The sequence below is a fragment of the Megascapheus bottae genome, chromosome 26 (genome assembly GCF_031878675.1).
Source record: "Megascapheus bottae isolate mThoBot1 chromosome 26, mThoBot2.hap1, whole genome shotgun sequence".
Lineage (NCBI taxonomy): Eukaryota > Metazoa > Chordata > Mammalia > Rodentia > Geomyidae > Megascapheus > Megascapheus bottae.
In genome coordinates this window covers 10,315,353-10,530,878 of record NC_143534.1, presented here as the reverse complement: position 1 = coordinate 10,530,878, position 215,526 = coordinate 10,315,353, and the positions used below count along the sequence as shown (strand labels likewise).

Genomic DNA, 215,526 nt, shown 5'->3' with positions numbered 1-215,526 from the left:
CTTTGCAAGTTTGGTAAACTCCTCCCTATAAACCAGGGCTTTTGTTTTCCTGCAGCCTAAGCTTTAAAAAAAAATGGTCTCTGCCTCGTAGAATGAAATATTCCTGAAGGATCGAGAAGAGATTAATTAGTGCCCTTTCACTCTGTTAAGCTATGATGAATATAACCATAGTTCTGCTCAGTCTGCACTGTGAACCTTGAAAAGCACTCGCTTCTGAGACTGGTGGCAGCATTGCACTGTCAGTATCTGAGGAGGGGTAGGGGTTGTTCAGCTCACAGCTAGAAGCAATGGATGCTACGTTGGAAATGTATATCAAAACTGCAAACAGTGAAGTCATATTTTGTAATTTAAAATTGTGTTTGTGTTAACTTACTGTGACTACTGTTCAGATTTTGTTCAAGAATCCTTTTTTATAGGTTTTCTTAGCAAAATGAAAACAAAAAACTCCATATCTATTAATAACATGCCTCAATCTTCTGTATATATGTTTTATTAATATGTAAATATTTAGATTTTTTTAAATTACTGTGTTCTAAAAAAAAAGAACTCAATACAAGGCTAGTCGTGAAAATGGTGTGTAACATCGTGTTGTGATATCAATTTTCAAGATGCTCTTTATGTCCATTCTGGGAGAATATAATAAATTGCTTTCATTGAATGCACATGTGTCTTCGCCTATATGGCAGTCTTCCATGTTTATGAACTCAACGCTGCTCATTAAATTAAAAGGTATTTGTGATTATTCTGGTGATTTCCCTCAGAAGTTATGCTGCCTTGTGCAGTTAATTTCACAGAATAAAACAAACTGGGCTGTTACTGGAATGAGACTCTTGAAACCCCGCAATCACCAGCTCTGTCTGGCCATCAGATCGGTGGTTGTAGCAAGCCCCATAGAAACACTTGAGCATTAAGTACTGAAGCGCTTGAAGCCTAATTTTAAATGAATTAGGTAGCTTTGTAATCTTCGCTTAAAAGGTTAAGCCCTGCTTCTATGGAAACAACACATCGGAAGGACAAATCAATCTTGTCCAATGCAAAGTGGCTGCTCAGCTTTATTCTCCACTGGACACAGGAGGGCGCTACTCCTCTCCGTGACCTGCCCCCTCCTCCCTCGGGCATTTTCATCCACCCTCCATCCACCCTTGTTGAAGCTGGAAGCTGGGAACCAGCCTACCCTTCCTGCCACATGTCCTCCTCCATCCCTGAGCCCCTTATGTCCATAAAATTGGTTGCCAGGGGTCCACATTCTGTTTTTATGGCCTAAGGACAGGCCCCTGCTCCCTCCCCTATGCTGACACAGATGTGCACTCTGTAGTTGGCCTGGCAGAAGGATCCGGTTTGGTCCTCTCCAGTCCAAGGAAGGGGAGGAGGTCTGGTTTGCAGACAAGAGGCTCCATGAGAAAAGGAAGATCACCAACCTTGCCTACAAGCTATACTCCTGCATGCCCAGTCTCACCAAGCACTGGAGGATGTGGTGGTCAGGTAACCACTTTGTTACCAGGTAACAAAGTCACATATAGTACGCACATGAGATTAACCATAAAGGGAAAAAAGAAAAGAAATAACTTCACATAGTACATTAAGAACAACAATCACAAAGATACATCTCTTGTTTCCGTATCCTAGAGTTCATTTCGCTTAGTCTCATCCTCTATGACCTTATGGACATAGCTTTTGAGCTCTTGTGATCCTCTGCTCAGAGAATCCTAGATGTGTACTAATGATTACAAATGAGGGGAACCATGGAGCCTAGGTTCCTTTGGGTGTGGCTTTCTTGAGTTGAGATGATTTTTTTTCCAAGTCTTTCCGTTTCCTTAAAAGTGGGCTGATGTCATTCTTAAGGAGCACACTTTTAAAGAAGAAAAAGCTAGAGATGGAACTCGGGTGGGATAATGCATACTAATAACCCAAATAAAGTTGATGCTAAATGGCTTTTGCTGCTTTATGTTTATTTATTTATTGTTGATGCAGAGTCTCATGCTTACTGGGCCAGTGTTCTACTACTTCAGTTAATGCATCCAATCCTTTTTATTGCTGGTTAGTTGGAGATGGGGTCTAGTGAACTTTTCTGCCTGGGCTGGCCAAACAACATATAGCAGAATCTTTTGATACACAACTCAGAAAGGGAAAAAAAAAATGTCTTGAGAAGACACGCACCAAGCTATTAAGAGTTATCTCTGGATGGTGAGATTATGGATATTTTACATTTTCTCCCAAATTATTTTTCCCTGTATGTCCATTTCACAGTTGAAGTTATTTTTTATTGTTTTTCATTTTTGCTTTTATTGTTTTCCAAGAGAAGAAACAATTTATTATATAGAGAAGAAAATTTCTCATCCAAAACGTAGAAATCTGTACAACTTTGCCACAATCAATATACATGAACAATACAAGTTTACACAAGTTCATAATTTACCAAACAAAAGATGATTAACAAAGTTCACAAAATAGATGGTGGTTTGTGGAAAAGACTTTTACCCAATTAAGTACAAAGAAAGTTACAAATCAGATTTGTACTTTCTAAAAATAAGTTTATTCAGTCTTAGAAAACTATAAGCTAGCAAATGTACAAAGAGCTGGCTGGTGCTAACACCACAGTTGAGACAGTGTCTTTAATTTTTTTTTCCCAAGGATCTTTTTAAAAGCCTGTTGCCAAGGCAGATTCTGATCACTTGCTACTTTCAAAGCCAAAAACACAATACTAGGTTTGATCATTTCCCCAGGTCATGTTAACTAGTTTGTCATTATGTACCTTTATACATATTTAAGTGCTAGGTAAAAGTCTTGTCATAAAATTTCCAGTACTTTGATGTTTAAAGCATTGAGCTTTCCGACTGAGCTACCAAAAAGATTACTGATAACGACTTCAAGTGTAAGAGTTTTTTGCTTTTATTTTAAAGGTTGTGTACAGAGGGGTTTCAATGATTTATGTCAGGTAATGAGCATATTTCTTTTTTATTTATTTATTTTTATTAAAGAATTTATTAAACATTGATTTTTACATCATATTTCAAATGACAGGTTTAACAATCAAGTGTTCAAGGAGGGAATCTCTATTTACAATCACTGGGACTTAGTATTTAGAACTTAATCAAAATTAGGCTAAGGGTTTGTATGTCATAGAAACATATTAATTTATGAAATAAAACATTATGTGAAGTTATTTTTTAATTTAAAAAAATGTAGTAGAATGAATAAATATTTGTGATCTATTTCCTGCTAGGTTGTGAAGTCAACCTGCTGAAATTTTTGTTGTTAGTCCTGGAGCTTGAACTCAGGGCTTGGGCACTGTCCCTGAGTTCTTTGACTCAAGGCTTGTGCTCTATCATTTTGAGCCACAGTGCCACTTCAAGTTTTGTGGTGGATAATTGGAAGCCTCGTGGAATTTTCTGCCCTCGCTGTCTTTGAACCACAGTCTTCTTCCTCAGATCTCAGCTTTCTAAGTAGCTAGGATTATGCACATGAGCCACCAGTGCCCAGTTTTTTTTAATTTTTTTGTTTTAGAAGCCCCCTTATTTTTGTAGTTGATTGTAATTGTAGCTACAAATGCAGAGTAACTATATTTTTGGTGTCCAAGAAAATAGACACCCACTGCCACCTACAGCTCTCTAAAGTTGTAGACATGTTAACATCAGCCTGATCACATTTTGCAAAAGCAATATTCATATGCATGCACAGGAAAAAATAATAATTGGAGGAAGTTATTAACAGTAACTATCTTTGACGGTCAGGTTTCATTATTTTTATTAAAAAATTTATTAACATTGATTTTTACATCATATTTCAAATGACGTGTTAAACAAGTAGATTTCATTATTTTGTTAATATTATTTGTAGGCTGGCACGGTGGCTTAGTGGTAGAGTATTTGCCATGCATGAAGCCCTGGGTTCCATTCATCAGTACCACAGAAAAGAGACACACATACACACACACACTCCAAAAAAACCCATGTGCCAGGTCCTCTGGGACTTGAATCGAAATGCATGAAATGAAATGAGGTGGAGAATTGTACCATGTAAGCTCAAGCCCCTCTCCAGTTCAGGCATGGAGTCTTTACTGTCATAGATTTCTTATTCATCTACAGCATTCTACACCGACCTAACATGTGTCCAGCTCTGGAAAAGCCAATTTATGACCTCTGAGCCCAGAATGTAGTGCCAGCTCTATGAATCTAGGCTGTCAGGTACCTGGTACCTGGTACATAGCAGATCCCTCGTGTTCACTCAGCCAGCCCTCACATCCTTGGGTAGGGGAGAAATGTAAGGGAACTTGTATAGTCCCATGCAACTCAGTGTGTACGTTTCCAAGTTCCACATTCTTAACTTCTGTCCTGCCTCAAGGGAGCCTGATTGGCTGGAGAGAAGCATCTAGAAATAACTACAGAGGGGGACAGTCTATATGACTGCTGCACAGTGCTCATTCATACGTTATTGAACTAGGCACGATAGCATGTGTTTATTGAGCACCTTTCTAAACCAGATGTTGTAAGTTTCTCACAGATCCCAGTCTCTCCTAATAAGCCTAGAAGTGGTATTATTAGCAGGATTCAGAGCCACACACTGCATGCTTTAGGAAGGACTTTCAATAAGTATGTAGGGTGTTTGCTATACACGGGATTTGTTTTAAGCATATTACTTGAAGCCCTTCATTTGAAATGTCCCCAACACTTTGCCAGAGGAAGCTTGGAAGTAGCTGTGAGTATCTTCAACCTTACAACAGGTCTTTTGCTAGAATGCTTCCAGGGGAATAAGACAGAATCACGAAAGATGGAGCTTGGTGATCAGAGTGACCCCCAGTTTAAACACCAATTCTCCCACTGATTTAGTTCTGGTGCCCTTTTCCCCTTCATTTCCTGGCACCTCCTATGGTCCGTGGGTCCACCAAAACAAGGAAAGTGATTTCAAGCACTCATAACCCTCGTGGCTCAGAAGGCTGACATCTGGAAGATCACAGTTAAAAAAAATCAGACTGGGGGGCTGGGAGTTTGGCCTAGTGGTAGAGTGCTTGCCTAGCATGCACGAAGACCCGGGTTCGATTCCTCGGTACCACATACATAGAAAAAAGCCGGAAGTGGTGCTGAGGCTCAAGTGGTAGAGCTCTAGCCTTGAGAAAGTCCAAGGACAGGGTTCATGCCCTGAGCTCAAGCCCAGGACTGGCAAAAAAAAAAAAAAAAAAAAAAAAAATCAGCCTGGAAGAAAAGACTATCTGATTTCATTTCCAAAATAACCAGCAAAGTTGAGCAAGGGCTAGAGACCCTGAGTTCAAACCCCCATACTTACACACACACACACACACACACACACACACACACACACACACACACACACACAATGAAAGCCTGACTATCCTTGGAATGACAGAAGCCACTGGAATCACCAAGAGCTGAGACATTCATTGCAGGTGACATGCCCACCAGAGCTAGGAGGAAGTGATGTCATGCCACACCGCCCCTCTCAATGATCTTAACACCAGCATTGCCTGGAAACAGACTTGAAATGCAAAATCTCCAGCTCCATCCCAGAACTGCTGACTCAGGCCCTCTGGCGTGGGGCCCAATGTGGACCACTTGTGAAAGACTGTCAAATTCCTCAAGAGCTGGGAGATAGCACAAGGTCCTGCGTGCAGAACCATGCGTGGATCATAAGCAACAGTACTCTGTACCATGATGCAGGAATTCCCTCCCATTCTGAATCAGGAGCAGATTCACCTTGCCCCTATGATGGCGTCCTGGCCTCTTCGGTGCTGACTGGGGAGAGGTGTGCAGAGCTGCTGCAGAAGCAGCCATCAGTGCTGCTACCCTGCCCCAGCTGTGAGGTGGGCCACGCCCAGCAACATCCACAGACTGAATTGCTTGGCGTGAGTTGAGCTCCCAGCCCTCACATGGCTGTTGAGACTGAAGCCCAGGGAGGCAGGAATGAGTTGGAAGCTTGGGACCCAACACCAGAACTTTCACTCCCTCAGGACACAGAATCAGAGAGAAAATTTTACTAACTTAAAAACAGTTTTTCCCAAACAGGATGATCCCATTTTAATTTTTCCAAAATGAACTGGAACTCAGTACCTGATGCTTCATTGGCTAGAGCTCTACCAACTGAGCCATGCCTCCAACCCCAAAATTCACCATCTTAAATGGTCAATTTGTTTTTGTTACTATATTAATATCATGATGGTGGTTCTGGTGATGATGGTTGAAATAGGAAAAAAATCAAGGTATTATTAGTCCTTCAATTCGGGGACTTCTTATGCTATCAAGTCAAAGCTGAAGCTACATGGAAGACAGAGAACGCTTACATCTCTACATGACACCACCAGGCGGGATCACTCCCTGCACGAACCAACTTCTCCCTCCTGCTAAGTCCATATGACTCAGAGACAGTATCACTTCTAAGAAAACAGTTACCTCTTCTCTTTTTTTTTATTTTCAACTAATCTAATTCTTTTTCATAGATGAAATATAAACATGCAAGCATCCTCTGTAATAATGAGGATATAAAAGCTGACATTTATTGGATTCTTAACCGTGGGACGGCTCCCAACTCCCTCTCAGCATGCATTATCATGCTTAATAGCTACAGAAAACCCTGAGTGGAGAGGCTGTGGCCAACCTGAAGAAAATAAGGATCAGAGGCGAATAATTTGATGATTTTAAAACTGCCTCAAGGCTGAAATTCTTAACCATCCATTCTAACACAGGAAAACTCTGCCTCTGTCTTCTGTCATAAAACCTGAAGAACAGTTTCAGTCAGGCTCACTGGGGTGTCACCTGCGTATTTTCCCACTGTGGGGCAGGGAGAATTAAGATGATTTTTCACAAATAAGTCAGAAACAAGTTGTCATACTCTAATGCTGGGGACATAAATCCTATAAGGTATGTATAAATAATTCGACTCAGTGGTGGAAATGTTGATTCAATGTTTTTACAAAAAAAAATGTGAATAGCAACCTATTTCTTTGAGTTGTTGTGATAATTCTTTCCATCTAGATTTTTTAACCAGTTCATGAGGGCCAGTAAGAACCAGTTCTGAGCCGAGCAATCCTTGCTACTCAGGAGGCTGAGATCTGAGGATCACAGTTCAAAGTCAGCCCAGGCAAGAAAGGCTGTGGGACTTTTATCTCCAGTGAACCAGCAGAAAACCAGAAGTGGTGCTGTGGTAGAGTGCTAGCCCTCAGCAAAAAGAGCTCAAGGACAGTACCCAGAAGCTGAGTTCAAGCCCTAAGACTGACCAAAAACAAAAACAGTTCTGAAATTAATTGACCCCAAGAATAACTGAAATAAATCTGAAGCCAGGCATGTTTTCAATTTCATTTAGACATGAAGTATTTGTTTTTACAAATAAACTTGTTTCCCAAAGAAAACTTGGTGTCTTTTGTGTTCTAAAACCCATCCACTTCTGTGAATTCAAAGGACAATAAAAACCAATTCTGACCAACTCACTGGCCAATTTCAGTTGTTATGAAAGACCCGTGGAGGACAGGGACCTGAATAAGATCTGTATAAAGGATGTCATTAGATCTCGAGGAGAATCAATAGATTCTAACGTCGTCAATTTTGCTTTGCATTGCATTAATAAAGCCGTGTTCTTATGAAGGGGGTCACCCTTCTCTGGATGTTTGAAACCTTATGTTTTGTTGTTCACCAGCTTCTGGGTTGTCATCTGTCTTAAGAAGAGATGTGTTTGGTTTTTGCAATGTGTCATAACCATAGCCCTAACTCAAGTCTCAGAACACCTAGGGAGATACATAAAGGTTATTTTATTATCTATGTCTTTTTTTTTTTTTTGCCAGTCCTGGGTTTGAGCTCAGGGCCTGAGCACTGTCCTTGGACTTTCTCAAGGCTAGAGCTCTACCACTTGAGCCTCAGCACCACTTCCAGCTTTTTTCTATGTATGTGGTACCGAGGAATTGAACCCGGGCCTTCATGCATGCTAGGCAAGCATTCTACCACTAGGCCAAACTCCTGGCCCCTATTATCTATGTCTTACAAATATATTTCCACCTAAAAGTTCACACAGCATGCCCCAAGTCTCATGTTCGGAAGGCCAAGCCTCGTTTCAGACTGTGCTCTCACATATTTGAAATCTGGGGGGAGAGGAGCTCATTTTATTGATAGGGAAACTGCGTCTGGATGTATGAGGAGCTCTTGGTAAGTGAATTGCTCCCACCCTAGGCCAACAGAGTCACCCCAGCCCTCAGCCCCCAGTGATAATGTCTGGAGAAGAGATGTGGCGATAACTAAGGTCAAGTGAGATTTAACGCCTAATGCTGGTGACCTTAATACAAGTTTGTGTGTGTGTGTGTGTGTGTGTGTGTGTGTGTGTGTGTGTGTACATGCATGCACATGTGTGTACACACATGCGTACCAGGGCTTGAACTCAAAGAACTGTCTCTTAGCCTTTTTACCTCAAGTTCTGTCACTTGAACCTTAGCTCTACTTCCAGGTTTTTGCTGGTTAATGGAAAATAAGAATTTTGCCAAGTTACCTGCCTGGAATGACTTCAAAGTCCCTTCAGATCTCAGCCTCTTGAGAAGCTAGGATTACAGGCGTGAGCCAGCAATGCTAACAATCCAGGGAGAGCCTGAGGATGGCCCCTCCTTCAAATCCCTCGGAGGGAACCTTGACCTTTGGCTGCCAGAACAGTGAGAAATAGATTTGTGCTGCTCTGGGCCTCCCCAGTGTGTGATGCTGGTCAAATCTGAACATGATGCTTTGCTATGAGCTCGCACTGCTGAGGACTTCTGATGATATTCCCCAGCTCCAGGCCCCACGGCCACACTGCTAAACCAACTCTGCTCAACCCACTCTCTCCCTTCCTTCTCTATGTCCACCCCACTCTGAGAAGGACCAGGCCTGGGCCCATGGTCTTCTTTGCTTCTGCTTCAGCAAAGTAATGGATAATTTGATCTCTGAGGCTGAGTTGACATTTTACCTTTCTTAACCATTCCCCAGCTGGAGGAAATTTCCACTCACTTGTGGACTTAATGCTGCTTCTGCAAATCACCCAGATGCACCACCCCACCCCACATCCTCTAGGCTCCTGCTACCAAATCCCTTCCTAAGAGGCCCTGCAGATCCATCAAGTCAATCGCAGACTTGAAGCTAGTTTGGCTTTTAGCTTGGGTTTAGTGGTATAACCCTGAGCCATTTAAACTTTACAAGTAAGATGGAGATCTAGTACTTAGTGGTTAAGGTCATTCTGAGGAATAAATATGTTCGTGTATATGGATGATGGGAGGGGTAGGTTGTGCATTATGTGTGTGTACATACTTATATATGATGCATATATGTGTATACAGAATGCTATATACATGTATATGTATAGAAAATGCTATGTATGGGTGTACACACATTCATGTAGAGCCCCTTCCTTTCTGTGGTCTCATGAGGCCACTGGGCCATGCCTTCTTCTTGCTTGTACCTACTATCCAAACTAGTTTCTTCCTCAGGAAGAAAGGGCAGTAGGCTCACAGCCCGTCCCTCCCATAACAGCATCCTCCACCTAGAAGCACAGATTCTAGTGGAAACCCTTTCACGCTGCTCCAGACAACCTAAGGAGAGTATTATTCCTACACAGAGAACAATTCCTATTACATCATTCATCTCATTTTCAAAGTAAATCATAAATGCCATTGTTTCACATGTCTAAAATGCATCTATATAAATGAAAACATCCCTTTAGGGACCAGGAGTTTGGCCTAGTGGTAGAGTGCTTGCCTAGCATGCACAAAGGCCCAGGTTCGATTCCTCGGTACCACATACATAGAGAAAAGCCAGAAGTGGTGCTGTGGCACAAGTGGTGGAGCTCTAGCCTTGAGAAAATCCAGGGACAGTGCTCAGGCCCTGAGCTCAAGCCCAGGACTGGCAAAAAAAAAAAAAATCCTTATTAAACAACATAAAAGTCCTAACTGCACAAGGCTTACATTGGATGCCATTTTACAAAAGGGTCCACGTGTTTTGAAGGTTTGTAAACAGTAACCTCAGCCTATAGCTTCAACCCATCCTTTCTCAATTTTTGGAGAGTTAGGTCAGGCTAGGGATATTATATGTATGTATGTATGTGTGTGTATATGTGTGTGTGTATGTGTGTGTGTATGTGTGTGTGTATGTGTGTGTGTATGTGTGTGTATATGTGTGTGTGTATGTGTGTATGTATGTGTGTGTGTATATGTGTGTATGTATGTGTGTGTGTATGTGTGTGTGTATATGTGTGTATGTATGTGTGTGTGTATGTGTGTGTATGTATGTATGTATGTATGTATGTGTGTGTATGTGTGTGTATGTGTGTGTATGTATGTATGTATAAAATGCTGTACACACACAGACTGGCCAGCAGTGGCTGGTCCTGTATTAATCATCAACTGACTTGGACAAGACCCTCAATTTCCCTGTCCCTGTCACCCCACAAGGGGTCTGGACTTCTTCAGGCAGTCACTTTCAAGAGCCTTCTTGTCCATTAGATAACCAAGCAAGCAGCTAAATGGACCAGAACAGGCCTGGGCTTCTTCTCCCTTTGTTCAGAGGCCATCCTGTCACTAGAACACAGCCAAGAGGGAAGAGGCCCCATCTGGACAGCCAGTCACCTTGGCACGAGATGAACCAAGGGCTCAGCCTCTATTGTTTTTCTGGAATACCTGTGCTGTCTTTATAGTTCACCTATTGAGAGGCCTCATCCTCTGTCCTCTTGGCATCAGGATGTCAAGGCCGGTCCAGTCTCTGAGACAACATCACCCCGTCATTCTTTTCCTTTCTCTGTTTCACTCCTTTCCCATCCCAACACACCCACTCAGTATCCACATGGTATTCACAGTTGACAAACCCCCACAGTACCTCCTCCAGGGCTTCTGAACTGAAGCCACTAATTCCCACAGCTTAGTCTGTGCCAACTGGTGTAATAGAACACCTTGAATTTCCTTCCAAACAATAGACACATATTGCTCACCAATCTGGAAGCTGGGAATCAAGCTCAAGATGGCTTTGGTTTCTGATAAGAAAGGTGTGCCTTATGGGCTGGGAGTTTAGCCTAGGGATAGAGTGCTTGCCTAGCATACACGAAGACCCAGGTTCGATTCCTCAGTACCACATACATAGAAAAAAGCTGGAAGTAGTGCTGTAACTCAAGTGGAAGAGCATTAACCTTGAGGAAAAAACTCAAGGACAATGCTCAGACCCTGAGTTCAACCCCAGGACTGGCACACACACAGAAAAAGGTGTGCCTTTTTAGGTGTGTCTTTGCATAGTAGAAGAGGTAAAAGAGCTCTGTGGAGATGGTTTATTTGTGTTGGTAACAAGGTTTAAATGCAGGGTCAGTTTGGCTTCTACCACTTCAGCCATGCTTCCAGCCTGGCTTTGTACTGGTTATTTTGGAAATGGGATCTTTTCTGTTGGCTTCAAACTGAGATCCTCAGAGCTCAGCCTCCTGAGCAACTAGGAATATAGATGTGAGCCACCATTCTGGGCTTGGAGTGTGCTTTTAAAAAGTATTAATCTCACTCAGGAGGGTTCACTCTCAAGATTAAATCCCCTCCTGACATCATCAGCTTGGAGGTTAGAATTTCCACAAAGGAATTTGGAGGGATATGAACATTAAGGCAACAACAGCTCTGATTGATTGTACCCCACCTTCTCAGCATCACTGTCATCATAACACCCCCTTGTATTGGGCGTGAACAGGTGACTGTATGTTTTGTGCACATAAATTGTCTGGGAGCCTTCAGGAGGCAGCTCTCTTGGTATAAACACAGAAAGTGAAGCTCACTTTGATGTCTGGGTTCTGCTCAGATTGTCAGGGTGCGTTGATCACTGTCTTAAAGAGAAAATGGCAAAAGTTGATCACAAGCATGAGCAATGCAGAGCCTGGCAAAGACTGGTTCAGCCCTGAGTCGATACCATCCTAAAACTTCTCTTCTCCATTGGATCCCAACTCTACCATTTGATAGTCGGCCCTTTCCTCCTTCATAACATCTGAACTCACCTTGTTCCTGCATGGTCTGAACATTTAAGAAGCCCCAGACCATTAGTTCACAGAGTGACAAGAAACCCAGTACAGTGAAGGGCCTAGACCAAGAGACTTGATTTACCCACGAGATACAGAAGGCCTCCCCCATCAAGAGAGTAGTGTACAGGCAGGGCGATCTTTCCACTGGGACATGTGTATGGACACTGGTTTGGGATTGGGTTGGGTTGCTTTGGTCTGGAGCCACCGTAGGAATTTAATGGCTCCTAATCCATGCCATGGTGAGGAATGCATAAGGGAGGATGACCCTGTTTGAACCTCCAGTAGGGCCCCCTGAACCCTTTCACCCAGCTTTCCCTTTTCTGTTGTTACCTGATTATTTTTCAACTTGACATTGGCCCAAAGGACACAGTCTAATGCTTCTGAGACCCATTGCCTGCTTGCAGACAGGGAGAGGATGAAGGCATTCAGAAACATGTGACTAGGCCTCTGGAGCTCAGGACTTTTAATCTCCTTAATTGAAATTGATTGGTCTCTTGGGAGCCGGCTCTACATTGGTCTAGATATTCACCATGTGATCAACTTTTGCTTATTTCTGTTAAAGACCAATTGACAGCACCACAACACCTAATCTTCTCCCTTGAATAACAGACTCCTCTTCCAGACCAGGGGCAAACACATTCCTGTACATACACACGCACACGCACCCTCGCTTACAAAAACCGCTCAGGAAAGAAAAGCTTCACTTAAAAAATAATAAGAGGAGAATATTCTTGATTCACTGTGGCTTAGCATTGTACAAAAGGCCAGTCAAAACCCCATTACCAAGGAAAGATGTAATCAAATGGGAAAGAAGCGATGGGAGGGGGAGGGGAAGAGAATGTCCCTTCCAAAGCTGCAAGATAAATTGACTGGCCTGGAGCCTATCTAAGAACCAGATGGGGGGAAAAAAGATAAAAGAGGAAGAAAAGCAAAAGACCTTCTCAAGTTAAAAGAAAACCTAACATAAGAGAATTGTTTGAGGGAACAGATTTGTGTGCATCTAGGCATACAACCGTTACCCTGACGTGGCTGGAGCTGGCATTACAAACCGGTTGGGCAGGTCCTATCTCCTGGCAAATCCTCTGAGAGCCCCTTATTTCCTGGGCTGATCTTATGTAGAACGCCCTCTGGGAGTTCCTCTGAGCCATACAGCCTGGTCAGTGCAGCAACTGGGCACTAGTCTTGAAAAGGCCAGCTTCTAAGTCTTGGGCTTTATTCCTATGCTAAATACCCTGAGGGGTCGGGGGAGGGGTGTGTGTGTGTGTGTGTGTGTGTGTGTGTGTGTGTGTGTGTTACCAAGGCACAGGAAACAAGAGAATAATACCTTAGGAGCATCTTTGTACAGCACTGACAAGTCAAATAATCATTAGTATAAATGACAGAGTCATTCTTGTTATTCTCACAACATGATGCCTAACCTTCTCAAGACCAAATTTAGAGATGCTGACCCAAATAAAAAAATAAAATAAATAGAACCAGAGCCCCTGGTATAAAGGAGGAAAGGGAAAGTGAAGGGGCAGAGTAGTGAGAAGATGGGATATCTGAACTTCTTCAGCTTCAGCCCTGGTGGCTACTTTTTGGCTGTTGTTTGTTTGCCAGTCCTGAGGCTTGAACTTAGGACCTAGGCACTGTCTTTGAGCTTTCTCAAGAATAGTGATCTACCCCTTGAGCCACAGCACCACTTTTGGCTTTATCAGTGTTTGTGGTATCAAGGAATCAAACTCAAGGTTTCATAAATGCTAAGCAAGTACTCTACCACTAGGCCACACTAGGTCCTCCTCTTTGTGTGTGTGTGTGTGTGTGTATTTAAGTCAGTCATGGGGCTTGAACTCTGGGCCTGGGCACTATCCCTGAGTTCTTTAGCTCAAGGCTACCACCCTACCCCTAGAGCCACAGCACCTCTTCCCGATTTCTAGAGGTTAATTGGAGATGAGTCTCACAGACTTTAGTGCTTGGAAACATGGTAGTCAGATCTCAGCCTTCTGAGTAGATAGGATTATAGGCATGAGCCACTACACCCAGATTTTTTTTAATGCATCAGTTGAGGATTTAAATTTGAACTCATTACTTGAAGGCCAGCACCTCTTGCTCCTCAGCTTGGTTATGTCTCAGTGGGACAGTCGATGCAAGACGTTTTCCTTTCAGAGCCTTTCAATGTAGGACAGATTAAAATGGTACAGGAGTCATGATAAAATAGTTCAGGATCATTCTAGTTAGTTCCTTGATGGTACCTATCAAAAACCAAAGCAAGGAGGCTGGGATGTAACTCATCTGGCATGCAAATGGCCCTGGTTCATTAGGGAAATGAATGTTAAGTTTCTAAAACAACAAAGTGACTTGCAATGGGTGTATTCCTGGGTAAATACTTCTATCTACAGTAGGATCATGTGGAAGGGTATGTAAGGAAAGATCCCAGGATCCGTGTTAATTAAGAGCTGAGAACGCTTTGTGAGTGTAAGTGGTTTCAGCCCTCTGCTGTGATTTGTTTTTGTGTGTCCCAGTTATGGAGCTTGAACTCCGGGTCTCAAAAATCCCATTTAGTTTAGTTTTTTGTTTGTTTGTTTGTTTTATTCTGTTGGGTTTTTTTTTCCCCTCAAGGTGGTCACTCTGCCACTTGAGCCACATCTCCAGATTTGAGTTGGTGAACTGAAGAGTAAAGTCTGTCAGGTTTGTCTGCCCAAGCTGGCTTCAAACCCAGATCCTTAGGTCTCAGTCTCCTGAGGAGCTAAGATTCCAGGCATGAGACACCAATGCCCGGCTCAGATGACAATGTCAAGGAAACCATTTGGTAGCTATTGTGTGAAAGATACACAGTAAGTCATCCACATTTGTCCACTGAGGACGAGCAAAATTATACTTTCAAAGAGAGCTAACTTGCTACGTGCCAGTGGCTCATGCCTGTAATCCCAGCTCCTCAGGAGGTTGAGATGGGAGGATTGAGGTTTAAAGCCAGCCTGGGCAAGAAAGTCTGGGAAATTCTCTAGTCACCAAAAATCCAGAACTGTCTCTGTGGCTCAAGTGATAGGGCACTAGCCTTGAGCACAAAAGCTCACAGACTATGCAGAGGCCCTAAATTCAAGTTCCAGAATTGGCACTAAATAAACAACTAACTTAAACTGTGCCAGGCCTGGTTGCCTGGTCTCATTCAAACTTCACACAGCTCTGGGAAGGAAATAGTGTAAGGAAAATGGAGCATGGAAAAGGAATAGGCCGGACTTGATCATCAACAGGTGAGGGCTGTTTCCTGAGGACCAGTGAGAGACACAGACCTTCCCACAGAATTGGAGATTGTGCTAGGGACTGGATTTGGGAGTAGGCTTATATAGAGCTTAACAAGGAAAAACAAAATATGGGTTCTGGTCTCTTGGGGGCCTAGGGCGATGGTCTTGGTCAGGCCCACAATGGAATGTTTCATCTGATTTGAGGGGCTATTATCACCTGGGGACTGAGGGTGGTGTCGGCCCAGGTTGGGATAGCCCCCCTACGGACAGGTACATGGTCAAGCTTTTTTGTGTGCACCTGGTGTCTTGCTTGACCCCGGGAAATAAGCCAGGACTCAATTCTTCTTATTCCATCTTTTAATACATAAAACGATTGCGCCTAGAGGGAAGAGGCAGATCCTTCAAATAGTTTTAATATTATCTCAATTTTACAAATTAGGCTATATATTCAGGGAAGGTTATTTCCCCAACTGTGTGGATCTGGTCAGTGGTAGATCTGGCTGGATTTTGAGATTTCAGGTGTGAAATCTGGGCTTTTTCTTAGTGTGTGTGTGTGTGTGTGTGTGTGTGTGTGTGTGTGTGTGTGTGGTGGTGGTGGTTCTGGTGGTTCTGCTAGGCAATCACTCTACCTCTGAGCCATGTTTCTAGCCATTTTTTTGCTTTTGCTATTTTAGGGCTGGCATCTCCAGTAGCTATGTCTCCTCAGTGGCTGGAAGGATAGATTCCAGCACACCTGGTCTCCTCATTTGTTTTTTGATATCAAACCTCCCAAGCTAGATGTAAGATAAATGCCAAAAAAGAGGCATCCATCTCTCTAAAAACATCCCATCATCCTATTCCAGAGTAGGAAGCGGGGACTTAGCAGCAGAAACACCTATCATTTAGTGTCTTGTCACAAGAACTATGGACTCTCTCTGAAAAGCTATTATGGATGGCAAGCTCAGCTGGGACATATTTGAGTTCCTTGATAAGACCACAAAGTTTCTTAGTGCATACCACCAAGGACTATGTAGACAGACAGAAGCAGGCTCATGAGAGCTCCTCATGCACCAGGGCCTGGAGGACCAGGGCTGGGAGATCAGAGCACTCCCAGAGGAGCTTCCAGAGCAAGCTGCCCTGAGAGCCAGATTCACCCTCACTGCCTGTCCACAGACTCACTGGAAGGCTCCATCCATGTGGCTTCTCTTCATAAACGCCCAGAAGCCTAAAGTTCCCCAAAGCTGTTAGTCAATTCAGCTGTCAGATCCACTGCCTAAAACACCTAAAAGGAAAGGGTTCTATGTGCAATTCCTTAGACCAAGGGGTTGCATCAGAGAAAGGCAAAACCAGGTGAGCAATTGTTTACCAGCCCATCCGCATCTGTGACTAAAAGCAGCATTCCCTCTTCCCCAAATTATAACAAATGATGCTGTTTTACATTGCTGGGGATCCCACCCCAGGAAAACACTACCACTTAGCATCAACCCAGATCAAAACTTTTTGATCTGTAATCCTAGCTACTCAGGACACTGAGATTGTGGTTCAGAGCCAGCCCAGGCAGGAAAAGCTATGAGACCCTTGTCTCCAATTAGCCACTGAAAAGCCAGCAGTGGAGCTGTGTCTACTGAGCCATTCAGAGACCAACAACATGCAGAATTTAACCCTCTAGGATAACTTCCCATCCCTGGAGTAGCATTCTTTGCTTGGTTTTGCCTTCCCAACTTTTCCACCAGCTTTGCAAGTTTATTTCCTGTATTCAGTCCCTCCCCACTTTTATATACCAAAAGTGATTTCTGCTATTGGTGACCAAATACTTACTGATAAACCTTCTTCCACTTTTTCCTTTATCCATTCACATAAAATACACAAGCATTTATGTTTAAGTCACAACATTTCTCCTTTTCACTGAACTTTTCAGTATAACCTGTTTGGCTTTTGTTTCTTTTTACCATACTCAACGCACTGCCCAAGAAAATTTGTCATGTGCTCTCTGCTTTTAGGCCTTACATTATTTTGCATTTGCAAGGCGACTTTAGAGCACCAAGCAGGCCCAATTCTTTCCTGTGGGGACACTTTTACCTTTAGTCTTAAGGAACATTTTTTGCCAATAGGTCATTAGGAAAAAAATCTCTGCCACAGCAGGCCTCCCTGCCCAGTGGATGGGAGCTATGCATAACTAATGAAGAGGAAAATTGGTATCAAAATGGCCTGATCAGTCTCAACATGTTTCTAATAACTTCCAACTCTTCTGATCTTGATTTCACTATGCATTGTCTTTCCTTCTAAATCCACTAATTGTTTTAGGGCATATATCATCTTTTCCTTCTGCCCCATCATATGATATTTTGCTTCACGGAGGATTAAACCAGATTTTCTGCCCACATTTTAAATACTAGTTATGACCCAGGCATAGTGGTACATGACTATAATCCCAGTATTCAGGAGACTAAATCAGGAAGATTGCAACCTCCAGGCCAGCATAGGCTACAGGGCAAGACCTTATCTATTAATTAATTAATTAACTGGTTAAAGTTCTAATTTGCTAGACCCTAGTTGTTGATCCAAGAGGTCATAGATATCCAGCAACTGGAAAATTTAAGAGCAAATTTTATCTTTTTCTTTAAAATCTCATTCTCATTTTTTAAATTATTGTTCATTGTGTAAGGAGCTGCAATGTGGTATCTCCATGTGTGCATACAATGTACTTTCATCAAATTCATCCCCTCTATTGCTTTTTCTTACCCTCCTTTGATACAATTTTTAACAGGTTTTGTGATTTTTTTTTCTTTCTTTATTTCCTTCTTTCTTTCTCTCTTTCTTTCTGCACTGGGGCTTGAAATCAGAGCCTGGGCACTATCTTTTAGCTTCTTCACTCAAGTCTGCCACTCTACTACTTTGAACCACAACTTCACTTCCAGCTTTTTCCTTTTTCAATCTCACAACCAAGCCAGTCACTGGAAGCTCATGCCTGAAATCCTGGTTACTCAGGAGGCTGAGATCTGAAGATTGAGGTTCAAAGCCAGATCAGGCAGGAAAGGCCAGGAGACTTATCTCCAGTTCACCACCAGAAAACCAGTAGTGCTGTGACTCAAAGTGGTAGAGCACTAGCCTTGAGCAGAAGAGCTCAAGGACAGCACCCAGGTCCCAACTTTAAGCCCTATGACTGAAAAAACAAAACCAAAAGAACCTCACAGCCTCTCCTGCCCATGCTGGCTTCAAATTATGATTCTTCAAACTAAGATTACAGGAGTGAGCTGTCAGCACCCAGATCAGGGCTCATTACTCTATATTCACCCTTGTAGATGAAGAATATTGCTCATCGTTGCCTCCATCACCACCCACTCCTTTCACTCTCGCCACCCCCAAAGAGTCCCCCCATTTTTCCTTTTTATAGCCTCCATTTTATTATTTTAGATGTGGATTCTGCACATAAGAGCACCTGCAATTTGTAAGAGGGGACTTTATAGTATCGCGAAGATCACATGGAATAAATCCTACATACCTGTTTGAAATAGGAAGCCAAGAAGGCTCAGGGCTCACTTCACACCTTGTCCCATGTCACACCAATTGTAGGAGGTAGAGCAGGACCTGAACCCAGGTCCTCCTGATAATGAAGCACCAGCCAATACATAGATACATAACTACATGTACTAGACTTTGTTTAAAAAAACAACTTCAGCAAAATGCTTTTGCTACTTTTGTCAGCCTGAGGTATTTTTCAGATGAACACGTCATTCAAGTATTTCTCAGGCACTCAAGAAGCATTATGAAGAAAATCTCTTGTTCAGCAGGTTTTACTGAGTTAATGTCTCCTGACTCATTGTGCCCTTGAGATGCAGCCACTCCAACAAGGAGACTAGAGCCAGGGGACTAGAGCCAGGGGACTAGGGAGGGGAAATGATTTGTTTTGCCTTACTCTACCTGCATTTCACCTGTTATGCAGGATGCATTATCTGATCATTTAGAAAGCAGTAGATAAAAGTAAGAGCTAATGGCAAAGACAGTATGCTATGTTTATCAAATCTCATTTTCTTCTTCTTGCCTGCATAAGAAAACTATATCCGAGAGTTTGGCCTAGTGGTAAGTTGCTTGCCCAGCATGCACAAAGACCCAGGTTCACAATTCCTCGGTACCACATATATAGAAAAAACTGGACGTGGTTCTGTGGCTCAAGTGATAGAGCTCTGGCCTTGAGAAAACCCAAGGACAGTGCTCAGGCCCTGGGCTCAAGCCCCAGCACTGACAAAAAAAAAAGAAAAGAAAAAGAAAAAGAAAACTATATTCTGGACCAGGAGTTTTGCCTAATGGTAGAGTGCTTGCATAGCATGCATGAAAACCCGGGTTCAATTCCCAGTACCACATACACAGAAAAAGCCAGAAGTGATGCTATGGCTCAAGTGGTAGAGCTCTAGCCTTGAAAAAGCCCAAGGACAGTGATCAGCCCCTGAGTTCAAGCTGCAGGACTGGCAACAAAATAAAACAAAACAAAAAAGCTATATTCCTGCCTTCTTTACTCTTGGATTTGTGGGCAGAATACGTAATACCACTTTTCAAGACCTGACCACAAAATTCCCTGAGTCATCTTCTCTTCTTCAGCAAACGTTTTTTTTTTTTTTTTTTTTTTTTGCCAGTCCTGGGGCTTGAACTCAGGGCCTGAGCACTGTCCTTGGGCTAGCACTCTACCATGAGAACCACATCCTGTCTTTTCTGTGTATGTGTACAGAGGAATCCAACCCAGGTCTTCATGCATGCTAGGCAAGCACTCCACCACTAGGCCACACTGCCGACCCATTTCAGCAAACTTTGGAAATCACTTGATCAAGATGACAGCACTGCAAATACAGCCTAGATCCTTGAGTCCGTTATTAGAGAAGCACCATGAGGGAGAGCCATCAAAACTATCTTAAACAACAACCCACTGCAATGAGAGGAAAGTTTTCTTGGTTATTACAGCATGATCTCGCCTATCCTGACAGATAAAGGAACTCGCATGCCCGGAGAGTTTCATAGTCTTACAGAAATCCTGGGATCCCTTTTAGGTACTTCACACATGAAACACACTTTCAGTGTGTAAGTAGCTGGATTTTTTTTTTTCAGATTCTAAGTTTACATAAAGACATACTTCTTAATATATACTTTATAGGCCGGGAGTTTGGCCTAGTGGTAGAGTGCTTGCCTAGCATGCACGAAGACCCAAGTTCAATTCCTTGGTACCACATACTTAGAAAAAGCCGGAAGTGGTGCTGAGGCTCAATGGTAGAGCTCTAGTCTTGAGAAAAATCCAAGGACAGTGCTCAGGCCCTGAGTTTAAGCCCAGGACTGGCAAAAAAAAAAAAAAATATATATATATATATATACTTTATATATATATACTTCATGTATGTCCATATATATGTATATACATATTATTTTCCTTTCTACCCTCTTATATATGATTCCTTCATTCTTACCATTCAATGGTATATTTGTCCCAAAGGGAAATAAATCAAAGACTTTATCAGAAAGCACATAGTATACATACTTTATATTCTCATTGAAACAAAACCTGAAAAAGGAGGAACTTTTATTGCAATTTTATTCCCCCTTGGGGGCCATTCTGAATTTTATTGTCCTAATATTTACTTATTATTACAGAGAAACCTTGACTAAGCCATCAGGGACTGAGTTGTTCTAGACAAGTGTTTCAGGGAACTAGACTTTATACAGTTGGGCATCAAAATGTTGCTCATTTTTAAGTGTTTTGAAAAATAATCAACATGACATATAACCAGTGAAATACAGCGATGTGTTTTACCTTTTCTTGGTGATTCAGGATTCATGTCAGTGCCACAAGTGTGTCATACGCCTGGCATGGCCTCACATTCTCTGCCGCTGCCTGGCAGAGATTTTTGCTTCTTGGCCCTGTAAAATTATTCTCCTCCTAAGGATGTCAACTTGAAGATCTGTCCCCACAGGCCCAGCTGTGTAAATTTGCTGAAATTCATCAGCCTGTTTGCAGAAAACAAGGGAATTTCACGGTATGTACATTATGCCTCAGTCAAGACTGCAAGATCTACATCACATGCCAGGCACCAGTGGCTCAATCCTGTAATCCTAGCTCCGAGTTCCAGAAGCTCAGGGACAACACCCCAGGACCAGAACGCACGCACGTGCACACACACGCACACACACACACACACACACACACACTCACACCACGTCACATCACTGTCAACTGGATTCCAATGTTTCAGGCCTGTATTTCTACCTACCCAGTAGGCTGAGATCTGAGGATCACAGTTCAAACCTACCCCAGCAAACAAATCTGAGACCTCGGGTGTGTGTGGGTGTGTGAGTGTGTGCACTCTTTGGCTCTAGGGCTAGCACTATCACTTTGAGCCACAGCTCCACTTCCAGTTTCCTGGCAACTAATTGGAGATAAGAGTATGAAGGACTTTCTGACACAGGTTGGTTTTGAACCTTGATCCTCAGATCTCAGCCTCCTCTATAGCTCGGATTACAAGTGTGAGCCACTATCGTCTGGCTTGGGACACTCTTATCCTCAGTTATCCAGAAAAAGCCAGAAGTGGAGCTGTGGCTCAAGTAGTAAAGCACCATTCCTGAGTGAAAATGCTAAAGGACAGTGCCTAAGGCACTGTTCAAGCCCCAGTATCAGCACCCAGTATCTATCTATCTATTGATAGACATATATTCATGATAGCATTCACATGCTGAATGGTTGCCAAATATTCCATAATTTACTTAATCATTTTCCTTTTGTTGTTGTTATTGCCAGTGCGGCCTGACCTCAGGGCCTGGGCACTGTCCCTATGCATTTTTGTGCTCCAGTCTACCTATCCGCCACCTGAACCACAGCCCCGCTTCTGGTTGGGGATGCTTACGTGAAGATAAGTCTCACGGACTTTCCCGCCTGGACTTGCCCACTCCTTATAACCTTGTTCATGACCCTGGTGGCTCTCCTCACCCCAGCAGGAACTTTCTTTGCCCAGATCTGCAACCTCCCTGCCTCCCTGGCTCCCGCCAGACCCCTGAGCTCCTTTGCAACCTTGGTCTGTTTCATTTAAAATATACACATGGGGGCCAGGAATTTGGCCTAGTGGTAGAGTGCTTGCCTAGCATGCACGAAGACCCAGGTTCGATTCCTCTACACCACATACATAGAAAAAAGCTGGAAGTGGTGCTATGGCTCAAGTGGTAGAGCACTAGACTTGAGAAAAGTCCAAGAACAGTGCTCAGGCCCGGAATTCAAGCCCCAGGACTGGCAAAAAAAAAAAAAAAAAAATATATATATATACACACACACACACACACACACACACACACACACACACACACACACGCGCCAAGCTGGGCTGCATAACTCATCGGATGCTGTACCAGCCTGTCCTGCAGGAGAAAATAACACAAAGGAACAAAGCCCCATTCCCATCCCTGGCCCCCACTGGTATATTGCCAGGTATATACACCAGGCCTCACTCTCTAGCTGCACTGAGCCTTGGAGTTTACGCCTGAATGACTGTATTCCCACCCCAACTTCTTGTCACCCAACCCTTGGATTATAATCCTCTTTTCCTCTCCTGAACTTCTGAATTCTTGGCATTTGTTACCTTTGCATTTGCCTTTCACCATGGGCCTTGGGTTCCTTTATCTGTGATCTTGATGGTGTTGAACTATTTGCACATGGACTAGTCTTGGAACTTGAACTCAGGGCCTAGGCACTGTGCTTTGGCTCAAGGATAATATTCTACCATGTGAACCACAGAGCCACTTCTGGATTTTTCTGTTTATGTGGTACTGAGGGATCAAGCCCAGGACTTCATGCATGCCAAGCAAACACTCTACCACTAAGCCACATTCCTAGCCCCAACTTTAAACTCTTAAACCATCTGTCCTATCAGTAAAGGAGAAATTAGCTGAGTCTCATCTTTCTCGCTTTGGATCACACTTACATGCCAAGTGGGGTGTGTGTGTGTGTGTGTGCATGTGCATGCTAGGCAGTCTTAGAGCTTAAACTCAGGGTCTGAGTATAGTGCCTGAGCTTTTTCTTCTCGAGGATAGTGCTCTACCACTTTCAGCTTTACTGTGGCTAATGGGAGATAATGTCATGGAATTTCCTGCCCAGGCTGGCTTCGAACTTAATCTTCAGATTTCAAGTGTGAGCCACCAACATCCAGCTGTTTTCAACCTGCATTTTTCTCTACCCATTTCCCCTTTTTCCTCCTCAGAAAACTCTTCCTTTGTTTAGGCCCTAGCCCCCTAATGTTGGTTTTTCTCAGAGCTACACTTGGGGGGAGGGGGCTTTCCCCAGGGCTCCCCACCCATCTCTTCAGGGGAGTCCTGACAAAATGACATTGTTTTCTGTCCCACATAAATCATGGATGTCCCCTCCTCCCAGAAGGAATCCCGCCCTCTTGCCTGGTCAGGAGCTTCTCTGGCAAGTATCCAAGCCATGCCTAGCCCAGCCCTGCTCTGTAACCCAGTTACCTCGCAACCCAGTTCTGCACCATCTCCCTCTTCTGTCCACACCCAAGCAGCTCTTGGTTGTACTTGGAGTACCTGGGCAGGCCATGCTAAAATAGCATCTCTCAAAACCCTTTTCTTTCTTTTTCCTTAAAAAAAAGGAAAAAATATTTCCTGCCCTCCTTGCTGGGGTGCGATTACAATATTTAATTAAGCATTTCCCAAATATTTATGTACAGTGTGTCATGAATTCTCCCTCTCTGAAAATTCAGTAACACACTTTTTCAAGGAACCTAAATTTCACTATGTGTCTTTGGAGATCTTGTAATTAAAGTTCTCCAAAGTTCCTGACTTGGAATATTTTGTAGATGACTGTCTATTCTTTCTAAATGGTGAATGCTCACTTTTCTTCAGCTCAGCCAACAACTGTGTAAGCTTCTTTTCATTCAGGGAGTTTCCTTTTATCTTGGGGAAGTAAGGGAAAGAAATGATTAACAGTTTGTCTCTCCCACAGTTTTCGTTGCTTCCCCCACATCCTGTGTCCAAGCTGGAACTCATTAGCAGAAAGCTGGCTGGATGCTGGTGGCTCATGCTTGAAATCCTAAATCCTCTAGAGGCTGAGATCTGAGAATTGAGGTTTGAATCTAGCCCTGGACAAGAAAGTTCAAGAGGTTGTTACTTTTAGTTAACCACCTAAAAGCCAAAAGTAGAGCCATGGCTCAAATGGCAGAACACCAGGAAAAGGCTGAGGGATAGTGCCCAGATTTGAGGGGAGGGGACAGAAAAGGAGGGAAAAATGGGGAAGTGAGTAAGAGGAGGAAAAGGACTGTTCCTGATACTTCCTGTAAGCCTGCCATCAGCCAACAGCTATTTCCCAGCAACCCTAGTGGACAGTTATCCTGGATATCCTAGCAACATATACAACAGAGATGCACAAACACAGACACACAGCCTTGACAAATTCTACAGTGATAATGAATTGAGTCGTGTTGTCAGGAAACACCCTTTCCTTCCATGGCAGAACGCAAGGTCCACCTGTGCACCGTTCACCTGTATAGGCCAAGGCACAGCATCAGAGCCGGGGTGAACCACACAGGGGTGGGAAATGGTGTTCACACTGTCTCAGTTCTAGTCTGCAGACCTCGTGGTTGTCAAATGTGTGCCACAGTCACAGGCTCCATAGCGTGACTTGTGACTGTGTGTTCACGAGCTAAGTGGTCTTCCTGGCCCGCAGAATCTTTGTCTTGTTGATCTTTATGTTTACTTTCTGTTTGTTTGTCAGTAGTAGGGCTTGAACTCAGGGCCTGGGTGCTGTCCCTGAACCTCTTTGTGCTCAAGGCTATCGTTCTACCACTTGAGCCACAGCACCACTTCCTATTTCTGAGTGGTTAATTGGAGATAAAAGTCTCATGGAGAATTTTCTGCCAGGACTGGCTTTGAACCATGATCCTCAGATCTAAGCCTCCTGAGTAGCTAGAATTGTAGGCATGAGTCACAGGCACCTGGCTGTGTTTACATTATTTTTACGGAGGAGAATGATGATCAGTCTATAACTAGAACAGCTCTTTGAAAAAGAAATGACATTCACTGAAAATAATTGCAATTTACTCAAGGATGGAATAAAAATAATCGCAAAATAACAATCGGATGGTTTGATTGTGAAAGGTTACTGTTGGGGGTACTAACAGGAGAATGGGGAAAGGTGGGTGATGGGGTTGAGTATGATCAAAGAAGCTTATAGATGCATGAAAATAACATGATGAAACTCAAACTAAGAGAGAAGAAGAGGAGTTTAGAGAAAAAGTATGGGGGGTGAATATGATTGAAATATATTATATATATGGAAATAGCACAATGATGTTCCTTTATAGAAATTTCTGAGATATTGACCTGAAGAGCTTTCTTTCTGAGCACAGATACTACCGGGAGGAAAAGGAAGGATGAAGACCAAGAAGCTCGAGTTCATGATACACACGGCCCGGGCAGGAGGCACTTGGATGCGTCCCACATTCTGTTTGGGTAAATCTACCTGACCTTGTGGCTTGGGTTCTCTGCGCCGGTTCTGTTCCACATTGTAGCTGTTAGACGCAGATACCCACCAGGCAACCGAGAAGCAGATCCCGAAACCTGGGAGACACCAATTCATTCATACGAGTGCATTTCTGAGACTCAAAATAGTTTTTAATAATTTTTAAATGTTGAAATGATGCTGTGTGGATTAGATGTAGGGTTAGGTAAGATAAGATTAAATGAGTTGTAGATTTTTTTTTTTAACATGGCTACCAAGAAACAAGGTAATAAAATAGTAGCCTGGCTCACCTTGTACGTCTCCTGGACAGAGATGAGATTCCTGTCAGACAAAGCTGCTGTGTGTGTGTGTGTGTGTGTGTGTGTGTGTGTGTGTGTGTGTGTGTCCCAATGCTGTCCCTGAGCTTTTGTGCTCAAGGCTAGTACTGTATAGCTTGATGGTTTATTGGAGATAAGAGTCTCATGGCCTCTTCTACCTGGGTTACCTCTGAACTGCGATGTCAGCCTTCTGAGTGGTAAGCCTTACAGACATGAGCCACTGGTGCCCAGCGATTCTTCACAACGTGAGTGTACTAAGGTCAAAATATAGAAGGGAAAAAAAGCAACTTCGCTTCCGTCTTTCCCCACAGGAAGTTTGTTGTAGGACATCTCCATGCTTGAGACGATTCTCCATGCTCAGTTTTGTCGTGTCAGTATATTTGCGTATTAAACCTTCCACATGTCAGAATGGGAACGAGACCCACTTAGGAAAAGTGCTGCGCGCTGGACACCACTGGCTCACACCTGTAATCCTAGCTACGCAGGAGGCTGAGATTTGAGGATCTCAGTTCAAAGAGTCCATGAGACTTTTATCTCCAATTAAACACCAGAAAACCAGAAGAGGCACTGTGGCTTAGGGGGTAGGGCGGTAGCCTTCAGCTGAAGAGCTCAGGGACAGAGCTCAGGCCAGAGTTCAAGTCCCATGACTGACAAAAAAAAAAAGAAGAGGAAGGAAGGAAGGAAGGAAGGAAGGAAGGAAGGAAGGAAGGAAGGAAGGAAGGAAGGGAGAGAGGGAGGGAGGGAGGGAAGGAAAGAAGGAAGGAAGGAAAAATAAGAGGAAGGAAGAGAGAGCTGGGCTTGTCAGATTCCAGGGCCGACTGAGAGGGCAGCAAGGAGAACACTGTATATTCAGCTGTGATCCCTGCAGAGAAACGTGGTACCTCCACAGCACTTGATATCTTGTTCATCCTTGCCTTTTGCTGGACACAGCAAAGGAAAATATGCACAGAACTGCTGCACAGTTGAAGATGAAGACACAGACTGTTGGGTTATGCTGCCTCATACTGTCCGGAGTGGTGTACTACACTCAGCCCGCTGGGAGAGAAATTGTAATCGAGGGTTTCTCAATTTTTATCAATATATTGAGAGGATGGCTCATGCCTGTAATCCTAGCTACTCAGGAGGCTGAAATCTGAGGAGCGCTAGACCGGGTACGAAAGACTGTGAGATTATTATCTCCCATTAACCACCAGAAAACTGGAAGTGGTACCGTGGCTCAAGTGGTAGAACACTAGCCTTGAGCTGAAGAGTGCAGGGACAGTGACCAGGCCCAGCATTCAAGCCCCGAGATTGACATAAAAAATAAAAGGGGTAGGTGGGGCCGGGAGTTTGGCCTAGTGGTAGAGTGCTTGCCCAGTATGCACAAAGACCTAGGTTCAATTCCTTGGAACCACATACATAGAAAAAAAGCTGGAAGTGGTGCTGTGGCTCAAGTGGTAGAGCTCTAGCCCTGAAAAAGCCCAAGGATAGTGCTCACCCTGAGTTCAAGGCCCAGGACTGGCAAAAAATAAAATAAAAAAATTTTAAAGTTGGGGTGGTGGAATCTTTTCCAGCAAAGCATGGACTACCTGTAATCCAAGTTCTCGGAATGCTGAGAAAGTCAGCCTGGACTACATAACAAAAATTAGCCTCAAAAAATAACAGGGGCTGGGAATGTGGCTTGGTGGTAGAGTGCTTGTCTAGCATGCACAAAGACCCGGGTTCGATTCCTCGGTACCACATACATAAAAAAAGCTGGAAGTGGTGCTGAGGCTCAAGTGGCAGAGCACTAACTTTGAGAAAAATGTGTCCAAGGACAGTGCCCAGGCCTTGAGTTCAAGCCCCAGAACTGGCAAAAAAAAAAAGAGTAGGATGGTGGGCTCAGAGTTTGGCCTAGTGGTAGAGTGCCTGCCTAGCATGCACAAAGACCTGGGTTTGATTCCTCAATACCACTACAAAGAAAAGGCCAGAAATGGTGCTGTAGCTCAAGTGGTAGAGCCCTAGCCTTGAACAAAAACCCAAAGACAAAACTCAAGTCCTGAGTTCAAACCCCAGTACTGGCAAAAAAAAAAAAAAAAGAGTAGGACGGTTATAGTTTGGGTCTTAAATGTGGGTTCCACCATGTTTTGGGCATATAGACTAGTGGCTAGTGTGAACACAGTGGCCCCTCAGTGAACCAGGATTGTTGGCTTTTGGGAGTAGGAGAGGAGAGGCAAAGAGAAACAAAGAGATAGACAAGTTCATACCTCAGGCTTTCCCAGGGATATCAGAGAAGACATTGCAAATGGCAGCACTTCCTTTCCTCAGCCAGGTTGGCATCCTGGAGTCTTGACAGTGGTATGCAGAACAACGCAGGTGATGTGTATTTTACCGCTGGCTAAGCATGTTGAGTCCTTGGGGTCCTGGATTCCACAGGTGGGGGCTTTGGATTTTCAGGATGGACTGTGGCACGATCTTGGCCTTGCCTGGGATTAGGGAGGGGCACTGCGCATGTATTAAAAGGCTGGGTGGGCGATGAAGACAGAGACACAGATTGAGAGGCCACAGTGACTCATCCAGTGAGTGTGGTCTGTATGAAGATGGAGTCAGTGGGAAAGGACTCGAATACACACATGGATGCATTTGAGAAAAACGTCAGCCAGACAGAAAGAACAACAAGCCAGTCTGGGCAGAGGAAACCATCAACATATTGTTGGTGAGACTCTTCCCTCCCTGAACCCCTGGGGCTGAGAAGGATCTTAATGCTTACCCCACATACCACCCATCTGGCGCTAGGTTCTTCCTGCCAGGCAAAATGGAACGTCCTCCCTCCCATTCTTTGAAGAAAATGGAATACTATAAAGGGCAGAGCAGGAGGAAGATTTGCCGCGATCTGAGAAACTCCAGCCAAGGCAGTCAAACCCAAACGACATCTCTAAACAGAAAAGGCACCCCCACGTTCTAAATTGGGGTGCTCCAACAGAGCACCTGTGGGGACCTGGAGTGTGGCCTAGGGGAGTTGTAGAGAGCTTGCCTAACATGTAGGAAGCCCTGGATTCGATTCCAGGTACCACATACACAGAAAAAGCCGGAAGTGGTGCTGTGGCTCAAGTGGTAGAGTGCCAGCCTTGAGAAAGCTCAAGGACAGTGCCCACGCCCTGAGTTCATGCCCCAAGAATGGCAACAAAAAAAAAAATAATAATTAAATAAAACCTGTGCTTGTTCCTACTATAGATCCATTTCCTGTCCCCTGGCCTCTGTCTGTAAAATGTCAGTTCTACAGGTCCAGAAGCCCAGTCCAAATTCCTGAACCATTTCAGCTTGAGGCATGGCACGCTGCTGACACAGAACAAGGGTCTTCCCAGGATAGTAACCGATGGGGTGGAGTGACCTGGACTGCTGCTCTTATCCCAAGTGGAGATATCCCAGAGGAGATATCAAGGAAGACAGTTTATCTTTGGGCACAGGGTAAAGTTTGCTACAGATTTAAAACAGTTGGAAACAAAGGTTATGGAGAACAGGAAACTATAGTTCATGTAAAACAATTAGAGCACCATTTTTTGTTTGTGCTTGTGGGGCTTTAACTCAGTGCCTGGACCCTCTCCCTGAGGTTTTATTCACTCAAGACCACAGCTGCACTTCCATTTTTCTGGTGGTTAACTGGAGATCTGAATCTCACAGGTCTTCCTGCCTGGGCTGGTTTTGAACCTCAATTCTCAGATCTCAGCCTCCTGAGTAGTTAGGTTTATAGGCTTGAGGCACCAGCACCTGGCAAAAACCAATTTTTTGTATACGAGTACAAGGGTTTTAACTCGGGACATGGACCCTGTCCCTGTGCTTTCTTTGCTTAAAGCTTGTACTCTACCACTTGAGTCATACCTCCACTTCCAGCTTTGGGTGATTAATTGGAGATTAATTGGATTCTCATGGATTCTCATGCCTAGGCTGGCTTTGAACCTGATCCTCAGATCTCAGCCTCATGAGTGGATAGGATTACTGATGCCTGGTCAGGAACCATTTTTGAGTGAGTATGATTCAAACCACATATGGTTCCTGGGTAGAAGGTTGGATAGGAAAAGGACAGTAGGAAAATCAAGTCACACGGCTTCTTTGGAGGCAGCGCAAAATGGACATCAAAAGAACATGATATACTTTGTCCCCTGGATTTCAAAGGAAGCAGAATTCTTAGGGAGGTGATCCTCAAAAATATCAGAAACATGTGGGAAGCCCTTTACTGTGTGTGTGTGTGCACACGTGCGCATGCACGTGGCAATAGGGCTGCATTCCTCACTCCTTCCAGCATCTGGCATTTGTTGGTAATCTTTGGTGTATATTCTCTGTTATGGTCTTCACACATGGCTGTCTTCTTTGTGTACCTGGGCCTCCAAAATTCCATTTATTCTATTCTACTTTATTCTATCCTCTATATATTCTATTTATGGATCTGCCATGGAATCAGTTCTACTCCTGCTCTGCTCCCCAGGTATGGTACCACAGCATACAGTGCTACACACCATGATAGGTTTCTCCATAAAGACATAACCATTGGATATTAGACTCATCCTAATTCATAATCCACCCTGATTTCATTGATCTACATCTACCAAGACCCTAATCACAGGAGTCAGCTTCTTTTTCTTTCTGTCTTATTATTATCATTATCTTTTTGTGCAGGTATTTTGACTTGAACTCAGCACATGGGCACTGTCTCCCAGCTTTTTTTTATTCTTCAAGGTCGGTGCTCTACCACTTCAGCCACAGCTCCATTTCTTTCTTTTTTTTTTTTTTTTGGTGGTTAATTGGAAATGCAAGTTTCATAGACATGAGCTCCCTTGTGGACTTGGACTTTTCTATAGGGGCTGGCCTTGAACTGCAATCCTCAGATCTCAGCCTCCTGAGAAACTAGGATTATAGTACCAAACCACTGGTGCCTGGATTTTCTTCTTTCCTTTCTTGTTCATGCTAGGAATGGAATTCAGAGCCTCACCTATACTAGTCCAGTGCTCTACCACTGATTGGAAATCCTAACCCACCCCATTTCCAAGTAAAAGCACATTGATAGGTACTAGGAGGGGGTTTCCACAAACCTTTGGGGGGATAAAATTGAACCCGTTACACCTGTTTGGTATTCTCTTTTTCAAGGGTGGCTAGCAAATTGGTATTTTTAATAAGCCTCAGTCAGGTATACTGCCCAGAAGAACCAGGGCTCAGGTGTCAGAGGTGAGTGAGGGTAGGGAAGGCACCCATCACTTTACCAGAGGATGGGGAAGACCTTCCTCTTCCCAGTTTCCATACAGAACCACATGTCCTGGAGATCTATGCTTGAAAAGCATTTCAGATGGTGTCACAAAAGGGCGAGTCTCACAAGGTAGAAGTTTTAGCACTGATTATTTTAATCTAGCAGGATAAAGTAGGGAGTCATGGAAAAGAAAAACGTTTCCTGCTTCCCAGGAAAGAAATAGAAGTGATTTTTACCTGGATTCTTTATACTCTCTGGGAAGAGTACTTGAGCTCTAGCAAGCAACCTCTAATCTTTAGACAATGGTTTTAGGGCAGGGAAATGCATGTTGTTTATTATTCTAAAACATGGGGACTGGATTAGGTACCCTAACTTAGGGTACGGACAATAGGTGAGCTCTTGCTTGTTTACTCAAAATGGAAGACTTAACAGCTTTTTAGCATCTCAAAGAAGGCAGGTTTAGAATCTCAGAATTCCTGTAACTTAGCATCTCAAAGGAGAAGAGAGGGAGCTAATTGCTCTGGGGGATGCTGCTTGTTTGTTTTTCAGCTACCTGGTTTTAATGTCTAAACCCGACCCTTTTCATGGTTATTAAAATTTAATTTCCCTCTTTGTCTACCTATCCAGTCTTAGCACCAGCAGAACCTGAGACTTGAAGGAGAAGGCCCCCAGGTGTAGGGTCTAAGGAACCCTAAGGGAACCAGGAGACAGGAGCCGGGAGGGGTTGGGAGGAGCTTCATGGGACAAAGGTCTGGGCCAAGGTGTAGGGTGTAGAACAGCTGCAGTGGTACAGCATGTTTGTGTATTGAGAGGTGCTGAGGGGTGTGTGTGTGTAGCAATCTAGCCCCAGGGATTGCAGGAAAGGTTTGTTCTGAGGACACCAGCTGGCTGACGGCAGGGCTGACTCCCTAGGTCTATGAAGCTCTATCCCAGGTGTCTTCACTTCCTGCTGGAGTGATCCCACCCAACAGGGTTCACCCCTCCCTATCTTCCCGAGTCTCAGGCACCTTTTACAAGATGAAGGCATCCAGATTTGCATCTTAAGCCTAGAGCTCCTTTCTAAAGCTCACCTCAACCCCACACTAGCTTGCTTCCAGTAGCTCCTCTACTGGTCAGCGGTCTTCATACCAGTCCAGTCCCTCTAAGCAAGAAACCCGGAGGTGGCTGTGGGGAAGAGAGCTGGGAGGCTGTTCTTACACATTAAATCACATCACCTTCTCCCGGTGACAAGCCCCCCGTTGCTTTCAGTGCAAGAATGTGTGCTGAAATCACTCCTGGCACAGTTGGTACAATGCCCTCTTAACTAGAAGTGTGCTCTTCTCCCTTCTGGAGGTGAGTATTCCTGACCATTGTAGCGGAGCTAAAGCTATTTCTTAGTGTGACACAAATCTTCACACGGTACCCCCTGACCTTTGCTAGCTATTTTACCTTCCTTCACCCCAAATCCCCAAATCTTTTTTTTTCTACTTGCGAAAAAGGTTGTTTTTTTTGTTGTTTCTTTTTGCTTAAAAACAAACACATCACGTCTTGGCTTTTTGTGTAAGACCAAGTGAAAAACAAAAGGAAAGGGCACTCTCCTCAATGTTCAAAGTGAGGTTGAAGCCTGGGGGCAGGGAGAAAGTACTTTTGTCCGGACTCTGCGGTCCCAGGACTGGCACTTGGTGACTGTGTGTAACCCCACATCTTCTTTCCAGGAGTCTCAAGCACCTCTGGGGTTGTCACCCACAGGCTGCCGCTGGCTCCTCCGAATGTCCTGTGGGGTGTGGAGAAAGGACACAAAGACAGAAGCCTGCGCCCACCCGGCCGTCCCCGGGATCCAGACCTCAGGAAACGGGCAACCGCGGACTCCAGACGCCTGTGAAGCGTGCACGCCGGATCGAAACCCAGTTCGCCACCCCGGAAACACACGCATTTCTCCCCGCAAATAATCGTGCAATGCAGATCCGTTTTAAAAGAATAAAAAATAAAGTTGAGACCAAGACGCGTGGGCCCCTCCTGCTCACTTCTCGGGGAAGCCCGGCCCGACGCCGTGCTGAAGGGTGTGTGTGTGTGTGTCTTTTGTTTGCACCGGCCGACGAGGCGCGCAGAACCCGGACGACACCCGTGGGGGTCCCGGGAGTCCCCGCGAGCGCACGCGGGCCGGGGCTGCCACGTTCACCGCGACGCGCGGGGCAGCGGACGGCGCCCGCCCGGCCACCCTTCCGCGCCCCGCGCCCCCTCGCAGGACTTCCCCGCCCGCCTACCCAATGCTCAGAGAGAAAACTTCGCAGGACGGGGCTCCGGACAATAGGTGGAGAGAGAGGGAGATCGGGGCTCGCTCGTCCTTCCTCGGCGGCGGCGGCGGCGGGCGCCCCTGAAAGCCCCCGCCCGCACCCCACTCATGACACTGCACATCATTTTCCTTGGTTGTTTTTTTGCCAATCGCGTTCCTGGGTCTTTGTCTTCCAGCACGACGTCGTGCAGGCGAGCTGGTACCGCCCGGATCCCGCCGGCGATGCGCCCGGGCCGGCCCTGCAGGGCGGCAGGAAACCCTCCCCGCAGGCCGCGGGCGGGCGGGCGGGAAAGGCGCGCGGCTCGGGCGCCCGGGGCCGCCGCTGCCAATGCAACGCTCAACTTTTTGAAATCAATTCCCCCCCCCTCTTTTTTTTTTTTTTTCATCATGCAACGGATGCCACCGCTCCCCGGGTTTGCAACCCCCCCATCCCTCCCCCGAGACCAATCATTGCCGCGCTCGGGCCTGCACGGCGCCCCCGCCCCCTTCCCGGGCCGCACGCAGCCACCCCGCCGCGCCGGCCGCGGCCCGCCGCCTCTTAAAGGGAGGTGGCAGGGCCTTAAAGGACTCTTACGCCGACCCGGCGGGACCGCGGCGGCCCGGTTCCCGGAGGGCCGCGCCCAGCCCAGGCCCAGCCCGGCCTCCGCCCGCCCGCCCGCCCGGAGCGGCATTTTTATTCAGGCGACGCTTAAGGGAGCCCGGCGCGCCCGGTGCATTGTGGGAGCGCCGCGGCCCGTTTTCGGGAGGAGGCGGAGGGCGCAAAGCGAGCCGGTAAGCGGCGGGCCTGGCGAGGGGGGGCGAGACACCAGGCTTAAAGGGGAATATCGGTCCGCAGGCCCGCGGCGGCCGTTGCAAATCCCCCTCCGGGTCGCCCGGAACCGCCGGGGAGCCGCGCCCGGGAGGCCTCTCCAGCCCTGCCTGGAAGACGGGCAGAGCTGGGGCTTGGTGGGGCCGCTTTAAAAAGAAGCGCCGCCCGCGCCGCCGCCGCCGCCGCGCGAGCCCGGGCAGGAGGAGGAGGCGGGCGGGGGGGGGGGCGGCGGCGGCCACGCAGGGGTTAATCTTTTCGCCCGCCGACATTTTTGCGCGGCGGCAGCGGCGGCGGCGGCCCGCGCGCGCGCGCGGCGGGAGGAGCAGCGCGGTGTCCCGGGCGCGGGGCCTCGGGCCTCCCCGCCCCCACCGGCCCCCCGCGGGATCCGGGCCCGCGGGCCGCGCGCTGCGCGCCGCCGCCGGGGAGGTGGGGGTGGGGGGGAGCGTGGGGAAGGTCGGACGACGGGCCGAGCCCCGGGGATGGCAGGGCCGCCGACCCCGCGCAGCCCCGGGCCGGGCCGCCCGCCAGCGGGCGCCGCACAAAAGAGCGCGGCCCGGGCCCGCGGTCCCTTTCATCAAGGCGGCCGCCGGGAGACCGAAGGGGTCCCCCGGGGTTGGCCGGCAGGACGGCCGCGCCGCCGCCGCGGGCCTCGCGATGGAGAACGCCCGGCCCCCGGCTCCGCGGGGCACCCGCGGGGGGCCCGGGGGCTTGCGGGGAGGTAGGTGCCGCCCCGGGACCGGGCGGGGAGGGCGGGGGGCCCCGCGCCGTGCCCGGCCCGCCCCGCCGGTGGGCGCGGACCCCCGGAGCCGAGCCGTGGCGGGGGCAGGACGGGGTTAAACCCCCGCTGCAGACGCGCGTGTCATTGTTTTAAAGGTGTAAACACGTGGCCGCGGGGTCGGGGGCCTTGGGCCTGACGATCTGCCCCTCCCTGGTCTGGGCACCCCTTCCTCCCCCCCTAAAAATAATAATAATAAATGTCGATTTCCTTTTCGTCTGTGACTTGTATCTCTTTCCACCTGGTGGCACTGGCGCCTTCGGGCTTCGGGATGGAAGGTGTCCCCCCCCCCACCTGTGTCCCCGTGTCCGGAAGAAAAGAGGGGCTTGGAGGTCAAAGAAGAAGTGGGTACCCCGGGTGGGTCGGATTACCCGGACACCCCGCACTGTAGTAGGGGTCAGGTGGCGTTTAAGTGCACGGTTGTGAGTTTTAAGACGTTTTCCTGGTTTCTGTTCAGATCTTTCCCAGGCAGAGTGTGTTGTTGTGTGTGTTTCCCCGCTGAAAACATCGTTGCTCATCCCCACATATATTTTTTTTTAATTTATTTATTTTTGTAGCCACGGTTTGGATCACGGCCCAAACGAGACCTTTGTGGGGTTTATGTTAAACGTGTTTCTCAGGGGAGGGAAAAACTCTATAAATGGAAATTATGTTCTTAATCATAAATTTTTATAGGGAAAACTGACCCTAAAACTTCGGGTGTCTGTAATTCTATGCCCAATAAAGTATCAATCTGAAGGTTTGTAAACCCTAGGAATGTATGTCGGGCTTCAAGCTTAGGAAAGCTTTGTTCCCAAAGCTTTTTTTGTTTTTTAAATACAGTTCTATAAGTGTACTGATTTGTATGATTTAATTGATTGTTTTAGTTGGGTACTGACATGCTAATGAGCAGTGGCATACTTTGTGGATGATGTGTGCATTGGCTTGTTGGGCAGGATGTTTGCTTTCTAGGAAACCATCACATAACTTTACAAGTGTTTCCTTGGAGAAGGCAGACCTTAGTTTATTTTTTACACAGTTAAGCAGTTATTTTTAAGTTGTGTCCTTTACTAAGGCTTCCTGTTAGTTTTGGATTGTGTTGGGTACTGACTCCAAAGGAAACATGTTTGTTCTAAAATTGGGATTAATCATCTTGAATTTCATCATTTGCATAATTGTTCCCATCGTCAGTTTCTGTTAGACCTCTTATTTTTCTGGGTGAGATAGCAAGAGGTGTTTTAGAAAAGTTACTTTCTCTAAGACCTGTGTTTTATTTTTTGTTTTGTGGGTTGTGGGGCTTGAACTTAGGGCCTGGGCAGTGTCCCTCAGCTCTTTGCTTCAAGGCTATCATTCTACCACTTGGAGCCATAGCTCCACTTTCTGTTTTCTGGTGGTTGGAGATTTTTTTTAAAAAAGTCTCATGGACTTTCCTACCCAGGCTGGCTTTAAACTGTGATCCTTACATCTCAACCTCCTGAGTAAAGGATTACAAGTGTAACCTCCAGCGCCTGGCAAGACCTGTGCTTTCTAAAACCCATTGCTTTACAAAAGTAGACAAGTGGAGTGCTCTTCAAGGCAGTTCGAAGAGCTGCACTGGAACCCCAGTGGTATGCAACCTTTATAGCCACACTGCAGACATAGACCTTCTGTAGATACCTAGGTAACACTATTTTAAGATGACTGATTCTGAGCTAACAACACCAAGAACCAATCGCTATGTCCATGAGGGTTTGGCCCTTCTCGGGGACGTTTTGCTTGGTTCTCCAGTACCACTTGGGAGTCTTTCAGTGTGTCTTTGTGTTCCGGTGATGTCCAGGTGGATCCCAGAGCCCAGCTGACCGCGAGGGAGGGGAGGGGCTGAACGCTGAGGAGTGTGGGCCCCCAGAACCATGTCTACGCGGGAGTCCTTTAACCCGGAAAGTTATGAATTGGACAAGAGCTTCCGGTTAACCAGATTTACTGAACTGAAGGGCACAGGCTGCAAAGTGCCCCAAGATGTCCTGCAGAAATTGCTGGAGTCCTTACAAGAGAACCACTTCCAAGAGGATGAACAGTTTCTGGGAGCTGTTATGCCAAGGCTCGGTATGTAAACCTTGATACTCCACCATCCAGAAGTCAGATTTCCCTTCCCATGTGGCCTTAACTCTTAGCAGTGACAGAGGGACTGGCGACAGCCAGGAAAGAGGCAGGGAAAGGTAGATACAAAGACCACTAGTGTGGGCATACGAAGCTTTGAGAAGCTGAATATGAACTAAATATTCCCTAGGAAAAACACAACCCCTTCTAATGTATATTTGAGCAATTACTAGATGTGATCAGTCCCCAGGGCTGGTAAGCAAATGGACACTGAAAGATGCAGAGTAAAAAGCCCCCTGCAGAAATGCCAAAACTGCCTGAGGAATCCTGGCACAGTCACATATCGGTCAGCTCTTTGTTGGTGGTTAACTTGACTTCCCAGTGTATAAAACAGACCAATACTGCAGCAGATGGTGACTAGTGTAAATGTGTATGCATTTACATATATGTGTACACATATGTGTGCATATATGTGTATGTATATCTCTGTCTAATTTTTTTCCCAATTGAATGTCCTGTTTTCTGGTGTTAAGAATGAACCGAAACAGCCCTTTAAAGATATACACTTAGTAGGCTAGATGTATCCTAACTAGAAATATATAGAAAGTGTTATACCTGTTGTGTGGTATTTAGGAGCTGTCAGGTGCGAGTCATTGACAATGGAGGGTACAACTGTGTACCTTGGGGACTGTGAGGTATGGATCGTAATGGTGGGGTACACTTCCTTGTGCAACCCTCGGGAGGCTATCAAGTGTGGGTCATTGATGGCGGAGGGTACACCTGTTGTATGGTAGAGGCTGTCAAGGAAGGATCATTGATGGAGAATACAAGTATTGTGTGCTACTTAGGAGCTGTCAGGTATGCATCATGGATAGTGGAGAATGAATGAATTGCTCTTCCTGATGAAGACTTTCAGTCTGCAGAAAGCCTACAATTTCCCATAGTGAACAGGAGGTTCTCAGTCTGGTGTTGAGACTGCATGCGTGGCACCATCCATGTACTCACGGCCCTCTCCCTGGTTTGTCTGTCACTTGGAGTTTGAGTAAAGGCCCGTTCCCAGTTTAAGAATTTGGGAGGGGTTTATAAACCAAAACCTATAACCAGAAATAGGATGCCTCAACACATATTGAACTGTCTTTCAGCTGGGTGGCAGTGGCTTATGCTTGTAATCCCAGCTACTCAGGAGGCTGAGATCTGAGGGTTACAGTTTGAAGCCAGCCCAGGCAACAGAGTTGGTATGACTCTTATCTCCAATTAAGCATCAAAAACAGCCAGAAGTAGATGATGGCTCAAATGGTAGAGCACTAACTTTGAGCAACAAAGCTCAGATACGGTGCTTGGGCCCTGAGTTTAAGGCCAGGAATGGCACCAAAAAGAAAAAGGAAATATCAGCATATATAAAATAAGAATTAGATATTGAGGTCTCGGTACTGTGAATGGTTTGGTGTCTGTTTTTACAATTACAGCATATCTCAGTTTGGAACAGCTGCATTTCAAGAACTCAGGAGTCCCTGGAGGCGAGTGATTGTAGGGACAGCTCAACGCTGGCAGATGGTGTGATTTCAGTTGTAGAGGAAGATGTGAACACTGTGCCTAGGAACATACTCAGTAGTCATCAGCTACTCTGTTGCAAAAATTGCCCAGGAAAGAAAGAAAATGCCACTGCAGCCAAGTAAGGTGTCACATAGCACTCAGGAGACAGAAGGATGGAGAGTTTCAGGCCAGCCCTGGGCTACATAGTGAGAACCTCCCTCCAAACAAAAAAAGAAAGAAAAATCTTTACCGGGCAAATATTCAAATATGAGTTCACCCACGTTAGAAACATTAAAAGTTAAGCATCCTAAACAACAAACAAAAGCTAAGCTCCCCTCTGGCTATTTTCCAGAGTGAACAGAGAGAATTCACTCTGGGGAAGTGAAGTTCAAGTGTGGCTCACCACTCTGTCCATGTGCTGATAAAAGAGCACTGTTGGATAAAATTTGTGAGTCTGCTCACATGCACTGCTGAGATGAATTATCACACGCTTTGTTGTGCAATAATTATCACACCAATGAAAACTGAACCTCCATTCATTGCTTCTAATTTGTGAGACTTGCCATTCAGTAAAATCTGGATCTTCCAGGAGTTTCTGTTTTGCTATCTAGTTTAGAAAAATGAATTGTCTTCACAGCCTAGCTTTTTAAAATTAAGCATAATTTTATTTTTGGGATAGTAATAATGGCCCAACACCAGAAAAGGGAGAGCTGTCCTGGCCAGCTGGCATGATAGGAAGCAATAGTTCCCACAAGTTTGCTTCTATACTGTGTGACTCCGGAATGATTTTTTTTTCTTATTTTTAAATTCAGTTTTCTTTTGTGCTTGTCCTGGGGCTTGAACTTAGCCTCTCGTGCTTTCTCTTGAGATTTTTAGTCAAGACTGGATGGAGCTGTACGACTTGAGCCACAGCTCCATTTCCAGCTTTTTGCTGGGTAATTGGAGAAAAGAGTCTCATGGACTTTCCTGTCCAGACTGGCTTCAAACTGTGATCCTCAAGGTCCCAGCCTCCTGAATAGCTAGGGTTACAGGCAGAGCCAGAGGCACTGTGGTTGGTTTGGGATTCTAATGCCACAAGGTGGAATCCATGCGCTTCCCTTTGAACTTCATGCTGACTTTTTCCTGTCTTTGGTTACTGAGCAGCAAAGTGGAAATTCTTCATGAGAAGATGGAAGGGGGGCCGGGAATTTGGTCTAGTGGTAGAGTGCTTGCCTCGTATGCACCATTCCTCGGTACTGTATACATTGAAAAGGCCGGAGGCAGTGCTATGGCTCAAGTGGTAGAGTTCTATTCTTGAGGAAGCCCAAGGGATGGTGCTCAGGCCCTGAATACAAGCCCTGGGACTGGCGGGGGCGGGGGGTGGAGGAGAGGGAGAGAGAGAAAATGGAAGGGTATTTTTCTTGAGGGAGTGTCTAGGGGAAACATTTAGTATAGCTCTTACTTGAAATTTCTACATTATAGGTGACTTTCAGAGGAACATAGCATACTGTGGTAGTCTTGATGACACCAAAACTGATGCAGGAAAAAAAGGAATAAAGCAAGATATTTCTCATAGGCTCGTTGAGCCATTTTCCTCTTAGAAAGTGCAGTTTATATAGGTATTGGATATTTATGTACATGCTCTGAGTTCCTATTCTTTGAATCCCTTTTCATTTTGATTAAAATGTAGTTGTGACAATGGCATTTTCTATATGTGAGCTATAATACAAATTATGTTGGAAAAAGTAGAATAATATCTGAAGATATGCTCGGAACCTATAGATAAATAGTCCAAGTTCATTCATGCTACTGTCATCTTTAAGACATTCTGTATGGTTCTCTGGGTGTGGTGGTTCACACATGTAATCTCAGCTACTTGGGAAAGCAAAGATCAAGAGAACCATAGTTCAAGGCCAGTCTAGGCAGAAAACTCACGTGTATTTAATCCCAGGGTACACAGGTAGAAAGCAGGATTGCAGTCCCAGGCTAGCCCTAGGACCCTGCCTAAAGTATAGGAGTAAAAAAGTTGGTAGCCTGGCTCAAGTGATAGAATGCCTACCTAGCAGGTGTAAGGCCCTAGCTTCAGACATCAGCACTCTTAAACAAAAATGCACTTCTTACGATACCGGTTGCATGATATAGTAATACAGAAAAGTGTTTTGTTCAAAGCATCATTACAGTCTTAAAAACTGTACGAGATAGAAGTTGAATCTAGATGACTAGCATTTTGTTTTGTTTTGTTTTGTTTTTATGCAAGTTCTGGGGCTTGAATTCAGGGCCTGGACACTATCCCTTCACTTCTTTTGCTTAAGGCTAGCCACAGCGCCACTTCCAGCTTCTTGATAGTTTAATTGGAGATGAAGAATCGCACCAATTTCTTACCTGGGCTGGTTTTGAACCCGGAACCTCAGATCTACGCCTCCTCAGTAGCTAGGGTTACAGATGTGAGCTACTAGTGCCTGGCAACTAACACATTTTCTTCCTTAAGCTCGTCATGTTTCATGTTTATTTCAGTGATGCTTCTCGATAGTAAACTCATGGCTTCATGGGCAGTGTGGAGTCTCCATAAATGTCTTACACAGAAATTGTCCAGAATGTTGACTGTACAAAATCCAACAGTTTCTTCTTTTACTTTTGATGCTGGTGCCCTCGGTCCTCCCAGGCATTGGAATGGATACCTGCGTCATTCCTTTGAGGCACGGTGGTCTTTCCCTGGTTCAAACCACAGATTATATTTACCCAATCGTAGATGATCCTTACATGATGGTAAGTTTGCCCTACTGTGTTCTTATGACTTTCATGTGGTTGGTATTGCGGCTGGGCTTTCCTGTGGGCAATTGGTTTCTGTTTTGGCTGTCTCCCTAGGCCCACATCTCAGCAGGTGAGCAGGGAAGTCAGGAAAGCAGAGAAGGCTTGTGCCTGACTGTACCCCTGTCCAGAAGAACTCTTATTGTTTCAGAAGAGATCTATGGATGGATAGTGCTTTCTACTTTCTTTCCTTATAACTTCCTTTTATGGACCTTTTGTTTTGTTTTGTTTTTGTGGGATACCAGTCCTAAGGCTTGAAATCAAGACCTGTACACTAACCCCTGAGCTTGAGGAATAGCTTGAGGTTATTACTCTTCCACTCATGCCACAGCTTTACTTCCAGTTTATGGGCTTTCTGCCCACTCTGGCAGGACCCTCAGATCTCACCATCCGTGTTTTAGGTTAAAGACGTTTCTGTATTCTATGATAGAGCTAATTCTACATGTTTCCTTTCAGAAGTAAAGGAACTTAGCACCTCTTCACAATTCTTGCACCTCTCTTTTGAGAAAAGTGACAGTGAGTGGGCCATAGCCTACCTAGCCACCAGGATGCTCACCTACTGCTGGGTTAGATACCACTGTGTGCTGTACAGACCTGACCTCTTAGTTAAAGTTCCTCCCCCAAACAGGTCTTCATACATGGCCATGTAAGCTGCACTGCACTGAAGTGCCTTACCTGGCCAGGTGGTAGACATCTTTTTTTTAATTAAAAAATTTTAATGATAACTAGCATATCTTATACAGGTAACATGCACTTTTTTTTGGTACTGGGATCAAACCCAGAACATTGCACTTTACTTGCCAAGCAAGTGCTTTGCCACTGAGCTATATCTAGCCCATTTATTGCTTTCTTTTCTTTCTCCAGTCATGGAGCTTGAACTTAGGCCCTGAGCTCTTTTGCTCAAGGATAGAGCTCTACCACTTTGAGCCACAGCGCCACTTCCTTTAGTAGGCATCTTAAAACCAGTACTCCTCCTTTTTCAAGCATCCATTAAAAAGCATTTGAGAGTAACCAGCGAGTCTCTGCATCCTGACCAGTGATTGGCATCTCATGGCTCACACTACTTGCTGAATGTTGGAGAGGCTTGGAGATGCTGAAAGTAGGTCTGCAGAGGGCTGTGAGTGTCTCAGGAATCCATAAGAGTCAATTAAACATCTAGTGGAACAATAATACTGCTTTGGAGTTTAAGTATTTATCTTTATAAAAAATTGAGTAAGGCGGGTGTTGGTGGCTCATGCCTATAATCCTAGCTATTCAGGAGGCTGAGATCTGAGGATTGTGGTTCAAAGCTAGCGCAGGCACTAAAGTCCATGAGACTCTGATCTCCAATTAACTATCAGAAAAACAGAAATGGCACTGTGGCTCAAATGATAGAATGCTAGCCTTGAGCTGAAGAGCTCAGGGACAGCACCCAAGGTCCAGAGTTCGAGCTCCATGACTGGGGGGAAAAATAAGTAATTTAGACATTTGGAACTCACCTTAAAAAAGAAAAAATCAGGGGCCGGGAGTTTGGCCTAGTGGTTAAAGTGCTTGCCTAGCATGCATGAAGACCCGGGTTCTATTCCTCGGTACCACATGCATAGAAAAAAGCCAGCAATGGTGCTGAGGCTCAAGTGGTAAAGCTCTAGCCTTGAGAAAGCCCAAGGACAGTGCTCAGGCCCTGAGCACAAGCCCAGGACTGGGGGAAAAAAAAAAAAAAATCAGCCACAGTAATGAAAATGCTACCATATTTCTTTCTTTCTCTTGAATGCTACTTAAGTTCCTCGTAAAATGGTACAGTTTGCTGGGAAATTTTTCCCCCCTCCTTTTGCAGTTCCTGGGGCCTGAACACTGTCCTTGGGCTTTCTCAAGGCCGGCGCTCTACCACTTGAGCCACAGTACCATTTCTGGCTTTTTAAAAAAGTTATTTAAAAAAAACAAAACTGTAAGAATGTCTGGATCCAAGTACATAAAAGTCATCGCCTTTTTGTTGGCGGTGGGGCTTGAACTCTGGGCCTGGGTGCTGTCTCTGAGCTATTTTGCTCAAGGCTAGTACTCAAACACTTTGAGCCACACACAGCTCCACTTCTAATTGTCTGGTGGCTCATTGGAGGTAAGAATTACACACATTTTCCCGCTTAGGTGGCTTCGAACCTTGACTCTCAGATCTCAGCTCCTGAGTAGCTAGAATGACAGGTGTGAGGCACCAGTGCTTGGCTCATCTGCTTTTCTATAACCACAGATGTCAACATTTTTGTAGAATCTGGATAAGTGTATGGTCCAAGTTTCCTTCTAGGTGGTTCTCAGTCTCTTACTCCCTGACCATTTTCCTAGACATCAGTTTCAATCCAGCTTCTCTTCCTGGCTTCCCCTCCACACTGACTAACTCAGGGTTCTGGTACTCCTTGTGGAGAAGATGGAGATACCAAGCGGGAATGGTGATGGTGTGTACAAGGGGTACGTAGCCACCCTGCCCATCTCCAGGCCAGGAGCTGCCTTTCCTGGAAAGTCCCGGCATTTTCTCCAGAGATTTGGTGTTCATTTCTACAGTTGGAAAGTCCCTGCTTGTCCTTTCTCATATCTCCCCTCTCTTCCTAGGGCAGGATAGCATGTGCCAATGTCCTCAGTGACCTCTATGCAATGGGGGTCACGGAGTGTGACAATATGCTGATGCTCCTTGGAGTCAGTAATAAAATGACGGACAGGGTAAGTAGGAGGCCCGGTGTGTGCTGTCTTGGTAGCGTCATTTGACCTGGGGGAGACTTCTCTTCCTGTACTGATTGGAGGACTCCTGCCCCGCTGTGTGGTTCCCAGTATTCCTTCCAGCTCTCTCTCCTCGAGGGGTAATGATCAGGATATTACCATGAGTGTTTGGCCACCTCAGCGTTTTATTTTTTGCTCCCTCTCTGTTTTCCAGACAGCTAGACGTTTTTGTGTGTTTGGTTTAATAAAGTTGAGGCCATGGTAATAGTAACAATGCCAGACATGTCAGTCAGGCACTGCCCTATAATCCAGGAGGCGCAAGGCTTGGAGAGAGGTCCCTTCCTCACACTGACAGAGGCTGCAGTCATCTGTGCTCACACTCACCTCTGGGCCGGCACTTGCAGTGTGCCCGCACTTACAGTGTTTGTATCCTTACCTGCGCTTCTTTGAACCAGAGATGAATTCCCGGTTACATTACCTGACAGGTGCTTGTTTTCACTCTCTTTCTGTTCTCAGCAAAACCATTTGCCTTGCTTTATAATCGACCCTTTTTCTGTCCTGGCAATGCCGGTGTGAGCTGTGATCATTTGTGCTCGGGGGTCTCAGCACAGGCTCTGTGGTATACATGGCCATTGCCGGCCTCAGCAAGTCCTAGCCTTTGGTAAAATGGTAGTCCTCCTTGACGGCAGACGTTATATGCATATAGTTAGTCTGAGAATTCTTCAGACCATTGAAGAGCTGGTTTTCATTGGAGAGCTTTTTCATTTTTGGTAGTACTAGGGGGTTGAATGCTTGTTTTCCAAAGCTTTCTGCCCTTTGATCTACACCCCCTGGTTGGTTGGTTTGTTGCCTTTTTAGTTAATTACTTTTTTTTTTTTTGCCATCCCTGGGCTTGGGCTCAGGGCCTGAGCACTGTCCTTGGACTTTCTCAAGGCTAGCACTCTACCACTTGAGCCTCAGCACCACTTCCAGCTTTTTGCTATGCATGTGGTACTGAGGAATCGAACCCGGGTCTTCGTGCCTGCTAGGCAAGCACTCTACCACTAGGCCAAACTCTCGGCCCTAGTTAATTACTTTTGTCGGTTCTGGGGCTTAGCTCTGTCCCTGAGCTCTTGCTCAAGGCTAGTGCTCTACCACTTTGAGTCATGGCTATAAGGCATGATCAGTGCCCTTCTTTTATTATTATTTTATTATTATTACTATTATTAAAGTCTCTCCCTTTTTTTTTCCTCTGGCTATCCTTGAACCATAATCCCTCCACCTTCTGAGTAGCTGGGAGCTACTTCTTGCTCATCATTGGACTTGAGACCAGGTACAGGCACCAGTGACATGTACTGTACTCAGTACTCTCCTGCCTGGGCTTCCTTCACTGACATGGCCCAGCACTGGTAGCAGGTTTCTCAGTGACATAGTCCTTGTCTTTTATTACACCCAGCCCTGGCTGTCAGCTTTCAGAATTTCCTAGGAGTTTGTGATCCTTTTATAAGTATGGACCCACGTTCTTGGGGTTTTCAGCAGAATTATTTAAACTTTTCTTTGTGTCCTTTTAAACCCTAGGAAAGAGATAAAGTCATACCCCTAATTATACAGGGTTTTAAAGATGCGGCAGAGGAAGCAGGAACATCAGTGACAGGTGGCCAAACAGTGCTAAACCCCTGGATTGTTCTAGGAGGAGTCGCCACAACCGTCTGCCAGCCCAATGAATTTATCATGTAAGTTGGTTCTTCTTGTTTTTTCTGTCTTTAAAAAATATAGAAGTGCTACTGGCTCACACACCTGATCCACTAAAAGTATAATGACAGTGATTCCAAACACTGGCTGCAGTCATTAGCAGAGTCAGTTTGTGCATTATCCAACAAGAAATCTGTTCCCCACACCTGCCCTATATTGTATTATCTAAGCTCATCTATTTTGTAGGATATATCAGTACTTTAGTCCTGTGATCCTATTCTCTATGATTTTTAGATATTCCTTTTTGTTGTTATTGTTGTTTCTTCCAGACTGGATCTGACTGTGTAGCCCAGACTGGCCCTGAAATCCTGATCCTCCTGTCTCAGCCTCCTAGGTACACATCAACTTGCCTGTCTCAATCCTAGACAGTTAATCATGATACACTTCACCTAACAATGTCTCATGGCACATACTTGAGCATTTGTCCAGTATAAAGTTGTTCAGCCTTGGCCCCTGTTCGTTTCCGAGAACACTTCCTTCACCTCTGTGCATTAGCCATCACTTCCAGTTTCTCCTCACCCTGTAGGCCACTCGTCTTCTTATCTGTCAGCCTTTGCCTGTTGCAAACATTTTATATAAGGGCATCTTGCAATATTTGGCATTTTGTTTCTAGCTTCTTCATTTATCATGTTCTCAGGTTGTGGCAGTGTGTGTGTGCGTGTGTGTGTGTGTATACATGCACATGCATGTGCACATGTACCAGTACATGTCACTCTGCGCATGACTGGTGCTCTACTACTTTTAGAGAGCTATGCCTCTACTTCTAGCTTTTTACTGGTTAATTAGAGATAAGATTTTCTTGGATTTGTCTGTCTCGACCGTCTTACTGTCTTCAGATCTCAGCCTCTTGGGTAGCTAAGATAATAGGCTGAGTCACTGGTGCCTGGCTTCTCTGGCATTTTGGTTATAGTCATCTTAGTGGATGTGAGGTAGTCCATTTTTGTAGGTTTTATTTACATTTTCTTGGTGATGATCATGTTTGAGCCTTTTCATGTGTCTTTTAGTCATTTCTGTATCTTCTTTATACAAGTATCTTAAGACAAGTTACTTTCTGTGTTTGATGTTTCGCTAAGGAAAGCCACACTGTCTCATTTCCTGAAGACAGTTTTTAAGTGATGGGTAATGTGTTTGGTGGCCCAGATTTCCAAAGGTGTAGAAAATAATCTGTAGTTCAGAAGCCCCGGCCTATCCCTGGGCCCTGGGCCCTGCTTTAGCACCTTCTTTACCAGTCTTGTATTGTTAGCTAGGACAGCCTGAGCGTTGTCCTTGGGCTTTCCTCAAGGCTAGCACTTTACCATAGGAGCCACAGCACCACTTCTGGCTTATTTTCTACATATGTGGTACCAATGAATCAAACCCAGGTCTTCATGCATGCTAGGCAAGCACTCTACTACTGAGCCAAACTCCCAGCCCCACACACGAACTTTTGTGAGTGACATTAGTCATGGTAAATCTATGAAGAGCAAATTTTTGGAATTGCTAGGTCAGGTGGTGTGTACAGATAGTTCTGAGAGCTGTCGTGAGTGTGTGAGCTGACTTCCTACATCCTGTCCAGCATCAGTGACTAATAAACTTCTAGGTCCTTGCTGTTCTGCTTGGTGGCTTCCACCTTACTCTTTTTGCGTATGTGTAATTCTAGGGCTTGAACTCGGCCTAATCTCCTGCTTGACTGGCACTCTTCTACTTGAACCATACCTCCAGTTGTGGCATTTTGCTGGTTAGTTGAAGATAGTCTCTTGGGCTTTTCTGTCTGGGCTGGCTTTGAACTATGATCTTCTCAACTTCCTGAGTAGCTTGTCTTAACCTTCCTCTTGTGATTAAGATTGACAATATTTTTGTTTGTCTGTCTTGTGTGTGTGTGTGTGTGTGTGTGTGTGTACGCCAGTACTAGGTATTAAACTGAGGGCTTGACATTCTTCCTCAGCTTTTTTTTAGGTTGAATGTATTTTTCACATATTTGTATCTTTTACCTATTGTCTAAGTGATAGAGACTATTTTTAGGGATACTGTAAGATGAATGAATCTGAAGACATTATTACATTTAATGAAAAACAATGTGTGTGTGTGCAAATCTGTGTGCATATTCATGTGCTGACTCTGAGGCTTAGACTTGGGACCTCATTTAGCTTTTTTTTTGCTCACAGCTTCCACTCTACAACATGAGCCATATCTCCAGTCTGGCATTTTGCCCGTTGATCAGAGATAACATCTTTCAGGCTTTGAATCTTGGCTGGCTTTGAACAGCAATCCTCAGGTTTCAACCTCCAGAGTAGCTAGGATTGGAGACTGAGTCACTAGCACCTTACCCCCATAGTTTTATCATGCTTACATTGAAATAAATTCTTAAAATACACAACCAATGAAGCAGAAGAACTTGCTAGCTTTCGGATAAGGCTGAACCTGCTATAACAAGGTATACTGTTTTGCGAATTCTGCAGTGTCACAGAATTATATTGTGCAAAGCTGATAATACATATATTATGGGGTGGCTTGGGTGCTGAGGCTTGGTTTCTAAAGTCTGTGTCCTGGCTTGCTTTTGCACTATGGTCTGAATATGTAGACACTCTCTTGATGTGGGGTGAGAAGGCCTGAGTGGTAGACTTGTATCCTGGTAGTAAATGTACAGCTATAATAGCTATTCTCTTTAGAATCAATGTATTTCTTCACAGGGTACTTTTCATAATCTTCTGTCATGAAGACAGAGGCCACTTAATTCCTTGCTTACCAGGTAGGGAAGTTTTCTCAGTCTGAAACCTGATTGAAGAAATTTGCAAAACATGGACCAACCAAATCCCTTAAGCCAAAATAATTGCTCCTGAGTCTCTACCATGTACATAGTCATAAACCAGTAGTCTTGGAAAAGCCTTGCTGCCTTTGACCATTTTGAACTCTTTCAGTAAGCCATGCCCACTCATGTAGGGTCTGCTGGAACTTCTAGATGTTACGTGATTTGTACATTTGGGGATGGGGTGATAAAGGTGGAGACAGGGCCTTGCTGTGAAGCCCAGGCTAGCCTCAAGCTCAAGATCTTCCTGCCTCAGCTTCCCCAGGTGCTGGGATTATAATTGTGCACACCCCATCCTGCTACATTTTGAAAAACTCTGTAGATAAATAATTCCTACACTTAAGGCCATGGACACTTGTGTTTCAGGGCACACAGCTGTCTCCAGTGCATGGACATGGTGAGAGTTGACTTAAATTTAAATGGCAGCATTTCCCAACTCAAAGTGCTCTTTTTCTTTGCTTCAGGCCAGATAACGCAGTGCCGGGGGATGTGCTGGTGCTGACCAAGCCCCTGGGGACACAGGTGGCCGTGGCAGTGCACCAGTGGCTGGATATTGTGAGTAAACTTCTGCTTGTGTGGACGGCTAGCTTTTAGGGTTGAGCTGATTTTTGTTAGAAGGTTTTGAAAACAAAATTCTTTTGTTTTAGACCAGGAAGTTTAGTTGAGTCCTTGAAAAATTCCGAAGTTGTGTTTATTCTATTAAATGTAATTTTGACGTATTGAGTGCCTGAAGTGGGTAAGTCCCAAACTGGACTTGAGAGCTTTTTCTGTAAGGAACTAGGACTATGTGGCTTCGTCTGCTTGTTGGGTACTGAAATAACTTTGCCTTTTGCATCTTAAACACCTCTAAAATCATGAAGAGGGCTCAAGGAGAAACTCAGGTGTCTGCTTAGCAAGTACAAGGAGAAGGTTTTTGGATACAATGTTTGTCATATACATGAAATGTTTTTACTTGAGTTAGGAGTTGTTGCTGCTTGCTCTTACCTTCAAACTGATAAGTAACTAAAATCATGTAAGTGTTCATTCTCGCACACAAGGAATCTTGATTAAGAAACTTCTACACATCTTCCCCCTGAGTTTTTATCATATTTCAGATTAAAAATTTTTTTTTTATATTTTTGTGCCAGTCCTGGGCTTGAACTCAAGGCTGGCACTCTACCTCTTGAGCCACAGCTCTACTTCTGGCTTTGTTTTTGAGTAACTTATTGACGATAAGAATCTCATAAACTTTCCTGCCTAGACAATCTTAGATCCTCAGGTCGATCAGGTTGTATCAGCCTAGCATATGGTAGGCAAGTCCTACCAATTCACACTTCTTTTTCTTTCTTTTTTTTTTTTTTTTTTTTTTTCTGCCTGTGGTGCATCCCTGTGTCCTGCTAGGTTTGCATGTCCAATGTTTGATTAGAGCACTGTGGGCTGAGCAGAAAAGGTAGTGTAATGTTGAGTCTGGGCACTTAAGACACATAGACAAGCAAAGAATTAGCACTCTTCATTTTCTGTACAAAACCAATAAATAGGCCAGGAGTGTGGCCTAGTGATAGAAAGTTTGCCTGGCATGCGCAAAGCCCTGGGTTCCGTTCCTCGAAATCATATGCATAGAAAAAGCTGCAAGTGGTGTTGTGGCTCAAGTGGTAGAGCAATAGCCTTGAGAAAGCCCAAGAACAGTGCCCAGACTCTTGAGTTCAAGCCCCAGGACTGGCCCTCACCCCCCCCCAAAAAAAAAAAAACTAATGGATAACATATCATTGGCCCTGGAGGTAGGGGCGTGGCTCTGATACAGGGCACGCTCAGCGTGCATGCTTAACGCGCAGGCAGCCCGGGAAAAGGGGGAAGAAAAGCTGCACAAGATGGTTAGGAGGTGAGCTGCTCTTTCTGACAGTGGCTAGAAGGAAAGATTAATTGCAATTTCTCCCTCTTTTTCATCTATGTTTTTGCTGTTAGCCTGAAAAATGGAATAAAATTAAGCTTGTAGTCACCCAAGAAGATGTAGAGTTGGCCTACCAGGAGGCAATGATGAACATGGCCCGGCTCAACAGGACAGGTACGGGCTAGGGTGGCTGGGCGGGCTGGACACATGGGTTTTAGGCTTAGTACGCCATATAGTCTCAGTTAATATTCCTGCTTTCTTTCTACCTGTGTTCGTCAGGTTTGGCTGGTGACTACGGGCTGTCTTCTCTTGGCACTGGTTTACCTGCTGTCAGTCACTCAGGAATCTAAAGTCCTAGTGGGCCTGTGTTTATGGTTGTCCAACTCTCTGTTGTTGAGAGAGTGACATCCATTCAGTAGACACTGGTTGGTTTTGAGTAGTGATTTTCCCAGTGTGATCGGGCCTGGGTGCTGCTGGGGATAGCAGCACGCCATACATTCTGTGCTATGTACCACAAGAGTACTCAGCTGTGGGTGCACCATGCTTGGTAGATGGAGTGTGTTCTATGCATCTTTTGGCTTAAGATAGTTTGAATTTGGCGTTATCACTGCCCACTTGTGCATTGTATTCACAGGAGAAAAAGTGTTAAGTGAGACGTGTATTAGGGGGAAGAAAGCTTGCCAAGGGAATCACTGGATAAATTTAAGCATCTTATACACCCAGGTTTTTTTGTTATTGTTATTCTTTTCTTACATTCTAAAGTAGTGTATAAGCTGTGTCCTTAAAGAGTTGTTTTGTTGTTGTATTATTTACCATTTAGTGCTGCTGGATTCTTGTCTGTGTGTAGCTGTAGTTCGTTCATTTTCATTTCTGTAAAATTTTCCAGTGTTTAGCTGACTTGTCTGGTCCAGTGTTGGTGCACATTTGAGTTACTTAGTTCTATAGAACTTTGGTGGCGGGGCCTCTGCTGCAGGAAGCTCACTCTGCTATGGCCTTTCTAGATAGTTCAAACCAACTTCCAAATGTTATCCCACCTACAGCACGGTACTACATTTAACTTGCTTTTATTTTTGCGCTGATCCTGGGGCTTGAACTCAGAGCCTAGTATGCTGTGTACTCTATGACCATACGCTATACAAGGGAAATTCTAGAAAGAATACATAGATGAATGGCTACCAGGGCTAAGGGGTGGAGCACAGGATGGTAATGGTAGAGTAGGGGTACTGGTTGTGATGAAAGTAGTGGTGGGTATGTTGTGCATTTGTGAAAACTGGTAACACACAGCTGTCACATAACCTGCATTTTAGTTGATTAATGAACACATTTGATCAACTGAACTGTATTTGCACAAAATACTAAAACAAGCCAACCTCAGGAGAGAGGGGTATGTGGGAACTTCCTGCCTTTAAACTCTCAGTGGCTCCAAAAATAAAAAATAAAATTAATGACTTTAAGATTGATTCAGGCTCTGCCTGAATCCCGGAGCTCAGGAGGCTGAGGCAGAAGGATTGAGACTCAAGTGTAGTTTAGGCTACATAGCAAGACCCTACCTCAAAAATAAATAAGTAAATAAAAATATAAAAGAGAAAGTTTCAAGACAGTTCCTTTCTACCAACAACATCTTGATTTTAAGTCAGGCATTCTATACAGGTCCTGTGTGATTTTAGGACAGTTTTAACAGGTTTCCATCCCATGAGACTATAATTCTTTTGTGCGGTCTTTCCAGCTTACCAGGAAATCACTGGTTGAAGATGCTTATTGGTTCCCAGTGGCTCAAATGGAAATAAGAAATGAACGTCCCCAACTCCCACTGGCTCTTGATGACTTTTTTGACACTGTATTTTTATTATTTCTGACAAATGAGGACTTTTAAGGCCATTAGATAACAGTCATCTATCTGCCCTCTCAGCTGCAGGACTCATGCACACGTTCAATGCCCATGCAGCCACAGACATCACAGGCTTTGGGATTTTGGGCCACGCACAGAACCTGGCGAAGCAGCAGAGGAATGAGGTGTCCTTTGTGATTCACAACCTTCCTGTGCTGGCCAAGATGGCTGCAGTGAGCAAGGCCTGTGGGAACATGTTTGGCCTCATGCATGGGACCTGCCCCGAGACTTCAGGTAGGAGGACCCCAGGTCCAGATCTGGGTTCAGTAGGGCTCTGGTGCACGAACGAGTGTGTCCCCACTTTCTGGGAAGGCTGTTCTTGGTGTGGCCATTTGGTGGTGCTGTAGGTTAAGTCATTACCTGGCTTTCACTGGGAACATAAGAAAGTGTCTAAAACTGTTTTATGAATGCAATGGTATATTGTGCCTTAAAATGCCTTTTCTCTTTAACATGATGCCTCTCATTCACCTTTTAGCTCTCCCTATTTTACTTTAAGCTTTTTTGGATTCTCTCCTTTCATTTATAACTTTTATATCCTGGGGATATAGAAGATACACTTGCCTAGAAAACCTAATATCTGGTCTGGAGTGGGCCTGGCTTCCTGGAATGTTATGGTGCTAGGCCAGAGTGGGGGAAGGGGTGTCGAGGGGAGGAACCACAAAGTCCTCAGACTCTTAGCCTTAACTGCCAAATCCAAAAGTAGCTCCTAGAAAACAGATTTTTTTTTTTTCCTGCTGACTGGGTGTGTCTGCCACCTAGTGGACCCAGAGTGAACTTTTTATTCAGAAGTGAGAAGTTTTTGGTGGGTGTGGTAGTGCCACCTGTAACCTCAGCACCTAGGAGGCAGAGGAGGAGGGAAACAGTCTCAAACACAAGTTTTAACTTGTTCTACAAGTACACTGTATGAGGTTTTTTGTGGGTTTTTTTTCCCCTCTTTCCTAAGTCTTAAATTTAAAAACAAAAGCATGCTTGTTGAGGAATCCACAGGGGGGTCAGGTTGAAAGAAGCATTTCTCTTTTAGTCATAAATATTTCTTTTAGTTTAGCACAGAATAGTAACCACCATGTATATTACTAAGGCTAATTCTATGCAGTATTAAATGGTTCAACACTTCCATAAACGTGTGTTTGTTGTTGTTGTTGTTGTTTTGCCAGTCCTGGGGCTTGAACTCAGGGCCCGGGCACTGTCCTTGGACACGTTTTTGATCAAGGCTAGTGCTTAGCCACCTGAGCCACAGCACCATTTCCAGCCTTTTCTGTGTATGTGGTACCGAGGAATCGAACTCAGGGCTTCATGTATGCTAGGCGAGCACTCTACCACTAGGCTTCCCTCCTGGCCCCCCATATATATGTGTTGTTTTGTGATAGTAAGATTTGCTGAGATGAGCACTGTAATCCTCGCTGTTCAGGAAGCTGAGCTCTCACGAGCATGATTCAAAGCTAACCTAGACAGGAAAGTCCTGTGAGACTTCTCTACAATTAATCAGAAACCAAACATAAAGCTGTGGTTCAGATGGTAGAGCACTAACCTTGAGTTTGGGGACACTGTCCAGTCTCTGAGTTCAAGCCACAAGATCACACACACAAAAGAAAAGTTTGCCAAGATATGACCTGGTCTACAGAATTTGAGTTTATGGGAGGGGATCCTTTTTTTTTTCTGCCACAGGCTTTTTGGATATTGATAATATCATTCGTAGACAGTACATAATTGTCAACTTTAGAATTAGCCTTCTATCTTGGTCAGGCATTCACTAACACACAACTAATGTGATAGCTGGATCTGCTCTTTCCTGAGTCATGTGACGTTAGGTGGCACTGATGGTGTTACTATTCACACCTGATTTTCCAGAATTTGGTTGGAGGGGGATTTGGAATTTCGAGTCTTGCCTGCAGTGGTCAACTTCCAGGGCCTTCTTCGGTCTTAGTTGAATGAAAAGAGCAATTTGCCCTTCTTCTGTTGGGAAGTTGTTTGGGAGGCATCTAAGCTCTGTTCTCTGTTGTCTCCATGTGATCACTAATGCTGAGTCTTTTCCTTTGTCAGGAGGCCTTCTGATCTGCTTACCACGTGAGCAAGCAGCTCGGTTCTGTGCGGAAATAAAGTCCCCCAAATACGGCGAAGGCCACCAAGCATGGATTATTGGGATTGTAGAGAAGGGTAACCGCACGGCCAGAATCATAGACAAACCCCGGATCATCGAAGTTGCGGTGGCCACTCAGAACGTGAACCCCACTCCTGGTGCCACCTCCTAATCTAGACAGTAATAGCTACTTGGTTGTTTTTTTTTTTAATAGATCTATTTCCTTTATCATCACTTCAATTAAAGACTTGCATTGTGTCTACACATCTGGTGACCTTAGATGGGTTTGTGAGTGGATGCAATTAACAAGATGAAATCCATGACCTTCTCTCCTGTTACATTAACTGCAGACGCACCCAATCTTGAGGCAGCTTCTGAGTTGAGAATTATATTGTTATCCAATACTGTTGATTCATTTTGAATCTTTAGACACGTATCTCTTGCCGCATAGGCTCTTTCTCAAGGTGCTTCCCCACAGCACAGACACTACGAGAGTAGTGCCACGTAACAGTCTGTGTCTCTTCCCTTTGTGTATATTTATCATATCAGTCTGTTTTTCAGTGTCTCGGATGGTATTCTGGAAAGAACTGGGAAGTGCCACGATAGCCTCCTGTAGTGTGAGGTTGCATGGTTCCTTTAAGTCTTTGATTCTGACCCAGGACATTCTCCAACAGTGCATTCATTCAGTTCACCAAGCCAGGTGCTTCACTCTGCATGGAAAGCACTTTGAGAGAAAGAAGAAATCTTTTTTTTTTTTTCTTTTTTTGGTAGCCTTCCTGATATTTACAGTAATAACATTGTTTTCTTTACTGATGGCAGAAAAGGATACTTTTTGCAGTGTAATTTGACATTGTACAGTGCAACAAGGAATTGCCTTCTGAAGGGGGGTTCATGTACAGTTCTCAGTGACAACCCAGTATATAATTAACTGCTCAAATCACTTAAAAATGATCAGTAATAAAGACTGTTCTGTGGATGGTAGTGTTTCACACATTTTATATTTTGTATAGTGATCTCGGGCTTTCTGTCCTACAGTCAGCAGCACCGCAGCCCATTCTTAGCATTATTTGCCCTTCGCGCCAGTACATTTTTTTGTGCACGCTTCTTGTGATCTGTGTTAAACCTGCATTGCCAGCGTTGCAGCTTGAACTTAAACTTGTCATTCAAATAAATATTTAATTTTTTTAATTGCTCTTGTATAACCAGATGTCCCTTTTAGTATTATTTTAGATGCATTGGGAGGGTTTTGCCTAAAGTACAATTTATTGGGGGAAAACTAGATTTTAGTTTTATAAAACTTTTAAGTCTTTCATGGGACCTATATTTTCTTGAATTAAATTTTGTAGTTCTAGAACAAATAGGCAATCTAAAAGGGTGATATCTGTGTTACTTAAAGCAGAGGCTTCCTTATTGTTACCTACTGAGCAGTTCAGAGGGGCTCCCTTCACTAAGCACAGGGACCCCTCACGTGTCTGTCTTCACGAGAGAACCCTGGCTATACGAGTCGCTGAACACTTCCTTCTTGCAGACGCCAAAGCTGCGCTTGTGATCCAACCATCCCTGCCATAGGATACCACCGCCCGGCAGACGAAGCTCCCTGCAGGAGGAGGCAGTGTTCTTTTGCAGGCGTGCTCTCTGGAGCCAGGTACACCTGGAGCAGAAGCCACCGGATGTGGGGCCAGCTGAGGAAGCTACCACAGGAGGGGCACTGATGGGACATTTTATAGGACTGTATACAGATGATAGCCTTTAAAAGCTGCCCACCAGTGGTCTGCAAAATAAAATTTGATGGAAACTTCTGAGTGCACAAAATGACCTGTTGAGCTTTCTTTTTTTCCTTTAATGTGACTAAATCTGAACTAATTCTGTATCATCTGTCCCAAATGTTGGGGCTCCAGTTAGTGGCAGGCATAGGGAAAGCAGTGTAATGGCTAATCCCTGGAGATCCTCTTGATAAGCTCTGAGGACTCCTTGCTGTGACCAATCCCAGGGGAAAGGACTTGACTGCAAAGTTTTAGGTCCTCCAGCACTGCTATCATTTGACCGAGTTTGTCAAAAGAGGCCTCCCTGCTCTTTTTTCACCAGACTCTCAGAATCGGAATGAAACTGTGCTTACAAAGATTGAAAACCTTTGCTCATTGCCCAAGGAAATGCAGAGATTATGAAGGAAAAGGTTTTGCAGTATGCTTTTTCTGTGTTCAATCTGGGCCATTTTGTTTTCTGTGTTTGAACTCTAGGTGAACAAGAAAGGGATGGGGTATGGGAGGCCATTCCTTGAATCAAGTGACTGTCTGAGTTCTTAGCCCAAGTCCTAAGTAGAAGGTTTTTAAATATAACAAACAGTAGTTATTTTGACTCTGAAGTATGTTGGTTTTGGTATATTGGTTTATGTCGTGTAAGGCCTGTGATACAGTTATATCCAAAAATACATTCTTAAAATGCACAGCATTAGTGAATACTGTCCAAAGAATGGCATCTGGCTTTGCAAAAGATTACTAGAACTAGCTGATTATTTATAGACTGTTGAAATACCTAAATTGTGTTTGAATCTAAGAAAACCCTGAGTATTATGTAAGCAATAATGTATCTTTTGACTCAGTATATTAGTCTCCCAAGTTCTTCATGCCTTATAATGAATAAAATAGTTTATTTTTTAATTGTTCTAATGATAGATATTTGAGTTGGTCTCACTCTGGATGTTAAATTTTTGTTGTTGATCCTGGGGCTTGAACTCTGGGCCTTGGGACTATCTCAGGGTTTTTGCTCTCTATCACTTGAGCCACAGCTCCACTTTTAGCTTTTTGTGATTAATTGGAAATAAGAGTCTCACTGACTTTTCTGCCTGGGCTGTTCTGAACCACCATACTCAGATCTCAGCCTCTTGAATAGCTGGAGTTACTGGCATGAGCCACCAGCACCATGCTGGTGAACCCTGGTCATGCTTCAGGTTACCTTTGACATTCTTCCCTGTCTGAAGCCTTCCATGATCATCCCCTCAGACTTCCTTCTTCTTACTACAGATACATTATGTAACACTGGAGCTGCAGTAGTCTAGTTAGTTGTCTGTAAGATGCCAATTTGGATGGCAGGCAGGAATTGGGAACAGTCAATAAAATATGAATGGGCCCTCTGGTTTTAAGGCAGTCTCTACTTAGGCAGTGGCAGCAACTGTGTGATTTCCTTTACTACTATAGATTCACCTTTTTGATGCCCTAGATGATGTGCCAGGGTGATGACTTTTGGTAACTGCATTTCCTGGGCATAGACATAGAAGGATGGGCCTGCAACCATCTCTCAAAAGTGAGTTCTCCACATTCAAGGAGGTCTGAATTTATTACCACTATTTTCCCATATTTTTTTTTTCCAATCCTGGTGCTTGAACCTGGGGCCTAGGCACTGTCCTTGAGCTTTCCCAAGGCTAGCACTCTACCACTTGAACCACAGCATCACTTTTGGCTTTTTCTGTGTATGTGGTACCAAGGAATCAAACCCAGGGCTTTGTGCATGCTAGGCAAGCACTCTACCACTAGCCTCAAATCCTAGCTCCCCTATCTATTTTTTAAAAATCTATCCTGCCTCGTTTTTCCAAATATGACTTTGGGCCACTCAATCTTAAGGAAATTGATAGACAACGATCCATTTGTAACTGCTTCAAGCTGAGTGGAGACACTAACCAGAGACCCAAACTCTTGTTCTGTTTTACCAAAGTGTGATATGAGAAATTCAGTTGTCTGATTGCCAGGATCCGATTTCCTTTGAAGCATTTGTTTTTAATCCAAACCTCAGAAGCAATATTAAAAACATCAGTATCTCTCAACAACAAATATGGCCATTTTTAACCAACTTTCTATAAAGCCATAGATAAGGAACTCATTAAGAGCAAAGTCACGTACAGCATTCAACCTTTTGCAATTGCACAGATTTCCTCTTGGGCTGCAATAAGTGTCCTATTTTGAAGAACAGTTTGTTTCATCATTTTTGACCTCTTGAGCTTAACAAAGAGATCTCTGTCACTGAAGGCTTACTGACATTATTTGCTGAGGGATTTCATATGCTATATGATATCCTCCAGGCTAAGAGATGGAATGGAGACAGAGGCCAGGTGATCATGCCAATGAGAAAATAAACCTAGTCCACCTATGTTGCAATGCTGGCAAATTTGTAGGCTTTGTTAAAGGTGGGACCTGTTGTAAAAATGAGTTACAGTTGTAGGGGTACAGCGAAGAACTGCATATGTTCTTTTCCAACTAGGTAAAAGTTGATCTGAGGGAGTTTAAAAGTTATTTTGTTTTCCTGGTGCTGGGGCATGAACTCTAGGCCTGGGTGCTGTCTCTGAGTTGTTCAGCTCAAGGCTACCACCCTAACCCTAGGCCTGGGCATTGTCCCTGAGCTCTTCAGTTCAAGGCTCCTACCCTCTATTTAAGCCCCAGTGGCGCTTTCTAGAATCGCATGGTCTCTAGTGCTCTGGCTGGCTTTGAACCTCGATCCTCATATCTCAGCCTCCTGAGAGGATTACAGGTATGAACCATTTTTTTTTTTTTTTGCTGGTCCTGGGGCTTGGACTCAGGGCCTGAGCACTGTTCTTGGCTTTCTCAAGGCTAGGGTTCTACCACTTGAGCCACAGCACCACTTCCAGCTTTTTCTGTCTGTGTGGTACTAAGGAATCGAACCTGGGTCTTTGTGCATACTAGGCAAGCACTCTACCACTAGGCCAAACACCCGGTCCTGCAAAAGTCATTTTTTATACAGCAGGACAGTGTAGCCTGTTTCACACTCTCATTTGCAAAAGCATTTTCCTGTCTGGTGAATGTGGCCTCGGTGACTGTCACAATGCGTAACAGTTACCTGTGAAGGTTTCCTGATAACTTTCATTATGAATCCAATCTCACGTTATCAGTAGCTAACCAGCCTCTTTAAAAAAAAAAAAAAAAAAAAACATGTATTTTGAATCTGTATAGATATTTATTAAGACCTCCACATGAGCGTGTGAGGTCTATTAGACCCAAATGGCCTAGAGTATGTCCAGAGGAGTGTTTTGATTTACTAATACTCCAGCCTTACCCTCTTTCCAAATATTTTCTACCCATCAGGGCCATGAGCAGATACTGGAGACTGGGATTTTTGTTACTTTTGAACTATCCCCCATTTGACAGTCCTAGCATTTTACCATCTACTATAGGTATAAGTTCCTGGCCACTTACAAGGTATACAGGTATGGGTACTAGATAGGAATGCTTATGAATTATCCTGATGACTTCCTGGTGTTTAGTTTTGAAAGGACAAGCACAAAGTGACTCCACTCAGGATCTGACATCATCCTCTCTTATCTTAACAGTTTCTTCCAACTGCTTCTGGACGGCCCCTTGTTGCCTTGATCCCTCATCACCTGGACAAGCTTTGTCCAGTAGGTCTTTTCTCCTTGCTGGAATAATGTCCTAGTGGGCATCTTTGCTGGGGATGATGCATCAGAGTTGGCTGAAACCACATTAAAAGGCCGTGACTAAGAGGTCAAATGAAATCCTGGGACCATAGCCCCTTTTATTTCCAATTGGAGCAACAAGGAGATCAGTAAAAATAGTTTTAAGGGCCAGGAGCATGGCCTAGTGGTAAAGTGCTTGCCTAGCATGCATGAAGCTCTGGGTTCGATTCCTTGGTACCACATAGAGTTGTGGCTCAAGTGGTAGAGTGCCTTGAGGAAGCCCAAGGATAGTGCCTACGCCCTGAGTTCAAGCCCCATAACTGGCAAAACGAAAAAAGAATAGTGTTAAGCGTGGTTTACCTGGAATTTATTAAGAATCAAAGTTAAATCTGACAAACTTGTAGTAGGCATCTGTCCTTCTGTGAGCCTGACTATAATTACTACACAAGATGAAATCTGTGAAGGCAAAACTCAATAACAGTCATGATCACAGTTTTGAAACAGCAATTGATTAAACAGTCTAGTTCATTTTTAACTGAATATATAGCACTTTAGGATACTAAAGTACACCATGCAGACAGTTTCTGTATCAAAATACCAGATTATTTTGTGCTCGCTTAAACACACACACACACACACACACAGGCCTTAAAGCAAGCATAGGTTTTTTTGTTATTTTTTTTTGTCAGTCCTGGGGCTTGAACTTAGGCCTGAGCACTATCCTTGGGCTTTCTCAAGGCTAGAGCTCTACCACTTGAGCCACAGCACCATTTCTGGCTTTTTCTATGTATGTGGTACTGAGGAATCAAAGGTCTTCATGCATGCTAAGTGAGCACTGTACCGCTGGGCCATGCACCCGGCCCTGAGCTTAGGTTTTTAAAATGAATATTGGCCATAAATTTTCTGGAATTCCAGTGACAAGATATTTTTGCCCATAGCTCCATAGAATCATGTGCTCAATAATAGAAAAACAAAGAATTTTGTCAACAAAAAAACAGAATCTCTGACTCTCACAGATAACCAAGAGTTAGATAACCCAAATCATGGGCTGGGAATGTGGCTGAGTGGTAGAGTGCTTGCCTAGCATGCATGAAGCTCTGGGTTCAATTCCTTAGTAACACAAATAGAAAAAGCCAGAAGTGGTACTGTGGCTCAAGTGGTAGAGTGCTAGCCTTGAGTGGGGTCAGTGACCGTGACTGTGGGGTCAGTGACCTTGGACCCGCACAATTGAGTACACAAGGAAGTAAGCTCTTATCATGATTTTGGGCTGTGTCAATAGCTTCTCATTTAACCTGTTTGGGACTTGATAGCTTCTCATTCAACCTATTTCAGACTTGTTACTGTTTGTACGAATGTAGCCCCTGGCAGTTCCCTAGTTTAAAGAAGTGTATTTAAGATTGAGAACTGGAAATAAATGGGGCTACGGTCTTGGGCTACAGGCTTCTTAAGCTGTGGCTCCTGATTTGGGCTGTAGCCCTCCTGAACCCCATCTGTTTGTCTCTCTTCTATTTTTTCCTAGTCCTTGCCCCCTATTTCAGGAATCCCAATCTGCGAACCCTGGTTTGCTGCCGGTTGGCCCCGGCACAAGGACAGTGCCCAGGCCCTGAGTTCAAGACTGGAAAAAAACAAAGCAAAACAAAAAAACAAAACCAGAAACAGATTTTATTAGACAACTTTGCTAGCAAGGCACATTAGCATACAAATTGACCTTGGATACATTCTAGATTGGTGGTAGAGTAAGGATTATATGAAACTGAACCCTTAACCTATTATGTGACCTTACTGTGTTTTTCACCTATATTTCTTTATTTATTTATTTTGTGGGTCATGGGGCTTGAACTCAGCCTGGGCGCTGTCCCTGAGCTATTCAGCTCAAGACTACCGCCCTACTCCTGGGTCTGGGTGCTGTCCCATTGTCTTCAGTTTAGTTTTTAGTTTTTTTTTTTTTTTTTTGCGTTTTATTGTAGGGGTAATGTATAGAGGGATTACAGTTACATTCCTCAGGTAGTAGGTACATTACTTCTTGAACATTGATACCCCTTCTTATGTTTTGGTCCCCTTTCCCCTCGCCCACCACCTCCCAGTCATCTTGTTTTCCCCCTTCCCTTCCCTATTTCAAATAAACAATACACCAGGTAACCAAGTCAGATACAGTAGCCACATGAGATTAGCCATAAGGAGGAAGAAAGAGAAAAGAAATAACCTCACATGGTACATTAAGAATAACAATCATAAAGATAAACCTCTTGTTTCCATATCCTAGAGTTCATTTCACTTAGTCTCATCCTATAGGGCCATATGTATATAACTTTTGAGCTATTGTGATCCTCTGCTCAAAGAATCCTATATGTGTACTAATGATTACAAATGAAGGAAACCATGGAGGCTATGTTCCTTTGGGTCTGGTTTACTTCACTTAACATGATCTTTTCTAAGACTTTCCATTTCCTTACAAATGGGGCAATGTCATTCTTTCTGATGGCAGCATGAAATTCCATTGTGTAAAAATACCACATCTTGTTGAGCCATTCATTTACTGAGGGGCATCTGAGTTGGTTCCATATCTTAGCTATGGTAAACAGTGCTGCAATGAACATCGTTGTGTTAATAGCTTCAATGTGCCCTTATTTCTGGACATTTGGGTAAATGCCCAGGAGTGGAATTGCTGTGTCATACGGGAACCCTATGTTTAGTCTTTTTTTTTTTTTTGCCAGTCCTGGGCTTGAGCTCAGGGCCTGAGCACTGTCCTTGGACTTTCTCAAGGCTAGAGCTCTACCACTTGAGCCTCAGCACCACTTCCGGCTTTTTTCTATATGTGGTACCGAGGAATCGAACCCAGGTCTTCATGCATGCTAGGCAAGCACTTTAACCGCTAGGCCAAACTCCCGGCCCCATGTTTAGTCTTTTGAGGAACTGCCACACTGCTTTCCAGAATGGTTGAACAAGTTTACACTCCCACCAACAATGTAGTAGTGTTCTCTTTGGGCCATATCCCTGCCAGCATCTGCTTTTATTAAATTTCTTGATAATGGCCATTCTAGCTGGAGTAAAGTAGAATCTTAAAGTTGTTTTGATTTGCATTTCTTTTATGGCCAGAGATGTTGAGCATTTCTTCATGCGTTCATTGGTTATTCTTATTTCCTCTTCAGAGAACTCTCTCTCTCTCTCTCTTTCTCTCTCTCTCTCTCTCTCTCTCTCTTTTTCCAGTCCTGGGCTTGAGCTCAGGGCTGAACACTGTCCTTGGCCTTTCTCAAGGCTAGAGCTCTACCACTTGAGCCACAGCACCACTTTTGGCTTTTTTTCTATGTATGTGGTACCGAGGAATCGAACCCGGGTCTTTGTGCATACTAGGCAAGCACTCTACCACAAAGCCAAACTCCTGGCCCCTGAGAGAAGTCTCTCTTTAACTCTTTAGCTCACCTTCTAATGAAAAGGTTGTTTCTTTGAGAGTTTGTTTCTGAAAGATTCAATTTTTATTTTTTATTTTTGTGTTGGGCTTGAACTCTGGGTCTGGGTGTATCCCTGAGCTCTTCAGCTCAAGGCCAATGCCCTACCCCTTGAGCCATATTTCAAAAGAAAAATAGAGAGAGAGAAAGGGGGAGGGAGAGGGAGAGAGAGAGACAAATGGGGAGGGGAGATAAGAGAGAGAGATTGACTTAGGAATAGGAACAGTGGTGTAATTCATTGGTAATAAGAGTGTTTGCCAGTTTAGTCTCTGGAACTAAAAGCTGCAATCAGATCAGCACAAGAGCTGGGAGCAGCATGATGGTGTAGTAATTGAAGTCCTCGGGCAAGGATTCATCAAATTGAATGGAGCAGAAGCTGTCAAACTATGTTTGGGTACAGTTGATCTGAAGTCAAAAGCCCACATAGTGTTACTTTATTGAGAAGGGTTTCAGTCAGAATGTAGCTTAGAGAAGAAACTTGCTGAAAACAATATTGGTACCTCAGTTGCTGGGCTTATTACCCACAATAGACTCAGGTAATTTTATGTGCCAGATATCATTGGGATTCCAGCTCTGTATTTGACAGAGTACTTCCTATATTTCTTGTTATCCTACCAAAAGCAAGACGCAGGATACCAACACAAAGGTATACCGGTTATTGAATCTCACTGTTTTGACTGGAGTCCTATCTACTGGAGTCCATTCACAATCAGATTCTTCCTACTTGATATATATCTGAGTTTATGGACCTCAATTTATAGAACACACCCCCAAGAGTCCAATGTGGCAAAGACCTAGTCCCCAAGCTAACACTATTAGGAGGTAGGATATCTTTCAGAAGAGATCTCTACAACCAGTGCTTGCACTTTCTCTGTCCTGAGTAGAGCAGGGCTGAAGGATTGACTTCTATCCTATTATCCCAGGTGCATATGGACACAAGCAAAACCCTAGTGGGCAGGGCGATGCAACCTAAGCCAGGCTGTGAACATTCCATTGTGTTCCTAGTCTACAGGGAACTCTGAAGCCAAGCTGTGAGGCCAGGAAAGGGTTAAGAGGTTGGAAGCCTGAGAACTTGATCCTGAGAAGCTCTAATTGTCAAGGCAAGGCAGATGTGGAGCTGTTTGAACATTAAAATGCTTGAGGGGCTGGGAATGTGACTTAGTGGTAGAGTGGTTGCCTAGGACGCATGAAACTCTGGGTTTGATTTCTTATTACCACATAAACAGAAAAGGTCAGAAGTGGTGCTATGACTCAGGTGGTAGAATGCTAGCCTTGAGTGAAAGAAGCTCAGGGATTGGCAAATAAAATAAAATGAAATACTTTAAGTCCTTGAGATAAGGGAGTCAATTTTATCACTAGGTTATATTTACCCTATTTTCTGCCCATACTTGTGTCACCTCCCCTGTACTGAAAAGTTACTAAAGTAACCTCTTTAAAGTCTCCTGGCTTAGGGGCCGGGAGTTTGGCCTAGTGGTTAAAGTGCTTGCCTAGCATGCATGAAGACCCGGGTTCGATTCCTCGGTACCACATATGTAGAAAAAAAAAAAAAGCCGGAAGTGGTGCTGAGGCTCAAGTGGTAGAGCTCTAGCCTTGAGAAAGTCCAAGGACAGTGCTCAGGCCCTGAGCTCAAGCCCAGGACTGGCAAAAAAAAAAAAAAAGAAAGAAAAAAAAAAGTCTCCTGGCTTAGACCTCATAAAAGCTATACCCCAACTCCACCTCCTTGCATAATCTCTATTCCAGTAGGAAAGTTGTACCTTTCCTGTGGTATCTCAGTGCTGGGGCTTGAACTCAGGCCCTGAACATTGCCCTTGGGCTTTCTCAAGGCTAGTACTCTACCAGTAGAGCCACAGCACTACTTCCGTCTTTTTTCTATGTATGTGGTACTAAGGAATCGAACCTGGGTCTTCGTGCATGCTAGGCAAGCACTCTACCACTAGACCAAACTCCTGGCCAAAGTGTGGCCTATTGGTTTTTCCCCCCCATTTTTTCTTACATTTAGAACCAAAACCTGGGAGAGGAAAAGTGCCATGAGTAATTGGGTCCCCTCTGCTGAGGGCCACCTGCCTCTTGGTGGCCTCTCATTGGTCCTTTGCTTACCTTCCCCCTCTCTTTCCAACATCTTTTTCCACTAGGAGCGCAGAGCCGTTAGCCTCCTGTGTAAACCTCAGAGGAGGTCCCATCTCTCCGCCTAACCTCTGTCCCTCACCCCCACCTCAACTGTCCATAGACTCTTGATCTCCATGTAGGAAGCCGTTCACCATGTGACTGACTCCATCCACCGTCCTGAAGCCTTCAGACGAGGTAAACCAGCTGCAGTTTGTTGTGGAGATGCCCTGAAACAGACCTGATGCTTCAGACGTCCCTCTCTTCCTCTCAGTGAGGTACCAGACACTTTGGTAGTCTCTCCTTTGTTGGCCCCTTGACACCCTATAATTGGGACTTTGGGGATACTCTCCTAATTATTGGGATCCATGTATTAGCTTTCCCAAAGCCTCAGGGATGCCTAAAGCAGCAAGACAGTTCCTCTAGTCCTACCAAATTGTCTGTTCCCAGAAAGACCCCATTGGCTTGCCTGTGATCTAGCCTTCAGTTTCTTGGGCTGACTGATTTGCAGTTAAACAAAACAAAATTCATTTGCCTACCAAAATCTGGCCTGGGGATCATTTAAACTATGACCACCACTGGCCTAAATTTGAGACCATGAATTTTAATAGTCTTACTGATTTAAGCAATTCCCTACAACAAAACGGCAGGAAGTCAGAGATCCCCACATCCCAGCCTTCTTTCACCTCTGCTTGAAAACCTCTCTATGCTTCTCCTGCTCTACAGTCTAAGCCCTTCTGTGTCACCAGCCACTTCTAAAATCGAAATCCTCGTCCATCAAGACCCAGCCCTCACCTAAACTCCTAGACTTTGATTCCTCTAAGAGCACCCTACTCATTCATGTCCACTTTCTGGGTCAATCATGCCCAGTATTTAAAAAGTTACAACACATAAAAAAGGGGCCTATCACCCCACCCCACCCCCAGTAAAATACTAGACTTGGCTTTTAAGGTTTTTAATGGAAGGGAGGAGGAAATAAAAAGGGAATAGGAGCAGAAATGAAAAAGAGACAGAACCATGCCCAAGTCTGCTGGAACCAAGTCCTCCTGCTCAGTCACCCCCCAGTCCCATGCCCACCCGGGTCCTTGCTTCAGGTGCAGTCAAATGTGACATTGGCATAAGGAGTGTTTGGATCCAAAGTCTCCCCCAAGACCTGCTCCATCTGTGGCCAACAGGGCACTGTCTGGTAGCTAGCCCTGGTGGACCTCCCAGCACCCTGGTACCCCTCTTGCCATATCCCCGTCCCTGATACAATGAGGGGGTCCAGGTTCCCAGCCCCAAGAGAGGGAGTATTTTAACTGCCCTAAGCTCATATCTATTCGAACACTTAGTTCTCTGAAGTTTTTGTCCCACATGACTAATGCAGATGGCCCAATGGCTGCTAACCCAGTAATCCCTGATTCCACCAAAAGAGGGATGAGGACTTGAACAGCCCTTCAAGGTCTGAAGAGTCCTGCATCTGGATTAAAATGGGTTCATCTTTCTTCCCCACTGTAGATGTATATTTGGAGAATGACTTGTACCAACACAGAGAGAGCCGTCTCTGCTTGGTTCTCCAATAGATCAGAGGCTACACACTTAGTTGACCTATTCCTATATGCCAATCAGGCAGTTTCCAGAGCTCAATAATAATCTCTTTGATTTATTGCATTTGATGGACATAGGGTGGCACAGCAGTTATCTGTGTAGGAAAAGTTCTTTAGGTCATATTTGGATGAGACAACACAGGTTCCTTGACCTTGTAGGCCCTCAGGATGATTCAAGCATGATTCAATTACAACCTAATTGATTGTTAACATGAGTGAAGGTCTGGTCCGTCCTGGGCCTTCCGTGCATGCTAGGCAAGCACTCTACCACTAGGCTAAACTCCAAGCCCTTTCCTGATATTTTTTAAAGCCCCTCACTGACCTTTTAGTACTCCTGCTGCTTTAATTTGCATTTAAATTAACCTTCAGAAAGCTTGAAGCCCTTTATCAGTCTGTTTAAAATGGCCTTTTTTTAATAGTCTGAGTTAACTCCTAAAAACCCTTCGAACTCAAATGGCAGTTTTTCTTATTGCAAGAATTATAAGCACCAACATTGTGCCAGGAATATCGACTTGACAAACTGTGCATTTATAGATGGATATAAAGAATGACATGCTGAGCTGGGAGTTTGGCCTAGTGGTAGAGTGCTTGCCTAGCATGCACGATTCTTTGGTACCCCACATACATAGCAAAAAGCCGGAAGTGGTGCTGAGGCTCCAGTGGTAGAGTGCTAGCCTTGAGAAAGCCCACGCACAGTGCTCGAGCCCTGAGCTCAAGCCCAGGACTGTCCAAAAAAAAAAAAGGAATGACATGCTGATTTTGCATCAATGTATTAAAATCATAGCCAACTTAATCATAGCCTTATTTAAATCATAGCCAACTTAACTGCAAATAGCTTTACTTATAAGCTCTATTTTTTTTTCCTTTTTGCCAGTCCTAGGGCTTGAACTCAGGGCCTGGGCACTGTCCTTGAGTTTTCTCAAGGCTAGCACTCTACCACTTGAGCCACAGCACCACTCCAGCCCTTTCTGTGTATGTGGTACCAAGGAATTGAACCAAAGGCTTCCTGCATGCTAGACAAGTACTCTACTGCTAGGAGACCCTTCAGGGTTTCAAATGATGGGAATCTGCTTTGGTGGAGCTTTATTGAGTGAGTACACAAGCAGGCCAGCAGATAAACAGGTAAGTAGAAAGACAGGGACACTCTGCTAATAGAGTATGGTCCTCTAAAGGAGAGAGACACAGGTTCTTTGGCTGTCAGGAGTATTTATATTAAAGACAAGAGGATCTGACTTCAACAGTATACAAAGATAGGTGTTTTCTTTTTGTTCTAATCACTCCTGGTGTTATAATTTCTGAGTTGTTGGGTGTTTGGGTTATTTCTTCCAGTTAAGAATGCATCCTGCTATAAAACAGAGGCTTTCCCCTTCTCCCTCCCCCATCCTGGGGCTTGAACTCAGGGCCTGGGCCCTGGCGTTGAGCTTCTTTTGCTCGAGTCTAGCACTCTACCACTAAGCCACATTCCCAGCCTCAGATGCTTATTCTTAAGAAAGGTGTCTCTCTTAGAAACAAAGGTAGTGCTTCTGTTTTTAACTACATTGTTTCTGAGTTGCCTTCAGAAGCCACATTTTCCTCAATGCATCCTGCCTCATTTTCCCCTAAAATGACTTTGGTCCCTTAATCTTAGGGGGAGTAGAGAAACAAATACCTCCTATATTGGCTGAAAGCTTACCATGCCTCATTTTCCCTAGTGTATCCTGCCTCAATATGATCGCTTTCTGTTTTCTCCTCTATTTTGAAGACAGCTCTGCAGAATTAGGTACTCAATAATTGTCTAAACCTTTGCTGGTTGATTTAACTTCCTTTCATTCCAGATGATTTACCCTCGTCTTCTTGGTATTTCTCAATACAAATAATTCCATAAGTGATAATTTTATTCTTTCATCTTCTCTCAGATTTATACATATATATTTTTGGTCTCTACTGTAGGTTGGAAGATTAAAAACTTCTTTGCACTGCAAAATCGTCTCATTCTTCAGACTTGTTTTCATTAGGACTGACATCAGAAACAGGCTCAGAGGAAACAAATTGTGTTCCTTTGTCCTGAAATGATTTATAAGAAGTTTGGCTCCTAGCCACAATATACAACGTAATTATGTTTGTGATCTTAGAAATATCTTTTATCTTGTTTTTCTTAAGTTATTACTATTGCAGAAACCCATGATTTTGTTATACGGGAAATCAACTAGCAAGATACAGAGAAGCCACACTTTAAGAGGCAGAATCAGGAATTTTTATTAGAAGCCCAGTGACTGCTGGATGCACTGGCTCACGCCTGTAATCCTAGCTATTCAGGAAGCTGAGATCTGAGGATCAAGGTTCAAAGCCAGCCCGGGCATAAAAGGACCTGAGACTCTTATCTCCAATAAACCTGTAGAAAATGGCAAGCGAGGCTTGGTTCAAGGGTAGGATGGTAGCCTTGAGCTGAAGAGCTCAGGGACAGGGCCCAGGCTGAGTTCAAGCCCCATGACCCACAAAAAGAAAGAAAGAAAGAAAGAGAGAAAGAACGAAAGAAAGAAAAGAAGCATTATGCATTATGAAGCTAACCTAAGGCCGGGGCTTGATTTCAGTGAAATCTATCCCTGAGTGTGACCCTAGAGAGCTTCCTTGTACCCTTACTTCTGGAGGTGACTTTTGACCCTCTATTGTGTTGACCTGAGCACAGGCAAAGCACCTGCAGGTTGCTTGGTGTACCTGATTGCTTAAGGTTCTCCCCAGAGCTTTGAGTAAGTAAATCCTACTGTCTGGCAAGATCCACCACCTTTCAGAGTTTTGCTCTCTGCCAACATCTTGGGTAGATGTTGTTCTTCCTCTGAGTATGTTGGCTTTGCTGGCAAGTTGGAGATGGGAACAGTCAATAAAATATTTAGAGGTCCCACTGGTTTTAAGACAGTTTATTGGGCAGTGGCAGCAGCTGTGTGATTTTCTTCTACTACTACAGAACCCCTTTTTGGATGCCCCATGCAGTGTTCCAGGGCAACATACCACGTGGTCACCAGGACATGCTTTGTCCCGGTGGGTGTCTTCTCCTTGCTGGGATCCACAATCACTTCTGCAAAGACCTTTCCCAGTAAAGACATGGGATTAGCATAGCATTCATTAGTGGGTACTGTACTTTCAGGAATCTGGAGGTGAAGCAGGAGAATTGCTGGCACATGTAACTTAGCAGGATCTTTACCCAATCAATCAGTAAAAAGATCAACAGTACCTTGGCTCTGGGTTAGCCCCAGGAAGAAAATCAACAAGCCAGCTGTGTGTGGTGACACACATCTGTCATCCTAATTATGTCAGCAGTCTAAGAAAGAAGATGAATGTCCAGGAAACACTAGAAAATCCATGAGACGATGTTTCAAAAATAACCAAACCGAAGAAGGATTAGGTATGTATCTTAAGTGGTGGAGCGCCAACATAGCAAATGAAAGGTGCTGAATTCAAACCCTAAGATACCTAAAAAATACATTTAAAAAATGAGAATAAACAGATGTAGGGAGCTTTATTTCTCTGCTCTCATCCTATCAAGCTCTCACGTGTGGGAGTCTTGCTCCCTCCACTGGGAGCAATTTAATTTTTTTTTCTTCTCTTCCCTCTAGAAACCAGGCTTCTAATACTCTGACCACAATATGTTGCGGATTTTCACTGAAGCAAAAAGATGCAACTTCTTCAGCCATCAGAGACAAAACACTGCAGTCCAAAGTCCAGAAAAGTTTGGGAAGTTGCAGCTGACCTTGTCAGGGCCAGGTTACACTCAGATGTGTGGTGAGTGGTGTGGGCACACCAGCTTCAGAGCAAGAGGAAATCAGCAAGTCCTGATGCTTTTGCTGACAGGACTCTAACTCAGAACAAGAAAGCATCAGAAGAAGACTAAAGGTCTCCCAAAGTAAAGGCCAGAGGACAGGCCTCTGATCCAGGGACAGAATTTCCTCTGCCTAGGGGAGGGAGTAAGGAAAACAAGAAACCTCTATTGTGGCCACCAGCCTGTCTGTTCTGGACATTGTCACCAAATTCTAGAAAGATATCACTTGAGAAATGATAACCTGTTTAGGAGGAAGAAAGGATAAAGTGTCTCTAGCTAAAGAATCAATGAGAAAGATGAGAAATAAAGCAATGTAATTCATGCTCATTACCTGTAGTTATTAAATGGAAAAGAGTGCACAAGAAACTTCATTTGCGTAATAAATTTGCTATTATACTAGACTGTTCAGAACAGACTGTTCCAAGAGTCAGTTATTTCATTTACTTAAAACAACAATAACTAGCCTAGCTGGGTGCTGGTAGCTCACACCTATAATCCTAGGATTTGAGGATTGTGGTTCAAAACCAACCCAGGAAGGAAAAATCCTTGAGATTCTTATCCCCAGTGGAGAAGTGGCCCGGGTTAGTTTTACCGCACCTGGGGCCAGGCTGAGTTCAAGCCCACCTCCGCCCCGCCCCTCCCGCCAGCGGGGCGGGGCCATGGCCAGGTTAAGAGGGGCTGAGGCGGTGCGGGCTGCCGGGTGAGCTCGCCTTCACCATGGACGCACCGCGCGCGGACGCAGCCCTGCAAGCGACCGACCGCCTGCGAGCCATCCTGGGCCACCTCGGCCGCCCCTCGGCCGGGGACATCGTATCCTCCACGCTGCACCGGGCTCGTGCCTGGGTGATGGCCCCGGGGACCCACGCCTGGGCAGGGGACCGGAGCCCTGCGCGCAGGTGGCCAGCGTCCATGTCTTCGGGCGGTGGTTGTCGTGGCGTGGGGACTTCAGAGGGCTCGAGGGACTGCAGCGGGGTGCCCCGGTTCTAAGCCGTTCAGGGCGGGGTTCCTCCTCGGAGACGGCTTCCAAACTGGTCCCAGGACTGGCGCTGGGAACTGGGGCTGGTCCCCGGGCGCGGTCGGGAGGCGTCGCCCGTCCTAGGAGGGGCGGAGGGGAGCCCCTGGCGCCGCCCTGGTCAGCCCCCTCTGTGGACCTCTCTGGGGACCCCTCTGAGCCCCTCTGCTGCCCACTTCTGGGGAGCCCTGGGGGGCGCGCCACCCAGCTTCCGCGCCGGCTCCTTGCGCGCGGCGCGCCCTTGGGTGTGGAGAAGAGGCAGGGCACCCGGGGATTCCCAGCAAAACCGCTCCTGAGAGGGGTTTTGGCTTTGTTTCTGTTTTCTTTCTTTTTTCTTCAGCCTATTGAACTGCTCACCTTCAGGTGGCTCTTGGCGGCTCCCTAGGAAACTGCCCGGGCCTTTGCCTTTGGCAGCCTGAGGAGCCTCGCTGCCACCTTCCTTAGGACCTTGAGCTCCAGCAGCAAAGGGACAGCCACAAGGTGACTTTCACAGCTGGCCAGGCCCACTGCCAGCTTAACAGACAAACCAGGAGATGACGACCTCTCTGAGGAGGACGGAATCTCAGTGTCCACAGAGGAGACTCCACCAGGCAGGGGAGGTGACAAGCCTCCAGAGGCCTTAACCCAGAGCAGCAGCTGTGGACTGGACCAGTCTGTGTCACCTGGCATGGCCAGATGCTTCGGTGCTAGGCTAGGCTCCTCCAACTGGGAAAGCCCTGGGCAGTTCTGCTTAGGACTTGGTCCAGTCTCTAATTTCTTTTTTATTGTTGTTGTTATTCGTGGGGCTTGAGCTCTGGGCCTGAGCAATGTCCTTGAACTTCTTTTGTTGAAGGTGAGCACTCTACCACTTGAACCCCCCCCCCCACACACACACTTATGACTTTTGTGAGTAGTTTATTAGATGGGAATTTCCTGGTCTTTTCTACCAATGCTCAGATCTCAGCCTCCTGCAGAGCTAGGATTATAGACTTGAGCCACCAGCACCTGGCTGTCTTTTGCTCTACATTTTTGTTTGTGTTTGTGATCGTGGAGTTTGAGGTCAGGATTATAGGTGTGAATCACTGACACCTGGAATCATAATGCTTTTGAGGTATAAAATACATTTGCAAAATGCAGATAAGTAAATCAGGAGAAAATCAATAAGTGTAATCCCCAAATAATCATTTGGCCAGGCATTGGTAGTTCATGCCTGCAATCCTCACCACTTATGAGTTAGAGCAGAGGATAGGGGGTGAGGATTTAGGTTGGAAGACAGCCAGGACAAACAAATTGGAGACATTCTTATCTCCAGTTAATCAGCAAAAAGCTAGAAATGGAGGTATATTTCTAGCCATGAGTACATGGTAGAGCACTGGCCATGAGCAAAAGAATCGAATGAGGCCCTGAGTTCAACTCCTCCTCCTCCTCCTCCTCTTCCACACACACACCATTTTTTTTAACTTTCTGGTATAATTCTTTCCTATGTCTATCTATTGCATAATTAGGACTATATTCTTTATACATGTTGTTTTCATCTGTTTTCAACTGGTTTTATATCATAAATATTTCCACATCATTAGCACTTTCTGTAAGAATAGCAAACAACCATGCTGCAGGAATAGTGGAAAGGAGAGAGGTCATGGCTTCCAAAAGGCTTCCATGTGCATGCCCTTGAAGTGACATTGCAGAGAACAAAGGCCTTCACCAATCTACCTCTGAGAAGACAGAATGTGATTGTATTCTGACTTTTCACTAGCCTTCTTGCTGGTCTATGGTATTGCTACCCAAATTTATGCAGACGTCATTTAAGAAATAATAACCAGTAGGGTGCCTGGGGCTCTTCTATAACCCTAATTATTTAGGGGTGCAGAGAATGGAAGGGTTGTAGTTCAAGGCTAATCTGGACAGAAAAGTCCTCAAGACTTCATCTCCAAAATGACTAGCAGAAAAGTTGGATTGCTGGCATAGTTCAAGGGATAGAACTCCACCTAAGCCAGCAAGGGATCCTAAATTCAAGCCCTAGTACCATAGACAAACAAATGACAACCAGTTGTTGATAAGTGACATGTAAAAGTAATCCTTTAAACTAGAAATGGTTGGCTCCTCTATTTCTGTTGTCTGCCTTAACGCCCATCCTAGGTAACCTATCCCACTTCCGGGACTCTTTCTCCAGCCAGTTTCCAACCTCAACAATTTCAGTAAGTAGATGTACCTTTCATTTGTGAATGCATTGTGGGTAAACATGTCTCCAATGGAGATCAGCCTGGCAGAATCAATAGAACATGTCATTTGTTATTCAAGTCCTTTGCACCAGGCCTTGCACTAATTAGGGCAGTTGTGTAAAGTTTGGAAAGCCCTGACTTTATTTTTTTATATGTATTCTAAAATTCATAACAGAATTCATAAGGAGACAGACACTTTTAAATCTCATTTTAAAAAAAATTAGACATGATGTATCACATTTAAATCAGCTTGTATTTATGTATTATATTACCAGTGTACCACCTGACATTTTCAATGCCTGAAACGTATTAATTACATAGAGTAGATATAATGACATTAATTTATTTTTCTTCCATTACTGCACTTTTCTTAGTGATCATAATTGATTATAATTAACTTTTTTTTGCCAGTCCTGGGGCTTGCACTCAGCACCTGGGCATTGTCCTTGAGCTTTCTCTAGGATAATGCTCTACCATTTGAGCCACAGCACCACTTCCAGCATTTTTTCTATATATGTGGTACCAAGGAATTGAACCCAGGGCTTCCTGCACACTAGGCAAGCACTCTACCGTTAGGCCACACTCCTGGCCATAATTAACTTTTTGAACTTAAGACTTTATAAAAATTTCCAGATTATTTTCTTGAAGCCATAGAAATAGAAATGTTTGATTAGAAAGCAAACATTGAATGGGTGCAGATGACTCACACCTGCAATCCTAGGTATTCAGGAAGCTGAAATCTGAGGATCGAGGTTCGAGGCCAGCCAAGGTAGGGAAGTCTATGAGAGTATTATCTGCAATTAACTAGCCCCTACCCACCAAAAAAAGCCAGAAGTGGAACTGTGGGTCAAGTAGTAGAGTGTTAACCTTGTGCACAATAGTTCAAGGACAGCACCCAAACCCTGAGTTCAAGCTCATAACTGTCTTCTCCCCGCACCCAAAACCCCCGGACAGGTCCAGTTTGTGCTGCATCTTGTTAAATTGTAATTTGAAATTTGAGCTTATTTGGTGCTATTTTCTTCTCTTTTAGGTTTACTTTGGATAATGATGTCCTAAGCCTGGAGCAGAGACAATTTTATGAAGAAAATGGTTTTCTTATCATTAAAAATCTGGTATCTGATGAGGACATCCAGCGCTTCAGGTATAGTAGCATAATTCTTCTTTGATAACAATGTGGATTACAGGTGTGTATGGAATGCAAATTAGATTTGTTTGTGCAGGTTCAGACTTGTTTTGGTTTTGGTTTTAGGGCTTGAACTCAAGGCCCGGGTGTTCTCCTTGAGCTCTTTCCATCCCCCCAACCCTGCCCCTGTCGTGGGGTTTGATCTGAGCACAGTCCCTCAGCTTCTATTTGTTGAAGTGTAGTGCTCTACTACTTGAGCCACAGCTACACTTCCAGCTTTCTTGGTAGTGTATTGGACACAAGAGTCTCATGGGCTTTCTTGCCTGGGCTGGCTTTGAAATGTAATCCTCAGAATTCAGTATCATGAGTAGCTAGGATTATAGGCATGAGCCATGGACCCCCGGCTCTCCCTAAGTTTCTTTGTTTGAAGTTAGCACTGAACTATTTGAGCCAGAGCTCCACTTACAGCTTTTGTTGGTTAGAGACATGAGTCTCACAGACTTTCCTACCTATACTGGATTCGATCCACAATCCTCAAATCTCAATGTGTTGAGTAGCAAGGATTATGGGTGAGATTCACTGGTGTCTGGCTTCCAGCTAAGCTTTCTGAGCTTTTCATTTCCTTCTCCCTCCCAGAAGAATTCCATTTAGGACTCCGACAGAGAAGCCACCCTGACTGAACTCACACAGCTTTCCACAGGGTAGGGTGTCAAGAGGAGAGCTGGCCTCACTCATGACATCTTTGTCATTTTCTAGGGATGAATTTGAAAAAATCTGTAGGGAGGAGGTGAAGCCATACGGATTGCTTGTAATGAAGGATGTGTCCATTTCAAAGTTGAAACCTGGGCTAAGTGAGAAAGTGGTCTCCAAGATTCAGAACTTCCAAGAACACCAGGAACTCTTCAGATACTGCAAACTTCCCCAGGTGAAAGTGGGCCCTCTGCTTCTTCCCCTCAGCCCCCTCTAGGCTGGCTGGGGCTCTGTCTCCCAAGATGTCCCATGGGCCCCTCCCACCCCTTCCTGTCAGTCTCCAGAGGGAGGCTCTTCACTGGAGGCCATTTTGCCCCAGAGGAAGGTAGCAATGTGTGGAGGCCTCACAGAGGGAGATGGGAGAGGTGTGGTTCTGTCTTCTAATGGGTATCTGGGATCAAGGATGCAGCCCATATAGTCTATAGATTCTAGAATATATGGAGGATCCCTTGGCCCAAAGAGTTACCCTACCCCAAATGCCAGTAACACCAAGACTGAGAATTCCTGCTGTGGATGAGGTTGCTTCCTAGCGTATCCGCAGGGGAAAAGGTGAGCCTCTCATTTGTAAATCTGGTAATTTTTCCTTTTTTTTTGTTTAATAAATATGGTCAGTAGAAGTATAAGGTATGTGTTGTGTGCATGCATGTTTGTTTGTTTTTGTGGTACTAGGGTTTGAAAACAGAACTTCACACATGCTAGGCAAGTGCTGTACCACTTGAACCATGTCTCTAGACTCCTTTAGAGATGTGTGATACAGTCTAACTACCTTTTCCCCAGCTTATCTCAGTCTCATGATCTTCCTGCCTCTGACTTCTGTTTAAGTGAGCATGTATTATCATGCCCAATGTAAAAGATTGTTTTTAAATTTAATTGGTTACTATATATTATTATTATTATTATTTGGTTGAACTGTAATGCAGCTGGTAGAGTGCTTTGCCAATGAGCAAAAGCATCAGGGGCTTTTAAAGGAATAGAAAAAAAATTTTAGTATCATTATTTTACTTTTTCATATTGGAAATTGAACACAGGCATTGTACATACTAGGCAATCATTCTACCAATGATTATTTCCCTAGTCAAAATTATTTTTGTATGTGTGTTGGTTCTAAGGCTTGAACTCAGGGTTATTCTTGAGGCTTCTTTGTTTGGGGTTTTTTTTGCCAGTCCTGGACTTGAGCTCAGGGCCCAAGCACTGTCCTTGGACTTTCTCAAGGCTAGCACTCTACCACTTGAGCCTCAGCAACACTTCCAGCTTTTTGCTATGTATGTGGGGTACCAAGGAATTGAACCTGGGTCTTCATGCATGCTAGGCAAGCACTCTACCACTAGGCCAAACTCCCGGCCCCTATTCTTGAGTTTTTTACTCAAGGCCAACACTACCTCTTTAGCCACAGCTCCACTTCTGACTTTTTGGTGATTAGTTGGAGATTAAGAGTCTCACTGACATTCCTGCTTGGCCTGGTTTAGAACTGTAAATGTCAGGTCTCAGACTCCTGAGAATATTTAGAATTTACAGGTGTGAGCTTCTGGGATCTGGCACAGTAGTAATATTTCTTTTCCTCCTCCTTCTTTTTCCTTCTATTGAGGCAGAACATGGTAGCTCTCATCCATAAGCTCAGCTACTCATAAGGCAGAGATCAAGAGGATCAAGGTGCAAGGGCAATAAGACAAAAAGATACTCAGATCCTGTCTCTACAGTTTGGGTAGGGAGGTATTCACCAGTGTTTTCCACTAAGGGTGGCATAGGTAGAGAGGTCATGGTTCATAATACAAACACAAAACCCTATTCCAATAATACCTAAAGCAGCCAGGTACCAGTAGCTACTCAGGAGGCTGGAATCAACAGGATCATGGTTCACAGACAGAAGGGGAGAGACTCCATCTCCAAAATAACCAGCAAAGAGCCAAGCTGAGGATGGCTCAAGTCTACCACCGTGACCTGGAGGGATGGCTCAAGTCTCCTCAGCGGTGAGCACAAAAGCTGAGTACAGAGAAGGCCCTGCGTTCAAACCCTAGTAGTGTCAAATAAAGTAAAAGGATTAAAGTAAGTAGAGCCAAAAGGGCTAGGACATGGCTCAAGAAGTGCTAGAGTACCTACCTAGCAAGTGTTAAAGGGTATTCATATTTATAAAACATCTATACAGTATAGAAAGACATAAAGTAAGGCCTTTCTCTACCTCCAACTCCACTCACCATTGAGGTAGTCGTGTCTTCATGAGGAATGGTTCCTTGTAGATGCAGCATATTTGCATATGCCCTCTTTTGGGGACACAGGAACCTGTTGCTCACCAAATTGTCTTTGTTTTTGTTTTTGTTTTTAATGGGTCTTGGGGCTTGAACTCAGCCTGAGTGCTGTCCCTGAGCTCTTTGTGCTCAAGGCTAGCGCTCTACCATTTTGAACCACAGTGACCCTTCCTGTTTTGAGTAGTTAATTGGAGGCAAGAGTCTTATGGATTTCCCTGCCCAGGGTGGCTTTGAACCACGATCTTCAGATCTCAGCGTCCTGAATAGCTAAGATTAGATGCATGAGCCACTGACACTGAAGTATGCAACTTTTTATTGGTAGAAACCAGGTCTCCCTAACATTTTGCCTAGGCTAGCCTGGAACTAGAATCCTTCTGAACCCAGGCTCCTAAGTAACTGGGATAACAGACTTGAGACACTGAGCCTGGCCTCCTTGTTCACTTGTGGGACCCCATTTTCCACCCCTCTGTCTGGTTCATAGACCTCATTTCAGGTCTTGCCACGCTCGTTTTGAGGAGTTCGCAGAGCCCCTGTTCTGTTTTCTGTGGGAGTCCTTACGTTGAGTCCTTTCAGAGGTCTTTCTTCTTGTAGTCTCTAAGAAGGACCCTGCCTTTTCCCTGACTATGTTGTATGGCTTCTGTTTAGCAGAAGCTCTGTTCCTGCCTTTCCTACTTACATCTTATTTGTCCTGTAGGAAAAAAAAATTGACTACATTCCACGTTGGCACCAAAAATCCATTAATTCAGAGAATTACATATCTAGCATGATTTTCAATTGCTGAGTTTTTCATGCTTTGTTGGCTGTGTTTGAAAATGCCAGTTGGGTTTTAGACTGCTGCCGTCTTGGTTCTTACATGATCACTGCACTCTCTGCCCCTGGTCTAACCTGTTTTCCTATGAAGCTGTTCTTTCTTTTCTCTTAGATCCTGAAATATGTGGAGTGTTTTACTGGACCCGATATTATGGCCATGCACGCAATGCTGATAAACAAACCTCCTGATACTGGTAAAGAGTTTTTCTTTTCCTTCCTTCCTTCTTTTCTTCCTTCCTTTTTTTTCCCAGCCCTCTGGCTTGAACTCAAGGCTTGTATACTCCACTATCCATGAGCTTCTTTTTTGTCAGGGCTAGCACTCTACCACTTGAGTCACAATGCCACTTCCAGCCTTTTCTGTTTATGTGGCACTGAGGAATCAAATCCAGGGCTTCATGCATGCTAGGCAAACACTAAGCCACATTTCCAGCTCAAAAGTTTTTCTTCGTTAGGGAGAGGCAAGGAAAAAAATAGTTGGATCATGTGAATGCATGAAATTTTATTTCAGTCTTAATATTGCTTACATTGTAATCATATTCAAGTCTAACGGTATATTATTTTATTTTTTATTTTCTTTGCTTGTACTGGGACTTGAAGTCAGGGCTGCACACTCTTTTCTTACTTTTTCTGCTCAAGGCTGGCACTTTACTGCTGAGCCACAACTCTACTTCTGGCTTTTTGGTAGTTAATTGGAGATAAGAGTGTCAAGGAGACCTAGTATATCTCCCATTCCTTCCTGTGAAGTTTTCAGAGTATCTGCTTTTACCTCAAGGTTTTTGATCCAACTTCAATTTAATTTTTCCAGCCTTTTCTTTTTCTTTTTATACTTACTGCATGCTACCTTTGTGCCAAATTCAGACTGATAAGAAGGAATAAAGTAGATAGGCCCTGGTGGTTCCCATTTATATTCCTAGATACTGAAAACGCTGAGGTCTGAGGATCACAGTTCCAAGCCAGCCTGGGCATGAAAATTGATGAGACACTTATCTTCAATGAACCACCCAACAAAGCGAGAAGTGGAGCTGTGGCTCAAGTAATAGAGTGCTATCCTAAAGCAGAAAAAGCTCAGGGACAATGTCCAGGCACTGAGTTCAAACACCAGGACTAGCACAAATAAAAGAAAAGAAAATACAAAAGAAGAATAAAGCACACTAGAGCTAATGTGTCACTTGTTCGAATGAAGTGTTGGCTACTAGTAACTCAACAGCAAGCAGCTGAATTTGCAGCCCTTGTGTTGATTTGCTGTTTCAATTTGGTGTTTATCTACAAGGACTGATTTTCCGCAGAGTGGTTTCGTTTGTTTGCTTCGTGCAGGCATAGTCAGCACAGTGGCTTTCCAGGCCCAGGGTAAGAGCACTGACACTTGAGCATCCTTTGAGACTACGTTCTTTTCCAGGCAGGAAGACATCCCGGCATCCCTTGCACCAGGATCTGCACTACTTCCCCTTCAGGCCCAGCAATCGCATCGTTTGTGCATGGACTGCCATGGAGCACATTGACCGGAACAATGGTTGTCTGGTTGTGCTCCCGGGCACCCACAAAGGCTCCCTGAAACCCCATGATTACCCCCAGTGGGAGGTAGGTCTGCTTGCCATGGTTCATGGTCAAAATCCCTTTCTCTGTTTTTACTTCTTATCAATATCCATGAAGAGCTGAGACAAGAGACTGCATTGCCTTTCTTCGAAATGCCTTCTCCTGTGATTTGCAATTAGGATCAGGGCAAATTTTGGCCTATGCAACTTCCAAGAGAGGCTGTGGGGAGGCTCGTGTTTGGGCCACGCGTTCAAGTGTGTGTTATTCTCTGCAGTGTCCCTGCACGCAGGCACCAGCCTCACAGAGGAGCCGGAAGGAAGTCAGGAGCTCACAGACCAGGGGCACATCTGGAGGACTAGCAAAGGAAAGCCTGCAAAGTCAGATTGGGACTGGACTAGAGAGGACTTATCAGTGACTTTTCCAGTTATCTGGGGAGACTGTGCTGTTGTTGTTGTTGTTTATTGTTTGTGGTACTAGTATTTGAATTCAGGGTCTGGTGTGATGGGGCAGGTAGTCTACAAGTTATCAGCCCAGACCTGTTACTTTCAGTTTATCTTTCAGATAGGATAGGATCTTGCTCCGTGATCTTGGCTAGCCATGGATCTCAAGTTTCCTGCCTTTGCCTTTCAAGTAGTATTGCAGTCTTGTGCCACCATGCCTGACCCAGGCCCTTGTTTTTGTAAGAGGCTGAGAGAGCTTTTATTTTTTAAATAATTTATTTTATTATTTTTTTTGCCAGTCCTCAGGTTTAAACTCAGACTCTTTGCACTGTCCTGGAGCTTTCTCAAGCCTAGCACTCTACCACTTGAGCCACAGCACCACTTCTGGCTTTTTCTCTGTATATGGTATGGAGGAATTGAACGCAGGGCTTTGTGCATGCTAGGCGAGCACTCTACAAGTAGGCCACACTCCTAGCCCTGAGCTTTTATTTTTAAATTTTATTGAAATAGAATAAACTGAAGTTATCTTAAATGTGTATTTCACTATTTTTTCACACATATACTAAGGTTTTTGAGAATAAGAGTTCGTAAAAAATTTTTTTTAAAAAGAGAATCTCTTCCATCTTGTAGACCCAGGCAACTACTGAATTTCTTTCAGTTCCTATAGATTACTTTTCATTTCCTAAATGTTCTATACATGTAATCATGTAGCGTCCATTCTCCTTTGTCATGGCTTCTTTTGCTTGGGATGGTTATTTTGAGTTTCACGAATGCTGCTGGGTGTCTCAGCTCCAAGGCTGAGCAGTTTTCTGTCACAGTCTGTACTGTGGTTTGTTTACCAATTTAGCTCTTGATGCTGAGGTGTCAATAAGTGCTTTTGTGCCTATGAATGATGGGGCCCAATGGGTTCTTCAACAGCCATCATCTCTCAGTCTGACACAAGAGGCACTGGAAGCATGGGAGGGCAGAGGCAGAGAAGCAGAGAGAAAATTCCTAGGATGTTTAGGTCTTTTTTCCCCCAGTCCTAGGGCTTGAATTTAGGGCCTGGTCACTGTCCCTGAGCTTCTTTTGCTCAAGGATAGCACTCTACTATATGAACTATAGAGCCACGTCCAGCCTTTTCTGTTTATCTGGTGCTGAGGAATTCAACCCGGGCTTCATGCATGCTAGGCAAAGACTTTGCCACTAAGCCACATTCACAGCCCTCTCCTTCCTGTTTTGGGAAGAAAATAACAGTATAAGAGAAGAAGAAGACAAAGAATGATCTGTACAAAGCTCGAGGCAAGGAAAATGTCACCGGAGGAAAGAATGTTTTAGACCAAGCTATAAAGGCCTCAGAGGTGTTCACATGTATTAATCATCAGAGCCAAAGTGATTTGAATCAGTTAATAGTTTACTTGTGAAGGAAAGGTTGAAATTCAGAATTTTTCACTGGGTCCAAAAATAAAATCAAATATAAGCAATTGACTTCTAAAAATTAACCAAATTAGGCTGTTTGTTTGTTTGTTTATTTGCCAGTTCTAGGCTTGAGTTCAGGGCCTGAGCACTGTCCTTGGACTTTGTCAAGAATAGAGCTCTACCACTTGAGCCACAGCACCACTTCTGACTTTTTTCTATGTATGTGGTACCGATGAATCAAACCTGGGCCTTTGTGCATACAGGTAGGTAGCACTCTACCACTACGTCAAACTCCTGGCCCTAGGCTGATTTTTGTTTGCTTTTGTTTTTTGGTGACAGTACTAGAATTTGAATTACAACCTGGTGGTGTTTCCTTTAGTTTTTTTTTTTTTTTTTTTTTTTATCAAGGCTAGCACGCCACCACTTAAGCCACAGTTCCACTTTTGGCTTTTCGGTGATTAATTGGAGATTAGAATTTCATAAACTTTCCTGCTTGGGTTTGAACTACTTTGAATTGCTATCCTCAGATCTCAACTTCTTATTGAGTAGCTAGGATTACTGTAGGGCTAAAGAGCTTTTGTATGTTATTGGGATCTAATTCAAATTTAACTTTGGAATTTAATTAGAATCTCAATCAGAACCTAAGTTAGACATATCTTTCTCTTGGAAGAACTTAGAGCCCTTGCTTTCTCTGAGTCATAGTCTAAGTTTTAATCCTGGAGACTTCTCACATATAGACGTGGCACCTGTTCTGTTTTCCAGGGGGGAGTTAACAAAATGTTCCATGGGATCCAGGACTATGATAAGAACAACGCCCGCGTGCACCTCGTGATGGAGAAGGGAGATACTGTTTTCTTTCATCCCTTGCTCATCCATGGATCTGGACGGAACAAAACTCAAGGATTCCGGAAAGTAGGCATTCTCATCGCTGTTACTCTTTTCAAAGATGAATGTGTTAGAAGCAAAAATCAAGACATAGCCAGGCACTGGTAGCTTATGTCTGTATTCCTAGCTATTCCTTGAGCAAAAGAGCTCAGGGACAGTGCCCAGGCTCTGAGTTCAAGTCCCAGGACCAGGGTAGGGGGAAAGCAAAGCACAGGTGCTGGTGGCTCACGCCTTTAATCCTAGCTACTCAGGAGGCTGAGATCTGAGGATGGAGGTTTGAAACCAGGCCTGGCAGAAAAGTACTCATGAGACTCAGATGTCAATTAACCATTCAAAATCCAGTGGTGGAATTGTGGCTGAAAATGTTAGCACACTAACAAAAAGAGGTCAGTGACAGAGCCCAAGCCCTGACTTCAAACCACATGACTGAGGTTAAAAAAAGAAAATCAAGATATATTAACCTTTATAGTTTTCATTAAACTGGAGCTTGTGCAGTTTATTCACTGGGAAGTATATTTGCCTTCCTTAGTTTCTTTCCTTCCTCTCTCCCTTTCTTCCTCTCTTCTCTCCCTCCTTCCTTCTTCCTCTTTCTGTTTCTTTCCTTCCTTCTCTTTCTATCTACCTTCCTTTCCTCCTTCCCTTCCTCTTTCTCTTTATTTCCCTTCCTTCCTTTCTTCCTTCTTTCCTTTCTTCTTTCTTTCTTCTCTCTCACACATATATCAGTAAGAAGCCACATGACCTCAGGACTTCCCTCTTATAAAATGACAATCAACATGGTGTTAGGAGCCTAATCCACTTAGTACTGAATGTGATTCTTTATAGGATTGCTTAATTAAGTATACTTCATGAGATACTGGCTCTGCTTTCTGAGGTAATAGCAATGACTGAGATACTAAAGTCATAAAATTTGGATAGATATTGATTACATATTTATTTATTTGTGCTGTTTCCAGGGCCCAGTCTTTGATCTTTTGTGCTCAAGGCCCGTGCTCTACCACTTGAGTCACAGTTCCACTTCTGGGGTTTTTTGGTGGTTAATTGGAAATAAGAGCCTCAAGGATTTTCCTGCCCAGTCTAGATTTGAACTATGATCCTCAGATCTCAAACGGCTCAGTAGCTAGGGTCTGAGGTATGAGCTACTAGAATCTGTCTGATTTTTTTTAAGCAGGAGACTAGCTGGATGTTGGTGGCTTGAGCTGTGGCAGAAGTGGTAGAGCATTAACTTTGAGCAAAAAATACTCAGGGACAATGCCCATTGCCTGTGTTCAAGCCCTGGGGCCAGCATAAACAAAAACCAAAACTGAACATCAAGAGACTTGCTTTGGAGATCTCAGCTCATGAGTGAGCTAGTTCAGTCTCTAGGAAGAGGCTCCCAGGGTGGCAGGAATTCATGGGCTCAGTGGGATGCCTTATTCAGTATCAATTTGTTCCTGCACACAGGCCATTTCCTGCCACTATGCCAGCTCCAACTGCCACTACATCGATGTAAAGGGCACCAGTCAAGAAAACATTGAGAAGGAGCTTGTGGAGCTTGCATCCAAGTGGCCTGAAGCTGGAAGCCTCATCAACTTTAAGGTAACCTCATGGGAGATAACCAAGGAAAGACTTCAACATTTTAAAGGAGTGGAGGTGTGGCTCAAGTGGTAAAGCACCTATCTAACAAGGGAGAGGCCCTGAATTCAAATTCAAGACTGCAAAAAGAAAGGCACTTTCCCCCCTTTAAGATATTAAACTAATACCTAATTTCATTTGATAGTTTGTAGCACCTGGCTGTAGGGCTCCTTTTAGCATTGCTGAGAATGACAGGGGAAGTTCAGTTTGTACTTGCTTCCTTAGGGGAGGCCTTGAAGCTCCTTCTCAAGTCTTCGGTGGTCCTACCACACATGGGCAATCTTGTCATACAAAGGTCAGGCAAGACGAAGCAGTGAAGAGTTAGAGGACAGGAAATGAAGGACACTGGGCTTTCTGAAGGCACAGAAGCCAAGTTAAGTTTAGGATCATACATCTCTTTCCCATGTAGAATTCTTATTTAGAAGTTAGGTGATCCAAGCATATTTCTAGTGGGCAATATCATTTACTTTTTTCCCCTCAGTACTCTGCCACTTTAGTCATACCCCCAGCACCCCAGCTGGCAACTTCTGAACAAGTTTTTGTGTTGCCAAATTTGCAACTAGAGGGGTTTTTTTTGTTGTTGTTGTTGTTGTTTTGTTTTGTTTTGTTTTTTTTGGCCAGTCCTGGGCTTGAGCTCAGGGCCTGAGCACTGTCCTTGGACTTTCTCAAGGCTAGAGCTCTACCACTTGAGCCTCAGCACCACTTCTGGCTTTTTTTTTCTATGTATGTGGTACGGAAGAATCGAACCCAGGTCTTTGTGCACGTTAGGCAAGCACTCTACCACTAGGCCAAACTCCCGGCCGCAACTAGAGTTTTATGGGTGACATAATTTGCACAGACAGAGAGTAAAGATCGTTAATGCCTACTAGTAAAGGTGATGAGACCATATTTCACATGCTTTCCTAATTAATACGCATTATTTCACAATCATTTATTTTATTGTCAGAGTAATATAGAGGAGTTACAGTTATATTCATCAGAGCGTGGGTACATTACTTCTTGAACATTGATAACCCTTCTCATATTTTCGTCCCTGTTTTCTATCCCTCACCCCCTCCCAATCATCTTGTTTTCCCCCCTTCCCTTCCCTATTTCAAATAAACAAATAAATGTATATACAATACACAAGATAACCAAGTCAGATATAGTAACCACATGAGATTAACCATAAGGGGAAAAAAGAGAAAAGAAATAACTGCACATAGTACATTGAGAATAACAATTACAAAGATAAACCTCTTGTTTCCATATCCTAGAGTTCATTTCGCTTAGTCTCATCCTCTATGACCTTATGGACATAGCTTTTGAGCTCTTGTGATCCTCTGCAAGGAGAATCCTAGATGTGTACTAATGATTACAAATGCGGGAAACCATGGAGCCTATGTTCCTTTGGGTGTGGCTTATTTCACTGAATATGGTTTTTTCCAAGTCTTTACATTGCCTCACAAATAGGATGATGCCATTCTTTGTGATGGCAGCATAGAATTCCATTGTGTATAATAAGCTCCACATCTTGATCCATTCAACTACTGAGGGGCATCTGGGTTAGTTCCATATCTTAGCTATGGTAAATAATACTGCAATGAACATTGTTGTGTTAATAGCTTTAGTATGCCCTTATTTCTGGATATTTGGGTAAATGCCCAGGAGTGGAATTGCTGGGTCATAGGAGAGCTTTATGTTTAGTCTTTTGAGGAATCACCATACTGCTTTCCAGAGTGGTTGAACGAGTTTACCCTCCCACAATAGTGTAGTAGCGATCCCTTCTGGCTACCTCCCAACCAGCATCTGTTATTGTTAGATTTCTTGATAATGGCCATACTGACAGGAGTGAGGTGGAATCTTAAAGTTGTTTTGATTTGCATTTGTTTTATGGCCGGAGATGTCAAGCATTTCTTCATGTGTCTATAGGCCATTCTTATTTCCTCTTCCGAGAAGAGTCTCTCTAAGTCTTTAGTGCACCTTTTAATTGGTTGTTTCTTTGAGGATTTTTCAGAGATTTTTGAGCTGTAGGTATATTTTAGATATGAGGCCCTTGCCTGTTGCATGGCTAGTGAAGATCTTCTGTGGACTTTAACTTGCTAGCTATGTCCTTTGCCATACAGAAGCTCTGCAGTCTAATGCAGTCCCATTTGTGCAAACTTTCTTTATATTGTTGTGTTTCTGGGTCTTTATTAAAAAAGTTTCAACCTGTGCCAAGGAGTCCTAATGTATCTCCTATTCTTTCTTGTAAAGTTTTCAGGACATCTGCTTTTACCTCAAGGTCTTTGATCCATTTGAAATTAATTCTGGTGCAGGGTGACATATAAGGATCCAACTTTAGTTTTCTACAGGTGCTTAACCATTTCTGCCAGCACCGTTGGTTGAAGAGGCTCTTTTTTCTGTCCTATTTTTTTGGCTCCCGTATCAAAGATTAGGTGGCCATAGGTCTGTGGGCTAATTTCTGGTGTGAGCCACCATGCCCAGCTCTGTGAGACTCTTATCTCAAATTAATTATAGAATCCTGGGAAGTAGAGTCATGGCTCAAGTGATAGAGCACTAGCCCTGAGCAAAAAAGATCAGGGACAGTGCTCTGCACTGAGTTCAAGCCCCAGGAAGCACACCAACACTAAACAAGAACAAGCAATAAGGTACTGAGTTAAAAACCCTAGAAATGAACACAAAAGCCAGGCACAAGTTGGCTCACACCTGTAATCCTAGCTACTCAGGAGGCTGAGATCTGAGGGTCATGGTTCAAAGCCAGCCATGACATGAAAGTCTGTGAGACTCTTACCTCCAATTAATCACCAGAAAACTGGAAGTGGTGCTAAACTGTTTAAGGAGAGAAAAAAAAACCTGGAATTCGCACAGAAACCAGAAATCTGTATACCATGATTACATTCCAGTCAGAAGCAGCCCCCTCAAAGTAGTTCAGGCAGAAAACACCAAGGCAAGCAGCAGGATGGACAGGAAGGTGTTTGCCCCGAGATGGAGCATCACACTGACTCAGGACACACTCACGTAGGGAAGTGACACTGTTCTAGCTGCTGGCAAGTATTTAATTGGAGTCTTGGGGCATGGTTTCTAATTCTAATGGGAATGAACAGGCCAGGGGACGTGTCCCATAAACACTTTCTGCTTGGTGCTCTTTCCAGGATATTTGGGCATTTCGAGCCAGGCTTGTGAAAGGAGAAAGAATCAACCTTTGAAAACAGTTCTTCCGTGTGGCTCTGTCAGAGGAAATCAAAGCAAGCCAAGGAATCCAAGGGAATGTTTCCTCCTTGGAGTGGTGTCCTCTTTTCTCTCACTTGGTAAAGAAACAGGAGCCATGTGTTGGGGATGGAATTGTGTGGAGTTAGTTATGTGTTCAGTGCTGTGGCTTTAGTGGAGGTGAAATGGTGTGGGTAAATGTTTCTATGAGAAAAATTAACTTGGGGCACAACTAATAAAAGTGATAGGTGTATCATTCCAGTGTCTGAGTTTCTTCTATGCAATTTTCTCTACCCAAGCAGGAAAGAAACCTTGGAAACTCAGCATGCATTGAGCTGTGCATTCTCCTCTGATAAATCCACCCCTACCAATGTCACATGACAGATTTCTTTTCCAATCTAGAAGAAATGCACAGTCCAGTCATGAAAGCCCTAAGAAGGGAGCATGTGCATTCTTCTTGTTTGTCTTATTTTTCTCCCTTTTTGAAGATCTTGGTATATAGCCGGGTTTGGCCTTGCACTTTCCCTTCCTCAGTCTCCCAGGAGCTAGGATTCCAGGCATCTCACACCATATCCAACATGGATATTGTCTTCATGCTTAGACTTGAGCAGTCATATCTGGGAGGAGCCTCTCACCACATCCGTAGAGTGCATACTCTCATTGTGACTTATTGCCATGGTTTTGGCCTTGACCCTGAACGACTCAGCCTGTGCATATCCTCCACTGCCCTTCCTTGGAGGAAATTCTCACAGATGCAGGTTTCTATTCCCCCCCACACACACCTTCCATATCCTCATGAACTTTCTGGAATTCTTCAGCAAAGATTTGACCAATATCATTTATTCATTTAATTTCTCATTAAGATTCTTACCAAGAGCCAAGCCCGGGTGGTATTGGCCTGAGATGAGCCATCACTGGTCAGGAGGCTGAGATCTGAGGACTGCTGTTCAAAGGAAAGTCTAGGAGACTAACAGAAAGCTGCAAGGGGAGCTGTGGCTCAAGTGGTAGAGCACAAACTCTGAATTCCAGACACACACACACACACACACACACACACACATACGGAACACACACACATGGAGCAATCCACCCCTTTGGCCCCCTGCAGAGCCTAGGCCAGGTTAAATGGGGTAGGAAGGGGCGGGACCAAGGCGGGGCTACGAGGGGGCGGAGACGGGGCGGGGCCAAGGCGGGGTTACGAGGGGCGGAGACGGGGCGGGGCCAATGCCGGGCCAAGCGGGGCGGGGCGGGGGCCAAGGCCTGGTTCAGCGGGGCAGAGGCCATCGTGTGGGCCAGCAGGTGTCCTTACCGCCACCATGGACTCCCAGCGTGCCGCTGCCCGCCTGCGGACGGTCCTGGGCCATCTCGGCCTCCCCTCGGCCCGGGACATCGTATCCTTCACTCTGCGCGGGGCTCAGGCCGAGCTCCCGCCGGGAGGAGGGAGGGTGGGGGACCCGAGGCCGGATCCTCGCGGCCCGTCCAGGGCGGCGGGCGGGGACCGCAGCGTCGCGTCCGGGCCGGCGGGCCTGTGGGGACGGCAGCGGGGGTGCCCCCGTTCGGAGCCGGCCAGGAAGCGGTTCCTCCTTGGGGACGAGCTCCCGGCTCGTCCCCGCACGGTGGCGCCCGTGGCGCCGCCCGCCGTCCTCGGAGGAGGAGCTGAGCGCCCCCCCCCCCACCGCGGGGACCCCGCTGCGCCCTGGGGACCCCGCTGCGCCCCGGGGACCCCGCTGCGCCCCTCCGCTGCCCACCTCCGGGAAGGGGGACCTGCGGGAACTGCCCGGGCCTTTGCCTTTGGCAGCCTGAGGAGCCTCGCTGCCACCTTCCTTAGGACCCTGAGCTCCAGCAGCAAAGGGACAGCCACAAGGTGACTTTCACAGCTGGCCAGGCCCACTGCCAGCTTAACAGACAAACCAGGAGATGACGACCTCTCTAAGGAGGACGGAATCTCAGTGTCCACAGAGGAGACTCCACCAGGCAGGGGAGGTGACAAGCCTCCAGAGGCCTTAACCCAGAGCAGCAGCTGTGGACTGGACCAGTCTGTGTCACCTGGCATGGCCAGACGCTTCGGTGCTAGGCTCCTCCAACTGGGAAAGCCCTGGGCAGTTCTGCTTAGGACTTGGTCTAGTCTCTAATTTCTTTTTTTTTTATTAAAGAATTTATTAACATTGATTTTTACATCATATTTCAAATGATATATTGAACAAACAAGTATTCAAGAAGGGAATCTCTATATACAATCACTGGCACTCAGATTTTAGAACATAATTAAAATTAGGCTGAGGGTTTGTATGTCATAGATACATAATAATCTATGTAATAAAACATCATGTCTAGAGTCAAATTTTTTTGTTTGTTTTTTGGGGGAGTTTTTTGGGTTTTTTTTGCCAGTCCTGGGCTTGAGCTCAGGGCCTGAGCACTGTCTTTGGACTTTCTCAAGGCTAGAACTCTACCACTTGAGCCTCAGCACCACTTCCGGCTTTTTTCTACATGTGGTACCAAGGAATCGAACCCGGGTCTTCATGCATGCTAGGCAAGCACTTTAACCACTAGGCCAAACTCCCGGCTCTTAGAGTCAAATTTTTATGTCTATGTAGTTGTGTTTATATTTCCAATACCATGTCCATAGCATTGGGTACACAAATATTGAGTCCTCGCTCTCTAATTTCTTTTTATTGTTGTTATTCCTGGGACTTGAACTTGGCCTGGGCAATGTCCCTGAACTTTTGTTCAAGGTGAGCACTCTACCACTTGAACCAACCCCCTGCCACACACACACTTATGGCTTTTGTGAGTAGTTTATTAGATGGGAGTTTCCTGATCTTTTCTGCCAGTGCTCAGATGTCAGCCTCTTGTAGAGCTAGGATTATAGACTTGAGCCACCAGTACCTGGCTGTCACTACTCTTTTGGTCTAGTTTTTGTTTGTGTTTGTGGTCGTGGAGTTTGAGGTCAGGATTATAGATGTGAATCACTGACACCTGGAATCATAATGCTTTTTGAGGTATAAAATATATTTGCAAAATGCAGATAAGTAAATCAGGAGAAAATAAGTAAATATAACCAGTAGTTTATTGAAAAGATTGTCTGCCTTAACCCCCATCCTAGGTAGTGTACCCCACTTCTGGGACTGTTTCTTCTGCCAGTTTCCATCCTCAGCAGTTCCAGTAAGTAATTCTGTCACTGGTGGCCACACCATGGGTGTACTTGAGTCCAGGGGAGATAAGCCTGTCAAAATCAATAGAATATGTCAGCCATAGCTTTCGTCATTCAAGTCCTCTCTCCCAGGTCTTGCAGTATTTAGGGCAGTCGGGTAAAGTGTGGAAGGCCCTAATTTTTAACTTGCCATGTGTATTCTAAAATTCTGAAACAGGAAAAAAATACATAATCTCACTTTAAAAAATGCATACATGAAATGATTCTATGGCTTAAGTGATAAAGTGCTACCCTTGAGCTGAAGAGCTCAAGGACAGTGCCCAGACTAAGTTCAAGCCCCAAGATGGACAAAAAAAAATTTTTTCAATGGTTTCCCTATTTATAATAATTAGTACACATCTAGGACTCTCCTAGCAGAGGATTACAATAGTTCAAAATGTTTGTACAGAAGGTCATATAGAATGAAACTAAATGAAATTTATTCAAGGATATAGAAACAAGAGGTTTATCTTGTGTGATTGTTGTTCTTAATGTACTATGTTATTTCTCTTCTCTTTTTCTTTTGCCCTTATGGTTAATCTCATGTTGTTACTGTATTTGACTTTATCTGGTGTACTGTATATACGTTTATTTGAAACAGGGATGGAAAGGGGGGGAAAACAAGATGAGTGGAGGGGGTGGGGGGAGAGAAACAGGAACAAAACCATGAGAAGAGGTATCAATATGCAAGAAATAATGCACCTACTAACTGATGAATGTAACTGTAACCCCTCTATACATTATCCCAACAATAAAAAATTATATGAACCACATTTCCTATTTTTAAAGAACACTGGCAATAATATTTAGGAAAAGAAAATTTCATACATAATATATCACATTTAAATTAGCTTGTATTTATGTATTATATTACCACTGTCTCATTCAACATTTTCAATACCCGAGTCATTAATTTTTCTTCCATTACCTCACATTTCTTGGTAATCATAGTTAACTTTTTTTTTTTTGCCAGTCCTGGGGCTTGAACCCAGGACCTGAACACTGTTGCCTTTAAGGCTAGAGCTCTACCACTTCTAGTTTTTTCTATGCATGTGGTACTAAGGAATCGAACCCAGGTCTTTGTGCATGCTAGTCAAGCACTCTTACCACTAGACCAAACTCCTGGTCCCCACAGTTAACTTTTTGAACTTGAAATTTTATAAACTTTTTCAGATTATTTTCTTAAAGCCACAGTAATAGTAGTGTTTGACTAAAAAGCAAACATTAGCTGGGTTCAGGTGACCCACATCTGCAATCCTAGCTATTCAGGAAGCTGAAATCTGAGGATGGATGTTCAAGGCCAACCAGGGTAGGAAAGTCCATGATAGTAGAATCTCCAATTAACCATCCTACTTTCCCTTCCCAAAAAAGCCAGAAGTAGAGCTGTGGCTCAAGCAGTAGAGTTAGCCTTGTACCAAAAAAAGCTCAAGGACAGCACCCATGCCTTGAGTTCAAGCCCTATGACTTGCCCCTTCACCCCCCCCAAAAAAAATCCCTGAACAAGTGTCAAGTTTGTGGTATGTCTTGTTAACTTGTAATTTGAGCTTATTTGGTGCTATTTTCTTCTCTTTTAGGTTTACTTTGGATAACAACGTCCTAAGTCTGGAGCAGAGACAATTTTATGAAGAAAATGGTTTTCTGGTCATTAAAAATCTGGTATCTGATGAGGACCTCCAGCGCTTCAGGTATATTAGTACTAATTCTTCTTTGACAACAATGTGGATTACAGTTGTGTATAAAATGCAAATTAGATTAGCTTGTGCAGGTTCAGATTTGTTTTGTGTTTTGGTTTTAATTTTAGGGCTTAAACTCAAGGCCTGCATTCTATTCCAGAGCTTTCTCCGCCCCCGCCTGCCCGCCCCGCCCCCTTCCCCGCCAGTTCTGAGCTTGAACTCAGGACCTGAGCACTATCCCTGAACTTCTTTTTGGTCAAGGATAGCGCTCTAACACTTCAGCCTCAGCTATACTTTCAGCTTTTTTGGTAGTTTATTGGAGACATGAGCCATGGGCTCCCAGCAATCCCTGAGCTTCTTTGCTCAAGGTTAGCACTGAATCATTTGAGCCAGAGCTACACTTCCGTCTTTTTGGTGGTTAATTGGAGATAAGGGTCAAAGGCTTTCCTGCCCATACTGGCTTTGATCCATAATCCTCAGATTTCAGCCTCCTGAATAGCTAGAATGCTGGGTGTGAACCATCGGTTCCTGGCTTCCAGCTAGAATTTTTTTTTTTTTTTGCCAGTCCTGGGCTTGAACTCAGGGCTTGGGCACTGTCCTTTAACTTTTTCAAGGCCTGTACTCTTACCACTTGAGCTACAGCACCAGTTCTGGCTTTTCTGCGTATGTAGTACTAAGGAATCAAAACCAGGGCTTCATGCATGCTAGGTGAGCATTCTACCACTAGGCCACACTGCAGGCCCACCAGCTGAAGCTTTTGAGCCTTTTAGTTTCTCCTCCATCCCAGAAGAATTCCATGTAGGTCTCCAGGATACAGAAGCCACCTTGAACTCACACAGCTTTCCAGAGTGTGGGATGCCAAGCAGAGAGCCTGCAGCCCTCACTCATGACATGTTTGGTAAATTTCATTTTCTAGGGATGAATTTGAAAAAATCTGTAGGAATGAATTAAAGCCAGCTGGGTTGCTCGTGATGAAGGATGTGTCCATTTCAAAGTCCCACCTTGCTCCAACGGAGAAAGTGGTCTTGAAGATTCAGGATTTCCAAGAAGACGAGGAACTCTTCAGATACTGCAAACTTCCCCAGGTGAGAGTGGGCCCTCTGCTTCTTCCCCTCGTCCCCCTCCAGCCAGGCTGGGGCTCTGTCTCCCAAGATGTGCCATGGGCCCCTCCATGCATGTTTGTTTTTGTGGTACTAGGGTTTGAAAACAGAGCCTCACATATGCTAAGCAAATTCTCTGCTGCTCGAGCCAAAAAGACTTTTGTTTGTTTGTTTGTTTTTGTGATAGGTTCTCACTACCTTTTTCCTAGCTGGCCTCAATCTCATGGTCTTCCTGCCTCTACCTTTTGACTAGCTGGTTAATTATAGGCATATGTCATAATGAGCCATGTTTTTCAAATTAGTTTGTTAAAAAAAAATTATTCTTGAGACCCCTCCTGGTAGAGTGCTTGCCTAGCATGCACGAAGACCTGGGTTCAATTCCTTGGTACCACATACCTCAGGAAAAGCCGGAAGTGGTACTGTGGCTCAAGTGGTAGAGTGCTAGCCTTGAGAAAGTCCTTGGGGTTTCCCAAGGACCAGGTCCTGAGTTCAAGCCCCAGGACAGGCAAAAAATATTACCTTTCGTATTGAGAATTGCTAAGGCATTTTACATGTTAGGTAAGAATTCTACCAATGATTATCTCTCTGGTCAGAATTGTTGTTTATGTGTTTGTGTGTGTGTGTGTGTGTGTGTGTGTGTGTGCTAGTTCTGGGGCTTGAACTGAGAGCTGTACCTGGGATTTTTGCTCAAGAGTAACAAACACTCTTACCACTGTGGCCACAGCGCCACTTTTGGCTTTTTGGTAATTAGTTGGAGATTAAGAGTCTCACAGACACTTCTGTCTGTCCTGCTTTGGAATTTTGAGGAGTTCACAGAGCCCCTGTTCTGTTTTCTGTGGGGGTCCTCATGTTGGGTCCGTTCAGATGCCTTTCCTCCTGGAGTCTCTAAGAAGGACCTTGCTTCTCCCTACTCTGCTCTATGACTTCGGTCTAGCAGAATCCCTGTTACAGAGTGTTACAGATTAAAGATTATCTTCAATTGCTGAGTTTTTCATGTTTTGTTGGCAGAGTTCGAAAATGCCAATTGGGTTTTAGACCGCTGCCATCTTGGTTCTTATATGATCACTGCACTTTCTGCCCCTGGTCTAACCTGATTTCCTATGAAGCTGTTCTTTCTTTTCTCTTAGATCCTGAAATATGTGGAGTGTTTTACTGGACCCAATATTATGGCCATGCACACAATGCTGATAAACAAACCTCCTGATACTGGTAACGAGTTCTCTGTTAGGGAGAGGCAAGAGAAGAAAAATTGTTGAGTTAAAGTAGTCAAAGTTGTGGTTCTCATCCTGATCATGTGAACATATGCAATTTCATTTCCATCTCAAAATTGCTTATGTTATTACTACATTGAAGTCTAATAGTAATTTTGTTTTATTTTATTATTTTATTTTCTATGCTGGTACTTTGATTTGAACTCAGGTCTGTAAATTTTTGTCACACTTTTTCTGCTTAACAACTCACACTTTACCATTTGAGCCACAGCTCTACTTCAGGATTTTTGATAGTTAATTAGAGATAAGAGTCTTACATATTTGCCTGCCTGCGCTGGCTTTGAACCACAATGTTCAGGTCTCAGACTTCTAAATAGGATTACAGGTGGGAGCCACCAAAACCTTGCTAATAATGCTAAGACAGATTTTCTACAGAGTGGTTTCGTTTGTTTGCTTCGTGCAGGCATAGTCAGCACAGTGGCTTTCCAGGCCCAGGGTAAGAACACTGACACTTGAGCATCCTTTGAGACTACGTTCTTTTCCAGGCAGGAAGACATCCCGGCATCCCTTGCACCAGGATCTGCACTACTTCCCCTTCAGGCCCAGCAATCGCATCGTTTGTGCATGGACTGCCATGGAGCACATTGACCGGAACAATGGTTGTCTGGTTGTGCTCCCGGGCACCCACAAAGGCTCCCTGAAACCCCATGATTACCCCCAGTGGGAGGTAGGTCTGCCTGCGATGGTTCATGGTCAAAATCTCTTTCTCTGCTTTTACTTCATATCAATATCCATGAAGAGCTGAGACAAGAGACTGCATTTTAGTGCTTAGACATACCTTTGCCTGGGGGCCGAGAGTTTGGCCTAGTGGTAGAGTGCTTGCCTAGCACACACGAAAGCCTCGGTACCAAATACATAGAAAAAAGCCGGAAGTGGTGCTAAGGCTCAAGTGGTAGAGCTCTAGCCTTGAGAAAGTGCTCAGGCCCTGAGCTCAAGCCCAGGACTGGCAAAAAAAAAAAAAAAAAAGATATACTCTCACCTGGCCAGGAAAGTGGACTAATGGTAGGGTGCCACTCTAGCATGCAGGAAGCCTAGGTTCAATTCTTGGTACCACAAAGAAGAGAAAAAAGAAAAAAAAAAAAAAAAAGAAAGAAGAAAAAACCTCCGGAAGTGGTGCTGTGACAGTTCAATTGGTAGAGCTCTAGAGCCTTGAGAAAACCCAAGGACAGTGCCAAGGTTCTGAGTTCAACTCCCAGGACTGGTTTAAAAAAAAAGAAAAGAAATACCTTCTCTTTAGGATCAGGGCAAGTTTGAGAATGGCTGATTGTTCCTTGCAACTTCCAAGAGAGGCTGTGGGGAGGCTGGTGTGTGGCCCAAGCTTTCAAGAGTGTGATATCATTCTCTGTAGCACAGAGGGTCCCTGGACACAGGCCGGCCAGCACCAGCCTCACAGAGGAGCCGGAAGGAAGTCAGGAGCTCACGGTCCAGGGGCACATCTGGAGGACTAGCAGAGGAAAGCCTGCAAAGTCAGATTGGGACTGGACTAGAGAGGACTTTATCAGTGACTTTTCCAGTTATCTGGGGGAAATGGAAGCCGTGTTGTTGTTGTTTATTGTTTGCGGTACTGATAGTCTACAAGTTATCAGCCCAGCCCTGTTACTTTCAGTTTGGCTTTCAGATAGGATCTTACGCCGAGAACTTGGCTAGCCATGGATCTCAATCCTCCCGCCTCTGCCTTTCAAGTAGTATTCAGTCTTCAGCCACCAAGCCTGGTCCAGGATCTTTTTTTTTTTTTAATTTTAGTATTTAATTTATGAAGCTGGGAGAGCTTTTGTCTTTTAACTTTTATTGCCATGGCATAGCCTGTGGTTGTCTTAAATGTGTCATTGACTATTTTTCATATTACCACAAAGAAGAGAATCTCTTTCATCTCCTGACCCAATCAACGACTGAATTGCTTTCAGTTCCTATAGATTTGTTTTTGTTTCTTAAATATTAAGTACATGTAATCATAAAATAGCCATTCTTCTTCACTGTGGCTTCTTTTACTTGGAATGGTTTTGAAACTTCACTAATACTAATACTCAATCTGAACCTAAGCTAGATATACCTTTCTCTTGGAAGAACTTAGAGCCCTTGCTTTCTCTGAGTCATTGTCTAAGTTTTAATCCTGGAGACTTCTCACATATAGACGTGGCACCTGTTCTGTTTTCCAGGGGGGAGTTAACAAAATGTTCCATGGGATCCAGGACTATGATAAGAACAATGCCCGCGTGCACCTCGTGATGGAGAAGGGAGATACTGTTTTCTTTCATCCCTTGCTCATCCATGGATCTGGACGGAACAAAATTCAAGGATTCCGGAAAGTAGGCATTCTCATCGCTGTTACTCTTTTCAAAGATGAATGTGTTAGAAGCAAAAATCAAGACATAGCCAGGCACTGGTAGCTTATGTCTGTATTCCTAGCTATTCCTTGAGCAAAAGAGCTCAGGGACAGTGCGCAGGCTCTGAGTTCAAGTCCCAGGACCAGGGTAGGGGGAAAGCAAAGCACAGATGCTGGTGGCTCACACCTTTAATCCTAGCTACTCAGGAGGCTGAGATCTGAGGATTGAGGTTTGAAACCAGACCTGGCAGAAAAGTACTCATGAGACTCAGATGTCAATTAACCATTCAAAATCCAGTGGTGGAATTGTGGCTGAAAATGTTAGCACACTAACAAAAAGAGGTCAGTGACAGAGCCCACGCCCTGACTTCAAACCACATGACTGAGGTTAAAAAAAGAAAATCAAGATATATTCACCTTTATAGTTTTCATTAAACTGGAGCTTGTGTGTTCACCAGGAAATATATTTACCTTCCTGGTCTTCTTGCCTTCTTCCCTCCCTCCCTCTCTCCTTCCCTTTCTTCCTCCCTGCCTGCCTTCTTGCCTTCCTGTCTTCCTGCCTTCCTTCCTTTCTCCTTTCCTCTCTCTCATACACACATCAGTAAGAAGCCATTTGGCATCAGAAATTCCCTCATAAATTAAGAAGCAGCACGATGTTACGATCCACTTAGTACTGAATCTGGTTCTTTCTGGGGTTGCTTAAGCACCACGTTGTACTTTTTTTTTGCCAGTCCAGGGCCTGGGCACTATACTTGGGCATCCTCAAAGCTAGAACGCTACTCTTGCGCCATAGCATCACTTCTGGCTTATTCTGTGTATGTGGCATCAAGGAATGGAACCCAGGGTTTAGTGCATGCTATGCAAGCACTGTACCCCTAGGCTATGCTCCTGGCCCACCATGGTGTACTTTATGGAATACAAGTTCTGCCTTCTGAGGTAAAAGCAATGAATGACTAAGGTACTAAAGTCATAAAATTTGGATAGTCATTGGCTATTTATTTATTTGCACTGTTCCCTGGCTCTGCCCTTGAGCCTTGTGTTCTCAAGGCTAGCGCTATACCACTTGACCCACCTCTGGGGGTGGGGGAGGGTTTAGTGGTTACTTGGAGATAAGAGCCTGGGGGTTTTCCTGCCCAGTTTGGCTTTGAACTGTGATCCTTAGATGTCAGTTTCCTAAGTAGGGAGGGTCGCAGCTGTGAGCTACCAGCACCTGGCCAGGTTTTTTTTTTTCAGGTTTTATATTTTTTTAAAGTAGGAGACGAGCTATATGATAATGGATTCGATTGTGCTCAATTGGTAGAGTATTAGCTTTGAGCAAAAAAATCTCAGGGACAATGCTCAAGCCCTGTGTTCAAGTTCCAGGACCAACACACACACACACACACACACACACACACACACATACACACACACACATGCATACCACCACCACCACCACCAACAGCAACAACTACCAAAAACAACAAATGAGCAGCAGGAGACTATTTTGGAGATAATCCAGTCCTGAGTGAGCTAGTTCACTCTCAAGGAAGAGGCTCCTTGAATGCCTCCCTGAGGAATTCATAGCCTTAGTGGCATGCCTTACTCCAGTATCAATTTGTTCTTGCAATACAGGCCATTTCCTGCCACTTTGCCAGCTCCAACTGCCACTATATTGATGTAAAGGGCACCAGTCAAGAAAACATCGAGAAAGAAGTTGTGGAGGTTGCAGAGAAGAAGCACGGAACTGGAAGGAACATGATCCTTAAGGTACCTTCATGGGAGATAACCAGGGAAAGACCTCAACATTTTAAAAGAGTGGAGGTGTGGCTCTCTCCTTGTTAGGTAAGTAGAGCACCTATCTAACAAGGGAGAGGCCCTGAATTCAAATTCAAGACTGCCAAAAAAGTCACTTTTTGTCCCCTGAAATTATTTCATATGAATTTTTTGATAGTTTGTAACACCTGGCTGTAGGGAAGCATTGCTGAGAATGACAGTGGAAGTTCACTTTGTACTTGGTTTCTTAGGGGAGGACATGAAGCTATTTCTCAAGTCTCCCGTGGTCCTACCACACATGGGCAATCTTGTCCTACAACGGTCAGGCAAGACAAAGTAGTGAACAATTAGAAGAGAAGAAATGAAGGACACTGAGCTTTCTGAAGGCACAGAAGCCAAGTTACGGTTTAGGGTCATACACTTCTTTCCTGTGTAGAATGTAGCATTTAGATGTTAGGAGATCCAAGCATATTTCTAGGAGGCAATGTCTCTTGGTATTTTTTTCTCAGTACCGGCATTTGAACTCAGGGCCTCATGCTCAGTAGACAGTTGCTTGAGTCATACAGTCCAGGGCCCAGTTGGCAATTTCTGAACAAATTGTTACGCTGTCAAATTTGCAACTAGAGTTTTATGGGAGACATAATTTGCACAGGCAGACAGTAAAGATCATCAGCGCTTACTAATAAGGGTAATGAAGCCATATTTCATGTGCTTTCACAATCGTTTGTTTTTATTAAGTAATTATTCAAGGCTGGGGAGGTAGCTCACCGGTAGAATACTTACCCTGGCCTGTGTGAGGTCCTGGGTTCCATTATTAGCACGAAGTCTGGGTGCAGGAATGCATATCTGTCACTTTATTGATAAAGGAGGATCAAGCAGTCCAGGCTGGCCCAAGCCTAATGTAAGATCCTGTCTCAAAAATGACCAAAGCCGGTCACAGTGTCAGCTCCCCAGTCTGCACTGCGTCCCTGGCCGGTCAGTTCACCATCTACTTCCCCAATAAATGCATCTGTTTATATGAAAAAAAAAATGACCAAAGCCATCAGGGGCAAGTGGCTTGCACCTGTAATCCCAGCTACTGAGGAGGCTGAGATCTGAGGAGTGCAGTTCTTGGCCAGCCACAAAAGGGAAGTCTGTGAGACTCTAATCTCCAATTCACCAGAAAAAGCTGTAAGTAGAGCTATGACTCCATTGAGAGAACACTAGATAAGGAAAAGGTGCCGGGAAAGTGCTCAGGTGCTGAGTTCAAGGCCCAGGCCCTGCACCAAAATAAAAAATCAAAAACAAAAAAAGACAAGATTAAAATGGGCGGGAGGGAATATGGCTCCAGCGGTAGAATGTCCACCCGACCACCATGAGGTACTGAGTTGAAAATCCCAGAAATAAATTAACACAATCGTTTTGCTTATGTGTCAGAACTGAGAATTGAACTCAGGGCCTCTATAAGCTAAACTCTGAGACTTTTCCGCCGCTACTTCTATACCACATGAGCCACTCCTCCAGTGGCAGCACAATCATTTTGTAGAATGCTCACAATGTACGTCTGAACTGAGAGGCAGGTCATCTGTTACTTGCATTGGGTAATTACAAGTGCAGGTGTGCTCTGCTCAGAGACTGAGTGTGATGCGAACTCAGAACTGTCTGAGGCACTGCCGGCACACGGTCGGACGCTCCAGTGCAATTGTATATCCTCACACACATGCCTACCCTTTCTCCATGTAGGACCCACCAAACAGGACCACTTGAAAGTGCTCATTTCATGTTTTCAGAGCAAGGTGAAATTCCCATCTACCTTCTCGTTTTATCCAGTACTGAAATGCTTCACACAGCCACATATTTTGCAAGGCAAACTGGGACATTGATTTAACACGTGTATAACCAGCTTTCCTTATGTGAGGTTCCCCCATTTGTGGTCTTAGCCAATTAAAAGATTGAAAGTTATTCAAAATATTTGAAAAAATTATATGTAGCATGGAACATGCATGCATATTTTCTTTAAAAATTATCACTACCATTCTCTCTACATGTATGTATGTGTGTGTATGTCTGTGTGGTGTGTGTGGTATGAATGTTTATGTGTGTGTGGTGTGTGTGGTGTGTATGTGTTTGTATGTATGTGTGGTGTGTGGTGTATGTGTGGTATGTGTGGTGTGTGTGTGTGTGTGGTGTGTGGTGTGTGTGTGTATGTGTGGTGTGTGTGTGTGTGTGTGGTGTGTGGTGTATGTGTGGTATGTGTGGTGTGTGGTGTGTGTGTGTATGTGTGGTGTGTGTGTGTGTGTGGTGTGTGGTGTATGTGTGGTGTGTGTGTGTGTGTGTGTGTGTGTGTGTGTGTGTGTGTGGTGTGTGTGTGTGTTGCTCCTAGAACTTGAATTCAGGGCCTGGGTGCTTAAGGCTATCACTCTACCACTTGAGCTACAGCACCACTTCTGATTATAGGCATGAGCTACCAGGGCCCAGCTGTAAAATTTATCTTTTTTTCTTTCTTTTTTTAATTGTAATTAATAGAGGGGTTACAGTTATATTCACCAGATAGGAGTACAAGACATCTTGATCAGTATCATCATCCTTTCCTTTGTCCCAGCCCCACACATCTCTCAAGTTACCTGGTTCTATTTTCTTTCTTTCTTTCTTTTTTTCTCTCTTTCTTTCTTTTTTCATTCTCTCTCCCCCCGCCCTCTTTCTTCTTTCTTTGTTGCAGTCTGGGGATTGAACTCAGGGCCTGGGTGCTGTCACGATGCTGCTTTTACCCAGGACTTGTGATACACAACTTGAGCTACAGTGCCACTACTAGCTTTTTCTGAGTAGTTTCATCGAGATAAGCATCTCACAGGCTTTTCTGTCTAAGCTGGCTTCAAGCCACAATCTTCAGATCGCAGCTTCCTGAGTAGCTAGAATCACAGGCATGAGCACCAGTGCCCAGATGTACATTCCTTCTTTACACTGTAAATACAACATAATTACTTGTCAGAGCATTAACATTCAGCATTTACATTCTCCCAGGTGCTGTAAGCAATCTAGAGATGATTTCTTATGGGCCATATATGGAAGGATGTGTGTTGGTTATGGGAAATACTGTCTCATTTTATTTTAGTGACTTGGATGCCATGAATTTTGGTATTTGAGGATGCCCTGATCTATTAGACATTAGGTGAAAGGTTTGTCAAGGTTGTGCTAACTGAATACTTGTATTTATTTTAATTTTTTTTATAAGTTATAGCTTGTCAGGTTTATTTAAAATAACAGTACTAATTTCTGCTGAATAATTCTTTCTAAGACATAAAATAACTTTTTTTGTGTGTGTGCCAATACTTCCTCTTGAACTCAAGCCCTGGGTGATGTCCCTTAGCTTTTTTGCTCAAAGCTAGTGCTGTACTACTTGAGCCACAGCTCCACTTCCAGCTTTTGGGAGAGTAACTGGAGATAAAAGCCTCATAAACTTTCTTGTCGGTGCTTCAGTTTAACTGGAATGTTCAGATTTGAGTCTTTTGAGTAACTAGGATTAAAGGTATATTAGCAGCCATAACTTGGCTGCAAAATCACTTTTTTGTCCCCTTAATATTTGCACCAGGCCCTTGAACAGAAGAGCTCCATGCAATGAGGAGAAAATAAGAGTTCCAGAAGTTGGCATGAGGAATAAAACTAGATTCTGATCCCATAAATTTCCACTAAAATTATTCTTTTTGAATGCAATCCTATGTTTGCTCAAAAATAAACAAGAAGGGGTATCAATGTGTAGAAGAACTGCACCTACTATCTGGCAAATGTAACTGTAACGCCACTATACATTACAATAAAAAATAAACCAAAAATAAGGAACAATTATACTGTTTAGGGAGAAAAAAAATACTGTGTACCATTTTAATGATTACATTTTAATCAGAAGCAGTAAACAATGTAGTTCAGGCAGAAAACACCAAGGCAAGCAGCAGGATGGACAGGAAGGTGTTTGCCCCGAGATGGAGCATCACGGGAAGTGACACTGTTCTAGCTGCTGGCAAGTATTTAATTGGAGTCTTGGGGCATGGTTTCTAATTCTAATGGGAATGAACAGGCCAGGGGATGTGTCCCATAAACACTTTCTGCTTGGTGTTCTTTCCAGGATATTTGGACATTTCGAGCCAGGCTTGTGAAAGGAGAAAGAATCAACCTTTGAAAACAGTTCTTCCAGGATCAGGGAGGGAAATGGGGACAAAAACCTAAGAAGGGGCATCAATGTGTGAGAAATAATGCACCTACTATCTGGCGAATGTAACTGTAACCCCTCTATATATTATCTTGAAAATAAAAAATAAAATGAGAAAAACAACAACAAAACAGCTCTTCCATGTCACTCTGTCAGAGGAAATCAAAGCAAGCCAAGGAATCCAAGGGAAATATTTCCTCATTGGACGGCTGTTCAGAGGAAATTCTACAAGAAAGCTGCAAGCCGAGTTATGGCTCAAGTGGTAGAGCACAGCTCTTAATTGCAGCCTCAGAACCAGCCTTCAGGCATGCATGAACGCACAGGCACACGCCTTTCCTTGGCCGCCTCTCTCGCCCCTGGGGCGGGGCCAGGGCCTGGTGAAGAGGGGAGGAGGTGGGGTGTGTGGACCAGTGTCCTTGCTTCTACCATGGATGCACCACGCACCACCACCCGTCTGAGGACCATCCTGGGCCACCTCGGCCGCACCTTGTCCTGTGACATCGTATCCTTCACTCTGCGTGGGCCACCTGGCTTCCTGGGTGATGCCCAGGGTCCCTGAGTCTGGACCTCTGTGGTTCTCTCCGGGCCTTGGGGAGGGAATCCCTTGCTGTGGGGCCTGCTGCTGGGTGCGTGGCTGTCGCGCCCTGGCAGGGGGTTGGGGGGGACTGCAGCCAGCCAGGAAGCCGTTCCTCCTTGAGGATGGGCTCCTGGCTCGCCCCGCACGGTGGGCGGCTCCGCACACTGGAGCCCGCAGGAGCTGAGCCGCCCCCGCCCCCGCCCCTGCCCTGCGCCCTGGGGACCCCGCTGCGCCCCTCCTCTGCGCCCCTCCGCTGCCCACCTCCGGGAAGGGGGACCTGCGGGAACTGCCCGGGCCTTCGCCTTTGGCAGCCTGAGGAGCCTCGCTGCCACCTTCCTTAGGACCCTGAGCTCCAGCAGCAAAGGGACAGCCAGCCACAAGGTGACTTTCACAGCTGGCCAGGCCCACTGCCAGCTTAACAGACAAACCAGGAGATGACGACCTCTCTAAGGAGGACAGAATCTCAGTGTCCACAGAGGAGACTCCACCAGGCAGGGGAGGTGACAAGCCTCCAGAGGCCTTAACCCAGAGCAGCAGCTGTGGACTGGACCAGTCTGTGTCACCTGGCATGGCCAGACGCTTCGGTGCTAGGCTCCTCCAACTGGGAAAGCCCTGGGCAGTTCTGCTTAGGACTTGGTCCAGTCTCTAATTTCTTTTTTATTGTTGTTGTTATTCGTGGGGCTTGAGCTCTGGGCCTGGGCAATGTCCTTGAACTTCTTTTGTTCAAGGTGAGCACTCTACCACTTGAAACCCCTGCCCACCGCCCCACTCCCTCCACCCCCCACCCCCGCCCCTTAAGGCTTTTGTGAGTAGTTTATTAGATGGGAGTTTCCTGGTCTTTTCTGCCAATGCTCAGATCTCAGCCTCCTGCAGAGCTAGGATTATAGACTTGAGCCACCAGCACCTGGCTGTCACTACTCTTTTGGTCTAGTTTTTGTTTGTGTTTGTGGTCGTGGAGTTTGAGGTCAGGATTATAGGTATGAATCACTGACACCTGGAATCATAATGCTTTTGAAGTATAAAATATGTTTTCTTTTTTTTTTTTTTTTGCCAGTCCTGGGCTTGAGCTCAGGGCCTGAGCACTGTCCTTGGACTTTCTCAAGGTTAGAGCTCTACCACTTGAGCCTCAGCACCACTTCCGGCTTTTTTGTATGTATGTGGTACCAAGGAATCGAACCCGGGTCTTTGTGTATGCTAGGCAAGCACTTTAACCACTAGGCCAAACTCCCAGACCTAAAATATGTTTTCAAAATACGGATTTGTAAATCAGGAAAAAATAAAAAAAAAACTCACAAATAATCATTTGGCCAGGCACTGATAGTTCATGCCTATAATTCTAGCTACTCAGGAGTTAGATCTGAGGACTGGGAAGGAGGTAAAGATTAAGGTTGGAAGACAGCCTGGACAGATAAATTGGAGACACTCTTATCTCCAGTTAACCAGCAAAAAGCTAGAAACGGAGGTGTATTTTGTTTTTTTTGTTGTTTGTTTGTTTGGTTTTTTTTTTTTTTGCCAGTCCTGGGCTTGAGCTCAGGGTCTGAGCACTGTCCTTGGACTTCCTCAAGGCTAGAGCTCTACCACTTGAGCCTCAGCACCACTTCTGGCTTTTATCTATGTATGTGGTACTGAGGAATCGAACCCGGGTCTTCATGCATGCTAGGCAAGCACTTTAACCACTAGGCCAAACTCCCGGCCCCCGGAGGTGTATTTTGTATGGTAGAGCACCAACCATGAGCAAAAGAACCAAGTGAGGCCCTGATTTCAATACCCACCACACACACACACACACACACACACACACACACACACACACATGTGCATACACATATATACACACTATTTCACCATTTGTAAACTTTCTGGTATAGCTCTATTTAATATATATATTAAATATTCAGTACTCCACTCTTCATACATTTTTTCCATCTATTTTCAAATTGTTTTATATCATAAATGTTTATATATAACCAACATTTTCTCTGAGAACAACCATGCAGCAGAAATAGTGGAGAAGAATAAGAGCATGGCTTCCCAAAGGCTTTTGTGTGCATGTCCTTGAAGTGACATTGCTGAGAGCAATTGAGCAAAGGCTTTCACGAGCCTACTGCTGAGATTATATTCTGATGTTTCACTATCCTTTTTCTTGGTTACAGTATTGCTACCCAATTCTAGGAAGACTGTATTTAAGAAATAATAACCAGCAGGATGCCTGGGGCTCACCTATAACCTAATTACTTAGTGAGCTGCGAATGGGAAGGTTACTTTAACGAGAGTCTGGACAGAAATGTCCTTAAGAGTCCATCTCTAAAAGAATGCAAAAAACTGGCTGCTGGTATAGTTCAAGGGATAGAACATAATAAGTGCAAAAGGTCTTAAATTTAAGCCCTAGTACTCAAATATACAAATAACCTGTTAATATGTAGCAGGTAAATGTAACTCTTTAAACAAAAACCAAGAAAGAACAGGAAAATGCTATGTCAACAATCTGCAGTTCCTGTGTAAAATGTGTTCTATAGGATGGGAGTTTGGCCTCGTGATAAAGTGTCAGCCTAGCATGCACGAAAATCTAGCTTCAATTCCTAGGTACCACGTCCATAGAAAAAGCCAGAAGTAGTGCTGTGGCTTAAGTGGTAGAACTCTAACCTTGAGCCCTCTGCATGTAGTCAAGCCCCCTACCAAGAGTCACATTTTGCAGCTTGCCTTTTCTACCTGCTTGTGGAGATGAGTCTTGATGTTTTGTGTCCAGCTAGCATACTGGAGGGAAGTGATGATCTGAACACAAATTGGAGCTCTGGTGGTACAAAGGGGTTTGCAGCTCAGCCATTACCCCTGGTGGGTGACCACAGCTGGTTTGTTACCCAGAGGTCAGAGTCCCAAGTTTCCAGCGCTGCTTCCCCAGGGAAGATATTTAGGTTTCTTGTGCTGTGGGTCATGAACTGAAGAGGCAGAAGTCAAAGGCCTGCCTGGGAGGCCCCGCCAGTCTTGCATCTATTTCTGAAAACCAAGTACCCAATAGTTTCTAGAAAATAGTTTCTAGGCTCTTCCCTTTCTGTTGTCTGCCTTACCCCTCATTCTAGGTGGCATACCCCACTTCCAGTACTGTTTCATCCACTAATTTCCATCCTCAAGAATTCCAGTAAGTAGATCTCACCTTCATTCATGGCCAATGGGTGTATGTTTCTAGTGGGGATCAACCTGTCAGACATGTCAGCCATTAGCTTTCATCATTCAAGTCCCCAGTTCCAGGTCCTGCACTAATTAAGAGAGTCATGTAAAGTTTGGAAGGCCTTGATTTTAATTTTGTATGTGTATTCTAAAAATCAGAAACCAACAACAAATACACAATCTCACTTTTAAAAACTCATACATGATATATCACATTTAAATTAGCTTATATTTATATACTATATGTAATATTATCAGTGCCTCACCTGACATTTTTAATGCCTGAGTCATATTTCCTGGAATGGATATGTCATTAACTTTTCTTCCATTACTGTACATTTTTTGGTGATCATAGTTAACCTTTGAACGTAAAACTTTATAAACTTTTCCAGATTATTATGATTATTTTATTTTTCTTTGTTTGGTTATAGGGCTTGAACTCAAGGCCTGAGTGTTGTCTCTGAGCTTTTTTTTGGCACAAGTCTAGCATTCTACCACTTTGAGTCATAGTGCCACTTCCAGGTTCCCAGTGGTTATTTCCTGCCCAGGCAAGCTTTGAACTTGGATCCGCAGTTTCTGAATGGCTAGGATTGTAGGCATAAACCACCAGTGCACAGCCAGATTATTTTCTTAAAGCATTAGAAATAGAAATGTTTGATTAAAAAGCAAATATGGGGGCTGGGAGTGTGGCCTGTGGTAGTGTGCTTGGCTAGCATGCATGAAGCCCTGGGTTTGATTCCTTGGTACCACCTACACAGAAAAAGCTGGAAATGGTGCTATGGCTCAAGTGGTAGAGAGGAGCCTTGGGAAAGCTCAAGGACAGTGCAGGCCCTGAGTTCAAGCCCCAGGACAAGCAAATAAATAAATAATAGCAAACATGGGCTGGGTGCCAATGGCTCATGCCTAAAATCCTAGCTACTCAGGAGGCTGAAATCTGAGGATGGAGGTTTGAAGTGAGCTGGAATAGGAAAGTCTATAAGAATGTCATCTCCAATTAACTTGCCCCCAAAGCCAGAACTGGAGATATAATTCAAGTTGAACAAAAACACTCAAGGACAGCACCCATGCCCTGAGTTCAAGCCCTATAACAGCCTCAAAAACAAACAAACAGGGTCTGAGAGTTTGGCCTAGTGGCAAGAGTACTTGCCTAGCATGCAGAAGACCCGGGGTTCAATTCCTTGGTACCACATACATAGAAAAAAGCCAGAAGTGGTGCTGAGGCTCAAGTGGTAGAGCTCTAGCCTTGAGGAAGTCCAAGGACAGTGCTTAGGCTCTGAGCTCAAGCCCAGGACTGGCAAAAACAAACAAACAAACAAAAAAAACCAAACCAAACAAAAAACAAACCAAACAAGAGTCAAATTTGTGGTACATTTTTTTGACTTGTAATTTAAAATTTGAGCTTATTTGGTGCTATTTTCTTTTCCTTTAGGTTTACTTTGGATAACAACATCCTAAGTGTGGAGCAGAGACAATTTTATGAAGAAAATGGTTTTCTTGTCATTAAAAATCTGGTATCTGATGAGGACATCCAGCGCTTCAGGTATATTAGTACTAATTCTTCTTTGACAACAATGTGGATTACAGTTGTGTATAAAATGCAAAATAGATTAGCTTGTGCAGGTTCAGATTTGTGTGTGTGTGTGTGTGTGTGTGTGTGTGTGTGTGTGTGTGTGTGTGTGTTGTTTTCAGTGCTTAAACTCAAGGCCTGAGTGCTGTCCCTGAACTCTTTTTTTTTTCCCCCTGCAAGCCCCGGGATTTGAATTTAGGGCCTAAGCACTGCCTCTCAGCCTCTTTTTGTTAAAGGTTAGCACTCTACTACTTGATCTACAGCTACACTCCAGGGTTTTTTTTGTTTTTGTTTTTGTTTTTGAGATAAGTCTCATGGACTTTCTTGCCTGGGCTGGCTTTGAAATGTAATCCTCAGAACTCAGCCTCCTGATTAGGTAGGATTACAGGCATGAGCCATAGGCTCCTGGCTCTCACTGTGCTTCTTTCCTTAAGGTTAGCACTGTACCATTTGAGCCAGAGCTCCACTTACAGCTTTTTGGTGGTTGATTGGAAATAAGAGTCTCATGGACTTTCCTACTCGGTGTTAGCTTTGAACCAGGATCCTCAGATCTCAGCCTCCTGAGTCGCTAGGATGATAGGTGTGCATTGCCAGTTCCTGGCTTTCAGCTAGAATTTTTGAGCCTCCCATTTTCTCCTGTATCCCAGAAGAATTCCATGTAGGACTCCAGGACAGAGAAGCCATCCTGACTGAACTCACACAGCTTTCCACAGGAGAGCTGGCTTCACATATGACATCTTTGTCATTTTCTAGGGATGAATTTGAAAAAATCTGTAGGGAGGAGGTGAAGCCACACGGATTGCTTGTAATGAAGGATGTGTCCATTTCAAAGCTGAAACCTGGGCTAAGTGAGAAAGTGGTCTCTAAGATTCAGAACTTCCAAGAACACCAGGAACTCTTCAGATACTGCAAACTTCCCCAGGTGAGAGTGGGCCCTCTACTTCTTCCCCTCAGCCCCCTCTAGGCTGGCTGGGGCTCTGTCTCCCAAGATGTCCCATGGGCCCCTCCCATCCCTCCCTGTCAGGTCTCTAGAGGGAGGCTCTTCACTGGAGGCCATTTTGCCCCAGAGGAAGGTAGCAATGTGTGGAGGCCTCACAGAGGGAGATGGGAGAGGTGTGGTTCTGTCTTCTAATGGGTATCTGGGATCAAGGATGCAGCCCATATAGTCTATAGATTCTAGAATATATGGAGGAGCCCTTGGCCCAAAGAGTTACCCTACCCCAAATGCCAGTAACACTAAGACTAAGAATTCCTGCTGTGGCTGGAGTCAGTTATCTCTGGCTAAGAAAAGAAGGGATTCTGCATTAAAAAGAGAAAGTTCTTCTATGACTCTAGAATTACAGGTGGGAACTACTGGCACTTGGCATCATCATCATCATCATCATCATCATCATCATCATCATCATCCTCTTCCTTCTCTTTTTCTCCTTGTCCTTCTCCCTCTCCTTCTTGTTCTCTTTCTTCTCCCCCTCCTCATCCTCCATGTCCTTCTCCTCCTCTTCATTCTTCTTGTGGTATAACTTGCTGGCTCATACTCATAATCTCAGCTGCTCAGGAGGCAGAGAGTGGGAGGATCTAGGTAGTAGGCCAGTAAAACAAAAAGCTGTCTAGATCCTGTCTCAAGCAATTTGGGTGTGGTGGTGTTCCCCAGTGTTTTTCAGCTGACCTGGAAGTATAGGTAGAGAGACCATAGTCAAAGACAAAAACACAAAACCCTATTCCAGTAATAACTAAAGCAGCCAGGTACCAGTAACTCACACTTACAATCCTGGCTACTCTGTATAAGATTTGCTGGAAAGGAAACCCACAACATGGTTCAGGTCAGAAAGAATTTATTGGGAAGAGGCCCACGAGAGATGGAGGTGCTGAGAGACAGAGAAGGAAAAGGAGAAAAATAAACAAAGAGGACCAAATCAGGATTATATAGGGAAAAGCAGTAGATGGAACCACATCGGATTAGGAAGTGATCTCAGAGCTCCTTTGCTGACTCACAGTCAGGTGATGGACAGTCAAGGGACTACTGGTTTCAGGTTGGCAAAGAGGAAGAGGGGAGGGGATGCTCTCGGGGCAGACCAAACATCTGGAGGCTGAAATCCAGGAAGATCATAGTTCACAGACAGAAGGGGAAGAAGTGTCTGAAAGACTATCTCCAAAATAACCAGCAAAAAGTTGAGCTGGAGGGATGGTCTAAGTCTCATTAGGTGTAAGCAATAAATCTGAGTACAAACAAGGCCCTAAAATCAAACCCTAGTAGTGACAAATACAACCAAACAATTAAAATAAGTAGAGCCAGGACTGGCAGTTTGGCCTAGTAGTAGAGTGCTTGCCTAGCATGCACAAAGACACGGGTTTGATTCCTTTGTACCACATACATAGAAAAAAGCCAGAAGTGGTGCTGAGGCTCAAGTGGTAGAGCTCTAGTCTTGAGAAAGTCCAAGGACAGTGCTCCAGCCCTGACCTCAGTCCCAGGACTGTCACCCCCCCCCCCCAAAAAAAAGTAAAATAAATGGAGCCAAAAGGGCTGAGACATAGCTCAAGTAGAGGTAAGAGTCGCAGAGGGACTTTTCTACCTGGGCTGTCTTTGCACCATGATTCTCAGATCTCAGCATCCTGAGTAGCTAGGAATGTAGGCATGAGCCTGGTACCTGGCTCATCAAGTTTCTTTTTCACATCCAGTGGATCTCAGAACTCCTTATCAGTTTCTGTGTGCCTTTTAAACCACTGTAAAACATCCCATTGGATCCTGAGACTAGATCCATGGTTTCTTCATCATTTGTTCAGGAAGGTTACACAGGAGACTGTGCATTCAGCACTTATAAAATATTATCATCAGATGCTGGTAGAAAAGTTGACCAATGAAGGAAGACTATGCAGGTTAGCGATCTGTGATGTCATATTTAGACCCTAGAAGAGAAGGCCCGAAGGAAAGGGCTAGTCTGTACTGTGATCCTCCTATTTATGCTTCTCAACATAGCTGGAATGGCAGATGTAGTCACTACCCAGCTGTGGGGTTTTTTTTTGTGTGTGTCTTTTTGTTAATCTTGGGTTTTGAGCCCGGATATTGTCCCTGAGCTCTTTGTGCTCAAGGCTAGCGCTCTACCATTTTGAACCACAGTGACCCTTCCTGTTTTGAGTAGTTAATTGGAGGCAAGAGTCTTATAGATTTCCCTGTACAGGGTGGCTTTGAACCTCGATCTTCAGATCTCAGCCTCCTGAATAGCTAGGATTAGATGCATGAGCCACTGACACTGAAGTATGCAACTTTTTATTGGTAGAAACCAGGTCTCCCTAACATTTTGCCTAGGCTAGCCTGGAACTAGAATCCTTCTGAACCCAGGCTCCTGAGTACCTGGGACAACAGACTTGAGACACTGAGCCTGGCCTCCTTGTTCACTCGTGGGACCCCATTTTCCACCCCTCTGTCTGGTTCATAGACCTCATGTCAGGTCTTGCCACGCTCGTTTTGAGGAGTTCGCAGAGCCCCTGTTCTGTTTTCTGTGGGAGTCCTTACGTTGAGTCCTTTCAGAGGCCTTTCCTCTTAGAGTGTCTAAGAAGGACCCTGCTTCTCCTTGACTTTTCTCTACAGCTTCCGTTTAGCAGAAGCTCTGTTCCTGTCTTTCCTACTTGCATCTTATTTGTCTTGTAGGAAAAAAAAAATGACTACCTTCCAAGTTGGCACCAAAAATCCATTAATTCAGAGAATTATATGTCTAGCATGATTTTCAATTGCTGAGTTTTTCATGCTTTGTTGGCTGTGTTTGAAAATGCCAGTTGGATTTTAGACGGCTGCCATCTTGGTTCTTATATGATCACTGCACTCTCTGCCCCTGGTCTAACCTGTTTTCCTATGAAGCTGTTCTTTCTTTTCTCTTAGATCCTGAAATATGTGGAGTGTTTTACTGGACCCAATATTATGGCCATGCACGCAATGCTGATAAACAAACCTCCTGATACTGGTAAAGAGTTCTCTGTTAGGGAGAGGCAAGAGAAGAAAAGTTGTTGAGTTAAAGTATTCAAAGCTGAAGTTCTAACCCTGACCATTTGAATGAATATCATTTTATTTCATTCTACATATTGTTTACATTATAACTGCACTGAAGTCTCATAGTAATTTTTATATTTATATTTATATTTTATATTTGTGCAAGTACTGGGACTTGAACTTTGGGCCTCACATTCTTGTCTCACTTTTTCCACTCAAGGCTACCACTTTACCACTTAAGCCACAGCTCTACTACTAGCTTTTTGGTAGTTAATTGGAGATAAGAGTCTTACAAACCTTCCTGGCTTATTTAGTTTTGAACCACCATCTTCTGGTCTCAGACTTTTGAATAGCTAGAATTACAAGCGTGGGCCATAAGGCCCAGTAGTGAATTATTTTGACTGGAGGATTATTGTTAAATTTTCAGATGACTAGCTCTTTTAATACAGTTTAAGAAAGACAGCAATTTCATATACTTGAACGACTTACTATGTATATGCTTTATCATCCAGTCTGAGCCATAAGAGCACATATTCAGCATTCCTAATCTCAAAACTGTATTTATTGGCTAGGAGCATGTCCTACTGGTAGAGTGCCTGCCTAGCATGCACAAAGCTCTGGGTTTGATTCCTTGGTACCACATATCTCATAGAAAAAGCCACAAGTGAGCTGGGCATGGTGGCTCATGCCTGTAATCCTAGCTACTCAGGAGATCTGAGGATCAAGGTTCAAAGCCAGCCTAGGCACAAAAGGACCTGAGACTCCTATCTCCAATTAACCTCTAGAAAATGGAAAGTGGGGCTTGGCTCAAGGGTAGGATGATAGCCTTGAGCTGAAGAGCTCAGGGACAGCGCCCAGGCTCAGTTCAATCCCATGACCCTCCCCCCCCAAAAAGAAAAGAAAAAGCCAGAAGTGGTGATGTGGCTCAAATGGTAGAGTGCTAACCTTGAGATAGCCAAAGGACAGTGCTCAGGCCCTGAGCACTGGCAAAAAAGCAAACAAACACAAAAATACAAAACTGTATTTATTGTATTTAACCATTAAACTTCCAATTATAAGTCAAACATGGGCATTCTTAAGAAGTCTTGTTGCTTGCCAAAATGCAAACTCTGAGTTCTGATTTCCAGGTGGACTAAGAAATACAGTCTAGGTTTTTTAATGTTTTTATTTTTATTTTTTATGCCAGTCCTGGAGCTTGAACTAAGGGCCTGGGCTCTGTCCCTAAGCATTTTTGTGCAAGAATAGCACTCTGTCATTTGCACCATATCTCCACTTCTGGCTTTCTGCTGCTTAATTACAGACTTTCTAACTTGAGCTGGCTTTGAACTGCAATTGTCAGATCTCAGCCTCCTGAGTAGCTAGGATTACAGGCTTGAGGCACCAGTGCCCACCTGCTTCTCAATTACAATAACTTCTTAGAGATTCTCCAGCTGGTGGCTCTTAGATTACTTGGAGAAATCCTTGTGTAACAGCAACAACACCAGTCCCAGTGGACTTCTCCTTTTCTTCCTTTCTTCCTCCTGACAGCAGGAAAGGTTCATGTGATTGGGCTGGAGCTTTTCCTCAAAGTCTGTTTCTCCATGGCATCTTGTCTGGAGAGATGGAGCAGAGCTGGGAGGAACAGCCATGTGACACTACTGTCTGACACTAACTCACCTTCTGTGAGGGAAACTACTTGTAACCAGTTACTTAGAAGGGGATCTCCACCTTGTCCCTGCCCCATTGTCTTCAATTTAATTCATCCAGAATTTTTTGAATATTTATTGCCTGGTACCTGTGAACCTAATCCAAAGTGATTAAAAGAAAAAAAAATAAGCTGGGTGCAGTGGCTCACACCTATATTCCTACCTACTCAGGAGGCTGAGATATGAGGATCAAGGTTCAAAGCCAGCCTGGGCACAAAAGAACCTCAGACTCTTATCTTCAATTAACCTCTAGAAAACGGGAAGTGGGTCTTGGCTCAAGGGTAGAGCCAAGAGTGGAAGAGCTCTGGGACTGTGCTCAGGCTCAGAGATAGAATGGTAGCCTTGAGCTAAATAGCTCAGAGATAGTGCCCAGGCCGAGTTCAAGCTCCATGACCCCCCGCAAAAAAAAGAATGAAAAGAAAAAAAATATTTGGTGCCTGTGGTTCACATCTGTAGTCCAAGCTACTCAGGAAGCCAACTTGGGCAGGAAAATCTGTGAAACTCTTATCTCAAATTAACCACTCAGAAAAGCTAGAAATGGAACTGTGGCTCAAGTGAGAGTGCTAGCCTTAAAATGCTCAGGGACAATGCTCTAGTCTTGAGTTCAAGCTGCAGGATCAGCACAAAAAATAAACAAAGCACACTAGAGCTAATGTGTCACTTGTTCGAGTGAAGTGTTAGCTACTAGTAACTCAACAGCAAGCAGCTGAATTTGCAGCCCTTGTGTTGATTTGCTGTTTCAATTTGGTGTTTATCTACAAGGACTGATTTTCCGCAGAGTGGTTTCGTTTGTTTGCTTCGTGCAGGCATAGTCAGCACAGTGGCTTTCCAGGCCCAGGGTAAGAGCACTGACACTTGAGCATCCTTTGAGACTACGTTCTTTTCCAGGCAGGAAGACATCCCGGCATCCCTTGCACCAGGATCTGCACTACTTCCCCTTCAGGCCCAGCAATCGCATCGTTTGTGCATGGACTGCCATGGAGCACATTGACCGGAACAATGGTTGTCTGGTTGTGCTCCCGGGCACCCACAAAGGCTCCCTGAAACCCCATGATTACCCCCAGTGGGAGGTAGGTCTGCTTGCCATGGTTCATGGTCAAAATCTCTTTCTCTGTTTTTACTTCATATCAATATCCATGAAGAGCTGAGACAAGAGACTGCATTGCCTTTCTTCAAAATGCCTTCTCCTGTGATTTGCATTTAGAAGTAGAGCAGGTTTGAGAATATATGTTAGAATACTCGCTCTTTCAATATAAATTTGAAAGCCTGAATTGGGCTGGTACTACCTAGGATCTGAGACTGTAAAGCAGTTATCAACAGCTCAGTGTTTCAAGCCTATCATCCCAGCTACTCAGGAAACAGAGATTAGGAGTGTTCAGGTTCAATTAAAGTAGCAGATGAAAGAGATTGCCGTGAGGGATTCAGGCAGGAAAGAGAAAGGTTTTATTCAAACTGCATCCCATCATGCAAGGTGGAGTAGCAAGCCTAAAGGGACTTGCAGCAGCCTGGCCCCGACTTATGTAGGGAAAGAGTGGGGAGAAAATGTGGCCCGGTGAAGGGAGGTTTGTCCACACTGGTTGTGGTTGTGACTTCAGAGCCTAGGACCCACCCACAGTCCTGGGGAGGTAACTGGGGACAGGGGATGGAGAGGAGGTTGGCAGGGAGTTCAGGGATGTGACCTCTGGGGAAGTGGGCAGCCTCCAGACTCCCCTTCTTGGGACAGGCCTTATTTTCCAGCCTTTTAAAAATTATGAAGAAGGGTGCAGATTCTCTCTGGCTACCTCCTGCCGGCAAGGGACATCGACATTAGAGGTAAAAGGCAGAGATAGGGTCCTCTCCAGATGAAGACAGCATGCAGTAGTTGTCCTTGATGGTGGAGGTGAGTCCTCGGATGAAGTCTGAAGAAGTGTCATTAGGCAAGGACTAGGCAATAAGAAAAATATTAGAGATGGTGGGTGCTGGTGGCTCACACCTATAATCCTAGCTACTCAGAAGAGTGAGATCTGAGGATCACGGTTCAAAGCCAGCCCAAGTACTAAAGCCTGTGAGACTTTTATCTCCAATTAACCACCAGAAAACTGGAAGTGGCACTGTAGCTCATATGGTAGAGTTCTGGCCTTGAGCTGAAGAGCTCAGGGATAGCACCCAGGCCCAGAGTTCAAACTCCATGACCGACCAAAAGAAAAAAAGAAAAAAAAAATGAAAGGGAAAAAAAAAAACCTGCAACATGTTGGGGGAGGTTGGGGCAAAAAATGAATGACTTAGCTAGTTTTTAATCTCCTGCATTCCAGGCTGTCCTCAGTGTAAAGGGAGACCCACTAAGCTGTCAAGGCTAACAATCCTGAGTGTAAGACTTATTATCCATACAAATAGCAGGTAACAAAGGCAAGAATGTAAATTCCTGTCCAGTTTTAAGCTAGACAGACATGGACTTTAGATGCGCAACCTTACTAACTTATTTCTCTCCATCTCCCAGCTCTATTTAATTTTGAAAGGGCAGGCACAAAGTGGCTCTAAGGTGTAACATCTCCTCTTATTCTTCTCCATGGTCCTTCATTCCCAGGACTGGCTGGGTCCTAGGTGCTTGTTGCTGGGATAGATTGTTCCAGTTGGCATTTACAGGGTTTGAATTCAAGGCCTGCCCACTATTCCTGAGCCCTTCTGCTCAAGACAAGTACTCTACCACTTTGAGTCACAGTGCCACTTCTAGAATTTTACTGGTTAGTTAGAATCTCAATTAGAAACTAATTTAGATGCCTTTCTTGCAGAAGAACTTAGAGCCCTTGCTTTCTCTGAGTCATTGTCTAAGTTTTAATCCTGGAGACCTCTCACATATAGACGTGGCACCTGTTCTGTTTTCCAGGGGGGAGTTAACAAAATGTTCCATGGGATCCAGGACTATGATAAGAACAACGCCCGCGTGCACCTCGTGATGGAGAAGGGAGATACTGTTTTCTTTCATCCCTTGCTCATCCATGGATCTGGACGGAACAAAACTCAAGGATTCCGGAAAGTAGGCATTCTCATCGCTGTTACTCTTTTCGAAGATGAATGGTTTTCATTCAACTGGAATTTGGTCCAGATTATTTATCAGGAATATATTTGCCCTCTTTGTCCCTTCTTTCTTTCTTTCCTTCCTTCCTTCCTTCCTTCCTTCCTTCCTTCCTTCCTTCCTTCCTTCCTTCCTTCCTTCCGCTGCCCACCTTCTCTCCCTCCCTTCCTCATTTCCTTCCTTTCTCCCTCTCTCCCTTCCTCTTTTTCTCTTTCTTTCTTTCCTTTCCTTATTCTACCTTACTTCTTCCCTCTCCCTCTTCCTCTCCTCCCTCAGTCGTCAGTAAGAAGCCTTAGGACTTCCCTTTTATCACTGAAGAAGCAATGTGATGTTAGGACCCTAAACCAGTTAGTACCAAATCTGGTTCATCATGGGGTTGCTTAAAAACCATAGAGTACTTTATGGCATACCAGCTCTGCTTTCAAGGAAAAACAATGAGATACTGAAGTTATAAAATCTGGATAAACAGGGGCCAGGAGTTTGGCCTAGTGGTTAAAGTGCTTGCCTAGCATGCTTGAAGACCTGGGCTCGATTCCTCGGTACCACATACATAGAAAAAAGCCAGAAGTGGTGCTGAGGCTCAAGGGGTAGAGCTCTAGCCTTGAGAAAGTCCAAGGACAGTGCTCAGACCCTGAGCTCAAGCCCAGGACTGGCAAAATAAAAAAAAAAATCTGGATAAACATTGGCTATTTATTTGTGCTAGTCCTAGGCCCTGTCCCTTAGCTTTTATGCTCAAGGCTAGTACTCTACCGCTTGAGCCTCAGTACCACTTTCAGGTTACTGTTGGTTGGTTAATTAGAGATAAGAGTCAAAAGAACTTTTCTGGACAGGCTGAGTTAGAGCCTTGATCATCAGATCTCAGCCCCAGTAACTATGATCACAGGCATGAGGTACTAGAATCTAGCCAATTTTTATGCTAGTGGCTTGAGCTGTGGCTTTGGTGGTAGAGCATTAGCCACGAGAGAGAGAGAGAGAGAGAGAGAGAGAGAGAGAGAGAGAGAGAGAGAGAGAGAGAGAGAGAGACAGAGACAGAGACAGAGACAGAGACAGAGACAGAGAGACAGACAGAGAGAGAGACAGAGAGAGAGAGAGAGAGACAGAGAGAGACAGAGAGAGACAGAGAGAAAAACAAAACCCAAGGACAGTGACTACGCCCTGTGTTTCAAGCCATAGGACCAGCATAACCAAAAACAAACAACAACAACAACAACAAAAATGAAAAAGCAGGAGACTATATTTTGGAGACAATCAGGTCCTTAGTGAGCTAATTCACTCTCTAGGAAGAGGCTCCCTGACAGGAATTCATCGCCTTAGTGGCATGCCTTTCTCCAGTATCAATTTGTTCTTGCAACACAGGCCATTTCCTGCCACTTTGCCAGCTCCAACTGCCACTATATTGACTTAAAAGGCACCATTCAAGAAAACATGGAGAAAGAAGTCATGGAGATTACAGATAAGAGGCATGGAACTAGAAGCAACAGCAACCTTAAGGTAACCTCACGGGAGATAACCAAGGAAAGACCTCAACATATACCCAGCAAGAGAGAGGCTCTGAGTTCTAATCTAAGACTGCTGAAAGAAAATCACTTTCTTATTTTCCCCTCAAGATATTTAACTAATACTTAATTTTATTTGACAGTACAGAGTGTACCTGGGTGTAGGGCCCCTTTTGGAAGCATTGCTGAGAATGACAGTGGAAGTTCAGTTTGTACTTGCTTCCTTAGGGGAGGCCTTGAAGCTCCTTCTCAAGTCTTCGGTGGTCCTGCCACACATGGGCAATCTTGTCCTACAAAGGTCAGGCAAGACGAAGCAGTGAAGAGTTAGAGGACAGGAAATGAAGGACACTGGGCTTTCTGAAGGCACAGAAGCCAAGTTACGGTTTAGGATCATACATCTCTTTCCCATGTAGAATTCTTATTTAGAAGTTAGGTGATCCAAGCATATTTCTAGTGGGCAATATCATTTACTTTTTTTTCTCAGTATTCTACCACTTTCTACCACTCATACCCCCAGGACCCCAACTGGCAATTTCTGAACAAGTTTTTGTGTTGCCAAATTTGCAACTAGAGTTTTATGGGAGACATAGTGTACATAGGCAGAGAGTAAAGATTGTTAATGTCTACTAGTAAAGGTGATAAGACCATATTTCATATGCTTTCCTAATTAATATGCATCAATTCACAATCATTTATTTTTATTGAGTGAAGATCAGGACTTTGGCGGTAGCTCACTGGTAGAGTACTTGCCTAGCCAGTGTAAGGTCCTGGGTTCTATCATTATCACTATCCACCAAAAAAAAATTTTAGTCAAGGCCACTGATAATCAACAGAAAATTTATCAGTTAAGGACTGTGTGAGGTGGCTCAAGCCACTGAGATGGAGCATCACACTGACTCAGGACACACTCACGTAGGGAAGTAACACTGTTCTAGCTGCTGGCAAGTATTTAATTGGAGTCTTGGGGCATGGTTTCTAATTCTAATGGGAATGAACAGGCCAGGGGACGTGTCCCATAAACACTTTCTGCTTGGTGCTCTTTCCAGGATATTTGGACATCTGCAGCCAGGCTTGTAAAAGGAGAAAGAATCAACCTTTGAAAACAGCTCTTCCATGTGGCTCTGTCAGAGGAAATCAAAGCAAGCCAAGAAATCCAAGGAAATGTTTCCTCTTTGTAGTGTGTCTTCTTTTCTCTAACTTGGTAAAGAAATCAGGAGCTTTGTGTGTGACAAAATTGTGTGGACTTAGTTTTGCATTGTAGCACTGTGGAATGGTGTGGGTAAATATTTCTATAAAAAAATTAACTTGGGGGGCCAGGAGTTTGCTAGTGGTTGCCTTGCATGCACGAAGACCCGGGTTCAATTCCTCGGTACCACATACATAGAAAAAAGCTGGAAGTGGTGCTGAGGCTCAAGTGGTAGAGCTCTAGCCTTGAGAAAGTCCAAGGACAGTGCTCAGGCCCTGAGCTCAAGCCCAGGACTGGCAAAAAAAAAAATTGACTTGGGGCACAACTAATAAAAGTGATGAGGGTTACTTTCGCATTGTAGCACTCTGGAATGGTGTGGGTAAATATTTCTATGAGAAAAATTAACTTGGCGCACAACTAATAAAAGTGATGAGGGTTAGTTTCGCATTGTAGCACTCTGGAATGGTGTGGGTAAATATTTCTATGAGAAAAATTAACTTGGGGCACAACTAATAAAAGTGATGAGGGCCTGGAGTTTGGCCTAGTGGTAGAGTACCTGCCTAGCATGCACAAAGTCCCGGGCTGGATTCCTCGGTACCATATACATAGAAAAAGCCAGAAGTTGTGTGGTGGCTCAGGGTAGAACACTAGCCTTGAGGAAAACCTAAGGACAATGCTCAGGCCCTGAACTCAAGCCCAGGACTGGAAAAATAAAATAAAATAAAAGTGATGGGTGTATCAGTGTCTGAGTTTCTTCTATGCAATTTTCTCTATCCAAGCAGGAAAGAAATCTTGGAAACTCAGCATACATTGAGTTGTGCATTCTCCTCTGATAAATCCACCCCTACCAATGTCACATATTTATTTTTCAATCTAGAAAAAATGCACAGTCCAGTCATGAAAGCCTTAAGAAGGGAGCATATGCATTTTTCTTGTTTGTCTTTATCCCCCCCCCACACTCCATTACTGAAAATCTTACTATGTAGTTGGTCTGGCCCTGAACTCACAATTACCCTTCCTCAGTCTCCCAAGAGCTAGGATTCCAGGCATCTCACACCATATCCAACATGGATATTGTCTTCATGCTTAGACTTGAGCAGTTGTATCTGGGAGGAGCCTCTTACCACATCTACAGAGTGCATACTCTCATCGTGACTTATTGCCAATGGTTTTGGCCTTGACCCTGACCAACTTAAGCCATGTGTATCCTCCACTGCCCACATCGTCCACTGCCCATAGTGGATCGCTCCGAGGGAATTCTCACAGATGTGGATTTCTTATTCTCTTCTCTTTCAGGATAGGATATTGTCATGAAATTTCTGGAATTCTTCTGCCCGGTGTGATCAATTTTGTTTATTCATTTATTCTTTCAGTAAGATTATGAATAAGAGCCATATGATAGCATTATTGGTATGAGCTACTGCTCTTCAGGAGGCTGAGATCTGAAAAAGTGGCTTACACTTGTAATCTTAGCTTCTCAGGAAGCTGAGATTTGACGATTGTGGTTCAAAGCCAGCCTGAGCTGAAAAGTCCCCATGAGACTGGTATATCAAGTTAACCACGGAAAATTGGAAGTGGGTGCTGTGGCTCAAAATGGTAGAGCATTAGGGGCGGGAGTGTGGCCTAGTGGTATAATGCTTGCCTAACATTCATGAGGCCCTGGGTTCCATTCCTTGATACTACATGCACATCAAAAGCCCAAAGTGCTGCTGTGGCTCGAGTGGTAGAATGCTAGCCTTGAGCAAAAGAAGCTCAAGGACAGTGCCCATGCCCTGACTTCAAGCCCCAGGACTGGCAAAACAAAAATGGTAGAGCACTAGCCTTGAGCATAAAAGCTCAGGGACAGTGCCCAAGCACTTAGTAGCAATGAGTGTGTGTGTGCGTGTGTGCATGCATGTGCTTGTGTAAGTACACACCCACACACACACAGATGAGTAAGGATTGCTGGATATGGTTTAGAGTTTGTATCACACTATGACTTCATATATCCTATGCCTCAGCTTTAGCTACTGAAAATATTTTCCTGGGGGAAAACAAAGGAAGGGTTAAATATGCTTACTACCTAACTTACGAAATGCTAACTTTCCTGTACAACACTTTAATAGTAACGTATAATTATTTTTTTTAAGCATGAGCAGGAAGACACAGAGAATGTCTTGGAAAGTGGGTTTTCAGAAATTCAATCAAAGCTTTCAGCCTTTCTGCAACTTTCTGCCTTCTCTCACCAGGAACCTAACAGTCAACATCATCCATTTTGCAGCTCTAATTCTGTGTTGCAACAACTCAGCTCTACCGTTAGAGCTGGCAGGCGGTCAGAGGCAACATCACTGTATGAGCATGGCTCTTTTTACCAAATCAGGCAGACAGCCACATTTGACCCAAGGCTTAGTTTACCTATCTGGCTCTAAATACATGTACAAATTGAATAAGTGAACACACCTTGTACCTTGGCAGGGAGCACTGCCAGCATTGGTTTATGCTTCAAAAGGCTGAGCCGGGCTGTTTGTCCAGGATACACAAAGCGTCCTGCAGCTCACCTGTGTCATGTGCAATGGCTTGTCTTGTTTTCTTCCTTGTTTTTTATTACAAAGGTGATGTACAAAGGAGTTAATTACACAAAGGAGGTAAACAGTATATAAATTTTGGGGGCAATGTCACCCCTTCCCTCCCTTCTTTTGCTCTCTCCTAGTGTTTCCCTTCCATCCCACCCACAAGTTGTATAGTTCATTCTCAATATAGTGCCCAGAGAGTACCGCTGCTACATTGCAGCATTGTCTCTATTTCTCTGCTTCCCCTGATACTCTCCAAAACTTATAAATGTACACACAGAACAAAAGGCAAAGAAAACAAATCAACAAGAAAAAAAAACCTTCCTGTTCTTATTTTCTGGAGTTCATTTAGACAAATATTATTTTGTGTGACAACAATGCACATAGGCGTTGTTCGTTATGTTTTCTTTCTTTCTCTCTTCCTTTCTTCCTTGTCAGTCATCAGGCTTGAACTCAGGGCCTGGGTGTTATCTCTGAGCTCTTCTGCTCAAGGCTGCTACTTTACCACTTCGAGCCACAGCGCTACTTTTAGTTTTCTGGTGGTTAATTGGAGATAAGATTCTCAAAGACTTTCCTGCCGAGGCTGGCTTTGAACTTTAATCCTCAGATCCCAGCCTCCCAAGTAGATAGGATTACAACCTCCTAAGTAGCTGATGGCATTAGCCACCAGCACCCGACTGCTTTGTTTTCGTCGTGTGCCCAATTTCTACTCCAGGTGAAGTTTAGTATATCATGGTAAGACTCACCCCCGGAAGTCTTTGAAGTGTTCCAGCCAGGAGAAGAACTGCTTGGAGGGTTGCCGGGAGATGACCATAGGTTCATGAATTAATAACTGAGGATGCTGGACAGCACCAGTCAGGAATGCTGATTATAAGCCACAAAAACTCACCTTACGAAGCAGGAAACAGACTGAACTAGCAGAGTGGTGCTGCAAGAATGGTTTAATCCACGGACGGATCCAAAATTGAAGAGCCTATAGCGATATGGTGGGACTGTGAAGGAACCCACAGGAGTGGATGTGTCCTTGGAGGCCGTGTGTGTGTGTGTGTGTGTGTGTGTGTGTGTGTGTGTGTGTGTGTAACTCATCATACCGCACACAAGCCTTCCAGCCTCTTCTCCTCAGAACTCCCTCCTGCTGCTTCCCCCTCTGCCAGCTTCACCTAACCTCTCCATGTCAGTCTCACCCAGCAAATCTTTACAGAGTGACATAGCATGCCAGCACAGTTGGGACCCCTGGGAGAAGCAGGACTGAATAAGACATTGTGTGCTCAAGGAGCAGAGTCTTCGGGGTGAGAGTTGAGGATGAGAGGGTTGCCTCACATAGACCCTGGAGATGGAAAGAAGGAGAAGGGGGCACCAGGAAAGATGGCTTCCACATCAGGAGGTGAGGAAATCCAAGCACAGAAGACAAGACTGGGCTTCAGAATAATCCTGGGAAAAGAGCACGATTTTGCTAGATAGGTGGCAGAAGAGGACATTGGTGGCCAGAGACAGAATGCGGAGAAGAAAAATTCATAATATGGCAAGAGTACAATGTACCCAAGTGTAGTAGAAAGCCAGTGATGGGGCTGGAGAGATAGAGAAACACAGAATTCCTAGGACAACCAAATAATTTGGGAAGAAGTCAATTCTGAATGCTTAACTAATCAAGAAAAATGTCTTGTCTTAGATAACTAGAAGCTCAGAGTAAAGGCATAGGATGTTTAGTGGTCATAAAAGATCCAAGCTACTTTTTTTTTTCCAGTCCTGGGGCATGAACTCAAAGCCTGGGCACTGTTTCTGAGCTAGTACTCTACCACTTGAACCACAGTGCTACTTCTGTTTTTTTTTTTGTTTGTTTATGTGGCACTAAGGAATTGAACCCAGAGCTTCATGCATGATAGGCAAACATTCTAGCACTTAGCCACATTCCCAGCCCCATGCAGCCTATTTATTTATTTATTTAATTTTTGCCTGTTCTCTATTCCATCCTTATTATATTGATCATTCTTTTTGTAGTCACAAAGTGATTTTGAGTTGCAGACATTCCATCCTCACCCAACATCCTCCAGGGACAGAAAGAATTACATCTTTTCTTTTCTTTTTTTTTTTTTGCCAGTCCTGGGCTTAAGCTCAGGGCCTGAGCACTGTCCTTGGACTTTCTCAAGGCTAGAGCTCTACCACTTGAGCCTCAGCACCACTTCCAGCTTTTTTCTATTTATGTGGTACCAAGGAATCGAACCTGGGTCTTCATGCATGCTAGGCAAGCACTCTACCACTAGGCCAAACTCCCAGCCCGAATTACATCTTTTCTTACCTTAGCAGGACTAAGAATTCTTTCTTTAAAGATTAACAGTTATTTCCCAGAATTTCTTCCACTCAAGCAACCTTCTTTCCCTCACCTTGTTAAGTCAGTGATTAACAAAGGATTTTATTTCACTGGCTTAACTAATTCAGACTCGGTTACTGGAGATGGATCCAGAAGCAGATGGCTAACAGAACTGGACAAATCTAGGTCCTATTGGCAAAGATAGGAGTAGAAGTACCCTCACCATATTGAGAAAACTGGTGGGTTTGAAGTGGTTAGGGATATGGTCAATATTTACTGTCAGAAGATCAATCTGACAATGAGTTGTGGCATGAAGAGAAAAGAATGGTCACTGGTTCCTATACTTTTAGCTAGTGTGAATTGGAGATTGGAAAAATTCTGACTTGAAGCTCAGGACACAAAGTTAACAAGATTCTATATTAATAAATAAGTCATTCAGGAGTCAGTGGCTCATAACTGTAATTCTAGCTATTCAGGAAGCTGAGATTTGAGGACTGTGGTGCAAAGTCAGGTAGGAGAGTCCATGAGACGTGTAATGTCCAGGGGCTAGTGACGAATGCCTGTAATCCTAACTACTCAGGAGGCTGAGCTCTGAAGATCATTGTTCAAAGCCAGCCTTGGCAAGAAAGTCTGTGAGATTCCACACACACCATATGTGATGATTCATCAGTATCATTCTGTGTACATGGGAAGCTTAATGTAGGAAAAACCTTGGTGAGGCCGGCCCTGGACAAAACCTAAGACCCTGGTTCAGGTAGCAGGATATCAGGGCTGATATTCTGGCTAAAGTGGTAAAACACCTGCCTGATATGCATGAAGCCCAGGGTTCAATCTCCAACAGTGAAAATAAAGTCTCTAAAATATTCAGTCAGATAGGCAGGCTATGTAGTTCAGTGCATGGATAAATAATTTTGGGTCACTGAAATATGAATGTCTGCTCTTGAAAACTTTTCTTTGCTAGTCCTAGACATGTCCCTGAGCTTCTTTTGTTCAAGGCTAGTGCTCTACCATTTCAGTCACAGAAGCACTTCTGGCTTTTTCTGAGTAGTTTATTGGAGGTAATAGTATCGCTGACTTTCCTGCTCAGGCTGGCTGAGCCTCAGATCTCAGCCTCCTGAGTAGCTAAGGTTACAGGTGTGAGACACTGGTTACCTGGCTTACAATGTTTGTTTCTGAAATTTCTGGTTTCTGCATCTCATGTCCCTAGTCTAGCTGACTCAAAATGGAACTGAACAATTGGATTTCAGCTTCAACTTCAACTTCATCCTGCACAGAGAGATCAGTTTCCCAATTCTTTGGCTTCTCCAGGCTCAACGTTTAGGATTTGGTCTAGCCAAGCCCCTCCCACCCCAAGCTCTTTCACAAGCATCCCCACAAGAATGACAACACCCGAGCCCAGAGTGTCTGCTTTCTTTTGGCCTAGCTCAGCCTAGGCGAGGCTTCTTGCAGTGACTTAGTTTCCTCCTGCCTGGGCCTGCCTCAGGCAGTGCCCAGACACAGTCTTGGCTCAACAGTGCACTCAGAACACAAACCCTACACACACAGGATTCCTGGAAGGCCCAGGAGCCTGGCCAGTTTGGCTGACATTTTTTTTCCTTCACAGCTCTCATTTATATATGCTCCTCTGTGGGTCTTCCCAATGAATCCTCTCCTTTACATCCTTCCAAATCCATCATGAGACCAGAAAGAAGCTCTGTGTTTCAGAGCAAAGCACAGACAGAAGACAGATAGCCTTTGCTCAGAGAAATGCCCACCTCACTAGCACTGGCCCAGGCCAGGCTATTAAAAATCCATTTGCCCAGAAGCCCTGCACCCTGAAAGGTGGGCTAGACCTTGTCTTTCTGGCACTTTCCAGCTCAGGAGAAGCACGATGCCAGTGAGGAACAAAGAGCATCTGTTACCTGGTGAGTCACCACTGGACAGATTCCAGGCAGGTGGGCACTCAGAGGGCAGAATCAGCCGGGCACTGGTGTGATGGAGAGCTGCTCATGGATTGACTGGAGAGCTGAGTTGAATTTGAAGAGCTGGCACAATTTTATTTTTTTTAATATTTTATTTTTAAGTATGTTTTTACTTTTAATTGATATGATCATTTTTGGGTCTTGGCTGTTGTTGTTTCCAAATAGCACCACTTTGTCAGTCTTCAAGACAGGATCTTTTTATGTAGCCCGGGATAACTTCTAAGTCAAGATCTTGCTGTGTCACACTCTCAAGTGCTGCGATGACAGTCACACATCATCATACCCAGCATTTTCACCCTTTTTCTTTACCCTCAAGGCTAGCACTCTACCATTTGAGCCACAGCTAACTTATGGAATTTTTGCTTACTTGGAGGTAAGGGTCTCACAAACTTTCCTGTCCAGGCTGGCTTTTGAACCATGATCCTCAGATCTCAGCCTCCTGGAGTAGCTAGGTTTACAGGTGTGAGTTACCGGTACTTATCTAGGTTTTAAATAAAGCATCAGATGAGCTTGTGAAAATGTGTGCACATACATACAACAGTGATTGTTACCCTCAGCTGTTTATTACAGTCACTCCAGATGCTCATAACAAGTATTGATGCCCAGATGGGAAAAATTGAATAGAAAACCTTAGAAGCTGGGTTTCAGGCATTTTCAGTAGCACCAGGGAAATTCGAATGTAAAGTCAGAGTTGACACCCCCATCCCTAAACCAACTAGAAAATGTTCCAGCCCCAGATGGATTGGTACCGCATGCCTGTAATTCTAGCTACTACGGAGGCTGAGATTTGAGAACTGTGGTTCAAAGCAGCCAGGAAGGAAAATCCTTGAGACTCTTATCTATAACTAACCCATAAAAATCTCCAAGTGGTGGAGTGCTAGCCTTGAATGAAAAAGCTAAGGAATAGCATCCTGCCCCTGAGTTTAAATCCATGATACCCACACACAAAGAAAGAAAAAAGGAAGAAGGCAAAAAAGAAAGAAGAGAGAAAGAAGAAAGAAAACTTTCTAGTGCCATTTGATGGTCGCCATCAGATCAGGGTGCTGCGTGGCTGTGATCTGGAGAGCAGGAATACACTGCATCTTGCTGATACATTGAAGGTTGGCTGGGAATAGAGGTGTGCTCAGAATGAGGTTTGGCCTAGAATTTGGCCTTGTAAGTTGTGTCCTGAGTCAGTGATCAAGTCTTCAGTTCTTAATGAGCCTGCGGTTCCATCTCTAGCAGGGGATCTTGGAGCTGGCTTTCTCACCACCCAGTGGCTCTGGGCTGTCGTGAGAATTAATCTTGATTGTCAACTTGACTGGAATGAGAGACACCTCAGTTAGCAAAGCATTAGCATCAATATCTGTGACAGTGTTTTCCAAGAGCTCGGATCATCAGTGGTTCGTGTTCTTGAGTCAAAATACAAGAGGTGTTTCTGAGGGACATGGAGCAAATGAGGATTGCTTCAAATGCTCAGGCTAAAATGGGCACAGGGGGCCAGGCTGCAGTAGAAGTTGGATGGTGAAGGCTGAGTTCTCTGCTTAGGTTGGGTGAAGACATTTCCCTTCTATTTCTTTGGGAGGAGGTAAAACCCCGCTGACTCCTGTTAAATCCATGTCTAAGGACTCTCAGTGATCTAGATGATTATCACTTTCTAGTTCCATGGACAAGAAGCCCAAGGAATTCTGGCCCATCCCTGCCCCAGCTTCCCCCATAACCCCCTTCTCCACTTCTTCCTCTTCCTCCTCCACCTACTCATAAAAGGTGAGGTATGGCTTGGAAAGAATAGAATCTATTTTTCTGCCTTTCCCCCAAGATCTATCATCATGATACTTTTGAACCCAACTATCCACAAATCTAAGCAATTAAGGTCACTTTTCCCCCCAATAAAATGAGGTCAATTGACACTTCCCTTTATCTAACTCACTCTCCTCTTCTCTCGGGAGACTTCAGCAAATCAGTCTGTGCTTGTCAACAGCTGTCATTGTATTCTGTCTTTGAAAACATTTCCTACAGACACTCTCTCTCCTCTCATATTTATATACAAAAACATCCATCCACATATCCTGCTTTTGTAGGAAAGATGCCTTAGATGTCTCACACATGAATCTTCGTGCTAGATGTAGGATTTGGATGAGGTTGGGTGTAGACTTTTAGTATAGAAAAAAACGAAGACAGAGGCCAAGAAAAGAACTGGGGAATTCATAGGGTCTGGTTGAAGGACCAGTAATGAATAAGTCAGAGAAAGTTAGAATACTTTAAAATCCTTAAGTCTGGTATTTTGGCCGGGGGTAGAGACACACAGGGCGCTGCCACCATTTTTGGGTAATGGATTATACGGAGTGTGAGGATCAGGGAAGGGCCTGGGGCAGCAGAGAACACTGGGAAAAGTCTCGGGGCATGTGGCTGTTTACCAGCCATAGTGCTCACCTTCTGGGATGGAATGTACCACCCAGATGTGCCATGACTCTCTCGTTCAGCACTTAGGAAAATAGATGGTTTCCCCAGGAAAGGAAGAAACCAGAAGGAATTTATAAGTGCTGTCCTGACTCACAAAGCTCTCATTTTCCACACCCACCTGTGTCAACAAAGTCACACCCAAGGGACTTCAAATGCCATGATGTGTTTAAATTGTAAACCATCACTTTCCTGTCCAACCAACAAGCTCTTAGATTCACATCGGAAACACTTCCTTCTTATTGCTTCTGAGATCTGAGGAGGGGGAGCGGGAGAGTGGTTAACATGCTCTCCATGAGGCCAGTTCTGGGGATCTCCTGGTTCTAACTGTCCTGAGTTCCTCTTGTGGTATAACACTTACCTCACCACTTCCCAAACAGGGGACGTAATTAGTCCATTGAGGGCAAGGCCAAATGGAAGAGCACAGTGTATTCTTCTGTAAAATTATCTTGAAGTCATTGTATAAAGAGGTTTCAATTCAACTTTCAGTTTGTGAGTACAATGTACGTTGATCACTGTCACCCTTCCTTTGACCTCCCCTGCATCTGTTCCAGCTCCACCTCTCCCCTCCCTAGTATAGTCTTAACCTGAGGCACAGATGATGGCTTTCATATGTGTATATTGGGTAACACTTGTAGGTGGCCCAAAGTTTGAGGTGTCTCATTTGCAAAGACACATTCTTCCTTAGGGCCATTTACACTTGATATGAATTATACCTAGGTCCCTGAAGGACAGGTGGTGTAATTGTCAAAGCTAAATGACACCCAATCAAATAAAACAGGCAAGAAAGACTTTACTGAAGATGATTACAATCGAGGGTTGAACTAATGGGCTAGACAGGATGAGATGTGGGTCAAGTGGCAGACAAAAAGTGTCCAAGGACAGTGCCCAGGCCCTGAGTTCAAGCCCTAGGACTGGCAAAAAAAAGGAGAATATTGCCATTTGGCCACTTTTTTGGATGGTCCTTCATAAGTGCACCCTATAATCTATTTTTTTCTTTTTGGCTAATTTGGGGCTTGAACTCAGGGCCTGGGTACTATCTCTGAACTTTTGTGCTGATGATTAGTGCTCTACCACAGTGAGCCACAGCTCCATTTCTGGCTTTTTGGTAGTTAATTGGAGATAAGAGACTAACACACTTTCCTGCCTGGAGCTAGCTTGAACCTTGGTCCTGGGATTTCAGCCTCCTGAGTAGGTAGAATTATAGGCATGAGCCACCAGCGCTTGGCCTACAATCCATTCTTGTTTCTTGAGAAGGATCTTAAACCCAGGTGCCTATAAACTTGGAAACTGCAGATCCCTGTATGAGTACCTTCTCATAAATAGGCCCATTGAAATGAATACATAAATGTTTCCTTTTAATGCTGTCAGGCTAGAGTATTCCCACTGATTGATTCAATAAACATTTACGATGTGTCTAGTCTTCATAAATGACAGACACTCCCTCCAGTATGAACAGGATGGAAACTTTAAAAAGACATCACAGCATCAAAGGAGATAGATGAATAGATGAAAATTTAATTCAACAGTGCTCCAGAATATTAAACGCATGTTACAGTAACCAATAGATCCATCAATGGATAGTGGCTAAGCAAACCTCACATGTCCTGTTATTCAGTATAATTCAAAAGCAGAAAGGAGGGGATTAGTGGTGTGTGTCGTGCCACTGACAAACCTTGAGAGCAAAGTAGCCAAGATGCAGCAAGCTACACATTGTAAGATTCTACCTGGGGGCCGGGAGTTTGGCCTAGTGGTAGAGTGCTTGCCTAGCATGCACGAAGACCAGGGTTCAATTCCTTGGTACCACATACACACACAAAAAAAGCTGGAAGTGGTGCTGTGGCTCAAGTGGTAGAGCTCTAGCCTTGAGAAATGTCCAAGGGCAGTGCTCAGGCCTTAAGTTCAAGCCCCACAACTGGCAAAAAAAAAAAAAAGGTTCTACTTGGATGAAATATCGACAGTGGGGATAGACCACCGATGAATGATTGTGTATGGCCTACGGTGTTGGGAAAACAGAAGACCTACAAATCTTCTTGCGGCAACAAATTTGTTCTCAAATTGATTGTATTGCCAGGCCTGGTAACTCTAGCTACTGGAGAGGCTGAGATTGGGAAGGTCAAGGTTTGAGGCCAGCCAGAATTCACAGGTCCCTCTGTCAACCAATAAAAAAACTCAGTGTGGTGTTCCACGGCTGTCGTCCTGTCATTCCAGGTACACAGTAATCATAAAAGGGAGGACAGCAGTTTAGGCTGGACAAATGGACAAATCTATTTGAAAAATAAGTCAAGGAAAAAGGTCTGGCATATGGTTAAAATGGAATAGTGCCTGCCTAGCAAGTGCAATGCCCTGAGTTCAGACTCTAGTACTGATAATAATAATAATAATAACTTATTGTGACATTATTTTTTTAGTATACTGAAAACCATTGAATTGCTAAGTGCTGGTGGCTCATGCCTATCTACTTAGAAGGATGAAATCTGAGGATCAAGGTTTGAAACCAGTCAGTCTAAGCAGGTAAGTCTAGGAGACAGGAAAGTCTCTACGATTCTTATCTCCAATTAACCAGTAGAAAGCTAGAAGTGAAGCTGTAGCTCAGGTGGTAGAGTGCCAGCCTTTAGTGAAAGAGCTCAGGGACAGTGCCCATGTCATTGAGTTCAAATCCCCGTATGAGACACACAAAAGCCATTGAATTGTATGCTAAAAATGACAGTTAATGTATATTCCAAAATGTGCATATGAAAATGCACACAAAGGGTTGGGAATGTGGTTTAGTGGTACAGTACTTGCCTAGCATGCATGAAGCCCTAGGTTTGATTCTTCAGTACCACACGCAGAGAAAAAGCTGGAAATGGTGCCATGGCTCAAGTGGTAGAGTGTTGGCCTTGAGCAAAAGAAGCTCAGAGACAGTGCCCAGGTCCTGAGTTCAAGACCCAGAACTGACTAAAGAAAGAGGAAAAGGAAAAAAAAACAACACACCTATGCTACACGTGTGTAAATTGTCTGTTGGGGATGCTCACTATGGGAGTTGGGGGCGGGGTAAATAAGATGAGATGAGGTCTGAGCTGGAACCTGGAGGTTTCTTAAAGCCCTTTTAGAGTGGAGGGCATGGTCACAGGTCAAGAGCAGTGAGGCCTTCCTGAGAACCTGGAGGCAGGAGAGTAGGTCTCAGCACAGGAGGGTAAGCTGAGGCTGGAGATAGAAGGGACGTGGGCACCAGGAGGATTCTGCCCTTCCTCTTCAGAGGCAGAATGGAGGTGACAGTTGTCAACATTTGGCAAGTCTCTTAACTCTGCATCTCAATCCCCTTCTTCATCACCCAGAGAGATGGGGGACTAAAGCTAAGGCCTCCAAAGTCCTTGCCATGTGGCCTGGCAGGCACTGAGCATTGTCTGCATGTTTGCTGATATGACCCGGTAATAAACCACGGCCTGATTTCAAGCACAGAGGTGACTGGGGACTGGGGTATTTTCCCAAAGGGAAAGTGTCCTGGAGGGCGAGGTCTCCTATAGCCTACCCACTGCAAGAGTCATGTCCCTGCCTGGAGGTGCTGTGGCTTTTATCTGGTGGTTAATGTCACCAGCAGGCCATGTCAGCAACACACCCAGCTATGCACAGTCAGGGGAGGGCAGCTGGCAGCAAAGTATCGATGGAGCATCATGTATTGTCAAAGGGACTGAGAGCTGATGCCAATTAGCCTTCACGTTTCTAGGCCCATTTTCCCCAACACAGATATGTGAGGTGAGGTTGTTCCCTCATCACAGGTGTGATTAGCTGTGGTTCTTCTCAAACACTTCACCTTCCTCTACCTTCACAGTCTGTGTGTGTGTGCGTGTGTGTGTTGGTCCTGGGATTTGAACTCAAGACCAGGGTGCTTTCCCTGAGCTGCTTCACTCAAGGCTAGCACTTTCCCGTCACTTCTGTCTTTTTGGTGGTTGACTGGAGCTTAGTCTAATGGACTTTCCTGCCCAGGCTGGCTTTGAGCCAGGCTCCTCAGATCTCAGCCTCTTGAGTAGCGAGCATCACAGGCGTGTTGGCTAGGTTCTCCATGTCTCTAAAGGATTCTGGGCTCCCATCCAGGGGTTCTTGGCAGTGGTGATCATCTGGAGTCAATGTGTCCGGGGAAGAGGCTCGCCTGTCTATATGCACCTCACCAGGTGGGGTGTCACAGGCATTAAGGTTCCTGTCTGACCTTGGAATGAAAATGGCACCTCATTGGCTTCCCTCCTCTCTGTCTTATTTACTTCAGCCTCGGGGGACCAGCATTGGGATTCCTTTCCATTCCTCCCAACCCCCTGCCCAGAACAGATGCATGGACTCTTTGAAACCACAGATTGATCTTAGGAATCTTGACTCTTAGGCTGAGCCTTCTCACCAGCACCTCCCTGGATGTCGATTTCAGAAAGGATGCTTCAACACTGGCCCTGCACCCCGCCCCCTGCCCGCCCTGCCCCCCCACCACAAGCAAGTTCCATTTCTTCAGAAGTTTGCCAGGTGCCAAAAACATCTCCAGTGCTCTAGTCAGGAGCAGCCAATGGAAACCACAGCCAGGACCCCTCCCACTCTCCCCCAGTGGCATCCCGGCCTCCAGCTGCTGGCTTCCCTCCCTCTCCCTGCCTGGACAGCCTGACTCACAAGCCAGGACCCTTTGGCAGTGGCGGCAACATCATCAGTCTCAGGGGCCCCTGCACACCTCGCCTCCTTGGTCCTGTGGCTCTTGGAAGGAGCCTCAGCCCCTGCAAAGATGACTGGGAGACAGTTCCTTCTTCTGTCCTGCCTCTCAGCTGTGGTGCTCATATGTAGTAAGTATTGGGAGGGTCTGGGATATACACTGCTCAGGTGGCATAGATAGGAAGAAGTGTGCTTATTAAGATGGCTGTTCTTGGGGTGTGTGTGTGTGTCCTAACAACCACAGCAAAGGAAGATTATGGGGAAAACCCAGCTTGAGGGTAGTCTGAGGGGGACTGGCCTTGTAGTGAGTATGTGGTAGGCAGGGGGTCCTGCACTGGCCTAGAAAGGACAGCGAGGCCTGGCTCAGGACCAGCCCCCCTTGGATGCCTCAGCCCTTCTGTGTCCTTGTCCCGCAGTGCTGCAGGTGGGGACTGGAGCCACAGTGAGCAGCAGGCAGCCAGCAGAAGAGGTCCACGAAGGTGAGTGTGGGCTCCCACGATGTGCAGGACAGGTGGGTTCTGCTGCCCTGGCCCCGCGGCTCCTGTGCTGGTTGTGACAGCGCCCCTCCCCCTCAACCTTCTTGGGTTCCAGATTCGAAACCAAAGATTTTCATGCAAGAATCAGATGCCTCGAATTTCCTCAAGAGGCGCAGCAGACGGTCCCCCAAATCCCGGGATGAGGTCAATGGTAAGAAGGTTGGGCGGCTGTCCTCCCTTCACAGGAATGGGGGTCCTCCAGCATCAGGGTGACACCATGTTTTCTTGTTGTGGGCTGAGTGGGGACCTATGGTCACAGAAAGGGTGAGTATCATGTGGCATGTGCTTAAGATGGGTCGGGTTGGGGGGTGTCTGGGAAGGGAGAAGCAAACAGAGGAAAATCTGTGTTGTGGTCTAGAGAGCAAATAACACAACAGGGTGTTTTTAGGGAGTGCTGGCACACTGTTCCATCAAGCAGTGGTGTCATATGCAGGGGACAAGTGTAGAGGACAGGAGGGCTGAGAGGTGTGGGCTTGGGGACAATTCTGGGCTAAGTGGCCTCAGCCACTTCCTGTCTGTGGTTCTAATTTCCTGTGTACAAGCCTGTTACAGAGCTGTGTGCACACTGAAGTGGCTCAAAGTTTTAATTTCCAAGGCAGTTGGGTGTGTCATGTCTTTGGCAGCCAGCTGCTACTCTGTGGGTCCCCAAGTTGCAGGACCCAAATATCTTTAACCTGTGGACCTGTGGACCCTTGGAAGCATTTGCACTTTCTATCCCTGAACTCGAGTCTTCCAAGACTGAGTTCAGACTGTCCTGGCTGCATCTCTGGTTTGATTCTTTCCTTGTGCGTGCAGATGAATGAGCTCTTTGTATCCTGGGCACACTCAGCAAGGTGACTTGCTTGGGAAAAATAGGAGGACTGTTTTTCAAGTGGCAGGGAAAACAGAGATGGAAAGGTCTGGAGATGCAATTCTCCCTTGGCCCCCGCCCCCGACCTTATTATTATTATTTTTTAATTGGCTAAGCACACTAGGGAAATCTCCAGATCTCACACAGCTTGGAAGATTTAAAAATTGGCCAGTGTCAGGAAATACCAAAAAGACAGAAGTTAAGTTGGTCCTGATTGTAATCAGAGAGGTAAGCTGTCAGCAGACCACTGTGGGAGAGTCTGTGTGATTTTAGAACAGGCTGGTATCTGCCTCCTTTGAAGCTGACTCAACACAATGAGGTACACAGGTGGGCCTTGGGGTCCCCATGGTGGTGGGGAGTTCAGGTGTCACGTGATCAGGGAGGTTCAGGAGAGCTTGGTGAACACTCCCAATCACATTTTAATGTATCTGAGGCCACCTGGTATTTAGTGACACCAGAACATGCAGTGACTGGAAAAGGGGGATGCTTATGAGTTTTTCCAGTAGCAGCACAGGTCAGAATCACTTAGAGAAAAAAGAGTTTTAGATAGTATTCCCGCAAACCACAGCTCTCATAGGATTTTATTCTAGCAGCCACGATGCTTGGGAGAAGTTGAATTGTTGTTGTTGGCAATCCTTGGAAATCTGGGGAGTGAACCCAGGACCTCCTGCAGGCTAGACAAGTGCTCTCCCACCTAACCACTCCCTCCGTGTACTGAAACTTGTTTTCCTTTTTAAAATTATTAATTTTTGTGCCAGTACTGAGGCTTGAACTCAGTCAGGGTCAAGGCACTCTCCCTTAGCTTTTTTCCATTCAAGGCTGGTCTGCTGATCTACCACTTGAGCCACAGCTCTACTTCTGGTTTTTTGATAACTGGAAGTAAGAATGTCTCCAACTTTCTTGCCTGGGCTGGCTTTAAGCTAAGATAGCCTCGTGAGTAGCCACTTGTGCCTGGACTTGCTTTCCTTTTTAATCTTATGATCAGCTTATATAGCTGGGCTGGGACAGGTGCAAAAAGTGTCGATTGGACTTGAAGCATTGATCTTGTAGTCCATTAAGGAGTCCAAGTTTCTGAGTGCTGAGTTCACACCACACCAGATAGGAGCTAAGTCACTGGGCCTTTGTGGCTTCTGTCATGTGGAAGCACACCCATTGCCCTAGTTTGCAATAGTTATTTTTCAAATAGGTCTTGAACTTTTTTTCTGGAGATGGCTTTGGGCCTTAATCCCCCTATTTATATCTTCTGTATAGTTGAAATTATAGTTATCAAACCCCAGACCGAGATTGTTATTTCAGATATGGTGTCACTAACTTTCTGCTAATTCTGGCTTCTAACCATGATCCTTCTGTAGTTGGGCTTACTGGAGTGAGTTGTGGCACCCAACTCTTGGCAGGAAACACTCCACTTTTTCTTCCTTTCTCAGCGGAAAACAGGCAGAAGCTGAGGGCTGATGAGCTGCGCAGAGAATATTATGAAGAACAACAGAATGAATTTGAGAACTTTGTGGAGGAACAAAAAGATGGTAAGAGCTCTCCTGCCAGACTCTTCAAGGAAGTGGAGCTCTCTGGGGAAATTGCATGTGTTACCTCCTCTCCTCCCTCCTCCCCCTTCTTGTGTGCTGGTTCTAGTGCTTGAACCAGGGTATCTGGGCATGTACCCTAGTTTTTTCACTCAAGTCTGGGAGTCTACCACTTGAGCCACGGCTTCACTTTTTTGCTGATTAATTGGAGATGAGAGTCGCATAGACTTGGAACCACGATCCTCAGATCGCAGCCTCTTTAGGAGTTAGGTTTAAGGCATAAGCCACGGATGGCTTAACTGAAGGAGAAAAGGGAAAGTTTGCTCTTAATTCATGGAAATTTGAAAAGAAAGCAGAAGGCCTCACCAGAGAGCATAGAAGGTGTGGAAGAGGAGACAGGGTTGATGTCCCCATTGTCTCGGGGACAGTGGAGAGGATGATTGTTGTCTGACTGCATGGACCTCTGGTGCCAGACGCTGCTCATGAGTCTACTGACCACCAGATGAGTGGCCGCGCTCTCTGGTCTGATCCATAACACAAGGCCTATGGACTCCTGAGCCCAGACTCCTTCCAGCTCTGCGTTTGAAGATCTCCAGGTCGCTGGGCACTCTTGGCTCCACGCAAGCATTGTGGGCTAATGGCTGTTCTGCATGCAATTATCTGAAGTCCTCTTGGCCCTGATAATGACTTTGATTTTCCTTCCCAGAGCAGGAAGAGAGGAGCCGCGAGGCCGTGGAGCAGTGGCGACAGTGGCATTATGACGGGCTGTACCCTTCCTATCTCTACAACCGCCACCACGTCTGACCTCATCCTATAGCACCCAAGGAGCACCAAGTGGGAAGCACCCCAGTACCCCTTGTGCAGCTCCTTTCCCCACTCAAACAGGGCCCTGGAGGGCCTCAGCTTGGGGCCTTCTGCCGCCCCGCAGGGTGGCATACCTGCCATCCTTTGTGCCTAGGCCAACAGCACAGCCTGGTGGCTTTGGGTATCCCTTGCTTAGCCATGGCTTCCCTATTAGAACTCTGTCAATTAACAGGCCAATTAAAAGAATCACAGGAAAGGGAAAAGATTTTATGTTTGCTTATAGTTTACAAATAAAAATGCTGGATCTACCACATGGATTTTCTTCTCATATCTTTTTTTTTTTTTTTTTTTTTTGCCAGTCCTGGGCTTGGGCTCAGGGCCTGAGCACTGTCCTTGGACTTTCTCAAGGCTAGAGCTCTACCACTTGAGCCTCAGCACCACTTCCGGATTTTTTCTATGTATGTGGTACCGAGAAATCGAACCCGGGTCTTCATGCATGCTAGGCAAGCACTTTAACCATTAGGCCAAACTCCCGGCCCCTCTTCTCATATCTTTAAGGGAGCCGTAGGTCCTTGAGTCTCCTTGCGTTACGGTGTTAATCTTGATGATGGGTTAGGAAGCTTGGCGTGGAGTTGGGCACCAGTGGCTCATACCTGTAATCCTGGCTTCCTGGAGGAGGCTGAGATCTCAGGATTATGAATCAAAGCCAGACTGGGGAGGAAAGTCCATATGGAAACTGTTACCAATTAACCACCCAAAAGCAGGAAATTGGAGCTGTGGCTCAGGTGGTAGGACACCAGGCTTTGACTGCTCCACTCCGTTCTCAGTCTCTGTCACCACGTGGCTGCTACCCAGGTGGTGTTTCTGCCATCTTTACCTTCCTTCCTGACTTTGTCTTTTTTTTTCTTTCTCCTCCTCTTTTATCTTCTTGCCAGTACTGGGGTTTAAACCCAGGACCTGGCATGGTCCCTTAGCTTTGTCACTTAAGGCTGGCATTCTACCATTTGAGTAACAGCTCCACTGTTAATTGAAAAATCTTTTCTTTCATGTTTTTCCTCTGCTCAGTGTGGCTTTGACCCATGATCTTCAGATCTCTGCCTCCTCAATAGCTAAGATTACAGGGTTACCAGCCATCTGGCTTCTTCTCATGAGGATACGCGTTCTATTTTGAATCATGGCTCTTCCTGGCTAACTGCTTCATGTTAATTAATAACATCTTGCGAAGACCTTGTTTCCAAATAAAGTTACCCTTCCACATACTGGGGCTTAGGACTTCAATGTGTCTTTTGGGGGACACACAGTCCTAGCTTTCATGCTAACCACTCTGATCTGGTTTCACACTCAACACTTGTTCTAACTGACCTGGAGTTGCATAGAAGGGCTGGAGAAAAATCAAGACCAGTCTAAGCAGGCTCCTCTCTGGGGTCAGAAGAAAGCATTCTCTTCTCACTATCCTTCTGTCCCACAGGTTTCCCTCCATGTGAGGTCCCTGACTGGCTCCTCCTGCTTGCCACGAGACCTCACATCCTGTTATCCTGAACACTCTTCTTCCCCACACAAGTCGGTGCTGGGCCTTGAATTCAGGGCCTTTTCAGTCAAGGTTGGTGTTCTACCACTTAAGGTATACTTCCACTTCTGGCTTCTTGTGGGTAATTGGAAATAAGAGTCTCAGATTTGTCTGCCCCAGCTGGCTTTGAACCTCAATGTTCAAATCTCAGCTTCTGCAGGAGCTTGGATTACTACTATTGTGAGCCACTGGCAAGTGGCTGGAATACTGTTTACCTGTGGTTCACTGTGGATCCATGGATTCAGAACCTGTATGCGTGAAGGCCCATCTGCACTTATATTCCATGCTTTAAAAAAGGCCAGGCTGGGCAAGGTGGCTCACGCCTGTAATCCTAGATACTCAGGAGGCTGAGATCTGAGGATCGAGGTTCAAAGACAGCCCAGGCACTAAAGTCCATGAGACCCTTATCTCCAATTAACCACCAGAAAACTGGAAGTGGGACTGTGGCTCAAGGGGTAGAGTGGTAGCCTTGAACTGAAGAGCTCAGGGACAGCACCCAGGCCCAGAGTTCAAGTCCCATGATGGACAAAAAAACAAAAACAAAAAGGCAAAACACTTCTTTTTAAAAAACTTTTATTTATTTTTTTTGCCAGTCTCAGGGCTTAAACTCAGGGCCTGAGCACTGTCCTTGGGCTTTCCCCAGGATATAGCTCTATCACTTGAGCCACAGTACCATTTCCAGCTTTTTCTGTGTATGTGGTACTGAGGAATTGAACCCAGGTCTTCATGCATGCTAGGCAAGCACTCTATCACTAGGCCACACTCCCAGGCAAAATCAAGCACTTCTAATTGCAGCTGGAGGATAAGAGCAGCCATTTGTTCTTATCAGTAGATATAGCACATCTTCATACTTGGTGGCCAGTGGCTATCCACTATGCCAACCAACAGGTGGATGGCAGCAGGCAGATTCCGACTAGGGCCATGCCATATGACCACTTGTTGTGTCTGCAGGAAAATGCTAGAGCCATTCAGATGTCAAAAACTGAGGAGGGTCTGGGAGAATGGCCAACAAACTCAGCCTGCCTTTGCCTGTTCAATAATTACATTTGGCATGCTGGATCTAGATAAAGAATTCTGGCAGAAAGGGGTTGAATAAGAATTCTTTGCCTCATTCACCCTCATTCTGAACAAAAGCACCATTCTGTTTCAGGGTTTTCCAGTTCAGCCTAGAATTCCTCCACTGAAAGCCAAGTCCAGCTATTTCCTTGGCAGGGGGGGAAAGGAAGCCAGAGGTAACATGACTGGTAAAATGGCAGTCACATTTAATAGGAAGTTAGTACTAGAGTAATTTGCATTTTTGAACAGCAGCTATGTAAAAAAATGGGGCCTTTGGAATATTCTTGTTTTCTTATTCTTTTCCGTTCATCATTTCTATCTCCTCAAGGAGATAGACAATTTTTTCATCCATTTTTACTCACTAGCTTTGTGTTTGTTGGCATTTAATTCCTCACTTCCCTGGCACTGAAGCCCTGAATTTGCTAGGCAGCCCCTTCACTGCTGAAGTTCCACCCATTCTTGCATTTTTTGAGGGAGGGGAGAGTGTATGTATACACCAGTGGTACATGCATTAGCCTACTCAAAACCCTAGGTTCAATATCACTAAACAAATTAAAAACTGAAAGAATCTTTTTTAAATATATTTTTATTGTAATTAATAAAAGGGTTACATGATATTTGCCAGATAGAAGGTGCATTAATTCACATACATTGATACGCTTTCACATGTCTTGGTACCCATTTCCCTCCCCCCACCCAAAACTGAAATAATCTTGCATGTGCTCCAGGGGATATTGACTTATGTACCTTTGCTTATTTAAAATTTTACAGTGATATGGTCATTTTCATGAGTTCCAGAATTTTTACTGTAAACTTATATGCTTTTTTTCTGTGAATTTATGTGCTTTAACAAAAAATACTAATATTACTTGGTTATGAATATTCAAATTTACTACTGATGTTAATATCTGACTTATTCATTCATTGAACTGGTTCTCTTTATGTTCTCCAGGCTGGCCTTGGACACATATCTGGCTTAAAATCTGTGGGCAGATGAACACTTTTATGTCAAACTTCAGTGGCTCATGCATGTAATCCTAGCTACTTACAAGACTGAGATCTAAGGATCAGGGTTCAAAGCTAGCCCAGGTAGGTAAATCTGTGAGACTTCTGTCTCCATTAACTACTCAGAAAAAGCCAGAAGTAGTCCTTTAGCTGAATGATTGAGTGGTAGCATTGAGTAGAAACAGCTCAGGGACAGTGTCCTGGCCCTAAATTCAAGCCCCAGGACTAGCAAAAAAAGAAAAAAACAAAGTCTGCATAGCCAATTTATAATTTAGTTTCATGAAGCTTTCCTTAGTCAAAAATCTTTGCTATATAAACATATTGAATGTGTATGTGCACATGTGCGCGTGCAAGGTAAGTACTAGAGCTTGAACTCAAAACTTGGGTGCTGTTACTTTACTCATTCAAGACTGGCATTCTATCACTTGTGTCATACCTCTACTTCCAGCTTTTTGGTGGCTAATTGGAGACAAAAGTCTCATGAGCATGGTGGCTCATGCCTGTAATCCTAGCTACTCAGGAGGCTGAGATCGAGGATAGAGAGGTTCAAAGCCAGCCTGGGCACTAAAGCTTTGCCTCTTATCTCCAATTAATGAGTAGAAATTGGGTAGTGGGATTGTAGTTTAGGGGTAGGGCGGTAGCCTTGAGCTGAAGAGCTCAGGCACAATGCCTAGGCCCAGTGTTCAAGCCCCATGATCCACAAAAAAAAAAAAGGTCCTATGAACTTTTCTGCCTCAGCTGGCTCAGAATGAGGAGCCTCAAATCTCAGCTTCCTGAGTAGCTAGGATCACAGCAGTGAGCCACTGGCACCTGGCAGGTGATTTTTTTTTAAGATTAGTTTATTTAACCATGATGGCACTGATAGACTGTGCTGACACAATGTTACCAATGACAGATTGGGCTGGGAGTGTGGCCTATTGGTAGAGTGCTTGCCTAGCATGCACAAAGCCCTGGGTTTGATTCCTCAGTACCACCTACATAGAAAAAGCTGGAAGTGGTGCTGTGGCTCAAGTGGTAGAGTCCAACGATAGTACTCAGGCCCTGAATCCAAGCCCCAGGACTGGCCAAAAAGAAAAAAATACGTAAGTTGGATTTGTATGAAAGTATTTAATACATGCTGATGAAGGAAATAAAAAACAGGATCAAAAGGCTAATTTTGTTAAGTAACTCAATGGCTCACGAATTCTCCCAGTCTGCTGCACCCATTCTCATCCATGAATATTCTAAGCACATGTACAAAGCACCCCAAAGAAAGCTCCCCAAAATTCAGCGAAACTGCCAAGTGATTCCACTATACTTGTTTTAAAAAATCTTATTAAAAAACTTTAATCAAATTCTAAGAAGTCAGCCACTCAGCCTACCATTAAGCTTTTTTTTTTTTTTTTTTTGCCAGTCCTGGGCTTGAGCTCAGGGCCTAAGCACTGTCCTTGGACTTTCTCAAAGCTAGAGCTCTACCACTTGAGCCTCAGCACCACTTCCAGCTTTTTTCTATGTATGTGGTACCGAGGAATCGAACCCAGGTCTTCATGCATGCTAGGCAAGCACTTTAACCACTAGGCCAAACTCCCGGCCCCACCATTAAGCTTCTTTAGAAACATAGTCTATAGATCTCTCTCTCACACACACACTCCAGTGATCTATTCAAAGATCATATTTTCCACATAAGGAGATCATTCAATAGGACAACTATTCCTCCATATACATTGTTCTAAGTTTATGGGACAAATGAATCTACTCTAAATGAGCTAGTTTGGGGTTCAGGGAATGTCTCCAAGTGTTAGTGTACCTACCTAAAAAGCATGAGGTTCTGAATTCAATCTCTAGTGCCATGGGTGTGTATGTGGGGGGCAGAACAGGGAGGAAATCCTAGAATTTCAAGTGTTTTTTGTTTCTTATTGAAACTAAACACTTTATTCTTTAAGCTAAGGATGTACCCTTAGAGGAAATTCATAGGTGATACAACTTCAGTTCATACAGGAGGAGTGTTTTTGAGGTCTATACATGTGAAGTTTATTCTTGGCTCTTGAAAATAGCCAAGTCAGCCATATCCCGTAGCTACCTTCCACATACATTAAGCCCCTAACAGTACCATCTTGGAGAAAAATCAAAGCCACTTCTGCCCAGAATTCAAGTTCTAATGTAACAAATCTTCTAAGCCATGAAATCTTTAGATGTGTCCAGATTCTACTTGGGTCCAATGACAGAAAAGTATGCTGGCCTATGTTATTGTAGATGGAAAAAAGGTTTAATTTGCAGAATTTGAGTTGAGAAATCCATTTTAAGCTCATTTGGTCCAATCTTCTGTATTTTATAGATTTTTCTGTAAGTCCAGAAGTTAAGCACCTTAATTCATTTAACTGGGGTGAGAATTCTCTTGACTCTGTCTATAAACACACTACAACTTTATTCAAGAAATGCAACCTCTATTAATTAAGTGATCCAGACACACAGCTCAGTTCATCTTCTCCTTTTTGGGCACGCTTGGTGTGACTGAATTAGTACAAGAACCCATGGTAGACAGGCAACACCATGGTAACTTGATTTTCTACTTCCAGGTCAAAGCTACACTCGGAGGAGAGTAGGCAGGAAGATTCTGGTCCTTTCAAGGTGTTGTTTCTTTTCTTTCTTTTTTTTTTTCCAGTCCTGGGCTTGGGCTCAGGGCCTGAACACTGTCCTTGGACTTTCTCTACCACTTGAGCCTCAGCCACTTCTGGCTTTTTTCTATGTATGTGGTACCGAGGAATCGAACCCGGGTCTTCGTGCATGGTAGGCAAACACTTCACCACTAGGCCAAACTCCCGGCCCCTCAAACTCTTATATCTGATGGCACCAATCAATTCCTGCTTTCCGGAAGCCAGGCAGATGTGTCTGATTGCAGGGTTATTTAAGGCTATTCAGAAATTTTGCATGCTCTTCTCCTCGTGGCAACAGGGTTTCTCCTCCTATCTTTGGACCCGTCTTTTCCTAGAAAAATGCAAGTATTAAGAAATGGTTTAGTACTACTTCCCTGGGAACCACAATTTGTCAGGAGTGGCATACTGCTTGTCGTTTGAATGTGGAATGTCCTCCAAAAGGCCCGATGGCAGAGGGTGGGACCCTGAAGAGGTGGAGCCCAGTGGGAGGTTGGAGGTCACTGGGGTCAGGGTCTTTTCTTGTCTTTTTTTGTTCCTAGCCAGGAGGTAAAGAAAGTCCTCCACCGGCTCCTGCCATGAAGTGCTGCCTTAACAGGCTCAAAAGCAATTGGGGCAACAATCAGATTCTAAAACTAGGAGCCAAAGTAAACCCTTCCCCTTCCTAGGTTGACTAGTCTTAGGTATTTTTTTTTTATTTTTAATTTTTTAAAATTGCTATTATACAGGTGCCATACAAAAGGGTTACAGTTAACGAAAGTTAGGCAAAGAGGTTTTTTTCTTAGACAATGTCACCCTTCCCGTGCTTTCTCCCAGTATTTCCCTCCCATCTCCAAATTCTCCAATTCATTTTCAACATAGTGTCTAGTGAGTAAAACTGCTAGATTTGTTCATCCTCCGACCTGCTGTTTCTGTGCACCCTGTCTTGGGTATTTTCACAATAGCAACAAGAAGCTAAGGAACACACATACCTTCAGCATTCCATCCCGTTCCCATTTGTAGAGGCCACAGTTACTGAAACAGAAAAAGACAGACTTACTCAGTCAGCACGGAGGGACTGGCCTGAACTCTTGAACTTTGGGGGGACACTGGGGAGCGGGGGAAACAGGACCAGCATCCCCACATTCAGGAAGGTGTTATTCAAAGTGGACCTTTGTATTAGAAGCCACACTTGAGGCCATGTTTTAACACTATAAAGACTAAGCACTGGTGGCTGAGTCCCTCAGCTGGGGCGTGAGGCTGGAGCTTCAGGTGACGGCATCGCAGGGTACCCTGCAGGTGACGAATACAACCTTGTTATTTTATTAATGGCTGCTGGGGTAGATGGACAAGAGGAAGGCCACGGGAGGCAGTGTTGTTACAAAAACATAGCGCTCTCCAGGTGAAAAGCTTCTACCCTCCTACACTTATCCCTCTTTAATTCTCCTCATGCTTTACATAAGCATTCACTACTGCAACATCGTTTATTCATTTACTCTGGAGAGAAATCAAGTATATCAAATAGCTACAAAATTCAAAAGACCTGGCTATGATTCCTGGCACCCTCCTCAGATTACAGGACATAAACAGCACAACGCCAAGAAGTAAATGAAAAGGTAGTGAAAACAGCCAAGCAAGAAATTGTTGGGAAGACTACATGAAGCTCAAGGGTGGCTCATGTAGTTGAAGGAACTGAAGAAATGCTGAGATACACATAGATGTGGGAAAGAAAACCTTGGAAAGCAACAAAAACTGTGCATGTACAAATCTACACTAGGGCTTAAAGGGTATCCTTGCTACAGAAAAATGGGGGAGAATGATGAACGAGACACTGGTCAAGATGCATTCTCATAACTTGACAGGGGACTGTAATTTGTACAATTATTTGGTAATTAAAAAAAAAAAGATTTCCCTAATGATCCAAATCAGTCATAAATCAGTCATCAGTGTGGGGAAATGCATTTCCCTTGAAGAAAACTACAGCAGACCAATGTGTTCAATATCCAGGGTGTATCTACAGCTGAAGAAAAGGCAGAGGGCGGGGAATGTGGCTCTGGTAGTGCTTCCCTGTATGACAAGGCTCTGGGTTTGATTCCCAGAACCTCATAAGGTGGGAAAATGCTACTGAGATCTAATGTAAGAAGTGACAGGACCTGAGAACCTGTGCAGGGCTGGGGGGTGGGGTGGAGCAGGAAGGGGAGGGGGCTGGCCCTGCCACTTGGCAGAGCAACCCGGTCAGCTGAAACCCTGGGTGCAAACGTCTCCTACATCAGACTGTGGTTGCCTCCGGATGAAATGGATGGATGCAAAGCCTACAAGATGCCGACAAGCTAACATGGAGCTGAGTGAACACACCCTCATGAGGCCTTTACTACCACAATAAAGAATGTCTGCATACAAAATAGTGCTAATCCTCTGAAAAGGCTGCCTTATGGCACCGAGGAAGGGAGAGCTGTGAGGAAGGGGTGGAAAGGACGCATAAAGAGGAGGGGAGGACACTGAGGCCCAGTGATGATGTACTATGAACTGAGGCCCGCTCCCTACTCCAGGGGCGGCACCAGTGTGTGAAACACTGCAGTTCTTCCAGAAGCCCCCCAAAAGTAACATGAAAGCAAACAAAAAGCCCTTCAGACAACATGAGAAAGTTTAAACCGACAAGTGGAGAGAGAACAATTCATATCCTGGCACCTAACAAATGTCTATACCTACCAGCCCACCACCAGCAGACTTCAGGAGCTGCTACGGGCCAGGTGGACAGGACACAGGGGTACACAGGACAGGGATGCTCAGGGAAGAAGCTCTGCCTCCCAGGGACTGCGGCTGACAGATCTAGCTTGGGGACAGGCTGGGACTGTGAGAAGGCACAGGATGACAATCCTGAGTTTTCAGGGACCTACACTAAGCAGTAGCTCAAAGAACCCTGTGTACATGTGCATGTGTGTACGTGCATGGATGTCTGAGCTTCAGACAGTGTCATACCTGCAATGCTTCTTAGGAAGCCTGTCCAGGGAGATGCTCCTGTTCCCACATGGACACTTGAAAAACCTCTTGATGGCATCATGCCAGTGGAAGTCGTGCTGCTCACTGACGCACGTCTCCAGAGGCTTGAAGTAGGTGTAGGCACACTGTACAGACCAACACAGACACAGGCCTGGTGAGGGGCTGTGGAGGGGGGACGGGGACGGGGGTGTAGGGGGGAAGCGCAGCTGTCGGGGCTCAAGAGAGCTGCTGTGCTCCCATTCCCACCTATGTCTTTGCTGGGGTTTCTGATACGTCACCGTCTAGTGGCTGTGATGGGAGTGATTATCATTTCTCTTATCAATTCCATTTTTTCTAATGTCTGATACTACTGTGTACTGAAAGCACACAGTCACCTGTGACATTAAGTGGCCGAATGTGGTGATGCACAACTGTAATACACACGCAACCAGAGCTCATGAAGCCAAGGCAGGAGGATCATGGGTCTATGGCTAGCCTAGGCTATGAAGGGAGAGCCTGTCTTGGGGCAGACATTAAAAATAAAATCATAGTGAAGGTCCAAGAAGGACAGGACTGTAAACCTCTCAATCACCTAGGTGGGTCTGTCTACGGCTGCTCTGAGACGCTGACCAGATTGCAGGATAATGGGACCTGGGACCCATTCAGGGAGGTTGACCAGTAGTTCTTTCATTTTCTCATTATTATTATTATTATTATTATTATTATCCTCATCTGACAGCAATGCCAAGGCAGAGATGCAGCAGATACAAAATGGACCTTCAAGGAATCATGTCCTTCTTTATTCTGCCCCGTTAAATGACATAGCACAGAGCCGGTCACACCCCACAGCTTCCAAGTTACAACGGCACAAAACAGAGCCCACCCGCCCGTACACACCGTCTTGCAGGTCACCACATGACATTTCACTTCTCTGATGTTTCTCATCTTTTCTTCCATTTGTTCTTTCTTCACCAGTGGCTCGAAATAGCTCTCCTGCAGTTCAGCCTCAGCCTGGAGGAGAACACACACGAAGAAGCACTCAAGTCAAAATACACTCCCTCCCTCTCTCTCTCTGGCAGATCGTGAAGAATAATTCAGCAAGAAGGACTCCAGTGGCTCTGAGGAGACAGGCTACACGTTCAAGGATCCTGGAGAGAACTTTCATGAACAAAATGAAAAGTAAAATGGTAACAGGTACGAGAACCCTGGAAACATGGAGGGCTGAGTGGAGGGGATGGGAAGGCTCTCCCAATAAGGACAGGGTGAGCTTTTCTTTTTAGTTAGCTTTTAACAAGGGTTTATTGCTACAGAACGATTAGTCTTCAAAGGGAGTAGTATCATAGAGGCTGCATGAACTGAAGACCAGTCAGGAGGTAAATGCAAGGATTCACAATCACGATAAGTATCCAGTTTATCTGTGCAAAAGTTACATGGTGGTGGTATTTTGTTTTGGTTGTGGGGCTTCAACTCAGGGCCTAGGCACTGTCTTTAGCCTCTTTTGCTCAAGGCTAGCGCTCTACTGCTTTGAGCCACAGTACCACTTTTCTGGTGGTAATTAGAGATAATTAGAGTTAAGAATTTCACAGACTTTTCTGCCTCAGCTGGCTTTGAGCCACGATCTTCAGATCTCAGTCTCCTAGAATTACAGACATGAGCCCCCGGCACCTGGCTACATGATGGTTTTAAAAACAGCAAATACAGGGCTAGGAATGTGGCCTAGTGGTAAAATGCTTGCCTAGCATGCATGAAGACCTGGGTTGGATTCCTTAGTACCTCATAAATAGAAAGAGCCAGAGGCAAGGCTGTGGTTCAAGTAGTAGCCTTGTAAATGCTAGCCTTAAGTGAAGAAGCTTAGGGACAGTGCCTAGGCCCTTAGATCTTAAGCCCCAGGAATGGCAAAAACAAACAAAACAAACCCCAACTACAAATAAAAGAAAAACGGCCTAAAATTATGACTTCAGTGTCATAATGCCAGCCTAGCAGGTAGTCACTTAAACTGTTTTGACAACTGCACAACCTGAAGATAAACCAATTGCCACCCTTCACTGTAAGGACAAGAGCAAAACCATATGTGATCAGAGCTGTCCCAAGAGCTGCTTCCTGGGTTTCTTTGGTTCAGGCCTTGAAGAACACTAGCACTGTCACCTGACACCCTCATCTTTTGGATCCCTACCTCTTTCAGAATGTCGGTGTGCTTTGACTTTGCTTTTAGAATCTTCTGAAATTCCTCAGATTCCAGGTAGGCCAGTTGCTCTCTCCTTTTTTTCCTTGCAGGCTCCAATTCATCCTCAGCTAGAGCACAAAGAAAAATATCAGCTGGTAAAGAGAACTGTGAAAAGGCCTGTGGGCCTCATCTCTTAGCAACCCATCACTCCTGCCTCCAGCCCCGGTGAGTACACAGGAAAGCTCGACAAGCAGCGAGAAGGAGAGTCCAGAACGTGGGGTAGGCGGGCTGCACCACTGTGTTAGAATGCACTTCCCTTCACTACAAGGGTTATGGTCACAGGTAAGAACAACAAAAATGCTACATATGAAATTAATTTTAAAATGATTGTTACCGGGCTGGGAGTTTGGCCTAGTGGTAGAGTGCTTGCCTAGCATGCATGAAGACCCGGGTTCGATTCCTCAGTACCACATACATAGAAAAAAGCCAGAAATGGTGCTGAGGCTCAAGTGGTAGAGCTCTAGCCTTGAGAAAGTCCAAGGACAGTGCTCAGGCCCTGAGCTCAAGCACAGGACTGGCAAAAAAAAAAAAAGATTGTTACCATAGGGGGTATGGCTTACGTGGCAGAGTATCTCCTTAGCAAATGCAAAGCCCTGATTTTAAACTCTGGTAACACTGACTCTCTCTTACTTCCTCTCTCTGTCCCTCTCTCCCAGATGTTCTATTTCAAGCTTATACACTGTCCACATCAGAGACAAAACAAAATCAGCAATTTTAAACAAAGGAATTCTTTTCAAAGCAAATCTTCATGCTAGTACAAATGTGCAAACCTATTTCTACACTAGTTAACCCGAGTCACTGGACTGAAATGTATTCCAATGTAATATGATTGCACCAGCCTGCTGAGGGAAAACAGCAGACGTCAGGGCTCAGGGTGCCCTTCTGGTTAAAGACTGCAGTTCCCAGAAGTCCCACCGCTGACTGGAACCACAGTACCTTCGGGAGAACACGCGGTGTTCTTTTCCACACGTTCCTTCACTTCTAGCACATCCTGTGGGTCCTTGTGCTTCTTTACAATGTTGTTTGGATCTGTTTTTGTAAGGATTTGGCCTTTTGCTTTTAATTTAGCAATTGCAGCAGACTAGGAGAAAGCAAGAGACAAGAAGGTAAGAATCAGCACGATTAGTTATCTAGGCAGTGCTGCCAGACCTGTGTCTCAACTACACCGCCTTGTGGCCAGTCCTGGCCTTGAACTCAGAATCTGGGCACTGTCCCTGATCCTTTTCAGCTTAAAGCTAGTGTTTCATCACTTGAGTCAGAGCTTTACTTCTGGCTTTTTGGTGATTAATTGGATTAAGAGTCATGACTTTCCTGTCTGGGCTGGCTTTGAACCACAATCCTTAGATCTCAGCCTCCTGAGTAGCTGGGATTACAAATGTGAGCCAGTGGCATCCAGCTCTCTGTGTCCCTTTCTAGTATTAGCAAGTATAGTCTCGTTGTTCTTTTAACAGAAAAGAGCAGAGTATTTTTCCATTTTATCCAGCTTTAGAAACACTCATTCAAATTCGGTACTATGATGTTTATAAGTTGATAGATGAATTTACAGGTTACTTAATCTAAGCAGTGAAATATCAGTTAGAAAGCAGGCCTCCATCTCTGCAAAGAAACTATGTGACATTTTGGAAGTTTTAGAATTGGACAAAATTCAGATAGAATTCTAGCTCGGCCTCTGACTAGCATATAACTGCAGGCTAATGACTTCATTTCTCATTGGTTTCTCCTTTCACAAAACAAAGCTGAAGATGATGGGATGGAGCTATTTGATGGCTGAAGGTGGAAGAAGGGAATGAGACCAGGCACCCTCTAAAGAGCACAGCATGCTGACAGCATAGCCACACAGTAACATGTGTCAACATGAGTAATTATGAGTACTGTTGGTATGCCTGTTTTGTTTTGCTTGTTTTTTTTTTTTTGAAGAACCATTCGGTTATTATTAAGGTGCTATACAAAGGGGCTACCATTTCAAAAGTCAGGTATTGAGTATATTTATTTTTGGGGGGGACAACATCACTCCTTCCTTTATTTTACCAGTGTTTGTTTTTGAGAAAGGATCTGCCTATGCAGTCCAGGCTGACCTACAAATCACTATGTATCCTCCAGGCTACCTTAAACTCAAGATCTTCCTGCCTCAGCCTCTTGAGGCTGGGATAACAGGTATAAACCACCACGCTAGGCCTGGAATTACTGTTATTATTGGTACAGGTAAGGCTTCAAAGTAGGGCGAGCTATTACCCTTAATCTGATGATAGGCTTAATTAGGGGGCTTAGGAAGTGGGCTGGTGGGGATCTGGGTACCCCATCCCTGCTTCAGCTAGGGCTACTCAGCTTCCATCTGTCTACAGAATAGATGTCTGTGTATGATTTTTTTTTTTTTTTTGCCAGTCCTGGGCTTGAGGTCAGGGCCTGAGCACTGTCCTTGAATTTTTCTTAAGGCTAGAGCTCTACCACTTGAGCCTCAGCGCCACTTCCAGCTTTTTTCTATGTATGTGGTACCAAGGAATCAAACCTGGGTCTTCATGCTTGCTAGGCAAGCACTCTACCACTAGGCCAAACTCCCAGCCCATGTGTATGATTTCTTTTAAGCAACCAGGGCCAGAGCCTTGTATATATTAGTTTGTGACCATAAGCCACACTCCTAGCCCTAAAGAATTACAAAAAAGCACTCTATCACATTCCCTCCCTGTGCAAGCACTTTTTAAAACTTTTACAAGACGCAACTGAGAGGTAGAGCCTAGAACACGGAGGAAGGCAGATGGATGTGCAGATGGAATCTTGCTAAAGTTTTCCCCAGGCTCGTGCCAAACTATAATTCTCCCCTTCTGAGTAGCTGGGATTCCAGGAATGAACAACGCTGCCTGGCTCCAAGGATTCTTTAAATACAAGTTTATACTTCCACCTGAACAATTCATTCCAAGAACTTTTTCTGCTAATGTCAGTGTGTCAAGCAGTAACCCAGTATCTCCCTGGGGCTGTCTCTTTTAGTCTGACAATAAAGTACACTGAGATAATAGGCTCTAACTTTCCTGGATGAAATTAATGGTATTATGTTGAGACCATTATGGTTCAAAATGACACTGACTCTCCTTATTGTGATCAGTAAAATGTCCGCTATGCTGCTATCTTTTCTGGCCGCTGAGCACACACAAAGTTTGAAATTCAAGCTGTTTCAAACAGATCGCAGTTAAGTGATAAAAAAAAAGATAGGGGCCACATACCTTTTTGGCTTCTGCTGCAGCACTCAGTTTTGGTCTCGGGGGTGGAGACACATCAAAAAAGAGAACCTCGTCTCCTTCTGTAATGCCTCGTCCAAGCTTAGGCATCAGAGGGGCTGAGGCTCCTTCTAGCTTGGGGAACTCAGCTCCCATTCCTGGAGACTGAGCTGGGGGCCGCTGAGACAAGCATGGCACCTCTGGGCTCTGAGCTCCACTTGAGCTTTGGAGTAATCTTTAAAAAATATGTAGAAACGAAATATAGAGTTGAGACAGTGATACACGGCTTGTCCAGTGTGTTGAGGCCCAGTATTGCAAAAACAACAAATATACACATCCAGAGCTCTACAAAGATGAGAACTTCAGAATGCCAACAGGACTGGGAACTTCTAAGCAGGCCAGAGGATGATAACTAGTTGGAAGTAGAATAGTTTCCTTTTTTTGGATGATGATTCAAAATGAGCAACTGATAAGAACAACATCAGCGTTGTTCACCTCTGGCTAATGTCGACTTCTGCTGCATAAGCTATAATTTTTCGACTACTTCCAAACTGATTATTATATTACCCACTGGCTTTCCAGTGGATGTTGCATGACACCAGATGCGAAGTGGAGATGTGGAGGCAACTTGGACTATGGCTAGCTCTGGGACCCCCAGACCCTCACTGGATTCTCTGCATTTGAGCTCACTCTGCTAGAAGAGGAACCACAATCTGACGGTCACTCCTTAATGTGGTTTGATGAGCTACTTTTGTTGTTTTTGTTCATTGTAGGTCCAGACGCTGTCTCTGAACCTCTTTGTGCCCAAGGATAGAGCTCTATTACTTGAGCCACAGGACCATTTCCAGTTTTTGAGTGATTAATTGGAAATAAGAGTCTCATGGGGACTTTTCTGCCAGGGCTGGTTTTGAACCATGATCCTTAGATCTCAGCCTTCTGAGTAGCTAGGATTACAGGTGTGAGCTGTTGGCACTCAGCTAACCTGCTATTTTAAAACGGCAATCTTCAGAAGTGTCATCCAAACTCATTGTTTTAGATGAAGAAGCTGAGACCCAAGTTCATATTCTTGTTAGTGATAGGCCCAGATCATAATTCCATACCAGAATTTCTTTCACTACCATCACTTCTATATGCTATAGGCTGACTTTATAATCCTGTCCAAAGATAAATTTTGTTTGGCCAAGGAACTTCTGAAAGATTGTGTGATTGTCTGTGTGTGTGTGTGTGTGTGTGTGTGTGTGTAATTTACCTAGAGGCATGATACAATACCTCTATTATACCCAACAATATCTCAAATTAACCTGCTTGAGACCAAACCCATATTCTATTTTCTCCGAAGAATTTCCCTTGACCATCTGCCGTTCAGCCCAAGTTTGGAATAGCAAACTGTTAAAACACTGGAGTAGAACAAGTGTGAGCTGAAAAGCTCTATCATGCCCTCTAACCTTCAAACACATCACCAGTAAAAATAGGATAATGGAATGAGATGCTATAATTATGGAGTGAACTGCACAGGACATGCTAAACACATGCCAACATTAGTTTATCAATACACAGAAAATCTGCTCTCAGGAAGCCGTTGACTGTCATTTACAGTCATTTTCACTTGACAGTACTCTAAGAGGGCTCCACTTTTAACCTATAACCTATATTCATTGGCTAAGCTTGTATTTAAAAACCCAAGTGTTACCAAATAGGCAAATACATGCTTTCCCCTTGCATACCTTTCTCCTTTCTCTTTTCCAGGTTGATACTAATGACTCTCCTTTGTACCACTGGGCTTCAGTCTCACTAGCACAAATTAGAAGTACATGGCCTTCAAAGTTACTTAGATTATTACAAACACATAGCCCATCAAAACCAGAAGTCACATTTTAAAAAACCTATTACAATGTTCTGAGGACTTCCGAGAAGTCATCTAAACAGGGAATATTAAGCCTGCCACTCTTACCGTTTCTGTATTTCCTCTGATCTCCTCTTCCGCATCTCCAACATCTGCTGCTTCTGTTGCTTTAAGAGGGCTGATGCGGAGATAGATTGGATGGCAGGCTTGGGGCTCCCCAGGTCCCCTAAAATAAAGGCCTACACTGAGAGATTCTCTGAGAAAACCGAGGAACTTGGATATGGAAGCACACACACACGCACACACATACTCTCTCACTCTCATGTACACACATGGACATGGTAGCCATACAAGCTGACTGTACCTGAAGTCTTGGTTTTGGCTAAATGCTCTTTTAAGTTTCTGGCTCCAAATGTTGGCAGCGCCATCAATTCCCTGAACTCTTCAGAGCAAGTCAGGCTCTTCTGGGGTATCCCTGGGATATAAGCAGCAGCGTTAGAGGGGTTCAAAGGCTTGATGGCATGCTATTTTTTTTACTTTTACTTTTTTGCGAGTCCTGGGGCTTGAACTCAGGGCCTGAGCACTGTTCTTGGACACTTTTTTGTTCAAGGCTAGTGCTCTACCACTTGAGCCACAGTGCCCCTTCTCAATTTTTCTGTGTATGTGGTACCATGGAATTGAACCCAGGGCTTCATGCATGCTAGGCGAGCACTCTACCACTATGCTATGCTCCCAGCTCCTGGCATGTTATTTTTTAAACTCTGCATTCATATTTTACTCATTTGTAAATGAAGTAGATGAATAAGAGAAAACACACAGAACCCTGAACCTCTCTCGCCAGCCAGGAGGGACTGCAGGGGTACTGTAAGGAGTGATTAGAAGATGAAGCATCTAGCACCAGTGGCATCTTCGATACAGTATTTTGGGGATATGGTTGGTGGATAAGGCAGTGTCCATGCCAGGCCCAGGCCAATGTTTGGACAATCTGTCTGGGTGGCATTGACAGGACTTCCCAGAAGCTGGGACTACTGATTGTAATGCTGGATATTCAGTCTGCCCATTAAGAAACTAGAAAACACACAAGGCTAAACCACAGCTGGGGTGAGGATGTCCTTGATGTCCTGCCACCAGGCTTGATGGATACCTCTAATCTCGGTCACATCACCCACTGAGTGCATGAGACCAGTGGATAGCCATTCTCAATCACAAATGCAGCACCTTGAATCTGGGGCTGGAAATGGAGTGTGGAGCAATGAAGTTACCCAGTTTTTGCCGTGTTTCCTGAATGACCGCCTTTGTGCCCTTCACAACCAGATTCGTCAGTGTGGTCTGAATCTTCTTAGGAGCAACAGCTGCTGCGCTGAAATGACAAGTGCCACTGAATCCACCACTGATGAGTACAGGAGGCGCCTTCTCAGCATACTAGGTAAGCAGGCTGAGCCACTACCACGGCTCACTGCATACCTGGGTTACATATCACAGCCCAGACAAGAATAAGAGGCATATGTAATAATAACAATCATAATTATAAAAAGAGGCAACTTGTACATCTACTTGAGACCACTCTGAAAGTGCTAGAGAAAACAAAACAAAACAAAACAAAAAACCTTCCTACACTTCGATCTACAAGTTGGAAACTTACCCTAATTAAGAACTGTAGGGCCGGGAGTTTGGCCTAGTGGTTGAATACCTGCCTAGCATGCATGAAGACCTGGGTTCGATTCCTCAGTGTCATGTACATAGAAAAACCAGAAGTGGTACTATAACTCAAGTAGTAGAGCATTAGCCTTGAGGAAAAAGCCGAAGGACAGTGCTCAGGCACTGAGCTCAAGCCCAGGACTGACCGGAAAAAAATAAAAAAAAAAAATAAAAATTTAGGACTTTATATCTTGCTTAAAGTTATTTTAGAAATGCTATTAATATTTACTCAAGTATTAAAAAAAACAAAAAACAAATGTGAGACTACTATGTAGTCACCAAAAATAATGACCTCAATGAAAATATTGTTTTACTTAGGAAGGAAAAGAAGGGTTATAAAAAAATGTGTATTTTTGCCGGGAGTTTGGTCTAGTGGTAGAGTGCTTGCCTAGCAGGCATGAAGACCTGGGTTTGATTCCTCAGTATCACATACATAGAAAAAAGATGGAAGTGGTGCTGAGGCTCAAGTGGTAGAGTTCTAGCTTTGAGAAAGTCCAAGGACAGTGCTCATGCCCTGAGCTCAAGCCCAGGACTGGCAAAAAAAAAAAAAAAAAAAAAAAAAAAAAAAAAAAAAAAGGTGTACTATGAGTTTATCTTACATTACTATAGCTCCATTGTGCTGGGGATGTAACCAGTGGAAGAGCACTTGCCTATCACATGCAATGTCCTGTTTAATCCCAAGTAACAAAACAAAAGAACAAAGAAATGCCCTAAATATGCTGTAAACATCCAGAAATGTGCATTTTCCCCTTTTGGATTATCTATTCTTATTCAAAAAGTAATGTGCATGCATTGCTTCTAGGAGTATAAAAAAAGCAGAGAAATCATGCTGATTTGTAAAATAAGGGCTTGATGTTTCCAAATACAGAGAAAGTATGCAATGCCCTGCCCAATTCCAACTGGATGAGGAACAAAATGTTTTGTTCTTAGATCAATGATAGCTCTACTGACTGAAGTTCGGACCTGTCACATGCTCAGATGTGGTCATCACAACACCACGTGGTGACAAGCCATTGAACACCTACCCCAGAGCCTGTAGCAGTCAGTCCCTAGAAGAGAAGCTATGATCATTCGACTGGTACCATCCCACCTTTGTGTGAAACTTTACTACAGTTATATTTCTGTTCAGAGGTCTTCAATCTCAAACAGTCACCAGCAAAATGACCCAAGGAATGCCATACAACCAGACTCAGTTGACACTATCAGTGTCAGATATCAAAGGAGAAGCATAATCTTTTTGTCAAAGACCACCTATAAAGTATATGCACCATATGAGCCAGAAAATGATTCCCTCCCTCCCTTCTGTGGGTCCTCACTGCAGGAGAGAGGACATGCAACTTGCTGCAGGTAGTAAGCTGTGAAAACTGAGACCTGGACAGGTATCCCCTAACAGATACAGAAAACTCCAGTCATCATCTTTACCGTTAGAAGCTAAGCAAAAGCTTGAGAAGGTCTTACATGGAGGCTGCATAGGATGCGGAAGAAACTCCCCCATAGTAAAAACCATCTTGACACAGCCTCTCTTTTAGGCTAGCACCCTTGCGAGCGAACTTCTTGGGAATTCGTCCTCCGGAGAAGGTGGACTGCAGGTCAGGTCGCTTTGCGCTGAGCTTCTTGTACTGAGCCTGGATGTGATACTGGCAGTACTCACAGTCATTCTGCAAGGAAGAGCAGAGGATGAGGACCAGGTTAGCAGGCTGGGGATTGTGGCCCCTTCATCCCAGCCTGGCAATCAGCGCCCCTCATAACTCTATGGGGCTCCCCAGGGGAGGGTTCCACCCTCAATTCTCCCTCTTGGTGGGCATCTAGAATCATCCAGCCACTCTGCAAGTTAGTTGCAATTCTAACAGGGTCAGTCAGACCCTACAATTCTAACCTGAGCTACAGAACCAAAGGAATAGGCATTTTGTACATTATAGCCAAACACAGGAATGATCCAACCGTATTATTAACTCAAGAGTAGATAAATATAAATGTGGTCTGTCAATACAAAAGAATATTATTTACTCAAGAATGAAGTGTTGACATATGTTAAGGCATGGATAAACTTTGGCATACTTCTGCTATGGGAGAAGTAGATCAGAAAGTCACATTCTGTGATCCATTATATGAAATATTTAGAACAAGCAAATCCACAGAGATATGGAGTAGACTTGTTTCCTTGGGGTGCAGGAGGAGGGACTGAGGAATGAATGCTATGCATATGTGTTCCTTTTGGGGTAACAGAACTAAGTACGCTAAAATTACATAGTGGTGTTGGTTATGCAGGGATGAATATATAAAAATAGACTGAGTTACATACTTTGATAGGGTAAACTACCTGATTTTATCTCTAAAGCTATTCTTGGCTGGAAGTTTGGCCTAGCAGTAGACTGCTTGCCTAGCATGCACGAAGACCAGGGTTCGATTCCTTTGGTACCTTTGGTACCATAGAAAAAAGCTGGAAGTAGTGCTAAGACTCAAGTGGTAGAGCTCTAGCCTTGAGAAAGTCCAAGGGCAGTGCTCAGGCCCTGAGCTCAAGTCCAGGACTGGCAAAAAACCAAACCAAAAAAAAAAAAAAAAAAAAAAAACCCAAAAAACTGCTATTCTTAAAAGCTCTTGTAAAAGTGTGGTAACACTGAAGTACAGAGTTTTCAGTGTGTCCTCACTGTTTGATCTCTGGAACTGTACAGAAACAAGAACACATTGAAATTCTTTCCCACAAAGTCAGTTGCAATAAACAGTAACTTCCCTAAGAGAATAAAACTTCCTTGCTCCTAACTTGGAAATTTGGTAATTATTAACTAGATGTTCAATGTACTAATTTCCACTCTTCTTCATTAAGTTAATGACCACTGAAGCTAAAGTAACTAAGAAGTTATTATTCCCAATCATTCTTTTCTTTAGTAGAAACCATCATAACAAGAATAAAACTGACCAAATTAACAGTCTGTGTACATGGCTCTCCATTTTTTTTCCTGGCTTTACAGGTTCCCAGGTCCAGAGCTTCACCCATAATTAAGACCTTTTGAGGATGATCAATAGATAAGCACACCTGTGAAAGAGAGGCAGACCTTAAGGACTGACAAGCAGACAAGTATTGCGTGCATGTGTGTATCTTAAGAGTTCTAACACAAGGCCTTACACAGAGACTAACCACTTGAGCTGCACTTTCAGCTTTTATGCCTGGGCAGGCCATGAACTGCAATCTGCTGATTTCAAGACAAATAGCTATTATAGTCCAGAGCCACTGTGCCTGGCAAGTTGTGGCTTTGGGTGTGTGTTGATATCGGGGCTTGGACTTACGCAAGGAATCCGGCTCAGTTTACCAGCATTCTTTATAGTTAGCAGTGATCACATAACCAAATCTAGCCAATGAGATTCAGTACAAAAGCTCTTGCTTTCCTAATAAAAGGAAAAAGAGAGAGTAGCTCACCCTTAACTTGTTACTTTGAAAGGCAGCTATGCTCACCACTAAATCACCAATGCTGCACATTCTACTTTGGGCTTTGAATGTTGATATTTTGGGAAGAAGGTCCAGAATGGTCTTGGCTGATAGTTCCCTACTTACTGATGGCAAGTCTCAGGCAGATGCTATCAAGAATCAAGAAGTTATATCCATATCCAGACATAAAAGAGAGTTCCCATCAGTCTAGGCTCTGTCCTTATTCCTCCTAGAACAGGAAATCCTGCAATGCTTGCGCTGTTAGTCCAATGGTCACTGGGTAATAAAGCCTATGGTGTACACTGGTGCATGTGGCAGATTGTTTTCCATCTACCTGAGTCTTGAAGGACAAAATAATGAAGTTGGTGTGTGTAACTAGTGTGAAAGTTCTGTCTCTCTGGACCCACACTTTGGAAGCCAGAATTATGCAAAGCCCCTTGCCAGAGCTAAACTTTTGAGCAGATGTCAGCAAGCTGTTCAGAGTCCTCTCCTGGGATTGATAATATACAGTGTTTCCCTCCCTGGGCCTGGAAGTGATGCTGGATCTTCAGAGCTATTTTGTGACCAAGAGGTAATTGCAAAGAAACCAATAGACATGATATCACCATATTGCCTAGTTATTTAAAATGAAACTACCTTGAGTTTTTCTGATACTGGTAGCCAAATTCATTCCTAACCAACAGATAATGATAAAAAAACAGTGTTTTTCTCATTCCTGGAAACAGGCTGACTAGAGTATAGCCTCTTGCTGGATGGGGTACTGATATTCAGCATGGGTTTAGGTTTCAGTTCAGTAGAGGGGCAATAGCCCAAAAACTGCTTGAGAAGATGGAAATTCACTTTGACTCTAAAAAGCAGCTTGTGGTTGAAATAATAGGACAAAAATTCCTTCTGCCATAAACACTGCCTTCTCAGTTAAACAAATCACAGATTGATTGATTGATATATGTGTGTGTGTGTACATGGGGCTGGGGCTTGAACTCAGGGCTTGGACACTGTCTCTGAGTGTCTTTTTTTGCTGAAGGCTAGTGTTCTACCACTTGAGCCACAGCTCTACTTCTGGTTTTGGTAATTTATTGAAGATGAAGAGTCTCATCAACATTCCTTCCTAAGCTGGCTTTGAACCATGATCCTTAGATCTCAGCTTTCTGACTAGCTAGGATTACAGACATAAGCCACTAGTGCCTGACTTTAAGACGCTTACCTCTTCCGAGCCATCCTTGGGCTTCATGGGGTTGGCATTGAGCAAGCCTATGACAGTGCCCTGCTCTGTCTTCCACAGTTCCTTATGAACTTCTCCAAATAAGAACAGCGACACATGCCGGGTTAGGTCACGAAGATCATTCAGTCTCCAGATGCTAAATGTCTTTCCCTGGAATGAATATTTATTTTTGGCCTTAAAATTTTTTGAACTGTGTATAGTCTCCATTTATGGTTCAAAACAAATATAATCTGCACAAACATAAAGTCAGAACATCTGCTATTAATAAGGTTCCTTTCTCTAGGCTTTTGTATATTATTCATTTCACTTTAGAGATGGAGGCAAGGCCAGGCCAGTCAGATTTAAGCATCATGTCTAGTAGGTGAGATAGCTCTGCTTTTTTCACAACATGTATACCTAAGCACATATGAAAACATTCAATCATACACACACCACACACACACACACCATTCAGAGGATAAGCAGCAGCAATGGGAACTAACATTTAATAACTCACCAATATGAACAGATAGTATGCAAACAATTTTTGCAAATTTATTATTACCAATTATATTATTTATATTTGCTGGTCTTGGGGCCTAAACTCAGGGCCTGGGTTGAACTTATTTGTGCTCAAGGCAGGAGCTCTAACCCTTGAGCCACAGCAGCCCTCCCAGCTTTTTCTGAGTAGTTTATTCCTGTCCAGGCTGGCTTCACGCTGTGATCCTCATGTCTCAGCCTCAGGAGTAGCTAGGATTACAAGCGTGAGCCACTGGTACCCAGCCTGCACTAACAGTCATAAACAGGCATCTGCTATATGCTATTGAATGTCTGAGTCATTTAAAGAAAGCCAGCATGGAAAAATGGCAGACATATTACAAAATATCTGAAGAGATATAACTCGAAATGTGAACTGCTTATATTATGAATAACGGCCATGGTAGTCTGGGGGGTAGGACAGGGGGAGAATCATTTGAATAATGTTGAGCCCAGACACTTTAGAGGCAACCCAGATGTATATGGTTATAGGTTATGGTGAGTTATTTTGTCTAGACTCTGAGTGCTGGATTTATGCAATGCCTTTCTTATAAGAGTTCAGAAAAGGGGTTATCAATTTGTGAGAAGTAATGCATCAGATAAATGTTAACTGTAACCCCTCTATATATTATCTTGACAATAAAAGTTCAGATAAAATTTTCACTAATTATTTCAATGTCATTATACTCACTCATAAAGCAATCAAGGACTTAATTAAATAAAAGCTAGATTTGTTCATGTTTATCTCCACAACAACACAACAAGCAAGCTATAATTAATAGCTACTATTCTTGGCAGAACTTAATTTGAATAAGTATAATATTAGTATTAGCTCAGTTAGTCATAATATTTCAGAATTGAGAGATTATCAGCTTCTGCATTTTATGGATGTAGAACTGAAGGTATTTAAAGGATGACTAAGCATCATCCTGAACTCATGCCTCTATTTACAAGAACAAAGGTTAGAACCCTGTTTTTGTTCTTGATTTCTGATCTTGACACTGCTTTTCCTCTTAGTCTTACTGCAATGATGAAATCTGCCAGGTGTTTTGTAACAGACCATGCTGGCACAGAACGGTGAGAGTACTACTGGCATTAGGCTATTACAAGAGGAGCTGCTTTCCTGATTTCAGCCTCTCTCTTCTCATGGTTAGCATACAGAAAACCTATTGTTTTTGTTTTTTTTTACAGTCCTGGGGCTTGAACTCAAGGCTAGAGCTCTACCACTTGAGCCATAGCACCTGGATTTTCTATGTATGTGGTACTGAGTAATTGAACCCAGGTCTTCGTGAATGCTAGGCAAGCATTTAACCACTAGGCCAAACTCCGGACCCCAGAAAAGCTATTGATTTTTGTGGGTTAATTTTATACCCTACTATTTTGCCAAAGTTTTAGATCAGTTCAAGTAACTTGGGAGAGGCATCTATAGGGTTCTTTAAGCATAGGATCACGTCATTTGCAAAGAGGGGGAGTTTTACTTCTCTCCCTATTTGGATACCCTTTATGTTTGTCTCTTGCACTATTATTCTAGCTAGAAATTCCAATACTGTATTGAAGAGGAATGAAAGGTCTCATTCCTGATTTTACAGGAAATGGTTGTAACTGTTCATTAAGTATAACCCTCTACAATACAGGGACAGCCACATGTGTCACCCAAACCCAAGACATGTGAAATGCTATGATTGATTTGGACACTGAAAGGCCCAACAAAGTGGTACAACCATATCATTAAGCAGGACATTGTCCCGGAATAGAGATTCAGGGAGGCATGGCAACGAGCTACTTGGAAATGAAATACTGACAGGTGACAAGGACCGTAGGTCACCACTGTGTGCAAAGAGGCAGCGCTGAATTCAGAAAGGTGGCTTACATTGTTAGCACTTTGGGGAGTGACTTTCTTCAGTATCACTCCAAATGTCACCCAGTCCACTTCCTCCAGCTTGTCAATTGCCATCTTTTCCCTGATCTGTGACAGTCTGATTAGTTTTCGACCAGTCATCTTCTTGTTCATTTCTGTGGAAGATACTCGAGGCCGCCTGCATTAAGAAAACCAACTGATTATTGTTCTAATGAAGTATCTGGTATACTTTATTTGGCAGCTCCCCAGCTGTCAGAGGAGGCGCTGCAGTGCTTTAAAGACTTAGATCCTTCTCTTAGCTGAGATCACAAGCACACACCAACACACTCAGCTTACTGATGGGAGATCTCATTTACTGTCTTTGGATAGCAACTCTCCCATTTATACCTCCCAAGTAGCTGGGATTACAGGTGTAAACCACTGTGCCTGGCACTCTCTTGGCCTTTTCAAACAGGGTCTTGCTCTGTATTCCAGGCTGGTCCTCCTACGTGCTGAGATTATAGATGTGAGATGATGCCCAGCTTAGTTTTCAAAGCAAGATTTTTTTTTTCTTAGATACAGACATAACTTCTTAACTTTCATTATTTGTAAACATCAGTTGTATTATCCTCATTAATCTATATGCTTGTATTTAAAAATAGTTTGCAATGTCTATTACCACAAACAGATAGTTTATACTTTAAAACAATTTTGTCTGTTCTGATCTATTTCTGACTAAATATCCCTTTCTTTCCTTCTCTCTTTCTCTTTCTTCCTTCCTTCCTTCCTTCCTTCCTTCCTTCCTTCCTTCCTTTTTCTTTGCCAGTCCTGGGCACTATTCTTGAACACTTTTTGCTCAAGGCTAGTGCTCTGCCACTTAAGCCACAGTGCCACTTCTGGCCTTTTCTGTATATGTTGTACCAAGGAATCAAACCCAGGGCTTCAAGCGTGCTAGGTAAGCACTTTACCACTAGGTTACGGTTACACATACACATACACACACACACCGCCTTTTTTGGGTCACTTGTGGGGCTTGAACTCTGGGCCTGGGCGCTGTCCCTGAGTGCTTCAGCTCAAGGCCACCGCTCTACTCCTTGAGGCACAGTGCCAGCTATCATTTCTTGATACATAAATATTCCTTATTCACTATGAATCCAGAGTAAGACTTTGCCCAGTTCAAGAGCTCTTGATCTTCTGTAGATTTGCTACCAAGGCACACTGCTTAGAAAAGACTCCATCTCTGAGTAGGAAGAGCCATCTAGTGGTGTGCAGGGATGGAGTGCTGACGGAGCTACTGACCTGAGCCGCAGGCCGGAGAAGGCTTCCACAGAGACCTGTGGAGCAGGTTCTCCAGAATTCTTGGAGACAGTTAAACTCCTAGAGAAGGTTGAACTTCTGGAGAGAGCTGAGCTCTGATCTCTAGTCAACTCACTAGGTTTGTTCCCAGGAATAGTCTGGAGTGGTTCAGGAGGAGGAGCTGTCATCTTCAGAGATGAGCTTTTAGACTCTAGAAAATTAATTTAGAATTTAGTGAAAAGAAATTCACACCGATAAGCATGCAGTTTGCTTACAGAATTTTTAAATCAATGCATACAATCTGTCTCCACCTTTAGTCTTCAGAATGGTCCAACAGAACATATGGGATGGCAGGAATGTTTTCTTTTTCTTTCTTTTTTTTTTTGTGGGTCATGGGACTTGGACTCTGCCTGGGTGTTGTCCCTGATCTCTTCAGCTCAAGGCTACCACCTCACCCTTGAGCCAAGCACCGCTTCCCATCTTCTAGAGCTTAACTGGAAATAAGAGTCTCAGGTCCTTTTGTGTCCAGGCTGGCACAGATCTCAGCCTCTTGAGTAGCTAGGAATACAGGCATGAGCCATGGCACCTGGCGAAGCAGGTATGTTTTCTATCAGTGTTATTAGCTATGGTAGCAGAAGCCATCAGTGACAGGTAGCCATCGGCTACTTCAAATGTGACTAGTGCTTCTAAGGAAGAACAATTCTTCTACCTTACATTTACCTAGGACTTTATAACTTGGGCCTACTGTAGCAGACAGTAATACAGATTTTCACTGCATGTACTGCATGTAAGCATGGCTTCTTCTTTTTTTTTTTTTTTTTTGCCAGTCCTGGGCTTGAGCTCAGGGCCTGAGGACCGTCCTTGGATTTTTTTCAAGGCTAGAACTCTACCAAGGCTAGAACTCTACCACTTGAGCCTCAGCACCACTTTTGGCTTTTTCTAATTATGTGGTACCAAGGAATTGAACCCGGATGTTTGTGCATGCTAGGCAAGCACTCTACCACTAGGCCAAACTCCCAGCCCTTCTTCTTTTTTTTTTTTTTGCCAGTCCTGGGGCTTGAACTTGGTTTGGGTGCTGTCCTTGAGCCCCTTTGTGTTCAAGGCTAATGCTCTAACACTTGAGCCATAGTACCACTTCCAGCTTTTTCTGAGTGGTTTATTAAAGAGTCTTATGGACTTTTCTGCCAGGGCTGGCTTTGAAACATATTCCTCAGATCTCAGCCTCCTGAGCAGCTAGGATTACAGGCATGAGCTACTAGTACCTGGCTCATAGCTTCTTATTTTAAGAGAATTGTGCACACATCAAATTTTCTCTTGGAAATAATCGAAGCTGATTCCTTTTTCTTCTTCCTTTCTTATTTCATTTCTTTCCTTTCCATTCCACTTTCTTTATAGAGAGGGGACCAGGATGTTTTCCTGTCCATCACAGACATTAAATAATCCTGATATGGTTATTTTAGGAGTGGCCATGTGGAAACAGCCCAGATGCCATACAATATATGGGTGCATCCAAAAAATACAGTACCTATACACACGGGATTTTATAGAGCCATTTAGAAAGAATAAGATTATATGTTATTTACAGGGAATTGGGATGGACCTAAGACAAATCAAGCCAAGTTCAGACAGACACACGGGGCATGTTTTTCCTCATCTTCAGAACTAGATGTAAAATACAATGGGACATGCATTTATATAGGATGCTAGGCATTCACAAAGGAGGATACTCAGGAGAGGAACATAAGGCACAAGTGCCTATGTGCAGCTGATCATATAAATAATATTGATTGGAACCAACTCTAGGGAATGGAAACAAGAGGTTTTTTTCTTTGTTGCTGTTTTTGTTTTCATCTTGTTTTGTTCATTTACCTGTTTTTGGGAGGACAAAGGAAAGCATAGAAATGAAGCAGTGGTACTCACTAGATGCTATGTGGAAAATGAACTATACAACTTGTGGGTGGGGGTGGGAAGGAAAAACTCAGAGAGAGTAAAGCAAGGGGTGACAAAGGCCAAAATAAAATGTACTCAATTACCTGACATATACCCTTCTACCCTTTATAAGAACAATTGAAGAAAAAAAAAAGAAAGAAAATAAAAAGAAAAGTGATATAAGGCTCTGAAAGGTCAGAAAGCCTGGGCACAGTCATTCTTATGTAAGATTGTTTTGTTTATCCTCAGAAGGAATTTGGATCACTGTTCCTCAGCTAGGGGTCAGGACATACCAAGATGTCTTAGAAAACTTAGAAACCATGTCTATAAAACCATATTTTAGGTATTTTCTAATGAAACACCTAATGCCAAACTTCTCAAAGTTCAGATATTTATTTGTAAGTGGACAAAGCAAATACTTAATGTTAACAGTCCAAGGCAGCAGCTCTTATTATCATGTCAAGAAGAGCTGACCCAAAGCTATTCAAATGTGGCGTTTAAACTGCTGTTCTTTTCTCATCACTCAGCATTGGGTCTTCTGAGGAGTAATTATCTTGGGTAAAATGAGGAAATGCGCACAAAAACAATACTTGAGCTTATACATCTCTTCCACTTTTGTCTTATGCATGTTGGAAAAAGGTTTCATTTGAACACTTTTCTGGAGTAGGCGGTTTTTTCCTCTGTAAAGAATGATCCTTCTGGCGTAATATAACCAGGCTTCAGGTAAAATGCCCACTTTATAAGCACTTATGTGTCTTACTCTCATAAGCCCAAAGGTTGAATCTCCAGATTTCTAGTCTCAGAACTCAATTCAGGTTCTATTAACAATTGAGGAGCTGGGAATGTGGCTTAGTGGTAGAGTGAAGCCCTGGGTTCAATTATAAGCAGAAAAAGCTGGAAGTGGCACTGTAGCTCAAGTGGTAAAGTGCTACCCATGAGCAAAAGAAGCTAAGGGACAGTGCCTAGGCCCTGTGTTCAAACCCTAGAACTGGCAAAAAACATTGACTAAGTAAAACTAAAAAGACTACGTTCAACCTGTTAACTGTACAGAAAACACCTACTATGGGTCTAAAGATATTCTAAGTACTCTGAGATGGGGAGTAAGAACACAAAGCATTTCCTTTGGCTCCTACTCCTAAGAAAATGACTTTTCCTGGTAGGGAGCTAGGAAACTCTAGACCTCCTTCCTGCACAGGTGCACATATGCATGGCAGTGCCAAAACAGATTTTACGTAGAGCCAGAGCAGTGCAATCTACAGATGCCTCAGTACCTCACCTGGAGTAGCCTTTGGCGTCCGAGCCAGACGCTTGGTTCTGGGTAGGGGAGGGGCATCTAGTTCTGCTGAGAAGCAAGGGGACTCCTGAATCCGCTGAACTTTCTTCTCCTTCAGAGGGGCCTGGGGACACTTGCCTTGATTGACAGTAAAAGAAATAAATAAGGCCAGTTTAGCAATGGGCTCAAAGGCCACTTTGGATACAAAGGACAATGCTACAGTTCTCAAGTAATAGAGATGCTACAATGACAGTCTGGTTACCAGAGGATTTAAGGAGGGCTGGATTTACAGGCTGTTTAATCGATGCTGCTTTCAGCTGTTCTTGTAAGGACTTCATTTGTTCTTGCAACTTCCTTAATTCATCTAGGAAAGAGAAATACACTGCTTTAAGAATACTGGCAAGATTAAAGAATACTGTCTGCCCTTGTCTCCAACTGAGACTCACAATATAGTCACATATCAAGAACTCCCCCAAAGAAACACACTGTCTCTAGTTGGCAGGCCTCTGACGCCTAAGCACATTAAGAATTGATACAACTGATAGACACTGCATATGAGGTGAAGTAGTGATTCAATATATTTTATAGCAGAAATAACATAGGCAATATTACAAACAATGGCTCTCGTATTAGAAGAAATGGCCAACCATTGCATTTTATTATAACTTAAAAATATGTCCCTCAGTGGATGAACAGATCAAGAAAATGTGGTATATATACATAGTATCATTCTATTCATCCATTAGAAAGAATGATACAGTACTATTCATAACGAAATGGAAAGACTGGAGCAATTACATTATGTGGAGTAACCAAGACCCAAAGAAACATTAAGTGGCATAGTTTGCTTCATTTGTGGTAGTTAGAATTGTGTCTATAAACCTACAAGCAAATACACTGAATGGTAAAAGAAAAAAAAATACCTTGGAGCCAGGCGCAGTGTCTCACATCTGTCTGTAATCCTAGGTCTGTAATCCTAGCTACTCAGGAGACTGAGATCTGAGAATCAAGGTTCAAAGCTAGCCCAGGCACAAAAGGACCTGAGACTCTTATCCCCAATTAACCTCTAGAAAACAGGAAGTGGGGCTTGGCTCAAGGGAAGGGCAGTAGCCTTGAGCTGCAGAGCTCAGGGACAGTGCCTGGGCAGAGTTCAAGCCCAGTGACCACAACAAATAAAAACCTTTGGGACATGATAAGTTAAACAGGGCTCTAGGCATTCACAGAGTAAAATCAAATGAAGATATCCTCAGGAGAATCTGACAATCAGGAGGTAGAAATAAGAGGTGGTTTTTTTCCCTTTGTTGCCATTTTGTCTTCATTTCCTTTTGTCTTGTTTGTTTGTTTATCTGTCTTTGGGAAGGTAAGAGATGGCACAGAAATGTGGACAAAGGGTGACCAAATGCAGCACTGGAACTCACTAAACAATATGTGAAAAGTGAACTATCCAACTTGTGTGTAGGGAAGTGAAGGAAAAACTGGGAGAGAGTGATGGATGGGGAGACAATGTCCCAAAAGAAATGGACTCATTACCTGACTTATGTAACAAAGAATAAAGAAAACCCGGGTGATGATGGCTCACACCTATAGTCCTAGGTACTGAGTAGCCACGATCTAAGGATTGTTGTCTGAAGCCAGCATGGGCAGTAAAGTCCAAGTGACTCTTATCTCCAATTAACCAGTAAAAATCTAGAATTATAGCTAGAATTATAGATGTGGCTGAAGTGGTAGAGTCAAAAGCCTAAAGTGAATGCGGGGTCTTAAGTTGGAGTCCAGCACTGGTATACATATGCACACGGGCGCACACACACACACTCTCTCTCTCTCTATGTGGGAGATGTGAGAAACAAAAAAGGGGATGACTCAAAGCATTCCATATGTGGCAACATTGTAGCTGTGTCCCTGGTTCCACACACATAGAGATCCTAAAGAAATACCATCTGTAACAAGCACAGAGGAAGAGTTAGGGCAAGTGTTTAGGGAGGAGACAAGAAGATGCTGATCGTTTGTCTTTTACAATTATTTACTGACACCCTGAGTTAATTAACTGTCAGACCCCGGTAGTTGTCTACTTTGTCAGGAAGCAAACAGAGAAAGTATGAGGTGAAGGTACCTTGCAACTCCTCATTGGTTTTCTCTTGCTTGGGGGCAGGAGCAACAAGGACCCTGTTTTCAGTGGAAGGTGATGCAGGAACATCTTCATCTGTTAAGTCTCCCACATCGCCAAAGAGAGTGGCCAGATTTTCCTTCTGGTCTTCTGTCCTCTCCACAGCTCCATCGCAGGCTTCTTCTGTGTAAGATTCACCATCACCATCAGCATCAAAAAGCTCATCAAATTCGTCTGGTTCGCCATCTTCCTGGGCAAGGGAGTTACTCTCTTCTGAATTACAAGCCGAGGCTGACTTATTCTCCTCCAGCAGAGCTGTCAGCACAGCCAAATCATCTTCCTCCACTAGAAGACAGAGAATGTCGAGGAGAAAAATGAAGCCAACCTGAGAAAAACTCCTCGTGACAGACACAGCTAACTCAGACGCTCAACATTTACATGGCAGTTAAGGTATATCTACAGATGTCCCTGTCTTGCCTGGTATGTCAGTGGTTCTCATTCCATTTTTCTTGTCCCTGGCTACCTCTGAGAGGGCACTGGGCTAAGGGAGAAAGAGCCAATATTTGCTTGGGTGGGCTAGGCACTGGCCCAAAACAACTTCCCCAAAACAACTGTTTTCCCATTTTTTTACTTCACAGTGTCTCACCTCCAGCCTCTTACATCTTAGCCTTTTTGAACTCTACTCGGATGGCTAGATGCCAGTAATTCACCCTGATAGTCCCAGCTGCTCAGGAGGCTGAGTGCTCTAAGAATCATGGCTCAAAGTCAGCTCAGGTAGGAAAATCAGTGAGACTCTTATTATGTCCAATTAATTAGCAAAAAAAAAAAAAAAAAAAAAAGAGCCATAAGTGAAGGTGTGGCTCAATAGATAGAATACCAACCTTGAGCAAAAACCTCAAGGACAGTGCCTAGGCTCTGAGTTCAAAGCCCATTATGGTCACCAAAACCAAACATGGCTTGCTTGTATTTTACATTAAAAATGCAAGCAACCAGCTTCTGAAAATTTCACCACCAATTATGAACACAATCTGGTTGCTTTCCTTCCTCTGAAAACTGACAAAGTGTCTACTTATAAGAGCAGGTTCCTCTGTTCATATAGCAGAGCAATTCCTCATAGTGTCCCAGGCATGTCATTCTACTATTTCCAACTGTCTTCTGCTTCACCAAATTTAAAAATTAAAAACAAAGACACCCAGTTACTCAACTGAAAACCCTCTTTCTCTCTTTGGAACCAGAGAAAATACCTGTGGGTAGAGGAGCATTTTCACTATTTTGGAAGCAGAATGAGTGAAGTTCACAGATAAACTGAAATTTTTGTTGTTAAATGAAGAGAAATGAAGAAATCAAGCAGGCCTTACCATCCATGTTGCCCAGAACAGTTGTGATCAGAGTTTGGAGGACCAAATGCCCAGGAGACGAATAATCAAGAATCTTGGCTGTATGAAATCAACATTAAGAGTCACCCTGGATTCACACAACACACATATCCAGAAAATCAAGACCCTCATAAGTCTGATGGGCTCATCCTCAGGATTCATCTGACATTTCTCACATACTCTCCCATCATCAATGCCCCCTCCCTCATAGCAAATAAGTGGCATCTTTTACTTGGCTTCACACTGTAGTTTGAATATGTTTGCATACATACATACACACACACACACACACACACACACACACACACATGTTTTTTTTTGGGGGGGGGGTCCAATCCTGGGGCGTGAATTCAGGGCCTGCGCACTGTCCTTGGACACATTTTGTTCTGTCACTTGAATCACAGTGCTACTTCTGGCTTTTTCTAAGTACGTATGAGGAATTGAACCTAGGACTTCATGCATGCTAGGCAAACACTCTACCACTAGGCCATGTTCCCAGTCCCTGTAGTTTGAATACTTTTTTTTGGGGGGGGGGCGGGGGTCATGGGGCTTGAACTCTAAGTGGAAATTCCTTATTAATTTCCAATGCTCTTAGATCGAAATTTACAAAGTGCTTCTTTATCTTCTCTGGGGACCTCTATCTAATTCTACTACTTCAAAACCATGACCTAGCCAGGCGAGTTTGCTCTGAGGTTATCGAACAACCATGTGTGGATGCTTTCAGGTTTGGACCCTCCCCCTCTCCCGCCCCCACACAAGTTCTGGGGCTTGAATTCTAGCCCCGAGCTTCTTTTGTTCAAGCCAGTACTCTACAGCTTGTGCCGCAGCGCCACTCCTGGCTTTGCGTAGTTTATTGGAGGTAAGAGTCTCATCGACTTTCCTGCCCCTGGCTGACTGGCTGACTTCGAACCATGACCTTCAGATGGCAGCCTGCTGAGTAGCTGGGATTATAGGCTTGAACCACCGGCGCCCGACTCAGGTTTGAATTGGATGGGAAGCTTGTCCTCCTTCAGTCTCTATACAGTTGTTTTTTTTTTTTTTTTTTAAAGCCTCCTTCTGCAGGCTCTCCCTGCACGAGGTATGAACTCAATAGCCATTATCAAATCAAAGAAATAAGCTCAGACGACAAACACTTTAAAGAGTTAAAGGCAAATAACAACAGCAAAACCCGCTCTTGGGCGCCAGTGGAACACGCTCATACTCCTACTCTAGGAGCTGAGGTCTGACGGTCGCAGTTGGAAGCCGCCCCAGGCAGACAAACCCGGGAGCCTTTTACCTCCACTTCGTCAGCAAAATGCCGGAAGAGAAAGCTCAAGGGGCAGAGCGCCAATCTTAAGCGAAAAGTCTAAGCGAGGGCACGAGGCCCTGAGTTCAAGCCCCAGCACCCGCACCCGCACGCACCCCCCCCCCAACACCCTCCAAACCTGGTTCCTTAGGTAGACGACCCCGCCGTTCTCCAGCCCCCACCCCGCTGCGCCTTCCTCCACGCACACCCCGGGGCCGTCCTGCTGCCGCCCGGCTCCAGATCTCCTCCACCCGGGGCTCGTCCCGTCCTCGGGACTCCGCAGAGGTCCTACCAAAACGCGGGGATCGCCCACGGCTCCGAAGACGGTGCCCCACACCGAGCGCCGAGCCCTCTGCCCAGCCCACGGCGGAACGCGCCAAAATTCCAACCGGACTCCGCCCACCCCTGACGTCAGACGCGCGCGACGGCAGGGCGCCCTGATTGGTTTACGCCTGCGCGCTCCGCGGGGACCGCTCCGTCGGCGCGGAGCCACGCGTCATCGGGCGCCATCTTTGTTGAGGGCGAGGGAAGTTCCGGCGGGTGACTTTGTGGGCTCCTTCAGGTAAAGCGGGGTTCTGGTTCCCCGAGGTCTTCCTCACAGTGTTTTGGTCAGGATCAGAAGTGGGTTCCCGGCGCTCTCAGGGACTGGCTGTGCGTGAGGCGGGCGCCCGGACGCCGGGGCTCCGCTCCCCGCCGGCCCGACTCAAGTCTGAGTCTCTCCCTTCCCTCTGTGCTTGTGTCCCAACCAGTTGTTTGGAATGGAAAATACTAAGAAAAAATGTTTTTACTGTTCCCTCTGACCTTTGGGACGTCTCCGGCTATCGCTTTCCCGTCTGGGAAGGAAAGATGGCTTCCCCCCCCCCCCCCGGTTCTCAGAGTATTTTGCGAGAATGGTAACTGTTAGAGCTGAGAATCACTTCTCCAAGATCCTTCTATTGCAGAATAGATATCTATGCATTAACATTCGAAAAATACTTTCCAAATGCACAGCACTTACTTTCTACATTTTTTTTTTTTAAATGCCCAAGCAGAAGAGTTTACTGCTTGAGCCGTGACTAGGGCGTGAATTCAGGACCTGACTGCTGTCCCTTAGTTTTCCCACTTCTGACTCTTTGCTGATTAATGGGAGGTCAGAGTTTCATGGGCTTTTCTGCCAGGGCTAGCTTCAAACCCTGATACTCTACTCTCAACTTTATTTTTTTAGTGTCCTTATTTTCTTCTAATGTATTCCAAAGAGTAAAACTGTTGGGCAAAAGGTTATAAACATTTTTAAGGACTACACTTTCTGTGAAAATGAGTATCTTAACCTCCTAGTTCTCCAACCTAGAAAAGGAGAGAACGGAGATTCACACCTGCTCATCCTCTCCTTCTTCCTCCTTCCCACCTCCCAATGATGTAGGCTGATCTGCTCTGCCATCCCCTTCCCTACCATAATAGAAAACAAACCTCTGAAATCATGAGCCAAAAAAAATCTTTCTTTTCAGTTGTTCTGACAAGCTTATTGTGTCACAGCAAGGAAAAGAGTCAAACACTGAAGTCATGCAATGTGTTTTTCACCCATATGCACAAAATTCCTATGTGGTATCTGGAAATGAGAAACAAGGCCTTTCAAGAGTATCACACTAGGGGTTTGAACATCAGCTAATGAACTTTGAAAACAAGTGTCAGCTAGTTGGAGTCCTAGTCTCAGACAAAAAAACTAAAGATATCACACTGAATAATTGAGACAAAACATGCACAGACCTCATGAATTCCTTACTAAGCAATTCCCTTAAAACAGCTTTAATTTAAAAAATACATTATTTCAGTCATCATTTTGTTCATTGGAAGCTTTTCCCTGCTCATCCCCATATTACTGATAACAGCCCCCAGACCGTTTCCAGATTTCACATGTAAGTATCATGTGGTATTATCCTGTGTCTCCTTTATTTCACTTAACATGATGTTCTCCAGGTTCATCAGTGCTATGACCAATGATAGGATTTCCCTCTTTTTTTTTCTTTAGCTTCTCATCTAATGGCAGACACCTAGGTTGCCTTCAGTATCTGAGCTACTATGAGAAATGTTGCAGTGGACATGGGATACAGATGACTTCAGTAGCCTTCATTTAAACCAGTTCATTTGTAATCCTCATTAGCACACAAATGATTTGGTTACAGGCTAATTCTGTCCATTCACATTGTTATTTGAGAGCTTGGATCTGCAAAGATATATATAGAGAGAGAGCCAGTCCTGGGTCTTGAACTCAGGGCCTGGGTATTGTCCTTGGGCTTTAGCAAGGCTAGCATTCTATCACTTGAACCACAGTGCCATTTCCAGTTTTTTCTGTGTATGAGGTTGCAAGGAGTGGAACCCAGGGATTCATGCATGCTAGGCACATACTCTACCACTAGGCCATGTTCCTAGCCCCTGAAGCATATTTTTATTTAAACAAAGTATGAAAACTCCACTAATTTTAAATGTGAAACTATTTGGTTTGTTTCTCTACTTAGGATACTACAGAAATCTATTTTTTCTGTAACTATAAAAAATAGTGAAATATTTAGACTAGAAACTACAAACTAAATAGAAAGATAACTTCATTTTAATTTTTGTGTGGATGTCATACAGTACCTGGGCACTGTTCTTTAGCTTTTTTGCACAAGGATGGTGCTTTACCACTTGAGCCACAGCTTCACTCTGGCTTTTTGGTGTTCAATTGGTGATAGGAGTCTTAAAGACTTCCCTGGGCTGGCTTTGTCCAATGATCCTCAGATTTCAGCCTTCTGAGTAGCTAGAATTACAGATGTGTTCCACTGATGCCCAGCTAAAATGAAATTCTTAATACTATGATTGGTTCCAGGAAGACCAGTGAACTCACTATCATATGTGTCAGATTTGTTCACTCATCCTGATATGAACCAAACTCTGAGTGCTCCGAGGAAGAGCTACAACCATACTGCTGACTGAAACATAAACATAACCCCAAAGTACTGAGTGTACTTAAAAATAACTCAGACATTTTCCTAATTAACCTGTGACCACCTATTTCCCCTGTCTCCCTCTAAGTGTTAAGTTGATCAGTGGTTTCTCTGACTCTTTGAGTTGTCACATGAGAATAGAACAGTAACTCACTTAACAGAACATAGCAAATGCCAACTTTATTGTCAGAAGGCTGTGATGAGGATTCCATTTTCTGAAGTCATAGAAATCCACAGTGTTTTGTTCATAGAATACATTTTTTTTTCTCCTTAAAGAAGCAGCACAAGGCAAAAATAGTTGAGAACACACAAAGGAGCCAGAAATACAAGTCCTGGAGGAGAAAACCTGATGTTTACCAGCAGTCTGGGGCAGGGTATGGGGGTAGGGGGTTCAGAGAGAACTGCAATCTTTAAATAATGCAATCCATAACATGAATCTGTAGTGTGTCAATGTCAGGTAGGACTTCACCACATTTGGGGCAAGAATGAATTGGAATACTCTGTGGCTGCTCTTGCCGCCAGTTCCTCTCTTCAGTCCCTGGAAATAAGGGAATGAAATGTTCAGTTCCATCTGGAGAACACTATTTTGTGTGTGTGCCAATACTGGGGCTTAAACTCAGGTCCTGAGCACTGTCCCTTAGCTTTTTCATTCAAGGTTGCCACTCTTATCACTTGAGCCACAGATCTACTTCTGGCTTTTTGTTGTTTAATTGGAGATAAGTGTTTCACAGACTTTCTAACCTGTGTTGACCCACAATCCTCAGATCTTACCCTCCTAAGTAGGACTACGGGTGTGAGCCACCTGTGTACCCAGCTTTCCTTCTCTTTAAAATGAATTCAAAATGGTATCATGGGCCACAAATTTGGCTTGGTGGTAGAGTGCTTGCCTAATATGCATGATGACCAGGGTTCGATTCCTCAGTATCACATATACAGGAAAAGCTGGAAGTGATGCTGTGGCTCAAGTGATAGAGCTCTAGCCTTGAGAAAGCCCAAGTGCTCAGGCCCTGAGTTCAAGCCCCATGACTAGCAAAAAAAAAAAAATGGTATTGTCAGCCTAGATTCTTGCTAGTGTCCTTTAACCTTTTTTTTCTAGCCATGCTAGGCATTAATCTTTGATTTTTATTTTTCATATCTAAAATCATGGATAGTTCTTCCTCTTCTAATTATTTATTATAAATGATTTATTACTAGTACATTAAAATATAAGTACTGCACCATATTTTTAAGAACTGCCATGATCCATTTTAAGAAATGCAGATCTGGCTATTTACAGGACTAAATTGAGAACTTACTATATGCAGTACCATGTAAAAAGTGCCTGAACTAATCTTGGGATCTGAGTTACTAAACCCTGTCAAACTTCAGTTCTGTCATCTGGAAGAAACTCTCACTGAAACTTCAGTGAGAACCAGAATTGATCCACATAGAAGCCTGTGCCCAGTAAACTCTCAATTAGTGTGAACATTATTATGTACAAACACCAGGCAATGTGTGAAGCTCATCGTTTGAGTACTTAGAAAAAACCAACCCTTACAGAGGAATAAACAAGTGCTTTGGAGGTCAGGAGGGATACTCAGAGAGATAGAATTTGAAGTGGGTTTTACAGATGGGCAGAGAGTTTCCTGGGAGATAACTACAAGAAGACAGGAATATGCAGGGAATGGTGTCTATGGAAGATACAGCATTAAGTGTATGCAAGTAGAGGTTTAGGATCAGTGGGAGAGGTTGACTCAGAGAGATCAGACCTTACCTGGCAGATGAAGCCTTAGCAGAAGTGATGGAGACTGGAGCATGGGACAGTAAAGGCTCTATACTTTTGGTAGTGTGACTTAAGCGTTCATCCTATGCATGAGGGAACTTGTTTTGAGCACCATCCCTGCAAGATTTTGCTATTCCCTTGAACCATAGCTCACAAGTGACTCACCTCTTGGAACAAGGTAGGCCTGCTGGTCGGGGTCACTTGTTCTTGCTCCATGCCTGCTCTGCATTTCCATCAAGGACTGCCTACTGGGATGAAAAGCAACAAACACGGTGTATGATGTCCTACAACCCTAATATATGGCTCCATTAGCATGCCTTAAACAGTATGAAAAAAACCCCACCAGATCTAGGATTACAGATATGAGCATCAGTGCCTGGTTTCTCCATGTTTTTCTGTATTTTAACATTTCCTCAAAAGGAATTTTAAAAAGAATTTTTACATGTTTTCTTCTAAAACTTAGAGAATGTGAAGTGTTACAAATCCTTCATTTGTAACAATGGGCAAGTAGGATACTGAGTTACATGTTTTGTGTGCATGTGCATGTACATGCGAACACACGTGCTGCGTGTGTGTGTGTGTGTGTGTGTGTGTGTGTGTGTGTGTGTGTGTGTATTGAAGCTTGAACACAGGGACATAGGACCTGGCTGCTGTCCCTGAACTGTTTGTTACTCAAGGCTGGCACTCTACCACCTGCTCCACTTCTGGCTTCATGGTATCTAACTGGATTAAAGCTTCACAGACCTTCCTGCCTAAGCTGGTTTCAATGATCCTCAGATCTTAGCCTTCTGAGTACTAGGTGCTACTTTTTCATAGCTGTTTTTTTTTTCCAGTCCTGGGGCTTGAACTTAGGGCCTGAACACTGTCCTTGGGCTTTCTCAAGGCTAGAGTTCTATCACTTGAACCACAGTACCATTTCTGGCTTTTTCTATGTATGCAGTACTAAGGAATTGAATCTTGGTCTTCAAGCATGCTAGGCAAGATTTCTACCACTAGGCCAAACTCCCAGGCCTTCACAGCTTATTTTAAATCTTATTTCTCACATTGATCTGTCAGCTTTGTTTAAGGTAAATGTGGTATGGGCACACAAGTGATTTGTAGGCAGAGTGATTCTCAAGCTCAAACTAAACAGCTTTGACAAGGTGCCTGCTCTACTACTCTCCAATCCCCACAGGGGGCCCTAAGCCTCCCTGTTACTTTGCTTACTTGTTTCCATCTTCGAAAGCATTGTTCTCTTTTAGCAAAATGGCCAGTTGCAATGCCAATTGTTCCTTCTCTTCATGGATCTTCTCTCTTGCTGCTCTTTCAGCATGGAAATCGGAGCAATATACCTCCATCTGATAGAGGACAAAGGCAAGGAAGTTACTACAAAGATGGCTGCAGAGTCCCTGCTACCCACTTGTTATGAGTTTGAGAGAGAGTGCTGCATCCTGAGATGAGCCTTGTGAATGATGGATACTCCTCAGACAGTCCTGTAATAGACCTGCAAAACAACCATAGCTCTCCAACTACATTCAAGTAAAAGATACAAGGTATGTGGGTCTTGGTGCTTTCAACTTTTAGAGCACCACAACCCTGCAACCCAACAACTGCACTAGTAGAGCTGGTGAAGCAATTAATGTGCCAGTAATTCAGTATATACTCTAGCCCACCCACATATATCTTTCTTTCTTTCTTCCTTTCTTCCTTCGTTTTTTTGCCAGCCTGGGGCTTGAACTCAGGGTCTAGGCACTATCTTTTGGCTCTCAAGGCTAGCACTCTGCTATTTGAGCCACAGCATCACTTATGACTTTTTTTGTGTGTGTGTATATATGGTACTCAGGAATTGAACCCAGGGCTTTGTGCATGCTAGGCAAGTACTCTACCACTAGGCCACATGCCTGGCCAATACTCTAGCCTCTTTAAAAAACATTATTCAGGATTAACTTAACATAGTGTATGTTAGTATATTTACTCTGCCATGTATAGTTAAGAATGCTGGTCTTAAGTTTAAGATAATAATAGATGAATAGATGTGATTAATCTCCAGACATGTGTGAGGGTCCTATGTTGGGTGTTTATTTCACTTTAGCAAAAATTCCAGTAGCGTAAAATTGCTATCTTTATTTTATATAGAACTTATAGTAGCACTGGGGTTTGAACTCAAGACCTTGGGTTTGCTAGGCAGGTGTTCTACCACTTGAGCCAGCCTCCAGCTCACTATCATGGTTTTAAAATGACCAACAATACAAGTATTGGTAATCCTTAGCAATGGAAAGTCTACTGGTGGAAGTGTCCTTGGTACAACCAGTTTGGAACCTGTTTCCCTACTGAATTGAACAGCCTGCCTGGCCTGGGAAGCAGTGTTACCACTCCTAGGTATGTAGCTGACAGAATAAGAACCCACAGACAACAGGCATGCATAGGAATGTCATGGCAAGGTCAGTCACAATGCCATAAGGTATAACTACTCATCTACCTATAAATTGATAAACAAATAAAATTCACCAAGGTATGTATTTAAAATATTTGTGCATTCTGCATGTTTCAATTTAAGAAAAATTTAAATGCATTGGTAAAAGAAGATTATAAATATACATATCAAAGTGTATGTGTGTTTAAACACTTCCGCATTTTGATAATTGAATAGCAACTGACTTCACTTGACTTAGGTTCTAGAACATCTCTTACCTGAGCCCGGAGGACAGCCATTGTTTCCAGGTCTTCTTCCTGCTTGGCAATGATCTGCTTCATCTCATCCATCTGAAGCTGCTTGGAAGCCAGTGCTCTTTCGGCCAGATCTAGTTTCTCATTTAATTCCTGCAGCAGCACCTTGTCTACTTTCTCTGACTGAAAGAGACAATATTAAGCCAATTTAAAGGGTTGGAAGTTTGGCTCGAGTGGTAGAACCATACCTAGCATGCATGAAATCCTGGGTTCAATCCCAGGACCACTTAAGGCAAAGCAAAAAATGACAAACAAAAAAAGGAACCACAGTATTATTCCAGAAATGGCTGTGAAATAATGAAGCCTATTTTAGTAAAGTATCAGGTAAAGGTTTCTTTTTCAAAATATTAGGTATAATAGTTTAGCTATTAGTTAATTAGAAATGATAACTTACTCGGAAAAAGTCATGTAACTATGACTTACAAATAATAACTTCCTAATTTAAAATTGTAAGTTTAAAAATATTAACACTGAAACTGGAAAATAGTAAACTTCTAGCCTTGATGAGGTTGTGATTCATAGATACATGTTATTTATCCATACATATTATTCTTACTCTGTGGAACACATTTAAATTTAAAATCTATTAAGGTCCTAGAGAGAAAAATATTCTGTTAAAAGAAAAAAACCCAGAGTATCTGTCTAAGGACAGAAATCAAGGTATTTTCTAATTTAAAGCTTCCATGGTCTGTAAATTATCACACCATCATAATTCATTTAAATCACAGGCTGATATATCCATGGTTTCAAGTCTACTACCAGCAGGAAGCTGGCCTTGAACAATTGCATGTAGCAGATGGCTACTCTAGCTCTAACCAGATGTCTCACTGTGTATTATTCACTGTTGACTTAGGAGCCCCAGCTCCTACCCTTCCTATCAACCTATCCTGAGCACAAGCAAAGGCTATCCCTGACTGTAGTCTATTAGCATGACCTCTGTTCACAAAGCACATGGGCATATGTGGCACAGGAGAAGCTGTACATTTTTTATTGTTCATGGGACTTGAATTCTGGGCCTGGACATTGTCCCTGAACTCTTCAGCTCAAGGCTACCGCCCTACCCTTGGAGCCACAATCCCACTTTTGGTTTTCTAGTGATTAATTGGAGATAAGAGTCTCAAGTTCTTTAATGCCTGGGCTGGCTTTGAACCATGATCCTCAGATCTCAGCTTCCTGAGTAGCTAGGATTACAGCTGTGAGCCACCACACTCAGCTGAAGGTATACTTATTTTTTACATAGAAATCAATGAATTGGCTGGGCACTGGTGGCCCACACCTGTAATCCTAACTACTCAGGAGGCTGAAATCTGAAGGTTGTAGTTCCAAGCCAGCAGAGGGGCAGTAAGTCCCTGTAAGACTTTTATCTCCAATTAAGTACTCAAAAACTGGAAGTGCAGTTGTGGCTTAAAGTGGCAGAGCACTAACCTTAAGAAGAAAAAGAAAAAAAAAGAACTCAAGGACAGCACTGCCCAGGCCCTGAGTTCAAGCCTCACAACCAAAGGAAAAATAAAGGCGGGTGGGGATGGTGGGGAGGGGAAGAAATTGTAAAGCAACTTTGAAACCAGACATTAGAACTCATGAAAAAATTTAATATATAAAATGTTCCATTGTTTACATTCCCCACTAGGCTACAGGAGTGTTTTTGTTTGTTTGTTTTTTTAATACCTCTCTTTCTGTTAGTTGCTCAATGGCTATCAATGCATTATCATAGTCTTGAAGAAGTTGGCTGTATGTTGACTGCAGAGTAGCTAACTTGGACCTATTAAAAAAGATATTAAAATAGAATCTTGAAACAAATACAACAGAAATTTACCAACTTTTCTCCTAATCATCTGGAAACTTAATACAGCAAAATATTTCTACCTTTAATAGTCTACCTCCTTCTAGCATTTTCTTATACTCAAAGAAAGTAATGTTTAAAACAACAGAGAGTGAGTCACGAGTGTGGCCTACCATAGAGTGCCTGTCTAGCATGCACAAGGCCCTGGGTTTGATTCCTTGGTGCCACACACACAGAAAAGCCACAAGTGGTGCTGTGGCTCAAGTAGTAGAGCTCTAGCCTTGATAAAGCCAAAAGACAGTACCCAGGCCTTGACTTCAAGTCCCAGGACTGGAAAAAAAAATAGAGACTGCAAATCATTTTTATAATTTTACTTTGATAAAGTTAAAAAAAAAGAATTTAGTTTTTGAATCCCACTCCAACCTGTATTTACAAAGCTATTTCATTCTACCAGGGCAAACTTACTTTTCATCTTCTGTCTTAGCTTGCTCCATTTTTATTTCTGAGCGCATGCTTTCCACTTGGAGTTCTAACTTCTTGTTGTTATAAACAAGCTCTTGCTTTTCATTCAGCTCCAGTGGGGTTGCTGAATATTTCCTTTCAATGGCCTGACACCTAAGAAAGATAAATATTTCACTCCTTGGTTGCTTTTGCACAAATTCTAAGATTTCATAAAATACAAAGAATTTTAGAGCTCTGAGATTTATGGAGGAAAATAAAACTATTTTATTCTCCTTGCGTCTTTCCTAGACATGGACATAATCCTGAACCTTAATGCCTAAGCACAAATAAGTTCAGACCTAAGATGACATGGAGTAGTGTCATGTTTGAATAATTGTCTTAAGTAGCCATTCAAATATGCAAATAAGTGATACAAAGTAGTAATGGGCTGAAGATGAATCGCATTAGATTATAAATAACTAATGTAGTCAGATATCATAGATCCTTGGGTACCTTTTATATTTGAAAAATCCCATCAGACACTTCTTTCAGTGAAGTGAAAGGAAGCCCTAAGGTCTGTTAATGATCAGGTTGAGAATTTCAGTAGCATTATATAGAATAGAATTATGTACCAGGCATTAATACCAAGTACATCACGCACTGTATTTACCAGTAATCACAAAATACAGTGATGGGAAGTTTAACCTCAAGAAAACGTAAGCCTACATACCAGGCTAGAAATGCTCTTGCCAATGGCTTTAGGGTATTTTTTTCTCTTTTCTGAGACAATGTTTCAATATGTAGGCCCAGGCTAGCCTCAAATTCATGATCCCCTTGTCTGGGATTGTGGGTATACACTATCATGCTCAACTTCTTAAACCAAGAAAAGCAAATGGAAAATTCTCAATGTATATTTTAGTCTCAATAATTGCTTAAAAAACTGAGGACTTTTTCCCCAAATATACCAGTTGGACTTTTTTCTAAATACACCTCATTCAGCTCCTCTGTGTTCTTTCTAGCTTTCTTTTAAGCTTGTTTCTATCAACATTGTAAGCTGATCATTCATAGGAAATTTTGCCTGCAGCTTCGAAGTGGCAACCAGGCTGGTACACTTACTGGAATCTAAGCTCCTTGTGGTCCCCATTCCATATTACAGCCTGTAGTATAGTGTATTATTTCATACTTATGCTTTACCCTGAAAACACTTTATTGCTTTCTGAATTCACAGTTTAAGTCTCTTTTTCTTTTAGTCAGTAGCACAGAAACAAAGGTGTCTGACTTGGTGGTTATCTGGGGACTAGCAAGTGCTAGGCTGTTGTGTTTTTACACATTAACACATACTTTGTACAAATGTGTATTTTTCAAAGGAGGGTAAAGGAAACTTTACATTCTTACTTTTCTTGAAGTCTCTTCTTCATGAGCTCAGCTTCACTGAGTTTTGTATGTGCTTCTTGAAGCTCCTTAAACAGGGAGGTCAACTGAAGGTTCAAGGTTTGTACTTCGCTGCCAACCTATCACACAGGAAGGGCCCAACAGTCATCTGTGGTTGTAATCAGTGGATAAAATCCTGAACCACTCATAGCCCATTACTACTGATTGGGGAACAATCAGTTTTGATAATTGCTAACCTCAAATATCTGGGGGAAAGGCATTTTTTTTTTTTGGAAACAATTCTGTTTCTTAATGGGCCATTAATTGATCCACCTGGATACATTTGTGATCATGATTTTGTGACTATTCTACCTCACTCTATCCATATCTCAGGGATCACAGAGCACAGAGGTGTGAAAGCATGATCCTATTTATCTGGTGAGTTGGGCTGGCATAGGCTAACATATTGCCTTGGAAATATATTCATTTCACACTTTTAACAAAGTAGATAAAATTCAAAAATAAATAAACAAGATCGAATAGTTTCACAACTATTTTGGCAGCTCTGCAATTTGGAAATGAATTTCATAATGCCTTAGAAGTTTCATTACTTTATTATAGATTGTTCAATTGGTGTTAATTAGTAGGGTCTTATTACACTCTAGTGGTCCCTTCATCTCAGTTTTTCTCTTATCTATTTTTTTTGAAAAAGGATCTGAAAAAAACAGCCAATTACTCAGGTTGCTCTGAACTCTCTATATAGCTTAGGCTAGCCTCAACTTGAGGGTTCTTCTGCCTCAGTTTCCTGAGTGCTGAAATAACAGGAATCTACCACCATGTGACGTTTTCTAAACACTCTCCATTGTCTTCAAAACAGGAGACTCAGCTGGGTGTAGGGGTCCACAGCTGTAATCCCAGCTATCAGGCTGAAGCAGGAAAATAGTTTCTCAGCCTTGACTACTTAAGACCCCATTTCAAAACAAAAATAACTAAACACAAACAAATGGTAGACATTTAATATCTATACTGTTAAATAAATAAATCAATTAGCTAAAATTGGTACTTCTTGTAAATGCCTATCCTATGGGTCTCTTAAGTTTCTGCCTTTGTTAACTCAACCTAAGCTAAAATTGTGCAGGCTCAAAGGCCTGACCCTAGGTTGTCATACAACACTCAATATTATTTATGCCAGTTATGCCATTTTTTTTTGCCAGTCCTGGGGAACTCAGGGCCTGATCATTGTCCTTGGGCTTTCCTCAAAGCTAGTGCTCTACCACTTGAGTCGCAGCACTACTTCTGGCTTTTTCCTATGTATGTGATACCAAGGAACTGAGGTCTTCAAGCATGCTTGGCAAGCACTTTACCACTAGGCCAAACTCCCAGCCTGTTAGGCTATTTGTATGCCAATTTGTTCCTGCCAGTCCTGGATAGAACCAAGATATTCAAATTAATTCTATAAGTTTCTGAGTCATATCCTCAAAATGATCTCATTAAAGAGTAAATCTACTTTCTTTTCCATTTAGTTTATTTGTTCACTTAAGGACCTAGGAGATGAAATAAGTCAAGAAAAACGAAGGACTGATTTTTGTTTATATAGATAAGATACATCTCACTGTGACCTACACAGAATGAAGTTCAAACTCAGGATAAGGAAATGAGGAAAAAATAGAGAATGTTAACATAAATGCCATTTCTACAATTCTAAAGCAAGCAGCACATGACAAAATTCAAATCCAGCTGTTCTCAAATCCAATACACTCTCTGTCTACTGAGATGTAGAATCATAGTACCCACAGTCTCTGTGCCTGTCTCCTCTTCATTCTCTTTTTCTGCACTCCCCTCTGTTTGGGTCTCAATCTCAGAATGATCATTTGCTTTCTTTTCAAATTCTGAAATTCTGAAAAATTACAAAAACAAAGCTTATTTTCTCTTTGGTTTCAAGAGGGATACAAGTTTTAGAAACTCTCAAAGAAACGCCATTCAAAATCTCGATAAGGATTGGAATTTCCCAAAGGCCTTTATCTTTTACCATATTAGCATTGCTATATTTTTTACTCTAAGATTGACTAGACTTGATATGACATAGACAAGTACACACAAGGATAAAAGACAAGAACATATGCTGGCCATTGTAGCACATGGCTATAATCCTAGAACTCAGAAGGCTAAGGCAAGAGTATTTGTGAGTTCAAGGCTAGGTCTTGGCTACATAATGAAACCCCATCTCAAAACACAAAACAAAAAATACAGGAATGACTCCTCTTAAACACCTCTTCATCTGACTAAGGTATACATCTAAAGATACAAATGTTACCATCAAGAAAGTGAGAAGACAAATTTGAAGGTGTAACTCAGCAATTCAGCACATGTCTAACAGACTTGAAGTCTTGAGTTCAAACCCTAGTATTGCCAAAAAAGGACAGGACAGGACAAGGCAAGACAGGAAAGAAGAAAACCCAAAGAAAGGTGAAAATATGGACTAGTATACAGATAAAAAAATAAATTCTTGAAACTTAATAAAAAGACAACTTTTTTGTTAAACACATGGAGAATTTGAAAAACATTTCTCCAAAGATTTAACATGAAAAAGTTATCAACACTATTATTCGTTAGTGGAATACAAACTATAATGAGATATTAATTCTCAATTCTCTCCACTGTGATGGTTAAAATCAAAATGACAGTAACAAGTGTTGGCATGGATGTGGAGAAAATAGAATGCTTATACACTGCTTGTGGGAATGCAAAATAGTATGGCTGCTATAGCAAATGTTATCATGGGACTTAGCAATTCTAACTCCTAACTATATGCCACAGAAAATTAAAAACTCACGTTCAAAGGAAGTTCTGTACACAAATGTTCATAGATGTGTTACTCCTAATTGGTAAAGTAAAATGCATCAAATGATGCATGAAAAAGTAAAGTGTTTTATATCCTTATAGTGGAACATTATTCAGCAGCACAAAGGAATGAAATGTTGGCCCAAGCCACACACACACACAGAGTGAACTCTGGTATCTTCATAAAACTGTAAAAAAAAACACATGCACATTTCACAATATCTACTTCATACCTTTCTTTGGCTTCTTTGAGTGCAATTTCAAGTCTTTCTACTTTTTGGTTTCCTTCCCTTAGGCAAAGCAGGAGCTGGCTCACAGTTAAGTCCTCACATTCTGCATAATTTCTGACACCTTCCACAGATTTGCTCCTATATTAAGACACCCCCACCACGGTCAGTATAAAGGTTACAACGTAAATGTCAAGTGTAGCCGTAGAGGAGCCCAACAGAACTGTGATCAACTTAAAGGAACTACTTTCTAGAATAGTCTCCAATTACTTCTCACCTATGGATCAGGTGTAATGGCCTGTGATCCACCTTGCCAAGCTCTTCCATGCTTTTTTGGAAGGAAAGGGGACTAACACAAGCACCCAGACATGACTTCTCCATTGGTCACATGGACACAATGCAAGCCACACAATTCATGGCTGGAGGTGGGTGCCAAGCTCTCCAGAGCTGTAGTCTCAAAGAGGACTGGGCTCAGACCGACCATGTGGGTGCATGTGGACATGTCACTGCCTCTCTCCAACTTGACAGAAGCTGTCACATTCGCAAGTCAAGAGAAGAAAATCTGTTTTGGCCCCAAATAAAGCAGATAAATGTTAGTAATGCCATTACTTTTTCTTGATTTGCAAGTGTGACTGATTTGAGAGACATTTTAATGAGACCAAATACCAACAGGACAACTACTATGGAATCAAAACATTTGAGGAAAAGGGGCTGGGAGTTTGGCCTAGTGGTAGAGTGCTTGCCTAGCATACACAAAGACCTGGGTTTCATTCCTCAGTACCACATACATAGAAAAAGCTAGAAGTGGTGCTGTGGCTCAAGTGGCAGTGCTAGCCTTGAGAAAAGCCCATGGACAATGCTCAGGCCCTGAGTTTAAGCCCATGACTAGCAAAAAAAAAATTGGGGGATGATGATGATGATGATGATGATGAAGATAATGATGGTGTCACCATTCAGTTGACCTCACATATATAATAAATAGCCAGGATTAAATTGCAGTTCTCAGGACTCCAAAGTTGGAACTGTAGACTCTTGATACTCAAGACAATACAGAACCAGTATTGTTTTTAAAAACCAACAGTGTGGCTTAGAAGAGGATGTGGTCTTTGCTTTGGATATGAATGAGGAGGAAGTGGCTTGAAAATTTCAAACATAGTTTAGTTTTCTTTCCTTCTACTTCTAGAAAAGTCATTTGCTATTAAAAACAGCAATTAAGGGAAAGATGATGAATTTCAAACCAAAAAGGGAAATAAAGTCTGTTTTAGCCAACTGCCTTGCTTAATGAAGTATTACCTAATATTTTCATGATAAGAGGGCTTGGGAACAGAGGTAATTTTTTTTTTTTACTTTTTTTGCCAGTCCTAAGCAGCTCTTACATGTGGATTCTCAAGTTTACCTGTTCCAAATAGATATTGGAAAATCTTAACTAACTGGTGGGCCTTTGATGAAAGAGGCAGAGAAGAAGTGAGGATCTGAACCTTTTGATTCAGTGCTCACCCAGAGCAGGTTGTTACCTTTCCCTCTCTATGGTGGGTTACTTCTGCACTAGTCTATCTATGAGTCTGTTTTCTGCAAGTTTCTCTAGATTTTTTTTTTCACTGACTCCCCCTTACCCCTCCCTCAATACTGGGCTTGACTGGTTGCTGTCCTTTAGCTTTTTAATTCAAGGTTAGTACTCTACCATTTGAACTACAGCTCCACTTCTGGCTTTTTGGTGGTTAATCGCTGATAATTCTCATGGACTTTCCTGCCCTGGCTGGTTTTCTTGAACCATGATCCTCAGGTCTCAGCCTCCTGAGTAGCTAAGATTACAGGTATGAGCGACTGATGTCATCTGGAATGAAGAGGGAAGAGGAAATAGACATATCCCCCTATGGAAGCTGGGCATCTTGGTCTAGGTCACACAGCATGGGTAATGAACAAGCTTGGGGTCTGATGACTAGGAACAAATCTTTTCTTTTGATCAAGCATAAGCCTGTTTTCATTTCTCTCACAATGGAGATTAAAACCTTCTATACAGAATGGTCAGCATTTATAAGTCTAGAATGGCAGGAGACATTATATTTATTCTCTTACAATTTGGGTTCCAAAATTAAATACTCAAACTAAATATTTTTAAAATATATATACAAAATAGATATATTTTTCTTTTGTGCCACTACTACTGGTACGTGGACTCAGGTTCTATATGCTGTGCTTTTTAACTCTTTTCCCCTTATATCCGGTGCTCTACCACATGAGCTACAGTCCCAGCTTTGGCTTTTTGGTGGTTAACTGGAGAGAACAATGTCATGGACTTTCCTGTGTGGGATGGCCTCAAACCAGGATTCTCAGAGCTCAGCCTTTTGAGTAACTAGGATTACAGGAATGAGTCACTAATACCCAGTTTTAAGATTGTTTTGTTTTGTTTTTATCACATCATGCTTGATCTCCAGTGATGGGATCAAAGTGACAAGACTGCCCCATCTGTCAGCTGACAGATACCACATACATATCAATGAACTCCATTCCTGTGGGCCCAGAACTATTCTTCATTTCTCTTATTGTCCCATCTGCTGCTTCTTCCTGAAAAAGAAACGCAGAGATGAAAAGGATTTAACACAATGTATTTGTAAGATAAACTATCCAAAGCAGGAGGAAAAAGGCAAAAGATCAAGAATTTTGATGACATGCCGCCTGGGGAACAACCTAATATTTGATTGTGAAATTATGAAAATGGGTCATTCAAATGCAATGGAAAGTTAGTCTCCAAGCTCAGCTTCAGATTCTGTCAGGATTATAAATATCTAGACTAAGGCATGAAGGTTGGGCTCCTCTTATTGAACCACCTAACCTGTCTCCATAAAGATGAAAGCTTATCTCTTCCTCTCTTACTCCTTGGCAGTTCCCTTCCCCTGTCCCCCCTCCCCCGCCACCGAGGTTAGAGTCTCACCCAGGGAGAGCAAGTCCACATACCTTTTCTTTATATACCTTTAAAGTGAATAATGCTAGAGTTTGCTGAATCAAAGTTCTCCCAGCCAGACTTACAAAGCAGTGCTTTTGTCAAGCTGGCTGCCATTATAAATTTGCATGCATCATTGGTCACTCAGAAAACAAAAAAAGCTAAGACTAAGTCTTACAACATTTGCAAGACAGTTATAATCCAATAAGCTAATGGAGAAAAATCTTCAAAGATGCACAAAGATGGTTCTGTATGTTTTAGGTATGTTCTTCCCTGAACTATAGAGTTTTTTTTTTCTGTTTACAGAAGTCAGGCAAGCAGAGAATGTATGCTGACAATAACTGCCACCCCTCTGGGAGGCAGAACATGATGTCAGTCATGAACCGCGGCTGCATTTGGAAACTCGTGATAAGATGTTTGGGCTTCCTGAATTTTATCAGTTATTTGCCGAGGGCTAAAAAAACTCAAATTTCTGTTTCAGGCAACTTGGGTAAATAGCTATTCCAGCAGAGTATCCTTCAAATCTTGATTTCTTTTGAGACTCGGGCCACTGTTAATAATCTATAATTTATTGGATGCATCGCTGGCAAGTTTAGTAAGATCCATTTCCAAACTCTGCATCCTTATTGTAGCAAGTGAATGAGAAAGTCCCACAGCACATTCCACGTATATATTTGATAGTTTTGCTTTTTTTTTTTCCAGGTTATTTTCTACTACTACTGACTTATCTCTGAAGTACACTTTTCTTTTTCACAATGATTCTGTTTCTATATCAGATGTGTCCCTTGGCTAAGGTAAATGATTGTTTCTATTTCAGAAGATTATGTTTTTCTCCTTTACTATCCAATCATTTTAATAACATGAAAGGAAAGACCCTCCCACAAGGCTTGTTCACCGGGTTTGCTTTGGGCAATATGCCCAGATGCACTTAAAAGAGATATTTTACAAAAACACAGGGTTCAGTGCATCACCTCACTTAGCCCATTCATTTTGGGTTTCACAGACATGGCATCACACTTCATTCTCGGGGTGCCTGGGAGAAAAAATGCTCAATATCCCTTAACGTGCCACCAAAGAAGCTCAGCTCTTTTATTTTTCTCTGTTGTCATTACCATAGTTCCCCAGTAGGTTCTAAAAGCCCTGACACACCGCACACACAATTTTTTTTTTTTTTTTGCCAGTCTTGGGCCTTGAACTCAGGGCTTAAGACTGTCCTTAGGCTTTCTCAAGGCTAATACTCTACTACTTAAGCCACAGCACTACTTCTGGCCTTTTATGTACATGTGGTACCAAGGAATTGAACCCAGAGCTTTGTGTATGCTAGGCAAGTACTCTACCAGTAGGCCACACACCCAACCCACTTAAAGTGTTTGAGGCATTCTTTTACTACACTTGACTACACTTTTCCTCACCTGAGTGATTGAAATTGGCTTTGGAAAAAAATGACAGAAAGTTCCTGTTTGTGATTTTTGTTTTTTTGAGTGTTTTTGTTGTTGGCGTTGTTCTTTCATTTTTGTTTTTAGGTCAGTCATAAAAATATTTAATTTGTGAGAAGATGTTAGCAAAAAAAGAGATTATGTCTTTGAGCATAAAATATAATTGATGTAAAAAAATTACAGCTAAGGCTCAGAAAGTGTATACTGACACTAAATTTGTCAGTGTAGAATGCTTACTTAGCACATACAAGCCCCTGCGTTCCATCCCCAGGGCTACAGAAAAGATTTATAACCAAAAAGGAGAAGTGAACTGCATAGTAGTTTAAAAAAGACTAGGGCCGAGAGTTTGGCCTAGTGGTAGAGCGCTTGCCTAGCATGCACGAAGACTGGAGTTCAATTCCTTGGTACCACATACATAGAAAAAAGCCGAAAGTGGTGCTGAGGCTCAAGTGGTAGAGCTCTAGCCTTGAGAAAGTCTAAGGACAGTGCTCAGGCCCTAAGCTCAAGCCCAGGACTGGCAAAAAAAAAAAAAAAAAAAAAAGAAAGGGAAAAAAAAAATCCAAGGACTAAATGAACAAAACAGAGGGGAAGCTACCCAGAAATTTTACCACTATTTGTTTCATTTATCCAAACTAGGTTTTGTAGTTTGTGTAAGACAGAAACACAACCAAAACTCCTTACAGGCACTCTAATTTCAATGAAGGAGTCTTCTGAAGAGCCACTGGAGTTGAGCTTCAGCTGTAATTCTGAAACAATGCCCAACAAGTCGGCTTTCTCAGCCTGAAGGCGGGCCACTTGCATCTTCAGATGCTCCACTTCCTGTTCCACTTTCACCTTGGGAAGTCTGAAGTTACTGGTGGGGTCCTAGAAATGACAGGGGTAAAGTGAATAGACAGTACTAAGAGCCTAATCACCAAACTTGACTTGGCCATCCACACCATCAACAAATAATGCCATTTCTTAATTTTTGTCCCCTATGCTTTTTTCCTCTTTGAGACTGGATCTCACATGGTAGCCCAGACTAGCTTCAAATCTGTGATCCTCCTGTCTTAGCCTCCTAAGTTTGCGGGGTTACATGCATGCACCACCATACCTGGCCTTCCTTCATACTTTTTTTTTTTTTAAATCACATAAGGAAGCATTTATTTGAGGTTAACATGAAATTGTATAAACAAATCCACATTGAGTCATAACACATACCAAAGGACAAATTAAAAACAAAGAAAACTAACTGGCAGCTATATACATTTGGACACAATCGTGTCTTATACACTGGAAAGTCTTTACAAAATAATCAGATCAACAGAAGACCAATCTTCAATGTAGTCCTGTAACATGGATTTCCTTAGCATCTCCTGCTTTCTCTAATGTTCTCCTTTAGTATGGCTGGTGATTATTTTGGTGATTGCCACCACCTCGAGATGCCGTGCCATAAGTGCTCTGTTGACCACTGTAGTCTGCATATTCCTGTCCAGATCCATAGTTCCCATGGTTATATCCAGTATAATCATATCCGCCATAGCCACTATAGTTTTGATCACCACCATAGGCACTATTGTAATTTCCATATCCTTGATCATAATAGTTATTAAATCCTTGGTTCCAGTTTTGGCCCTGACCTCAGCTACGACCCCTATTACCACCTCTTCCTCCAGCTGCGGCACCTCTTCCTCCTTTTTGTTGTTGCTGTTGCTGCCTATATACCTCTTTGGGTTGTGCAACTTTAATCTCAAACTTCCCAGAACCAATTTGATGGTATCTGCTTTCTAATAATTTCTTTACTGGCTCCTCATCTGTATATGTGATAAGACAGAGCCCTCTTCTCTCATTTGTTTTTGTATCCATGGGAAGTTCAATATTTTCAATCTCTCCAAAAGCTCCAAAATATTCTTTAATTTGTTCTTCAGAAGTATCTGGGCTCAAGCCACCCACAAAAACCTTTTTAGGGGGTTCTTTGCCTTTTAAAGCTTTGGCCCCTTTAGGATCTATCAATTTGCCATCCAGTTTGTGTTCTTTCAGTTCCAAAACCCGTCATCCTGCTGATTTTTGCTCGTGTTGATTTTGGATCCCTCTGTGAATTCCTCTATGTTGCTGTACTCGTTCATGTCGGCCCAAGGGTGCTGGCACGTAGTCTGGGCAGGGGCAGCGGTGGCGGCGGCTGAGTGTTGTATGGAGCTAGATTGAAAATGGCGGTGGAAGAGCCTTCCTTCACACTTTAAGTAGAAGATACTAGCTCTTATTTGACAATTCTGTTATATCATCTAAAATGGATATTTTGGGGGCCGGGAGTTTGGCCTAGTGGTTAAAGTGCTTGCCTAGCATGCACGAAGACCCGGGTTCAATTCCTTGGTACCACATACTTAGAAAAAGCCAGAAGTGGTGCTGAGGCTCAAGTGGTAGAGCTCTAGCCTTGAGAAAAGTCCAAGGACAGTGCTCAGGCCCTGAGCTTAAGCCCAGGACTGGCAAAAAATAAAAATAAAATGGATATTTTGGAGCTAGGGATGTAGCTTGGTGGTAGAGTGCTTGCTTAGGAAGCACAAAGCCTCAAGTTCAGTTTCCAGCACCATAAAATAAAATGGAAAAAAAGTGTATTATTTTGTTGTATTCAAATAATAGAAATTTATCAAAACTTCCTGGCATAAAAGAAAAGCATCTACAGCACACTAATTAGACATCATGAAAACGATGGCCCAAAGTAGCCATAGTTCACAAATTCCAGAAAATAAGGACAAAAGCCCTTATAACTTCCACCACCTACTTTTCTTCCTCCCCAGAAATGCCTACTTTCCCCGTTCTTCCCACACTCCTTATAATCTAGTTAAAATCAAAATATCAAGGGTGGTATTTGGTAGTAGTAAAACAATCGAAGGTTTCAAGTTCTCTCAGTGTTAGCTAGTGAATAGTCTTTGTTGATGTTTTAAGACTTCCTAAAGTCAATCAGATGAGATTTTAAATCCATAGATGGATGCCAATGGCAAGAAAAACTTAACATTTCAACTCATAAATATGAAATAATAAACATTAAGCACAGCCCTGATGGCTCACATTTGTAATCCTAGCCTCTCAGGAAGTTGAGATCTGAGGATCATGAATCCAGTGAGGCTCATAATTAACCACCAAAAGACTGGAAGTGGAACTGTGACTCAAAAGGTAGAGTACTAGCCTTGAGCACAAAAGCTCAGGGATAGTGCCAGGCCCTGAGTTCAAGCCCTAGGACCGGTACAAAAAAAAATAAGCATTTATATTTCACTACAGTGAAGAATGTGTTTTATTTACCTGTTGCAATGACGGTAGAAGACAAGGTTTTAGGAGAAAGCCCCTGTCTGTGGTGTTTTCACTTGGGAGTAGAGAGAGCAGGAGTAGACTACATTCTCCTGATGACTAGGGAAATAACTTGAACAGACTCTGTGGAGTTCCTGGCCTTGGTCTTCTTGGGCAATAAGGAAAGATGTTAATACCATATGGTCCATGGTCTCTCCCAGTGGTGACCTATGGGGCTCCCTGGTTTTCCCCCATGAACCTCCATGGTGCTTATATATATTTTTCATGTATCTGTTCCCATCTAAACCATAAGAGATGTCTGAGAGAATTGGAGTACAAATTCCCAGGCCTTCATTTTTTTCCATTTGTCACCAGTTCTTTTATTGATAGGCAAATTATGTAAAACGAATTAGTAAAGCAAAGTCTCTCCTAGAAAGTGTCTGTGGTTTAGTAGTCTCTCTCTCTCTCTCTCTCTCTCTCTCTCTCTCTCTCTCTCTCTCTCTCTCTCTCTCTCTCTCTCTCTCTTGTTTTTTCTGTCCAGTCTTTCATCTTAATAGTAGAGTGTAAAATGATAAATACCTCAAGGCTCTCAGCTTTTTTTGGGGGGGGGGGCAGACCTGGTGCTTGAACTCAGGGTCTGGGCACTGTCCTTGGACACTTTTTACTCAAGTCTAGCTCTCTACCATCTGAGCCACATTGCCACTTCTGGCTTTTTCTGAGTATGCGGTATCCTAGTTGAGTTTTATCCCTTTCTTTGCCCTGCCCACTCTGATAAATTTCTCTTTTTTCCTGCCAGTCCTGGGGCTTGAACTCAGGGCCTGAGTACTGTCCTCGGGCTTTCTCAAGGCCAGAGCTGTACCACTTGAGTCACTGGCTTTTTCTGTGTATGTAGTACTGAGGAATCGAACCTAGGTCTTCGTTCATGCCAGACATGCACTCTACCACTAGGCCAAACTCCTGGCCCTCTGATAGTTTTCTTAAGGAACATTAAACTGACCCCCAAGTCTCATGACAGAACCATGGTTTATGGATGGACCATAAACCAGCTAGTTCATAAAATATTAAGAACAGAGGCAGGTGCTGCCCTGCAATGTGACTTGCCCTTTGCACTGTTGAGACAAGGCTCTCTTTATTCAGACCTATCTCTTGTTGGCAAACCACCACAAGCTTCAGAGAAGAACAATTCATTGTGAGTTGGGTCTGCAAGGAAGGACAGAAGTTGGTGCACTTCTCAGTAATCACTCAAATGAAAGAAAACATTTAAATGATGAAGCTTAACTTTGAACTAGAGAGTAGACTAGACAGATAAAAGCAAAACTGTGCAACTTTAGGAATCTTTACCATTGTATACTCTTGACTACTCTGAAGACACAGCGAGAGAATGTGTTCCTGAGGAGTGAACCCAGGGCATTCTAGGCAAGTGTTTTTCCACTTAGCTACACTCCTAAGCCTAGAATGGATTTTTATATACCTTGTACTAGGGAAACCAGGGATATAAGTCTGTGACATTAGGATTTCAGATTACTAGGCTCATTCTTCATTAACTTTGGGAAATCAAGAATCCATTTACTTGGCCATAAATACCTTACATAAAGCTCTTTAAATACTCCTTCATCTTACCACTGAGACTCTTTCACTTCTTTTCCTGGACTGGAACTCCTGTGGTTCATCTCTCCAGTGTTTTCTCTGACCCCATCAGAAACACCTATCACACTTCCCACTGCCCGCTGGGTAACACAGTTTCTTTACCTTTTCATGTGTATAAAACCTTCCATGGCTCAGTCCTAGAACGCTCATGCCCAGGCTAATGCACCAGCAGTAATCCCAGAGGGAAAGTCTGTCTAATGAACTTTGCCTTGCTACCTGCACAATTAAAAGGGACAAAGTACTCGCCAGAGATAACTTTAATGCCTAATTCAGTTAAGCTAGATAGAAGTGCTCATGCCTTAGTCTTACCCTGAGGACAGAAAATCCTTACTCCTGTTTTGTATGGCTTAGAACATAAGAGAAGCCCTGATGGCTTGGGGAGATTTCCCAGAGAGTGTCTGCAGAAAACAGCACTTGGTAGGCAGTGTGAGTCTGAAAATGCTGAGGAGGCTCAAGATTTTTACCAAGGAAAATAAAGACTCAATAGCAAAAATGTATTCAAAAGGTCCATGGAGTAAAAGTAAAAGGAGAAGCAGAGAAGCAATGGGTAGGTCAAGGAAGTAGAGCTGGGTACCAGAGGCTGAAGGCCAAGGGTTTAAGAGCTGTCACTCTTCTTCCCAGATCCCCTCTCCCAGTGGAGTCTGGTGTCCACTGATCATCTGCATCAAAAGTAATTGACTAGAGCTCCCATTTTCTCAGCTTCTCCCAAGTCTAGAGCCTTCTACAAAAACCACAGGCAGATTGCCACAAAATGACTACAGTCAGTATGGTTAAAGCCTCCCCGCAGAGGTTATACATGATGGTTAAAATTGCAACCAATCTTTTCAGCAAAAACACTGTTTTCAAGACCATGCAAAATACCAGTGTTGTCTGAACTATGAAAGGTACTGATCAAGGAGCTTAGACAAATAAGATTGGACAGCTAATATTAGAAAGTAATATCATAGTTCATCAGTGTGCTCACCTCAAATGGCCTCTCCGATTTCCCTTTCAGCTTTCCAAGTTCTTCTTTCAATTTCTCATTTTCATGACTCATGGCTACTAAGCGCTCTTTTGCTTCTTTGCTTTGTATCTCAAACAGCTGTCGATCCTCCTTCTGTTTCTCTGTCCAGGCTGAGAGCTCCTCAAACCGACCTTTCATAGCTTGATTGTTTAGCTTCATGGCTTCTGTGGGGAAAGAGTCCAAAGTGAGGGAGTCACACCAAAAGGATGGACCTTGAACTTGTGATCTTAAACCACTCCCTCCCTCCTCAGGCCTATCTGTATTCACAGCAAAACTTTTTCTCTCTTTTCCTCTTAAATAGACTAACTGTCCTTATGATGTTTCCCTGAAACAGAATAATCCCCCTCCCCAATGCTAGACAATTGCATTCTTGCTGTGCTCTTCTACCAGCCCTTAGACATAAACTTTCTTCTTTTTTTTTGCAGTCCTAGGGCTTGAACTCAGGGCCTGAGCGCTGTCCTTGGGCTTTCTCAAGGCTAGAGCTCTACCACTTGAGCCATAGAACCACTTACTGCTTTTTCTATGGATGTGGTACTGGGGAGTTGAACCCAGGTCTTTGTGTATGTTAGGCAAGCACTCTACCACTAGGCCAAACTCCCAGCCTCTAAACTTTTTACACTTTACCTACATCTAGAAATAAATAATTAAAAAGCACTTTAGCTCTGCAGAAAGCCATGCTGTGCCGCTTCCTCCCCAGAGACACAGAGTAAGCTCACCTAGGATTGGGTTTCCTGGAGGTTCCCCCTAAGCAAAGCTCATGGGGTTGGCAGCACTGCTCACCTTTCAGCTGATGGTTCTCAGCCAGTAGTTCTTTCATCTGCTGTAGCAACTCTTCTGGGGTGAAGGTGTCCAGGCTGGGGTGAGCCAGGTTAGGGGGTCCATTTCCTGGGGTTTCACTGGGGCTGTCCCCCTTTTCACTCAGGCAGCTCCAAGATTGGTGGGACATGGCAACAGATCCAGTTTCTGTGTAATTGAATTTATTTATTTTTCTGCCATTTGAAAGTAGGGGATTGGGACAGGGCCTCATATCCCAGGCTGGCCTGGAACTCTGAATTCTCCTGCCTCTACTTTCTAAGTTCTGGAATTACAAGCATGGGCTTGTGAGGCCCTAGTATCTGGTTTACATAACCAAACTGGTTTAGAAGAGACATCATTTGGAAATGTTCCACCACTTAGCATTAGGCAGCTAAAATAGATCTTTTTTTTTTCCCACCTAAAAAAGTAATTTGGGGGACCGGGAGTTTGGCCTAGTGGTTAAAGTGCTTGCCTAGCATGCATGAAGACCCGGGTTCGATTCCTTGGTACCACATACATAGAAAAAAGCCGGAAGTGGTGCTGAGGCTCAAGTGGTAGAGCTCTAGCCTTGAGAAAGTCCAAGGACAGTGCTCAGGCCCTGAGCTCAAGCCAAGGACTGGCAAAAAAAAAAAAAAAAGTAATTTGGGCTGGGAGTTTAGCCTAGTGGTAGAGTGCTTGTCTAGCATGCATGAAGACCGGGTTCAATTCTTTGGTACCACATACATAGAAAAAAGTCGGAAGTGGTGCTGAGGCTCAAGTGGTAGAGCTCTAGCCTTGAGAAAGTCTAAGGACAGTGTTCAGGCCCTGAGCTCATGTCCAGGACTGGCAAAAAAAAAAAAAGTAATTTGGCTAAACTTTCAGTTGCTAACTTCCCATAAAATTCATTTTTGCATAAATGACGTAGGGCTAATATTTCATAAAATTGTATTTGCTGAATAACCATTTCTACTTATTTTGTAGAAGGATACTAAAATTCTGGGTAGTTGGTCTAGTAACAAAATCCTTGTAATATATATCATTTACTGGCCAACATAAGACCCCTTTAAATATACAGTGATTATGTAACACTTTCAAAAGGCTAGGGAAATATTTGACAGATATTTGATTTTATCTTATTATAGCCACAATTTTCCCCTTAATGGATTTTTTTTCCAAGTGAGAAGGAAAAGAAAGGGAAAGAGAAGGCAGAAGAGAGGGAGGAGGCAAATGGGAGGGGGAGGATGAAAAAAATGAGAGATGGTGTTCTTGAGAACTATTAACATCTCTTTCCTCCTGGACCCACACCCTTACAAAACCCACAGATTCAGACATAATAAAGTTAAAACTAGTTCTCCTTCAAACTTGCCTGCCATTTTACAAAGACACTGTTAAAAAAAACACAAGGCAGGGCTATATAAGGAGAAAGTAGAAAAATCACTTGTACCAGTAGCCAATCAGGAGTCACCTGGCCTCTTGTAATTATTTAAAGGCTCATCCATCAAGTGATGACCCTTATGGCAGATCTCAGCTCAGCAGTCCTATATTCTTAAGATTCTAGTAAAAACAAATCCTAGGAAAGAAGGGAAGGAAGAGAAGGAGAGGGAAGGAGGGAAGGAGAGAGGGAAGGAGAAAGGATGGAGGGATTTTATTCCCAGATCTGCTGCCTGAACACTTAATAACAATACTTTCTTATTCTTTTGTTGTTGGTGTCGTGTCGTTTCTGTTGGTTGTTGGGCTTAAACTTTGGGCCCGGGCAGTATCCATGAGCTCTTGTGCTCAATGCTAGTGCTCTACCACTTTGAGCCATAGCACCACTTCCATTTTTCTGGTGGTTAATTGGAGATAAGAGTCTCAAGGCCTGAGTAGCTAGGATTACAGGTGAAGTAATCAGTGCCTGGCACATTCTTATTCTTAATTCCTGAGGACATATCATTCTAGTAGTGATTTGACCTTGTAGGACATAAGCATAAATCTCATTCTAGAGTTGGCCCTGGAGTTAACCTAGTCCAACTCGCAAGAACATCTTGTCTGGTTTCCATGGTGCAGGGTCACACCAGGGAGATGTGGAGACTTTTCAACATTAGGGCACTGACCCTAGCAGGCACTGTCCTCTCCACTCTGTTCCAGGATGGCTCTGACTGCCAGAAAGTCCTTATGTGTCAAACAGCATCTGCAGTCCACACACTTCTACCCAGTAGACACAATAAGCTTAGGCCCTTACCCCAGTGTAGAAGACTCATCAACTTTGCTAATGAAGTATTCACAGGTTCAGTCCTTAGATAAGTTAGCTGTAAATACTGACAACCTGTTTCTTGGTCAGAGCTAATATCTGGCTATTGGGCAAAATTTTGGTTTGAGTTCACAATGGACCTGAGCAATGGACCAGGTCTGCACTGACTAAACCCACCAAGCATTCTAGAAAAGCACTCAGAATTTGTATGGACCCTAAAGGAGTAAAAGTTCCATCATTACAGGCATGGCACATGAGGTTGATTCAATATGATACAGATTGAACCTGAATCAAGGCACGAGTCTGGAAATGATAGTTGCGTCTTCCTATTTCCACTTTCTCCTCAGCCATCAAATCCAATCAGTCCACCTCCAAAATGCTTCTAAAACCCACCTCCTCGCCAACCCACAGGCTTAGCTCGGGACATTTGATTTTGTCTGGACTTTGGTGATGAGGAGCTCCACAGACAATAGGTTGCTTGTGTCATCTACTGCTATATCCTCAGCACTGAGAACATTATAAGGAAAGGCTAAACAGATGTTTGTGGAATGAATTTTGTGGCTGGATGTGCATCTTTCCCCACTTCGATCCCATTACTGGCTTCACAGTTTGTTTTGGAATGGGGTACCATCCTGAGAGCATAGTATTCTCCCGTAGAGCAGAGTTTTAACAAGATAAACAAGGCGTCTCAGTGTCAGAGCCTAATTTATATTCCCACCAGTGTCACCGCCTGTTACCCAACCACTGTTCCACATTAAAGGGCTTACGGTTCTGTTGCATCCTTAGTCTCTGTGCCTTTCCCTCTTTTATGTCTTTCCCATGAAATGACTGGCTCTTACGTGCCCTGGCAAATGTCCTGGTGACAGTTCAAATATGGCTAAAGACTGAACTCTCCTCAAGCACCCAGGAGTAATTTGCAGTTCTTCTCCCTGGTCACCTCTGACAGTTATGACGATCACCTTGTACCTATCTATTTTCTCCATCTGATTCTACCTAGAGACTGGAACACAGCAGGCTCTCAGTAGGTGTTTGTTGAAATGAGATTAAAATACAGCAGAATGAGGTACTTGTAAGTCTAACACCTGGAAAGCGCTTCTTGCTATATAAATGACAACTCCACATGCGGACACTTTTGTGGCTTTCCCACAGCCCCTTGGCATTCATTTCCACATTCTAGAAGTCTACTTGGAAAACTTTAAAAATCAGAACCGTTTTTTGGAATGATTGCATATCTCATCACTGGATTTTATTTCATAACACATTTTTAATATTTCATTATCATACCTAAGCCAAAGTAGAAACAGTGAAAACTATTAACATAAGTTTAATTTGTAACCTTTGAATTTTGGTTTTATTATTCCATAAATCCTCAAGAACTTGTGAGCTATAAGTGTTACAAAGCCCAGAAAAGCAGGCTGGAGATCAGTACGTCTATTTTTTATGCTGTTACTTAAGGGAGAAAGGGAATATGAGGACCAATTCCTTTCAAAAAATCTACTTGGACAGGGTGCGGGTAGCTCCCTGTAGCTACCTGAGTAGCTGTAATACAGCTACTCAGAAGGCTGAGATCTGAGGGTCAGGGGTTAGAAGCTAGCTGGAGAAGAAAAGACTTTTACCTCCAATTAACCACCCAAAATCTGGGTGGACCTGTAACTCTAGTAGAACAGTCAGCCTTGAGTAGAAAAAGCTTTAAGGGCGAGGTGACTCACACCTGTAATCCTAGCTACTCAGGAGGCTGAGATCTAAGGATCAAGGTTCAAAGCCAGCCTGGGCACAAAAGGACCTGAGACTCTTATCTCCAATTAACTTCAGAAAATGGGAAGTGGGGCTTGGTTCAAGGGTAGGGTAGTAGCCTTGAGCTGAAGAGCTCAAGTTCAAGTCCCATGACCTACCCCCCCCCCCAAAAAAAAGAAAAAGCTTTAAGGGTCAGTGTTTATTTACATCCTGAGTTCAAGCCCCAGTACGGACACACCACACACACACACATCTACTTGGGGGGAAAGGTTTTATAGCATTAAATGCAACCTAAAGATCAGTTGTCAAAAAGATGCTTTTTCTAGTTTGTAACATAGAAACAACTCCAAAAACTGACTCTGTGTAAAAACAGACCATACACCAATAGACTCATTAATCCTTGTCCTCCGTCCTTAGGTCACATTGACACTTCACTGTGTCCCATCCATTCTAGGGTAGTCCTTGCCCTTGACCTCTGCTCCAGGTAGTACAATCACCAGTGTATCCTGGGAGGCAGCCTGGACTCCTTTCCTTTTCCTCTCCAGGGAAATGCACAGGGTGGCCGTCTGGTAAATTCTGAAGGCGTTGGGCATCCCAGTCCTGCCTTCCTTTCCTAAGACTTCACGTTTTTCATTCTGTCCTCCTGGTGGTGGAGGTGGGGCCATGCCAGAAGCTTCTTTCACTTTCTGAGCCTTCTTCTGCTTACACAGTTCCCAGGGTAAGTGATTCCTTGGAGGCTCTCAGCCTCATGAAACATTCATACCCCCATCACACACACTCACCCTGCGTCTCTCCCTGACATCAGGTTTCATCTAGATAGACCCCACTGAGCCTGGCTCTCCAGCTTGGAGAGGGGTCTTATGGCTGTTGGGAGCCACCTCATTACGACAGTAATTTCATGCCTCCCCTGGGGTACCTTTCCTTATTTCCTAACCACCCAGGAACTGGCTGCACAATCATTCTCAACCTGTGGGAAGACGTCACCCTCAAACCACCTTGGTGACCTGCGGCCAGCGGGCTGGTGCTGGGTTTACCTTCCTGGGGAGCCGGGGGTGCTTTGAGGTCCTGCCCCCCACCACTCCATTCCACCCCATTTCCTTCCCACCAGGTCAGGGTGGATCGGCTGGGCCTGGAGCCTTCCCAGGACCGCCGTCCCGCGGGAGGGGCGCCCCACCTCTCGTACCCCCACGCAGGCAGCCGGGGGGCGCCGGGAACCGCTTCCCGGGCACGGCCCGCCGGGCATGGGGCTGCCCCGCTCCACCCGCCGCCGAACTCGGTTGTCTCCCCCGTCCCGGCTCACCGGCCGCCACGATCGGTTCCCTCCGAGTCACTGCGTCCTCCCCGACATCGCGGCCCCGGAGGACAGCTCTGGACCCGGATGCGGACGCCGGCCTGGCGATCGGCCGCGAGGGGGGGGGGGAGCGGGGGCGAGGAAGGGGACCGCGACCGGCGAGAGGCTGACGCGCGGCCTCGCGACCTGCCCAGCGCGGCTCAGCTGACCGCGGCGCCCGCTCCCGGCTCCCCGCCCCGCGGAGGGGAATTTCCCGGGCCACGCCCACACAAGACACGCCCCGTGGACACGCCCACTCCCCCCCCCCCCCGCCCCGCCTGCGCGGCGCGTTCCAGTCCCGCGGCTCCAGCCAGGCCAGGCCAGGCCAGGCCACCACCGGAGTGGATGGGAAGACACCGCGGTGTCAGACAGACAATGTTAATTAAAATTAGCTATTGTAATCAGGCCAAGTCCGGGAATCGGGCTTCCCCGTGGCCCTCTTGTGAGGTCCCTCAAAGGAGACCCGAGCCGCAAGAGGTCGCTGCGCCCCTCAGGAAGCGGAGGAGGCCCAGGCCCCCTCAGAGCGGGACCTTCATCTGTGCTGCAGATTTAAAAACCCTTGCATCTAGGTACAGCCTCTAGTGCTTTGCATGATTTTGCCTTAATTAAAAACCGTCCTAGTGCTCCCAGATCTTTTACTGCCTGGACACTTCAGATACCCCAGGCAGGTGAGATTAGTGGATTGACCTGGATTCTGTCTGGGAGGCATTCTCTCTGCTGTGGAAAATACAGATCTGCTTACAGGAGAAGGGAAAGTGCCTACGTGTGTGGTGGCAGATCCTACAGACTAAAGGAATCAGATACACCCCCCACTTATAACACCCGTGACAGGCCCCAGATTGTTCTTTCTGAGGCTTTGACTAATTAATCTGCCATAAATTGAAGTTTCCAGGATCCCCCTTGATGGGTTTTATTAATTTTCTACAGTAGCTTACAAAATGCAGAGAAACACTTGTTTACCGTTTAATAAGGGTAGTTTAAACTACATCAATAAATAGCCAGGTAAGGAGTTACATAGTGTTAGGAAAATGGAGGAGAATGGAAAAGGGATAGGCCAGACACATCATCAACAGGCCAGGATTGTTTATTGAGGAACTGGGAGGAGCACAGACCATCCCACAGGATTGGAGTTGGAGCTGCATAGGTGCTGGGTTTTATGTGGTCTGAGCAAGGGGGCAGAAGTTAATGCAAAATCATTAGGTCAAGGGAGGGAGGGGTCTTTCTGGCTGGGCCAATGGTAGAATTTTTACAACTTAGATAGCTTGCCCTGCTGGAGTCAGGAAGTCTGCACTTATCTTTGGTGGCTTGCCTGGTATCTGTGCACCAGGGTAAGCAGGGTGGGAGTCAATCCTTCATACTCCATCTTTGGATACATAGAAAGCCTGGGCCTAGAGGGAAGAGACATGTCCTTCACATAGGATAAGGTCTGGAAGGGTTCACTTTTGTTCCTGAGAAAAGGTGGTGTGCCACCCTCCACAAGGACAAGTCCTAGCCCACCTTCCTGGAAATTCCATGGGGTCAGCCACCCAGAAGCTTTCCAACCCCCTATTTTGGTATTGGGCTGTTGGAAACACATAATGACTCTCTAGTGTTAGAAAGTGAACAGACATACAGGAGATACAGGTATTTTTATAAGGGAATTTTACTTCTGTATGGAAGGGTAGTCGGCTGCTCTCCCCAGAGCTAGGCAGGTACACACTGGGTGGGTCTGCTTGGTTTTTATCTTAACCCAAGGGGTGATACTTTTCCTGTTGCTAAGGAGTCAGGCTCACCTTTTTTTTTTTTTTTTTTTTTTTTTTACAGTTGGTTCTCAAGATAATGAGGTAATACAAGGAAGTTAGCACTCTGTCAGTGAACGTTCCTGCTGGGAGTGGAGTGGGTGTACTTTTAGAGACACATTTGTCTCAGCATGGCTGGTTAGGAATGGTTACAGCTAGAGGTTGGTGAAGTCCATAGAAAGTTTCCACTCAAAGGGGCTAGGTGCTGTTCTTTAACTCCATTGACAAAGATTAATACACAAATGATAGTGACAATGGAGGCCGAAAAACAAGTCATTCCAGGAAATATCAGTATCTGAAAATATCAGTATATAATGGTGACTAGTTACAAGATTTTAGTTTGACAGAAAAGATGTCTGCTACAGCGTTTGAACTCAGGGTTTCACATTTGCCACTGCTTTGAGCTTTTGTTAACTTTGAGATAGGATCTTGAGTTTTTGCCTGACTGGCCTGGGCCCTCCCACTTACACTTCCTGTGGAGCTGAAATGTCAAGTATGTGCCACCATATGCACTGGGGTTTTTTTGTTGTTTTTGTTGCGATGAGGGCTGGCCTCTCACCTGTATCCTCCTAATCTCTGCCACATGAGTTGCTGGGATTATAGTAAGGAGCCACTGTCCTCTGGCACCTAGGGGTTTTTCATGGAGGCTTCATTACACAGGCATGACTGACTAACATGGGCCACCGGTAATCCTTTTAATCTTCAGTCCCTCTCCCCATCCCAGAAGCTGGAGTTGGATAGAAATTCACAAGTCTCTAATCCTGTCTTTCAGCTAATCCAGAAGCTACCTAGAGGTCACTCAACCACCAATCAATTTATTAGCAGACAAAAAAAGTCAACTGTCACTTTCAGGATTCCAAATATTTGAGGAGTTGTATGCCTGGGAGTAGGAACAAGACCCATCTAGATTTCACAGTTTCACAGAGGGCTAACAAATCAGGACCTAAGCCCTGAGCCAAAAGTCCTGGTATAGGAGGGTGAGTGAGGGAAGAGGACTGATTTTGTGGAGAAAGGAGCCTGGGGAAAGAGGTAGCAAAATGGTAATTTTCTTCCACAATCAGTGCATTTGTGTCATTTGTGTGAGTCCGTGGGTGGAACAAAGTTCTTAGAGATGGGTGTGAATCATACGCCATACTTTTGTGTGGGGGGTGTGTGCACATTTATATGCACATACTTGAACTCAGGGTCTTGAAGATTTTCTGCTCAAGGCTGGCTCTCTATTATTTGAACCACGGCTCTGCTTCCGGCTTTTTGGGGGTTTACTGGTAATAAGAGTCTCACAGACTTTCCTGCCCCAGCCAGTTGCTGAAACCATTTAAAGAGGTGTTTTAGGTTCTTTTCTCTTCATCGAAAGGCAAGAAAGTGTCAAGGATAAACAGTAAGTTTATTTGAAGGTAAACAGTGGGGAGGGGTCCTCACTGTCATCCCAGGAAGGAAAGTCTGAGGCTGCTTTGTCCCTCTCCCTCTTGGGGGACATATCTTTGGTTTGATTTGTTAAACAGCAGGTCACTCACTGTCAAAGTAAGTCTTTGATTCCCATGGGCAAAAGTGGGAGGTTCTGAACCTGCTGCCCCAGAGGCAGGAACAAGAAAGATGACATGTCCTCTATTTGTGTATCCCAGGGGAGCCTTTGTTTCAATGCCTTCTATCTTCAGCTGCCTTGTTGAGGCCAAACACCTGTACCTTCCTTCAAAGCGTATAATCTTCAGATCTCAGCCTAGTGAGCAACTAGGATTACTGGCATGAACCACTGATGTCCAGCTCTTACTCCAGTTCTTAAATTAAAAAAAAAAAATGCAGGGCAGTATGGTCGCCATGATTTTGGACTAGTAAAGTTTTTCTATCGTAAGTACCACAACAGGCTAGAGATCAAAATGATATGCCTAAAGATCAGTATATGCCTGGAATCCTAGTTCTTCGGAGGCAGAGGCAGGAGACTCTGCTGTTCTAGTTCAATCTGAGCTCAACAGCAAGTCCCTTTTTCAAGAAACAGACAAAAATAAAAATAAAAAACTCATGCTAAAGTCCACTCACCAAGCTTGAATTAACTTGTTTATCTGATCTGAGAAGCCAGGATTTTTTTTTTTAATACTTGGTTATCAGGGTGATAGATAATAGAAGGAAGTAAAGGTCCTACTGGGGTAGGGGTGGGCCTGTGTACTTTTGGAGGCAACGGCTAACATTCTTTCTTCTCATGATGGCTGGCTGGCAATTTGGCACAGTAGTTTCACTTGGCACAATAATGAGGTTCCCCTCTCCCTATTTTTCACACTAGAAAGGTGATCTGATGTTAACCAAAAGGCTATTTCTCAATTGTTCTGCTCTTGTTTTACAAAGAAAATAAGTTGAAAGAGGCCAGTTCACTTTCTGGTTTTATTTTTGTTTTTTAGCCCTATTCTATTTGTAAAAAGTAACCTCTTTTCTCTGGCTCATTAGAACATTTATTTGATGGAATGAAGTCTTGGTAAATCTACCAAGAAGAATATAGCCAATTAAGATTGTTAAACTGGGCAGTGGCTCACACCTTTAATCCTAGGTACACAGGAGTTGAAAATCTGAGGATCAAGGTTCACAACTACACCCGACAGGAAAGTCCACAAGACTCTAAATTCCAGTTAGAGATTTGGCAAAAAAGCCGAAAGTGGAGCTGTGACTCAAGTGGTAGAGTGGTAGCCTTGAGCAAAAAAAGCTAAGGGACAGTCAGGTGCAATGGCTCACACCTGTAATCCTAGCTCTCAGGAGGCTGAGATCTGAGGATCTAGGTTCAAAGCCAGGCCAGGCACAAAAGGACCTGAGACTCTTGTCTCCAGTTAACCTCTAGAAAACGGGAAGTGGAGCTTGGCTCAAGAGTAGGGTGGTAACCTTGAGCTAAAGAGCTCAGGGACAGTGCCCAGGCCTAGTTGTAGGGTGGTAGTCTTGAGCTGAAGAGCTCAGGGACAGTGCCTAGGCCAAGGTCAAGCCCCATGACTCACACCCACACCCCCACACACCCACACACACACTCATGCATGCACATGCACAAAAAGAAAAAGAAAAGAAAAGCTAAGGGAAAGTGGCCAGGCCTTGAATTCAAGCTCTAGTACTGTCACAACAACAACCACCAAAAGAAGTGTTAAACTGAACTGTTGGAACTTTGACAAGTTATTTTAAACCATATTAAGGGGAGATAAAAATGAACATCATCAGAGAAGTTGTGGGGTAAGAGAATCCTACACAAGGTAGGCTCTTTCAGGAGATCTCTTTATGGATTTAAGATATTACTTCCTCCTTAGTTTTAGAATTTGTAGAGGCTGAGGTCTACCAAGCTTAACATTTTCCAAAATGTTCCCATAATTGGAGAAAGTCTAATATCCAAAATATACAAGGAGCACAAGTTGCTCCTAAAGATAATAAACAATCATTAAATAGGCAAAGAATGGCAAAGAAACACATGAGGAAATGCTCAATATCTCTGGCCATAAAGCAAAGGCAAATTAAAAACAAAACAAAACTGAGATTCCATGTAAACACCCTCCCCCCCCCCCCCCCCCCCGGCCAATAGACTGGCCAACACTGTGAATTTGAACAACAAATGTTGACAGGGATGTGGGGGGAAAAGGAATCCTATTACACTGTTGGTGGGAGTGTAAACTAGTACAGTCACTCTGGACAGCAGTCTAGAGGTTCCTCAAAAAATTAAACATAGGGCCGGGAGTTTGGCCTAGTGGTAGAGTGCTTGCCTAGCATGCACGAAGACCCGGGTTCGATTCCTCAGCACCACATACATAGAAGAAAAAAGCTGGAGCTCAGGCTCTGAGCCCAAGCCCAGGACTGGCAAAAAAAAAAAAAAAAACTAAACATAGACCTTCCCTGTTGTTGGGGGCCGAGTAACGCCATTCTAATAACTTTCTGCTGAGACCTGTAGTAGGGGTAAACAAGTGGACCTCTTTATCCTGCCCACCTGTTGTGCTGATAGGCTCCCGCACCCAATATAAGGAGGGGGGGGGGAGAGAGAGAGAGAGAGAGAGAGAGAGAGAGAGAGAGAGAGAGAGAGAGAGAGAGAGAGAGAGAGAGAGAGAGAGAGAGAGAGAGAGAGAGAGAGAGAGAGAGAGAGAATTTCTGCCTTGATGAAGCTGTGTGGCGTTTCTGTTCGTGCTCCGGAGAAGCAAGGCTGAGTGCGGGAGGACAGTGGGCCCTCTCCTCTTGCGGCTTGGACTGGTTGGGGTGTGTTTTTCCCATCCCTCCTCAAGAGGGACTGGGGATGAAGGACCCCGACACCCTGTGACACAGCCATACCACTCCAAGGCATCTACCCAGAAGACCACATGCCAAGATACATAAAGACACTTGTTCATCCATGTTCATTGCTGCACTATTCACAATAGCCAAGCTATGGAAACAACCCCGATGCCCTAGAATAGGTGAGTGGAACCTAGAACAGATCATGTGAAGTGGGGTAAGCCAATCTCAGAGAGACAAACAGCACGTATTTTCCTCATATGTGGAAGCTAGATCTAAAGTACATGGGACATGATAAATTATATAGGTCTTTAGACAGTCACTAATAGGGGAGAAACAGGTGCAATGTCTATGTGCCTCTGATCATCTAAAATAATATATATTGAAATAAACTCCAAGAAATGGAAATGAGTCTTTTCCTTTGTTGTTATTTCTGTTTTCTATCTGTCTGGTTTGTTCATTTGTCTGTCTTTGTGAGGCAATGGAGGGCACAGAAGTTGAGGGAAAAGAGTGAAAAAGCCCATTAGAGCACACTGGACACTGTTGAAAGTAAACTGTGCAAGTACTGGTTGAGATGGGAGGGAGGCCCTGGGAAAGAGTGAGGGAAGGGATGGCACTATATGAAAGGAAAGCAGCTAGTGGGCTTCAGGAAGCTTCATGGAGGTCTGGCCAAGTACCCCAATATGGCCACTAATGAATAGTGGTGAAAAGCAGAGAAGGGAGATTTGTTTTATGTGGGCAGTGCCTAGAGGAAAAAGGAAAGTAGTCACTTTAGCCCATCTTTAGGGTGCTGAAGTGGAGTTTAGGTGCAAACAGAGGAAGAATTGGAGCAGGGTCTGCATAATGAAGCAATTCCAAAGTATAGCTTGCTTGATAATTATGAGTTCTGACCCTGTTCTGACCTTGCTGCTTGGAGGAGACAATCCAGTTCCCTTGATGGGGGTATCACTATTGGTGAGATGGAGAGTGGGATGGTAATCTGTCTTTGAAGTTCTGCCCCTTCAAGGTGACTTCAGGTTTAGGACAATGACTGAGACTTTCAGGTGCCCTTTGAGGACTCTGAACTGGGACACCATAGAAGCTGGTGGTTAGTTACCTCAGTTTCTCTTGCCTTCGAGTTTTCAGCCTTGAAGGGGATGATATAGGGTTGGCATCACCAGTTTGTGTTGTTGTTTGTTGTCAGTGCTGGGGCTTGAACTCTGGGTCTAGGCACTGTTCCTGAGCCTCTTTGTGCTCAAGGCTAGTATTCTACCACTTGAACTACAGTGGCACTCTTGGATTTTTCTGAGTAGTTTGTTGGAGATAAGAGTCTCATGGACTTTCCTGCCCAGGATGGCTTCTTACCATGATCCTCAAATCTAGGATGTTAGGCGTGAACCACCGATGCCCAGCTGGTATCAGCAGTTTTTAAACAGACACTTACTGAAAGATTAACATCCTGTGTTGCAGGTGGTTCTCAGGTTCTCTGATCAGGGCAGGCCCATAAAGGAGAGAATGAGGTCATATGCATTCAAAGCTCTATTCCCACAGACTCAGCAGCAGTAGCAGCAGCACCCAGCACAGCAGCGTAACAGCACTGGTCCATTCTGCCTTGGACTCAAGACTGCTCAGCAGCACCAGCCTCTTTCTATTAGCAGCCCATTCCATAACTCCTACGTCCTAATTCCCAATTCATTTCACCAGTGCTGGTGCCTGTTTATGTCTTTCTACTAGACCAAAGTGACATTTTGTCCAAGGATGGACGCAGAAGGCCATGTGCACATGCACCCACTCTCCAGGCCAAATGCAAAGCCAGCTCAGGTGGAGCATGCTTACCTGACTCAAGATTCCGTGGATATGCTGACCCAGCATATTCAGGGCTGGGGAATCTTATTTTTTTTTCTGCCCAGGGCCGTTTGGAGATTTATAACATCATTATGGACCATAAAATTATAAATATAGGCAGATGGCCAATGAAAAGCACATAAGAAGAATGAATGTCTGTCCTGTCCTGTACTGAATGATCTCTTGGGCCTGCAGGTTGGACTTTCTCAGCCTTGCTAGAAGTATGGAGAACTTTCTGCTACCCACCACCCCACAGTAGAAGTCTAAAAACAAACGTATCTTTAAAATATAAAGGTGTCTGTGTTATCTTTTCCCAATACCAATATTAATTGCCATTTCATTCAAAAGCCATAAATCCCTACTGTGTACCTGTTCCTGTGTAAGCTAGATGGGACTTCTGCCCTCTGACCGCTGCCTGTTGACATAGGAGACTTTGATCCTCAGGTTTTGAGTGAGCCGTGAATCAAAAGGCAGCTTGTGAAGTAGTCAAGGAAACAGAGAAAGGGAGCTCTTGAGATTATATAGTATAGTTTCAGCAGGAAATGATTCAGTCCTGACTTCAGGACTGAACTCAGCACACCGCTGGAGCTTATCAGACCTGCTTGTTAAAACCCCCTGTATCCAGCAGGTGGCACCAAATGACTGGATGCTGTTAGGTTGTACCTGCTGTCTGGAAAATAGGATGGATTCAGTGTGAGGCAAGAATCATAAGGAAAGTCCTTTCTTTTGCACCGTTTTAATGTGAAATAAGAAATAGATAGGGAAAAAGCTATGTCCCACTCAAATGGTCACTTTTGTGGAATAATGGGCACGAGCACGCGTGCCCACGTGTTTGTGTGTGTGTGTGTGTGTGTGTGTGTGTGTATGTATACTTATGAGAAAAATTAAATTGACTAACAAACAATGAAGATTAGTTTTTAAATAATGTCTTAGAAAAATCTATAGGGAAATTAATAATTGAAGATGAGAAAGAGAAAAGGAAGGAGGGACGAGGGAAGGAGATATCAAGTGAGAATGAGAGGACCAAGTCTCTTTCCTTAAAAGCATTAATTGTAAGAACTACAGAAAAAATTCAGTTCTCCTGTCTCACAATCATATTAACAGGTGAATTTAAGTGAATATCATGTAAATGGAGAATGAGGGAGAAAGGCACCCAAATTAATCCAGAATCAATTCAATGGAATTCTACATTTAAGAGTCGCAAATCAAAGGGATAGACACAGTAGTTTCCATCTGGAATTTCAGCCTGTTAGAGGGCAGTCAGGAGGATCATAATTGGGGACCAGACCAAGACAAATTCTAGCAATCCCCCACCTCACCTCACACACCATCTCAATCAATAAGCTGGACGTAATGATATGCAACTGTAATCCCAGTTGGGGATTAGAAGATAATGACATAGGTGGAAGGACTGATGTACAAGTCTGATCTTGGGTAAAACTGTGAGACCCTAGCCAAAAAGTCAACTAAAGCAACTACAAATATTTGGAATGCAGCCTAGCAGTTGTGGAGGTCCTAAAATGAATCCCCAGTACTCCCCCGCCATTTATTCTTTTTCCATATTTTTCTTTCATAGTGCTGGAGCTTGAATTAGACAGGAACCCTACCACTTGAGCCATACTCCTAGCCCATTATGCTTCAGTTATTTTTCAGGTCAGGTGTTACATTTTTTTCTGGGCTTGGAGCATAGTATTACTATTTTTGTCACATTTTTGCTGGGATAACAAAAGTGAGCCATCATGTCTGGCTTGTTGCCCAGGTGGGCCTTGGATTGCAATCCTAATCTTTGCCTCCCAAGTAATTGGGATTACAGCCATGAGTCATTGCACCAAATATTGAGTTTTTAATTTCAGATTCATCAACTAGTTCATTAATTAGATTTTTTTAAGGCATGGGCTTGAACTCTGGGGCCTTACGCTCAACTTGCATTTCTGGCTAATGGGTGGCATTTTTTTCACTTGAGTTACAACTACAGTCCAGTATTTTGTTGACTAATTAGAGATGGAGTGTCTTGGACTTTTCTGCAGAGAGTGCTCTGAACCTTGATTGTTCATGTCTTCTAGGATTACAGACATGACAAGGTTAGATCTCCTTTAATCTTTTCTAGGTACCAAGCCAATTAAGATTCTAGAGTGGAAAGTTCCAATTCATCTAACTGGGCTCCCTCCCTGCCTTTTAATCTGAACAGCAGGTGGTGCTGTGCACATGTCTAGAAAGAAGCTTGCTATAATCAGAGAGAGTTGCGGGAGATGCACAGCTTAGGTGGCTGCTGAACCTTCCCATGATTTCATAGACATCCACACCCTCCTCTTCCCTGAGGACTCCTGACAAGCATTAGCTGCTTACCAATGGGCACAAATAATAAATACACTGTGTGTAGCGTATGGTGGCAGAGACAGCTGGTTCATCACTGAACTTCTTTATTCCTGGGCCCATCACAGGACTATTAGCCACAGGACCAAGTTGGGCCTGGCAAAAAGCCAAACAGGAAGTGATATGTCCTGTGTCTAGGCCTGGCCTATGAAAAACTCAACATATTCCTTTTTCTGCTCAAGCTGAAGTCAGGGGCCAGGAAGATCTTGGAAGTCTTGGATTGAAGATGGCAGAATTTACCACCACCCCAAGTCCCTGAATGACTGCATGGAGGAGCCAAGTAGCCTTGATGATTTAGATGTTCAGCTATTACTGCGGTGAGAATTAAACTCTATATTGGTTGTTGGAGTAATTAGCTTATCCTAACTGATATAGAAATGAATTGATGAAACTCTAATGTCCACATGGTAAGCCTGGGACAGAGTCCATGGTTCTGTGCTTGGAGACCTTTCTTTCCCCCAGCCCCTACACTAGACTTCAAACAAGAAGAGATTGTCCCCTGTCAATGGGAATTTTTAAGGCTTTCCCACCAACCTCAATTTTTTTTTTTTCCAGCAAGCAAAGAACTCAGTCTGTAAACCCATCTGTAGACCGGAAGGCAGGCAGCAGGCAGGGAGAATGAAAATTAGCTCAGGATAAAAATGGAGAAACACTGCATGATGTGTTCAAGTTTGCTCATGAGTAAAGCCAGTTAATTGCCAAGCATTTTGGAATGGAGTAGATCCCTCAGTAAAAACAAAAGCATTCTAATAAGAACTGCCCAGGGTGGGGAGATCTACACGATTCTAAAAGGAGGTAGTATTTCTTCAATAGAAGAAAAACTTCAGTCCTTGGAATGAGGGAGGGCACTTTGAATGCCTTGGTTAATTGGAGATGGATCATCAAGGGCTTTTTCTCTCTCAGCTGGCTTTGCACCTGCATCCTCAGATCTCACCTTCCTGAATAGCTAGGATTACAGGTGTTAGACAGGGACTGAACAAAGGATGCAAAAAAGGTGTATTCTGGTTAAAATGTAATATATGCTTGAAATACCATGCTCTAATACAATTAATACACACTTAAAAATTTATGACTTGAGTGAAATAGGCTCATGATATTAGCAGGAGGAAGGTGAATACTTTCGATGCATGTATGAAAACAGAACAATGAAACTTGTTGAAATCATTGTAAGAAGCAAGAGTTGAGAAAGAGTGATGGTGGGTGAAGTGGATGGGTACTTTGTATGCATGTATGAAAATGTCACAGCAAAAATCCCCTTGTGGGCCGGGAGTTTGGCCTAGTGGTAGAGTGCTTGCCTAGCATGCATGAAGACCAGGGTTCGATTCCTCGGTACCACATACATTAAAAAAAAAAAGCCGGAAATGGTGCTGAGGCTCAAGTGGTCAAGTGCTAGCCTTGAGCAAAAAGAAACTCAGAGACAGTCCCCAGGCCCTGAGTTCAAGCCCCAAGACTGGCAAAAAGGCCTAATATTCAAAATATATAAAATGTTCAGGAAATAACCCCTCCCAAAGCCAACAAAGCAATCACTGAATGAGCAAACAAGCTACAAAGTGACTTCTCAGAAGAAAAGGTAAGAATGGTGAAGAAACACATGAGGAAATGCTCAACATCCCTCGCCATAGAGGAAATGCTCAACATCCCTTACCATAAAAGAAATAAAAATCAAGAAAACTCTTAAGATTCCATTTCATCCCAGTTAGATTAGTCAATATTATGAATTTGAACAACAAGTGTTGACAGGGATGTGGGGGAAAAGGAATCCTATTAAATTGTTGGTAGGACTATAAGCAATCACTCTGGACAACAGTCTAGAGATTCCTCAAAAAACTAAACATAGATCGTCCCTATGACCCAGCCATACCACTCCAGGTTTTCTACCCAGAATACCATATGCCAAGATACGTAAAGAGACTTGTTCATTCATGTTCATTGCTGAACCACTCACAATAGCCAAGCTATGGAAACAGCCAGATGCCCTAGAATAAGTGAGTGTATCCAAAAAATGTGGTACCTGTACACTATGGAATTTTACACAACCATTAGGAAGAATCATTTTATGTCATTTGCAAGGAAATAGATAGACATTGAACAAATCATGTTAAGTGAGTCAAGCCATGCTCAGAGACAAACAGTGCATGTTTTCTCTCACATTTGGAATCTGGATCTAATTTATAAAGGTCTGTAGGCATTTATACACAGTGAAACCAAAGGAGGATACTCGTAGGAGAGAAAAGAAAGGCACAGTGCCTGTGTACATCCGATCATATAAAATAATATATATTGACATGAACTTCAGCAAATGAAAGCAAGAAGTTTTTTTTCCTTTTTCTGTGCTACCTTTGTTTTCTTTTTGTTCTGTGTTCATTTATCTGTTTTAGGGAGAGTAAGGGGAAACACAGAAATGGAGGGACAAAGGGTGAACAGAGGCAGCAGTGGTGCTCACTGGACTGTACTGTGAACATGAACTATGCAATTTGTGGATGGGGATAGGAGGGAAAAACTGGGAGAGAGCAAGGGAAGGGTGACATTGTCCAAAAAGAAATGTACTCTTTACCTGACATGTAACTGTATGTAATCCCTCTGAACATCATCATCATC

The 215,526-nt window shown here is 44.0% G+C and overlaps 7 protein-coding genes and 1 pseudogene across 12 annotated transcripts; 5 read left to right on the top strand and 3 right to left on the bottom strand.

The window, feature by feature from the left end:
• Positions 1 to 34,153: 34,153 nt before the first annotated feature.
• Positions 34,154 to 56,292, top strand: Sephs1 (selenophosphate synthetase 1). 5 transcript variants are annotated; one of them, XM_090318915.1, is made up of 10 exons: positions 34,154 to 34,240; positions 36,848 to 37,113; positions 41,282 to 41,385; positions 44,005 to 44,112; positions 45,667 to 45,821; positions 49,090 to 49,180; positions 50,567 to 50,666; positions 52,402 to 52,614; positions 54,421 to 54,637; positions 55,986 to 56,292. In XM_090318915.1, exons 2-9 carry the CDS (start codon positions 36,921 to 36,923, stop codon positions 54,627 to 54,629), a joined length of 1,173 nt encoding a protein of 390 aa, XP_090175041.1. In that variant the 5' UTR covers positions 34,154 to 34,240; positions 36,848 to 36,920; the 3' UTR covers positions 54,630 to 54,637; positions 55,986 to 56,292. The 5 variants fall into 5 exon arrangements, with proteins under 5 accessions (XP_090175041.1, XP_090175042.1, XP_090175040.1 ...); XM_090318916.1 differs by lacking the exon at positions 55,986 to 56,292 and having other exon boundaries at positions 45,700 to 45,821; positions 54,421 to 55,648; XM_090318914.1 differs by lacking the exon at positions 55,986 to 56,292 and having other exon boundaries at positions 54,421 to 55,648.
• Positions 56,293 to 75,082: 18,790 nt separating this feature from the next.
• Positions 75,083 to 88,207, top strand: LOC150045934 (phytanoyl-CoA dioxygenase, peroxisomal-like). 2 transcript variants are annotated; one of them, XM_090318910.1, is made up of 7 exons: positions 75,083 to 75,158; positions 75,897 to 76,065; positions 79,056 to 79,137; positions 80,340 to 80,521; positions 83,077 to 83,226; positions 84,640 to 84,774; positions 87,945 to 88,207. In XM_090318910.1, exons 2-7 carry the CDS (start codon positions 75,952 to 75,954, stop codon positions 87,996 to 87,998), a joined length of 717 nt encoding a protein of 238 aa, XP_090175036.1. In that variant the 5' UTR covers positions 75,083 to 75,158; positions 75,897 to 75,951; the 3' UTR covers positions 87,999 to 88,207. The 2 variants fall into 2 exon arrangements, with proteins under 2 accessions (XP_090175036.1, XP_090175037.1); XM_090318911.1 differs by lacking the exon at positions 84,640 to 84,774 and having other exon boundaries at positions 87,945 to 88,030.
• A 1,043-nt stretch (positions 88,208 to 89,250) lies between these two features.
• Positions 89,251 to 103,625, top strand: Phyh (phytanoyl-CoA 2-hydroxylase). Its single transcript, XM_090318912.1, has 9 exons — positions 89,251 to 89,390; positions 91,103 to 91,161; positions 92,764 to 92,874; positions 93,779 to 93,947; positions 95,090 to 95,171; positions 95,719 to 95,900; positions 97,390 to 97,539; positions 99,171 to 99,305; positions 103,411 to 103,625. Exons 1-9 carry the CDS (start codon positions 89,316 to 89,318, stop codon positions 103,462 to 103,464), a joined length of 1,017 nt encoding a protein of 338 aa, XP_090175038.1. The 5' UTR covers positions 89,251 to 89,315; the 3' UTR covers positions 103,465 to 103,625.
• A 267-nt stretch (positions 103,626 to 103,892) lies between these two features.
• On the top strand, positions 103,893 to 120,344 carry LOC150045932 (phytanoyl-CoA dioxygenase, peroxisomal-like). The gene is made up of 9 exons (XM_090318908.1): positions 103,893 to 103,996; positions 107,149 to 107,207; positions 108,666 to 108,776; positions 109,557 to 109,725; positions 112,678 to 112,759; positions 115,359 to 115,540; positions 117,334 to 117,483; positions 118,879 to 119,013; positions 120,065 to 120,344. Exons 1-9 carry the CDS (start codon positions 103,922 to 103,924, stop codon positions 120,116 to 120,118), a joined length of 1,017 nt encoding a protein of 338 aa, XP_090175034.1. The 5' UTR covers positions 103,893 to 103,921; the 3' UTR covers positions 120,119 to 120,344.
• Positions 120,345 to 133,984: 13,640 nt separating this feature from the next.
• Positions 133,985 to 137,901, top strand: Ucma (upper zone of growth plate and cartilage matrix associated). The gene is made up of 5 exons (XM_090319175.1): positions 133,985 to 134,260; positions 134,546 to 134,608; positions 134,721 to 134,816; positions 136,940 to 137,038; positions 137,742 to 137,901. Exons 1-5 carry the CDS (start codon positions 134,203 to 134,205, stop codon positions 137,837 to 137,839), a joined length of 414 nt encoding a protein of 137 aa, XP_090175301.1. The 5' UTR covers positions 133,985 to 134,202; the 3' UTR covers positions 137,840 to 137,901.
• A 6,256-nt stretch (positions 137,902 to 144,157) lies between these two features.
• On the bottom strand, positions 144,158 to 172,615 carry Mcm10 (minichromosome maintenance 10 replication initiation factor). The gene is made up of 20 exons (XM_090318906.1): positions 172,431 to 172,615; positions 170,989 to 171,066; positions 169,637 to 169,975; positions 167,789 to 167,890; positions 167,530 to 167,664; positions 164,328 to 164,535; positions 163,062 to 163,227; positions 160,658 to 160,825; positions 158,947 to 159,063; positions 157,488 to 157,687; positions 155,594 to 155,691; positions 154,696 to 154,806; positions 154,440 to 154,557; positions 152,495 to 152,723; positions 150,216 to 150,360; positions 149,229 to 149,347; positions 147,953 to 148,066; positions 147,056 to 147,201; positions 145,069 to 145,111; positions 144,158 to 144,431 (listed from the first exon to the last, which is right to left on the bottom strand). The coding sequence occupies exons 2-20, from the start codon at positions 170,993 to 170,995 to the stop codon at positions 144,348 to 144,350; spliced, it is 2,649 nt and encodes an 882-aa protein (XP_090175032.1). The 5' UTR covers positions 170,996 to 171,066; positions 172,431 to 172,615; the 3' UTR covers positions 144,158 to 144,347.
• Positions 172,616 to 175,405: 2,790 nt separating this feature from the next.
• Optn (optineurin) lies at positions 175,406 to 202,789 on the bottom strand. Its single transcript, XM_090318904.1, has 14 exons — positions 202,706 to 202,789; positions 197,448 to 197,630; positions 196,629 to 196,831; positions 191,438 to 191,620; positions 188,871 to 188,944; positions 186,386 to 186,520; positions 185,106 to 185,208; positions 183,336 to 183,451; positions 181,965 to 182,114; positions 181,385 to 181,478; positions 179,684 to 179,842; positions 178,220 to 178,350; positions 177,179 to 177,261; positions 175,406 to 175,789 (listed from the first exon to the last, which is right to left on the bottom strand). The coding sequence occupies exons 2-14, from the start codon at positions 197,611 to 197,613 to the stop codon at positions 175,662 to 175,664; spliced, it is 1,725 nt and encodes a 574-aa protein (XP_090175030.1). The 5' UTR covers positions 197,614 to 197,630; positions 202,706 to 202,789; the 3' UTR covers positions 175,406 to 175,661.
• LOC150045929 (heterogeneous nuclear ribonucleoprotein D-like pseudogene) lies at positions 191,630 to 194,226 on the bottom strand (annotated as a pseudogene).
• Positions 202,790 to 215,526: the final 12,737 nt, after the last annotated feature.

What these genes read in the sequence shown, in the direction of transcription:
- LOC150045932 (XM_090318908.1), top strand. Translation starts at nt 103,922, where the DNA reads ATGGATGCACCACGCACCACCACCCGTCTGAGGACCATCCTGGGCCAC. An exon ending in TTCCATCCTCAAGAATTCCA is followed by an intron (nt 107,208 to 108,665) that starts GTAAGTAGATCT and finishes CTTTTCCTTTAG; the next exon opens with GTTTACTTTGGATAACAACA. An exon ending in GAAGCAACAGCAACCTTAAG is followed by an intron (nt 119,014 to 120,064) that starts GTAACCTCACGG and finishes TGCTCTTTCCAG; the next exon opens with GATATTTGGACATCTGCAGC.
- Optn (XM_090318904.1), bottom strand. Translation starts at nt 197,613, where the DNA reads ATGTCCCACCAATCTTGGAGCTGCCTGAGTGAAAAGGGGGACAGCCCC. An exon ending in TCATTGAAATTAGAGTGCCT is followed by an intron (nt 188,945 to 191,437) that starts GTAAGGAGTTTT and finishes TTTCTTTTTCAG; the next exon opens with GAAGAAGCAGCAGATGGGAC. An exon ending in AGCAACTAACAGAAAGAGAG is followed by an intron (nt 179,843 to 181,384) that starts GTATTAAAAAAA and finishes TGTCTCTTTCAG; the next exon opens with TCAGAGAAAGTAGACAAGGT.
- Phyh (XM_090318912.1), top strand. Translation starts at nt 89,316, where the DNA reads ATGGACTCCCAGCGTGCCGCTGCCCGCCTGCGGACGGTCCTGGGCCAT. An exon ending in GATACTGCAAACTTCCCCAG is followed by an intron (nt 93,948 to 95,089) that starts GTGAGAGTGGGC and finishes CTTTTCTCTTAG; the next exon opens with ATCCTGAAATATGTGGAGTG. An exon ending in AAATTCAAGGATTCCGGAAA is followed by an intron (nt 97,540 to 99,170) that starts GTAGGCATTCTC and finishes CTTGCAATACAG; the next exon opens with GCCATTTCCTGCCACTTTGC.
- LOC150045934 (XM_090318910.1), top strand. Translation starts at nt 75,952, where the DNA reads ATGAAGGATGTGTCCATTTCAAAGTTGAAACCTGGGCTAAGTGAGAAA. An exon ending in ATGATTACCCCCAGTGGGAG is followed by an intron (nt 80,522 to 83,076) that starts GTAGGTCTGCTT and finishes TCTGTTTTCCAG; the next exon opens with GGGGGAGTTAACAAAATGTT. An exon ending in GAAGCCTCATCAACTTTAAG is followed by an intron (nt 84,775 to 87,944) that starts GTAACCTCATGG and finishes TGCTCTTTCCAG; the next exon opens with GATATTTGGGCATTTCGAGC.
- Mcm10 (XM_090318906.1), bottom strand. An exon ending in TTCTCCGGCCTGCGGCTCAG is followed by an intron (nt 163,228 to 164,327) that starts GTCAGTAGCTCC and finishes TTCTTAATGCAG; the next exon opens with GCGGCCTCGAGTATCTTCCA. An exon ending in AACGGGATGGAATGCTGAAG is followed by an intron (nt 144,432 to 145,068) that starts GTATGTGTGTTC and finishes GCATTTTTCTAG; the next exon opens with GAAAAGACGGGTCCAAAGAT.
- Ucma (XM_090319175.1), top strand. Translation starts at nt 134,203, where the DNA reads ATGACTGGGAGACAGTTCCTTCTTCTGTCCTGCCTCTCAGCTGTGGTG. An exon ending in ATCCCGGGATGAGGTCAATG is followed by an intron (nt 134,817 to 136,939) that starts GTAAGAAGGTTG and finishes TTCCTTTCTCAG; the next exon opens with CGGAAAACAGGCAGAAGCTG. An exon ending in TGTGGAGGAACAAAAAGATG is followed by an intron (nt 137,039 to 137,741) that starts GTAAGAGCTCTC and finishes TTTCCTTCCCAG; the next exon opens with AGCAGGAAGAGAGGAGCCGC.
- Sephs1 (XM_090318915.1), top strand. Translation starts at nt 36,921, where the DNA reads ATGTCTACGCGGGAGTCCTTTAACCCGGAAAGTTATGAATTGGACAAG. An exon ending in GTAATAAAATGACGGACAGG is followed by an intron (nt 44,113 to 45,666) that starts GTAAGTAGGAGG and finishes TTTAAACCCTAG; the next exon opens with GAAAGAGATAAAGTCATACC. An exon ending in TGCACCAGTGGCTGGATATT is followed by an intron (nt 49,181 to 50,566) that starts GTGAGTAAACTT and finishes TTTTGCTGTTAG; the next exon opens with CCTGAAAAATGGAATAAAAT.